A 288,358-nucleotide genomic window follows, 5' to 3' on the forward strand; every position below is an offset into this window, starting at 1 on the left:
ATGTGCTTGGAAGGAGTTTAACATTGCTGAATGCTCTATTGCAGCTAAGAATGCAGCCGCTCTGAATTTCAGTTCTTTCCACCAGTTACTGATGTCAGTTCTGAAATACCTCTATTTTACAAGCCATTTAATTGCTTACTTCAAAAATTCACCGAAGCTCAGATGGGGCCTGATTTTCAGTGAGCCTCAGTTCTGTACCCACAAGGAATTTAGATGACTCTGTGACCTCATATTAAGTGAATAAATTAAAAGATTACTTCTTAAAACTATGGATTGTACCTTACAGACATTTGGGATACAATATCTTACGGCACAAAAGTTGTACTAATTTTGGAATATTTTGGAAGTTGAGTCTTGGACAAGTTGGGAGCTTGGCTCTTCAGCTATACTAGAGACCAAAAAGTTGCAAGAACTAATAGAGCTTGGGAGAGGATTTTTATATGTAAATAAGAAAGAAAAAAGAACTACTGGAGGGAGGTGTGGTAGATGCGTTTGCATTAGGAAAGTGTGATGTGCTAGAGACGTAAAGAGCCGTTAAATAATTGGATGATACTGAGTTCTGCTGTTACCTTAGCTACTGTGAGGATTGCTTTGACTTCCCATAACAATTTCCAGTTGGTAAAAAGGAAGTACTAATGCTTAGGGCACATGGGTAGCATGAGGATCAACTGCTTAGTGTTCATAGAGTGCTTTGAAAATGATAAATGTTATATAAATCAGGAAATGCTGACAGACATCATCCATCTGGGACTGATTGTGAAAAATAACAAATTAACTAATTTATTCAGGATCTAGAGGGTAAAAGAAGCACATAAAACATACAAGGCTGTGCAGGTGGTAGAGTAACTGCACTTGTGAGGTCACCTAAGATGAAATCATACGTGAAATGAGGTCAGGATTCTCTATGTTTATGATAAGCATTTGTCCATTACATCACCTCATTGTTTGACATGCTTCCACCCAACTATTTAATGACCTTTAGAGGACCTGTGATTCACAGTTCCTTATGTGTCCCACTTACCTGTGCACCCACTGTGGGCAGCGCTCTTTGCCCTGTGTGCTGTGTGGTACACGGCCCTGAGCCAGGGACACTTAGCGACTAGTGTGACTTGCAGTTGCCCCATCTTCCTTCCGCCGAAACCTGTTCATTAAGACTGTACAGCTCCTCCCCGACCTTTGGGAGGCATTGCTCTTCCTGCAGGATACCTGCCTGTTTGAGGTGGTTCTCCATTTCCATGGACCACTTCAAACACTGGCAATGCCTCCTGACTGGGTCTCTATGGGATGTAACACATGAGCAGAAAAGCCAAAACAAAGAGAGCATTTGCAATCAGGATTAAGTTTCACAGCAGCCAGTCCATTCACTGGAGCCTGCAAAGCTGCAAAACTCTGAATTTTAAGGGCATTGAAGAGTTGTTTTAATTTCAAGTAAGTAACGCTGTCAGTTAAGTTACTGTTTGTCATTACTGGAACATGACAGAGAAAAAGCAGTGAAAGAAGACAGCCCAATACTAATATTAAAGGTGGGGATCCTATTCTGGTAGACTAGAGCACCAGCTAGGCTCAGTGGCTCCTACATCTTCAGATGACTTTTCTTTTTCCTGTTTCCAAAACTGTCTTCCTAAATACAGGCTAGAGGAAAAGTATTTGTGGTTCCCCCTGGGAAGGATGGGGAAAGGTTGGGATTTACATGGTGATATTTACTACTACAAATTCTGTAATGGCCATTCCAGAAACTTGACTCAGTAGTTCTCTTCCCTGTGAACTGAGGCCATCTAACTTCATACCCATGCACCATTATGATTTCCCAGCAGCTTTAGGTATTTTTTCTTCTTTCGTTACCCAACCAACTGCAAATTACTCTTTGTAATATTTCTACCGAAAAGCCATGTAAGCCTGGCCTTCAAGGATTAGTTGCAGTAAGGAACGCCTTACCTCTCTTTAGATTTCCTTTTATACTCATTTGAACATCCAAATAGTCAAGTTTAACAGAAAATAGCAATACATTCTTCAGAGTCCCTTTCCTTCACCTTTTCTCTCTCGCTTCCCCCCTTCAAAAGTAGAAAGACTGAATCCTGCTAGGTTTGAATCACCTCAGAAATAGTGCTGTCCTCTCTCAGCTGCCTTGTTCTGTCCTGAACAAACCCTGAGCTTTGCAGGTTGCTATATCATACCAGAAGAATATGCACTGAGAAAATAACGAGGCAAGAGGAACTCGGGTACTTTTTGCAGGTCTCATTATGCAGATGACATAGAAGAGAGCGTGACAAGAGGACGCATCTTTTCTGACTTTTTCCTTTCTTAGTAACATCACCCTTAACACCTCTGCAGAGCTCAGACTTCCTCACTTGAGTTTTCTCCCAATTTCATTTATCATGTGTGATACTATCTACATTATGAATGGAGAAATGAAAAAATCAGTGTAAAATAAGGGTAACTATATTCTAGTTGGGCCTTCAGTGTGCAGTCTGTCCTACCTGCCTTGGTCATATGTCAGGTATCCCTTCCACTTCAGATGAAGTTTGGTTTTGTATTTATCAGAACATCCCATCATACTTTGGACTCTGTATGGGTAAGGACCGTTCTTTGTCTGGGACAGTTTGTTTTCACTTTAGACACTGTCACTTGTGGTTCACTGGTTTTGGTAGCCTTACCCAATACCTGGCAAATTCTCCCTTAGCATGTGGCTTTTCAGGGATTAGATGAAGCAGGAGTCAGGGGAGCCGATGCATACTGCCCTTGGTGTGACAGGGGAAACGGCCTTTGCACTCCTGACCTGGGGCCAAGGAGCCTCAGCAGCAAACACAGCTCAGCTTTTTGCCAGTTTGCCAGTGGCTACATGTCACCCAAGTGCCTGTTTATGCCCCAAGTTGTTTATAAACAGATAGGTCCACATGCTGCACTGATTTATACCTTTTGCAGTCTCAGCAAAGTCAATTGTGAAAGTGGAATTTATCTTACTGCAGAAGGAGTAGCTATCTCTGGTAAATCTGCCTGGCACTTTCTCTAGTGAAATGTCTTCCATTTCTTGTGTTAAGATGGCATAACGACTCCTGTGTTTGATGCTGCTCTTTGAAATTTGGTTGGTTAACAGCTTTACCGTCCCACGATGTGCTTCTTTCCATACAAAGGGTGTGGACAGATGCCCAGGCCAGGTGTAGGAGGGAGCCAGGTCTATGGGACCTGTTGCCTTCTGTGGTGGTGGCAAGGTGGCTACGGGCTGATTTGGAAGCAGCAGCAGCGCAGGGGACAAAGGCAAGGCCTGTCCATGAAAGGACATGCTGCAGCCTCCAAGGCGGATACAGGTGGTGGGGAGCTGGCCGGGTTGCCACAAGGATGTGCTGGGACAAACTGACACCAGGAATGGTGTTTGTGTGTCCTTCTCAGTGCCTGGAAAAGGCCTGCCTAGAAAGAAAGCATTTTGGAAAGAAGAAAGTCTGGGCCCTGCCTGTCCCTGTAAAAGTCACCTGTGGAGTCATTTTTGTGACATAAGTGAATGCTTGTGAACGACCTTGTGCAACAGATCTCACAGCAGGTGGTGCTTTTAAGTGCTTTGAAATATTCCTTGGATGTAGATTCTGAGCATCATCCAGAGGAAGCCTGTAACGGTACTTAGGTGGTTAAGATAAACATTAAGGCGTCTTTTATTATTACTGTTGTTGTTATTGTTATTTTATTGATATTACTATTATTATTATTCAGGTGTCTAGGTAAATACTGAAGTTTCCCAGAATAAGTACCCATCTAAAACCCATTGAAATCAAAAGAAATTAGGCACTTAAGTACTGAAGAGAATTAAAAATACCTACACCTAACTTCAAATGTCTAAATACCTTAGAAATCTGGGCCAAAGTAAAGAGGGGGAACAAAATATGCCATTTGCAAATTTTGCAACCTGAAATTTTGATGAATCAAAGAAAAGAGATTATTTGGGAATTTGAATAGGAGGGTTTTTTCTCCTGTTTTCCCCCAGTAGAAAATGATGGTAACACAACAAAATTTGTAGTGTAAAATATTTTTAAAAGCCCAACCACCCAAGTGGTTTTCACAGCAATTTGTTTCAATCAGTGGTGCTAAGAATTATTGCTATCAGTAGAAGGAATAGGCTGCTGTGCTTATATTGTTGGCTCTAAAGCAGGACAAGAGCCACACCATTTTGATGTTAGTGATTTCATCAATGGGAGAAATACACAGCCCTGGACTCTGGTCGTGTAATTTTAAAAAGCTCTCCGTTCACCTTTAGAAATAAGCAACTAGAATTGTCTGAAATTATATATTTCCACTCCCTGTACTATTTTAACTCAGTTGGGCTCTGAGGCCGTGGTTCATGTCCTGGCTTCCTCTTGACTCAATTATTGTAATTCATTATTAAACTGTTATTTGTTTTCATTCTTCACACCGTCTGCTGCGTTACAAAGCTCAGCAGCTAGATTTATAATATGGAGAGCTCTGTTCCATTACATTACAGCTTTCCTGTAGTATTTTTGTTGGCATGCTCAACAACACATTGATTTGGGCATTTAATTCTTTGCACACTATAGATAAACCGTAATCTACATACTGCTTTTAAGCATTTCCTGAGATTAGTGGTTTTCCTAACCTGAAATGCAATCCAAATACAAAGTTTTAAAATACTTTCAGTGTTTGTAACCAAAATGCTGTATCCAAGCATTGTTGAGCTTTGAGACTAATTCCAAGTCCAATATGGGCCCTGGATTTAGAATTTGCAAAGTCCATCTTGTTTCCATCTGTCAGCAGATCTGAGAGTTTACTTATGCCTAGAGTAAACTAGGAATTCTGTTAACTCTGTATCTTTGGGTACCATTTCATCTCTGGGGGACTTAAAAGCATTATCTGCCTTTGGGTGGCTGGGATGGAACAGGTAAGTTATGTGCCCTGTACCTGGCAAAGCTCACGGCAAAGAGGAAGAGAACTACAACTCTTCCAGTAGGCTCCCTAATGCCCCCCACTATCAGTGGTCTCACTAATGAAGGCAAAAGTGGTTCCTATATGTAAACCACAATCCAGCCTCCATTTTGTCTTTAAGTATGGTCACAGTTGTCTTCACCCCAGCCTCAGTGGGACTTGCACTCAAAATAATATTTTACTGACAAATGCAAGAATTTATAGTACTACAGACTTTTATTCTCTGTATATTCTTTTACTTGCTTATCCTTCCTTACCTTACTCCTTTAATTGTTGAGCTAATTCCCTTACCTCGCTGCCATCTCTTGTTTCTACTGCTTCTTGTTTTTCTTCTCATAAACTAGTCTCCCTTGCCCTCCCAGCTGTTTTCCCTTCAGCTGTTCTTTCTGCCTCATCCTTTCCTTTTCTTCTGCAGGTTTCCCTTTCTCCATTTTTATCCCCCCTTTTTAACTTTCTTTTGATTCTTCCTGCCTTCCTTCTATAGTCACATATATTTATCTCACTTTCCCTTCTCTCCTCTTTTCTGTGTCTCTCCTTTTTCCCCAGTCTTTCTCCCTGATGTCTTTTTATTGGTGTCTGTTTCCTCAATCTCATTCTTTCTCTTCCTTTAATATATGTTCCCATATTCCCCACTTGTATATCTCCTTTCTAGTTGAGATAAGCATTTGTCCCCAGGAAATGCCTCTGTCTGGGCTTGTCCCAATGTCCCTTGGTTTTCTTCAGCTTTTGTAATTCTCAATGCACCTGTGTGCCTGAAGAAGCCATTCATCAATAAACACAGGGCAGGCAGTTTATCAGAGCAAGGTCTGTGAATGTGACTCCAGTGTACCTTCCTTCTTCGTCCGCAGGGCCTCCAAAGAAGCCTAGCCTCGCACGAAGGCAGCGGCTCCACTAACAGGCTGGATGATACTGATGTTGTCTTTCCTCATCCTCACTTTCTGTCAAAACACAGAATTTTTTTTTTCTGTCAGAAATTCATCAGGATTCCGGGTATGTATTTTTTTAAGTGGCTGCCAGTAGGGTGTGGCTTGATATGTCACAACATGACATGACATCATGACAACCTGCAGGATGTATGAGCAAGAGGCAAGAAAGATCAGTACTTGACAGGGTTTCCCTGCCTCACTTTTCATAGGCTACTGGTTTTATCTGGAGCTTCACTGCCTGTGAAGAACACTAACATACAAAGTTTCAGAACCTGAGAAACAATCAAAACTTTGTGAGCTTTCCCTGCGGCTCACAGTTAACAGCAAAATATGCAGGCATCAGGTAGATTTAATTATTCTTCTTGAAAGAGTTCTGAATGGCAAAAGAGCTACCGAACTGTCTGTCTGCAGATACGGGCAAAGAGCTACAACCTGGTTTAAGTTTGATTTGTGTTCATCCACAACCGTGGGTGTAGAAACAAACCCACCTTTTTTTCTTCCCACTAGGAGAGCAAAATCCTGCAAATTTTTCATCACTTTCATTTGTGAGCTGTAGGTAAGAAGTTTTCAAACTGTATTTATCCCTTGTTCAAAAATTCGCTGTTCTCCCCCCATGTGTACAGAGCTGTGATACCTCTTGGGCCCTGCACAGGCATAAAAGGTAGAGTCAGTATTCTGGGTACTTTCTCTGCAAGCCTTATGGAAAAAAGAATCCCATTCGTTTCAAAATGTTTCACATTTCTGTGCATGCAGCGAACATAGCGGAGTGAGTTTAAGTCTAGTGACTAAAAGGTCTAGGTGTTAGGGGACAAAGTTTTTTCCCATTTTTCTGATCCAGCTTTGGAAGAGAGTTGGTAAACTTTGTGTACACTCAAGAGACCATGGCTTTTGTATAGACCTCTGCAAAGTGACTGCATTTTACAAATTGTGCGGGCACTTGGACACTTATTAGATAATATTACTAGAGCTATGTGGAAAGGAGGAGGGAAAGAGAAAACAAATCCTCTGTGCGTGTGAGGGGGTTCCTTGTAGCCTACTTTGGGGAAAAAAAATTTCAGCCAGTGTAGAATGGCGTGGGGGAAAAGCACCCTAAAATGATGTTCATTTTTGCATTCTCCCAATCCTTTGAGCAACGCCTGCTCAAACTTTGGCTCCATTTGATATTGTTACTTGTTGCATGCCATTTCTGTAGCGTTGAGTTTTGGTAGATTTCAGTCAGCGTAATTCATGTGATCAGTGGGAACATTGCATCTTCTGCTTGCACTGCCTGTCGTACGCACTCTGCCTGGTCCACAGAGGTAAAAAACAGTCGCAGCCTCTGTGTGAACTGCAACATAACCTTTAAGCGACTCCTTTTCAAGAGGCTCCTGAGTCAGTCACAGGCTCAAACGGTGGCTGTTATGAGCATGGCTGACTTACAAGATTGGTACTGGGAGAGCACCAGGATGAGCACATTTCTGATATTCACAGAGAGACATGCTCGGCATCTCTTCTTAATGTCATACACAATATATGGGGCGTTTATTGTGAATTCCACCAGCATGTGGAGAAGGTACATGTGATGTGAGCATGCAAATGCTGCCTGATGACACCAACATGTGGTTCTTCTGAGGCTGTAATGTGATTTTCCTGACACCTCCAAAAGCGGTAGCCCTGCTGGGCAAACTTTCAAAGGTGGATAGAGATGTATGTTTGCACATCAAAATAGGCAATTTATTTCACAAACAGGCACCGAGGTGTCCAGTTATCCATTTTGCTTATGCAAATACAAGTTTTCACAAGCACAACAGCTGTGCCTGCCCTGTGGTTATTTCCATAAGGTAGCGGATTGTTAACTGAAGGAGACATGCCTTATGATAATGCCTGGGGAGCGTTTCTGGGGGACGGGTTGCACCCATACAAGAAGGGTAGAGATAGTCTAATGGCACTTAGGCTCATAACTAGAGTGGTGCAAAACTCGCATTGTGAAATCTGAAGCTGGGGCCAGTTTTGTGAGAAAGGTCACGACCTGGATTCAGGGTGAAGACAGCGGCCCCCTGGGCCACGCTATGCCCACGTTGGCTTGGGGTGGGACACGTCTGTAGAGCCTTCCCGCTCGCCCCATGTGCCGGGGCTCTGTTGGGGGTGCTGCGCGTGGCCTTGCGGGCAGCGGCCTGCATTTCCTGGGGACTGGCGGGGTTTTGTTTGCAGAGGGCTCTGTGGTGCACCCAGGGGTTGGGCGCGCGTGTGAGGAAGCTGGGCTTCCCAGGCGAGCCTCCCCACACACCAGGGCCCAGCCAGCTCCTGCGGCCCACGGCAGACCTCCACTGCAGACCCCTCTTGCAACCGCATGCTCCGTTGCGGAGCATCGCGCGCCCTGTTGCAGACCCCCGCCGCCCGCGAGCCCGTTGCGGGACCCCGTTGCACGGCCGCCGGGCGGGCGGCGCGGTACCGCGGCCCGCCCTCCCCGCTCCCCTCCCGCCGGGCCCCCTCCCGCGGGCTCCCCTATGAGGTCAGCGCCGCGCGGAGGCCCCGCCCGCCGCCCCGCCCCGCCCGCCCGCGGCCGCAGGGGGCGGCGGGCCGCGCTCCGCCCCGCGGCCGCCCCGCTCCCGCGTTCATTTCATTCCTCCCCTCATTCCGCGCATTCCTCGCATCGCTGGCGCCGCGCAGCCCGGCCGGGAGCCCGGCCCGCCCCGCCGCCGGCCGGGCAGCAACTCATCCTCCGAGGGCTCCGTCCGCCGGCCCGCGGCAACCTACCGCCGCGGTATAAATAGCCAAACGGCGGATTAAAAATAGGCGCGGGGCCATAAATAGCCGGGGCGGCCCGGGGGCGGCGGGCGAAGTTTGCCGTCGGAGCGGGGCGCGCTGGCGGTGCGCGGAGGGGGGCCGCGGCGCGGAGGTAAGCGGGGGCCGCGGGCGCGCACGCCGCGCCGCCGGCGCTTTGTGCGGCGGGGCGGGGGGTCGGTCCCGGCCCGGGTCGGCCCGGGGGGGGGCCGGCGCTCCCGCAGGTGCCGGGGCAGGCGGGAGAGGGGCCGCGGCGGGAGGAGAAGTTGTTTCCCGCGGAGTTTCTGGCGCTGCGGGGCCGCGGCCGGAGCCGCAACAGGCGGCTGCTGCCCTGCCCGCCCCGCGCCGCGCCGCTCCGCTCCCCCGCGCCGCCGCTCGCACTTAGTTGCCTGAGTCACCGCTCTGCAGCCGGGCGCGCACACAGGGGCGCGCACACGGGCGCACACACACACACACGCACACACACACACACACACACGCACTCGCGCACCGATCCTCGGCATTTTTCACATTTTTTTCCACGGGGAAGCGAGAAGTTCGGAGCAGCCCCGGGCTGGCGGCAGCCGCTCGCAGCCCTCAGGAGCAACCCCCCGGCGGCGCGGGCTGCCGAGCGGCCCGGCCTGGCTCGCAGCTCTGCTCCGCACGCTGCCCCGAGTTCTGCTCTCCTTCCCCCTTTTGTTTTCCTCTAAAAGATGAAAGAAGGAATGTCCTTTTTCGCTGCTTCTTCTCCTTCTCCAGAGCTGCTGCTGCTGCCGCCGCTGCTGCTGGTTAATTGCACATTCAAGTGGAAAATTTTCGGGAGTCAGCAGAAACATTGTATCCAAAAAAGACAAAGTCGCAGTTACAACAACACCGAGGAGATTGTCCCTGGAAAACTTCCTTTCGGTAGGAACCATAGGGTGGTTTGTTTTTTGTTTTTTTTTTTAATTTTTTTTTTATTTATCCATAACGTTTTAAAGAGATCTATTCTACAGATGTCCACAGTGCTGATGCGGAGGGCCGGTGGCAGCCTTTGTTCACAGAGGGAGCGTTTTCAAAGGAAGTACACTTCTAAGGGGGAGGGAAAAAGTTGTACAGTACGGCTTTTGTAACCAAATTAAAACAAAGCGGCCCCCTCCAAACAACTAAACAAAAACAACGAGGAGAAATCAAGCGTGAGGGGAGAAAAATATATCCGTTTTTACCAAGCGAAAAAGTTTGCGCTCCTACCTCGCTTCAACGTAATCCTAGTCGTGATTTTTCTCCTCTTGAAATCTGCTTTAAGTGGATTGGTGTTACAGTATAAAAATATTTATGAAACAATGAAATACCAGCCACCCATGTTTCTCGGGAGACTTGTTAACTTATTAGAAACAAGTGCCTGCCTTTGATATGAAGAAATGAAAAGTGACCTCCAGAAGTGCTGGGAAGTTAGGGAACAGTTCTGTCCTACGCTTTCTGAATGTAAATGGCTCCCAGTGTTTTTTAGCTGTTCGTTGCTGAGCACCATCCGGGAAAGAAAGGCCAAGAAACATCAGATAGTACTGGCATTTTCTGACATAAAGTAGTATATGTAAGAAATGTAAGCTGAAATGGCAGAGCCTCAGGGAAAAAAAGTACCTATGCAGCTGTATTCCTGTCTAACAGAAGCATATTTGCTTTCCCTTAGTGCTGATAAAGTTTAGAAAAGCAATATTGCCAGTTAGCGGTTTTACAGAGATAGCTAACCTAGATAGTGGCAAAGTTTGGAGTGGCGTGGATAAAATACTGTTTTCTCTAGCTGAATGTTCAGTTATTATGCACGGCATCTAATATGGAAATCTCTGTGGGAATGCCTCTTACAGGGAAATTCATGTAAATAAGTGCTACCTGCAATTGAATATGAAAACAGAGATTATTGTAATTACATTAGGATTTAATTTAAAATTATGTAGGGTGGTTCTTATAACCCTAGATTGGGAATGTGTGGCTGTAATGTATGATGTATCCTGTCTCTATAAATAGTTGGGGAATACCATTACAGGGATTTTAGATTGTACTGATGGTAGAATGGTACTATCAAAAATGACACAGACCTGTATATTAAATCGCTTCTGGGGGCGGGAGGGAAGCTTGCATGTTTGTTTGTATATATGTGTGTGTGTATATAGTTATATATATTTATGTATATGCACACATATGCATACTTTATTTGGGAATAGAAATACAGGAATGAATACAGTGGATGTTCTTAAAACACAAAATCAAAGATTTTATATTTGGGTCACATTTTGAACTTGCAAGTTTTTAAAATCAACTTTTTGAAATGACTTTCATTAAGGATAAACTCTTTTGAGGTGCATTTATTTTTCACTTTCATGGTAAAACCTGTCTTTTCACACTGCACTGATTTTTAGTTAGGCCAAGTGGCATTTTCTATACCAGTAGGGATAATTCTGCATTTTGTCTGCTGCAGGTTTTTATCAGCTGACCAAGCAGAAATCTTGGGTGCAAAGGATTTATTTCAATTTTTTTCTTAGTGATCCAGAAATACCTGTGGAAAGTACTTTATCGCTAAACGTGTTAGGTGTATTTTGAGCATCAATTTTACATATGCTGCTTTGGTGAAGTAAATATTATTAGCCTTTGCACCCAGGAGAGTGTAACAACAGCTCTTGAGATTCAAATTATGGTTTTATATTCTGTACAGTTTCTTAGTGCTGAGTGGGATGTAGCTGAGCAGCGAAGCAGGAAAAATTTTTATTTGACAAGAGTCTTAGCAAAGACAGCCTTTGCTTAAAGGAGTTTTAATTAAACGACTAAAAAAGAACAACAGAAACTTAATTATGAACTAGACCCGCCGTGAGCTTCCAGCTGAGAAATGATAGCGTATTGTGATGTGTGGAGATGTGTGAGCATGTGTGTAACATGTCTGGTATAATTTGTAACTAGTGTTTTGTTGTTGTTGTTGCTGGATGGTGTAGTGGTTTTGGATATCGTTAAAGTGGTTTTTAGGCTTTGTTTGTCCATGCCTGAAAAAGTTAAGTCACGTGCAAGGGGGGAAAAAACAGATTTCTTCCTTCTTTCTTTTTAAGCTACCCTCGTAGATCAAATTGTAAGCAAACTTTCAAGACAAAGTACAGGCAAAAGTGTAATAGAAACTTCTGGAGCTACAGAGGAATTCTGGTGTCTTTCACTTAAAAAAAGTGAAAGGTAAAAATATGTAATTGTGTATTATGATAGCTGTCAGTTTTAAATCTATAAAGTAGGATGGTTGCACTGCTGGAACAATTTCACTAGAAGCAGTCTCACTTTATTGGAAGGTGCCTAAGTCTGTTTCCAAAACACAACGATTTTGTGTACGGTTCTGAATGTGTGTGTTTGGGAGAAGGTTACCTTTCAAACATTATCTTTTGAACGCCTGGTTTCTGACTGTGTATATACACGCGTACATCAGTCTTTTTAACTGGTATTTCTTCATGACATTAATATTAATGCTGTATCTTTCCAGAGATGGTTTTAAAAACTGTCTTTCTGAAGTGATTCCATTTATTTAAGAAGAAAAGGTTTGCTAGATCCAATCCTCACTCAGGTTAAAGTGGCTGGGATGACTCATAGGAATAAATATGCGCTGGATCAAATACTAAGATATTTACAGCATATGCTTTATGTACATGGCTAGTATGATATTTGATGTCTAAAGAAGGACATAGGTGCTATTTTGTATCTTTGATTAAAGCTTTGACACAGATGCTTTTTCAAATTTGTGTATGGGGCTTATGTTCTGCTTTGCTCGTAATCTGTCTAAAACTTGCAGGCAGATTTCTATTAAAAGTTGGTCACTCATTCCATTTGTGCTCTTGTTCGTAGCATGTGCAAATATGAGGTGAGGGCAGACTTTTTAAAAATCTGGTCGAAATTCAGCGTAATTCCATCGACTTCATATGGCCTGTTGCTGTATTACGTTGGCTGTAATAAGGGTGCAAACTGGCCCTTTAAACATGATTTTGAAACCCCCAGTTCATCAGAGGGACCTACTTTTGCTTTAGAGAAATAGTACTTACTTATTTCTGGGATCTGAGGTTTAATTACTGTTTTGTCACCATGCTGCACTTTGACATTAGTGCTTGCCTCAAGTAGGAATGTTTTCTATTTCTAAACTACAGTCATTTACTATTAAAAAATATAATTTAAGTGAGACTTAACAAAATTTTAGAACCTGCAAGAGGTAAATCATCTCCCTGAAAGAAATGGCTGTTAGAGGTTTTGTGGCAGTTTTTGTGAGTACTGTATAATTTAAATTGTATCCTGTGATATATGAATGGATTAATGGCATTATTTATTGTAAAGCCAACCGACTCTAAGCCACACTGAAGACACATTTTTAAAAGAAAAAATCTCTGCCATAAATTCCCACTTTATGACCATATCTTGTTCTGTGTTCTTGCACAAAACTCCTTTTGACTTTTGCAAGTGGAACAAGGATGGAATAATATTTCCTGGAATAATTTTGTGTTTGGTTTTAATGATTGCTCATTTCCAAAACATAAGAGAGTGAAAAGTTGCAGACTTCAATCCTTTGAGGCAACAACTTCAGATCTGCTCCTTAGATTTGTCGCATAAAATTCAGCTAGGAGTTTTTGTATGAAATCCCGATCCCGCTGCAATCACTGTGAGTTTTCTCCTGTTATTGGTAAAGCCAAACTTTCTCTCTGTGTTGACGCAGATTCAGCAACTTTTACACTATATCAGGTTATTAAAGTTCCGCCAGAATTGTATTAATTTTAAAATACAGGGATTGAAGAAATGGAGGGAAGAGAAAGAAGGCAATAAGCCTGTGTCAAAATCTGGCTCCTAACAACTGATTTGAGATATTCTACACAGGAAGCCTATGAATGTCTCAGAGTAACCCGTCATGTGCTACATGCCCTTAGTTGTTAGATGCATTTTGTACATACGTCAAGAACACGATGAAAATCCGCAGAGTGTGTAAAGGGTTTATAGACACTTGCCCAGTTGGTGCAGGGCTGCAGACCCATTTCCTAGTCCCTCCAGCTTGTGTCTGGCTTCGTCAGAAGCCGCCCTTTTCAGTTTGGCTCCCCTCCAGTCCAAGGTATCACCTACAACTTCTTGTTCTTTTGTCTTCTAGTCATTGTTTACTGGAGCAACGTGATTATTCCCTTTGCATCCTGCTGTACCTTTCCAAATGGCCTTCTTAGATTTCCAGCTCTTATTCACTCTTCGCTAAACTTTCGAATCGGAGATAGTCCGTGCGGCAGCAGAAGCATATGAGCAAAAAATGCAAGTTTATTTGCTAGCAGGTCAGAAGGTAAAATGTGAAATCTCAGTGCGCTGGGAGGGGGAAGGGAAGGAAAGTTTAGGGTTATGTGTAAAACTATTAAAACGCTATTGACGGAATCTAAAACAATGACGAGTGCTGTTGTTTTTACAGATACATGAACTGAAAACTGCTGCTAATGATGGGAAATGTTAATTATGTGAGAACATATTGAACTTATATTCTCTGGCATGAACTTTTTTAAATGCATCAACTGTGCTGCCTTTTATGCACACAGCTTTCTAATTATCATAATTCAGTACAGCTCTGGCTTTTGGAAAGAGTTCAAGTGCAATCTCAACTTAACATGAAAGGATTTTTTTTTTGTTAAACTGAGAATGTTCAAGAACAATTTGAAAAGATAATCTAAAAATGCTGCATACTTAGCTGGGTATAAGTCAGAAAATAAATATGTTCCCATAACTGTCTATCAAAGCAGAATAGATTATTAGAACAGAAAGTTATCTATTTTTCTCATTATGTCTTTCACACTCCCACAGAACACAACTAAAAGTGCATTTCCATAATTGAATACCATAGTCGGATCTACTATATATTGATTGACAGTAGTTTTATTTTGTCAGTTTTTGAAATGGTTAATTGAGTGGATTACTGTGTTGTTATTAAAAGATTTTTTCTCAAATAGTGTATAAGTAACAAAGATTTAATTTTCTTAAATAAAGCAAGAAGACAACTTTTTTGTATTAACCCATTGTGTTTCTGTAACATATTAAAGTTCCATTGTAAATCTTCCTTATTGGTCAGTATTCACACCTTGTCTTTGTGCAGCTTGAGGGGGATGTAAATACCAGGTCTTTCTGAAGCTTTCAAAAGTGTGGGTTTTGGTCTGTTTGGTTTTTGTTTGGATTTTGTTTGGGTCTTGGTTTTGGGGTTTGTTTTTTTTTTTCCTATATGAGGGGAAAAGAAATTTCATTTAACTTGCACTTGAATTATCCTTTCAAAAATTTTGTTTTTGTACGTGATCAAATTGTTAGTTTCCACCCCACCCCACTCCATTTTACCCAGCTTCTAGCTGAAAGAGAATCAGAATTTTTTTTTCCATACTTGTCCTTTCCTTTACTACAGTACATGCTACTTTTCTAAAATGCAAAAGAAAGCTCCAGTGAAACAAAATGACTTCATTTGAGCTGGCACTTAAGAGCAGAATTCACTTCCATAGTGCTGAAATAAAAGAAGCCAAGTGTTTTAAATAGCCACTCCCCTAGGCCAGAGTGTTTTTAGAAAAGCTCATTGTCTAGATTTGAGCTGTAGCAGTATGCCTGTCTCTGTTAAATCTCCTGATCCAGACAGCTCGATTTCTAAAGTTGACATCTGGTTTACTCTTTGTTCACCTGTTTAAAAAAAATGCAAATAGACGAGTGCGCCATTGCCCTAGAGCTCTGCAAAAAAAATAAAAATGCTGTTGACAGTTTGTCAAATAGTGCTTCCAGTCTAAGACTGCAGTAGCCTATTGTTATGCCAGCAACAGGCAACAGAAGTTGTGGCACCATATGGCTAGTATATGCTTCAGATAAGCTATCTGTTAATTTAGCTTATCAGTAGCGTTTTGATATGCTTCATGTTTGAATCACCAACCAGTATGGCCTTGGGTATTTTTGGTGCCAAATTATTCCTTAACATTATAGACATCACAGTTATTCCCTTGGTGGAATCTCTTGCCATTCATTCACCTCATGGTGCCGTGAACAATGGTGCTTATTTTTGGAATTAGCTGGCATGTTTTTTTACATGGTCGTCTTTCTGTTGAGAGATTATAATTCAGGAATGACATTTCAGTCTTAAGGGGAGAAAATGTCAGAACAGACTTTGGAAGAAAAAGTAAATTCATAGAGGTTTAGTGGATTAAAGCCTCTCTTAGGCACATCTCAATTAAAAAACTGTATAGTGTTTGGGGTCATTAAATAACGGTAGAAAGGAAATTTTGTTCATATTTAATCTACCACCACCATGAGTACGCACTTCTTGTCCTAAAGCTGGTTTACAGTTTAAAATAAAAGGCAAAGCTCTGTAAACAGTTTCATTTTCCACATCCCTGATTTTACCTTTGTTCTTTCAAAAAAAAATAACCTTTAAAAACAATTGTGTCCCTGTATCTGCTATCAGCTGATTTTTGAAGTCTTATTTTTTTTATTTCTGCTTTTTCCACAATCAACTGAAAACCTTGTAGAAAACTTGAAGATTCAGTGGACGTTGCTTCATTTTCCCCCTACCCCCGCCTTTCTTCGGCTGTAATTATTTTGTTGCAGGAAAAGTCTCAAACCATAAATACAGCCTTACATTCAGTGCCGCAGTGATGTCCTTAGGGTTGGATCTGTCTGTTGCTCTCTGACCTTGCAGCACATTCCTTTGTGTCTTCTGCCCTACAGGCTCCATCTCACTGTTCCTTACAGGGCACCGCATCTCTCTCTGGTTGCCTGGACCCTCCTCTTTCCTTGGGTATGCACTTACTTGCTCTTGGGCAGCGCTTGATTAGGCTCTCCTTCCTCTGGATTATGGTGGCTTTTTGTTTCCCTCCTTTTGCTATCCATCTTGCCAGGTGCTCCTTATCCTAACTCTTCTGCTGCTGCTCATGGATGTGGTCTTGCTGTTAGGTCTCTTTGCCCACCCCAGTTGCTGTGCTGCTTCCACTCCTTCCTTGCCCTGGCTATTGGAAAGAAAGGATGGCTGTGCTTGTGCAATGCCTTTCATGTCCAGGATCCTTAATGACCAATTAAAGGGCCAGATTCTCTCTCAAAGAAATTTGCAGTCATCTTCTAAGTCTGTTTGCTGACACCGCTTTTTTAGTAATGAAAGAAGGTCAAAGAGAAGAAAATTTTTCTCCTGCCCCTTTGGAACAAGAGCAGTATGACAGTCTGTAACAACAGCCATTCTCTAACGCCCCACTGAAGTCCACCCAGATGATCTGCATGGAAAAATGCAGGAGCTGGCAGAGCAGCTAGAGGCCAACCAGGTGGGCAGTGAAGTGAGAGGTGATGCTCCCACCTCACCACTGTGCCCAAGTCTTCATGGACACCTGCAGAAAACAAGACAGATTTCTTGCCCATCGCTTGGAATCTAAGGCTGCTAACAGAGGCTTTTAGTTTCTCTGCAGGGACGTGAAATGCTAGCGTCTGTCCACTTGGAGCTGGGTTGGGGGTCACCTCAAATTTTAAATCTGTTTTAAATTCAGATTTAAAGTTCAGGTCCATGGTGTGACTCATGCAGTTGGACGATAATAGCATTTTTTGTGTTCTGGCTCATTGCAGATTAGACCTGTGATCTCTCATTCTCATGGTGTGACTGGGGGGAAGGTAAGTGAAGAGGCTGGGAAAGGGAAAGGAGAGGTATTGAGACTTCCAATTCTCTGTGAGGCACATGTGCATCTTCCCTACAAGTAATTTCTAAGCGCTTAACTGTGAGAGGCAATTTCCATTCCACTAATGTATCTAGTTATCACCCGTAATAAGTATGGTTGTTCTTGGACTGGTGGAGCTGTTAAAACATAACAAGTCTGTGTTTATTTAGTACGATAAGATGCATCTTTCATATGGGTATGGGGTTTGGTTTTTATTTATTTTTTTTTTCTTGGTTAAACTTCAGAGCCTGTGAAGTTTTAGTTGATTTGGTATCTGCTTGACTTGGCTTTACTAGTGTTTCATTGGTTCCAGTCATTGTTTTGTAAGAGGAAATCCATAGCTCCAAATAATGTGCATTTTGCTCTTTAAATTGACTGTTATTTATGCATAGTAATTTCTTGCTTTGTTTCTTGGCATATTTACTATATGTTTACTGACCTGTTGTAGATAAGCAGTTGAAGGGGCACATCTGAAAGACAATTTAAAAATATACAGCTTCCTATACCGATTCATTTTAGCCTCTAGCATTAGTAATTTTTTTGTTGGTGAAACAATGACCCATAAATAACTTTATTTTCCAAAATCTCGAAAAACAATACAAAGAAGTCCAAAGGGTAGTAGAATTATCATCGTTCTTCATTGCTTGGAAAATTAACTAATATTCTGGCCTCTGAGATTTTGGAAACAAATTAAAGAACCCTTTTTTAGGTAGCAGGCTGCTTTTAATGGTTCTTCTGTATTAAGGAAAGTACAGTATTGTAGGTTATTTATTTCTGGGCATGCAGTACAGGGTGAAGAGCCTGCAATTCAGCTAGCAATGCCTCTGTGCCCTGAGGTAAACTCTATTTCACAAAGGGAATTTTGATTATGGTCTACTGCTCTGTAGCATAGTGGAGGCTTCAAGAGGCAAGTGGTAAATGCTACCAAAGAAAAGCTGGATGGGAGCCACTGACGTCATCTAAGTAAATCTGCTGTAGGACTATAGCCATAAAATGACTGCCAGCCACTGAGCGCACTTTGGCCTTTTCTTGTCAACTGTTTTAACTGCTGGTTGTTGTTGGTGGTTTTCTTCCCCCCCCACCCCCCAAGCAACATGCATTTTGTTTTCTTTTTTTTTTTTGTGCTACTTGTGCACATGGTGAAATACAGAATTGCTAACATCCCCCTCCCTCCCCGCAGCACTCTACATAGCGTGTGAGTAGCTGCAGCTTGCAGTTCAAAAATTAAAAGTAAACCAGTACTTTTCCACACATGAGCCTAGCAGAATTAAGCTTCCATCACAAGCTATTTTTTAGGTGCAAGAGCCTGGCAGTTCAAGTTACAGCATACTGATGAGGTTTGTGTTGTGGGCAAAAAGCGTTTTGATGCACTGGAGGGCATGCTTCCCTCTGGAAGAACTAGACATGGAAAAATGGCTGGGTTTGGATTCTGAATTAGCACAAAATGCATGTATTTGTGAGCGCTCAAGATCCAGTGTTAGTCATTGCTTTAAAATTGACCTCTGCGTCTCCAGTCACTCCTGAAACAAAACTTTCCTGCTGTTTCACACACCCAAATGTCTTGTTACCAGCTGATCTTTTGATGATACTTTTTATGCACAGCTAAAGAAGCCACCGGCAGTAACAATAGTAGCTCTAGGATTCATTGATTAATATGTAGCAGTAGATATATGTGTATCTAAGGGTATATCTCAAAATGCAATTGAAGCCCCACCTGTCTTCCACTTCAATTTCAGCTGTATCAGGATTTCCACAAAAGTACTTGGGTCTTTGACAGTGGATTTTGAATTCATTGTCAACATTCTCTTGAAATGAATTTCCAGGAAGTTTAACATACTGTTTTTTTTAAAGCAGAGTGCACTGTAAAACACATTTATAATTATTAGCCAGTGTGTCCCATGACGATTTTTATTTACTTGATTTATGTAGGTTTTTTTAACTTTAAAATAAAGATTAAGCATCACTGGTTTTGAAGTTTGAGTCTTATGATCAGAAATATATTAAAACCAGTATCTTATCCATGAATCATTAGATGAGTCAGTTCCTGAAACCACTACAAGCCTCACAGTTCTTGGCTACGACTGAAAGCAGGAAATCCAGGCTTCAATAACTTCCTTTCCCAGTACTGGCTATAGCAGTGTTAGTGGTTAGTATATGCTGCTTTTGTAAGCAATAGGAAGATGTATGTCTGAGGAACAAAGGCACTCAAGTCAATTTGCTGAAACTGTTTATAATTTGTGGTCTTGATTTGAATGTCAGGATATATTGGCGTATACTACATTCTGTGCTGCAGTACATTTTCCAACAGTGATGTTCAGAATATGAAATAGAGGGAACACATAATGGCACAATTCTTGGACAAACCCCATCTATATCAGTTCACCAGAAAACAGGAAGATATTTTAGTGATATCATCCAACTCCTGAAGAGTAATGGGAATGAGAACTGAACACATAGGAGCACATTTAAAATGTTTATTTAGCAGTTACTTTGTTTTATGCTTGTGCAACAAACTATTTTTATTCTGTTTCAGTGCTCCAAAAGGGCTTGAAAAAAACCCAACCCAAACTTGGAACTTGTAAAATAAAAACACATGATTTGTTTTTCAGTCTCCTTTTTTGTAGTGAAAACTGTTTGCCTCCTCATAATCAAGGACACATTGATTGTCTCTATGTCAGTGGAGCATTGCTGGCTGCAGAATCTGTCTCTTTAAATGTGGAGTGCCTGTACACCACAACATCTGTGCAAGGGGATGCACTATTTACCTTGTTAGGCTAACTGGGCCAGATTCAGGTTTGGTACAATGTTGATCTTAATGTGTTTACACCTGGGAAGTGTTCAACACTATGTTTTTCTTCAGTGTTATGAAAGGTAGTTTGGTATCTTGTACTTATTATTTGGTTAATTCAACTCTCTAATTAATTAGCAGCACATAAAAGCCAAACCTAACTTCTTTAATTATTCTTTTTGTTCTTCCCTCCAAAAAAAATCATTTGTTCATAACAAACTCAGAAGAACAAAAGTATTGAGAGCAGTAAATTGGTGAGACACTGCAGTAAAAAGCTACTTTTGACAGCATTGGTTAAACTGTATATGCAGTATTGATTAAAAACAAATACAGAGCTCTTCATTTAAACAGGCAGAATGGTTATTGCACATTAGGCAATGTTATCTTTTGTTTTTGATTATATGTGAAATTGCTTTAATAAAGCAAGCTACAAGTTGGGTTCTTTCATAGCTGGTGCAGCTCAGTGTTGGTAAATTGACCTGAGTGTAACTGATGGGCATTTGTAGAGTTTTGGAGTCAAATGGCTGACACAGGTCATCCCATACTGGTGCCCAGTGTGGTGCTTTCTGAGTCTTGTGTTTGTCAGGCAGTACCAAGGAGGCTTGGGCTGGGGGAAAAGGAGGGAACGCAGACCACCTTGAAGGCAGCTAAGAGCTGAGATCCTTTTCATGTGAAGGCCCATATCCATAATAGAAACTTCCCACCTCCTCCCTCTGTCTGCGCAACTCCATGTTCATGGGAAAGACCTGGAGAGGGTCAATCCCTTGCTCAGACAGTGACAATGGAACCTTTGAGGGACTGTTTTGAGTTATGGGTAAGTTCACCCTTGAGGGAGAGGAAGAGCTTCTCTCCTGGTTGACAGGTTTGCGTCAGCACAGTTTTCATGGGCACTTTTCCGATGGCCCATGTCAACTGCCCTTTTTTCCCCCGCAGTAGGGCTGGTAGCATCCATCCAGGAACAGGCTACTGGAGCTGTGCCTGAGGGGTGCTGCTGGGACTTTCGGCATGGCAGTGAGCACCCAAGCAAGCTGCTTTGTCGACTGCGGGCGTTGGGATTTCTCTTAGAATATGTAATGGAATGCTATTGAGCCATGAAGGTGCAGATAGTGTTTTAAAAAAAATGTAAACAAAGTAACTAGCCCATAACTGCAATTCTCACTGCAGCAACTTCTCTGGTACAGGAAGTCGGTAGAGATCTCAGGTTTTTATACTGAACTTTCCCAAGTACTTGCTGCTCTGCTTCTGGAGGCAAGCCTACATCAGGTGAGGGACTTCAGTAGAGAGTCATGTCCCAGGCAAGGAGAGATCTGTACCGTCACGCTTGTGTAGTGCAGAGCATCATGTGAGCAGAGCGGCTTGGGGTTAGCATGCTGCAGCTATATAAACAGCTGCACTGTTTTGGAGGCAAGCTGGCTTCTCTCACCCTTCCTTCTCTGTCACGTTTTAAGAAAAAGGAGTGGCCTTTGAAAGAAGGGCTAGATGCTTGCATGCAGGCAGGAGGCTCCCGGGGAGGCATGCATCATTTCTTGCTTTCTCTTGGTTAGTTTAAGTGGCGCTTTATTCACAGATGCTGAGCTTGTGTGCCAGCTGTTTGTGTACATAGGAGAAGAAGCCTCACTCAGGTGTGTCCCCTCTGCTATGGGGAGCCAGATGCTGATGCTTTAGGCATTGCAGTGTTCAGCATCACACCACCTATTGTGGATTTAACTTACTGCTTTGTAATTAACTTCTTGTAATAACAATAATTACAATAATTAACTTACTGAAATAACAAGGATGTTCATGCTGCTTCTGCATGCTTCTTTTGGGACAGAAATCCTTCTTTCTTGTTTTCTGTTTAAGGGAAAATTTAAGCACTTTAGTAGCAGACAATAGCAGTGAATTTTCACAGGATCAAAGAATATGTGAAAGGCATTGTTCATGTTTGTGACCATATGAAGGGCAATTTTCTATTAATTAATGTTAAACAACTGATTGTTTAAGAACAAAGAAAAAACCTTCAAGTGGAATAAGCATCTAAAAGTTTAGAAGCAGGTTATAGTTGTGCTTGATTTAATCTATTTAACTTGCAAAGAAATGTAAATGATTCAATATTGTTCTTTTTTTAATTGAACGGTCCTGAATATGGGAATTGTAATGCATAAGATCTGGAGATACATTTTGATCAAGTTCATATACTTTAAATGTGTATGAACTGAATATCTTTTTGTTACTATTGATCAGAGAGATGTCTTGTTGCTCTAATGTGGATCTTGGTTTGGGATTAGAGGCCTGGGGCTTTGAATTGCTTGCTGTCTGTAGACCAAGTCATCAGTGGCTAGTGATTGATTCATTAATTAAAATCAATTTAAATGGATTTGTAAGCCTCGTGTAACAGTTTATCTTATTAACAGCATGAGAAAGGCACTGTGATCTGCAAGGAATGTGTCACTTTAGACAAAATATAGCAGAATTTTTATAGGAGAATTTCATGAATTGCTGTTGCTGTAAGTGATCTATGCAAATGAAAGAGCCGTGCTTAATTCCTACATTAAACAGACTCTTCCTCTTGAACATGTTTTTTTAATTATTTTTTGTGAGCCTCCTCCAAAAGACTTGACTTTAATCTTAATGCGTGTGTGCATGCGTGTGCGTGTGTCTGTGTACATATTCATGGTCACAGAACCTTGTTAAGTATTGTCGAGCTTCTGATATATTCTGATCTTGGAGATTCTTATTTTTTCTGTAACATCTCCCTCACCCCATTTAAAAATATCCACAACAAGAAAAATAATTTTCTAAATTACTGAAAACAAAATGACAGAAAGTACATCTAATGCTGTTTAATCCATGCTCTGCCTGCTCAGCAGTACTGTCTGGAGGAGACACTCTGGACATCTGGAGGGGCCGCACGGGCAGCGGGGAGCTCTGGCAGAAGTGAAAGTGTTGGAGAGATGGCAATAAAAGCTTTCCTGGCTGGGAGAGGGGAGGCTTGTCTGTCATCTTTGCATTTGTTTTGTAATGCCTTTTTGCATCAAGATGTGTAGCAAGTCATTCCAGGCGTCTATATACATATTATGATGCTCTGTTATCAGGCCTCAAGAATATCTAAGCCAAGGTGTCAGCAAAATCAATGGGCATTTTGATTTAGTTTCAAACAGAGCTGGGTTGTTGCCTCCAACTCATAGCTTTGCCCACAACTTTTCAGTAATCTCAATAATGTGTGTACTCCGCATGTGATTTGTAACCCAGGCTTCTACAGGAAAGGAGATTTTAAATTATGCATGCTACGTTGTAGCATCACTTTGCATATTTCTTCCATCGTCCATGCTTTCAGTGCATTTGTGATTAGGGAGCAAAATGAATTAAATGATGAGATCCTTTTTCATTACAATGAAGCTGGTTTCATTTCATGTTTCCTCTGCTGTGTTATGAAAACGGAAGAATCTATGAAAACACGCAGTAATAAATTGTTGATATCAGCTGAAAAATTTTAGTGACCTTAAAAAAAACCACTAAATGAAACTACTACCATCATATATCTCTGGATTGCCTCGGACACATCATCCATTCAACATGTAGGCAATTCTTCAAAGCAAAGCGTTGTTGATGAGTTTTGTTTGTTAGATATTCTTACTGTCACTGGCAGTATAGGCTATAAATTTTTAACCAAGAAAAGGTTTGAAACTGGATTGACACTGTAAACCCAATTGTAGCTGTTTTTTTTTTTTTTTTTACATGCATTGCCTGAGATGTGTGGAATTTGCCATGGTAGAAAGCTTTTTCATTGCTTATGGAAATTGAACAAGTTATTTGGGAGATGTGGTATTTTAAAATAAGTGTAATACCTTACTCATTTGACTTGCAAGAAAGCTTGGTGGTGACCTCCAGTTTACTCCGTGGTTCTCTCTCGGTATTCTTTGGGTTTTGACTTTGGAGGATGGGTGATTCACCTCACCATGCATGTTGGGCATGTTGCCAGCCCGCTGCCTACTAATGGCTCCTGTAAGAAATTTGGAGGACAACGCAGAAGTGCAGGAGGACAGTGCAAACTACCAAAACAGCAGCTCTCGGGGCTCCTCAGTGCACACGTACACCTTCTAAAAAGCCCATGCCACTTGCTGCACCAGTCCCTTTCCTTCTCTGAGTCTACAGCTGGTGCAGATGTGTTAGTGTGGAGGTTCATGGCTGCATCCTGCTGGGTCACTTGAGCCTATGAATTTGGAAGCTAGCATTGAAATCCTGGGCGTGACAAGTTATTTCATCCTGGATGCAGCCCTTGAATCCAGGGAGAAAGCCTTCTTGCCCTGACTTACATTAGCTCTTGTATTAGCATGCCAATTTGAAATCAGAGTAGTCATGCAATAATTATTTTGTGAACCCTTTGGTTTGGAAAGGAGCAAGAAGACTCTTGAACTTAGAATAAATGTGCTGAGTGGTAGCATTTCCTTCAAAACGAGAGAAGAGAGTAAGGCAGGACATAAGGAGGACGTAGCCCTCTCAAAGTGGCTAACTTGCACAGAGGTAACTCCAAGGTAGAAGACACAGGCTGTGACTGCTAGCCCGCTCTTCTAGTATTGAATAGTACATGGGAGTGTAATCCTTTCCTTGAGTTGCTTTGTCTTACACAACCAATTCCTCAGCTGAACCACACTTTCAATTAATTGACTTTCTTCAGTTCAGTTTCTACCATAGGGTTCTGGCTAAAAGGAAGAGGACGTTGTTGGTGAATAGCTTTTAAATAGCACGCTGCATAACCCTGCCATTATGACTTCAGGGAATATTTTCCATTCCGTGTTTGTCTATAACGTGAATCTTAGTAACATTTGTCTTGTATTAAGGCTGCAAAGTTTTTTTTTATGTATGTTGCAAACCTTGTGAAATGTTTTTTATTCTTGCAAATTATAAATAGTTCAGTTGGCTCAGCTATCCCTTTTGTAAGCACACGATTTTTTTTTTTTTATAATAAGACATAGTTATGGGGCAGTGCTGTACAAAATGCAATTGAGTTGTATAGCAATAAAATTTCCATGGTGTTCTATGAAGGTCAGTGGTATGCAATTAATTCCTGGACTGATGGCGAGTGCTGAGTAGGAAGTGTTGCTGCCCTAGACACTAAATATAATAATTAATATCAGGGGTTAGTATTAAAAGCATGGAAAATACATGACTATCATTAGCACAGAATTTGTGCTGATATTTGTTTTAACAAGACTACGGTAGATGTAGGTTCATGCCTTAATGTTACGCTTGCAATTTATAGTTTGCATCTTCAGGGAAAGTATCTGTTCTGAGGCTTGGAGGATATGGTCCAAATTAAGAAGACTTGGTACTTAATTTGTTGCTAAATTTTTGGTGCTTGGTACACCAGTCTTACTAAATGTTTCTAGTTCTCTGTATATCCAGAGGAGAGAGCTGTGTGCCTTTGAAGGTTTCCAGAGGGGGATCCTGGCCATCCACCCTGTGTGCCTAAATTGAGGGGGATGGCATCTCCCTTGTCCGAATAGGGAAAAGTAAGAGTTTACTTGGGTGGGGATAAAGCCGTCATTATGTATGGAAATTCAGGGGTGGATTTGAGCACCTCACTCTCTTGAATGCCTTGGTTATCTCTGCCTGTTTTATACTGTAGCTGCCCTTTCCTGGCCTAATGAAAGTATGGAAGTATCACTGGGCAAAGGAGAAAGGAGAGGTTTGCAGAATAAGGAAGAATGTGTATTTGAAAGGTGCCTGATTTAACCGTATCTGCATGCTCTGGTTTCTCAGGCTCAGTGAGGTATTTCTGTTTTACTTAATAGCGTTTAGAAAAATTGTAAGAAACAGTCAAAATGTTAATGTTTATTTTTCCCCTCTTTACAACACAGTCCTGTGAATGCAGCCTGCCAGATCCCATTGTATTTAATTCTGCTGCCGTGCCATGAGGCTGACTTCGACAACTGGAGACCATTTAAAATATACCGTGTGGTAGATTCCAGTGCGTGAAACTCTCACAGTGCACTTGTTATGGTGCGATGCAAACAAGGCATAATTGCAAGGAGCACAGGCTGAATATTCTGCTGGAACAGGCCAGATTGAACACAAAATGTCATAACTGTGAAGACTGGGGGGAAATCTTGGCTCCAAAGGAGTCAAAGTTGTAAATGAATGGAGTCCCCTCCACTTACCCCGTTATTCACAGAGTCTTTCAGAGCAGCCTTCACTCACTGACAGAGTAAAGAAACTAAGGAAAATTCAGATTAATATTTGTCAGTTTAATGTCTCTCCCTAGTTTTAATCAGGTAGATTTATCCTCTTTAGACGAACTGCTGAAGATGGTAATTGCTCTTGTTTCTCCCCTGATTTTAAATGTGCACTTTTTATGGGAGGATCGGTAGGTATTACTATAAAAAGGACAGTTTGCCTTGGCTTAGTCCATCTCTGTGAGAGCCATAACTTGGAAACAGAGGAATGGTTCCCCATGAAATGCTGCTGCTGTTGAAGGCATTGAAATGTGTTGTGAATCCCTGAGGCCAAGTGCTGTGGGAAGTCATGAATGAACTTTTCAACATAGGGTGCAGAACAGTTCATAGATACTTTAGTGGAACAAAAACTTTAAGTGATGTTTTAGAGGATTTACCATTCTCCATGTGGGCTAAACCTCAGTAAATAAAATTGTTGTAGATTCAAAATAAATAGAAAGTTTAAAAATATTTTGCAATGTAGAAGTATAGCGTATAACAATTCTTATCAACACATATTTAATTTCATTGGATTACAGCTCTTCTAATCTGGTGATTTTAACATGCCTGGGGATTTTTTTTACTGCTTCTGGGAAGAAAAGTGATCATGTGATTAAGGCACAAGTCAGGGGGCAGAGATTTGCATTTGGTTTCTGGGGCAGAGTTGAGTAAGGAAGCTGGGAGAAGTGTTCATTGCTCAGATTACTAGTGTAGGGGCAGTTGGGGAAAAATCAGAGAAAAATCCATCCCTTTGCATTGGGTGTGTGAGTTAATATTTGCAAAGCCCTTTTATATACCTATGTGGAAAGTGCTGTCAGTGTAAGTGATTGTCTTTGAGATAGAGATTTCCCTACTTCTTTGCTTTACACAATTTTCTGTAATTGGCCTGGAGTGGTGAGATTGAGTGTAATTAAGTCTCATAATTAATTAATATGAGAAAGCCTACGCAAAAGCAGAGTAAGTATTTCAGATTTCATTATTTGTTCCCGTCTGTAAAATTGGAGTAATAATACCTTGTTACTTAATGCTGTAAGCAATAATTGGGTAATAGTTATAAAGTGCTTTATTATGAAAATGTATGTAAAGAACCATTTTTAAGTGGTGAAACTGATGCATAGGTCTCAGTCTTTGCAGAAAAGCTGATTCTCCTCTGAAGTAACATGCTGAAACTGGCGTATCCCAGGACCAGGAGAAATATCAAGTCCGTATTTAAGGCTGCTCACAGAATGATCACAGCTTTTTGAAATAGTCTTGCTGAGGACTTGTCTTTTTTTTTTTCTTTTTTATTTAAATAATAGTGTAAAATCCTTAGTTAAAGGTGATTTAGACTTCCCACAGTCACCAAACAGGCAAAACAATCGTATCATGATTTAGGATGTAAAATCTCTGAGCACGTTTTATGATGAACTGTTAATAGACTGTTTTCATCGCATGCAGCAGTTCCAGATCCATAAGGATAAAGCAAGTTACAAAGCCCCCTAGATCTCTTTCTGAGAATGACCTGGCAGCAGCTTTTCTTTCTTCTTTTGCATTTGTAAAATTGAGTACAGGCATTGACCTGGGCATTCACTCCACCGATTAGACACCAAATGTAAACCAAAGGCTGCCTGCACATGTCTCTCCAGCAGCCTGCGTGGAGGAAAAATCACCTGTGCTGCCTGTTTGGCAGTGTGTCCACAGGCGAACAAAATGAGGAATGAGTCAAACCCAGCTGCCTTAATGGCACTGAGGACAGCAAGCAAAGGTCAATAGGTGTCTGTTGGCTGGTGTGTTTCTGGGAATAAGGCTTGGACTAGGGATGGGCTGTCAAAAAGCTCATTTTGATTGCTCCCTGGAAAGGTACCGAAAGCCATGAAACTTGGCCATAACAGTCAGAGCTGAAGCTTTTCAGTGAAACCGCAAATGATATGGCCGCTAAGCCAAGCAAAGACAAGCAGTTCAAACCCATGCCCAGACCATACTTTTACCATCGCTTTGGCTTTACTCTACCAGCTTTGCAAAACTGAAGTGCAGGGAGCAACCCCAGAGGAGGAAGGATGAACCTTGAGTAATTAGCCTTCCAACGGCACAGCAAACAGTATTTGTGCCTGGCAGGAGGCCAGGCCATCAGTACTACGGGTGAGGATCTGGTGAATGAAGCTTGCTTCAAGCAGTCTATGACAGCCTTCCCTGAGTGCCTCTTGGAGGTGTTCCCTGACAGATCACTCGCGGGACTGGTCGGACAGTGGTGAAGCGGTTCGCTTTGTAACTCCCAGCACTCTGGTAGTATCCTGAGTTAAGTGCGGTGGCGATACATTTGCCTATTGCTAACCTCAGAAAGAAACCTCCAGAGCTGACTTACTATGGGGAATACAGGAAGGGTATTTCAGAATGTGCCCTCTGTAGATGTAGCAATGCTGATATTTAACTGGTATAAATGTAAGTTTTGGAAATGCATAATTTTGTATGATAAAGTTTGGCAGAGAAATGCAGTATTCTCTTTTATTGTTAGCTACATCCTTTTCCTGTGAGAGGTTATGAGAATGTTTTCATACTTAACATGTTTCCTCTCCTCACTATAGTTCATCTGCCAATCTGACCCTCCCAAGGAAAGTAAGCTGGCTCTGATCGTCAAATAGACGAAGGGAGTGTCATCAGGAAAAGAGCAGGCAAATTTAAGGTCTAGCCCTTTCTGTAGGACCAGGTTTGGCTCTGTGTGATGCAGAAGGTGATTGTCAAAGGCCATCTGTGTATCTCCACACCACTGTAACAGACATCAGATAAATACACTGTTCTTTTTGTAAACTTCTTAAGAGAACTTCAGAGTGAACTGTCATTTATAAAGAAGCAGTGGCAGCTGCTGCAAAGCTAAATCTGCAATTGAATTGCCGTAGTATATGAGCCTCTTGCTGTGCCCCTTATAAAACTGCCCTGAAAGAAAGTCATATTTATCTCAAAAGTGGCAGGCTTGGCATGATGCCCTGGTACCTTTTTTTCTAGCAAACCTGAAGTGAAACTAGCTCACCCTGTCTCCACTAGATTTGAGTTCACCTAAACTCCTTTTGAGAGAGGCTGAAAGAAAGAAGGGGTGGGGAGAGAGGATTACATAGAGTTTTTAGATTTCCCTGGCACATTTCCACTACCCCACATGAAAGATCTTTTTAAAATCACAGTGAAGTTTGAAATATATTTAATAATTAAATTAAGATTGTTCCTGTTCAGTTTTGGCTTTGCTGAGTTTAACGCAGGAGTCAAATAACTACTGGAGACATAAGAAAAACAAATGCTTGGCACTTTTCCTTACAAGGCTGAATGTGAGTCAGTAACTAAGAAGGCTTCTCAATGGAAAATGAGAAAATAATCTTAATAAAAAATTCAAATTATTCAGATGAGCTGCTTGTAAATTACACACATAAATATAGTAGTTGCCACAATGAGAAACTTTTCTAACACTTTTTGGCAGACAATAACTTGAAAATAAAGACTGAGAGATAATTACTATTATTATTCTTATTACTACTACTACTGTCATTTGGGTTTGGGTTGCATTAGCATTAAGAGGCCCAAATGAGCATCCAAAATCCACTGTTCCAGACTCTGCTGCGCTGTAAAGACACATTCCCAGCTCAGGAAAACTTAGTTTTTAAATGCACAAGACTAGACACAAGATAGGGTCTCAGGCGAGGGAAGGTAGGAGTCTTGCTCGAGCCCCACAGGAACTTGTGGCAAGACCAGGGTTTAATCCTGATCTTCTAAATTCTAGTCCAGCCTTCTAACCGAAAGCTGCAACCCTCATGTAAGCCTTTTGAGTTCCTCTAATGGGATGAGGCTTTACATTTCTGCAATATCAAGATAACATATTGACACCTTCTTAGGAAGGTTATACTGGACTGCAATTAAATAGATCTTCAGGAGGATGTCATGGGACAACAGAATGCTTCATAATTTTTTCTTTTTTTTTCCCCCTTTTCCTCCACCCCCCTTTTCCTGTTTTAATAGCATCCGCCAGTTTAATTTTTATTTCCTTTTCTGAGAGACTGCACCTCCCTCTCACAGCTTGTCGCACATCATGGAGTGTGGAGGTGCAGCATCCAGGACTGAAAGAGGAAATGTGCTGATTTTGGCAGTTGACCAAAATGACCTAATTTCTTTGCTATTGGAAGTTTGTGCACTTTTCTGGCAGGCAGCACAGTTGAAAATACGATTGCCTAGTTCATAGCATGTCTTCATTGAAGAAAATGCTTGCCAGATACTTACACGTTTTGTTCAAATCCCTTCTAGTACAGAATATACCTGACAGGCATAGGCAGCTGGACAGCCTGCTCAGAGGGAGCAGGAATGGGACGATTGGATACAAAGGGCAGAGGAAATGGAACAACGTTTCTGCACTTTGTGGATGAGGTTTGGTGCTTTTAGGGCCCTGCAGGTGCGTGTGAGAGGAGAGCAGTGTAATGGCACACCTGTGACCTTGCACCTGGGGCTTGTGTGCCGTGTCTGTGCTCGCCAGGTTTCGGAAATGTTCCCTGCCTCCCCACGGTGCGTGGTCTGGCATGCCAGCGGCTGGGCTGCTGGTGAGCCATCACCCAAGAGGAAACCCTGCGAGGAATTGTCTTTATTTGGAGCACTACTGCATCCCTCTCCCCAAACGAAGCCTGAGACTGTGGAAACTTCTGGTGAGTGATGCAGGTGTATCACTAAATGAGATTATTATAGGGACGTGCTTTGGCTTTGGCTTGCCCAAAGGCTCTGGTGGGAATGAAACCTGCCAGTGCAAAAGGACACAGTGGCCTGATAGACTGATTTAAAGCTGGCCTGCAAGAAAAATGGGAATTATTCAGAATTGTAATTGAAGAGTCAGGTGAAAATTAAATCTTCACTTCCTAAATTAAAAAAATCCTGAAAGTGGTTAGTTATTCCAGGAAGAGAAAGTAATAAAAATCTGCATGGAAAAACAGCTATCTAGATTTGAATGTTGATTATGTGATTGTATCACAGGTACAGATGTGCGTGTACATTATAGCCTCCTAGAAAAATGTAATCTTCCCAGAAGAACCTGACTGCAAATCACAGAAATCTTCTTTTACTACTTTCCACCCTTCTTGAAAATGTTTTGGGTGTGTCTTGTGCATCAGAAGGGGATGAGATTGTTGTTTGAAGGTTTGGCCTTGGAGAATGTAAGGGCCACTGAAATAGTTTGGCAAAGGAGTTAAGCAACAGCAAACAGCCCATTTCCTTTCACCAGGTTAATTGTGTGAAAGCTTTCTTTTGCCCAGCGTGATTGATTCTTTTTTTTTGATTTATTTTGTGAGATTACAACTTTTGGCAACACACTAACTATTCTGATTACTTCTGGAGACTGAAAATAAAGTGACAAAAGCACATCTACTGCAAACCTGCAGTTATATTGATGGACCATTATCTTGCAAGGAGCTCTTTATGGGTAGAATCTACTCGAAATCCCAGAATCTACTTGAAATACTTGAGAACTTCTGCATCACATTGAACAAGTGGTCTATAATTAAATTATATTGGGCTTTTCCTAGCAAAGACACAGCAATAAGACATTGCTGCTTTTGGGACAGGAAACAGCTTTGTCATGATATTTGTTCCACTGTAGATGCAAAGCTTTGAATTCCAATAACGGCTTCTTAAAGGTTGGTTAGATTATATGCTAGCTGTTTAATTGTACAATTTTAGGTGTAACTGTAAATATATAAAAACCTCAGCTAGGGACTCAGGCATTTGAAGTAACAAACAAAAAGTTCCTGCTCAAAACTGCCTTCAGGTTAACTGAGAGTGACCACGGATTTGTAAACAATACAGAAACACCATATTTAAATAAGTAATTTAAGTAATAAGTAATCACATTGCATGCACCATATGATATAGCTATGTGATGTTTTTGAAAGACAAAAATCAGATTATCTTTGACTGTGTCACCAGATGGTGTGTAATGGGCAATAGAATTACTGATTATGAGACATAACTTTCACTCCTAGGTAACCTGACTGACAAAACCTTTGTGCCTTATAAAAACAAGATACTCAGGAGTGGATGGCAGAATTATTTTTTCCTACCCACAAAAATTCCCCTTGACCAAGAAACAAGTTGATACAAGTAGTCAGAGAAAGAAACATGTAACCAAATGAAAATATTTTTACTTCATTCTTATTACTGTTTGCATTTTTTTAACATTAAAACCCAAGTTGTTTTTAAAAAGGCTCTCTCCTTATTAATGTAGTTAAATTTCATTAATTGCTGTAACTTGAACCTTGCTGGTGTTCTTTGTATAAATATATGCTAGAAATAAACCTAAAAAAAAAAAAAATTGTAATCTTAAAATGAGAGGTCAAGCTGTAAGAGATTTGGAAAAGTCTCTGGTTACCTGTATGTACTGGTGTAAATTTTGATATAGCAGAAACACTTGCAAGGAAGGCATGAGCCAGAGTCAGTACTCCGGGAACAGGGAAGCAGAGTGGAAAGGCCGGAGCAGCTGGTGGTTCCTCCTCCTTCTCTGGGTCCCCTCCCAAAGTGGCCAGGTGCTCATCCAGGGTCTGGAGAATCACTAGCAGTCAACGGTTTGAAATGCCACTACGTTGGATTTCAGTATCCACATGTGGTTCAGAGGGCAGGCACAACCCCCTATCTGCCTGACACCCAGGTAAAGGGGTGCAGTAAATCTGACACTGCAAGTTCCCTGACAGCAATGGGAAAGGCAGACTTACACCTTTGTTTTTTGACAGCCAGGAGGCCTACAAAAGGGCACATTTTTGAAATACATGCAAAATTAAATTCTGAAGAGACACATTTGGTCGCCAGAGAAGAGCTGCCTGCCCGGAGCACTGGCAGCACTCTGCCTTTAAATTGATGCATTTACATTGAGGGGAGACATTTAAATAATACAAAGGGGTAAACTAGCTTGAGTTATGTGTGGTTTTAGCTGGGTGACTCTTACTGCCTTTTATGGAAATCTCTCATCTAAAGTCCTGCACAATTATCCCCAAGGGCAAATATTAACCCCATAGAAGAAAGGATATCTACAGTTACACATCAGACATTACGTATCTGTTTGATGGCTGTGGTTGACTTTGGCCAAAGATGGTGCTTTATTAGAGCCAATGCTGGTAGCTGGATAACGGGAAGCTGGGCTGGCTTCCTTTATTCATGAAAGAGAGGGAAACTCTTCAGGCAGAGTGATTAACCCATAGCACTAATTAAGCGCTTGCATCATTCTGCAATAATGAGGTGCTGTTCATAAAGGAAGAGGGGGAAAAAAAAAAAAAAGGACCTATAGAGGCCTCATTCTGGTAGGCCGTGAGCCTGGCTGTGCTCTGGCAGGGTGGAGGGGGCTCAGGGAGGCTCCTGTGTGCATTGCTGCGGAGCCAGGGCAGAGCATGGCCTCCATTCAGTGAGTGTAAAGTCACGGTCCCAGAGCTCTTTGTCACCTCCCTGTCAGCAGTACTGCCATTGCTACCACGAGGACAATGTCCTCGCCGCCCCACGCATCCCTCTGGCTGGGGGGGGCAGAAGGGGGAGCTCTGGTCTCGTGGTGGCCGGCAGGGTCTGGTCTATGCTTTGGAGGGGCCTTTGGGGCTTACAGAAGGCGCCGTACAAACTGACAGTACAGCAGGCTTGCGAGAAAGTTGTGTATTGATTGAAGCACTGTATAGAGCAGTAAGTTAGCATTGCATTATCCGATGTGCGGCTGCCATTCTCCTGCGGGCTGGCTGCCTGTAGCCAGAGCTGCCAAACCTTCCTTGGATTTATTAATCAGGTGATGTCATGAGTCTGGGCCAGTATGTCTGCACTGGCCTCGATGCCTGTCAAAACTGATCTCTGGAAAAAAAAAAACAAACATGTGCAATGGGAGTAATGAGCCACAGTCTGCTGTAAGGTGCGCATCCCCATCTCTGGTCATGCCGATCTACCCCTCAGGAGAAATGCTGGCCTCTGCAAATGTAGTTTGGAGCTTGTCTGGGAGCTGCTGAGGCTGTGTCCACCTGTGTAGTACCACATAAAAGCTACTAACATCGGATAGCAGCAGTGTGCTTTCCTGAGGTAGGAAGAGAAGAAAAATACTGTCTCTGCTTGAAGATACAAAGTGGAACTTATGGAGGGACAAAGCTGGAAGGAAGTCCTGGCTGAGAGCTAGGCAGAACATCACAGCCACAGTAATGCCCTGCTGCACCTGGGGAGGGAACTTAACTGCCTGACAAAAACACAGAGGGGTAAAATTCTCCATACAGGGATCATTGAGGCTTCGGACAGGTGGGAGCTGCTGGCCATTGGGTATCAGCAGTACTTAGCTTCCAGAGGAGTTGGGGCCTTGCTTTTCTCTCTGGCTTTTCCCAGCCCTGGGGTTAGAGGCCAAAAGGTAGAGCAGCAGTAACGCAGGCTCCAGATCGTTATGAACCGCCGTGTTTTATGTTAACTCACTCTCTGTTCTCATTGCTTTCTAAGACAGATTTGAGCTCAGTCTCTTCATTCTTGTTCTGTCTTCTTTCTCTACAACTTTTCATTCTTCAGGAGGTAAAGCCAGATAGAAATATGTAATTACAAAAAAAAAAATTCTTTGAACTTATAAAATGCAGGTTGCTTAAATTATGCAGTTAAAGGATAAAGAAAATCACAGAGCAATTTTAACAAATTGGCCTTAACTGGATTGCACAAACAAACCTCTCATAAGAAATCGTAGAAAGGTGTGTTTGAGGGTGTAATCTTAGCTTGTGGCTAAGTAGAGTTAAACTTGTTTTTCAAGTTGGTTGTGTATAACTTTCTCATGCTAGAGATTGTGAGCATTCCAGAAGGAAAACAGTTCATCTGTAGCAGGGGTTTGATGGTAAATGCTGATTGTTTCCAGTAATTCTGGCCCCTGGTCCACGTACAGTACTTGTATGTACTCACAAATACAGTGACTTTTGATCTGTATTCTCATTGGCTGAGTTGTAAAATACACGTGTGTCTATATTTTTAAGAAATAGCCTTGATGTTTTCAAGCAGTGCAGTTTTCAGGTGAACCTGAATATACCAGACCAGACACAGTCCACTCACACTTCTAAATATACCTGCCTTTCTTGTCAGATGCAAAACAATTTGTAAATTTTGCATGTGTGAAATAGTGTCATACCCAAAGTTCCCTATTTAGTAAATATCACTACTGAGTCTTGGGTTCCAAAAACCTATGCAGTTTCTGAATAGTTTTGCAAGGTAGCCAACAGGTTTACTCCAACATTTATAGCTTTTTTTTGAGCGTATACCATTTTTGTTGGTATTTATGTAGGGTATGCAAACTAATGTAAATATCAGAAGAATAACAATGCGTGTATGTAAGGAAGCATGATACCTGCAAAACCTTTCTGTACAACAGCCAAACTTATGTACATAAGAGAACTGTTGATGCTCTATTACAGTTTAATTTGTTAATGAAACAAGATGGACTGAGCTCCTACTACACCTCTTTAGATGTTTGAGGCTAGGCACAATTAATTTATTTGTACTGTCTGTGTAGGCGTATGCCAGCTAATGTACTGTAAGAGCTTTTATCTTTATGTTCATAATGAAGAGGGGCAGGTTTTTGGCAACTAGACAAGGATTTTCTGATGACTCATCCTCTCTGGATTGTAAAATGCTTTCTTGTAAAATTAAAAAAAAAAAGTAGTTCCTATTAGAAGTAGGCTCAACCAGAGTATTTTGTCCTTCACGATCAAGCTGTGAAGCAGAAGGAAGAAAGGCTTACCTGCTTTCATTTATTTTAATTGTAATTGGACCTCTGCTGAAAAATAAATCATATGATTTGAGAGGATGTTCTCATATAAGGTATTAAAGCGCCCTTGGAGTAAATACGCTGTAGGTTGCATGTCGAGTACCTTAGTTTATGCTCCATTGTCATTATACTGGTATTTTGATCACCTTGGCAACGCATTGGACTTTTAGCTAAGTTGGAGTAGATCTCCTATAACAGTTAAGTTGTACTGTTTGGTTTGTGCTATTCACCTCCCTGCTATCTAGAAGAAATGTAGTCTGGGATTTGGTAGAAGCTGGAACAGGACTTGGGTGTGAGTATCTGAGTGCAGAGCTAAATCCATTTCAGTATAATATTTAGCATTGCTTTCTATTTAAACAACACATTAGTTAATGCCAGTATCAGCTAAACATGGAGCATGTTCCATTGTCCTGGAATGGGGGTAAAGTATGAACTTGCACTGTACTAGGGACCCTAGTATATGCTTTTAATGAAAAATCATCATTATTTTACCTCGTAGTACCCATGTATGTTTTTATGCATGCACACTCCTGTAAACACTTCCTCCCACTCATGTGTTTGCTTGCTCTCCCTGTGGGAGAGACCTGAGAGTTTGGGCAGCAGAGGGATATCCAGTAATGAACTTCCTCAGTTGTCTTTGCACTCTGTCACAATGCTCTTCCTGAATGACTTCTTGGGTGATGAAGCTACTGCTCCCTCTTATTAAGGTGATGTCTATGCAATCCAGAGTGGATTAATTTAAATCCCTGATTTTAATCACAATTTAAATCAACAAGCAGAGCACTTTGATTTAAATAATGACGTGTAATCTTGTTTTGCATTTTTGCTTTCCAGTTACTTTCCTAAACAAAGGCTCAGTTTTATTGGTCAATATCATTTGCTAACCAGAGCTGTTTGTTTTACTGGGTTTCTCCAAATACATGTGTGCCACTTACATACAATTACTCAAGCTGTAAATTTTTACATTCTTCTTATGGTAGAGAATAGCAGATCAGATTTCTTAGTATCATAGAATCATAGAATCGTTAAGGTTGGAAAAGACCCTTAAGATCATCGAGTCCAACCCCTAGAAATAATAGATCTTTTTAATCTCTTGTGATTCATGTGTAGCAAAATGTTGTAGTTTCAATTCAATTAAAATACACAGGAGTGACATTTCAAGACTGCTGTAGTGGTTTAACTATGTTTGATGTTCTGGCATAAAAGGCAAAAATTTATATTGGAACATGTTGCGCTTTTAAAACTAATCTGTTAGGCAGAACTGATATCCACAGCCAGTGCGTTGTGCCGATTGTTTCTGGACACCAAGTACTTCAAGTTTTTTGAACTACTTAAGCTAAGTAGTCTATCATTGCACATCTGAATTTTATTCATGACTGAAAACACAACAACAAAATTCCGTGCTTCCTGAATTCCTAATTGTTTTCCTAAGTTGCAATGAACTAATTATAAACTGAAATAGCTGAAAATGAAGAAAACTGTTGCTGCAACTCTCAGAAAAAAATACTCTTGGAAAAAAAATATAGGGTGAAGTTTCAACAAACTGTGTTAGATGCCTAGGCAGCGAAGCTATCCATTCAATAGTTTAGCTTTCTCCAGAAAAATTAACAGGTTGAATAGTGACAAACATACAGTGTCAACATGACATAAAATCCTGTGAACATTTCTTAAAAAGTTTAGAATAAGGTAAAATGTAATATAGGTTATCATAAATTAACGGTTTTATTTAGAAAGACAAAAAATGCACTCAGTAGAAGGATCTGTATTTTAATAATATATATTTAAATTTCTTTTTAATATAGGCGTTTATATTCATGCTGGGACAGTCCTGTCACTTAAAAATTAAGGTTCCTGTTGTACATACCTTCACACCTATCTGACTTTCATGACACTTTTGGCAACAAATCACTGACTGTGACAATCAATCTTACTTTATTGTTTTGCTCATTAGAAGCATCATGGTCTGTATTCTTAAATTAGTACCAGGGAGTTGTAGGTGGAGTCACAGAACAAAAGATTAAAGGATTATATATTCTTAGCCACTATATTGGAGCACATGAATTAGTGGGTCATAGTTACCACATAGATGTTAACACCTCCATTCACAGAATAAGAAGGGTGATTTAAGGATTTGATGCGAAGTATTTAAATTGTAAATTTTGATTCATTTTGCTCTAAATGAGAGAACAACAGCCAAATCTAGATAATATGCTCTCCAAAACATTATTTAAATGTTCCCTTCCACTGATTACTCGTAAGAGGACTGTTACGACAGCCAGTCTGTAATACTGCACGTGGGAATTGCTGTATTTAGTATCATCAAGGAAGTTGCACAGCAGAGATGGGAGCTTGCCCAGTTTAAGATGTCCAAATTTTCTTCTGTTTCTTTCCTAATTGAAGATTCTTCTCCTCTGATAGTGTAGCTAGGGAGGGGGAGGTTGATTAAATTTAATTCCAATTTATCTGGTTCAGTCCTGTTATCTCTTAAAATGTGTCTCTAAAGGTTAACAGTCCTTTGGCATTTTCATCTTTGCTTTCCTACCCTGAAGCAAAACTTAGTGGCTTGCATGTCTAGGAAGTCGAAGATAGCTGGTTGTATTTTTCCATATCTACAAAGTGATATTATATCTGGATTCATATCTGTTCCTGGAAAATTTTTTAGGCTTAATGTTTAATTTCCATATGCTTAAAAGGGAAAGTTGTTAAATCCCAAGGGTTCCATTTCACTTTGCCTCCAGGCAACTTACCAGTCAAGGAAAGGTCCAAAGTGCTGCACAACCCCGTTTTGTGTTTTGCTTCCTGCCCCACGCAGTGTGGAATAAAAGCTCATGACAAAAGGGAGCCTTGCGGGTGCACGTGGTGTCTTTGTGGTGAGGTTGAGGGGGACGGTGACGGATGCACATGGGGGTGCTGACGCTGCCTATAGACTGGCTCTGACCATGTGCCTGCAAGGTCCCTTGCTGTGGCTCGGCCTGGGGCTTGCTGGACAAAGTCTCCTTCCATGACTCTCTCCTGCAGTCAAGGGTTAGGCCTTAGCAGTCCTGCCAACTGTGAGCTTCCAGTAAGTAAAATTAACCACTGAAATACTACCTGGGACTTGATACCCCAGTATCTTTGTCAAAGGCAAGCTGGGGCTTCACCCTGTAGTGGACTGTGCTTTCCAGACTGTGAGTTTTGCAGAAATACCAGACATCTGTAACATATTTTGAATAGATTTCTACCTGTAACGCTGTAAGGGGAGTTTCTTTTACCTGAAAAGAAAGAAAAGGCAAATGAAGCTGAGTTTGGGGCACATTTTTTTCTCTCCCAGATGAGAAGATCTGGGGTTTTTTTATGATGATTTTTTAAAGTAGAATTCCAGCAGTCTTCTATAAGAAGACAAAATATTTCTGGAATGCAACACCTGTGCAAAGAAAATGAATTACCATGTGCCAAAATCGTTCAGTAAATGCTGTGTTGTGTGGGTAACTTGACAAAAGTTTTGCAGCAAACCATAAACATCTGCAAAACATGTGAAAATCTGGCCCAGACTTGGGGCTGCTTGAATTCTATGGCATTTGTAATAATTTACTGTTCCACAATATGTAATTATTTGTGTGCACCTTAAGGACTAATTTTTTTGGCAAGAGTAGAAAAAGGTCTATTTTATTAAAGATGTAAGAATGACTGATATTCTTTACCTGTACAACTGCAGGATCCATGAGTTTATCTTTTGCTTCTGGAATGCATTTACTTGTCCCTATACACTTGACTATGTGGCGTGGTTAGAAATGGGAAAGGGGCAGCAAGTCCAGTCCAAACTGTAGACATATGTTGCTTTTTTTCCTTGGGAAGCACTGAGAGCATTGAAGTCATTCAGCTAGCTTTGTTCAGCTGAGCTGAACTTCGAAAAAACACACCATGTGTGCTTTTAGTAAACTCTGGGCTTAATCCTAAATCTTTTGAGTTCAGTGACAGGTTAGAGTGTCCAAGAAGTGAATCATCGGCTGTATGCTAGCACGGCTATGACGCTGCGAGGGGCATTGTCCTCCTCAGCCCACTCGTGTGAAAAAATAAGTACAGTCTCATGCAGGAGTTTCGGCTTGGGTAGGTTCAGCAATGCACAGTGCAAAAAAACCAAAAGAGCTGCCACTTTTCCTCTGGGAAGAGCACACAGATAGGTGTTTTCATTGCATGGTTCTTGCCCCAGCTTCCCAAAATGCCCAGTATCTACGCCTGTTGCCAGATTTCAAAAGACCTCAGCTTCCTGGAAGGCACCTAAATAAGGGTCAGATTTTGAAAAGAGCTTAGCACCCAGCCTGCCCAGCTTTTCAGAAAATCTGGCACCAAGTGTCGGTGCTGAGCCGCTGTGGAGATGCTGGGAAGAATGCTGCCTTCCCACACGCCGCGCCGGGATAGTGCTGTTCGCTTTACAGGGCTCACAAAACATTGTTAAAGAGAACAAATAGCAACAGGGAAAAGAAACCCCCCAACTCTATTTTAACAGATCCGGGGGTGGGGGGGGAGGGAGGAGGAGGAGGAGGAGGAGGAGGGTCCTTTCCCTTTTTAAAGATTCAATTCAGGCATTGTCAAAAGAAATAAATAAAGCAACGTCATTTAAAAGCGTTTGGAACAATAGTCCCTTCCACTTCCCTCCCTCATTGTAGAGCCCTGGGCCCAGCTTTTGTTTATTTTGTGCTGCCAGCCTCATGGTGCCTGATTGGTTGGTGTCTGATTTCATTCCTATGGGTGATGTCAAAAGCTGACCCAGAAGTTCTCGGCAAGTTTGCTTTTAGCTTTTAGTTGTTGTTTTTGTGCGTGTATCCGTGTGCACAAGAGTACTTTTCAGTTGTAGGAGGATTCTGTTACAGGCTGAATATTATTCAGCTGCAAAACTAATAAAGAATAATATTTGTGTCAGGAACTGCACGGCTTGGTTCCTACAAATACTAGGAATAGCAAGCCGTTCAGGCACTGTGAAATTATGGAAGTTGTAATTAATATTAATTATAGTTCTAGTAGTACCATAAGACAGAAAAGGAAAATAAAAATCTATATGAGAATTTCATAACACAACTGAAAATCAGGATGATTAGTTAGAAAGGCTGATTTCACATTCATACCTAACACTACTGCCAATTTTCTTTTTATAGCTGTACTAGAACTGTAATGCTAATCTTTATTTAATATCGTTTTTATCAGTTGTCTGGCTGACAATTTAAATATCGGGTTCTCACAGAGGTGTGCATACCACTGACAACAATATTCAATGTTTATTTTTACAGAAAAATAAGCAGCGTTAAGGATTTTTTTGTGCTCTTATCTGCAAATACTTCTATCTGTGTTAAACTTTGTTTTCCATTTCTCTGGCCTTAACACTTGGATATTTTTCCTTCAGCAGCCTCTGACCCTCTCCTGTGTTTCTCTTTGTTAGATAAGTAAAAGATGAGTGTTACTTTATAAGGACATAGTTTCATACCCTTGTCCTCTGTTAGAGTACAGTCAAGTTGCTTGTATAAACATGAACAGTTTTGCTTACTTTTCAATTTATTCAAATGCCAATGTAAGGTTCTTGAGTCGTGTGTTCGCTGCTTCATCCCCTTGCCTCTAGGGAACTGTGTCGTACAACATCTTATGCACACGTAATAGGAGCGTGTAACTAGTTCCATAGGGAGGCTATATTGATGCTTTGTATCACACAAGAAGGTGTGTCTAACCTCTCCCATTACAGAAAATACTGTTATGGTCTGGAAGAAGATTGTAAAATTACCTTCTCTGTCTTTCTCTCCCTATATATGTATATGGTTTTGGCAAAGGTTTGTTGCTGTGTCAGATTTCACAGCAAAATACTGTTGATCAAATTTTATTTAAGGAAAATGAAATATCCCTCTGGCTCTGCAGTTCTGCACCCAGCAAAACATCACTCGCTTGTCTGCCTATCATTTTTTTTTTGAACTGTCAAGGCAAACAGAATTCTTGCCCCGAGTTTCCTTGGGAGCAGGATGCATATAGAGGAATCTGGATGTTTCAGAAATAGTCTAATATAAAGAAGAAATGCAAGGTTTAAGTGCTTTTCGCTTAAAGGTAACTGATTGCACAGATTCAAGCAGGTTATTTCAATGCCTGTAGCTTCTGTTTATGTTCATGAAGGATGCCATTCATTTAGGGAAGCCTGTACAAAGCCCACCAAAGCGTCCAAGGGCTGACACTCCAGAAACTGGCCAGTGGATTGCATTGTGTAGTTGCTCGGTCTTATTTCTCCTGGTTGGGAGCAGCTTGCGTACAGGGCCTGGGGCTGGCCTCCACGCTCGCCCTGGTGTCTGCTGGGCCCAGCTCCAGCGTGTGTCCCAGCTTAGCCTCCCAGGTGCTGTGTTGTTTTACAAGCAGCTACTTTTAGAGACGGCCTCCCTCATCTCCCCTGGCAGAAAGCAAACACTACAGTACAAGTGACAGAAGCTTTAGAGAGAATTTGTTAGCTGATGGTGCCCTCAGCTCTGGTGGAAATGTTAAGAAGGAGAAATGATTTTATCTGCATTCTGAATCTGTTTTAAATACTCTGCTTTTTATGATTTCCATATGATTCTTGGGGATTTCAACATCAAAAGACCCAGATTATCCTAATTGGTGTAAGAGGTTGGAAAGGTTTTTCTTCATGCTGGACTTAAATAGGGTTCCTGCTTGGCTGCTTTTGCACTGGCTTAGTCCTTTTGTGACATGAAAGCCAGTTGCAGCTAAGCAGATTCCCTCTTTTTTTGTTTAATAAACTGAAATAACTATACTGTTAAGTATTAAAATGCAGAAACATCATGCATTGTTAAAGCTTCCAGAAATAGCCTACAATGCATTGCAGAAATTAGTGAAGCCGTACTTGTAATGAAAAACACTTGGTAATGGACTCTGGATCAGTTAGTAGGCTGATTTACTGCCAGTCCTGTGTTTTCCCTCCTTTCCATAAACTATCACTTACAGATAGGAACAGCAAGGATTTTTTGAAACTTTTTTGAGGAGAGAGGAAAGCCCCCTAGATTTAAAAGCAGAGTAAATAGCTTTGTATGGGTTTGTTCCCAATGATTACTTTCCCTGTTTAGCAGAAAACCACCCTTTTATCTTGAGGGTAGTTTTCCTACAGAGAAAGATCGTGCCTGGGTCGCTGCTCCTGTACAATGGGTGTATCTTCACCGCACAGATGGCTCGGCTCGGGGTTGGTACCTGGCCTGCGCTCAGCCACCACCTGGTGCCGGGAGCTTTCCCGCCGCAAAACCCTGCCAGCCTCTTGACCCCTCCCTTGGGTTGAGTGCCAGGCTCTGGAGGTGCACCCCATGCTGTGGGATGTGCTGTGCTGGCAAAATGTCCCCTGCTTTGCACACAGGTTAGATTCTCAGCATTTAAATAACTACTTGTTTTGTTGTGCTGTAGCTTCTAAGCTATCTCTGTAAAACATTTACTTGCTTGGATTTAATCACACCCTTCACTAAATGTTTGCTTTGCACATGAAACAGAGCCATCCTCAAGACTGTAATGAAACCACTAGTTAGTGTTCATTTTAAAAAAAAGCAAAAGCCAAAATAAGTTAAACATTCAAACATCAATCAAGAATGAAAATAATAGCAGAGTTTCTAATGTAGGGATCTCAGTGCAAATCGTAAATAGAATCTGCAATGTTCTCTGCAGGTTTTAACTGATTTTGGCTTCTGTGACCACAGGTCTGAGGTCACAGCAGCCTCCTGATGTGTCTAACAAGAGACAGTTTTTATTATCTGCATACCGCTCTTTTTATTTCTGATTTCCATCTCGTGATGTGTAGTTTTTGGACTATTTCTGCAGTTATCTAGGTATTTACTTGCATATTTGAAACTTGCTTTTTCCTTCCCCCTCCTTCACAGGAAAGTAAATAATTGAAAAGAGTACCAGATAGAAATAGGTAATTTACATAGCAGAAAAAAAATTAAAAAAAAAAAGAACAACTCTACAGTCCTTTATGCAACAACCGTCTTCAAGAATGGAAAAAGGAATGGAGGAGTGGAAAAGCAATTGGAATTTATGTGAAACTCTCAGTGGGTTCATAGACACAGATAAAGATTCAGTGCTAAATGCCTGGAAAGAACATTTCCTATTTTTTGCCCAAAGGCTATTTGGTTGCAGAACTTATGACATCAAAATTGTGGGGGAAAGACACTAGAAGGGTGAGCAAGGAGAAGGTACAGGGGTACAGATACTCTGATTTTGGCATGTTTTTTGTATAAAAGGTTTTCACTTAGTAGCAAAATACTGTGCATACAATTCCAGCTCCCTGGGAAAGAAATCTGAAAGTTTTACTGTGAGACAGAAAAGACTGACACAATTTCAGAAGTCTTAGTGAGCTTGTAAAGCATGCCTGGGAAAGTCCCTTATGCAAATCATTCATAATCACATCTGTCCAATTGTAAAAGCCAAATTCCCTGAAAATCAGAGCAACTTTGTTGGAATAGGATGTAGAAATTAAATATCCTGGGCTCCACAGTGAGTATGAAGTCACTGACAATATCTGACACTTTCTTCACTGCAGGATTAAACTCATCATATTTTCCAGCTGTGCATGAATGTGTGTGTATGTATTTGTTTTTCCTTTGTTCCTTAATATTCCTGGGAAATCGGTCCACATATTAAGGAAAACCTTTACATGTTGCCAATGCTGTGTGCCCCAAAAGCCATTTTGTGGGTTAAGTGGAGGTGTGTGTCCGACAGTAAAGCCGTTCTTATGGGGTACTGTGTGTGTCTTGGGCTGCTTTTCCAAAGTGTTGTGTCATCTGGTGAACTCCCATTGAAACTGGTGGGAATCATTCAGGATTGACTCTCCCTGACGCACAATGCCTGCTGACAGACATCTCGTGTCCAAATTCTTTCACTGTTAATACAGTTTATGCTGTTAGCCCTGACTCGCCACCAATAGTCCTTTAGAAGCTTCCTTACCTGGATGAGAAGAGAGAGGAAGCCAGGCATGTGATACTGCAAGCCAAGGTGCCCTTCCCCTACTTGGAGTGTGCTGAAAGCTTGAGAAAGCTGGAGGGGAAGTTTTTTTGCCAGCTCGTAGCTGATGGAGTGGAGGGTGCAGGGCAACAAGAAGCCACTTGCGGCTTCCTCAGTCTGCATCACCAGGTCCCAACTGTGCAGCTCTGCTTTATGGTTTTGGTGATAAATCCCTCTTAGCTCACAGCTGCTAAAGTGGAGTTACACCGCATCCGGATCAGTCCTGGTGATGAGCTGGACTGCCACGAGCTGGTTTGTGTGTTGCAGCAGAGGCAGGAGCCTCCCAGAAAACCTAGTACACAAATACAATGTGGGAGATAGAGAAAACCCTTCTTGTCTTTGAGATTTCACCCTCTGTTTCTGGTTCTGATTTGCTGTGAAGCCAACTCTGGTGTCACCAGTCCCCGTGTACTCACTGCACTCTCCCTTGGCCTGCTAGAATATCTGAAATAATTTGAAGAAAGTAATAGAAGATTCAATGATGTCTTGAGGATTTTTTCAAAATTTACCATAAATTTGTTGTAGTAAAGCCTCAAGCCATTCTCAGATCTTCTGCTTCTGTTTCCTACATCAGCTGTAGACTAACCTGATGTTACCTGAGAGGAGAGACCTATAATTCAAATTATTATTTTGTCTTTTAAGGGTATAAACTTTTTTTTTCTCTGCATAGTATCTAGGAAGGGGTGTAATCTGGACATTCAGCTGTCTCCTCAAATTTCTTCTTTAGCTGATCCATGGTGGATCCTCCTTTGAGGGACGATCATCAGGATACTCAGACGTTCAGAGTTTATGCAGTCCCTGTATGTCATTCCTGTGAGTCTGGGTGGGACAAAAGTCCTTTTATCGAGAATTTTGCTTTTGAGGAAGTCTGAAATAAGACGTGTTTTCCCTTGAGTTATCATTTTTTGTGGCTATGGAGTAAAGAAGGTTGCAGAATCTCTATTAGACACAGGCTATTTTTGGCTAGGCTGAATTCTAAAAGATTAATTGTCCAATTCTGCTGTAAGTCAATTTTTTATTTTTTCAGTAGCAAAATGGTTTTCTGACCCTTTTGCTCTGTGAAGTATAGCCCATATTTGTACAGTTACTCCAGAACAATAGCTTGTCTCCCCGTCTGGACTTGATGACTACAAGCCTGAGGGTGAGAGCTAACCCTCCATGCACACGGCATGCTGAGTGCAGGAAGGGGTGCTTCAGTGTGCATGAAGACTGGGCTTCCCTCCGCCTGCGTCTGCAGCGTGGGAAGCAGGACGCATGTAGACAGGGACTTCTGGAGCGATCTGCAGATCTTCCTGTGTGAACCTTCATGTACTTGAGAGCATTAGAGAGTAAAATCGGGAAAGAATTTGGTCCTTGCAGTATCTATAGCTGGCATAGATATGTTGTGGCTGTACTTCTGGAGAAAGATCTCTCCTGACAACATGTGACATGTAGTGCTCTCATTGCATAGGGAAGTGTCAGAGTAGTCTTAGGTGTCTTAGCTGTGGCAAGTGGGCAAAGCTAGTGTGGGGAGACCTTGGAAATGAGGGAGCTGTAAAGACCTTTGCTCCTATTCTATGAGTTGTTTCTGAATTTACTAGTGGGACAAAATGAATCTTAAGCCCAGGACTCTTAACTGATGCAGTCATTCCCACAGTGTGGTGCAATAAATAACCCTTCTTCTACATGGACATTGCTGGTAATCAGTAGCTTGCTAGGTACTCCTGGCTTCATGCACTTGTGGGAATCTGAACTTTACATACCCATTTTCCGTCAAATCCGGGAAGAGGTGCATGTGATTCTGTACTTCACATTAGCAAATTCAGTTCTTGCCCTTGAGGGGTGGTGAGTCGCCTGTGATACTAGTTGGCTTCAGTGGAACATGTGGTGCTTGGCACCTCCTGCACTTGTGGGTTGGTGGTTGGTTGTGATCGAGGGCGAGCACGAGATTCTGCGTAAGAGGCCCTCCTAGGGCCCTGGGAAAGACCAGAGGCTTGCTGAGCCCTACAGGACAGTCTGCAGAGTCAAAGTCCAAATCTTCTTGTAAAACAGTAGGAAATGTAGCAGATGAAGTCTCAGCATGACATTAATCTTTTATATATAATGCACAGCTCATAGGTCTCTGGCCCTCCTCAGTACTGAGGTATGGCCTCCAAGAGGGCTGAATGCAGACAATCCTGCTCCAGTCACTCAATGAGATGAGAGCTGTGTTTGCCACCTAGGAAACAAGGTTCAGCTGCTGTCTAGGAGATACAAGGGTCCTTGCTCACTTGGGCCCACTTCTGAAGCTGCAGCTGCAAGGGCCGCTCTGTATTGTAGTAGTCTATTCCCTAACGTTTGGGCTTTCCATGGGAGCTGTTCTCTCACATACTGTTGTTATCTCCAGCTCAGCCCCTGGTGCTTTCCTCCATGCTGGCTGTTGAGGGGTCCTTAAATGGCAGTGTGCAGCTCACACCCAGCCCCACAGAGCCTGGTGCCTCTCATATGGGTCGGCAGACTGTGCCACCACAGCAAGTATGGGTGCAAAGTTTCAATGTATGTAAAACGGACGAGGCCACAGTTTCCTGGTGAATGACCAGTGTAGTACTCAGGTGGACAGATTTTATCAGTTACAGCTTCAAAATCCCTTTTTTCTGGAGATCTGTAACAGTCACCTGTGACTTTTATGACCTCCCAGCTGGATTAATATGAAGTTACATAGGCAGCTAATTTATGGTGGACTTAGCAATGACACCTAAAATTGTGAGGAGGTGCAAAATGCTATCAAAGGCTTAGATATTAAGCCCTTTGGTGAATAGACTTGGATTTAAACACAGGTTTATGTGTAAATGTGAGTGTGACTTATTTGAACAAAGTTAAATTTCCCATTTTCTTCCTGCAAAATCTCCACACAGGCGGTCACCTGTAAAGCCCTGAATCTTCTGGAACCTGGTTATCTGTCTTGGAAGTGGACACTGTAATCACAGTGTATAAGACTGACTAGGATATGTCTGCAGCCTTGTCTGTGGTACGATTTAATGTGCAATTGTTTCTGTCTGGTTAAAAATTGTTACCTGAGTTAAATTTCCTGATGAAAAGCGGAACAGCTCATAATGTTTACCCTCCATCTGCTGTCATTTATAATTAGACTGAAAACTCCTCAGTGCAAGATCTTCCTGTCCTTCTGTACACCTACAGTGCCAAGCACACTGGGGTCTTGATATTAGTGGAGTTGCCATTAATAATAAATAGAGAGTAAAAGGAGAATGTGTAAATGCATTCAAACGTGTAGTGACGCTTTTAAGTATAATTGTTATCGCTGCAAATCTCTGCGTGGTTGGCAGCTGGGCTGCACTGGAAGTGCAGAGTCCCTGTAATTGGAATTTGTGCATTTTACTGGTCTGTCAGAGCCTGCCTTTTATGGGTAGCGTCTAGAGTACCTATAAAGAAACCCAGGGGCACGGCTACTCAGAAGAAAAGGCAAGCCAGATGGTTTGCCTTCAGCTCCCATTCCGAGAGACTTAAGAATGCCCAAGCTCATGACATTAGGATATGGCCCAAGGTTAAGTAACTTCAGTAATTAATATGTAAACACAGGGCTACAGTTTCATCCGGGGCTCTGCCTTTTTGAATCACTGTGTAACGCTATGGAGAGGGAGCTCTCAGCTGGATGGGCACAGGGCTGAACAAGCCTGCAGAGTTCAACCATGTCCTAAGCCTGCACCCGGGTCTCCTTTCACATCTGTACTGCTGTGGAGAGGTCTTATAGGGGAAGGAGCTGAAAACAGGCTCCGTCAGTTTTCTTCATTATTTTACCTATTAATTTCATTTTGTCAGTCCTCAGTGTTCGCTTCTTCTCTGCTTTGATCTGGTTTCCATTATTTATTTGGATTGGTTCATATTTTGGAACCTATTTGTGCTACTAAAGTTTTCTGGTGCTAGTTTTAACAGCAGCAATACTGATTTTGAGAGTGGGGGTGTTTGGGGCTTGTGACTATATTTATGTAATTCAAGCAATTACTGCTTAAGGTGGTTAGTGTTGTAAATACTGGAGGTGCATGAATTCCATAGAATCTGTGGGATGGTTATTGGTGTGCTGTAGTGACTACTCACGGTGTAATCTAAACTGAGAATTTTTTAACTTTTCTAAATTCAAACCTGTAGTTTTCAGGTTTGGTGTTTTTTTCCTCCCTTCAGTTCTGGACATTGTATGCTTGCTGTGAGAATTCTTTAATTTCACATTCCCAGAAAAATTGTGTTTTAGTTTGGATCAGCTGCAGGGAGAGGTGGAAAACTGTAGAGTTGAGAGTAAGAATAATGTGGTAGGCACAGCTGTGAAACAGAAATAAATCAAGATGGCAGAAAGGTGAGCTAGAGAGGGAAAGAAAATGCAAGAGTTTGTTACTGTAAATCCACATGGTTAGTAAATCCAACTATCGAATTGCAGCTGCAGTGTCAGAAAGTATGAATTACATTCTGTTTTAAAAAGAAAAGTGTATTAGTAAAACAATGTGTAATACAACGTCTTCCATACATAGCAGAAATAAAACCACTTTTGAGCTCTGACTACAAATGTATTCATTGTAAAAGTAACATTCTTGTTGATCTAAAATCTCATACACTTATCTGCTATCGTATCTATCTGTGGTGTGGTGACATTGAGCCAGGAAATGCTGTTCAAAAAATAATTCAAATGTGAAAAATAAATGTCCTTGGCTTTAAGTCATAATGTTTCTCTACCAAGAGCCAAGCTTGCTTCTATTGTAATGTTCATCAGCATTTTTTTATACTTTAAAAAAAAAATATTTAAAAAATGTCATTTGAGGAAACCAACTGTTAGTCTGAGGAAGAAAGCCAAAATACTTTCTTTTCTCTGGGTCATTTCCTGGCTCATTCCCTTTCTGGGTCACTTTTTTTGCCTGGGTCACTCTTTCCTTCTTCTTCATATTCATTTAATAATAATAATAACAAAAATACTCAAATGACATACATTTGCCTAGGTTTTCCAAGGATTTAACTGGCAGTAAGTAGAAAAAGGGCTGCTTGGTTTTGCAGGCACTGTATCACAGCCTGACTGAGTTTCTCAGCAAACAGGATACGGCAAATGGTAAAGCATAGGCAAGTTTAAAGAAACATATAGCAAGTCAATGGCTAAGTAGGAAAAAAATCAAGGTGTCTCTGATCCTTCTCTTGAAGTGTTAGATTCACTAGAAACACCACTAGATAGTTCAAGACTGATAGTCAGACCTCCCAGAGACTTGCCATTTTGACGTGTACTTTACTGTGCAAGTCCAGAAATTGTTCAGCCTAAAGAGATGTCTCTTCTTCAAGGACTGGAAAGCCTGCAACATTAAGTTTAAACAGAAAAAAAGTGCAGCGTTTTAATGGTGTTTTGTGGTGGTGAATTAAATTGTGAAATTTTAAGTCTCGGCTATCAGCATGAAACCACCCTTAGCCTCTAATTTGAAACATTAGAGAAGCCATGCTACACGTGTTCAGTTCTCCCTACAACAAAAGCATCCATTGAGTTAAAGGAACTTTTGTGTGTAGACAACATGAAAAACAGAGGTAATTTGAAGAGCAAATGTGATTTAACATAATTTAAAAGTATAAATAATTGAGTCTATTTGTCTTCTCCTGAGCTTGACAAAACATTTTGGTGTAGCGCTGTGTGCATGCATGAGTATTAACTGTTCTTCCTAAACAGATTTTGGTAACCTTCAGGTACTAAATAATGCTTGTGTTAGAAGCATTGTATTTCTATCAGACAGTGCAACTATCAGCTGGTTTTACTGAGGTTTTCTTGACCACTGTGGGCAGACACATTCCCCTGGGGAATGTGTAGAATATTACTACAAAACTGTCTCCTGAAGACTCCCAATTAGGATGGTAAAACTGTATCAAGAACATTGAGAAACCACCTTCTATCTCCTTCAGAGACCTTGCAGTCTTAATAACAGCATGGTTCTGGGAAGGTCTTGCTGCCCATGTCCCTCAGAGAACCAAGCTGGACGCTGCAGTACTTGCGCCATTTCAGGAGCAGCATGTGCAATGTGTGGCCAACACAACCACTTCAGGTCTTCCTGAACCTGATCAGAGTCTTACGGAGAAAACATACAGTAAAATTAGCTACAGTAGGCAGTTTATATCACCCTGGTGACAGCACTGGTGTCCTCCAGCTTAGAAGTGCCCGTGGATCCTCTGTGAGCACCTCGGCTGGTTGCTGCCTCCCCACGCAGGAGCAGGTGCTGAGGGGGAGAGCTGGGTGTGCTCTGGCCCCAGGATCCTGCCGAGGCGCACGGCCTTCACGAGTGAGTGACAGAGCAGCTCCTGGGCTCGCAGCACGCGGATGTCTGGGGGCACAGCGTCAGCCCTGGCTCTGGAAAAAGGAGAAAATGTGGCCCAACTGTTGCAGCAATTGCCTATGCAGAGTGAATTAAAATGAGCTTTGCAAGGGTGTGCTCCCCTTTTGTGTCCCTCCCGCCAAACTGAGGAGAACTGACAGACAGGGAGGAGGTGGAAGGTCCCGAGTAAAGAGCAGTAAGGGATAACACATGCCCATGCGTTTCCTTTCTGTTTCTCTAGTATACTCTGTGGGTTTCTCTCATTGCTTTGGACAGGCTTCTTTCTGCAAGGCTTTCTGTTCGTGTTCATTTCCCACCCCCCTCTTCCACATGTGGCAGGAACAGATGATAGTCCCAGCCATGAGCGAGGAGGCAGCAGTGAAAATCCCCAGCACAGACCTCCGTGTGGGGTTGGGTGAGTCCAATACTCCCTTTCCAAGAAACAGCTCCAGCTGCAGTGCGGCAGAAGGGTGACTCAGGTAGGGGAAAATGGCAGGGGTCTGCTAAGGTTAGGCATGGACCTGCTCCCACATACCCAGGCAGCTCAGGGAGATCCTGGTGTTGCAGTCTCTGCCTCACCAGAGGCACGCACGCCTGCATCAGGGGCAGCTTGTGAGAGGCACTGGGGTGTACTGACAGAGCTGGAAATAACAAGGGAGTTTTTGGACATGCAAGCCTTTCTTTAGGCAGAGTGAGAGGTAGGTGATGTTTGCCTGTGAAACCGAACAGTGAGAGGAGGGAGGAAGGGTTGCTGTGGCAGAAATGACAGTGCGCTGTGAAATCGGGATTTCTGTTAAATTCAAGATTTTTAAAGTCTAGTAGTATTATGAGGATTAGTTCCTAGGCTTGTACTTTTTGTTTGGGTTTTTATACTTGTTTTGTTTTCTGCTGCCTGGACCACGCCATCTCTTCTTTAACTCTGCCGGCGTCCAGTGAATTCACAAGCCTAATGGTTGCCAGCAAAGTTATTTTTGTGGAAAATTGACACCTCCTGAAGCAGGATTAAACTACAGTGAACAAGGAGTTGAAATAGACTGGAAACGTAAGTCAGAGCTTAAGACAGAAATTGCTTCCTCAACAGGCGATAACTGCAAGAGAAGTGCAGAATAACTACATAGCTATTATACTGAGTTTTGAAAATGCTGTAGCTAGTCTTTGTAGGCTTTACTTATGTTTAGCAATTAAAGATTGCCACCGTTTGGGATTGTTTCAGTATCTCAGCAGGAGAGTGTTTTCTACTCCCTTGTAGAAAATGCAAGTCCTGCTGCATAAAAGCATCCTTACTTCTCAGGAGAATCTTATTTGAGATGTCAGAAATAATTTTTCCATTATGGTCAAAATGGAAGCTGTAGATCTGTCATTATCTATATGAGACAGTCATACTGACGAAGTAAAGCTGATGCCAATGCATTCACCTCCTGTGGAAGGTTAGGTGTTGGAAGCAAGCGTGAGATGGAAGAAAGAAGTTGGAATGTAGAAGCGCCGTATTAGTAATGCTCATTTCCTTACATAGGAGGCTTCCTTTGTACTACATAGATAAACAACTCAGACTTAAAAATTTAATTTGGCAGGTAATTTGCCCATAACACTACTGCTAGCAGCTGGGAAACAAAATGCATTAAAATATTTTTATTTGACAGCTACCGCACTTGCAAACAAAATTGTTGCTTTGATATTTCTTTATACAAAAAAAAACACAAGGTGGGGTTTCCAGTGTTGGCTTGTGATGAAGACAAGCCGCTAGACATGTTGTGACTAGTCAACATGGACCCCAAGTCCTATCTGATCTCACATGCTGGTTCCTGAAATCCCTTTCTGTTACGAGTTGGTGAGAACAAGGCCAGAAACCTGGGATTAAAGCCCAACCCTGCTGAGGGCCGTGGTGTTGTGATTTCACCCCTTCCCTCTTTTTTCTTGTGATTCTGTGTCCTATCACCAGAAAACCGCAGCCTTTCCCAAAGTGAGCCTCCCAGTATTATCACTCCTCTGTTTCCAGGCTCCTCCAGGGCTGATAGGCAGGGCCTTTTTTCCAGCCAAAACAATTGCTAATGGAGATGTGAGGAGCTTCATTAAACTTGGAGTGATTATTCATATGTATAAAATGGCTCTGTGTTGGCAGAATCAGAGCCTGAGGCGGTAGCTGAAGTAGTAACACCAAAGCAGAATAAAACTGTTTTCTCTTGGTTCTGCCTGGTACCAAATCAGCACATTCAGGTGAGCACAAGGCATTCACAGCCTTCTGTAGCAGCTTTAGGGTGACAGAGCTTATAGATGGTGCTTGGAAGTGTTTCTTAATTTGTAAAATGAATTTTAGCTAAATTTTAGCTCTTTCAATGAATGTTTGAGAAAGTATGTGTGTATGTGTGTTTGCGCTTACACAAGGGAGTGTTTGTATAACATCTGCAAAGCAGAGAACAAGTGGACTTGAGATAAAAGTTACCAGTGCTGGATTCCAGGGGTGGCTTTGCCCAACTGGATGTTGCAGTTGTTAGTCCAAAACTTGCCTTCTGCTTCATAAAAGAAGGATCCTTCTTCACCTTGGTGTAGGGAAAGGGTTAATCTTGTGGCTATTTCTTGTTTAAACAAATGCACCTGAGTAAATGAATGAACCTTTTACTTTACTGTGCCTTTTTTGTACCTTTTTAACAGAATACTTAAATCATTATATAAAATATTTTTTATATAGACGAAAGTTTTATGTTACATATGAAGCAGTCAGACATTGGACCACCCTTCAAATAGCATTGGTTTTCCCTTTCCTGACTGAACTTACATAAAGTTGTTCAAGCAGGTGGTTTTCTGTCCCTTTTCCCACCTCACTCAGAGCTGTTAGAGTGAACGCTCATGTTTTTGCAGCCATTGTGGAAAAAAACCTTTCATCCTGAAAACAAGTTAATAAAAAAAAAAAAAAAGGAGAAAAAAAATATCTAATATTGGAGTAGAAAAACCAGTTAGTCGTATGCCAGGAATAAAATAAGAAAGCTATGAACATAAAGGATTGGATCTGGGTTTGCAAATGTCTGTGTGACATGGCAACTCTAATAAAATTGGGGAGGCTTAGGGAATCCGGGGAACAAACAGTTTCAGGGCTATGTCTAGACAGAACAACCTGCTGCTGGGTTTGTTATATATGTGAGCAAAGGATTGTCTGTGGTCCCAGCAGGAAGCTAGTAACACACCAGAGATCCAGGACGTACCTAATTCTAATATTTGTGGTGTTAATAATTCCAGTTTGGTTTTTTGGGGTAAAAAATAACTAGTCATGCTCAGGGGTGCAGTGGAAAGGCAGTTACAACAAACTACAAAGAAGAAATTGTCTGTTTACACGTATGAAAACCATTGACTGCGCTTACACCATTCACACACTCCCAGGTAGATGGGACTGAAACAGTGGCAAAACCACCATTAGATGCACAAGATGGCTAGCTCCGAAAGCATTCAGGGTGTCTGTCTGTGTCTGTATCCAGGTCCAGATGCCAAAGTTATGTGTCTGGAGGGACAGGGAGAGATGAACACCACTGGAGCTGAAGGAAGGGCCAGTGTCTGTTTTCTTTGGGCTTTTATGCTCTAATTCATAGTTTGTGGAGTCACTGGGAAGGCACAGAGCCCCTGTGCAGACTGAACCCCTGCCTCAGCCTCCTTTGGGTGACTGAACTTAAGGCATTCAAGGAATAGAGAGTTGTTAAGCATAAGCAAGAACTGCTTCTATTTTTGTGTCCCTTTTCCCAGCCTTGTATGTAAAAAAAGCCCATTGTTCTCATAGTTACATATACTAGTTTTTATTTTCTGTTTACATGTGTTGGCAGCAGAATGAATTATAGTGGACTGCCAAACTGCTCTGTAAACATGCCCCAAGCAAAGCAGTGGCTGCAGATCTTGCCCTGAGGGACTATACTGTGGCCTCTACTTACAGGTCTTGGGGCTGGGGAGTGTTTCTTACAGCCATTTCACCTGCCCTATGAGCCGAGCCCCCCCCGGTGCAGGCCAGACCCCTGTCAGTCACAGACCATTCTTCTAAAAGCTGAATCATCAATGAATGGGTGAAATATTAATAATCCCCACTTCACAATATAGCAGCCCTTGTCATAGAAAGGTCACAGCTGGAATACAGCTGGGGTAAGCACGCCATGGTGTTACACTGGTAATAGATGTTGCTGTTGCCATTCACAAGCCATCCCTGTTGGGTGACAGTAGGTGCATGACCGGCTCCCACTGCAGAGCACAGCAGCTGGGTTGTTGCTCAGTCACCTCCTGCAGTTGCAGGAAGAATGGCTTCTCCTTCTGAGAGCTGGTAAATATTTTATCCTTTCCTTTGCTTCATGTTGGTAATTAGCAAAAGCAAGTCAGACATGACGCTTACTATTCTTCATTCCACTGAGTGCCAAGTCATATTCAGAATAATCTTTTTGGTTACCGCCACAATGCAGTATTTGAGCTGGGTTAAATCCCAGGAACACCCTTATAATTGAAACCAGCTGGGTGTAAATGAGCACTAGCACCTAGGATGAATGTGACTGCTTCAGTATCCCACAAGGAAGGAATTGTTTCTCAAACAGCTGTGACCATAATGAGATAGGGATTCACAATTGGTATGTTAAGATTCACCTATCCGGTGATAACTTGGTAATCAGTGCAGACCATGGACCACAAGCAGTATGTAGCCCCTTACAAAGCACTTTGCACGCTGGATTGCTGGGCACTAGCTAGATGTTGTGGATGGTTTGTAGCTGTATCTGCTTGCAGAAGGCGTCGTGGTGAGCCAGCACAAAGCCAACAGAGCCCACGAGTGTGGTGTAGTCACAGCCAGAATCCAGTTGTTTCCCCACTGAGAAGATGAACCATTTTATTAATTGCATGAAATTAAAACTAATGGAGAAGAAAATTGGGTTGGAGTCAATGACTCAGCATCCTTACAACAATAATTATATAACAACAAAAGCAGCTTTTGGGGAAAAAAAAAATTAGGCCCTCCGAGCGGTACAAAATATTCTTTTCAGTTGCATAAAGAGTGTGGAGAGACGAAAGCTGTTTGCAAAGCAAAGAATTCCCCTGTATTAACATCAGCCCACTCTTTGCTGAGCAATCTGTTTCTATAAGCAAAAAAATTAGAAATTCAAGGAGAATGCATTGTTTCTTTTCAGAAACAGTTCATATAATCCTAACTTCACATTTAGGCCTATATGCTGCCTACTCTTGCAGATCTAAGTAATTCTTTGTTCAGTAAGTTTCCTCACAGTTCGTAAAACTACACACATAAATCTTCTCAGATGAGCAGGGTACAGAGCTATATTTGAAGGAAACTATCCCTTCACTGATGTTAAGGTACATATTTTCAGTGTTTTACACGTTGGCATGGGACTGTGGGTCTTCCTGCTACTTTTGTGCATACCTGAGTGTGGTAGTTGAGGGGAAGAAAATAACACCTGAATTCACTCAATGCACTTGCTTGAGAAAAAAAACCCGCTTTTCACAGGTGCCCTGTAGCTGTATATGAACTGATTATATTATTCCTCCGCAGATCCCAAATACACATCTGAAGCAGGTGGCTTGCCGTTCGTAAAAAGTTCAATCTCAAGTGAGAAATAGTGACTTTAATCCTAGGAGAACAGAACTAGTTTATCTGAATGATAGGAAGAACATGGAGGCATCATTGCATGCAACTATTTGATCGCCAAAAAAGCACAGCATCAGAATTTCTCCCTGAAGTGTTCTTGCAGTCAGAGAAAAACTCTTTTTATTTCATTTCAATGGCAAAAGTGAATGGCTGAATTAGTCTGGCTGAGTTTTAAAGGAATACTTTATCCTAGAAATGGGCTGCTTCTCTCTCCTGGTGCTCTTTCTTCTTAGAGGGAATAATTGCTGATAAGTAGACCTTGTAACAAAAATACAATATAAAGTAATTTTAAGCTAATGATTTCACCATTGGATGCTTTGTAAATGATTTACATTTTTATTCTTCGTACTGTGTTATATTCTTACCTCATTAAACTAAATTATATATAAAATGGCTTGAATGTATATAGTGTTTTCCTGAAAGTAACGCCATTTGAACGCCTCAAAGAATCAGAAAAATCCATACATGCTTACATATCACAGCTACAAAATCCAGAGTACGAATTCATTTTTAAATAAAAAAGTGATTTTGTTTTTTTAAAAGGCTTGAGCGCATTGCTTGACTGGCATAAACACTGCAAAGATACTTTTACTGGCAAAGTAGAAACATAAAATCCTAGTAAAATTCAAGCTTCCCGCCAATTCCAGATTTACTTTAATCAGTGCAGAAGGAGCGTGAGAAATCTGGATGTGGTATGGCGGGGTTGGGCAGTTCAACAGATATCCAGAAGGAGAACGGGGTGGCTGGGGATGAGGCAGCCTCATCTCTCAAAACTCCCACGGAGAGCACCAGCAGGAGGAAGAGCCCTCTTCTCCCCAGCCTGGTGATTTGTCTCCCTCCCCATCCTGCCTGTCTTGATGAGCTGCTTCACAGGTGGCTTTTGCCAGTGATGTTCACACAGCAGACTGCCCAGCAGCTGTGCAAGGAAACCACACAGAGAAAAGAAGCATGTAGCTCTCCTTGGGCATGGGTGGTAGGAAGCCTGGTTTCCCCTGGATTTCTGCCCTGCATCTGACAAAGCTGCCTGGTCACTAGGATATCTGTGAAGTCAAGGGCACCTGGGTTCCCCCATTCCTAGTCAAGGATGTGCTCCCACTGCAGGTTTCCTTCTATTGGGCCGTTGTACGTTCTGTCTTCACTGCTGAGTCTCATGGCATCATCTAGTTCATTCCTCCGCCTCAGACAGGGCCAGGCATAGCTGCCTGATTCCTGAGAAACATTTGTGACACCTGCTTTTAACAACCTCCCTCGCCGCAGCAGTCCCCCAGTATCCCAGACTGATTGCTTCTGGCATGTGACTGTAGAGTCGGAACAGTGTTCCATATCCCAACCTATGGTTTTCTTGCTACAGCTTAAGTTCTTTGCTTCTTGTCCTATCCTTGGTAGAAATGGCCAAGAGCTACTTCTCTGCTTTGCTGTTACCTTTTCCTTATTTGAAAGTGGTTATCTTCTCACATCGGTCTTCTCTAAATTTAAACAAACCTAATTCCTTTCCTGGTAGGTCATGTTTTCTAGATCTGATAACTTTCTTCCTCTGGATTCTCTCCAGCAGTTCTTTCCTGAAGCCCCAGCGCTCCAGCTGTGGATTTGCACTGCTGAACAAAGCAGAAGGAAAATCCCATGGGCCTGTAACTTTTCAAGCCTTGGGAGAAAATTTGCCATCTGCAAATTTAAAATTGGTTGGTTTTTACTCATCTGCTCATTATTGTCTTGATGTTATAAAAAGCGTGTTGGATTCCTGATCCCCTTGTTTTTACGTAACTGAAGCCAAGATTAAGTTGTTCACAAACTAAAAATAAAATTTATTCTTAAAAGTGTAATTTACCACTTCAACACTCAAAATCTTTACCTCAAGAATTAAGATTTTTCTGAAGGACCCATTTTAGAAAAATTGGGCTGGTTGTAAGAATTATTTGATAGCCTTCTGCAGCCATTCATAGGCCGAAGATCAGTGTGGATAACTACACTGGTGCTTTCTTACCTGCGAATTCTTGCAGGTTATCACAAAAATGTCTGTGTTTGATCCCCTTCAAGCAGACAGAATTTAGATGACTGGGGAGACATAATAATTTTTTTCTTAAAGATTTCTCAGAACCAAGGCATGTTTTCAGTCTTTCTCATGTTCCTGCACCAATAGCTGCAGAGTATTAATCCTCTTCCAGTGGCTATGTATGTATACAAGTGATACCTCAGTGAAAGCACCATTTAGCACCTGTACGCTGAAATTCAAGACAGTAAATTAATTGGCCAAACAAAGTGGTTTAACTTTTGCAGGATGTTGTAAAATAAAATTCAGCTCTGATGACTCTTGAAAGACAATGTTTCCACGTGAGTTCGTTGTGCAAGTATTGAAGGGTATGAAACATATCAAGGCCTTAAATCTGGACTTGTCCTACACTCTTGTGAAGAGCTATTGATCTCAGTTGTCGGTGTGTGAGCAGCAACTTTCTGGGCAAGTCCAGGTTTGCATTGCTCATAAAGTAAAGGCATAAGAGAATGCTTTATGCAAGCAAAGAAATCATTCCTTTGATAAATGTTGCAGACTATCATTTGGTTTTAGTTAAATTCATCGGCTTGATCAGCTCTGACATAGCTATCCTTGTTTCTCTGAGTCTTTAAAGTAACTTTTCAAGTTACTCTACCAAGTGAGCATAATGAAAATAAGTCGTATCTTGTGCCCCATGAAGCTGTATTGAATGGATTGGCTATAAAACATATTTATAAAATCCAGTATTGTCCCTAATAGTTTCTCCGTTGCTAACTGGGATGTTGCATTGTTTGAGGGGGAAGCACACCTCCATCCTGCACAGAAAAAGTGTCTTAATAACTACGTGAGAAAACCAGTTATACTTAGAATTGACTTAAGTGGAGAGAGTAGACAGCAACTGCAAGAAAGATGCATTCAGGTTTGCAACTAGAAGAGCTTTATGCACAGGGGAAGCTCTGAAGGGAAACCTCCTAAACTTGCAGCAGTGTGCTTTAAGCAATCTTAGAAAGTACAAAAAGGTTAACCAAAACTTGGTTTTTTGTTTTCTGGGTTTTTTTTGGTTGGCTTTCTGGGTAGCGTTGAAGTTAACAGAAAGTACAATCATGAAATTGGTTCTCTAAAAGTTAACATGCTAAAAGCAAATACAGAACTCTTCAACTTGATCTGTCATGTGTGCAAGCTCTGCTTTTGGGTGGGGGGCAGGGAGGAGGGATTAATCACCTCCAGCAGATTAACTCTTCCTCTGCTGAAAGTTGGTATTGTAAGTGTGGAGTTTGCTAATAGAAGGAAGGCCTGGGTATTTTTATTTTTAATTTTATTTTTTTATGAATTTAAATTGGACTGTAAATCCACATTTTTTATATGAGATTTATGGCTCATTAGAAATGTGCAACATAGCTCATCTATCGACAGCTTGTATTATTTTTGATAATCGCCTACTAATCACAGGTCTGAAATTTTTCATCACAGTTGGGTCCTTAGAATTCAAGCTAAGGAGGAGGTGGAATTGCCTTCGGATACGTAGAGCTGAGGCGGAAGTGATTAACTGAGCAGCCCATTATTTTCCTGAAGTAAGAGGGAGCCATAAGGTGTTTGCCCCTTGGTCCTCTAGTTTGATCTGCAGTGTCAGCATTCACCAAAATGGAAACCACCAAGAGCAGTTAGTGTACTAAAGCCTTAGTGTACTAAACCCCTGCAGTACATGGAAGGGATTTTTTTACAGCAGGTTGCTCCTCACCCCTATCGTACAGATGTTCTGGAAGAAACACTTGGTTGACTTACATTTTAGAGGCTGGAATGGTAGCTACTAATGCCTTGAGATGATATCCAAGTAGGCAAAAAGGAATGGGAAGGGAGATAGCGTATTAGTGAAAACTCACCAGTAAACACAATGCAAGATCTAACATGAATATCAAGTAACATTAATTACTTAGAACCTCTCTGTTTTCCTCGTGTGCATTTTAATTATTATTTCAGCATAATGTAATAACAAGGGCTGGTTTGTAGGACGATAATAAGACTTGAGGCTATGACTGTGGCAGATTTTGTAAGCAGAGAGTGGTTGGACTGAGCAAAAGATGCCCGTGGCTGTGCTGTGTGTTGCATGCCCAGGACTGGGGAGGGAAGGATTTCCTCCCTGAGTCACCTTTGAAGAACCAACCCAGCAAACAGTCCCACTCTGTGCTGTCTTCTGGTGAAATGCTAAACCATGGTCTCAATCACGTGAGGCCAATAAAATCTCCAGTAGCCATTTTTCCCTGCAATGTGGCAGTAAAACTGAACCCCCCCTAATTATCCCAGTAAACGTTCGATTACCTCTCATTTACCAAAAATTCCCCCTGTATTTGAAGGCTTCAGTGGACATAATTGTTTTTGTCAGTTCTTTCCCAGTATTGCTGCGTTTATGTTTTGGCTAAACCTTGCATACAAGGTTCAAATCTTGTAAGGATTGAATCAACCCTTCAGCCTGCTGAGAATTATGAAGGATGGTGTTTCACTGTTTTACAAAAGGTTTACATCTCCCTCTTTGTGATGAGACTTTAAAAATTTTGTACATTTTGGATTTCCCAGACAAGAAGTGGTGTATTTGGCCAGACTTCCTACCCGCTTACCATTTGTGTGTGGTTCCCTGCGAAACCATCTGCTCCCTCATTATCAGTTATTAAAAGGCATTCGAGACACTGATTAGCCTTGAGATTACTGGTGGGGAGGCACTAACATTTTTATAAGCTGTACTGAAATGTTCAAACAAATGCAAGGTTAAGAAATGCCTCTCTGTAGAAACTGACATGCGAGTAAGGAAAATACAGTCCTTGGGAGTCCATTTCGCATGTACGGAGCTCCTATTAGAGCCTGGAGAATTGGAAATACCCCATACTTTGGATGCCAGACCGGTAACGTTGGTTAGCAAGACTGAGAGACTACTCCCTGTTTCCCCAGTTTCAGCTGTTTTTTTTGCAAGGCACTGTAGCCTCCAAGGGACCGGACTATCAGGTTTTGGCTATCTCTAGTGATTGGTTGATTGGCTAGTCTGGGTGAGGGCTGCTGGTAAATATTTCTTCTTTCAAGGAGTTCTCCAGCCCAAAGGTGTTTCGTCAGAGCTGTCATGGCTTCCGATGTACAGCCTCCCCTTCTTTCTCCGTGGGGTGAATGCCGTTCAGCCACTTTTCACCTGTTATTTTATGATATACTGAGACCCCATGAGAGGCATATCAGCGTGAGGATGGAGATGTGCAGAAGAGGAAGCCCCTGCCTTCCGCGTGTGGAAAGGGCCTGTTCTCATCTCCCCCAGCAGAATATAAATGTTATAGTTTAGGGATTTTTGAGTGTTTAGCCAACTAGCTGGATTTTTAAGTGTGTGTGCAGTTCATGCGTGCATGTTTGAACACTCCCATCCACTTAGAGTCACCAAACTTCTTCGTTTTTCAAAATAGAACTGCATTATGCCTAGACATGTTGAGCCAAATCTGTTCCTGGTGTTATTTCACTGACTTCCCGAAGAATTACACCAGAGATGAATTTGGTCTGGTATAGCAGCTTTTTTGCCTGGAGCAAGTCTTAATAGCAGAGTTGTATTTCTCTCAAAAATATAAAAGGAACACTGACAGATCTGCAGCTCTGGTGGTGTGAGCAGGTGCAGCTATATTAAATTATTTGTTATTAAATTGATTCACCAACTTGAAGCTTGTAATTTTTGTTCTGCTATGGTTCTGTGAGAGAGAGCTTTTAAACGAGGCGAAGTATATATCTTTCCTTGTAATTCTTTTCTCTGGTATTATCATTTTAAAGATTTCTGTATCTCAGATTGTATGTAGCTCATATTCTGACTGTATTATTTATTTGGGTAAGATATGAAAACTACAGCCTTTTCCAGTTAATCGCATTGAGCTGTGTCATCGCTAGTGTAATTCCATTTACTCCACTGACATCCGGATGAATGTGAACAATACTTCTTGCTTTTGTTTTGAGGTTTAAGTGATTTTAGGCTCTGGTGGTCGCTGTGGCATAAATTGGTGTGCTTCCCTTCCAGGCAGTGGAAGTATGCTGGTTTACCCCTGCCTGAGGATCTGGCTTGTTATTGTAGGGGTGCCAGTTTTCAGCCAGATAAAATGTGTCGTGTGCTGCTGAGTTTTCCCCAGTATTAAGACCCACTTTGACTATCTGTGAAAAATAACCTGGTGCTCTGTGCCTTCATGTAATTATACACAGAAAATGTGGTAAAGAGTTCCCCTTCTGACAACCTTATCACTCCAACTCTGCTGATTTGAGGTAGAATGGTTATTAATTTTTTACTTTTCCTGGGAGCTTTGCATGCTCCTGTTACTGCCATTACTGCTCAGCGGCTGTCAAGGTAGTATCAGAAGTAGACGGAAATGTTTACCTAAAGTTCCATGTCTTTAATGCCTTTTGGGGTTGTTTGTGTGTTTGTTTTGTAGGTTTATTTCCTTTAAGACTCCAGGCTTAGGCTTGGAGACCCCAGCCATCACCATTGAGCCCAGCAGCTGGAGCGGCAGCGAGAGTCCTGCCGAAGATATTGAAAGAATGAGTGATTCTGCAGATAAACCTATTGACAATGATGCAGAAGGTGTCTGGAGCCCTGACATTGAACAGAGCTTTCAGGAGGCTCTAGCTATCTATCCACCATGTGGGAGGAGGAAAATCATCTTATCAGATGAAGGCAAAATGTATGGTAAGTGGTTCACATTTAGCCTTTGGAAATAATTGTCCCAATGAGAACTGTAAAGCCTAGCCTGTTTTTACACAAAATCCCTGGCTCTGATTTTGGTACTTTTGGAGTTAATCTTGAAGAGTTCTGTGAAGCGGAGGGACCTCAGCTGGGCTGATGCCTTGCTCAGGACTGTCGGAACCAGTCCCTTCATCACTGGCACTAGGAAGCAATGTCGACGCACAATTGTGTCTTTAATGAAAGCTATGCTCTGGCGGAATGGGAATGTTTAAAAGAAGGTTTTAAATGTGTCACTCCCTGAGCATTAAAAAATGTAAGGATTTTCCTTTATTTTTCAATAAATGGTGAAGAAAGGGAAATGGGAAACACAGTCTGCGTGATCGCGTGGCAGGATACGCAATATTTAATTGCGAGGTGATAAAGGTCTTGTTGCGTTCAGAAGCCTCTCGATGAAAGAGGGAAGTTAGGGGTGCTTTTCTGCCTTTCTTTTTCTTTTTTTTTTTTTTTTTTTTCCTCCTTTCCCCGTCCCTCCGTGCAAACTGCTATAAATCAGATGACGTGCTGACAGCATTCCATAAATACACGCTCCGCAGAGGGATACTGACATCTGCACGCACTAGCCGGGGCTCCTTAGCTTTCGCCCGGCTCGGCCGAGCTCTCCCGCGCCGTCACTTTTCCTTTGCCGTTTTGCAAAGTTCCCCTGGCGGCGGCGGCGCCCTCGCTCCGGCTCCCGGCTCGGCGGGCGGCGGCGGCGGCGGCGGCGGCGGCGGGGCGGGGGGGGCGCGCTCGCCGGGGCCTCGCCCCTACCTGGCGGGGGCGGCGGGGGGCGCGGCCGGCCCGGGGCGCAGCCCCGAGCAGATGGTGCTGCAGCTGCCACCAGCTGTGCCCCCGCGCCCCCCCGCCCCGGCCCGAGGTCACGGACACCGGGGCGCTGCTGGTGGTGCCGCCGGTGCTGCCGGCAGGGGCGGGTGAGGGCGGGCGGGGCCCGGGCCCCCGGCTCCCCTCGCAGCTGCCATGTGACCCTGGCGGCCGCACGAAACGCCGCGTCTGGAAAAAGAGAGTTGTGATGAAGCATCTCAGCTGCCCTTGGCAGAAAGTTGCCGGCCCCGGTTTCCTGCCTGGGTGTTGGCTTTTTTTCTCCCCCCCCGCCCCTTCGCTCCCTGCACGGGGGAATATAATTTCTCTTGTGCTCTCCTCCTCGCCCGTTTCCGCCTCTCTTGATTGCATTTCGGTGTTGTTACGTTCCTCTGGAAAGGGGAGATGATTTGCTTAATTAGAAGGTTGTGCTCTTCCTAGGAGGACATAAGCGTGTATACACAAACAAGCTTATTGTGTGTTTATGCTCAAAAGCTCTACTTAGGCTTGAACAGCCTCATCAGGCAAAATAAGGGTGGCTGCATATTTTTTTAAATCGGGATCCCTACAACCACAGTAATCACGCCTGAAGTCTGGTTTCTGGTGCTTTGAAGCATTCTTTGTGCCCTTGTATAAATTGAAGAAATTAACATATTTATCCATTCCTTTCTACAATCACTGATTTAATTTAATGGTTCTCTAATCCTGAATGTTAACGTTTGTTAAATTCTATACGTACAAAACTATTTATGCGTATCTAATTGCTGATTAATACTGCTAACTACTAATACCATAATCATATACGCACATCTCATGTATTTATGCTCATCCTACATCAAATATTATTTTCAATCAAAAAAGGAGGTATGCATGTTTGATGCTGAAAACTTGACTTAAAGCGTTGCCCTGATTGGGAAGAAAAAAAATGTGTTAGGAAGTGCGGGGTACTGTATGAGCGGAATTCACGTCCTGACTTTGCCGTGGATGAACTCATGTTTTCATTCTTCAAGCTGAGTAACTGCTTTGTAGTGTTTGAGGATTTATTGAAACCATGCTAGGTTCCTGAGGACTTTCTAATAGAGTCTTATGGCCCTGAGAGCATAATTGTTCTCCAAGGATTTTGAAATCAAAACAGTGTAAGTGTTTTAGATTCTGTGTGGCATAATGAAAATAATTTAATGCCTTTTAGTGGCATACCAAGTTTATTTCACTTACAAGAGAGACATTGCAATATCTCTAAGCTTCCATAGTGTTGGAGGATATTGTAATGTGTCAGTAATTCATGAACCATGTAAGACAAAAGGTCAAGAGAGCACCATTTCATTTTCTGACTGAAATTGCCTTTAGATATAGGCACTAGAACAAATATGATCTTTACAGAGGCAAATATAATGATCACTCTGTGTGGATTAAGTTAAGCAATTGTAGTTTTTTATCTTTGGAGAGAGACTTTGAGGAGAGCAGAGATTTTGCTTGAAGAAATATTTTAAGTCTCTGCCTTTGATTTAATGAGAGCTTTGCGACATTCATGTAAGCAGAAGCCAGGGTTTCTCCCTGTTCTTTGTGGTGGTCTAAAATCATCCTTAAAAGTGACATTTCTGAGGGCTGTGTGCAGGCTCCTGGGCGGTTGGCTCAGGGGGACCTGGAGGATTGCTCGAGCAGGACTGGGGAGTTTGAAATCTGGGGAAGCGTGCAGGGTGGGTGGCCAAGGGGCGCCTGCCCGCAGTGCCACCTGGGCAGCAGCAGCGTGGCTCACACTGGCAGAGCCGCTCCAACAGTACCGAGGGACATCTGTGACCTCCCCGGGCAGCCTGAATTACTTCAGCTGTTCCTCTACAGCTGTGATCTTGGATGAAGGAGGGGAGGGAAGGGAAGGGGAGGGCCTTTTCCTCTCCCCTTGCTTTCCCGAAAAAGTAACTTATGGCACCAGAGGACTAGGAGAACAAAAGACTTTCGATTCTACCACCACAGAAAAGTGTTGCAGGGCCCCGTGGCCAGGGAGGGGGAAGGGGAGGACCCTGCCACCAGTACAGGGTTACAGCTCCTTGAAGAAACCCTCAGAAAACAAAATAAAAACTTAATGAAACTCTTGTTTTTAAATTTATAGGAAATGATTGGGTAAGAAGCAGAGACGCTTGTTTTGGTTCAGAGGGGCAAATTCCGGGAACCGTAGTTTGGAAATTCTCAAGAGAAAGGGAGTGAGCTGTAAGGCCAAGGGACCAGTGATAAGGTTTCTGCAGGAAAGCACTCCTTGTCCCCCTTCCGGTGTGCATGTGCTTGTGTGGTTGTGTTGGTCTTACAGTTTTGGCTTTGCTCCTGGTATAGTATTGACTAGTAGTAAAGAAAATTAAAGAAAAAAAAGGTGAGGAGGGAATAAATATGAAAGCTTGAAGTAGGATAGAGGAACACATCTATAAATTGATGCCCACACTCTTTGTGGAAGGAGTTGAGCATAGCCCATGGAAGAAAGACTGAACTCTTAGACCCGTTTTCATCTGTCTTGCAAGGTATTGGTAAGAATTTTTTCATCTGTACCATTTCAAAAGAAGTATTGATAAAACACTAATATCATCCACTAGTACAAAGTGAGACACCCTCTAATTTCCCTCCCCTCTCAGAGATCAATGCTGATGAATTTCTGTGTCCTGTTCATCCAGCACAGAGTAAAACTCCAGCCCATTAGAGGGCATTGGCTGTCCTGTATTTGTACTTTGTTCCAATTGTTGGTCTTTTACTGCTGACAGTTTAGTTACTTGTAGCAATTCCTGTGAACTCACTTATTGGCAGGATATTTGCCTGTGCTTGTCTTTGCTCCTGGGAGAGTGTTTTGGAAAAGATTACAAGAAAGCAAGCGGCTGTGAAATGCAGCCCTGCTTTTATCCCTGGTGTAACACTGAAGTCACTGGAGTTACCACAGAAATGGATTTGGCCCTGTGCGCATGTTTTCACCTTTTTTTTTTTTCTTTTTTTTCTTTTTTTTTTTTTTTTTGAAATTTAGCTATAGCAAAACATAGCTTTAGTGCAGCTCTAGGGACAATGCCAAAGTAACATAAGTTGCTAGCAAGTGTACTAACGCCTGCAGACATGTTACTATCAGCACTGCTAATTTAGCCTCAAGGTAGCGAACGTGGCTTTTGCCTTTAAGACAAGAAAATAGCTTGATCTTCATTTCTGAGATCTGTAAACAGCTTTTCAGTTACGAATGAAATTAGTCATCGTGATTTCCATCAGAGGTATTCACCTCTACAAAAAAACCTACTTAAGAATGTAATATTGATTATTTTTTTAAAAGGAAGTTTTGTAGCATGTTTAGTTGTTTTACAGAGAAGAATGAGTACTAATTATCGTGAGAAGGTGCATAGCAGCCTTTCAAAACTGCTGTATATGTTTATTAGGTCATGCGTAGGATCTCTTGGCCTGTATTACCATGACAGTAAAGGGAAAATGATACTTTCATAAAAATTTCTGTTCAGATGATAGAATTTTTGCATGATGAGTAATAAGAGTCTTCATTTCCAAAGCACTGTGTATAAATTGAATATTAAAATTGAACTTTGAACTAGTACATTGGTAAAAGGAATCCTATTCTGTAGGCGTGTGTGATTCTGGAGCTAACGGCTATTATTAGGTGTCTTTCTGGGCTTCTATTAGGAAACTGCGAGGTAACTAGCTTTATGAAGAATACAGTAACATGTTACAAATTATTTTTACTATTGCTTTTAATTTTAAAAGTTCCATGCAGGTTACTGCCTCTATAAAGACATCACTACCTTATAAAGTTTCCACAGTATTAAATATATTTGAATGTGAATAAGGTATTTGGAGTGATGAAATACCAGATGTGAAGTATCAGGTTGCGTGTTTATTCATATGTTATTGCAATCATTGTAGAAAGATATGCTTTTGTATTTTTTCTAATTTTTTTTCTTTTTGGTCTCACAGCAACATACACAAAATGCACCGGAGACAGGACTCCTATTATGAAAGTTACTATCTGGGTTTCTTAGATTGTAAACAAATCTGTCTAGAAACATTCTTGCAATCCTGTGATTGCTCACTGTATTACGTCATGGCACAGTGCATGCATGAAGGCAGGCTGCAAGCGAGTGCTGAGCAATCAGTTAAAAGTCAAGAAAACGAAGGTCCAAATATACAGTGTCTCTTTGAAAAGTTACTACTTAAATTACTCAGATTATGAACAAATCTACCTATAAACATTTTTGCAATCTGGTGATGTTGTTGCAACATCAGCATGCTGTGCTTGCAAGAAGGCAATCTGGTTTTGTGAGCTAAGCAATAGGCACTGCTGTCATTAGAAATTAAGGGTATTGGTCTTGTTGTCCAGGATTTCTGAAATGTGGGGTAACAGGGTTTAATCTTTCTGTTTGGGCTTTCAAGACTAAATTATCAATGGTTTGGGGAAAATGGCAAAGTCTTCACGAGAGAGAGAATCTTCCCCCTCCCCCCCCCCCCTTGCTGTAAGCCACCATCCTCAAGGGAAAATCTAAGTGGGACTGTAAGAGCTGTGCATAAGGGTATCAGCTCCTACCTGGGGAGCAGGCAGAAGGGAGCAGGCAGCGGGAAGCACCACATCTGAAAGTCTGAGTAATGTTGTGCAAGGTCGTACACGGCACAGCGATCAAGTACTCCATTTGGCTGTGTTGGGTCAGGAGAATGATGTATTGCAAAGGAAATGGGAAGTTATACTAGAAAGTTTTGCTGAAAAGTTATGCATCAAAAAGAACAGGACGTTCTTTGGAAGTTCTTTTTAGCACTTTGGGTTTTGTCCTCTCTGTACTAAGTATGTTCTCTTCAGTCGTCCATATAAAGAAGAACTCACAGAAAGTTGTTTATAGCCTGTTCGTGGGAAACAATGTCAAGTAAACTGTATCGCTGCTACCTAAGTCTTCCAGTGTTTAGTAGGTACCCTTGTATAGCGGAGTTACTAGCAACATTAGTTCTTGCCTGGAACTAAGTGGAAGCTACAAGGGCAGGTTCAGATCAGGCATTTGACCACTTAAGAGTCATTTAATGGCTAGTCCTATTGAAACGGGTATACTAAGAGGATGTTTTTCCTTTATGACATTGTTCCTTTAGTAAAACCGTTGTTTAGAAATGACGCATGTTAGCATGAGAGCACTGAAGTGATGCAACCTCACTAGAACATCCAGGATACATTTAGATGATTGTCTAGTATGATTTATATTAGCTCATTTTTCTTCCAGCACTGGTTTCACAAGATGAACTTGTGATCCTGTAATTGCAGAAGGCATAGTTTTGCAGCCTTAAGAAATAGGGTTGTCATGCCAGGAGGTAGTTAAAGCAGCCTTGACCAGGCTGATGTATTATATTAGTTGGTTGCACAGTACTGAGAGCTTAAGGTAGTTGAAAATCCTGCATGTAAATAGCATAAAAGAAAACATAATTGTTTATGTGATATCATTCTTTGCAGAACTGGGACCCCTCCTAGGAGCAAGTCAGGGCAAACACTGTCTGGTTCAGACAAGCTGGGGGTCAACTTGAGTTAGACAAGTAAGGCCCACATGCCCTTGGGGGCTATGATGGGCTGTCAAATTTGGATTCTTCTTCTTGAGGTCAGTATAAGATTAAGGTAGAAGTGTCTCCTTTCTTACCAGCTTCAAATACCAGCTGAATTATCTCACACAATCATGGCAGCAGCCTGTTGACCCACATACCCAGTAAAGTGCATATATGAGGATGTAGAAGGTGAATTATATTCATGTTAGACACCCCTGTTCTGGGCATCCTTATAGAAGCAGAAGAGGTAAAAAAAACATAGAAAGTATTTTTTTATAAAGAGAGGGAGGCTTGGATAGTGCAGAGAGCATGTTATGTGACCAGTAACAGAAAAATATTGATCAAAAATTGACCCCTTAACCACCAGCAGCAACTCCACCACCACGTCAGCACCATCACCATGGCTTGCACCAACATCCAAGAGCTGCTGGAATCAGTGAGCCCTAGCTGGCTGTTCAAGCCAGGCAGAGCTGGGGCCAGCGAGATGAGTGGCGAAAGCCAGGCATCAAAACCATGTTGGGAGGGAAACTTCATCCTAATATTCCTCCTCTCCCCTAGTGGATTTGCTCAGGGTGGGTGTGAACACAAATAACACTACAGGGAACAAGAAGCAGTGGCAGCACCAAGAACTTTTTACAACATCTTTGTTTTTCTGGGGACATGCAGTCTCCTGAGAAGTAAGCTTATATCCCACCCCACACCTCACAGGAGTGAGCCCAGGCTAACTGTTGGAGAGTAAATGCTGTGGTTGTTGTGACATGAGTCTTACCCAATCCCCTGAGGGCCATGCTATTCAAAATGACTATGTATCGTAACTGTGTCTTACAGGGATTTCCTCACAGATGCATGCAGGATTACTTTTTGTGATGTCCTTGAGAAGTTGTAGTCATACTATTGTATGAATATTTTCCTATCCTACAAACAATTTCATGTGGGACACTTGGGCTGGAACGTCAGAGAAAAACAGTTCAGAGTCTGGGCTTCCAAATGGTTTCAGTCTGACCATATCGTTTAAAGAATTGGACACTAACTAAAATTTTTATATTGGATGATTAAAGGACATGGTTTTGTAAGCAAAAATAATATGAATTGGGGAAGGAGGAGAGAGATGAACATAAATGTGCTAATTCCATCTCATGAATGCCCTTTTAAATTTTTAAATATAGGGCAGTAGCATGGCTTGTTAGACCTATTGTAAAAGGGTCAACAATGCACCCCAAATTCATGCAGAAATTGAAACCCTGAGAAACCATTGCACACCATGGGAGTTGCTGGGATGTCAGTCAAACACCATTACAATTTTACCTACAGAGGACTCAAGTAAACACTGTTAATAGAAACTGTGGTCAACATGCACATTCTCTGGTGTGAGAAGTCAGCATCACTCTTGCAACTGCTTAATTACAGCGTTCCTACAACAGCCATCTCCAACTAGGTCAAGCCTCCTAAAGATTTTACTGGATGTTGGCAGATTTCATGCATTTATTGAGATCTCCTTTCAGAGAAAGAGAGAGAGAGAGAGAGATCGGGCTGTCTTGCGCCCACACAATATGACAGAATTTAGGAACTTGGCACAGAATTAAAGTTAGCACTAAAACTGACCTGCCTTTCTAAGTGGGCAGTAAGCTTGCTAGAGGTTACCATGTGTATGAGCCATCAAAAAAGATCAGTTAATCAACCCAATTCCTTGTTTGGTTGCCCTCCTTGGTGGGGATAGACAGGGAACCCAACAGGTAGCAAGGATTTGGCTTGGGCTTAATCTTGGTTTGTCTGTAGGCAACAGTATTAGACTTGATGCCTGATAGTTTTGGTGACACCAGCACAGAATGTATGCCTGGGGGTGTTAGGGAGCATATTCCAGTAATCTGTGTGGAAGTAGGCGAGGTAGATTACACTAGTTTGCAGATAAGGAACGAAATGCCTTTTCAGCATGCCTCATCACTGCAGCAAAGCTAAAACATTTCAAGCTTATTTGCCTGAAGCTTCTTCACTTTTGCTTACCTATACCTTGAGATCAACTGGTGTTTGGTTAACATAGAAAAGAAAAGCATTACTTAAATAGAAATCATAGTTTAAATTGCCCTTTATGACATTGTAGCAATGCAAGTGAGTAGAGAATGCAGATGAAAAGAGCATCTTCAACCACTTGGATTCAGCATCATTTTTATTCCTAAACAGGTAACACTACTGTCGTAGACATTGGGAAAAAGAAAATGTTAATCCAAATGGTTCCAATTCCAGGCAGTCGGGGACAGCAGGCTTACTGTTGTTTATGGGTATTGTTGACAACTGTAGATAAGTAGTAAAATATTTTTCCATAGTAAAAATAGTCTTTGAATCATTTTAACAGGTGCCTTCATGTGGTCTTGTAACTTCGGCATTTAATTTTTTGAACAAGAATTGCTTTTTCATTTGTTTATTTCTTCCTTGGATAGACTGTCAGCAGTAAGCCTTTTAGTACAATTAATGGTGAAATAAGTACTTGCTAATAGCTGCATACACCTATGCACACACATGTATGTGCAGATATGTGTGTGTGTGAATATAATGTGTTTCCTTTTAGTCAATTAAAATATATTTAAGAGACCTCAACAGGGGCCTCTACACACAACAAACTGGCTATCTCTTGGTTGGTACCTTCCTTCTTTGCTTTGGCAACCGAATGCAACCTACTGTGAGAGCTATCTGCAAAGAAATGTTATGGTTCATATTCGTAGTAGTTGTTATATAGGTATGTAGGCATATATTTAGATAGGTGAGGTATGCAGGCATATATTGTCTGTTACATATTTAGACTGTGTGGTGTATTTTTAGCTATAGGAGGTCTAATCACCAGAGGCTGTGAAAGTGCTGTAAGGGATAGCATATGGAGGAGCCACCTGCAGAATTTTCCATCCTGCAAGGCAGTGAAAAAAGGCTATTGGAGCTATATAGCTAGGTTGCCAGAGGAGTGTCATTAGCAGGTGGGACAGTTCAGAAAACCCTTTGGCCCAGCCTGATTGCCCCAAAGGCTATTGATCTCTCTCAGCCCCCATTTCGTAGCAGTTGCCCCAAGTTACAGCCTCCCACGGATGTCTGTGAGTATGGCACGCACAGAGCTCATGGGGATGGCGTGGGCTCTGGCATATGAGGTGGGAAATAATAGGAAAGATGCATTAGAACTGGAAATACTGAGCAAAGATAAAAATGAGGTAAAGCAGCCATGAAAAAACACACTTCCATTAAAATTATGAGACAGGAAGTTTTACAAGCTGCCTTTAGCCCAATGAAGAAAAGAAGTCTGGAGAGATTAAATAACTTGTCCAATGTCATCGAGAGTTTTATAGCAGAGCTGGGAATTAAGCCCTATTACCCCCAGTGCCATCTATGTTTTAATGCTGAAGGGGCCCCTTTCACAGTTTATCCAGTGACCCTTGGGGAGCTTAGGGCTACTGTGGCAAAACCGTGTTTCCTGCACCACATCCTGTGCGCTGGGAAAACAGGCAGGCTGCGTCTTCTGAAAAGCACAATCTCTGCATAATGTGACCACAGGATGCCTTGCACCTCTAATAAGGGAGTTGGCTAAATGCTATTTTATTATTATTAGACATTTGTTCAATATAGTAGTTCCTTGAAACCAAACAAGAAAAGGTCCTTGAGGTGCTATATACCATGTACAAATAATGGCCAGCTATAAAGAGTCTAACATTTATATGGAGAAGAGAGAGAGAAAGTGGATGGGAAAGTGAGGCAATAGTTAGTCCCATGCTGATGCTCCATGAGATGATGTGGTCATTCTACAGACTAATATAGAGGCTGGTGAAAATAAGATGATTTAATTTGTTCGTAACATCATTATTCAAGGAACAAAAAAGTATGTAGCCTTATCCAAAGACGTAATCCAAAAGGTCTTTACTCTGTGCCAAGCTAAAATTCTGCTATTTAATTACCGATTTAGAAAATATCTTGGGTTCAATTTCCTTCTCAGTTACACTGTTATAAATCTAATGGAGTTGTTAAAGATTTATGGCAGTGTAACTGAAGGCAGAATTGGGTCCCTTATGTTTAAAACTTAGTTTGCCACATAAGTAATAATTTCTGTTTTCTAGGCAAGAGTTTAAGAATCTTGCAGACCTCTGTTTCTGTAAAAGAAATATGAACTACAGTAGTGCGGGTGAGTGATTAATGCTGGAGGGGATGTCTAGGGGCAATCTGAATTGGCTGGTGTGGAAAATCCATGTACAATTCAGATTTAGGATCTGTTTGCAGATGCCTCATAATTTAAAATGTCAAAAAAACCCAAACCTTAGGCCTTCATGTAGTAAATTAATATACTGCTTGTTCAGTGTGCAGTAAGCTTTACTGAAGTAATACCCTCATATGAGGTGTGAACTCATCCCGTTCCCCTTAGTAAGGACTTAACTTCAAAATTGATTGTGACCCTTTAAATCCTAACAGTATCTAAATCATTAAGAAAAAAATTCCTGTTCTGTTTTTATTTAAATAACATATTTAATCAAAAATGTTGCTGTATTTATCCAGACCTAAAGAAATCTTGTGTTAGCACAGATATATTTTATCCGTTAGCTTTTCAGCTTTAATGGAAGGGGCTTTTTAATACGCAACTGGCTCTGTATTGGTTTTCTCAGCTTTCACTTAGGAAAAGAGGTCAACTTTTGAAGTCTTCGTCTGAAAAGTGAATTAAGATCTGCCCATATACTGTAGGGAGGTGCCTGGTCTGGCCTGAACACAGCCTGCGCAGCGCTCACCCGCCAGTGAGGCTCATCAGGTCTTGGCAAATGCCCTGGCCCGTGCGTTTGCAGGGGGCTGCCGTGCATGTGGGCGGTTTCCCCAGTAACACGTGGGGACTCCATAAGCTGCAGCTATGCTGCTCTGGGATTTATGTCACTTCTGACAGGTTTATGTTTTTTCTAGAGTACTGTAGGCCTACGGTGTATTACAGAAATGGTAAAGAATCATAATACATAGGTGCCCCAAAATATAAGCCCCTTAAAATAATGTAATTCAATGCCTGTTCAGAATAGTCCATTTAAACATAAATATAGTAATTAGGTCCAAGGTATATTTCTAAGAACTTTGTTTAAGAATAAATTGAAGAATTAATTATTCTAAGCTTTCCAAGTTTTGCAAGCTAATAATTTTTAAGATGCAAGAGAGAATAATAGGTTAGGTATATTATATTGTCTTAGAAGTGATTTTTCAATGGTGTTTTTATTAGCTGTGAAAGCAGTAACTTGAATGAGTGTAAATCATTTCAATGTTTAATACAGTCCTGACTTGATGCATTGATTCATGATACCTGTGGCTTCTAAGTATGGATTTTGTTTCTTTTTAAAATACTGATAGATCATTAATTACCTAAAAAGTAGTTCAAATTTAAAGGAATAAACCACCCTGTTGTCATTTCTTGAGGTATTTTGCAACCTAAGCAAAGGCTTAGGTATTCCAGATATGATAGATGTGCAGATTGCATAAGACGTTATGCATTGCTCACTCTAAGATACAGAGTCCTGTCTGCCCTTAAACCCTTTGTTCTCTTGGCTGAATGCAGTTAATTAGCAACCGTCTCCATAGCAACTGCCTCATAGTCCAAAAACATTGTTTCGTTTTTGCAGTTTAGCTTATCACACTGTTTACCTGAAGGGCTTTTCACTGCGTTGAGTCTCATTTGAGTTGGCTACATGCCTGCTCACGGAAGTGAATTGTCAAGATAGAAAAACACCATGGCAGCAAGATGCTGAACAGGGCCCTGTGTGTGAAAGCAAAAACATTAAAAATGTTCTGTGGAAACAAAAGTTGAAGTTTGCAATGATTTACATCCATTTTTAAAGCATGTGACTTGCCAGTAATACTGTGCATTTTAAAACACTGCTTTACTTCTGGGCCTTTCTTACAGCATCTTGCACCCTACCCCACATGGTGTTCCCTTCCCCGTAACACACTCTCAGGCCTGTGAGCTTTGCAGGCACAGACCTTCATCCAGGTGCATGAGGAAACTTGCCTCCCTCCAAACCCAGGCTGTTTCAGGCAGCTCCAGCTTGTTCATTAAAAGGATGTCACTGTGCACTGGTCAGCTGTGTTGAACGCCGTAGCCCTATTTGTTTTCCTTTACATTAACACTGTTTCAAGGGAAATTTTGTGAGTGTTGGTTCCATATGATAAATTTATTACTAAGGGAAGGAGAAGAACTGTTGTGGTCACATAAATCAAGGTACGCTGGAGATTTAGGCTTAGTTATATTAACCATTAAAGTGGTGTTAAAATATCTGCCATGTACTTATGACTCAGACTGTTACAATAGGCATGGATTTGTACTAATACGACTTTGTCGGTGTAGGATGACATACTTAAATCATGTTCAAAGTTTATACAGAGGTGTGTCCACATATGCACACACCTCTACAGAGGCTTACTAAGGTGTGAGTGTGTCATTGAAATGACAGTGAAATCTTACTGGTGTCCTGAGCTGACATTTATGTCTGGCCTGAAACCAGGATGCTCCTGGCATGAGAGACTCTGTGAGAAGTACAGTTTTCATGTTTGCTGGACATTTTGCTTATTAATGCTTAGTTTGTTGGGGTTTGGTTTTGTTTTTTTCTTAATGGGCAGTACAGTGGATGAGAGGCTGATTTAGGCTGGGGTAATTCTTGTTTTATCCTATGCAAACCAGAAGCCAGAGCTTGTCGTTCAGCCATGCCGGTACGCACTGGCCTCCCTTCCCTTTTCCAGTGGCAGTTTTAGCTGGCAAATGTCATTCTCCTTTTTAGCCCCAAATGGCATGTGGTGCTGCTGCATCTTGATAAAAAGGCTTCATTCAATATGATGTGTTTGAAACAGTCTTTCTATAGATTTGAGAAGGTGTTTCGGGCTCTTTCAGGATAAAAAGCAGGATGCGTGCAAACCCTGCCAGTATTGCTGGTGTACTCCATTATTCCTATAGAGCCTCTGGTTGATAGAGGGTTATTCTCTGTTCATGTTAATGTCTCACTCATACTATTCCACATTCGCTCTCATTATTAGTAGTATTTGAATTATAGCAGCGCTGAAAGTCTGCAGGCAGGATAAAGGCTCCATTGTAGTGGGTCTTGTGCACACAAGATGAGACAGTCTCTGCTCCGGCTGTTTACAGTCGGTTTTAAGACGAGTAGTGTAAGTGGGTTTATCACATGAATAGCAGAGAAGGAAAGAAAATGCTAAAAATGATAGGGAATCCATGGTTACATGGAGTAACTCTTCATTTCGGTATCTCTGAGACATTTGAAGTTTGTTGTATTTGTAACTGTAGAGTAGAAGGTAAATAAAACACTTTTTCCCAGTGGGCAGTTGCTGCTGCTCATCTATGCAGCCAGCATCGCAGCTACAGGGTGCTGTGAGGAAGCTGGAGGGCTCTGGATGAGAAGAGGCAGTAGGCAGAGCAACTTGTGGAGGTGCTGGACCAAAGGGTAGGCAAGGTTCGTAACTTCTTCGAGGAGTGCTGAAGGGGGAACCAATTCAACGTGACAAATAGCCTCACTGTTTATCAGGAGTAAGCTGTCTGCACCCTTCAGTCTACCACGGGGCATTACGCAGGTTTGTTTCCCGTGCTATCAGACTTAGTGACTGATGCAATTGAAACAACAGATATTTGAAGGCAATCCCCCAGTAACCCCAAGTGTGTAAGATTGTTTGCTCACAATCACAGGTCTTACACAAACTCACTTTGGGTGGGAACCACAGAGAATGTCCAAACTGTTAGGATATTTTCCAACTTCTAAAAAGGTGTTTAGCATTTTCAGCACCTTTGAATCTGTGGCTCGGTTCTCCGGAAGCCAGACTTGCTAGGTACCTGTAGGGGTCCAAAAATGGAAAATTCTAATGGCCTGAAAATGCCTGCTAGAACTTGATGTTATTTAATTAGCTTAAAGTAGAGCCTGGCAGATGGCAAAACAGTGGAATGGACCTCCCTTTTTCAAAATATGGGCCACATCCTCAGCCTGTATAAACTGGCAGAGTTCCACTAAAGTAGATGTTTAGCTTCTATCAATTAGCTGGGCAGAAAAAAACTTCTGAAAATACATAAAACAGTTATAAGACCACATAAATTATCAACGAGATTCAGGTACATAAATTGTTTTTAACATTTTAAAGACTGCTCTGTTTCCAAAGTAACTGTGTCCTTTACGGTCTTGTTTTCATCGATGTGCAATTTGAAGAAAGAATTTGGCTATCTCTCCCAGAGCCGCATTAAGTCTGCAGAGCTTGCAGCCCTGAGACATACTGTATGCTGGTTTTTGCAAGTCATTCATGTATGAAAGTAAGACATCAATAATTCATTCTAGTAAAGCCAGTCTCTAAAGTTGTGTAAGTTCACCTATTATGTGATAACCTTAACCAACCTCAACTAAGTTTTTTAGAAAATAGAGAAATATTTGATTGAAAGTTGTGAGCTCACCTCAGTCTTTTCCAGGGAAAATTCTTGCTCACGTGAAAGCTCCCATATGTTTAAAAGCTGTTGCATTCCTACATTTAAATGTTTCTCATTAATTGCTTGGGTTTTTTGTTTTTAATTGAAAACATGAAAACAAAGCCTGAACAACAAAGCTGACTGCTCACTCACCCCATTGCATGGTATCAACCTGACAGATTCATTAAATCTATAAAAATATCAGATCAGAATTGGAAGTGAATTGAACTTACTGAACGCAGTGCAGCGTTTACAATCTGCTTTCAGACTGGCTTTTCTGTACCTGCTCATTTTTCTTAGGATTAAACCATCCATGTAATTTAAGAAGATCCTGCAGGTTAACCCCATCCTATAGCATATTCTAAGGCTTGAGAGTTTACTGGCTCCAAGCTGCAGATTAACTGCAGAAAAAAATGCAGTAAGAAGTAAAGCTAACTTTATATACAGCAGTAAGAGGGATTTGAGATATTGTTACAGGTTGCTAAACTTGGGCCATGCAAACAGTTGTGAAGATGTGATTTCTAGGGTGGGTGCTGAGCTATGCACAGGCAGCCTGTCTCTGCACCTGCCCACTGATTTAGCCAGTAGGTGAAGGAGGAGAAAGTGGGAGAGAAATCGTGCCTGGTGATGTGGGAGAGCCAGCCATCACTGTGTGATTGCGGCCAGGCCAGACCACTCTTTGGTCTGCCAGATCTGGGTGGCTGCCTTTTAATTTTTTAATTTTTATTTATGATTTACTTTATGATTTCATATAATCACATGATGTTTCATAAATTCTTCACATTCCATAAATCATGTGATTTATGATCTGTTGTGATTTATTTTATTTGTGATGCTACCACACGCAGCTTCATTGCCGCCAGGAGTTCCTGGTCCTGCCATGGGCACCAGGGCACCCTGTCCCAGCAGCTGGGGTGAGGTGCCTCCTCCCCAGCTCCTGGCAGCAGCAGGGGCTCGCTGCCCTGCCATGGTGACTCATGCTCCAGCCATTCCTGCAACCACTGCCCCCTCCCACCTTGTGGACCACCTTTGCCTTTGGGAGGTTATTTTCTCAGCAGTGGACGTGTGCAAGATGTGCTGCGGCAGTCCACTCGTCATGAGCTGGTGACAAGTGTCCTAACCACTGACAAAGGGTTGGAATAGCACCTGCGCCAGCGTTTGACTCCAGGATAGCCAAGCAGGGGAGCCTTTCTCATGCGGGACCAAGGGGGTAGGACAGGACGCCCCTTTCTTTGCCCACTCGTGACAGAAGTCACCGGGAGCAGAGTCCAGCTCTATGCCTCTAGCAGGCCAAATTGACCTAGGTTTCTTCTGTCTTTCCCATCAAGGAAGATTCGTATATCCTCTGTTAATGAATTACAAACCTTAGTGAATTACTCGAGAGCACTATTTAGTGGCTGGAGGGCTCTGCTATTTATGAAACCATCCATTAAAAATAATGTATTTTGTTTATGTATCCTGTGAACTAGGGAAGGTTTGATGACAGTCTGAGAGTTGGCATATGTGCAAGCTAGGAGACAGGCACATGACATTTTTGTGATAAGAGTTATATGACAGGTTGGCCTGTAGTATGCCTGTTATCAAAATATCTAAATTACCTGAAAATTCATGGTTAAATGAGTAGACTTGCAATGCTGTGTGTAATTCCAGGTCTCATTATTTTTGCAGCACTAGACTTCATAACATGCAATGCAAAATACTCGCAATTGTCAAATTGCTTGTGAGAACTGGAAGTTGTACTGGACAATTGAATGAATTGTTGGGCTGGCTACCACAGGCAAAACTTGATTTCTAAGCTTGTGTAGATTAAGAATGAAAGATAACCTAAGGTCATAGATATAAAGCCTAAAAAGAGCTTTCTTTGAAGAAAAATGTCTTGCAGGTTGTTAAGAAGAATGATACTAAAATACAGACTAAAATTCCCTGGGCAAAAATGTGATAGCAGGTTACACATAAAAAGCCAGATTCACATGTGCAGCTCAACTGGAGTTTCTTCAGCACAGATGAGGTGAGATTCTGTCCTGAAAACCAGCTTCTCTGGGAAATTGCATCATGAAGAATCTGGCCCATGGCCACACAGTAGGGAGAGTGCTGACAAGGGGTTTTTTTTTTTGCATATTTTCTTACAGTTCCATTATTTTGGGATGTCACAAGCCAGGATTTCACATTGTAGTGAGAATCGGCAGGGTGGTTATTTTATTTCACATATTGAATATAAGTAAAAGACCACTCTCAGGCAAAACTGTGTGGCCATGGAAGGTTGAACTAAGGTCATGCGTTATTTTAAATGGCATTCCCTCCAAATTAGGGTTGTGGATATGAGGGTGTTGCATGCATGAGAAACCCAGCCCGCTTTGCTCAATTTGCCTGGTGGTCCTGTTGTCTGGGTAGCTGCTGCTCTGCCGGAGGTCCCTTCAGGCAGCTGGGGCTAAACACCTGTGCCATGCGTGGTTTAGTCTGAATGCCCCTGAAGAACCCATACAAAATCAGTAACTTGTTGAAAATGGATGCTCAAATGTATTTTTTGCCAAAAGAATAATTGTTTATTATATCAGTTAAAAATTCTGTTCAGGGCTGTGATATACTACCTTAAATATAAAGCCACTATGCATAGTAAATAAGGGCGTGCATGCGTGTGTGTCTGTATGTGCCTGACTGCTTTGTGTGTGTTTTAATATAATGGGTTTTATTAGGAGCTCTGGGAGAAATCAGCAAGGAAGAGGCATGTGACCAGTGAGTTTATTTCACAGCATAGCCCTCTTGATTCGTAATCTAAGATACCAAGACTGCGGTGGAGGCTGAAGTGCGGTGTTGTGGTGAGACAAAAAGTGAATGCCCAGGTCTGTGAGTGTAGTGAGCCTGGGGCAGGAGGGGCTGGTACCCGTGGGGAGAAGTGAAAGCCCAGGGCGACACATAGCTTTTGTGTCTGGGTTTCATGCACTGGTGCCTCACTTAGAGGGAAATTGAAGCCTATGAGTAGAACAAGAGCAAGGCAGTATATCATTTAGTAGCAGTCCAGTTAAAACTTGTAATACTGGTATCTGATTAAGTACCTGAGTTCAGTTCTCCATGGCTTGGGCAGCTTCACAGACTTCCAGATCATTAGTGGGATTTTAGGCTTCGCAACGGTTTTCTGAAAGGGTGTTTAAAGGAAAGATTTTGCCCCTTCAGAACAACGCTGTCCTCTTCAGCTTCCTGGCATACCTATGGCAGCAGGAAGGTCACCTCTTTCCATGGCAGGACATCCATGCTGAGCAGCTGGGTACATCAGCACCTGCAGCAAGGTAACAGAGGTGCCTGCTGAAAGCCCTGCAGCAGCTGATGGGTCACATCTCTCACTTGTAACCAGTGAGGAGCAGTGAGGGCAAAGGCTTGTGGAGTTTAGATGGCTGGGCTTTAACAGAAGCAGTCAGGGTAGGTTGAACAGGAATGGCTGCTTTGTCAGATGTGGAACATAGGGACAAACTAGAAAAAATCCACTGTAGAATTAAAGAAATGGGGAAATTTCAGAAACTGAGGTGAATTTGGATTTTGGCTCTGTTTCTGTGCTGTAAGTAGAAGGCGGAGTGAAATGGCTATGAGAGAAATGTGAAGCATTTGGAGCTTAAGCAATGGAAACTTAGTGTTAGGTTTCTTGACTCTAGGTTGGTACTAAACAGACAGAGGGATAGATCTCCATAATGTACAGAGTTACTAGGTAAGGAAACATATGTGTATTTGTAAGCAGTGGAGTCCTTCATATATAAAAACTAAAATATAAACAGATTTTCTTACATGCTGTATTTCATAACACTTTAAGTCACAGTGAATATTTGTGATAACAGCCAAATTCAGACCCAAAAGGCAAAATATACAATATTGCTTAAATCTAGACCTCTAAATCCATAAGCAGGTAAGAACTAAAAAGGACATGCCTGTCACAGATGCTTACAGTAAGTTGTTGTGCTACCTCAGTAACCAGAGCTTTACAAGTAACTGCTATGTACAGAGTTGTAGCTGAGGACTCTTCACTTCCCAAAAGCCAGCCAGAAAACTTCCAAGCTACTAATGTTAGACATGTTCTTGCATACTTTGCTGAACTGCAGTCTATCAAAATTAAACATTGTTGGTGAGCTCCTGTTTTCATTAAAATCTGTGGACTTTGAGGGAGATTCTTGTGTATGTGTGAAAACTGAGCGATGTTCAGGGTGTGCTTGAAGGTTGACATGAAATGTAGTTGAGATTAGTGGAAGCTCATCAGTGTCTTCAGTGGGACAGAAGCTTCTCCGACTCCTGGCCCCGTTCAAATCAACTCAAAAACTTCTCATGACTTCTGAGGGCGTAAAGGGTGGTCCTCATAGCAAACTTTTGAAAACTTAGGGTAATATAGTCTTTACTGTTATTTGTATTAAGGTAGGAAGTGAGAAACACCAAGCAGAGTAGAAAGCTCAAGAGAATTTACCATCCAAGTCTGTTCAGCTGAATTGCCTTTGAAATGGCAGTAGTGCAGCGAAGGTGTCGGGAGCCGGTGCTGGAGCCCTTGCTCAGGCCACACTCCCCATTGATGGGAGCTGCTGAAGGACTGAAGTGAACAAGGGAATTTTTGCTCATCTTGGGAAAGGAAAGCACGCAATTTTATTAATGCTGAAATGTTTGTTTTAAAGATAATAGGTTTATATAATTACTTTGTCGCACAGGTGGGTTTTTTTAAATCCCTCAACTGTAGTTCCTATAATTGTAACTTTGAAGTTCAGTCAAGTTACTTTTGAATAGCTGCTCCCAAGGAAAATAAGTCTATTCCTGCTAGTGATGTTGACGAGGTAAAGTGTTCTATCACTTCGCACGTTTTTATTAAGCAGTGGGTTGAAAGGCAGCATAATTTGAAAGCCCTGTCATATCTTTGATAAATGCTTTCTAACATTGCTGTGTTTTGCCCGGTTATGACAGAACCCATTAGAATGACATATATTTCAGCTGTCATCGGTTTGGATCTGCATACGCTCCAGGAAAAAAAAAGCGTGTCTTCTCCTCAAGGAAAAGACCTATGTTGTGGGAGGGGAAGGCCCTTCAGTATAGGCTTTGGGTGGCAGGCCACACATGACAGACCCCAACAGGATTTTTTTGCCTTATTTTGGGACTGGGCTTTTTTGTTCTATAGCCATGGCAGAAGTAGGAGGCAATTAGCCCTGCTGGCCCTGCCAGTAGGACCTGCTACAGGATATTTATTCATTTATTTAGTCTTTTTTTTTTTTTTTTTTTTTTTTTTTTTAATGTAGCACAGCATGGTTCTGCTCTTGGATTTGAAATGGAGAGTGCTACTCAATATAAATAATAATCAGATAGGTATGTAACAGGTTTCTTAATGCTAACATTCAGTTTAATGCAGCATTTTTTATGAATCATTTCCACAGCTCCTCTACCAAGGAAAATTTATGTACCAGGTTTCTTTTAGCAAATATAGAAGCTGACTGAATTTAAATATAGGCATTATTTGAAAGTATAGTGCCAGCTGCAAGCCCCTATGTTGTGTCTACTATTGTGTAAAAATTATAATGATAGTTAAAAGAACATTATTTTCCTCCCAAAATAATTCATTTTGAAATTCCTAATAATATCTATTTGTCACTTTTGGGGGAAGACAGACAGAAACCCCACTGTTTCTCCCTTGTGTAGTCAATTTCTTAAGGTAAAAAGCTTTCTACATAAGTAGAAACAAATTCAGATACACTTACAAATGAAACTAGGGCAAGTTTAAAGTCTAAAGTAATTATTTTCAGAAACTGGATTTAATAAATGAAACCAGTTGGTTAAAAAATAAAATGGATTTTGCCCCTTTAATTATAAGCAAAAAATACAGTGTGAAATGCCATCGTAACTAGAGTTGACAGTAAATTCAGGTCTGGATCAGACCTCACATCGCTTGAAGTAAAACAGAGATATTACTCTGACTAATTTTGCATTGTAATAATTATTTAATGCTCACAATGAAGCCTTGTCCTTAGGGTTTTATGCTTTAGCTGTTTCTTACCCACGCCTTGTAGTTATTAAGTACAGACAAAGCTGCCATTTTTTCAAATGACATAATGTATATCAGTGTGTGTCAATGAAAAACATCAAAAATAAGCATTTTTCTGGTATTTCATTAACTGTATGAAATCTGGAACAGATTCTCATTCATCTTTGGAAGTTTCTTAAAACAGTGCATAAGCCATAAATAGATTTTTCTTTCGAAGTACCAACGGCTGTCATTTCAAAATTTGACAAATCTTAATTTTTAGAGAAACAGAATTGCCCCATTTGTGTTCTGTCATATGCTTTCAGTTAATTCTGAGCTCACTCTTCTCATATTAGCACACTCATTTCATCCTATTGATCAAGAAGCACTTTGGAAGGATTGCCTTGTTTTTATTAAACTACTGAAAATATTTTGCATTTCAGTACAAAAGAGTTTGCTTGCTGCTGTGATGTTTGGTTTTAGACACCTTTTACAAGTCTGTAATGAAGGACTTAATGCGGTACTGAAACTGGATTTTGGATGGTTGAGGTGTTTTTTAATGTCAGGACTGCAGGATTAGACCAAAACACTCTGTGTATCCTGGTGATCGTGTAACAGAAGTAAATAGCAAGACTGGTCACAATAAATGTGTGAAAATTCTCAAGTCCTAAAGCTCAAGTTAGATATTGATGGTACAACAGTAGCGCTTTGGGCCCTAGCTAGGGGCCTGAATGTTTTATGGCCAAGGTAATTTTGGTCTGAATAATTTCATTTGAAGTTGAGGTCAGAATCTTTCCTTCCTGAGGGTGGGAGAAGCTACGTGGGAGTTACCCGGTAATAATGCAAGGAAAATCATGTGCCCATGTGAAATAACGTCATGGACTGTTTCTTGCCCTTGGGCGGTAAGTCCTTACCTTTGGAAAAGAGCCAGATGCTCACATCATATAAATCAGCGTGATTTTCACTGGCATGCATGAGTGTGTGCTCGTTTACACCACATGAGGATGTAAGATCTTTATTCCTCAAGCTCCTTCTGGTTGTGTTTCTTGACATATACTTAGATATCACGTAAGTGCCGACACTGTCAAATATTGTATTGAATATCAAAAGGCTTCTCCATCTCAGATGGCAGCTGTGAGACTGAACAAGAGTAGTGTGAAATTGTCCTCAGGCTGCCGCAAGCTCTGTGTGTGGATGCAATTTGTACATGCAGAACAAACGCAACCTTTTCTGTACTAACTTCTTGTAATTATGAAAGCTGTGTGACTCAGGAAGTTTAGCACTGTGTTTGGCCAGTCCTTAAAAACTGAATTATAGATGATCAAGCAAAAGAAGCACTAATTTGAGGAAAATCTTCTTTTCACAAATATATGTAAGGTAGCACTAATATACAAAAAAAAACCAAACACCAAAAACCCCAACCCATAGCCTGTCAGTGACTTTTTATTTTTTGTAGCATTAGTATTAAAACTACCTCAGTAAACTGGGCTGAAAGAGGAAAATCCACAGATGTTATTTAAAAACACCAGTTCTAAGGACATAAATGTTGCATGTTTTTATGTAATTCACAAAAGAAATCCATCCATTGGCCTCTTACCTGGGAGTTACCCGTCTGTGTGTTCTGTTTAAAATGTTTCTGTGGACTCATATCACATTCACCATTTTTGATCTAATATTACCATGGAGGTGAGTCATTAATTTTAACTGTTCAATTTTTGCATCGGATTAGCTATCCTTAGCTAATTATAAGGGCCCTGTACTACTTTTCTGTACAAGACACTCCTAATAGGAATGGTTGCTTTGACAGATTGTCATTAATCTGTCAATAATGAGATTTTTCCATTTTATGCTTGGATGTAAGCTCTTTGGGGAAAGGATCATCTCTTTGCTCTGTATTTGTACAGTGCTTAGCACAGCGGGGTTTTGGTCTCAGATGGGGCCCCCAGGTCCCTCTGTCATACATACCACTCCTATAAATAATCATGTTTGATGTGAAGTAAGATGAGAGGAATTCTTTGTGTGAGGAAGATAGTTCCTTAAAACCTAAACAGCCATCTGAAATGCTGGATTTTTTTTCTCCTTGCGGGGACCGGGCTTTTTTCCGTGTAGCGTACAGCTGGCCGCTGGCACAGGCGGGCGCGCAGGGCCTCGTGCTCTGCGAGCGCGGCCCCGGCGGGAGAGCAGGACAGGCCCAGCCGGCCCTGTGACACCGCTGTGCTCTTTCGCAGGCACGCAGGAGCCGGATGCCAACCGGCAGCCCTGGGAGCGGGGTTATTTTCAGGGCCAGGGCGGCATTGGTTGACTCTCCTTTCCTCAGCGTGCCAGCAAAGTTCATAACATTTACACAGATTTTTCTGGCCGGCAGACGCCCGCCCAGAAAGGTGATCGCTCTGCGCCAGGCAGCTGTTCCCCGGCGCCCCCTCAATGCCCCCGCACGCTTTTCAGTGCTGCTGGCACAGGCCCACTCCCGGCAGCGACGTGCTGGAAAGCTGAGAATGGTGTGGCCTCCCACACCCCCAGGAACTTGAAGATGCCTATGAAAGAGCAGACAGCCTGGTGCACTTAAATGAGGTAGAGTCCTGTTTCTGAGCTGAGGAAGGCTTTGAAAGGAGCTGTTTGTCTTATATAGAGCTGTGACTCTGGCCCAGCCCGGGAGCGCGGTGAGTTTGGTAGGCACAAGAGGGTCTGACAGCAGTAACTGAAATGGGGATTTACTCATTAAAAGCGAGGGGAGAGCTAGCAGTCAGGGTTAGGTAGCCATTAACAGCCAGCATTATCTCATGTCTGCGCTACTGCTGCCAGGACAGGTAGTTCTTGTAAAATAACATAAAAGTTCAGAAAAGTTAAAAAAAAAAAAGCCCAACCCCAAAACCAAAAAACTAACTAAACGAAAAACAAAAAACACAAAGAAACCCCCAACAGTTAGGCTCATGTGCAATCACAGAGAAAGATGTATTTGCTTTAAATTACTCAAAGATTAAAAGTGCTGATAATGGGAAAAAAATCTTACCTATGGCACTTTCAGTTAACTGAGAAAAGTTCAGCCAGCAATTAAACTGCTGAGAGGGAGGAGAGCACAGATTGCATTTCAAAGGAAAATTCAAGCAATGCATTAACGATTATTAATGTGTGTTATTGTTAAAATAATCATATTTATTATGGTCTAGCCTAGGGAGAACCAGCAAAAATGGAAGCCTTGTTCCGGAGACTGTAGAAACACGCACACAGTAGGTGGTCCCCGGCCTGAAGAGCCTGCAGTCTAAATAGTCGTAGATGGAGTGGATAAAGCAGCAGCCCAGTTAAGGAAGGAATGGCAAGAAATACTATTGATTTGCATCTGCTTTGCAAGGGCCTGGGTAATATCAGTTGCCCAGTTCTCCTTCTGGTGTTTACTATAGATATGCGAGGGCTTCTGTATGATCCTGATTTAAAAACAAACAAACACCCAGATGTGAAGAGTAGAGAGTTATTGATTTATTGCTGGTATTGGCTCTTATAGTCATAGTGGAGGCCAAAGATGGGAGACAGGATAATGTGACTGCCGTTGCAGTGTGAGCCACAGGCTTCATTCCCCGCTGCTTTGCCTTAATAACAGAAGAATTTTACACCCGCATGCACAGATATAAACATCACCCATGATTAAAAGCAGCAGTTGTTTAGTTGCCACTCAAATATTTTTTAGTTGTGTTCTCCCTATTTTAATCAGCCTATTCTGCTTGCATGCTTGTGTCCATGAATGCTCGCTGTAGTAAAGGGTTATAAATTTCATCGGTAAGTTTCCCAAGTGGAATAGTAAGTATACTGTTTTGAAAAGCAACCAGACAAAACCAAACCAAACTGGTATTAATGCAGTCTCCCCTATGCATCTGTCCATGCCTGCCATTACAAGCAGCTGGTTTTTCCTTGTCTTACAAATTGACGTTTCTAAGTATATATTCCCTTTGTGCTTTTCATTATGCAGTGACCCCTACTAAAGAAGAAATTTGGTGGAAGGCATTTTGGAAAGCTTGGGCTAGAGGTGTATCCCTGTGACTCTTTTAGGCTTTGTGCAATAGGTGAAGTTTGCTAGTACAGCTGTGCTGATGAGCCCTCTACGGGGAATGTAGGTCATTCCATCAAAAGAGGGCATTTGCCACTGCCTGATGCTTGTTCTGTGTACAAGGTGTATCAGCTGTAGGGCCTTTTTTTACTAGATAGCTATGGCTTTGCTAGATCTAGTTTTGGGTCCAGTTCAGTCATGCAAAGCTGAGGTTTTTCCTCTCCTCCCACAGCCTCTTCCCCAACCGCCCTTGATCCGCTGCCAGGGCTTCACAGTGCTGGCCATGCTAACCTGGAAGACAAGATGACATGTCAGCATGGCACAAAAAATATAATATTTGTAAGCAGGGAGCTCCTTGCTCCAGGATGTGCTCTTGCGGGAGCTCAGTTCCAACAGACTGTTTCAGTTGCTTTGTGAGCACGAGGGCAAGTACACGGCTAGTGACGGTGCCTAACCCAGACATACAGAAAAAGTGCAGCAGGGAGGTCTGGTCAGTCCTGTATGAGGAATAAACAGCAGTCACACACACTCAGAGAGAGCTGTGGCTTAGGAAGTTCTGTGGTGATGAGAAGCTGCCTCTACCTGCAGAGGCACATAGCTGTGCTGGCTGGGGCATTGTGCAAGAAAATTAGGAGGCTCTTCCGCCCTCCCACCTGGTGAGGAGGGGAAGAACACCAGCCCTGTAGCTCCTGCTTTCTCCTTTATGCTTCAGTTGCACTATAGATGGCAAAGGCCCCTTATCCTGCCTCTGTCTTCTTTGACTTACAATTCAGCCAGCTCTGATTATTAAAAAATAAACAAGCCTGTAACTGCTTAAGAGCTTTAAATCCCCTAAATGACAGGGAAATAGCCCCTGAACACCACCGAAATAGTCTCTTCTATGTCCGCCTATCCTGGCAGCAGATACAAATCATCATTAGTGGGTGAGTCTGACACAGATCCCTTAATGTAAGTGCTACGTTACATTGACAAGCAAGTCAACAATAATATTAGCAATAAATGAGAAATTAAATTCCTAGTCGTTCATCCCTCTGGGTTTCCCAGTGTGTCTCTTGTGTTTTTCTTGTTTTGATCCTAGGCATTTTGAAACAAAAAGTGTCTTTATTTTGTGTCTTGTGGCGTGATCCCAGCCCATTAAAATGGATGACAGTACTGCTGTTGACTTAAGTTAGCAATTATTGTAGGAAAGAGCACATGGTATGATTCAGAAATTAATAATAACCATATATACTAATTTTAAAGAGGGGGTGTAAAATTGAACTTTCCTGCTGAACTGATTTTTATTCAAACTGTTTTTTCTCTCTGTTTTTCCAACAAAACAGATAAAAAACTGATTTCTCTTAAATTGGAATACTCTTACTTTTCTAGACTACGACTGGTAGTGAGGGAGTCAGCACTGCTGAGCAACAATAAAAGATAAAGTTTTGTACACACTGAGAAAACTCTAAATGTGAGCGCTCCAAAGCAGAACTGGAGTTTTTGGATGCTAATTTTAATGGAAGATGTGGCTAGACCCTCAAATGGCTTAACAGCCAAAATATTTAAATTGTTTTGCCTGTGTTTTCTGTTGATATATGTAGACTGGAGCATTGTTTTTGTTTTCAGATTACAGCAGTAGCTTAGTTCCAGTATGTGCTGGAAAATTGCTTATTGGACTCTCCTGAGCAGAAATCACTGATTATGGGATATTATCTGTAGTGCTTTTATGATTAAGACTGTTAAAGACTGAACTGAAACCACAACCTCATTCTTCTCAGAATTAATGCTCAGAGTAAACCTATCTTGTTCCTGAAAGGTTAGTCTCCAGTGCACTAATTCTTTGTTTCTTTGTGTCTTGCCAAACGTAATCACTGAGTTGCACTGGTGGCCTGAGCATTTCTAATTTTACTGCCTCTACATCCAAAGTGAATCTGCAGTACCTTGTAGATACAGCTGGTACAGATTGAATGTAATCAGTTATGGAACACTAAGTATTGCAAATGTAATAAGGCAAGAAAGGGGGATACTCAATGCTGAGCTCTCTCCTTGCACACACCTGTAATTAAACATGCATAAACCTTCCCGAAAGGGGAGTGGGGTGCTCAGCCCTGCAGCAAAGGCCAGGGTCCAGCATGCCCTCTCTGCACCTGCAGGGTTTGGCTCACTGGGAGCAAGTGGGCCACAGTTCCCTTCTCACCCTCATCTGCACACATCTAGGAGCTCATGAGGATGGTCCCCCAGTCTCCAAAGACAATTCTGATGGTAGTGTTTAATTAATCGTCATTTGGGGTGACTACTTTGTTACTTCTGTGTTCTCATTGATTTGAAATATCATCCCTATTTATGGCATGGTGGTTGTCAGTGTGCATTTGGAATGAAGCACCCACAGTGGCGATGCCTGTGGCTCCCTAGGGTGGGAAGGAGACTGTCAAGCCTTCCCACCCTCTGCAGTGCTCTGGAGATGGACTAAAGGGTGTTCAGGCATGACTCAGAACTTTTACCCATTTTCTCTTCTTGTGCCTCTGGGACAGACAAATGCAAAATAAAAAGGCAGGATTTAGTTTTAATTAATACCAAGTCAGTAAAACTGCATCTGTAGGTGCAGAATGGAACTGCAGAATGGTGTACTGGGTCATTAATGAAAACAAGTCACATGTGCACATAAATATTTGGGGGGGGGACCTCTTTTGGACTTGGCTGCTGAACTGCAGAGCAGGAGGGAAGCAGATTTTCTTTAAAATGGATCCAGTGGTAATCCTGGGAAATGCAGGTCCTTCTTCAGTACAGTACAGTACTCTGTAGCACGTGAGATACAAGGGAAGATCAGATATTTATGCGGGTAGCAAGAACCTGCAGCTGTGTTAGAGAAAGTAAGCATTTTATAAGGAATATAAATATATTCTTCATGTTACAAACTGGAATAAGCTGTGGGCAAGTTATTTGGTCATATTTTTAAACCTTATTTGGAACATGTAAAGCTCATAACTGACAGAAATGGGGTATTAAACTAGGTAAGCTGCTGATTGAGGTAAGCTGCTGATTGAGGCAGAATAGAAATTCTTAGTTTCCAAGGGACTACATGATATCAAATGCTAAAAATGTTGCCATATTCCTCCATTGTAGAGTTTTCGGGATTTTGTTTGGGTTGTTTTCTTTCACCAGTCTTTCTCTCAATATAAACTTCTTTGTGGCTTCCTTAGACCTACCAACAAGTCTAAATAATATAAAGTAAATATTTACAATCTTAAGATATGTAGATTGTAAGTATCATATTTAGTCTCTGCAGCTTTTCTCCCAAGGAGCTGTTATCCCATGTATTTTTTTCAAAAACATATGGACTAAATAGTTTTTTTCCACATCCCCAGCATTTACCTTTGAGTATCATACTAGCTTTTCAACTAGTTGAACCCATCTAAACACCATTGCTAAAATACTGATAACTCTGTGTCTCCTAGGTTTTAGCATGGCTGTTGCAGTGAGGTCAGCATAGCATTTTCCCTGTAGGTCATAGCTTGCTGACCATTGTGGAAATCTATGAATTGCTGGAATTGTAATGTCAGTTAGTAATAAATTAAAGCAAATGTGACATTTTCAGCTGGTATAGCATATTCTTTCAACCAGAATTTTTCTAGTTTATGATCTACAAAGTTAGGCAAGGCTAGTTAGAAGCAATAAAATGTGTAAATCCATAGGAATATATTGACTTTGTCTTGTCCGGTGATTCCGCCTTCATGGGTGATCCTTTGCAGCAACAGCCTCAAATCTTCTATAATGGGCATCTCACACGATTTATCACTCAGCTTTGTAACATTTTGTTTCAGCACAATTGCTGATCTGCTCTAGTCGTGCTTAAATTTACTGACCATTACTTACAGCTGTTCCAAGTTTTCAATGAGTCATAAAAAATTGCACATAGGTCAGCTACTGTGAGAAAATAGTTGATGTTTGTTAGTATTTGCCCTAAAAACACAGGCACAATGTCTCTCATACGGTTTTGGCCATATTCTTCATGCTGTGTCTGGGCGTGCATAGCTAGTTCAGCTATGAACCCCATGGTTCTTGGGTTTACCTCCATATTAAGATGCATCCTCACAAGGAAGCATTAATCTCTCTCGAGCCTCAGGTCCAAAACAGTGAACCACACTCGAGCATACACGTGTAAATTTATAGCATGGGAAATGAGCATCAGATTATGTGTAAGTGGTTTTGAATATATACAGAAAATTCCTGAGCAGTTAGTCCTACAGAAGAGGCCAGTTTGAGTCAAACTTGTTTTGTCCTCTTGTTTGTTTGTTTGTTAAAGCACTGAACAGCAGTGTTACTCAGCATGTGGTCTGTGGATGTCTGGAGGTCCATAAAACATCAAAAGATATTGTGAGAGGACTACACATTTCAAAAATTGAAACAATTCAGTCCATGCTCATGTTCCCGTACTTGCAAGTAAGCAAAAAAAAAAAAAAAAAATGCGAGGAAATAAAAGTGGCAAGTGATTATTTGATTTTTAGCCTTAAATTTTATTAGGTGATAGAGGTGAGAATCTTTGTGGCAGCACTGCACAAAGTGCTCCAGGATTTTTTTCAAGAAGTCTGGCTTTTCCTTGGTGCTGCAGAACTGAGGAAGCTGGCTGTGTCTGGAAGCCAGGGCAGCCTTGCATACTCTGTGCACTTCAATTCCTCCTCTCAAAAAGGAGAGCAGCAGACCTGGAAAAGATTCAAAGAAGGAAACAGGAGGATCAAAGAACTTCTCTATGAACAGCTTCAGCACAAGCAGTGACTCAGTGGACTGCACCTCTTCAGTACAGAAGAAGTGACTCAGGGGAATAGGGTCAAAGTCTGTAAAACCAAGTTGCACAGAGAAAGTGAATGAGGAGTAGCTGCTCACTGCTTCTTCTGCAGCAATTCAAACTTTCGGTGAGAGGGTCAAACCAAACAAAAGGTAATAACTCTTGATACAAGATCTAGTTCAGCTATGAAAGTCTTTGGAAGATATAGTGGAAGTTAAAAGCTTGCAGAGGGTCAGAAAGCAAATGGAGCAGCGGAAAAAAAATCCCGTGTTATATCCAGAGGCTCTGCTTCTGGCTTCTGACACTGTTATGCCACAAGTCTTTTGAATTTGGGAGAACTCTCTTGAGTGGTCCTCACATTCATCCTCGTTGACTCAGGGGTGAGACACTGGCCTTGACAGGCTTTGGCCAGGCCTGGCACCCTATCTCATGCATCTGGGACCATATTGCTCTTCACTGTTTGTCTCATACAACTGGTGGTCTCCTTGCTGTTTTGCTCCTCATTTGTCCACCTGGTTGTCTTTCCTTGGGATCCTCGTGCTTCTCAGTGCTTTTCTCCTAGCCCAGGCTTCCTCTGTTTGTTAGAGATTAGAGAGGGTGATGCTCGGGCACGTTCCCTGTCCTTGGAGGTTCTGGAGTGTTTTAGAAGAAATTCGTTTTTTCATAGAGAAGCAGCACACTGTATAGATGTCAATAGGGGTCTGGCAGCGTTTGAATTGCTTTGATTTGCCTGCCCCTATGTGTGCCAAAATTTATTTTAAAAGAGGAAAATACTGGTTACTTTATCTGGCACAGCTGTCAGGCTATTTTTACCTCTCTGCTGTGCTTTTCTCCTGCCCATTACATCTACCTGTTGTCTCTGATTTTCTGTGCTAAGCAAGCTCTTTGAGAAACTGTGTTTTTAAACAGCCGGTACCATGGAATTGAGACCTCAAAGTAACAGCAAATATTGCAAATAATAAATAATATTATAGCTATGTAATTATAATGCAATACTAATTCCTTTTAAAAGTGCCTTTGTGTCAACCTGAGAGTGTGCTGTGATTAGACCAGTTCATTTTGCAACTGCTGTGTCATCAGGAGCTTTTAAGATGATGTTTGCAATAAAAGAAAACACAACCATGACACAAACTGGCAATTATTGTATATGCTAATTTTTGCCTTCTATTTACAGTAGACTGGCTGCAGTATTGATCTTAGCATTTGCAAACCATTTGTTTTGGGCTCAGTTTTGCTTTTTTGCCCAGATTACCCTTAAGCCCATTCATACGAATTACAGTATGTGCAACCAAGGCAGAATTAGCAGAGAGGCCTGTGAAGAGAGATGCAGTATTCTGCATGGTCTCATGGCTTGTTACCTGGCCAGAACATTGAAAATATGATTGTCTCACCGTACTCTAGCTGTATTTTTCATTATACTAACCACTGCATAGTAACAGGGAGGTGGTCGCCATCTGAAAGTACTCACCATTGCAGAAAAGAGAATGGGTTCATGTTACAGAAAAGATGAAGGAAGCCAGAAGGGTTTGATGATGCAGAGTCACAACACACCATCTGCCTTCCTGTTGTGAGGGGCTGGTTATTCGGTAGAGATCCCACAGTGCTGGACTGACACTACAGCCTCCCCAGCTTAGCAGCGAAAGAACAGTGGCAAAGTCATGTTGCTGGAGCAAGTGACTGAAGAAAGACTTTACTTGAGTCTCTGTTCCAGGTCAGTTAGAGTAAGCTCAGCAATTGTGGTCTGGAGCAAGACCTCTTCAGAGCTATTTTGAGATATCACCCATGTTTCGATATGTAGAATTTCAGTTTTACCCCAAAAATTCATAAAGAGGCTTTTGGGAACTGGCCTGCTGCATTCCTGGGGCAAGAAAGGATGATGGGACCTCTCAAAAAGGGGATTGTTGCCTCCTCAAAAGGGTGGTTACTGCTTAGCAGTGGGTCAGCAAGATAAAACCAGCCTTAGCAAATCAAAGATCTGCAGCGAACATCTCTGCAAACACAATCATAAAGATTTGCTGTAATGTGGTGCTTGGAAAACATGCTTGTCTGGTTTATCTTACTCTTCACCTGATGTTGGCTTTCACAGCAGCTGAAAGGTGGCAAAGTTTCATCTGTCTTGAAAATTAGAATGAGCTTTGCTAGTGACTTGCAATTGATCCGATTAGCTTAGTACATTTAGGGTTTATAATTAAATTTGAAAAGCTGTGTTCTTCAATGAATGGTATTGCACCTATAATTATGGATTTTTCCCCCCAGGGATTTAATTTATGCAAAGTTCAGTTCAAGCAAGAAGTCACCTCTTCTGTATAAATATAAAATCTGCATGAGTCCAAAAGTGATTGGACATATTTCTGTGAACAAGTCTAGGGAGACAACTTCATTGCCTTAGATAGATTTAGAAAAGATTTCACTGATTTACTCTGATCTAACATAAAAATATAATGTTTATTATGCTACGCCTAAATTATGCAGGCTATACACATCTGTCTCATGGAACATCGTCAACATGATGCAGCAATTCAACATCATCATCAACGTCATGTAATTATTTGCAACACATTTTTTAAAATCTGACACTGCCTTTTGAATAAAATAAGTATTAACCAACATTTGTATACTGAGTGTATCTGCTTGAACAAAGCTATGCAGGGTTCAGAATCAGTTGTGCAGGAGCATAAGTTCTTAATTGATTACAAAACTACAGAGGTCTCCTTTTCTTTCTTTAAGCAGAGTTTAGGATGCACTGGGCTCCATTTTGGCCTTGCTTGCTAGACTTGAATTGTAAATAATCAGATAATTTTTTAGGACTATTCTAATTAAATGTATGACATAAAATTGATCGCAAAGTGATTGCATTTAGTTTCGTATCATTATTTAGTTGCAATGATTTTCCTGGTTCTGGTGTCTGTTCTGGAGTGAATCAGTCAGGTTTATTGTTGCCCTCCATTTTGGCTAACAGCAGCACCACATCCAAGCAAAACATTAACAGGTCATGGTAAAATACTGTTCTCTACTTCACAGCACCATGAGAGAGAAATTCTGGTTGAAGAAAGAATGTACAGAGTTGTGATTCTGCTTTTCAAAGCACGTAGTTCTGGAAAGAAAAGATTTAGATCTTTTTATATGAGTATATTTTTTACACGGCAGAAATATACTAGTGACATGATGGAAAGTAATAATAGCGATAATAATAATACATTTGAGAAATACTATATTATGTGTACCAACAGACTTGAGTGAGAATCTTGCCTTTATTTTCTTTGCAAATGTTCTTTTGGGTGTTAACGTGGAGACCTATTTGCTGGTTATTGGGATGAGGGGAGCTGCTCTCCCAGCTCACCTGAGGGGTACGGGGTGACCCCCTTGTCCCCTCTGAAGGCGCAGTTGAGGGCAGGTGTGCCACGCTCCAGCCTTGGAGAGAAATCCTGCTTCCTGCCTTTTCTGTCCCCTAGACTCATTATTCTATAAATGTCCTTGCAAGATGTTGTAGCAAGATCAAGATGGATCGTGTTGATATCAGAGGAGCTGAAAAGAAGTTGGTCTGTAAGGCTGGTTGACAAGGAAGGAGTGGTCTCGTTACGGGTGTTCTGAGTCACCGCGAAGCTAGAGAGTCATAAAATGGGGGATGGGAAGAGAGTCAGACCTCAGGTATGTTAAACATCAGTAAATACTAAAGATGAGCTAAGGACAAGAGCATTAATTATAGATCAGATTCGAGTTCTTGTATCAAGTGTATGGCTGGCTGTATGGGTCGTTATCTTTTGTTAGTGTAGGGCTTGGGGCTTGAGCAAGGAGGTAAGAAAAGGAAAAACACAGGATCAGTTTTTTGTGAGCAAACTGTCACTAAGTCCTTTGAATTCAGTGAACCTAAACCGATGTGAAATCAGATGCAACATGTAAAATTTCCTCCTGTGATGTGATCCTCAAACCCTGCCTGTATTCCAGAAAGAATTTGTCTGAATTTAATATGTGCAAGAATTTAACTGAATTGAATCATGGCATTGCTGGCGACTTCAGGAGAAGTCACTCATTTATGGGGTAGAGGCAACTGAGACCCTGAGGTGAAATCCTGTCTTGAAGTCTATGGGGACACCTGGCTAGATACTGCTTCTTGGTTTTATGAGAAATCAGAGGGCATGAGGTTCATAAGCTCATTAGTTTGTTATCATCTTTCTGATTTGCTCAATGTATCTAGCCAAGACCTGGAAATTAATTCCTAGCTTGACCAAAATCATACCTCCAGCATACCTGGTAGAGAACTGCTGGCTCCCCACTAGCTTGCAGGGTTTGTAAGTTATATGTCTAAAATCTGTGGAATCTGATAAATAATTCAGAGTTGATTCTCCTCAGACAGACCCCAGTTTTACATCAGTTTGACTTTGTTGTCCTGTTTGGTGAAAGTACTCCATATTTAAACCAGAACAACTGACATGAGAAGCTCAATAACTGTGTAGAAACTTGCTTAGAATTATTTTCCTGCTGTATGGTTTTTCCTAGATTTTCAGAATTTTCAATCCAGCTTTTCTAATAGAAAAGAGGTATATATTTTAAATATCCTTCATATCCTTATTTCTGGAGAAAAAATAACATTTCAAAGATGATATGAGCCCTGTGTTTTTAGACTCATTTAATATCGAGCTTTATATAGCTCAGGTAGCACATTCTGTTATGTTTGAGATCCAAGAGCAGTGTTTGAGTTCAGAGTTCGCAGAACGGGCTTTGACATAAAATTTTTCCCTTTCATCATTAGTGCAATTGATTGATGCCTTTGCTTAGCAGACAGATTACCACATGAATACAAAGATAGCATATTTCTTGCTCTGCTTGAGGTGCATCTCGTCCCATTTTGCTTTTAAGCATATAGTTCAGAAGAATTGAAATGGTAGAGCCCTTGCATCTGTCACCTTGGGCTGAGTACAGCAGAGGTATTCTCCTTATGTTTATATGGCAGACGACTCTCCCCTCGCACCACCAGGAACTTTCATATAGATCCAGTGTTAGAGTTTCCCTCCAGCCTGGTGAGTTTTACTGGATCAGAACCAGAAAGTCTGTGATATAGATCACACTGTAAAAGAAATCAAACGAAGGTACTGAGTGGTATATCAGTTTCAGTCTGAAAAGATTGACTTTGTTTTCTCCAGTTTGTGGCTAACTGTGGAAACCTCAGCTCAAAGGTTGCTACAGTGGAAGTTAAAGAATATAATTTCTAGATGGAAAAAAAAAAAAAGCCAGTTTGTGAAGATGCACAGGGAGAGGAGGCATTCTGGCAGGTGTGTGAGCTGGTGGCGGAGGATGGACCAGCCCCCTTCTATACAGTCTCAGTAACTCCATAGATGGTAGAGAAAAATATTAACAATAGCTGAACTTAAAGCCAGTTTGCTATTCTGTTCCCAGTATGTTCTACTGTTGGACACACAAGTACTGAAATTATGCATTCTTGGTCCCGTGGTGTCTGGCTGGAACAATTGCGGTGCTTGTTCTGTGATCAGCGTGTTGTTAGACAGCAGTCTTTTAATGCAGTCAGCTGAGCTGTATGTCCGCACTGTTCTTTATGCACTTTATTTTATAGTTACGCATACAGAAGACGATTGAATCAATTAGCTCCTTGTCTTGCAAACAGGGCACAGCTTTCCAGAAGAGCTGCAAGGGTGTGTCTGAGAGTGAGACAAGCTGGAGATTTCTCTTGGGCAGTGCGTGGGTTGGTTTCAAGTTACTCCATATTTTATTGTCTCCTATTTGCTGAACCTTGATTTCAAATGATTGCGCTTGTTCGCCGTGCTGCTTAAAGGTGTAGGTTCTTTGAGCTCCCCCAGCCCAACACGAGGAAATACACGTATGCTGTATCCTCCATGAAGACAGCTAATGGTTTTCACCTGAGGGTGTGTGCAGGGAGCCAAAAACACACGTTGTTACTGATACACAGTGCATAGATAGAGGGGTTAGGAAAGAAAAAAAAATATATTGGCTGTGTATCTTGGATTAAACGGCTTATCTTCCCCGCATTATTCTTCAAAGAATAACTGTATCATTACTATAATGAGTTCTTTCTCTTATATTTTTTTAATTATTAAGGGCCAATTTAGTAGGAAGTACTGCAATGTTTTACATTCCCATGGTTTTATCATACTTGTCTTACACTGATAACGTATCTGTGTACTTTGGACCCGATGCTCTGTGGTATGGAGCATCCCCCATATTGTGTTAAATGCACACAGAGAAAAAAGTCTTCTTGACAAACGTGTTGTGCAAATCAGACAAAGCTGCAGTGAGTTAGACATTGACAATAGATTAGCTGGGCCAACACTGAAATAGGGAAATCCACTTGGATTTTTTTTTTTTTTTCATTTGGCTCAACACCCTTGTTTTCCTGTGAAAAGGCTGAGAAAGAAGAAATATCTCCTACTTCACCTGCAGCATCTAATGTAAAGCTTTAAAAGGGTTTGCAGTTTCTTGAAGGTCAAGTGCTCTTTATTATTTTGGCCTGTATCAGTGAAGGCTGCAACTATTATTTTAAAAAAAGCAGCTGTAGAGGTGTTGCTAATAACTTTCTGTAGCAGTGAATTCATAGGCTGACCATATGCTGAGCAAGAGATCATTTCCCTGCTTTGGTACTGAGAGTGCTCGGAGATCCTTTGCGTGAAAGGCACTCCAGGCAGATGAACCATTTTTCCAGTATTCTGATTATAGTTATCTTCACAGTTTAAGAACAGCCAACAAAGAATGTTAAAAACGACGTTTCTATCCCTGGCAATTGTGAGAGAGGAGCTTCACCTACCTCTTTACTTGTCTGTGCCCATGACTTGAAGTCCAAACACTGAAGACCATAAACAAATTCCTATACCAGCCAAACATGTAAAGAAATGTATTCCTATTTGCAGCATTAGGTGCTTTCTTTAGGCATGAGTGTTTCAAAACTGTGTTTTGTTGTGTTTCCTGTTTTCAGTTAACCAGCAGGCCTCTCTTTTTGTTTTCCTAATAAAAATTGCTTTATTTTTATAATATGAAAAATGGTTCTTGTTTTTGATCTGTTTGAAATAATGGGCTTAAAGAGTTGGGTGTGCATCATGGCAACAGCTTTCCCTGTCATCACCTGTTTTTAACCAGGTACAATAATGTGACTTGCCAGTTTTCTGCTTCTGAATCCCAGACATTTGGCTGTATCTAAGGTATTGTTTTAACGGTGTTTCCCTAACTCAAATTTAAGTGTATTATCCAAACCTCACCTGATTGTCAGGATAGCTGGAGAATTCTTTTTGTGAAACAATAATAAGATGTAAGGGTGCATTTGACACCTTTGTGTTAAAACTAAAGAATATGATGCCAACTCTTTAGGTCCTGCTTAGGCACCCTTAAACCCAGCAGTGTAAATGAAATCAGTTTGTAAGGTCACTTTTTTCTTTCTTGTTGAACTGGTAGAGGATCACTTAACAATCCTAAGGTTCTTCCGTATGAAGCAGAATAAATGTGAAGTTGTACCGAACATTCAAGCTGCATTCCTGGTGAGGCTTTCCTAGAGCGATCAAGGTTTCTTCTGCTTCTTGCACTAATCATTAATAACTATGCTGTTGTCACAGCTCAAAAACTTTCCTATTGACACTTCAATCATTTTTAAAGATCTTGAATGTTCAGCGTGTATTAAAGTAACCTTTTGCACTCTATTAAAATTTAAGAACTGCTAGATTTTTAGTGAATGCCCAAGCAACTGGATCATGAAAGCATTACCTTGTGCCAAGGGCATGATGCAGAGCACTGGTTCCTTTTTAACAAATAATAAGAAGTTTGACTTTTCATTTACACATTCTGCCAATTGCTAACAAGTTTCCATCTTGTTCAAACACTGGATTGATCCTAAGAAATTGAAAATATTGATTTAACCCTCTGCCTGATTTGTGCTGTGGGCACCTGCTAGTACAGTCTTAGCACATTACAATTGCTTGGCCGTAATTCCTCAGGGGACCACTAATAACTACCACATTTGTCTTTTCATCTTCTGAAATTATGCTAGCAGTTGTCCAAGTCAATTGTGATTCATTTGATACTGCTCTCCTTCAAGACATATTGCAACCAAATAGACTTGCTCACCAGTAATATATCTGATGACATAGTTAGTTCTAGTTAATTGACAGAATGATTCAGGCTTTTATGGATGGCATTAATTGGTCCCTGGTGTCCATGCAATAATTGACCAGACAGTGTAGGCTACATTAGCTTCTCATCCAGTCAGAATAGTGGTAAGATGAGGTAAATGTGGTACAAATGATAAAATGGCTATATTTTAAATCAAACATTTATAAACTATAGAAGTGGGAGATTGTGGCATCAAGAGGGTCTGAATAATGGGAATACATAAATGTCCACATTTGAGGGCTGGTTTCTTTTTTTTTCCCCCACCCAATTAACGCATGTGGTAAGTCACATTTAGATGCCTTAATGGACTCTGAATCGTGGTTTAATGTGTAAAGCAAAGTAGGTGGAAGGGCTGCTCATGGTGTTTCAGCTTCTGTGTGTTTATATGGTACAATTTTAAGCCTGGTGTTAAGCTTTAGAAAGAAGTTAAAGGTGGGACAGCCCCTTGCTTTTACAGTAGGTCCTTATTTTGTTTTATTTTTCCCTCAAAGAAAAGGAGATGACTTGTGGAAGTATTTTGGCATATTCCAAGTATATAAGAGATTCAGAGTCTATGCTTAAATAAAAAGTGTAATTTGTTAGAAAAAGTGAGATAAACAAGAAAAGTGACTTTAAGACAATACTAAATTGCCACAGCTGTTCTTGAAGAAGAATCATCCAGTGATTTATCACCTTCTACTTTTCTTATTCTCTGTTTTGTGTAAGAAAACCAGAAAGATAAGTAAGGAGTGCCTGCTGGGTGTGGCTATTAAACACTCAGGTTTAGAGGAATGTGACTGAAAAGAGTCATAGAATCATAGAATGTCTCTTGAAAGAGACCCATAAGGATCATTGAGTCCAACTCCCTGCTCCTCACAGGACCTAAAACTAAACCATATGAGTCAAAGTAAGTAACAGTACTGGTACCAAAGGGTTTTTGAGTTTGGGCTGGTTCAGGGATATTTGTGTTGCAGGCCTACCATATGGTTTATGGTGTGCCTATTACCTGGGGCTGTGTTATAGGTGTAGATTTTTAGGTTATACAGGAAGAAAATATTTAATATACATCCACCAGAAAAAAAAAAAAAAGAAAAAAGAAAGAAAGAATTGGTGGAAAGTTCCTCTTCTCAGGATGTTTTCTAGTCCATTGCCCAGTTTAGCTTTTAGTGCCTCAATGGGACATCTTTGGAGCTTGTTTTAAATCTGGAAGGTATTTTCTTGCTTAATATCTAAACTTTGTTTTGTTAAGATCATCCCTCTGTGTATATTCTCACATATCACGTAAAAAGATAAATCTCTCTCTGCTTCTCTTCTGTCTTTATGCAACTCAGCTGTCTTCCTTCACGCTGCATACTGCAGCACTCTTGCCTGTGCCCACAAAGCAGCCCCTGGCCCCATGTGTTGCTCTCCCCACATCTGTTTATCAGCCCCTTTCACTCTCACCTGCAGTGGGTATGTCCTGCTGCATACTCCCTCCGTGAGCGCAATGTAGTGCCAGAGCTGGCCCGCAAACCTCTCCACATACAATACCCACAGTCCTCTAGATTATAGCTGTCTGAAGCATGCAAGAAGCACTTTTACTGTGATTTGTAGGAAATGAGTATGTCAATAACAGGTAGGTTGAGCTGCTTTGGGAATAGTCTCTACCCGTAATACAGAGATGGCTGTATTAATAGAGAATGCCAGCCATCAGCTTTGATCGCTTTATTCACTTGCTACACCCCTTTTCACTACCCTATCCCTTTTGCTTAAATCTTCCTAAATTGCAAAGTTGTCACAACATAGATCATGCATTCCTTCAGCGTCTAGCTCTTAGAGGGTACTGCCAAGAACAAACAATAAAAACAATCGTTGCCCTGCTTTAATTTTTATGAATTGTTGAATGTCCTGAGCTCCCACTGATTTGAGTCTGCTAGTGGGAATTGAGGGCATTCAGAGATTGCTGGGAGACTCGGTCTTTACACCATGTACATGCTGATTGCAATGTCTTCACTTCGTTGTAACTTCTTCACAAATCAATCTTTCCAATCTCCTAGTAATTTACTGCTCTTCCAGATGCCTTCAGCATGCTGGTATTTTTTTTTTGGAACTGAACCCTGGATTTGTGTTGCAGGTTGAGTGGGTTGATAAAGGAAAAATGGGAAAATCTTGACCAAAGAAAGTCTTCTGGAAATGTGTCCATTTCTCATGAAGTGGGTTCATTTCTCTGTTCTTACAGACTGAACTACATTCAGATGAGACTGTTCCTAGATGAATTGGTGTAGTTTCTTTGTTACTGAAAAAAGTGTTCCTACATGGCTCAGTAGGTATTTCTGCCTTATTGGATGTAAGCAAACACCGTCCTTTGGTTTAGTGTCATCTTCTTGGGCGTTATATTTCCATAGGTCACTTTAAGATTATGTGCCTTCAAAATACCAATTTTGTGCAAGAGGGTATTATTTCTTGATAAAGAACCCTGCCCACTGATTAGGTCGAATTTAATGTAATCTGTTAGTGGATGTATTGGATTTTATGTTGTAGAAAGCAATGCTGAACTTTTGGACCAATGATTTCTACTGAGCTCAGTATTGAATGCTAGATGTTTTTACTTCCCACATATTAGGAAAAAGACATTTGTATGAAAGAAAACAGGACTTTTTGAAATTTATTTTTTGACAGCAACTAACCCCCCCGTATTTAAAGTCAAGCTCTTCATTATACACACACCTTAAGATACCACTGACAACAACTCCAATGAAACCTTTCAAATTCCAAGGATCATGATTGACTTTAAGGAGGCTTAAGCACCAGGATTAAGTATGCCTAATTTATATAATTTTCCACTGGTTTTAAGCTTCTCAAATTATAATAAATTATCATAGTTAATATGACTTAGTGCAATTTACTCATTCCTAAAGCCAGACAAATACTTATTTAAAGTTATACGGTCAACAGTTTTACTACCTCAGTCTCTTCACCCATAAATATTTTGGCATTCTAAAATATTAATCATTTCTACTTAATCCTAAACTATTTTAAACCCAAGTTTAGTAAGAGTTATGTACTGAGTATCTGAGCCATCAGCTATATAAAAGGCCAGATGTAGGAACTGGGATTGAATTTGTTATTTTTGTCCACTAATGTCTCCAGAACAAAGAGCTTTATCCAAGGTTTCTGTTATCTTCTCTGCTCAAGCACAGCCACGAAACTACAATTTTAGAAAAGAAAATCTTTTTGAAGAGGGAAACTTCTTGATCCACTTTGGCCTCTGTTGTTCTTTTCCTGTGATCATTACTGCTTGCTACAAGGATGGAGGATCTAGATGGCTGAAATTACTTCTGTTCACCCACAGTTTGCAGTCATGTTCAAATGTCATAAGCAGCTGAGCTTTAAATTGAGATTTGAATACAACAGTGAAACAGGACTGTCTGTCTCTTGAACTTCTCTTTTGTTCCCAGCTCCAAAGCAGTCCACAAACATCTGCCTGTCAGTTCTCCCCAGTCACTTCTGTAAATCCTTTGCTCAATGTTAACTGAACTAGAGAGAGAGGTGATACGCTTCAGGAAATGTCTTTTGAAGCTGCTTGAAAACAGGAAAGTGCGTAGATGGGAAAGAGACTTTATGAGCATCTTGCGAGGGAAAGGCTGAGTGTAGCCCTCAGGAGGCAAGGCACCAGAATCCATGCAAACGCTCATTGTCGGGACCCAGAATCATAGCAAACCAGGTCTCCTTGGTTCTGCTGCTCATAAAAGCATAAACCTACTGTTGGCAACAACACAAGAACAACTCTTAATTTAAGAGAGAACGCTGATGGGCTGTGGGCAGAGGACAGTAGTCGGCAGGTAGTCAGCGAAGGCAGAGACTAAGAAAAGGCATTTTCAAGTGAGAGACCTTGATCCTGACACAACATGGTCCCATGCCTCCACTGTGCGGCGTGTGTATGTACACCACCAAGTGCCTGCCCAGTGGATGTAGATGAGTCTGACTGCATTCTCGCTTGCGCAAATACCTGGATGCTTACACCTCCCTCTCAACAGGCAGGCAGGAGACTTTGGGGGTCTTGCTTGGGAAGGTACACAAAGAAGATGGTCTGAGATCTGATTTCTGTGGAGATTCACTTTCTCAGACACACAAGTCAAAGTATTTCCAGTGCTCAGAGAATCAGCAAATAATTCAGGCATAGAAGTTTGTGAACTAATTTTTAGAGCTGCTGAGGCTGTTTAGCTCATATTCACCCTTGAAAGACTTTATTTATGCACATAGAAATGTCTGACATCTCCACTTTTTTTTAATCTGGAGAATAAAAAAGAGCCCTTTGTCCAGGTAAGAATGGGAAAAGATGCAAACAAAAGCTTGCCGTAATGGTAGATGTTACAATAGAAAAGAAATACTAGGAGGAAACATCTGAGTTACTGAATTTTAAAAACTTTTGTAAGTTGGCTTACATTTTAATTGAAGTCTTTAATTAATCTGTGGAAATTAAAAGATGAAGGAGAAGCCAGAGTGACCGTTTTAAAAGCACTGTAATGACACTTTTGTTTTTGATGTATTAACTTGGGTTTTTAACAAGGCAGGAGTATCAAGCACTAACAGGTGCGGTAGGCACTCTGGAAGAGTTTCTTTAGCTAGAAGTGAGTGCCATGAAGACTCAGGTGGTTCAGTGTCGATCACAATACTACAGCAAGGCAATGATTTGCCTCGTATAGATTTGAAAAGGTGTTTGTCCATATTATTTGTCTTAAATCTATGGAAATAATTGCATTAGCTGTTTTCTGTTTCATCAAATGGGCACACTCTGCGCTTTGAATCTTCAGCTATTTGCACCTGTTGCTGTAGCAGAGATTCAGTTGTCCTCTTCTGAAGTATTAATGTGGAGCACAAGAGTTTCTGAGGGACCATTTTTGTTACTCAGATCTATGTTTCTTTCAGAAAGTGCCCTAGCATAACTGCAAGCCAAGTCTCTGATGTGATTAAGAAAACAAAGTCTCAGGGATTTGCTTTAATGCTTCTAAGAGTGTTCTTTCGATATCTGAGGTTTATGTTGTATATATACCCTCTTTGGGAGGACCATAAGAAATATTTGAAGACATAGAAACTGTTTCTTGAGATAAAGGACAAAAACTTATGTGATAAAACTGGCATAGAGTCATTTCAGTTGCCACTGGCACAGTGCTCTCCTCAGCCTTCATTCTGCTAAGCGTACCTCAGAAACGGGTGCCGCTTTGTGCCCCATGCCCTATAGAAGTGGGGAAGTTCCTCAGCTGGAGTGAGGGATGACAGCATGTCCCTGTTTCCTTAACAGACTTTCTGTTTTATTCTGGGTTTTGAGCAAAACTGTTTTTCTTGCTCCCACTCAAAAGCTTGTTGCTGGTGTGGTTCCAGATGTGAGACAGAAGGGACAGCTCTGCTTTGGACTCAACATCTCCCATTTAGTCTTCATCTTCAGCAAAAGATTCAGGTTATCATTTAACAAAACACCTGCTTTGACACACTGGCCTTCACTGTAAATAAAAAATAGGTGGGGACTATACAGCATCAGCCTTCTGATGGTTCCACCTCTATCTTGTTTTCAGCACCATTGTGCTGTACCTTTGCATAAATTCTGACTTTCCTTTTTTAAAAAACAAATGCAGATGAGAATAAAAGTTCATTCCCTTGCATAAGATTTTCTAGCTTTAATTCTCCTACCACTCTCCTAGTAAGAGTTGGAAAGGTCATTAATTGCAAGGCATTCTTTTGCACCCATTCCAACTTGAAAGCCTTGTGCCTGAGTGTGCAGCAATCCCAGACAGCCATTAAGAGAGATCGTTCTGCTTGAGGCTTGTTGAAGCTGTCCTGGAGTTGGTCTTTGCCTTTGAATGTCCTTTTGGCATGGGTTTACCATCTCCGCGAACACACTGCTAGATTTGAGGGTGGTCTCCTGCGCAGGAAGCTGTCCCTGCTGCTCAATGGTGTCCATACAGAGGGACAGGTCCCTCAGCTGTCTGCTGGTGTGGCAAGGTGTAGTTACAGGTACAGGAGAAACAAACGTGTTTTTCCTTTTATCTTCTGTGTTCCTTTTAAATCTCCATTTTCACATTCATAGCTGTTCTGAGAAATGTGGCAGCAATTCTTCCACTCCTTAGACTGACTTTCTACAAGTGAAATGTTACTGTTTGGCAGAGCTAGGTTTTCCCACTGACAGGGTGCAGCGTGCAGTAGGGATGCAGCCTGATGTAATTACTGTCGACATCGGTATGATCAGTGCTAGGCCCCGGGGAGTGCTGCAGTACAGTCTCCCATCTGCATTAAGAAGAACAGAAAGGGAAAAAAAAAACACAAATCTCTTAAGTCCAGGCAAGAGGGCCACACATGTTTTAATGACAGATACTTTTTAAAGCTTATTTGCGTTTGGGTGATAATGTACTTTAGTATAGTAGGGGAAATGAGAAACTTCACACACGGCATCTGGAAGTCCTTGTGGCTCACTACCCTCTTTGACAGCAATAACGTGGCTATAAATTTCCCCCAACAGAAAACACATAACTGCATCAGCCATACCAGAAACAACCTTTCATTTTCTTTTAAATGAACGTGTTGTTTTAAATCTCAGCTTTTTAATAGCTTCATATAAACATTTGTGAGCCTCTGAGGTAAGTAAGTATATTTTTACTCCTTGTTCTTATGTCATAGAATCATAGAATCATTTAGGTTGGAAAAGATCATTAAGATCATTGAGTCCAAGTGTTAACCTAATACTACCAAGTCCACGGTACTCATGGAAAATCAGCCTATGGCTCAATGTAGCATCTGGAGGGGTGAGTACTGATATATTCATATGCACCTCACAAAAGATGAAAGGGATGTCACTCTTGCAAGCGCTCATAAGTCTCTGCAGCACTAATTTAATCTCTTTGTGCATATGTAATAGCTCTGCCTGGTGTCAGGTAGAATTTCTTTGGCCAGCCCAATGACCATTTCTTTATGACTTTTAATAGCAAAAGCTTAGTGTGTGCTAAAATGTTGATATTAGTGCGATTGCCAGGTTCAGGATGGATTTGCCAGTTGCCTCAGTGAAAATGCCTTCATGACCAATACATATACTATAAAAAGATCAAAATATAGTAGAGCATTTGGAGGTTTATAAAACTTAGAGATTTGGTGCCAGGTCAACTTGACCAAAGTCTAGGTACAGTGTAGCACTCTGTACACTGCCTGTGTTTTAGCAAAGCACCAGATGGCTATTTCTGTGCTTGCATAGGCAGAAACTTGTGAATTAGGAAGGGGGATGCTGATCGCATTGCCACTAATCTGAAGTACCTTTTTGCCAAGGGACTCATCTGAATTCATACCAGTGTCAGAAGGTTGAAATTCACTATACAGTATTTAACACTTTAAAACTCTTTTTTATTTGTTGGTCTCAGCTGCGTACCGGTGAAGCTCAGGACTACTCCCTCACTCAATACTGCAGTTTTCTGTGTGTCAGGATGCATTCAGCCAGCCACTGGCCAAGTTAGAAGTAAGATGCAGGAGCCTTGTTCTGGGCTTTGCCCATTAGGAAGTAGCGCCTACAAAATAAACTTCCCATGGTGTGTGGCAGCCTGTGCATTCATTAGGGCAGAGCCTGTACAGTATGGGGTGGACAGAAGAGCAGCGATCGTTAAAGCTGAACATTATGGGATGGAGGGTTATCATGGAAACAGCTGAGGAAGAGGAAGGATTAGTATTACTTGTCCTTACTGGTTTGGGGGCGGGGAGAGAGCATGTGCACATTGAAAGAGGGGAGAGAGAAGTGCATAAAGAGCCATCACTCAAAAGAAAAATGAAATAATTTTATGTGCCAGAGACTACAGGTTACCGTATCGGCAGATTAGACTAAACAGATGATAAAGTCACATGAGCAAACTGAGAGCTTGGTAGGGGGAGAAATTTCTAAGTGGCATTAATAAATGTTGAATGCAATTCCAGATCCGTGTGTATTTAAGCTTTCCTTCTTTGCTGCATGAAGCTGCCATGCTCAGAGCTCCTGCCAGTGTACCTGTTGTGGATATAGCAATGTTAGCTGTGGGCTGTGCGCTGGGACATGTCTCCCCCATCCTTCCTAATGCCAGCCTGGGCCTGCAGCCCCCAGTGAGGCATGTTGGAACTGAGAAGCAAAGTCTGCCTGTTCCTTGTGAAATGCCCATTGTTGCTATCGGGATTAGAAGCTACTGGTGGCTGAGGCTGTTCAGTATGATAACCATGCTGGCATGGGTGCAGATGGAGGGAGGGGAGATGCATTGGGTAGAAAGTGAGATTGATTTCACGCACCTTTTTCACCATGATTTTTAGAGAACTAACTTCTATAACAAGCAAAAACCATGAAGAGAGTGTAGGGCTTCAAGAAGGAAACATGCCAGAGCTGCTGCTGGAAGCCCAGTCTCTGCTCCCAGTCCCATGTCAACAGTACTTAGCCACAAAACAACCTGACCGTAAAGTTTCTCTCCTTCTGCATCAGGCTTAAAGAAAGTGGGATTAAGAATTATGCATGAAACTATGTCTGCACTCCATTACTCATTTATCCAAAACAAACAAAGAAAAGGTTTCCAAATGGTACACTTTTTAAATAAATGTTATGTAAAGACATGAGCTGGGAAGCAAAAGAAAGTAGTGATTTACTGTAGAAACAAAAAGTGGTAAAAAAGTTATCAATAACTGTAAATTTCTTTTGGTCCTCTGACACGCCCTACCCCTTAAAATCATTTTTAAAAGAGCCCTCCCATCATCCAAAGCAACAGCTTTAAGTAAAATAATTTATAAAGTAAGTTACAAATTGAGTAAAATTAGGACTCTAATGCATTTGGTAGATACATGAAGTAAAATTTCCTTATGGTTCTCCAGGATAATCTTGCAGATTTTGAAAGGCACAAATGGGCATTTTCAATTACAATCAGTATTTACACTGCTTGGGACATACTGTGGACTGCTGGAGTTGCTGGAGGCCACAGAGGTGCAGAGGGGCAGGAAGAGTCTGGCAGACATTTTTCACTCTGATGAATGAGTAGGTTACGAGGAACACTTCCAAATTTAAACAAGATACATTATGGTGCAGTATTATTTGATTACTCAGCTCTTCATTGCTATCTCTCATAGCTGAGCATCAAAATAAGCAGCAGTATCTTCCATTCTTTAACAGCCTGTTGTGTTCTTATACTTGAATTCAGGATGGCATTAAAGTTTTTTTTTCTCCCCTTCGGCTGGTGTCCTGGGGATCCTTCAGAAGTGCAGGGAATATTGTTCTTCTCCACTTAGCTTGAACATCAGTAACTCAGATGGGATCAACAGGGAGGCAGGAATGGGCAACTGATCTGGACAGGTTCATACCATACCTGGAAGTATGGACAGGTGTTTCTTTAGGCCAAAAAAAAAAAAAAAAGAGTTAAAGGAGTCACAATTTTAAGCATGTTTTGAGACCAGGTTTGCAAGAAATTACTTACCCTGTAGCTCAAGTATGTTGTGGGTCTGTCTTGTGGGTTCGTAATTGGAGCAAAATATTTATCGTACTGAAGCTAGAATGACACTGTTAGCTGTAAAATCTCCACAAAATGTTGCATTGTGCTTGTGAAATAACTTGGAAACCAAGGTTAGTGTTGGATGTATCCCAGGCTCTTTCATATGCTGGTCAAACGTTTCTCCACTTGGCCCATCTGCTGTCAGAAGCTGTCATCTAACACAAACTGAGTCCAAATACCCTGGACATAATGCAAATTAAAATACCTCTTTGCACCTGCTGTGAAAATAAAGCATTTTAACTGCATGGGACACAGACGTCAAATAATTCATATGCTAAATAAACAGTTTTTGCAAAGAGCTGCACAAAATGCCAGCACAAGGTCTGTGGAGCTGAAAACGAAGACAGCTCACAGGGACCTCCCTCACCTGCAGATGAACGCCCCCTCCCCAGGAGCTATATGGTGGGACCCCATACCTGGCTGCGGGCTCCGGCTTTGGCTTGTTTTAGCCTCTGGATCTGGCCAGAACCCTGATCACTGAGCGAGAGAAGTGACCTGCTCTCTTAAAATCTCATTATAGTAAATGCTGAGTTGAGAAATCATGTCACAGCTCTTCCCGTTTGTAATGTCATCAGTGGAAGAAATTTACCTCTTTAATGCCTCAGCTTTGCTCTCTATCAACGCTGCTATAGGGAATATATCACCAGTCTGACTGCAGTCCACCGTTAAAATGGGCGGGGAGTTCAAAAACATATTTGGCAGTACACAGATATGTTTTTTGAAATGTGCTGGATTTTCTGGAGACTGCTTGCTGTCTGCAAATTGGATGTGTAAGCCTTACAAAGAGAAGGCCCTCCATTACTTCTACAACTCTTGTTTGAGAGACAAATCTTGGTTGCTTGCTGCAGAAGTGAGGGGACATGGTCCATGGATGTTTCTGGAGTTTCTACATGTTTTCCTACTTGTGTGCACTGACTTGTTCATACAGATTTCTTTCAAAGTTATATTGTATAAACAATATTATGCTATTCTGTAAGGTGTTATCTTACTTTGTGCAGCCATTTCCAAGTCTTTTAAGTATCATCACTGTGTGCAATATGAATCTAGTCCAAAGAAACGTGCAGTATTTCAAGAATCTTCCTCTTTCAGTTCTTGAGGCACAGGCTCATACTCAGAACTTCAGTGAAGCTTCAATACACAATTTAAAGTAATTTTTTGTTCTATTTGATCATCTCTCTGAAATCAAAACACTTTTTTGGGTATATGCAGCTTAGAAATGTGTAAGCATTAAGATATACATACAGTTTAAAGCGGTTAGAACATTGTAGTTGTGTAAAGTTTTAATATTAAACATGAGGGGGGAAGGATACTGTTGTAGGGATAGTTAAAGTGGATTTTTTAAAGAGTAAACAATAGTACGCAAACTGGCATCCAAAATTTCTCCTCTGCAAATAAGCGTTACTTAAACAATTGTAATTCCTTTAAAAAATGAACTTCATTTTGCCTAAGAGAACAAACAGAACTGAAGCCACCTACTGAGAAATTCTATTTTGCTAATTTTTATCTATTCTAATGCAAATAGTGGTTTTAATCCCCTTAACTCATCCATCATGCATGACAGGTCAGCCAGCCCATTGTCTGTGTATTTGAAGGATTCCTGTTCAAATCAGACTTTCTGTCAGTAGCATTGGGTAAGAGTCTTCCCCTTTCTGAAATGCTCATGTTGCTGAAAAATTACAACTACCTTGGAAAACAACACAGCAATTACATATACACGTGGAAGTCACATGGGGTCTTCACAGATAGGTTACTAATAGTTCCTATCATAGCAGGGAAAAAAAAAAAAGAATGTCAGATTAAGGACATCTAGGTTTTTGTATAATCTACTAAACATCTGTAGCTGATCCAGAGAGATGGCAAAGGTCAAGTTTGGGTGTTTTTTTCCTATGGGGATTTCTTTGTATATTCTGAAGCCTAGAAATTGCTGTTTGTTTTGAAATGCATTTTTGGTTGCAGTAAAATACAGTTTATAGTAAGTAGAAAATAATATAATTACAAGGGAGCAAAAAACTTCCATGTATTTTTGTAACATTTAAATTTTAATTAAATGGGGCTTAGAGTAAATTATAAAACCTTCTTTTGTTGAGACAACTGACACTGACAAAATATTAATTAATGAATATTCAGAGAGATCTCTGGATCACTCTTCTGTCTTTTTGAAATATGTTCTGTCTGTGTTTTTAAAAACTCAGAAGAAGAAAATTAATAAACATTGCTTATGTGGAATATTTCCCAGTATGAAGAGCTGCCAAACAGAATCCAATGCATTGCATTAGTGTCAATGAAGACTTTTGAACCAGATGTGCCTATGGGTCTTTTTTGTTGTTTTCTTTGCAACTGAAACTAGGATAAAACCCAAAAGGTTAAGACTTGACATGGGGAGAATATCCTTCCGTGCTACTATTAGGTCATTTCCCTTTTGCTGTATCAAGTAAATTGTGGTATTGCTTCAACCTGGGATAATTTTGTTGTTGTTGTTTTTAATACAATGCACAAAAAGTGCTTTTCTTTGGAAATATCATTATGATATAACTTCAATGAGTCATTGTAATTGTTCACTCATTAGCATCCAAAGGGATTATTTTGGTTATTTTGTTTGTTGGATCTTTTCTTTTCCCTGTCCTCTTGGGCAACCCAGTTACAGTATACTTCTCAAGCAGTTAATTTGTGTATAATAATACTTAAGTGGCTTATTGTAATCTTGCGTGTGTGTGTGTGTGTGTGCGCGTACACACACACCACTCAGGCAGCCCTTATAACCCACCCATTTTAGGAACCCTGTGGTCTTTGTCTCCTCCTGGTCCTGTCCTGGGATGGCCACTTCTGTGCGTGGTCCCTATGTGAATTCAGAGGCAGAACCTGTTCAAGGTCTCAGTGCAGAGTTAAGCAACAAGCTCCAGCAGGTCTATGATGCGTGGGGTTTTTTTTTTTTTGCCCCCACCCCATTTCCTGGGGGACTGTGGGGATCTGCCTGCATTGCTGGCTGCGGGTGAGCTGGGCAGCCCCAGCCCTCCAGCAAGTGCCCGTGCACAGATATGGAAACCCTGTGCTTGATGCAGGTTTGAATCTGATTATTTTCACTACAAAGCAAGTGAAAAGCAGCTCCCATTCTCTTCCACAGGCTGGAGGAGCTGTCTCCTGCCTTATATTCCCATTATTAAAGGCTGCCTAAACTGAGTGGTCCCTCAGATTCGCATATTTGGGCTAGGGAATAGCAAATTCCCTGCATAGGGCCTCCCATCTTTACTTCAAGGCATTGCATATACTGCTGCTTAATGAGGAAAAAAAAAAAGAAAAAAAAAAAGTGTAGGGGGATCAAGGGAGTGTTTGCACTGGCTCACTTGGCAATTAAAAATACATAAGTTAAAGAATTGCCATGAACTTGCCCAAAGGGCTATAATAAATAACATCCTGCATGACTAGTACATAAAGTGTGCTCTATGGTTTTGAATGAAATGACTGTGTTTGTTTTTAGGGTTGTTGGTTGGGGTTTTTTTCAGAATCGTAACAGTTGGAATACAAATAGGCTTATGTTTCTGTAATTGTGGTAAACATATTTTAAAAATTGCTGTTTGATCAACTGTAAATATTACCAGTTCAGAGGTTAAATGCTGTTGTTGAATTCATTCAGGAAAATCCAGCAGAAGTGTAAATATGGCAGAAAAAGCTAAACAATATGGCAAAGGAATATTTGCTGACTTAAGAGTGCAGGATCAACACCAATATTTTTCCAGTGATGCTAAACCTCTTGTAACTGCTAAATTGGATTTGTAGTTGAATGAAGTATCAGCTGCTGTTGGACAAGCCCATAAAGGCCGGACGGCTGGCCTTTTGTAGGCAGGGCTTAAAGGACGATTGATATGTTTTAGCACTTTTGGGATTATTGTGATTAGGAGGAAGCCATTCTGAATGATAGAGAAAAGGGTGTAAAAAACACAGTCCACAGCTGGTAAGCAGCATGTGTTTGCTATAAGGAGAGGTCATGACTAGTTGATCCTGCTGGTTCTGGCATTGATTGACAGTCAAGAAAACTTGATATTATGAAGCAGATCCTTCTTCCCCCACCCTCCACCCCCTTTTCTTTTTTTTCTTAAAGAAATGATGCTTCTGTTGTGTAAAGCCAAAGTATTTTCAAAATCTGGAACACTCACCGGTTGCGAGCTAAATGTCCAGAGACACAGCTGCAAATTTAGAGTTGTTAAAATATCATCTAGAAATTAGTATTCAACCCATATCTGTGAGAACAGTAAATATGGGTTACAGAATTAGCTCTGGTGTTTCTGTGTTTGCCTTTTTCATATGTGCTAGTCTTAACTAAAACCCTCTTTGCCATATAGTAGAAAATTTATGCTAAGCATGTGGAAATTTCAAGTTTGCTGAACTTGTTAACTATTATGCCTCTGGTATATCTAAGATATTTAGCAAGGAATAATATGTGTAAAAATATCTTACCATACAGAAAGCAGTTTTATAATTTTATTTCTATTAAACACCTGCCCCGGAAAACATGTAGGCTATTTCATCTTATCTCTGCTACCCACTTGGAAACATAGCGCTTCCTTTTTTTTTTTCTCTTTTTTTTTTTTTTTTTGTGAGCAGCCATCCGAAAGCTCGCAAATGCACATTTAAATAGTTGGATCTCTGACTCTTTTTAGTGGGGCTGTACCTCTTTCAAAATTTGAGTTTAGCATACCACACAGGAAAGAACACAAGCTTGCCAACTCCCGCTGAGCGTTTTTTCAAGCCTGTGAAAAGAATGAATTATTCAGCAGTAAGCATGCTTACAGCTGGCCATTTGGGAGCTTTGATGTGCGAATCAGGCGGTTGCATGAATGCCCTTATTGTCATGTTATGTGTACACAGTGTGTGAATTATTGAAAATAGTGAGGCCTGAGCCTCATCTGGTAGAGATTACAGTGCAGGCATGCTGGGTGAAGGTCTGTAATTGAAAATCCCCAGATGCTGTTTATTTGGCCTATGTCACGTGGCCTTCTGCAGAAAGCTTGTCTGAACAAAATGCTGCCCGCCTGGGAAGCGCTGCCCAGCCCCCTCCGAAGCCCTCGCAAAACCCAGTGTGCGGACGACTTAAACACCTGCCCATAATATTTTTAAAAGCTTAAATTAGATTTGCCTATAACGTTTAAATAGAGGATGCCTTACTTAGGGGTTTAAACTGCTTAGCCAGTTGTTGACTTGCAGAGCTCTTTTATCTACAAGAGGCTTTTTGTTAGCCAATTTAGCTTTAAAGCGTCTTCAGAAGGCAGCACCAGCAAATTTTAGGTGAGCTCTCCCAAAGCCGGATATTCTGCCTGCAAAACGGAGCCGAAAAGTGCTGGGGCTGAGCGCTGCAGCAGAGTGGCTCTTCCTCCACAGGCTGGGAGCCTGGCCGCCCGAGGGCCCCACGGCCACCTTCTGATGGAGGAAAGTGTTAAAACCAGCCCATCCCCACTGATGATATCTGCACAGGGACATTGGGTGGGATCTGGATCCGACCCATGCTCGGCAGCCAGACAAAGGGCTCAGTGCCGCTCACAGGGGCTGTCCCAGGAGAGCGCTCGCCTGAGGTGCGGCGAACTCGTCAGTAGGCTCCTCATCAAGCAAAACTCCCGCTAGCTCTCCAAATTTAGCCCCCGGGCACATGTGCGGCACTTTGCAATCACCAGGCTGTGTACCAGCTTTGAGCAGAGGCTGACAGAAATGGAGCTTACTAAAACCAGCTGAAAAACTTTGCCATGGTGAAAATATGGCATGACCATGACTTGGGAGATGAAATGTTTGTGCGGGTCTGTCCCCAGACTTTGTGCTAAGGATATGAAATACCTATTTCAAGCCAGTGTCTTAGAATTTGGAGAAAATCATAGTACCCCATTATCTGAAAAGAATAGGCATTTCTACTTGGTTGTTACTTATATTATTTTGCAGAGTATGAAAACTTTTTAAAATTAGCTGTTCATTTTCAAATTGATAACCGGCTTGATTTCCCACACTTGTCTATTTTTATCACATTTGGATGGTGCCTATTACTGGGAGCTAGGAGGGCGGAGGTTTAATTTGTGTCATTAATGTTCTAAATAAAGACGTCTGTCCACCACGTGGCCGGTAGCTACGCAGGGACGTGATGCACCGGCTTGGTGCACTGCTGCTGTAGGGACTGGGTTTGAGCAGCAATGCTTGTGGCTAGGACCTGGGGAAAGGGACCTGGCCTGGCTGGGGGTATGTCCACAGCTCACACAGGTCCTGGTAGATCTGCCTGTGGTGGCCTGTTTGATTTTCACCTTTGGGGTCCTTGCCCATGCTGGGTGAGCGGGGCCAAACTCACCCTCAGCACCAAGGGTGGCACCTGGGAGCCTTGTGGAAACCTCTGTGGGGGCTGATGCTTGGCTGCTTTAGGCTGTCTTTAGAAATAACGTTAGTGGGGGAGGCTTCCCCACACAAGGGCCCTCTGTTAGAGCAACAACTGCCTCCCCCAGGGAGAGGCGGGTGGGAGCCTCCCCACTTTGCAGCTGCTTCTACTTATTTTGAACAAGAAGAGCAGAAATGTCAGTCCTCTGTGCCGCCTGTGAGGTGTCCGTGATCACTGCACACTCCCTTGTTTAGGGTGATGCTCCTCAGAGACGGGGCAGTATTTTGGGAAGGCAGAGTGAGCCTGTGTCCTGCTGGTTGGCAGGAGCATGGCTGCCCCGGGGGCCCGGCCGTTCGCCGGAGGGGCCACAGTGAGGCTTTGGCACCCCTTGGAGCCTCACGCGTTTTCTAGCACCTGCACTGTTTTCTAGCTGAATCCCTTTTTACTTCCTGCCATGATTAAAAAGATGATCTGTTGTGTAAAATGCCTCCTCCTCAGCATCAGCTCAGGAACAATTATAGTTGGCAATTGCACTGACAGTACAGAAGGGCATGACACATAAGGCCTGAATTTTGAAGAGGGGGGAAAAAAAATAACCCAAACCAGAAGAAGCAGCCTATATAAAATATTTGTTGTGATCCTCTCCTGATGATTTCAAGATCCTTGGAAAAAGATTCTTGTGCTGTGAATATGTTTCATCTGACCGGGCACCTCCCCACACCTCTCTTTGATACCTGAACAAAAACATTCAAAGTAGGAGACTGTCATAGAGGATAACAAGGAGATGAACATTTGCAGTTCATAAACCTGACCTCTTCTGCCAGGCAATTTCCCAGATATATATGACAGGGAATGTGAGGGAGGGCGTGTATGGGAAGTATTTCCACAGCTGAGCTCTTCTTAGAGAAAAACAGATCTATTTATTAATGAGCATTTTTCACCCTAAGGTTTCTAATGGTCAATTAAAGAAGTTCCTCGAGCCTCTTGTTTCAGACTCTTCCTATTCCCAAGAACAGGAAAGTGTGTTTTTAGGATTATTTGGCCTTCCTTTCTTTAAAATCCTGTCAGGGCCCTGGCTGGTGAGGAGATAAGATCTTTTCTGTTAGTATCTGTCAGCTGGTAAAGAGCATCAGTATTTGGTAGATAACATAAAAGCTGTAAACTTCTAGTCAGGGGCATCTGTCTTGCATATATCAGGTAATGCTTATATTTGGGTTTATGGCTTTTTGGTAGACCAAAAAAGAACTTTTCAGATCACTGTGGTCAGGCAGCGGATATTTAGGGAGCCTCATGAGGCTACAATATCTTCTGCTGTGGCTAAACCTGGTGCATGTTTCTTTGCTGTGTTGAAACATGGCTGTAGAGGAAAATATAAGGCCTTGGCCACTTTGTATGGTTCCTTGTAGAGTTCCTCCTCCCTGTAAGTTAAGTCAAATTATTCTAGGCTGTTGACTGTTCTTGAGCTAGGCTCCAGCTAGACTTCACCTTAAGGGGAAGTGATCACTTTGCAAAACCACAATCTTGTTAGACCTACCTCTGCCAAGCTAGATAGCAGCTAGAGAAACTCCACCTTGATTCAAGCCAGAGCACTTCATGGACGGACTGGAGCTCAACCGGAGACAGCACTTGAGTGGTATTTTGTATAATACAGTCTAGACTTTCAGTACTTGGTGTTTTTTATAAAGCTGCTTTGCCTGTCAAGTGGCTGCCTGGGAATCTGAGCTTTCCTTTAAAAATAGTTTTTTAGCTCTCTTGACTGGGAAGAAAACTGTTAAACCATGAGAAGGTTTAACTCTTCCTTCCTCAGCTATTGCTGAAAGCTGCATGGGATTGCCTTAATGGGCAGGGATGGCTGGAGTGACCTGGGATGTGACTGTGTGTCTGAAACATCTTCAGTACAGACGGAGGGACAGGAGACAGCAACGCATCCTTTACATCACCATACAGAGTCATTGACCTTGCAGAGTTGCCAGCTGCTGATAAGGACAACCTGACAACTCTTTTTGCACCAAAACAGTATTCTGAGTGCTTAATGTATGCACTTACTTAAAGATATGCAAAAGAAAGTACTTTCTGGAGTGGGGGCATTCCCCAATTAAATCAAAATGTGCATTTAGACATATGAAAATGTTCATACCACCTACCATGCTGGTGATTGCAGGAATGTGGTGATCTCTGAATCTCACCAAATAGCAGAGGGCTGCACTTGCAGGCTACCACCCCTTCAGGCTCCCTGTTGCTAGGTGGTAAAATGCATATTCCTATTTTTCTTTTAATTTTTGTGTACCTCTTTACTGTCTACTAGCCTAGTACTCACTAAAGGGACACTGCAGAGGCATAAAAAGTGCCAAGCAAGAAGGTTTTGGAAAACTCTCATCCAATGAACATTTAGTATGATGTGCCATCGTTGTATACCTTTTCCTCTCCCTTCTCGTTACCATAGCCTTAGGCTCTCAACCTCTCTGTCGGTGCTGTTTCCCAAACTGTATGATATTCTTCCACTGTAGAACTTTTCCATCTCATACTACTGATGAGCAGAGCAGCTCCATTTCTGCCCATGCCCAGCACCTGCAAGTGAATTTGCAATCCTGTCACTGTGAGGTAGCTGCTGTTACAGTGTAAGGACAGAGGCGGACAGCCACCACTGTGAAAACTATTTCTCCATATTTGAAGTGAACTGTTTGGATGGTGAGAAAGTACATGAGAACAGAGCAGTACAGAGATTGAGCATTCCCTGGTTTCACCCCATGAACACAAAGGCACTTGTTCACTGCAAATGGCAAGTACCTTGTGGGCATGACAGGCTGCAGAAATGCAGTCCAGCCAAAAGACAAGGTCTTTGCGTGAAATTAGCTAACTAACTCTTGTTTTGCATATGAAAATCCCTCATCTGTGTGCAGAAATGTTGCTTGTTTGTGTAACAATTTGCTCACGCAAATTTACCCCTTGAGGTTTGTCCTGAAAAGACCTGCTGAAGAGTTACAAACCTCACATTGCCATCGCAGTGGTGTGTTGCGGGAAACCTGGCACATAGTCAGACCAAATCAAAAGGGAATCGGAGAAAACACAGCTCTACTCTGAAACACGTTGGTATTTCATATTCTAGTACCCATTCAGCAAACAAAGCATGGAAGAGACAGGAGCTGTGAGACATTTGATACAAAGGGTGTAAAATAAGGCTCAGAGGGGAAGACAGAAGGAAAAGGGAAAATGAAGGTCCAGTTTGACTAATTGCGTTCAATCTTCCAGTCAACAAAATACCCTTCAGACATAGGCAAGCTACTTCAAAACTTCCCCATCTCTCCCCAACAACATCAAACAGAAACAGTTTGAGTTCCTGGCTGATACAACTTTCTGCTCTCCCCAGCTATGTACTCATACACTTTAAAATAACTTGGTGGGTGATGAGTTATTTTCTTAACCTCCCCATTTTCAGCTTGCTGCTAAATCAGTTTTCTCATTTTCTACACATGGGCTGCTTATCCCCTGTGCTGAATGCAAATAACTTCATAACTCAGGACAAGTATATTTAAGTTATTACAACTCATGGAGAAGTAACATAATATGCAGTGAAAATAAACAGGCACCACATAAAACTGTGTTATCTTCCATGTCAGCAATATTTCGGAAGGAAATTATTTGGAAAGAAAATGTTAGTTTGCATTAGGTAGCATAATGTGTGACTGAAGAAGAGTCAAATAGCCATTTTAGAAACTTGGAAATACTATACGTGTCCAAGAGAAATAGAGCTCTAAATAACAAACCACCGTGTTGATCAGCCCCACTGCAGCAGGAACTTGGGCACCACAGGGTGACCACTCTTGTGTGTAGAGTTAAGGGTGTGATTGATAAGCTGCTGAACTGGGACTGGAGGAGGCAGAGTGCTTCCTTGCAGGAAGGATAGATTTTGCTGTCCTCCATGTAGAATTAAAACTTGGAGAAAAGCTGATGCAAATCCATAACATCCGGGTGATTGGCACTTCAGCCCGGGTGGCACACGACCTTCTTGAGCAGCTCCATCTCCCAGCAGGGGTCCAGGTGGGCTGGGGGTGTGTGTGAAAAATGCCACCCGGCACAGTCAGAAGCAAAACCAGAGGAGCCCAGACCTCATGCCAGCCCCAAGGATGAGGGGTTCTGCCCTGAGAGTTTATCCTGGGGACCACCTCTGGCCAAGGAGGTGCCTCTCTGCCTGCAAACAGCTGCAGGGCTTCAGTGAGAAAACACTGAACCCATAGCCCTCTGCACATAGTTCATGTGGAACATGAAATGTCTGTTAAGGTGAGGGAAGAGAAATGCTGAAGAACAATGAGATATACTGATAAATAGTTTGCAAAGGAGAAGTGGAATAGGTGTAAGAAAACATAAGCCTCATATGCATGGAACTCGTATGTTTAAATGTGGTATTTTTATGGTGTTTATGGATGCAATGCTGCTTGTCCCTTATAATGAATTTTTCTTTGTTTCAGGTAGGAATGAATTGATAGCCAGATACATCAAACTTAGAACAGGGAAGACACGGACCAGGAAGCAGGTAAAATAACCCAGTGGGGAAGTATGCATGTCAGTGAATGACAAAACATGGCATTTTTGGCTGCAGTGGCTGTCTGTGCTTCAGCTCTGATGAGATGATGTATTGACTTCACTGTTCAGTTTAAATACATGCTGTTTAGAAAATATTTAAAACTCCATTTTTTTAATGTTGTGCATCATTTCAGTGGCAGTTTGAGGATGCAATTTTTATTAACCTATGTGCACATGAAGCTATTATCCCCTGTATTTGGGGGGAAAAAAAAATCAAAATTTGAAGTAGAAGCATAAAGCATTGTGCCCTATTTCTCTATAAGGACAATTACAGAATATAATAATTAATTTGAGATGGTGAATAGTGGAACTTCTGAAAGTCCAGAAAATTCACCTATATAATAGAGGTTATGAACCTTGGACATGAGAGGTAAATAAATAAAAACTATCTCTCAGGACTGGTCCTAATCGTGCTCTCAGCTCATGGGCAGTACTTGCTACAGGATGAAAAAATAATTTAAAAAATCACCAAGAGCCTTCAGGCTCATGTTCTGTAAGATCATGGTAAGATTTCATTAATCAAAGAGTCAGAATAAACCTCTAACCAGTCTTAAGTCTTTTTCAGATAATTACCACACAACCATTAACTTATCTCATATTACTAAATCCTTTAATTTAGAATATCTGTGGTGATCAGCAGCCTCACAGAAGGCACATGCTCTGTGTAGTGTATGCGGTGGTTACTAAACTCTTGCGCTGTTTCAAAATGCTTTGCAAATCACAGAGTCCTCTCACTTTCTCTAACATCAGTGCAAGATTTCCCTTCTCCCTATCCACGTGCGTGATGAAGGGGAAGGCAGAGGCTCGTACACTTGCATGCAACGTGTGTTTTGTAATGCAGGGAAAGGTGACGCTGAGTCAGCACACACAAAGATGGCCTGCTGCCAGCACTTGGATTTAAAGCACTTTGGACTGGGTGATATTTTGCCCTGGGTAGTGTCCTTTGTCAGTTAGGAAAACAACGTATGTACAAGGGATGAAAAAAGGCATGAGAGAGAAACTGCAGCACACGGAGGAGGAACAAACAAAAGATTGGCAAAGTCCCAAGTTGTTCTCAGCTATGCCCATGCGATCTCCAGTAGTCAAGGGTTACGCTAGGATCTTAAAATCGCACCAGGAGTCAAAATGCAGACCTTGGGGCTAGATCCTTGGCCAGCATGTCCTGGTAGAGCTGCAGTGAAATGAAGAGGGCTGTGATGACTTACACATGGCAATGTTCTGCCTCCAAACTTGTACATCCCTCTATAGTGATTAATAAATCACTTTAGACTAAGTGTTTAGAAAAGTTTGATTGTTGCTTCTTTTGAGTTTCAACTAAGCAATTAAACGTTACAGTTGTGCTCCTTGTATAACCTTTAATACCACTAATATCCCACTGAAAGCAAAACAAATGAACGTGTGTGAAAACTTGGTCTATGTGTTTGACTACAAAATTGCTTAGTAAGCAATTATATAACTCTGAATTACTGCAAACTTGTTCCTGAGCTGCTTCCTGAAGAAGTCTCTGAAGGTGGCATTTGGGGGCTGTGCTCATTTATAAATTATTGTTTCCTTTCCTACTAAAAATAAAGGGTTTTTGGTACTATTGTCATGGAATAGTCTTACAGAGGGAGGAAATCAAGCTTTGTTTCTCCTTTTCTTTTGCTTTGTTCTTTCCCAGACAGGAATTGTAACTAACTTAGGAAAAATGTACAACACTTGATATGGTATGCCCTGGGTTAAATAAGAATAAGAGATTTCTCTTTAGAGATTTTTACCGTCACTGCAGGTTTTAAACCTTCACGCAAGAGGGCTGTAGGACGCTGAGCACTACTGAGCGGTGCTGGGCAGCATCATTAAACCCTCATCATTAATAACATGGATTTCAGTATGTGCCTGAGTAAACAGGAAGGTGAATCTGGGCCCAGACCCTTCACTGCACAGGCAACAACTTCTGACCAATACCTGGTCTAGTGCAGGACTGAATTTACACAATTTTTTTTACCAAAATATAATGACGATGGGCCAAACCCATTACACTTATCTCACATATATGTGACACATGTGATAATGATCACTCAAGTTGATTTCAAGTTACTGGTCTGCACTTAGATGAGTGTCTTGTGGGCAGACTTGATGCTGAGATTACGGAGGAAGTCAGCACAGATTCAGGGACCTATGTCGTGCCAGTAATTTATCCTTTGTTCCAGAATTTAGAGCATTTCAGTGGGGTCAAAATGCCGCCTAAGGCTCCTCATTGGAGCTGCAGAACACAATAAACAACGGATAAAACTTCTCAGTGCCAAGTTGTGTCTTGAGCCTAGTGGCAAATGGTCAGAGTGGGCATCTGCATCTCTAGCAGATGGGGTAGAAATCCTGTTGGCGCCCAGCGCGAGAGCGCAGGGCCTAGCCACGGATGGAATCAGTACCAAAGCATGTGGGCTGTGTCCAACTGTGAACTGTGTCTTCTATCTTGTAGCTGAATGCACAACCCGGTGGGTCACTTCCCTCCCCCCTTAATCAAGTCACTGCAGTGATGACCTGTATTGTTAAGCCTCGGTGCTAAGAGCTTGGTATCTGGCTGGGAATGTGGTATCTTTAACAGCAGAGCTTACTGAAGATGCAAATAACTTCCTCCCCTCAGAAAAGTTTTTTTATTAAGAAAAAAATAGACATTTTAAATTTGATTTGCTTTTTGTTTTTCTTTTGTTTGTTGTTTTTTTTTTTTCCCCTATAAACCTGAACAATGTAGGTGTCTAGTCACATACAGGTCTTAGCAAGAAAGAAAGTTCGAGAAATTCAAGCCGCCATTAAGGTACGTTTGGCTTGCCCAGTTGTAGGGGGCTTTTCATCTCCATGGTTACAGGCTTTTCCTTTGTTTCCTCCCTTCCCCTACCCTGCAGGTGTCTAGTCACATTCAGGTTCTTGCCAGAAGGAAATCTCGTGATTTTCATTCCAAGCTGAAGGTATGCGCTTTTCTGCTTTTGGGCTTGTGGTTGCTATGCCTGTCCCTTCCTCCTCCCCGCGGTGATGGGCGAGCGCCTGGTGCTGCCGTGCCTGTAACCTCGTTTTCCTGCATGTGGTAGCTGTCTGCGTCTCTTTGTGTTTAATCTCCGGTTTCTGCACTAGCATCCACATTAAAAACGTTGTTTTAACACTGTCCAAATGCAAAGTGAACTACTCTTTGTAACAGCTCAGCACCTAAACCTGATTTTTAACCCATTAGTCTGTTTTTTTTAACAGTTAAGTGCTAGTGGTGTATTTAAATACACAGGGTTTTTATGCAGTTGTGTATATGCTTTTTCTTTTTTTGCTTTTTCCAGAGGGGTAATTGGGGTAATTGTTTTCCATTCCCAAAAGTTTTTTGTCTGTCATTTTGAAATGCTATCAAGACTACTTAAAATACATGGTTTATTCCAAGTGCCAGAGAGCACAGATTATCAAAATTGCCCTAACTATAAGGTGTTTCTAGAGTACAATCTAGTATCACCTCAAGTTACATACTATTTACAAGATTCCCTGAAATTTTAATTTTTTAAGGGAAAATATTGACATTTATTCTTTGGAGAGCCTCAGTCAGAGTCCTGTTCAGGGAATATTAAGTATGTTTGCTTAATCTGACGTGATGAATTGTACATGTCCCCATTTTCCCTGGTTTCCATAAAATAAATTCAAAGGCTAAAAAGAAACTCTTGGAAATGCTTAATAGGGGTTTCTTGGATTGCTTTTTTTCCCAAGTTTTCCAGTGGAGGTCTTGGGACCTTTTTTGTTTTGTTTTCCCATTACTTAAAAGTGGAGGAGGGGGTTTTGCAGTTTTTGATGTTGATTTTTTAATTTTTAATAAAAAGCAAAGGAATTTGTCAATCTTCTACTTCCCTCCTTTTTTCTTTTTGTCAGGTTTTTTCCCCACATGGGAACAAATCACATTTTTGTTCTAGCTGAAAAGCAAAATGTTTCAGAAATTAATTTCACAATACTAAGCGGTGAGCACTGCAGATGCTTACCATGATCTGGAACTGCAGCGTATAAATAACAGCCTGGCTTTGTAACAGGCCTCCTTGACAGAAGCACTGGGTTTTTCATCCGCAGTGGGCAGCATGCTGGCAAGCTTGTATGGCTGTTGGTGGCTGGCTTTTTAGCTGCACTGGCTGAGCAGTTGGGGTTCGTAAGGAACAACTAAGACAACTTAAACATACTGCTTTTTAACCAAGGGTGCAATAATACAGAGATATGTAGCATTTTAAGCTTAAATTGTCAATCCTTGATGCCTAAAATTAAGTATGTAAATAGGTGACCTTACTTTCAGAGGTGCTCAGTACCAGCAACTCTCAGGGAGTTTTATAGGACTGGTGAGCGCTCAGGGCTACAAAAATCAGGAAGCCCACTCAGATACCACAATACAGGCCTAGGAGCCTAACAAAAATATTTGATTTACTGTTCTAAAATGCTTCCCTTTCTGAATGCCCAAAATAGCTTAAAAAACAAAGACACTTATAAAGCAAAAAGTATTTTTTAAGTACTACACCCGCTGTCTGATTTTAATTGAAGCTTTCCAAAGAAGAAAGAAGATAGCTAAACCCTAGTAATATTTGAAACCTCTAGCCTCGATGTCATTTGCAATAAATAGAGATCCAAAGGGATTTTTCATTTTAAGGAGTTGCCTGAAGAAGGAGAAAACTGTTAGGGCAACGAAATAGTTAGTAAGGGCTCCAGACCCTGCCGCTGCTTTCCACCTGTCAGTGGTTTGCAGCTCCCCCAGAGCTGAGTAGACAGTGGGGGAGCTGCCATTTTGGTGCAAGGAATTAATTGCTTCAGGAAGAGTCTCTCTCCTTCATGCCCCCAACACTCTGCCGGGGCATTTGCTTCAACTCTCTACGACTACATAGTGAAGACAGAGTGCACACTGATGACAGAGGTCTGCTGGCCCCTGGCCTTGCTACCCTCCAGGCATCACTGGAGGCAAAGGCTGTCCCAGCCCTTCCCCAGCAAGTCTTGCTGGCCAGTGGATCCCAGGCTGCTTCTCCTGCCCCTGATCCAGGGTATTCATGCTGCCCCAGGATTTAGCTCCCCTGAGAGCCTGACACAGCCCTGGTGACTCGTCCATGGCCCCCAGCCGGCGGGGTGCCCAGAAAGGGCGAAGGAACCACGTTGTCCCTGTCTCCCTCCCTCCTCTTTTTCCTGCCGTTCTTGGTCTCAGCAAACGAGGTGCCGTGGCACATCAGCGTTCTTGCACAGTCTTCCTCCAGAGAAGTTGCAGCCTCTGGCAGACCTTTCTCTCCTCACATGGAAGAGATGAAACTTTGATGCAAGAAGGTGCCATGAGGGAGCTTTCTTTATTAGAAAGACAGTCCTCACTTTTTCTGCCAGGCAGCTGCAATTACTCCCTAGAAGTGGGAGAAACCACTGGTTTTGGACCCGAGAAGGAACCTTGCTGCTCCAGACATTTTGTTAGCACTACTGCCTGTTTTTTGTATTATTCCTGTATTGAACCATCTATGAATACGTTTTGGCATCTACAAGTGCCCGTTGTTTCAATGGGGACCATTTTGGCAGCAACCTGGACTTCCCAATCAACCTCTTCAGGCAGATAATGGGCTCTTGTTCTCCTGGAGTGGGTGCTCCCCACATTTACCAGTGAAGGGTGACAAAGAAGGCGATAGCCAATGGAAGCACTGCTTCTGACTCAGGCCAGTCTTGCCCTTTTGTCAATGAGCTGGGTCCTGCAATTACTCCGTAAAACCTGTGACTGGTGGCATCCAGGGGAGCACTTACTACTTAAAAAGAAAAATGCATGCATCTGATGTCAAGTTTCCTACCTACAGCATGACAGGCAAGCACTCTGTGGAATAATGCAGAGATCCTTCATGCCAGTCCATAGCTACAAGTTCAGCCAGCTCTGACCTGAGGGCATCTCCATCTCCCATGTTTCTTCCTCTTGCCACCAGACATCCCCTCTGCACACCTCCCACACATACACAGGCAGGGTATAGCAGAGAAGCTGGTCATTCCCTGTGTGTCAGCACTGCTTTAGCTGAAATAAAGGCAGGCACTTGAGGACTGCAGGGGCACAGCACAGAGGTGCTTGTCCCCCAGCTGACATCCATTGCTAGCAGTTTTCTTCATAATGCCATTTCTTATCGATCTTTCAAGATGTGGCCAATCTGTCCCATTGACCTCAGTTCCTGGTCTCTTACTTTGACGAAGGGTATAACAAATAACCCTTGTTCCCCAAGTGCCTGCTGAGTTTATTTTATACCAAGAGATCTTGCTTTGGTCTGAATCCTGCTCGTAGCAAGGAGACGACTTGGGTGAATCTTCCTGTGTTTGTCTTCTGCAAATATCCAAATGGATGGAAGGATTTTAGAGCTATCTGCCCCCATGGCATTGGATAGAGTATTACTGAAGCTTACCTAACAGATTGAAATCTCACCTGCAGGCCATAAAGTCTGCTTGGTTCAGCAAAGTCCCTTTTCTTTGATGATAAGTTCCTACAGTCACTCTGAACAGAGGATCCTTAGACTGCAAGAAAAAGATATTTTGTGCGTAAATGCTATTGCTGCATTTCAAGATGACTGGTAGAGAATGTCTCATCAGCCCTTCCAGGGATGTTGTACATTTTAATTCTTTTTACAGCAGGAAAATACTCCTATTTTGGAGACTTTAATCTTAATTTTCTGAGTTTATTAAAATCTTCCTGAAGTTAGAGAAATTTCATCTCATGAAAATGGAAAGAGAGGCTGAGATAAAGCTGTCCTTTGAGACAGATCTGAAAGGCAGCTCCTCTTCATGGCATTTCCTCTCATGCAAGGACTGGAGGAGGCAAAGCAGAATTTTCACACTCTAATGTTGTATTTCCGTGTCAGATACACCAGCCCATAGTGTTAGGTTGCAGGATTTCCCACCTTTGCATTGACCGGGAGCCAAAGTCACTTCTGTCCATTCAGGAGAAAAGATGGATTGGAAGTTGTGCATAAATAGAGTAAAGGTCTTCACAGCAGGATATATGTCTAAATTAGACTTTCGTTTCAAATATTTTTTCATACTGCAAGATTAATTAGACAGGCACAAAAAGAAACATTAAAATGCCTACAGTTCACATGTATTACATGTTTTAAAATCCATTATTCTACATTCCACATTGAGGGATAAAAAGAAAATATTGTTGTCAATTATAAAATGCTAAAGATAGCTCTATACTTTTTAAATGAACAATGATAAAAGCCTTGAAAAATTCCCTTTGATGTGAATGGAGTCTTCAGCATTTTGAAATACAATAAGATGGATTAATTGCTACTCATTAGGCAGCAAGTTGGGACAGCTTTGAATGCGCATTCTCTTCTTGGCATTAGCTATTGCCTGGCTGAAATAGCCAGCTTTTGTATTTACTCCTGTCTTCTCTAATAATAAGCAAATTGGAGATCAGGGCTAGAAACACTGAAGTGCTCTCTTATCTTTTGTCCAGAACAATTGTATATTTTCATGATTTGTTTATCTTTTTTTGAGCTACAGCTAATTATTGCAAAGGTTATTTGAATCAATATGAGATCTGAGCAGAAATAACATCTGCAAAATTGCTTATTAAGAGTCTATTTTACATTAGTGTTACTGTAATATCCATTTTGTGAGCAAATTGTTGTTTCTTATGTTATTTTTTCTTCCTTACAGTTTTGTATTTTAAATATTGGTACAGATTTGAGGGCTTCTTGAATTAATACGGTGTTCTGTTGTGCTTACTTTTCCTCATACTGTCTTAGATTTTTTTTCCCCAAAGTCATAGATAACATGGTGTTCAAAGCCCCATTTATCATTCTAGGATAACAGTTCTTATTTTTTGCTGTAGAACTCATTTGAACTGATTGATTGAATTATTCTTCTGTTTATGTTGGATTAAAAGAAAGTCAAGCACAAATCCTTTTGAGCTTGTCATGTAGAACTCTTGTTTCATGTGGGGCTTTTATAGATATTAAGCTTATAATTGGATGATACTGGGGAATTATTATTATCTAATTTAACTATGTATTTTACATTCCAAAATTAATGGGTGAAAAGTAAACCTCAAGGGCCTGATTCATTAAAAGTTATAGTCTCCTTGCATTAGATTCTATAGTGCTTACGTGTTCAAAAAAAGTGTTTGCAACTGCAGCCAGAAGCAGTCGGCTAAAACATGAGGCAGATCCTGATCTCCATTACAGTGATGACATTTTAGGGGTTTGGTGGAACTAGACCAGATTTCCACTGATTGTACTCTAAATCCACCTCAGTAACATTCATTACTAATTACGTACCGCACATAAAGGGAGAGGAAGGCAGCAGTCTTAAGAGTGCAGTCTGTTACTTACTACAGTGTCATTCCTGGGCAGCAGCAATCCCATCAGAGCTCATAAATTAAGTAGGGTCAAGCCAGGTCAGGGCCAGATGGGACCTATCCAAAGAATACCTTAAGCTCCAGCAGGATGTAATGATTCAGTACGAGATACTGTCCCTCTGAGCTTCTGACGAACCTCAGCACAGGACTCTGCAGCACACTGGGCCGAACTTTTATTTTACATACATCAGTGTAAACCTCATTGACCTGAAAGGATTTATTCCAGCTTTATACAGCAGCACAAGTGAGAGCAAAACCAAACCCTTTCTGTCTTGGACATGATAGGAAATCACAGTCTTAACTATTTGCGGTCATTAAAAATCCCACAACGTTCCTGTTTAGAGTAGGGGTGTTAACCCATTTGTCCTGGCCAAATTCCAACCTGGGTAATTACTGTAATCTGCCTGTATAAATTACCCCTGCCGTTTTAATTGGATATATTACTTCTCTTGCTGCCTAAACTGTGATGTAATACCATTGTGTGTTATTAATCAGTTACCAACTTTCATCCCAGAAGCGGCCACGTTGCAGTGATAGGTAGAAAGACTCATTCCCTCCTGGTTATGAGCACTCTCAGGAAAAAAAAAAAAGAACATATACTTTCTTTTTTAAGTGGCAGACAAGCTAATATTTAAATTTAAATAAACAGCTTTAAAATGTCATTTTTCCATTTGTTTTTGAAGACTGCGAAGGCTGCCTGATTATACAAGCATAGGCCACCACCTTGCAGCTCTCCAAAACCTTCCTGGAGCTGGAGGTGCTTTTTTGCCCATGGCAGTCAGGACCTCTTATGTATTCATATTTCATTTTGAATTTTATTTCTGTAATGGTTGACTTGAAGTTACAGTTACTTTGAGAAAAACTGATCTTCCAACTATGCAGATGTTCCTAAGCCTACAAAAGTTGATGTGTGTTGGCCTGAGTCAGATGATGTCCAGTGGAGCTGGCAGTTTGGTCACCGTTGTGAAACTCTGTAGGAGTCATTGAAACTCTTCAAGACTAGCTCTATTGCAAGGGCTGTATTTCTAAGCTATCATCCTATATATTTTTGCTTTCTCTCCATTCTCCTGAAAATGTAATAAGTCAAAGAGGATGAGATGAATGGCCTCCACAAAATGTAAAACATTCTGGGGAGAAAAGCAGCAACTTGCAAGATGGAAGGCACATCCCTTCTCATGTCATGAAATGAAAGATGTTTTCTCCCTCCAAAAATCCCTGTCGCTGTTTCTAAAATTAAGGATCATTGCACTCACTGCTAATGGCAGCTAAGAGCTACACGGGACAGTCTAAGTGTTCCTCCTTCTGTGGACAGAAGGTCTTGTAGGAAGTGTAAGTTTTCAAAAATTTTTCTTTAGTTCGTCTGTTATTGTGGGGTTTACCTGCCATAGCTGTTGCCATGTAGAAGCTGGGTGTCCTGGCTCCTATTCTAGTCCTTGGACAGTGATAACATTACAGAGAGTAATGTAGTCTGGTTGGTTTTGATGCCTGGTAAGGAAGAAACACATTGTAGGTGCTTACTGCACTAACAATAGCAGGAGGTTAGCTGTTTGCCTTAGACTGGACAATTCACTTGGCTAAAGTGAGGCAAGATGAACTATGTCATAGATCTATAACTTGCCCTGGGCTCATGCAACTTCCAGGTGTGGACTTTTATAACCCTAACAAAGCTTATACTTTAAAATTCTCCTTTAGTTTAGATCCACCTAAGAGTAAGGCCACTGTAGCAGCAGAATAGTATGAGTTTGGGAACTTGGCAGGAGCACAGGCACTGGCTGCACCTTCATGTGGTGGCACTGGCATGGCTGGTGGCAGCCAGGAAGCAGTGCAGGAGAGGAGGCTGTAGTGCCGCAGCAGTTCTGGAGAGTAAGGAAGTCACAAAAGTAGTGGTCACATAGTTTTGGAAGTTACTAGGACCCAGAGGCACCCATCTCTTGAAACACACATTTCACACACAAGACATGGATCCACTGTCCGTTTTCTTCTGTTATGTTTCAGCTGACTGCAGGTGACGCATGGTTTGTCATTTCCAAGCCAGCTCACCTAGCAAAAAAAGGAGGGAAAAGGAACAGAAAAGTCTGGTGGGGCTGGCATCTCCATATTGCTTAAGGACATCTCATTTTCATGTTTTCATGATGGAAGGTCCTTCTTACTGTGCAGGAGGGTAGAGGGGTTGGCTTTCTGGAGAGCTGCGTGAATCTCAGGGAAGTGCCACCTCTTAACAACCAACAAAGCATTTTTTAGCCCAGAGGTCTGCAGACATCCAAAGGCAGCCAGTAAAACATGCTGTGTGCAAACCTCCTGTTGCACACCCTCCTACCCTGGGGCAGGGAGAGGTGAGTGCCAGTAGCTGGCACAGCCAGAGCTGACTTCTAGCTCTTACCCAGTGAACTGGTCGTGGTTATATGGGAAAGCTACAAGTTGGAGAAACGACCACGTTTGTTCACACGCTGATGGATAGCATGTCCCCCCGCCTCCGTAAGCTGCTCTGTGGATGCACTGTCCTGAGGCTTGGACAGATCAGAAAGCAGCCCCCGGCGCCGCTGAGCGGGAGGCAGTGCAGGTGAGCCCGCAGGTGCTAATGCCTCTGCAGGAGCACCGCAGCGATTTGCACTTCAGACCCTCACCCACTTCAGACTCTGCACCTCCTGCGAGGTGCAGAGGGGGGATGCTGCTGGAGCAGCTACTCCCCTGCTCCACCTGGTGCTCTCCCGGGCTGCAGGCCACAGAGGCACCCGCAGGGGCTCCTTGCACAGCTCAGGGAAACAAGCTCAGCAATAAACCCCTTCATTCAGTACCTGCAGCTTTCATGCAGGGAGGCAGGGTTTATCTTCCACCCGGTTTTTGTTGTTAGTTTTTTATCCTTTTTTTCTTCCTTTTAATGAATCAGTCCCTAGGTGAAAATAATACATTTGTTTAAACCTGATATTTAATGTTGAGCAAACTGCTCTTCCTTTGTCTCTTAATATTTTGTTCATATTTTGCTAAGAATCTGCTATTCTACACAAGCATTTTAATAAACTGTTTGTTGTTGTATCCAGGTAACAAGCATGGTAAGTATTTTAACTAAACCAAGTATTATGTACCTTAGCTGTGCTTGGCAGAATTTTTGGCTAGCTTTTCCTGTACTTTCAGCCTGTGCTGTTTCTAAAGGAGCTATTCAAAGGAAGAAACTGCTCACCTATAGTACTACTATATACAAGCTTTAGAGGGAGCATATGTGCAAAGTCATGTATCATATATAAGAGCATGCATCTCCTGCCAGCATGCTTGCTACTTTGCTTGTAAAATAAAACCAGAAAAAAAACCCAACCAAAATCCTTGCTTAATACTGCTTGTGTTCCTTCATTCTAAGTCACGTACCTAAATATTAGCACCTATTAATACAGTACTTCTGGATGAGGAACCCCACTTTACCAGATAGTAACAGTCTGTTGTTTACTTATTTTACCTGACCTAAGATATCCACTTAGTTAATTCTGTTGCATTAAGAGGCTTTCCTTTTCTATTCTGTGATCATATATGATTGGCAGCGACTAGGACTCCAAGCGCTGCTCTAATACAAGTAATTAGTAATAACCCATCTTTTCCTAAACTTGTTTCTGTGTGCTTGAAAACAGCAGAAATTTTATGGCTGATTGTTTTCTTTGGGAACACTGTAAATCAGTAAAATACCACAATTGGAAGTTTAAAATGTTGTTTACATTTTTGTTATCTAACTTTTAAAATACTTGTCATAAACCAGAATTTAAAATGTTTCTAAACCTGTTAGCATGAAGAGAAACCTGTCATTGTTTGCGAGTCAGTCGCAGTTCTGTGTTCTCATTTTACAGTGTAATATGAAAGGCAAACTTCTCTTAGATCTAAATGATAGAGCTCAAATCTCAGTGCTCCCTGTCCTGCAGGCAGAGCCTTAGCAGCAGACCATGTTTAGTTCAGCCTGATTTAAAAATCAGCAGAATTTGCCCAGATAAACAAGCGGGCAGTAGTTTGCTCTCCCAGAGCTTCCTGTGTGTTGGCAGAGCAGACTGTGAGAATTCAGGTCTACCATGCATGTCTGAGAGGAGGTTTTGCCTTGAGGTAGTTTGAGTGTTAGCCTCCATGCTGTATTTTTTTTTCTTCCTGCATGGTTTGCTATTTTTGCATTTTCTGTGTGGCTTTTTAAGTTTTTAGTTATGTGCTTGTAGCTGCAGTTATTTAACATCATTTGTTGTGCCAAATGTTTTAAGACTCCGTGTAATTGTCATATTAAAGGATCAGACAGCAAAGGACAAAGCACTCCAGCACATGGCAGCAATGTCATCAGCTCAGATAGTCTCAGCTACTGCTATTCACAACAAGCTGGGCCTGCCAGGAATTCCCCGTCCTACATTTCCTGGGGCACCTGGGGTAAGTTGTTAGTTGAGTCCCCAAAAAAATCCCTGTATTCTCTAACAACGTTCAGTAGAAAACTAAGGCTGAATGAATGGATTAATGCTTTTGCCTGTGTTTGCAAAAGGAATCATGCTTGTTCAGAAATATCCAAAATCTTTCAGCAAAGAAAACAATTCTGGGTCTGTTTGTTTGTTTTTCTTCTTTCAGTTTTGGCCGGGCATGATTCAAACGGGGCAGCCTGGATCCTCGCAAGAGTAAGTCTGAAAATCAAAATATGCTTCTATATGCAGTGTGGGGCTGGCTTGTGCACTTTGCTGCCAGACGGTATCCATGAGGCAAGAACTTGCATTTTTTTCTAAAAAGGAGGAAAAGATAGCTGTAGGGAAAGGAAGAGCCTTTACATGATGTAAACTCACATTCAAAAAGTTATAAGGGACCCCAGACCTCAGAGCTGAAGCTGAGTACCTAATGGGCACACTCCTTTTTCTCCCATTGCATGGTGAGAGGCAATGGTAATGCCAGGGAAGCAGCTGGTAAGATTTTGCCTGTGAATAAGTTTCCAGCACAAATACATCCATCCTCTTTAAAATATATGAGCAATACTGGAGGCAAGGGGGACGTGTTTTCCTGCGGGGCAGGAGATGCCTGTATGAGGCCCATTAGTGGTCAGTGGGGTTGCTGCCCTTCGGCACCATCGTAGCAACAGCGCCATATGGAGAAGGAAGCCTTTGACCCTCTGTCAGGTGTTACATTTTCAGCCCTGCTGTGGTCTCTGGATCAATGTTTCCCAGCCTTATTTTTTAGCTTCTCCCACCTTATTCCCTTGAGGTCCATGGGATTTTTTGTGCCCCTGTAGTTCAGTGTCCTCTGGATTTATTGGGAGTCAAAACAATCACCATCCATGTCTGCTGCGACACTTGCAACTCGCTTTAAGTTGTTGGGTGTAATTCTCATCCCCCCTCTCTCTATTACCTCTTTACTGTCTGTCTGTTAAATATGCTATGCAAGGAAGAGACATGTTGGTGGGTGAAGGTCATTAACTATGTATTTTCTTATACTATGAGACTCTAATGGTATTTACTGTGGATGGCATGGTGTATGATTTTTGTGTAACTCTTTTTCTAGTGTAAAGCCATTTGTTCAGCAGGCCTATCCTATACAGCCATCAGTCACAGCTCCCATTTCAGGTAATTCTTCCGTTTATACTGTATTTTTAAAAGACTTGAATTGTGTACTGAATGTGATGTATTAATTCCGGAGATGGACAGAGCCACTACTCCATATCTAACATTCCCTGTAGCCAAACCAAACACCTGTCCCAATGTCCTGTTACCTGATTTTATATGAGGGAAAATAATTGGGTTTGGGGTTTTTTTTACATTTTAGGTAGGACGCACAAATACATATGCAAGGAGTTGTGATATGTAATCTCCAGTCAGCGTTCCAAATTGTAGGAAAATGTTTAGTAAAAAATGAGTGATAGGATGCATGTTTCTTTCATAATAGCTAAATCTCCTTTCCATCCATAACAAGAATATGCCTTAATTTATTTAATCTGAGTCTAAAAACTCTTCCAAAGCCATATATGTTTAGTGTTAGGTATAAAACATCTCTGTGTATCTGGTTGTTGATACCTCTTCCCCTTCTGAAGGTCCTGCTCTGCCTGGTACCACTTTGATAAGTACCTAATGTTTATTCTGATGTCCATTGCTCAAATTGATCAAGCCCTTCTCATGGCTACTTCCCTACTCCTTTTCCTAAGTTGCTTTCTTGACTAATTTCAGGAAAGATCATTATTTCTTTGCAAATGATAACTAACTTTATGTCTCCCTTGCCAAATGACACCACACTTCTGACTCTGAACTGCAGTTGTCTGACCCTTACCCAATTTTAATGTTTTTCTAACTTGCTGCTCTTTAATGTTTAAAACTAAGGTTACCTTTCTGCATCCCTGATTATTTCCTTTTTCATGATATTCCTAATTTATAACATTATTTTCCAAGGCAGACATTTTGAATTGTTTTGTTTTATTCTTCCATGTTTTCTCTCAGAATAGGATTATTAGCATTTCTAAATGAGTCAAAACTCATGCATGAGTTTTTGCTTCATTAGATTTCCTGTTCATGTCTAACCAGTCATGTTTGTAATTCTCTTATTTCATACAAGCCTCATACATTCATTGCCTAAATTTGACGGTTGGAGTCAGATACCACACTCCCATTACAGGATGGGGACACATGCTACCTGTGACCTCTCCCTGGTTCTCAACCTAGTTCAGGATTATCTCTGTTTTCTAACCTTTGGTGTCTCTCCCCTGCCTTCCTTGTGCCTGCATCTCTCCCAAGATCAGTTTTGCCTTTGAGCTGCTGCCTTTCCCTTCTTTCTTTACTGTTTTGTTTCCTTCTCATCTAATTTTCCATGATAAGGAGCAAGAGATAGCATTTATTTTTTTCTCTTGAGGTGAATTAGAGATGGTAGTTAACATCCCTTCTCTCTCTAGATCATGTCATTGCCTCTTTATTATCAATTTAAAACCTTCTTTTTCTTTTTAGGGTATGATTCAGCTCTCTACAGTAATTATTTATTATTATCTGTAATATAATGCTGCCTAAAAGCTCCAAAAGAAGTCAAAGACCCAATGTGCAAATACGTAGTAAGAGAAAGTCCCGGCTTTGGAAACCTTATACTCTAAATAGGAGAGGGGAATTGCGAGTGCAGAAGAAATAGGCAAAAAGAGAGGTGATTTACTTGTAACATGTGGCACATTAGGAGCCAGAAATGGAGGCCAGTCCTCTTGACTCCCAAGGCAGTAATATCTCCTGTAAGTCTTGCTGCCAGTTTCTGAGGAAAGGTCAGCTGTAAGTCTACATGAAGTCTCTATAAATCTGTATAATCTGGTATATATTTTAAACAAAAATTCTACAGTGAGTTACAGCCCCAAGGAAGCAAAGTGGTAGATCTTTTATTTGCAACATTATTAGCTTGCTGGGTTGGGACCTCTTTTTCCACATATTTTTCTGTGTTTTTCCAATTTTAACTCATTCTGAATTCATTATTTGCTAAAATTAATATAAACATTCAAGGGCTACATGCATAATTCCTGATTATATTTAATGCAGAAAATATTAACTGAGGAATTAGCAACTTCTTCATGAAAATGGTTCCTTTATTTTAGGATTTGAGCCTACGTCAGCTCCAGCTCCCTCTGTCCCTGCATGGCAGGGCCGATCGATTGGTACGACCAAGCTCAGGCTGGTGGAGTTTTCAGCTTTCCTTGAACAGCAGAGGGATCCCGAATCAGTAAGTGTTGCCCTCGTGTCCGCAAATCTTCAGCTTTTCTCTGTTGCTCCCCACCCTCGGAGGATGCTTTCCAGGGTTAAGACTGATGGAATACACCCGGTGTTTCTGCATTCACCACTGCTCTGTGTATTATTCCTTTCACTGTAGTACTGTATTTTCCTTTCTTGCCCTCTTTTTTCCCATTTGCAGAAGTGAGAGGCCTCTCTGAAAGCAGGTGTGGTTTGCTATGGTGCCTGTCTCACTGTTGACATAGTTTAGCAGTTTTACTAAATTGCATCGTGGTTTTGGCAATAATTCAGTACTTAAAGTTTAAGTCAAAGCCTAATCTGTTTCCTAACAGAAACAAAATTAAGGACTTGTATAGAAACTATGCATATTATTAGGATAGCCTCCGAGTATCAGGATTGTCACTGATTAGCATACCTCCCAAGCATGTCCCATTTAACTGTATCACTTTTTTTTTAATTGAGGGTACCTATCTAAACATCCAATCATTCAGTCTTCCTTGATCTTTAATTGTGTCTTAAGGTCCAGTCCAAGGTTTGGAATTTTTTTGGATTTTTTTTTTTTAGGAAGGTTTTGGTTTTGGTTTGGTTCTTTGTTGGCATACTGTACCTGCAAGCGTAGTTTACGAAGTTGGCTGTAATTTTTCATTTACTCCAGTTAGCCTTGAACTTTGATGTTAAACATCATATATTTACCATGAACATTTGTTAGTAGCCTAGCACTGTTTCTACTGCATCGGAAATAAATCAAAATAGCTTCTTTCAGCTCGAACCTGAGAATTTTTACTGAGATAATTTCTGAAAAGCAAATACTGTCATGAATGGGTGATACAGACAGGCCATTCTTGTTCATATTCCTGGTAAAATACAGTAGCTTGGAGCAGAGAGAGGCTATCACTTGCTCTTTATAATTCAGTACTGGAAACCATAGCATTTACAGGCTCTGGCCAGAGGTGTTATCCACAGGGTGTTTACCCTGCATAATGGAGATTGGAGTCATAGCCCAGAAACCTTACAACAGAGGAATGCTTCTGGCGGAGAAACATCCCAGTGAAAATATACCATATCTTAGCTATTCATATACTAAATATGTGACAGGGGGTGGGTTTGCTAAATGTCATGTTTTGCCAAGTTGAATTAACTTTGAGGGAGGAAATGTTTGGTAGCAGGTACAGTTATCTCAGCATTTACCTGACTGTTAGATAATATACTGAATGGTTTCCCTGGGATCCCGTGGTCCTGATTCCCGTGCTCTCCTGGTAATCCTGGTTCTAGTGGGCTAAAGCTTCATCTTAATGTCCTCCAGACTAATCCACAGCTGGAACACCTTCTTCATCCCCAGCCCCGAGTACATCCAGACAGTGGTTCGTATTTACAAACCAGAAACACAACATCCAGGTTTTCTCATCAGGCAGCTTTATCAATACACAGTTTTCAGAGTCCTTGGCTTGCTGACCCCATGTAATGTGTCCTGCTGATTTATGGGCTCTGCCATATCCAGATTGCTTCACACCAGGATGCTATGTCCGTGCCTTGAGGTTATTGGGAAAGCAGGATGTGGCCATGTAATGCTCAGTGTTACTGTGCTGTATGTGAATGAAATGGCATTTCAGTGTATTTGGATTTGCTGTTTTGCCAGTATACCACCTAATAATCCTTTTTCCGTAGGTTTTTATAGTTCAAAATTAATTGCAGAACCCATGGGCTTATACGGTGTAGAGCCTCTATGAATCTGTGTGACTTTACATAAAAAAGAGTGAACAAGAGTTCAGCAACTAAGTCACTTTTATGTCTTCCCCTCTAAGAAAAATCTCCCTCAAACCAAGTACGCTCTTAACAGACACCGTGTGGTTGCCTATCACAACACCGGGGTCTGCAACGTGCAACCAGCTGAGTGAGGTGAATATATTTACAACATGACTGACAGACCAAAAATGAGGAGAAGATGCTGCTTTGGCAGGAGATGGAGCCGTGGGTCCTGCTCCACTGTGGTGGTGCAGCTCAGTCGGTTGCGCTCATGCACAATGTGTGGGCCGGCGGCTTGGGGATGTGTTGGGGCTCTCGTTTTTCAGGCAGGTGCAGGCTCATGGGTATTCAACACATCCACTTGCATTGCAGAGAAAGTGTGGAGGCCTGAATAGAAACACAGTTACTCAGGACTGCCCCATAAATACTGTAAAGCATTTTTTTGAGTAAATTAATATTATTTGGAATTCCTGACGGTGCAGCGAGGCCCACCGGAACTTGTCCCAGCTTGCAAGCATACTGCTGAGAAACCTATCTTCTAAATGCATAGCATTTATGCAGGAGGTTTACTAGAGAAGAAAGAGCATCAAACTACCCAGACTTGTTTTTAAAAAGTTACTTGCGTGCTGTTACATTGCAAAAATGAGACCCAAAGAACAGTGAATTCCCAGCCATGCATTAATCCCAATTTAGATCATTCTTCACACCCATGCTGCAAGCGCAGTGTGAGGGCTGCGTGGGGACAGCCTGGACCGGACAGGCAGGCACTGTGGGGAGCCATGGGATGAGCCCCTGTGGGCAGTGTGTCACTGCGCTGCAAGAGAAAGGGGAGTGAGGAGAAGAGAAAGCATTGTTTCGATCAAATTAAGTAAATTTTATTATTTGGATCTTAAACAAGGGCATAGAAAAAAAAACCAAGGCAGTGTGACCAGTCCCAGGGCAAGTTCAGAAGGGTACTTACAGGAGAGGCTCTGGGCAGAGGTGCTGGTGCACACTGTCTGCAGGGACAGCTCTGAGGGGCACTGCCTCCTGCCAGCCTTCCCCATCCCCAATACTCAGACTTTTCCAGCAAGCACCAAAAGTCCTTCTTGGAGATGAGAGCCAACCCCAACCCTTATTTAGTGCTGTTGAAGAAAATATTAATTCTGCCTGTGGTTTTGTACACCTGTCTTCATGTTGGTGCAACATTTTATTGCAGATATGATTTGCACAGGATAGAAAGGATGGGATTCTATTACTTTTTAAATAACAAAATCAGCAAGCCAGGCAAGAGGTGTGTTTTGCACAATGTGCATGTGGACTCATGTAGGCATGTGCTGTGATTGCAGCATCTCCTGTACACCTTTGTGCCTTTGCTGACCTCAGAAATGAATATATGTATATGCTGCTACGTGAGAGCTGTGTAAGAGTTCTCACATCTCTTCCAAAAGAAAATAGATATATGTTCATTACACTTCCGATTTTTTACAGGAAATCACATAAAGTATTATTTTGATCAAACGGATTTGCAGCATTTTATTATTTAAAAAAAACAAACCACAAATAAAACCCCTTACTCCCTCCCAACCCAGAACCAGGCCAGAAAGCCTCATAGTAGTGGGGGCAAATAGACCCATTCCACCTTAAAAAATAACCTGGAAATTTACAGAAAAAAGCTTATTTGACATGGCACCTGGGGCCAGGACTTGATGATCCTGGGAGGCCCTTTGCAGTCTATATTACTGTACAGCAATTAGAAATTTAGATCTGTTGGCCCATGGTGACTCCCAGCGCCACAAAGGTCCACCCACAGGGAATTAATTGTAGGAGTGGGGCCTTAAACATTTCTAAGGTTCTTCCAATGGAGATTGGTTTTAAAAGTAAAAAAGCCCCTCAATGTCAGGCAGTTATGTTAATTTAGAGTGAGCATTCTAGTGGGTCAGAAACGTGCTCTGCAGAGTCCTGTCACTTGTGGAGGGCTGTTGACTTTTTTCCCCTGCCTAGCCACAAAACTGTTCCATTTACAAAAGAAAAATTATAGAAAGGAAAGAATAAGCAACCCTCACTGAAACTCTGCATGGCAGAAGATAGTTTGGGAGACATAAGATGGCACAGTTGAAAAATCTTGGAATACTGACTCAGCAGTTAAGGATGAGGAAAATTACTCCTCCTTTTACATGAAAATCAATTCAGTTTATAAATGTCAAGCTGTATTTTCCTTTTGTGGCATTTTGTTCTCAAATACAATTCCTAAATGGTGCCTAAAAGCTGCCCTTGTAGATCCAAGCATCAGCGTTATGGTTACCTTTAATTATTGCCTACCCTATATAACTATATATATAACTATATTCTCAACAAATTAATAAGTTTATGTACCCATCTGTTAGTTTCAAGACAGGTTTTCCTTAATGGGGGATTTCCATTTTTACTGTAGTGGTTCTGTGAAAGTTCAGGACAAATGCTTAAACCAAGTAATCCCATGTTCCCTAACAAATATAAGGTGAGTATGCAAGCAGATTAGAAGGGATCTAAGCAATTAAGTGTTAAAAAAGTAGCTATAAAATTCAAAGACCATAACACCGAACTGATAATAATTCCAATCATTTTATTATATATATTTTTCAAGCTTGCTTTCCAATCAGGAAAAAATCCTGCCACCACTCAACAAAAAAAGCCCTTTCTTCTCTTCCTCTTTGAGGTTTCTCATTCTTGCTGCCATACTCATTTCGACTATGAGCTTTACATCTAAAATATCTATATAAGGCTATAAAGAATACGGCTGATGGGCATTTTCAGTATTAATCCACCTATCCAAACTGTCAGATTGTGTTAGGTCCAAATTTCAAAACGTATTTTAAAAAGCGGTGAAGAAATAAAATATTCTTTATGTTTTAATTCAGGTTTTATTGTTGTTGTAAAAGGGCTTTGTGAGCCCAGGGAGAGTTGTGCCTGAGAACCAGAAAGTGAAAGCAATTGCTCAAGGGCCATAAAAACAGCCTGCCATCATTAGCCAAATGCAGTAAATTTCACCAAAGTTAATCAAACCACCTAAGTGATGAAAAATAAATTAGATCTTTTCAAAAGAAGCCCTCCATCTTTGAACAATATCCATTGTTACAAGCATTGTTTATCCTTTCCATATTCTCTGTAAACAGTATAAAAAGCAGTTCAGCATTTCAGTTGTAAGGAAGTCCTTGGTTTAGTGTCTTTGTGATGTGAAAGGACAAGGAAGCAAACCCACATTTGGATAAAGGTCTTGGAGTGGCAGACTCAGGATTTGAGGTAATTTTAATCTAAATTCAGACAAAGTTTAACTAAATGCAAGGGTCATTTATTTTGCAGTGAAGGAGAGCTATGTGCTCGCCCTGGGAAGCGAATGTCATACTCTGTAAAATGTTCATATTCAGGTGTCTGTAGTTAGCAGTGCCAAGAAACCACTTTAAGGGGGTCCAGTATTGACACAGGCTCCAATCTTGAAATCGCAGCACTGCAGCGGACCTCCTGGCTGGGGATGTTCTCAGGGGACCAGATAGAGATGTCGTGGGCAGCCTAGGCCAGCTCCCCCAGCCCAGTTTTAGGGTCAGGACATGGGCTCTTCAAGGGAGCGTCCTGGGGTGAAAACACAGTGGAGTGGGTAGAGAGACCAAGCACAATACATTCCTCAAAGTCAGCCCACGTTAAATACCGAGGACGAGTGGAAGGACCACCAGGGCCTGTGCTTGCTCGCTGCTGCCTTCACACGCACTCTCTCCCTTTTCTCAAAACCAACCGCTGCTGCCGGAAATTTTCCAGCAAAATTAAAAGTGCTGCTTTTGCATAACTGAAGAGGAGTGCCAGCGCCAGCAGCGATGGTAGCTCCCTCTGCCGGGCCCTGCGCCGCGGCTGGTGCCCCAGCCCTGCCCGTGCCCCAGCCCACACTTGCACAAAGCCCGGGTGCTGAAAATAGCCAGGGTAGGGGTAACTACCTGACAGTACACAGGGCACCGGCTCTGCCTAGGGAAATGTGAAATCAGGGAAGAGGGAAAGGAGCGAGTGAGTGAGGTTGTGGGGTAGCTGGAGCTGAGCCCGGGCACACAGACCCTGCGATGAGCCCAGGGGAGTTGTAAAATAAGGGGGGTCATCACAGTGGGGGGCCCTCCGCCTCCCACAGCCTTGCACAGCGCTGTGCTGTTACCAAAGGGAGGAGGAGTGGGGGGAAACGTGGGTTGGGCTGGCATTAGCAGTGCGGTGGGCTATGGCTGTGCATCTCCCCAGTGCTGCCTGCCCTGCCTGCACGCTGAGCCCCAAGCGTACGGCCTTGCGCTTGCCCCAGGGGCTTCATGCCTGCCTGTGCCTCTGCCCCAGGTTTTCCCATCTCATTCCACTGCAGCTTCCCCCACCGCTACACCCACCCCAAAATTGCTTAACTGGGCTGCAAAGTCAGGCTCTCAGAAGTTGGGAAATGTCCTCATGCGTCTGCTCTACAGTACAGCAGTTAATTACATGCTCACATGTTTATTTGTTCCTGCTTCATTCAGTGCAGATGTAGATGGTCCTTCTTTGATAAGCAACTATTCAGTTGTTTGTTTTCTTCTTTTGTTGAAATGCGTGGCCCCGTGCCCTGCTCGCTGTGCACTGTCTAACCTCTCCTCCAAACGGAATTAATAATTCCCCCTATTTGAATTTCACAGATGTATTAGTGCAGTCATTTTTCAGATGAAGGAGCATTATTACTCGCATTTGACAAACCAAGAAGTTCAGGTGCAAAAGAATGAATGGGCCACTGATTTTGAGGGTCCACTTTGATTTGTCATGAGCCTGATTTTGCAGTATACTTAGCGTTATTGAGAACTTCCTATATTCAAGCATAATTTTCCTATCCTGAGCACTCAGCGCTTCTGGAATTGGGACCGCAGTGTCTCAAATCAGACAGGCCAGAACTGAAGGGTGCATCTTCACTCTGGCAGGAAAGCTGATGAAAAATATTGTGTGAGCACCTTCCCCAACCAGCCAGTCCCACTTTCATGCTGGGAATCCTGTCGCAGTAGCTGGGAAGTGCTGGGCAACATTAATGTGGCAGGGCTGAGAACTGCCCTTGCTTGTCACCTACCTCCCCATTTCTGCAACCGTAAAGTAGCCAAAGATCTCCTTTTACTTCACATTCCTGATTCAGTCCCTGAGCAGATCCAGGCAGGAGCCTGAATGGGTGGAGGTCCTTGAAAAACTAGGTTGAACACGCAGTTGTATTTTAGCATACAAGCACAGAAAGGTCGCTTAACTTTTCACGTGAAAGTGTTAAAAACTTGAAAAATAGTTCGTACGGACTCCAGTTATAGCATTAAAATGTTATAAATATAACTTCCAGTCTGCTTCAGTGGAGGACAACAGCAACAGGAATTAAATATTCAGTTACTAGTGTTTTGGTAGAAATAAGAAAAATTGTTGGCAGACCAAGTGATTACATCAGCAGGAAATTAAAGAGTGTCAGATTTACAAGATACAGCGAGACAGCAGAGCTGAGGCTGGGTAGGGTACAGGTTAGAGCTGCATGCGGACTGCTGATATGCTAGTGATTGTTTTTTAATCAGTCCACCCCACCTGGCTCCTTTTTCCTCCAAAAGAACAGTTGCTGACAGGCAGTGGTACATTTTTAAAAGATGTGTTGGACCGGTCTGTGGAGGTACAGAGGGAATCACTGCAGAGCACCAGGCACTTGAGCAGTGCTGTTTTCTCTCATATCAGTGAAAGATCAGGCTGTCCCACCTGCCTTCCATTCACCTGTCCTCTGAGCTGCGGCAGTAGTCCTTGTGACCTCCAGTACAGAATACATTCAGTCCACAGAGAGACAAGAGGCTGTCCCTCTGTGTCAGGGAGAGAGAAGACCTGCAGCAGAGCATTTTTAATGTACTTCTTTGGGTGGTGGAGTTTCTCTGGGCACACAAGACTACCATCCATACAAGTTGCCAGCTTCTCCCCATGGTATTTTCTCATAGGGATTTCTTGCTGCAAGTAATGATATAGATGGCCACACCCTGATGGTTGTTATGCTTGAAATTTGCAGGAACCTACAGATCTCATGAAGCAGCCCAGCTAGCAAAGTGCTGTTATTAGGCCACGCAGGACAAAGAAGGCAGCAGGGTGCTGTTGCCTCCCTGTCTTGCTCATGGGTGTGCGAGGTCCAGCAAGCCACCAGCTTGCTGTCCTGCTGCAGAGCCAAGGGTGTTTGCAGAGGAGCTCACACCATCCACACCAGTGTGGGTTGACTCCTTGGGGTGCTAGTGCGATTCAGCGAGTGAAATCACAGCTGTGCCCTTCGGTGCAGTGGGAGGGCACAGCACCCTCGCAGGCAGGATGCTGTGCCCATGAGCAAGATCAACCCTGCAGAAGCAGCTGTGGAGTGCCCCCTCTCAGGACACCTGCCCTCCACCTTGCTCCACATCCATGTCACCCAGCCTCGGCAGGGCCCAGGGAGCCCCTCGCCTCCCGCATGCTGCTCATTATGGCTATGTGGGGCTGCGCAGCCATGACAGACAGGAGCAGTGAGGGAGCAGGTACCCAGCAGCTCTGCACATCCAGCTTGCCCACACCAAGGACGTGAGAGGGTTGGTTCCACTGCTGTCTGCATCTTGTCCACCACAGTTTAATAAAAAACTTGGTCCTCTACAGGCTTGTGAAGGCTTGGCATTAGCTCCACAGGTGTGCAGAAGCACAGGGATGCAACAGGGAGAGCTACAGCGATTTGCAAACCTGTGTTTCATGGACCAGAAGGGCTGTTGCCTTAGAATATAAGTGCAAAATTGGTGAGGAGCTGTTACAAATATTTATGCTGGCTGATAAAACAAATGTAGGTGATTCGTCTTTGTTCTGCACCACCTTAAATGCTTGCATCCCTTGCAATTGGCAATTTGTCTTGGTTCTTTTAAATTCCTAAGTGGATTATAATTTTCCTTGTGGTATTATTTGACAACAGCCATATTTCATGGTTTTACTGCATTCTTCGGATAGTTAGAATTTTTTTAAGGAAAGGAGCTCAGTAAAAGGCAGCAATTTCCAGGGCACGTCATGTAATGTGGACACTGAAGACATAGCTGAAAATGTTCTTTGTATTTTTATGTAGTTTTTATGCTCAGAAAATAGAGGATTTGACCTATGACAGTTTACAGTATCTAAAGCACATTATTACTCCAATGCCGGATGCAAATCTTTTAAATGCTGTAGCATGAGTAAATTCCTCAGCATCTAATATACTTCAATGACTCTGGAATACTCAGTCTAAAAGAACAGTGAATTCTCAATATAATGAGGATGTTTCTAAGCTTTTCAGACACTAATGGGCTCAAAAATAAAGGCATAAAACACAGCTTCTTTGCTTTTATCTATGCATAAATTCCTGTCATGGAGTATGTTTGTATAAAAACGATAGGGATTGTTTCAGTTTCCATATACTCTGCTCATAATATTATATTATCGTTTGTTAGTTCGTAGAAATATGCCGTATCTAATTAGGTTAGTAATGATTGTACTTAGCATAGGAATTGCAACAACATAAGGAGAAAATAATTACACATTGCAATATCAAAATAAACATTTCGGTCCTAAGAATGTTGTCAGGTGATGTCATACCATCTGTCTTACTGTACCCCCTCGGAAATTTTGCTGCAGCAGCATCTGGTACTTTGGCGAGCTCCACAGACAACTGTGGTAGCTTTACAGCTGCCTTTAACTTTGCTTTTATATTTGAACAGTATTAAGCCTTCATGGTTGATGTTCCTATAAATGTGTTTGCTTTTACTGAAGTTTGGATATTGAGCAATTTGTATATTTTCCTGGTTTGCAGAATAAGGTACAGTGTGTAAATTGTCTTGGGAATTTGCAGTTGCTAAACTGTAAAATACAGCTCTCCCTTCTTCCTTCACTCCACAGCCACCTTTGGGCCTGGGAGAGAGACCCTCCTTTTGAGGAGGACATTTTCCTGGGCGAAGGAGAACCTAAGCTCTTGGTTCTGCTCCTATAAAAAAGTGGTTATTTGTACAACCTGGAATGGCTCCAGCAGAGAAGACTGAAAGGAAACAATCCCAAAATAAATAATAACCTGGTCACTTATGGTGGGGATGGTTTTTCAAGCCCTTACTCTGAATGAGGGAGAGCAGAGAGATGCCTTGGGACTTCTCACATCCCCTGGGAGAGTGCAGCTGCTGAGCACTCCTAGGCAGGCTACAGGAGTGCTGGAGGAAGAGAAATGTTTTGGTTTAATTTTTCAAAGAAGGCTGAAGTGCTTACCTCTACCAGGGAATTCTTATCATTCTACTTGAAAAATTGAGATGTTTGCCTGATTGCAGATAGGCTTCCATTGATAGCCATGTTCTGTGACCCAGCCCATGCCCCGTCCTCCTGCACTTCACCCCTGGTAGCTTAGGAAAGCGACAGGAGCAGGTTTCTGGACTCCCTTTCTTGCATTCCTGGCAGTTCCCAGGTATATGGGGCACCGATACATTTTACTGAGATCTAAGTGTTTCAGTAGACAGCAAGATATGTAAGAAATGTTCAGCGTGACTTTAAGTTATTTACTCACAGTACTGTGAGCTAAATATGTGACAACACTGTCAAAAAACCAAAAGTTGAAGCCATGGTGTTTTCTCATATTATTTTGCATTTTTTGTTTTGTTTGTTTTGTCATGTTAAAATGTCTCCTTAGTCCACTTTTGCCACTACTGTGTAAAGTAACATGCTAAATCTGACCATGGACACTGTTGGGGCAGTCACTCATTGTTGCCAGCCAGTACGATGATTTCCTGTATCGTGTGTAAATGGTCAGCATGCAATCTAGGCCAGCGCAGGGTGAGGGCTAGCTGGCACACATTCATGGGCACGCTCGCTCCTGCATGCATGCATTCAGCTCTCCACTGCCCATTTATTTCTCTGCCATGCCTGTTTTCCTTTTCAAGGTAGAAACAGCTTCTTTGAATCAGCTCTGCCCCTGTTGCGCTCCACATGCACTAAGTAGAGGCTGGGCAAGTTTTCCACTTATGCACAGAAGCAGCTGGGGTAGCATTCTTTTGAAAGGGGGCTGCAAGGAAAACCTGTGGAACCGGTGCTTTCAGACTTGGGCTTGCTTGTGCAAACACCTTAATAATGTGTTACTCTTTCCTTTTTCCTTCCACAAAATTAAAAAAGAAATACAACCCTGTAGAAAGCACAGAACATATCTCAGTTTTGGCCCCATACACAGATGAGTGTTCTCTGATTCTAAATTCAGATTTCACTGTGCTAGATGATTTTTAAATAGATTTCAATTTAATTTCCTAAGTGCAGCAATCTAGCCAGTCCATTTCCTTTTCCCCAGAGTTTTGGACATCTGCTAGGGAAGACTCCGCTTACACCAAAGGAAGGCTCTGAGTGGATGTCCAATTAATTTAGATTTGTCATTTCACTTTGTTCATTCTGCAGGTATATTGTAAACAAAATAGCTTAAATGAGGTCTGCTTTGGGGTTTTAAATATTTTATTTGTGCTTAGCTTTTGGGAATTGCCCCTTATATACAGCGTGTGTTCAATATGACAGGGTTTTCTAGAGTTCATTGACAGTATATCAGCTTTCCTTTAACTGAGTTAGCAAAATGTTTTGTGATCCACATGGATAAAAACCCCAATGTTTAATCCTGCCACTCTTGAGCTCCTTCAGTCTGTTTTCATGACACCTTGAGCAGCTGATTGACTAGCAAAGGGTCTTTGGGGTTTGTCCTCCCACTTTCATTTCAGGTACTGGAAGGTGCTCTCGCCTTGGAGAAATGACAGCCCCTAAAAGACCATATTGGATTCAGTAGGGGGCTGCTGTGGACTTCACTGGGCCAAGGATTTCCCCCAGGCAGGAAAGGGGTTGCTGAGGTGATTCCCATGATTATAATGAGGTGTGATGGGATGAATGTTAAGAAATAGGAAATTGAAGCTGAATGTGTTCTGGCAGAGATGGTCATCTATAGAGCTAGCTCCCAAGGGAAGTGTTAAAAGTTTGGCTCTTTAATATTACATGGGTGAAAATACTGGAGAACATGCAATGAGAACCACTTCTGTAGTAACAGCAACACAGAGTAAGTGGCCTTCTCGTTATTGTCATTTTGGGGTTAAAAGAAAATCCCTTCCATCTCTTTTAGTTAAGGGGCATTAGCAAATGCTATAGATAGAGGTTTGGGGGGTTTTAATAGACAAACAGGAGGTGTATGTGTGCAGGGTCTGCAGCACTAGCAGAAATTCAGGCTTGGAGGACATGGGACATTAAAAGGCATGGTTTAAAGAGGCAGAAATAGGCTTTCCTCGAAAGCATATTCATCTTATTATGCTCTGCCAAGGGCTCTTTATCACCGAGCTGCCGCTGGGTCTTTCAGTGTAAATTACTCCCTTGAAGATGACCATGTTTTGTCATTTGCAGTAGGGACACAGGTTTTTTTGATGTTGACCCTTGTTCACATGGGGCTACGACACAATCACTAAGTTGTTCATGGAAATCATACTGCAGAAAATCATAGTCCCAGAGGTAATGTGCGAGTCATTTAATCCATCAAAGCATACTACCGTCCGCAGGAGCACACACAGACCCGTGCCTTAATAAACCTGTTCTTTTTGTACAGCACTGATTTTCCTGTTTCTTTCTTGCAGTACAATAAACACCTCTTCGTACACATTGGACACGCTAACCATTCTTACAGTGACCCGTTGCTTGAATCGGTGGACATTCGTCAGATTTATGACAAATTTCCTGAAAAGAAGGGCGGTCTAAAGGAACTGTTTGGGAAAGGGCCCCAAAATGCTTTCTTCCTCGTAAAGTTTTGGGTGAGTAAAATATGCCATGGAGAACCTCTCTTGTTGATAAGGCCTTTGTTTGGTATTTAGCACTCTTTGGGGTGCTTGTGGAAATTTCTTCTGTCGTCATTTAAAAGTGCAAAGCTGTATATCCTTCAGGTAGGACGCTGGCCCAGAGCCACTCTTGTTGACAGCTCCACAAGAAATCTGTGTTGCAGACGACATGCAAAGGCAGATGCGTGCCTCAACTGTGCTTGACACAGCTGCTGGGCAGGAGCAAACAGGTAACAAGAGCCCTCGTTTGTAAATGGGGAACTGCCATCTAGTGGTCCAAGAAAAAAACGGGGAAGTGCAGAAATGGAGACTGCTTTTTAGTGTTTCAGAAGTTGAACTCTTGCCAAATGCAAGTAGTAGCAGTATCAGCCCTGCAATCAGTCCACACATATGCAGATAGGACCAAGCAGGATTTGAACCAAGTGTGCAGCAGGACAACTGTGAGCCTGGGAGGGTTCCAGGGTTTTCTTAAACTAATTTTGTTGCTAGAGCACATCTGCTTTCCCCTTGCCTTTCTGTTAGTCAGCCTTGGGACCCTGCTCCAAAAGTTATACCTATTCATATCAGTTGTGAGCAAGAGTGAAAAAAAATTTGAAGGGGAGGCTAAGGTCACAGAATCCCAGGTTGGAAGGGACCTCAGAGATCATCTAGTCCAACCTTTCTAGGAAGAGCACAGCCTAGACAAGATGGCCCAGCACCCTGTCCAGACAACTCCTAAAGGTGTCCAATGAGACCGAGTCAACCACTTCCCTGGGGAGATCATTCCAATGGTGACTGTCCTCACTGTGAAAAATTTCCCTCTGGTGTCCAGTCGGAATCTCCCCAAGAGCAACTTGTGTCCATTCCCCCTTGTCCTCTCCATGGGACTCCTTGTAAAAAGGGAGTCTCCATCTTCTTTGTAGCTGCCCCTTAAGTACTGGCACATGGTGATGAGATGCCCTCTAAGCCTCCTTCTCTCAAGGCTGAATGTTGTATTTTGATCCAGTTGTGATAAATTTCATTGATACATCAGATTTTTTCTTACTGTATTTACAAAATCTCATGTCAGCGACACTAAAGGTTAATCAAAAAGGATCAGCAGATCTCCAGGCTGAACCTTATGCTTACACTAAAACTTCTTCTACTCATTAAGTTGTTGAGGTAATTTTTGTGGTATACTAGTTGTCATAGCAAGAGTTATCATATAAATTTTTTTGTCTTTTGAAACCTCAAAGAAAGGGGCATATTCAGGGTTTAATTACAGGGTGGACATATTGAGACTGAAACCAGAAAAGGCTGATCTGGAATCATTGCTTATGATCAGATTTCCTGGTATTTATTGCTTTCAGTTAAAGTTTATCTATGTGACCTGAAATACTCTTCACCTCGTACATACCCCAGACTTCATATCTTGCCAACAGTTTCTGTGGTACCAGATTTGGATCTGGAAACTGGGAGTGAGGGAGACTCTCTTTTCTCAAATCTGGGTGTGGAAGGGATAAACTACTGATCAGGAGCTGTGCTAGACTGCAGAAGAAATCTGTTGAGAAATTCATGGGGCTTAAACTGGGCATGGAAGCTGTAGACCAAGTATTTGAGGGCTGGCTGAGCAAAGAAGCCAGGAACAGGAGGCAGCAGAGAACTGGGAACTGAAACACAGCAGATGCCAGGAACCTGGAAAGGGCAGGTGAGAATGTAGGGTCAAGAACAGGGAGGCAGTAGGAAGAGGAAGCATCTGGGATAAGGAGCCTGTCGGGAAACGTAGGGATGAAGGCACACAGCAGAAACAGGTATGTGAGAGGTGGGAACAGGACAAGCGTAAGGGCAGAACAACTCTGGCTGCAGAGGAATAGAGCTTGGAGGATAAGGGTCTGTGACCCCTAAATATGCTTCCTTGAAAAACTTGGCCTTAAACTAAGGACCATCATCTCACCAATACACTTTGCATAAAAAATACTTGCAAAACCCACTGGCGAAATTAATGTCACCCCACTTGCCTGTTCTCAGTTCCCACAGAGAAAGACAAGCCTCAGGCTCTAGATTAGACATGGAAACAGCAGAGATTTGTGATATGGTCATTGATGTATGGTGTGTTCTGCTTTTTCTCAATGTGGTAACATATTTTCAGGCATGCTGAATGCTCAAAGATGTATCTAAAGCCAGGAGAGATCTTCTTTGGATCATTAAGGTCTGTGTTGTACTCATGACTTTGAAAATACAAGTGCCAGCCTTCTCTGCTTGATCTCCTACAAGCCATGCATACTTTTAACACTCTTGCTGCAGTTCCCCATTTGTAACATGGGGGTGATACCATGCCTTCACCTCAGGTGGTCACTGAGAAATCAAACTTACGGCTGTTTATAAAAAAAACAAGATAATGTTATGAAGACAACCTTTATAAAATTAATAATTCTGTGTTCAGCACAGGTTTTGAGTAGTGTGCAGGAAATAGGGACCGGGCCACACTGAATAATGAAGGCAAAGAAATATTGTACAGATGCTCAGAGGGCGAGTGGGCACCGTGTAGCAAAAGGCTATATCATGATGCAGTTCAACAGTCAGGATATGCAGGCAACTTCAATCCAACATTTCCTAACCTCATTGTGCCTTCCAACTTAATGGTCTTTTAACACAATTTTGTGTTGTATTAACTTAGAGATTAAAAACCATACAGTGCTAACATCCTTCTGAGTTATACATTAAAAATACGGTGAGAATGCCTTCTTAAGCCATGACTTCAAAGTAGGCCAGTGAATTTTCTCTCTCATGGGGTGAGTGAGGCAGAGGGAAGATGCCGGGGCAGTGCTTGGGTGTAGCAAGAGTCACAATGAATGCTCTTGTAGGAATAAACTTCACATCAGTGTCCCCCATCTAGAAATATGTATAGGAAAACCAGAAGATGGGTGTGTAATTAGTCATAAGAATTAGATGCTAAACTGTCAGCCCCCTGTCCTTGATTTCTTTCACTCCAATAGGACATTTCTTCAGAAAAAAGGTAGCTGTTCCCATTTTTAACGGGAGTGTTGAAGAACTGTTCTAAAGAGTCATGTATTACCAGTGTAAAGCTGGCAAAGGCTGCTGACAATCTTTTTGACACTATTAGTAACTTCAAGTTTATTAATAGGAAAATATATTAATTTTTATATTCTTTTCCTTTTCAATTAAGTATTCACTTCTGAATCAGTATTAGATTAATAGATAAAGAGTATCACTCTCTCCTCATCTGCTACCTCCTCCTACTCTGAAAGGTCAGCTTCTCCCAGGTTCTGTTCATGTTGTGTGGTTATTCCTTATTTACAATACTCTCTTCCCCCCTTTACTTAATGATTTCCCCCTTCTCATCCTTTCTGTTGTCTTCTCCCTTCATTATCATTCAACCATCAATAGCTTGCTCAGCGCTGTGAGCTAGTGCATCCTAGCATCAGTGTCCAGTGATAGTCCAAGTTTTGGTGGAATTTGATTGTAATGTGAGTAAAAGAGGAATGGGAACTTGTGATGGGCAAATAAGTACAGGTGAGAAAGCACGGTAAGGAGACCTAACAACAGAAAACTGGGGACAATGAGTGAAAGAAGTCAAGGGAAACCAGAGAAGAGAAGCAGGCTGGTGTCATGGCATGTGGAAGCTTGAAAGCGAGGGTGAGCATTTGATGCCAGAGGAGATGGTGAGCCTGTAAATGGATTTAAAGAGAAGTCAGCATGTCGCTGGAGGCAGCACAAAGGGTATTTTGTTTAGACATTAAATCTAGTGTGGAAAGGAAAGATGGGAAACAGGAAGACCGGAGATGAGCACTTGCACTGAGGGTGACTAAGGCAGAAAGTGGCTTAGCTCTGGTAGCCGGAAGAGTACTCCTCTCGCTCTTTCCCATTTAGCTGTGCTTGAGGCTCCTCAGCAGCATGGGTTTCCCTGTGATAAACATAATAAGGTTTGATTACAAAAAAGTGGGAGGGAAAGGTCTGAGATCTTGCAAGAAGACATTTGGCAACTGTAGAGTTGATTTTCCAAAGCATCATAGGTTTGGAGTACAAAGCAAAGTGTTGTTTTGCTTTGCAGAGGTTTATTGGTTCATACAGATTGTACTTCCTGTGAAATACAGCCTGATGCTGGGAATGGATGAGCTTCTGGCCTCAGTCTTAGTGACGCATCTGGACGTCACACTTTTGGGCCTCTTCCTACCTACCAGTGCAGGAGGTATAAATGGAAGAGACTTCTCCTTTTATACCACCTCGACCAACCAACCTTACAGCCCTGCAAAGCAATTTCCTGGTCCTTGTCTTGCACCTTGAATGCAGTGACTCTTTTCTTCTGTTTATCCCAGGTAGTCACTGGGAGCCAGAGCGTTCAGGGAAGTCAACCAGAGAGAGGCTTTTACAGTAATAGGTAGAAGGAGCTTTACTTGGTATGTTGTACACTCAGTACAACGAGTAAGTAAGAACAACGTACTAATGATATGGCACAGGAAATTTGTGTGACAATGAGATGAAACCGGAGATTACAGGGATATAAAACGAAAACAAAAATAAATGTTCTTAAATAAATGTAGAGGTTATTTCCTAGAACACTGACGAGGAATTCAGACAAGGTTTCAGAATGTCTGCACGTGAAACCTTTCCCTGGGTGCAGGTTGAGTGCACAATCCTGCTTCTGGTACCTTAGTCACTAGCAAAATAAGCCCAATCTATGTAAAACATAGGTATGATTCATGCCATCTAATCTTAATGTGAGTGAGGTCAACATACCTGTTGGTTAGTTTGTGTTTAAACTGTTTTTGTGACTTGAGGAAAGCCCCGAAGTTTTCTGGTCTTTGAAGTTCTGATTAGCCTATTTAAAAGCTAAGTCAACACATGTTGCCTCTGTTGGTTTCTTTTATTGGTTGAAGTTCTACTCATATTGATAGCTAATGTTATCCCCACTGATTACTCACTACTATTCTTAAATTATCTGATACTAAATAACACACTTAGGCCCCTAAAGAGTTCAAATTAAATGATAGATTGCACCTCCAGCTTTGCCCCAAAACGTCTGTCTAAAACATTATCATTGGCCTTGCCTTCTTGGCCCGCAGTGCTGATTGCCCAGCGCTCTGGCTCTACAGCTCCTCTTGCAGGAGGTTGATGGTACGTCTGTCCCCCTCACACCTCTCCCCTTTTCAATCCAGCATCTCTCAGCCACAGCTGTAACAAATACCTTCATTTTGACTCTGCTGTTATGATCACATACATCTCCACTGATTCCAGCAAGGGAATTGCTCTAGGAAGGCACAACTCTATCTCCCTTTATGCCCCCACTAGCTTTGCTAGCTCTGTGACTTGCACTTGTATCTAGCACTAGTTCATCCAGCAAACACTTTTCACTACTAAGACCACCTTTACTGTTAACTCAGCAGTACATATCTGCCGGCTGCAGCCTAGTCTAAATTATTCTGTTTTAGCTAGTTATTTCTCTCTCATGTTTTGCCTCAGCCCCCGATTGCAAGTTCTGAGGCAGGGATTCTCTTTTTGCATGACTTTTCTATGTAACCTACAGTACCACGCAGTGGATTCGTGCCTCTGCTAGGATCCTTAGTGCTGCTGTAAGCACACCTTGCAATCTGTGGCCATGGGTTTTGTGTCTCTGACACTGCCAAACGCTCTGTGCCAATCTGAACTCCGACTTCTGCAGCTACAGGAACAGACATAGGAAGCAAATATATCTGAAAGGAGGAGGGATGTTTTCTAACTAGTGACACAGGAGAAAACCAGCTGATATAAATTAATATTGGGCTGTCGGGCTTTCTACTGTTCTGATCCACTGGCTTAATTTCAAATGGTTGCAGTAGCTTGAACTACTCTTCAAACTGAGGAAAGCTTAGTCAGAGCTCAGTGCAACTCTGAAATAAAGACCCAGACTCATCTGAAGATGCATGGATGATATTAATTGATGTTTAAAATGAATGCCTCTATTTGCAGGAATCTGCAATGCAAACTAGGAGTTTTAGAAAGTAATGCATATTATAATTAGGGCAAGCTTTTAAAGATGCTTTGAAGTCCTAAACATTTTTGAAATTCAAATGTGGGATGGAAATAAAGGAATCTACACAATAAAGGGGCATGAAATTATGTCCCCCAAAATTTCACTGTTTTATAGATGTAAATATATGCCATAATTAGTGGTAAGTAACATGAGGAGGATGGTTAAGTTTATTCCTATTCTTATTCAAAACAGCTGTGGCATGAAAAATAATGCTCCTTCTCTTTGTGATACACTGGAACAAACAATTTACCCATGTAATCAGTGTTCAGAAATGGCTTGTGCCTGTGGTCTCCTCCCACCCCCTCCTGAATTTATCCCCATGTGCCTCCAGCCGTCTTCAAAGGTGCAGAGACTCTTTGTGCCCTTCATTCACACACACAATTGTGGCTACTGCCTTTTTTTTTTTTCCTTTGTATTTTTAAATGTAATTTATATTGCACAATCTAGAATCTTGGATTTCCCTCCACATACACAGACACACATGCACACTCGCCAGCTTTGACTGGCAAATGATCTGCAACTCACAAATGGGATCCGTAATGTGAATGGGTCTATGGCCAGCATGCAAATATATGCAAAACAAATTAGATATGGAAGAAAGCAGACATCCATTTTCTTTTCCCCATCACAACCCTCTCAGCGCAGGGAGCTCACGTGGTGCTTGTGGAGGACCCCTTCACAAACTGCTGCAAGGGCATTAGCACTTGAGGCTGGATAATGAGTGGAAGGGGCCGAGCAGCTGGGAAGCCAGAGCAGCTTGGCCTGTCCATCACGAGCCCAACCATGTGGCAGACCTGGACGCAATTCCTGAGCTGCAGTGTAACGCATGGAGAAACGTGCCAACGACCCAGATGCTCCCGTTGGAAAAAATTGCTTCACAATTTGGAACCTCTGCTCTTTGATCACTCTTTGGAGAGGAGGAGGGGAGGCATGATGCAGTCATATGAGTAACACACCTCCCTGCAGTCAGCAGTTGTTAAAACCTATATGTTGTTAATAAGTGACCTTATGTGCTTAATGTTAACTACTGAATGCCAGTGTAAATTGTTCTGGCCCTCCCCAGATCCCACTGTTTCCAGTAGGTGCTGTTTTCCTTCTACTCAGCAGGAAGGATTTAGACTCTTCTCAGCAATTTTTGCTGGAGTTGCTTTTTTGTTAGCCAAAGCTGTTATTACACAAGCGCTTTACCCTCGGCCCCCCGCCTTTAATACAGAGCCTGAGAGCTCTTCTGAAGTGAACGTGAAGGTTTTATTTATTGATTGATTGATCTTGACTCTTTATTTTGGTTGCAGCCAGCTCTGTTTTGGTGCTTGCCCTGGCACATTGGCAGAGGCTTCTCCGTGCAGCACGTCAAATACTTGGTGCTCTTAATATGTAACATTTTCAGTGCTACCCATTGTCAAGCTATGCTTTATTAATGAATTAATCATGCTCTTACACAACTACTGTAGAACGGGTGCCAGAAAGCTGAGTGCCTCTCCTGCCTCAAATGCATTCAGCTAATATAAATCTCAACTCTTAGAAATAAATCAAAATTAGAGTTTTACTCTTGAAAGTAGAACAAAAAAAAATTTTATTTGTGTTTTAAAGTTGTTGGGGTTTTTTTCCTAAATTGTATTGATCTTGTATGTTAAAATTCAATGAGTAAACAGACTCCTGTTCATCACATGTGATCATACCATAATATCTGAAATGCCGTAATATTTGAAATGATGCAATACATTTGAAATAACCATTCAAAAGGTTATGTATCTGTATATGCTACAATAGTGGTCACCAACCATAATTCCTGGAGTCATGGGTTGGAGCATAGTTGCATGAGAAGGTGCACAGATGGGAAAGCTAGTGTGCAACCCAGGGAGACTTGCAATCTGAGTCTGAAATGTAAGAGCTCAGCTAGAGACAGAGTACCAAGGAAATAATGAGACAAAGCTGGTTGCAGCACGAGAGGCTGCAAGCACAGTGCTCCAGAAGCTTGAATGTTGTCATGTTTTTCACAGGGATCATTGAAAAAGGAAATTATAAGGAGCAGGTTAATTGAGGTTATTAAGATAAATTCCTATATTTCAATTTTGCTATTATTATATTTATCTAGTCTTGCCTCTTCCGCAATATAGGCAGTGAACCTCACTCAGTAATGTCTACTTCTGGACATTAATAAGCCTACTTGAACTAGAGCATCCCTGTTTGTTAGATATTTATCTTGGTTAAAAAAGACCCAAAGTAATGGTGATTCCACCATATTTGAAAATTATGTCAGCATTTCATTGCCATCAGGGTTACCAACCTCTGCCTTGTTTCTCATTTAGCTTTTGAGCAGCTTTAGCTTTCTGTCTTTTAATGTCCTTTTCTCCAAGATTTAATCTATCAGAAGACTCTTCCCCATGTAGCAACTTGTAGGCTATGACAAAGTCGTGGAAAAACTTCCCTTGGAAAAAGTAAGTAGATGGAGTTTCATTAGTCATTCACTACAAAGGATGTTTTCCAGACCTGAAATCATTCTTGTAACTCTTTTCTGAACACTTTCCAATTTTCCAACATCCTTTCTAAAATGTAGACACAAAAACTGGAATCAATATTGTAGTAAGGATCCTGCTAAAACTTAATACTGGGGTAACACAACACCTTATTCCTGCTCAAGGCTACATCTACAACTTCGTTGTGTTTTTTTTTTCAGGGGTGGGGGGGAAATCCCCTGAATTTTACCTGTGACCTGCTTTCATCTGTTCAATAATACCATTTTGCTTTCAGGTGTATGTGTTTAGATGAACCCCTTACTATGTAAGCCATAACAATATAATTGGCAAGTCTTTCACTAACATTTTTTAACAAAAGTTTTGTATTTTACTAGAACTGATAGTCTCTCCTTCTTTTCTAAAGTTATTCAACATGGAACAAAGCTTTCAGCACCTGGTTCAGAATATTTTCTTGACATGACAATCCCCTCTTTGTAGTGATACGCACTCCTTCCTAGTGTGCAGGTACTCGGCCTCTAGGGAAAAATTTGAACCCAGACTGAGGGAAAAATTTGTTATAGTATGTGAGAACAGACAAAATTCTTTCAGTATTAAAAGAGGCTTTGGTGAAGCCTTCATTTAAGAGTATTTGCCGTTGCCAACTCTCATGATTTTTATGTTGGTGTTACATGTTTTGGAGGAGTCATAAAGCTTCAGCTCTCAGTGGTTGTAATTGGTTGAACATGCAAACTTGTTTAAAAGAAAAATTCTGTCTTTCCTTGAAAACACCTTTACTGTGTGCTAGACTCAAAAAAAAATCGAACATCAAATAAAGGTAATTCACATCTATATTACCATCATGGCACTTTTGCAACAATGTCATGATTGCATAAGAGTAAATTATGACATTTAAGTGATAATTTCAAATATTTCTCATTCAAACACTAGGGCCCCAGACTGTATTTTTTGTGTACACTGGACTCCTGGTGATTTCAGCAAGAGTTGGAAGAGCTGTGGGAGTGATCAACAGGGTGCCAGATGGCCACATGTGTTACTTTCCCAGGTTAAATGTCAGCATGTAAATACAACAATTAGTGTTTTCTTTCAGTGGGTTTCAACATCAGAAGGCAGCAGATAAAAATTATATTCTTATTTTTTAACCCTATAAACAGTTGTTATTGCAGCTTGAAATGTAAGGTCTATGTGCTTGACCCTTTTGACAACATGAAATTTTAGGAGCATTTTAGTTATGATTTCCTAAATACTTTGTCCATACCCGAAAGGAAAAGAAAACAAAATGTTTTGACAGTAAAATTGTAATTATGGTGGCAGCAGCAGGAATAACCACTTTTTAAGAGATTACTACTATTTTTGTTGTTGTTGTTATTTACAACAATGCAATTGTTTTTTCAGAAATTCTGGTGGAGCATCTGTGGCATGGCTGATGACTGCTACAGTTTGTCGTCTTTAGATGTTTGTCATGTTTCGCTTGCAAGCCAGCTGTGATGGCAAATTGCTTATTTACTATTAGCTTAGAACAATTTCTTACAGCTCACCATGAACACACTGCTTTAGATGTACATTAAACATTAACTGCTGACCTCATGCAAAACATGTGCAAGAAACAAGGTGTAATAGCGATAGGATTTCTTTCTGTTATGCAAAATACGTGACTATAGGGCTGTTTGTGTTACTGTGTGTAAACCTCAGGAGACTTCGCCACTGATTAATTTACCAAAGCCACCCTGAAGTAATCTTAGACCTGTGTCTTCTCTGTACCACAAACTAGCTCAGTATGTGCTATTATCAGCATATTGCCTCAGAATGTTGTACCACAAATAAGGACTGTAGACACTAAGTAGAATTAATGAGTTGTTGCCTAGTTAAAAATTAAATAGCAGTTACAAATGACCTGAACTATAGTGAAGGCCAGATTATAAATGTTCTACACTAACTAGTAATAAACATATCTGTAAACTGGGGTTTTAAAGGTATCAATGTAGACATGAAAGTATCTGTCAAAATTTTTCTGTTACATTTCTGTATGAGCAATAAAATTGAGCAGAGCTAGTCTTGCAAGTGAAACAGCTGTGAAAGTGCATTTCCCTGCTAAAATGCTCGCCTCAGAGTAAGTTAAAAATTCAGACGATTCTTAGATGTTACGCTGCAGTAGCTGATCAGCTATTTCCACATAAAAAGAAAACCCTGCCCACTCTCTCCTTGAGCACCAAAGATGTCAGCAGAGCTAATGCCTGAATCAACAAATCCAGCTGTGGATATCCCTAGACTCTGCCAATATCCATATTAGTGCTCTTTTAAGTTGAGGGCTTTTGAAAATGGATTCATGATGACAAAGAACACAGTGGCAGAACAGCTTCAGTGTTGCTGCAGGCCTGGGAAGGCCAGATTCAGCATGTGACCTGTGCTGTTGCTTTGTAGCCAACTTAATCACGCTGTGCACAGGGCTTGCATTTGGATATAAATAATTAAAGGTAGCACTGTTCCTCGCTTGATCCTGCAAATCTCAATCTCTGATGCTAGATATCAAAGGCAGCTGGATAGTTATTCAGGCTGCAGAGGAATACTTAAAGAAATCAAATACTTTCTGAGTATTTTATTGGTGGGTAGCCATGGCTCAGTGCGCACGCAGCTCATGTGAAGCCTGTGAGTTGCATCATACGGTGCTGTGAAGTATTTTGCTGAATCAGGGCCATATGGCTTGACAGAGCCTTACCAGAGATCAATTCCCGTGTTGTGCAGCTCGCTCCCTTTGCCGTGAGGATTTCATTGCTTTAAGAAAGGAAAAGGAGAAAGTGAACTCTGGCCTCTCGGGAGCGGGATGGCTCGGATGAATTGAAGGCCGCAGGGCAGGTTCCCTCCGGAGGAGCCAGCTCTGGAGGCAGGCTCCTTGCAAGTGATCATTCCCGTTGCTCCAGGGACTTCATCAGCTATCTGCCAGACAAGAACATCACCTGGAGCCCAGAGAAATACTGGGTTTTCTTTCGTTGTTTAAAGTTTGAAGAAATTGCTACTTCCCTAAGGTTTTTACTGCAACAATTAGGCAGGTACTTTCCTGACAGACTTTTTCCACTGTCACTGTTGTCACTATAAAACTCCCTCCTCTCTCCCTTATTTCTGAAAAGAACAGTGAGCTAATTACAGCTTATGCTACTGACACTCTTGAATGAAAAATAAAATCTTCAACATCTATTACTTTTTCCCAACAGGCTGACTTAAACTGCAACATTCAAGATGATACAGGAGCATTTTACGGAGTCACTAGTCAGTACGAGAGCTCAGAAAACATGACAATCACCTGTTCCACCAAAGTCTGCTCATTTGGAAAGCAAGTAGTAGAAAAAGTAGAGGTGGGTGTTGTGATGGGATGTGTGGGCTGATTATCTGGTTCCCTTTCATTTTAATTTGGCTTTTCTCTCTCTCATCTTTACTTTGCTCTCATCTGTCTTTTCTTTCCTTCCTCTAATCCTTCCTGAAAGAGTATTTTCCCTCCCAGCAGCATTTGGATTCATTTTAAATCACCGTGTAAATAGTGACACCACAGTTAAGTAAAAGCCTAGTTACCTGTTGCTTTGGAGACCCTCCTCCAACCTGCCTGTGGCACCCTTCGGTGGGGAACCTGCAGCTGACATCAGGGCCACCTCCTCCAGCACCTGGCAGAAAAGAGCTGAAACAAAAATTATTTTTCTCCCATTTCCAAACACTTGGCCAGCCACGTAGCCCATTTGGAACCATACAGAAGTGATGAGCTACCCTCTATCATCCAGATTTTTTTAAACATTTTAAAGGCATGGATGGTGTGCTATGTTTCATCTATACCCATGCTTAGTTTATCTTATTTTGTGCACAGAAAGGCATGCTTTCCCCAGTCACCAGCAGCTTTTGAATACAAAGTTGCGTATTTTTCTTAACATGCAAGGGCCTTTATTTATTTTTTACCTTTACTTTTCTAAGCACAGAACCATCTTGAGAGGACAGGTAGCTAGTTGGTTTTTCTGTACAATGGTACTGCAACTATTTAACTTGTCTTCTCTATACTAAGCCCCACACCCACATCTGTTATCTGCAGTATAGTTTTTGTACGGGAATTTTAGCCTAGAGCTGCAGGTAGAGCCTTTAGAGATGTCCTGGTCGCCATTCATGACCTTCTTATACTAAATATGTTTTCTGTGCATGGTGACCATAAAAAAGTTTTCCAACACTTCCATTATTCCAAGCTTAGAGAAAGCCAAAAAAACCCACAAGCCACTGAGCAGCTCATCTGAGCAATTGGCAGCTGGGCAGCCTGGGTCCAAGCGTCAAAGCCTTACCCTTCTTTGGCCCCTTGGAGCCCCTGCAATATCAGTCAGTCTGGTTTTCTTCCGGCTGTAGTCTTGCATATTTCTGTAATTCATAAATTGCCTATTAAATAATGCAATAATATAACTATGTGTATATGTGTACATTTGTACATAAATATATACGCTCATTTTTGCTGTTCCTTTTGAAGACAGTCACCTCAAAACTACTGGAAAATCATCTTACCATGTTTTTCTGCTTAATTCATTTTTACTTGGCTTGGACTTACCTTTGTGTAATCCTCATCTGTTCAGTTCTTGAATTCACAGGTTAGAGAACAAGTAGTGATATTATAACTTCTAATAATTAAGGGCCCTTGAATTTTTAGCAAAGCTCTGCATAGCCCAGGCAGAAAGTTAGCAAGCAGGCATGTGTGTGTGTCTGAGAGACAATTTCTCTTTTTTCTGTCTACTCAAACAAATTAAAAAACAGATTTAGGGTGGGGTTTTTTCTGTTTCTGAATTATCTTATTCTAAATAATTTTTTTTTTTTTAGACTGAATATGCAAGGTTTGAGAATGGCCGATTCGTGTACAGAATAAATCGCTCTCCAATGTGTGAATATATGATCAACTTCATACACAAGCTGAAGCATTTACCAGAGAAATACATGATGAACAGCGTGTTGGAAAATTTTACAATTTTATTGGTATGAACTCACTTTTTATTTTTCCATGTCTAAACTACTCTCAGGCTTTGTATGGCTTGCTTAACTTGTAATAGTTAGAACCAGTTTCCGAATCCCTTAGTCATGTTGCTTACTAAACACCTCATCCCACTGACTTCAGAGTACTGCTCTTGGAATTGTGCACTGTAGAAGCTAAGGATGAAAAGGCTAAGCTGGCTGAGAACATGAGCAAACATCTTTGTTACTTTCCAAAAATTCCGCTTACTTCTCTCTGTTTATTCTTGCAAGACTCTATTTGGTGTTTGTAGCAAGCCTGAGGCAGTAACTTTGAACCATCCCATTCATCTAACGTGTTCTCACTGAGGTGCCAGTTATAATACTGCAAATGTCAGTGGTGTTAATTAGTTCTTGGGCCAGGAAAGCATGCAGTAATGGGTACACCCAAGAGGTGATCTAAAGCATGAAGAATGGTCTGCATAGTGGCCTTTAAGCCAGTTTCATCCAGATACCAGGCTTGTTTTCACTGTGGCTTTGCAGTGGCACCTCAGCCAAGCGCTTAGAGCCTTGCGCTGCCACTGCTGCTGCCACAGGATTCAGGCAGGACCAAAGGCTGGCGGCATGGGGGAGCAGTGGGGCCGTGAGCACAGAGCCATGCACACCCCGCTCAGCTGCCTTTTGGCAAGCGCACATGAGGTGACAAGGGTGCGCTGGTTTCCCTTCGCTCAAGTGGGGCTCAGGTTGAGGAAGGCTGAGCCAAGACCACATGGTGGCGGCTCATGGTCAAGAAGCCAGGGTGGGGTGACTCTCTCCACTGCGAGCTACAGCCCTGCAGCTCAGCCCCAGAGCAGATTTTGTGAGCACAGTCACAAACATCAGTTTAAATTGCCAAAGAGAGACCGAGAGGATGCACATTTTAAAAAGTCACATCTAAAGATTGTCTTTCATTAAGGCAGTCGTTTTCGTGTTTTGGCCCTGGTGTTTCCAAGTTTGTAATATACTGTCTACCTCTTCCTTCCCTTCAAACAGGTTGTAACAAACAGGGATACACAAGAAACTCTGCTCTGCATGGCTTGTGTATTTGAAGTGTCGAACAGCGAACATGGAGCACAGCATCATATCTACAGGCTTGTAAAGGACTGAGCAGTTATTTATATATACACTTCATTTCACTTCTTTATCAAAACACAGACTGTAAACCTCAACACTAAGTGGCAGTGCCTCTGGCCCAACTTTCACCCACATTTTTCTAAATCCTGTTTTAGTGAAGTCATTTTTAATGTGTTCATATATAATTGTAGCTGTGAAATTCTGGTACAGTTGTAAAAATTATTTCTAAAACTAAGTGTTCTTCAAATTTGTAAACCACAGTTCTTTGGGAAGACTGTATTTAAGAACCTAATGCCTCTGTCTGTGGAGGCCTATTTTTAATTCTGATAGAAAAATGTACGACAGAGCATTTGCCATGGGGAAAAACTGACAGCATTTATAAGAATTTATTTTGGGTTTTTTTCCAACATTAAATACTTGTTTTACAATGCAAGTGACATTGAAAAGATTCTTTAGCTATAACTGTAAATGAGTACACAAAGTTAATAATCTTTATAGAATTATCTTTGTAACTAATTAGGGTGGAAGATATGGACGAATGTAATTCACTAAATTATTTTTTAAAATGAAACGTTTTTCTGTTTGAAACCAAATGAAAAATATAGCCTTAAGAAATGCCTGATAGAAACAGACAGGTCCTAAAATTAGGCAAATTTTGTATTTTTTCTCAACGCTAAAACTAATCTTCTAATCCATTAAACTTTCAAACAGGTATCGCAGAGAAAGAAAACTTCATCCCTTACCCCTAACATATCTAGTGTATTTTAAAAGAGTATAAAGTTGTATTGTACTAATATGAAAATTTGATTATTTAATGAAAAAGATGGCTCATTTTGCAATAAGTAGGTAAATACTGAAGATTTAGACTCGCATTATATGTAGTCTTGTGTGTGCAGTTATATTTTATATGGACAACTATGTTTTCTAATAAGTTGAGTGAAAAACTTGCAACTCTGAAATTAACAGATGAATGGAAACAACTGACATTGCAACAACATTGGGTAATTTGTAAACTGAAAGCAAAACACTAATGTGTTTGAAAGAAGAATACGTACACCTCTGAAAGGATCAACAGCTTTAATATCTATGAGCCGCTAGAAAATCACAACCAACATCAGGCAAAGAAGATTGGAAAGTGGAGATTTTTTTTTCTCCATTTCCTCTTTATCATGGTGCTCTTACAGCTCTCCCAGTTGTCTCTCCAGTTCCCACTGGCGAAGACCTTATCTGAAACAAACGCGTTTGTACCACGTGGGGTCTGATGTCCTTTTGCATCCTGATGTAGTAGCATTCATCCTTCTGATATATTCAGGGAAGACTCCAGGAAGTGAAGTACAGCTGGAGATATTTTAATACTGTAAGGATTCAAACCATGGATGTGCGTGTGAGCGATTGTCTGAGGTACGCGCACGTGAGAGACGTAGTCTCGTTCCTCCTGGTTACACCAGAGAGCGTTGCTCCGTTTCTTTTCTTCTGATCCAGAGCCAGCACTGCCCCGCCGTTGCCCCAGCAGCAGCTGGTTCAGCAGGTGCGGGGCCAGCAGCAGGGTCTCACACAAAACGTTTGTCTGAAAGGCTGAGGGCTGCCCGGCCAAGCACAAGCCACCTTAAAGATTAGCTATGAGGTATCGGCAAAGAGTGTTCTTGGGAAGGTCCTTTGCAGTCCTGAATCGAAACAGTTAACATTTAGCGGGTCCCTCCTCCTTGCCCTTTACCAATATGCACCCATGTGCAATTTAAGTCTAGAATTTACTCCCAGGCACAGTGCTGTAGTCTTCAAAAATGCCACTCTTATTTTTATGTTATATTTCTGCATAGTACCTTCTGTTAGAATGGCCCACTGTTGAGTTATCTAGACTAGAATACAGCCTATGTGAGGCAGCTGGCTGCTGTACGGCTGCATCAGACCGTGCTCATACTTAATGCTGGTGAGGACTTAGGTTAGAGGATGATACAAACGTTACCGCGTGGAAGGGCGATTGCTTGAATTCCTTAGCCTGCCTCTGATCTAACTCCGGTAGGTGGATGATTGCTGTGATGTCTAGCTGTTGCCTGCTTGTGGATATTAGGGCTGATGATCTTTCAGTTTATATTCCGTGAACTGAACAGAGAAATATGTCCATGGGAAGGTCTCTTTTAACACTCATTTTTAACACTAACAATCACATCAGGAAAAGCACTGCATTGTAACAGCCTAACGGTAGCCCTTTATTCTAAGCACTTGGTGTTACAAGTCAAAAACTACTTTTTTTGTTTTATTTTGTTCTAAAGTTGTCTTTTATTTAGGGTTTGAATTGTGGTTTTGGTGATTTTATTTTTTTTTTTTTTAATGACAAGCAAAATCTTTGAGGCATATAAAGTATGTAAGTCAACTTTGCAAAACCAGGTACAGGTTTTTTTAATAGAATCTGGCACACTACATATGCCATAACTATAGGGTATAAAAAGTCACGATGTTTATTGGTGTTCACATATGTAATAGTAGGGAAACTACTTCCATTGTCTTTTCTTTACACTTCTGTAAATGATCCATACCCTGTATATGTTAATTCTTAAAAGCCTTAATCCTTCAACTGTTCGGTGTGGGGTGTGTAGTCCAACAGGCTGCCTGTAAACTGTGAGCTCTTTTGTAAGCTGGAAGTACTTATCTTGTTACTGTTACTTTTTTGTAGGAACCTTTTAATTGAGAGCTGCCAAAGCATTACAATATGCAGTGCCTTAGCATTATATTAGAAGTACCTTTAGCCTCTTAACATAAATTTTATATATTGTTTTATTAATTGGTTCCATTTTTAAAATATTTCCCACAGAAATGCTTTTTGACTGCTTGGTCTAAACCAACCTTCTGTACAAGTCGGTCCCATTACTGCGCAGTTAAATGTCTATACCAAAAGGAGAGGTTACAGATTCTTAGTTCTCCGTGAAAAGTGAATTGTATTAATAAATGCTGCCTTTTTAAATTTCATGACCAAATAATTAATTGTGACTCTTCTGCACTCTAGCATGAAAGTGCCTTTGGTTTGAAATTCCAGCTTAGAAAAGTGCTGCCATAATAATGACAATTTGTAGAGAGACCAAAAATATTTAGTTATCACCGTAATGCCTTTGGTTTATTGGAATAAGTTGAATCTACAGGCCTCCATTCACAAAGAGCACCATTTATAGCGAAGTAATTTTGCTAATGATCAACCTGCTGAAGAATAATCTACTGTTTGCCATTTCTGACAGCATTGCAAACCAGCAACTGAGTTGTCTGTGACAGAAAAATGGAAATGCTTCACATTCATATTCTCTTCATCCAGTTGTGCATCTGCATAATGGGAGATCCATATACTGCAGTATTTCAGACAGTGGACAAATGTGACTTTATTGTTCTCCTCTAGTATCTGTGAAGATTTTTTGTTTAGACAGAAGATTTTGTTTACAAAGCCGTGCGTGCTGAAAGTCAGATGCATAAACCAAGATGAAAATGGGGAACAGCGGATGGCTAGGGTCAATGCAACTGTGTGGTTTGAAGCACTGAAACGCTGAGTGTGCACGTTGTGGATGAAGGTGCTGTTAGAGAAACTCTGGCCAGCACGCTTCAAAACACAGGGTTGGTTTTTTTTTTTGGTCTTCTCCCAGACAATGTCTTGGAAAAAAAAAAAAAAAAAAAGAAATTAGCTCCTCTTAAAAATGCATTTGATTTCTGTATTTGATACCTTCTGTGAACGGGGGCCATACTGTACACTGCAACTATGATTGACGGGAAGAGGAGCAAGATTTTAAGAAAATTACGTTAGAAAGAACAAATATCAGCAAAACCAAAAGCTGTCAGAGGGACTATATAGTTGTGAATACAATTTTAACTTGATTTTTAAAGTATTTGATGAAAACTAAGATTAACTTTTTATATATAGAAATATTGTGACACTGTGTGCTAAATATTGTGATAATTCAAGCTCCCTGTCTCTAAAATATTATTTTTGTTATTCCTTCAAGGTCTAAATCACACTTACCTCTAGAAGACGAGTAATCCTGTTGATCTCAATGAGACTGAGGTAGGGCAAAGACGCTTTTGCCCCACAAGTAGAGCATATATTTTCAGTTATTACCAAACGTTTCAGCTGTACTAGTTAATTTTTTGCGGTGAACTACACTTCTGTCTCATTAAAATATTAAAAGCAGCATAATGGTACCATTTGGGGCTGTTAAAAGTTACTACTAACAAATGTAGTTTTACATACTTGAATTCCAAAATGATTTTATTTAGGTACTGCACCACTATTTTGAAGGAATTGCAGATACAATGCCTGTTTCTCGCTTTCCCTTTCTACCACAGCTACGGCTCATTAAGTTTGGCAGTAGCTTCTTCCGTTAAAACCTCCACGGTATAGGCTATTTGAAATAATGAAGGGTGTACTTTAACAGTGAATGTAAGTAACTGGCCAGTTTGAGGCAGATACAACATTTGACGTACTAATCCGTATCTATTTATTTTTCCACTGCAAGTCCTAGAGCGCACTTGCTTTCCGAAGCAGGTCCCCTTATAGTTTTCCCGGATCACTCAGCCAGTTGTGCTGAGAAACCTTTTGTCTGCCCTGTACGCGACCCATACTGAATCACGACCCCGGTCATACAGCAGGTGTGTATAATAATACTAGAGTCCGGTTTTGTACTTTTCTCAGGATGATCGCTTTTCCCCCTCTTATCTTTCGTAACGAGAGGTTTAGCCCCCTAAAAAAGATTGAGGCTGGATAAGTCAAAGTACAAGAAACACTTTGGACATCTTCATCTTTTAACTTTTCAGGTCATTCTTGCTGAGATCATGTAATTAGTTTTAGTGTATAAATTAAATCTTAAATGCACTCAGTTGACTAAAAGGAGATGGATCCCTGTTACCTCCTTACAGAATACGTGTTTTTGGTTTTGTTTTGTTTTATGGGCCTCTGATTCAGGCTCATGACTGCAGACAAAAAATACAATATGTGCCTGAAAAAAAAAAAAAAGACAGAAGAATTTTATAACATTGAAAACCTGAATAGCCTTTAATTCTTCAGTACATTTTATGTAAAACAGGTTGGGTTTTTGTTTTGTTTTGGGGTTTTTTTGCCATGTGCATTTGTTCACATTTGTAAATGACTTAATGGAATTCTCACTTTATGTTTATTTGTGTAATGTGTATAAAATGGGTTTGTGACTTAAGCATATTCATATATGGTCAGTGGTTACTTTAATATTGTACTGCTGCTGGTAACTTTTGATGTAGAACTTGCCTTTTGATGATAAAGTACCTCTAGGTTAGACAGGGAGGGAAGGCTCTTTGAAAAAAGTGAATGTTCTCCAATGTTTTCTTAAGATATTTGCAGAAGCTTTCAAAAGGAGTTTCAGTCAAACCTCTTGGCAGTACAGTATTCTTGTATTTGTTATTGTCTGTGTGTAGGTACTGGTACCTTTTTTTGTTTAAAATGTTTTAAGTGTTGGCTTTAAAGTGAATTTATCTTTAGTATGATAGTAATATGAAAATTATAGGTTTTGTGTGCAGAGAATTTTTTTATAAAGTGCTTTGTAAAAAAAAAAAATGTATTCTAGCTTTCGCGGTACATATGTGTGATAACTTTAATATCCATGACAGTTAAGTGCAATTATTTCATCACTCTAAAAATGCTATTTTTGTGTCGGTTACTGCAGGTGTTTTCATGTCTTTGCAAAGTGACACATTTTGATGCCTTCTTGATAAAGTGGTAGAATTTTTGTAGCTTTCTAGAAACTTTGTATTCATACAGTATCGATTGAAAATAAAGAAAATGAAAGTGGTTTGTGCATTTATCTTAATCTCTTATATCAATCTCTTTTTAATGTTGGATGTAACTTCCGACAGCATTTTCCGAAGCAGCACGGCTTGCAGCAATGTCTGCGTACCTCCCTGGAGGTGCAGTGACATCCAGCAGGAGTCACAAAAACCTGCAGCGATGGCGCTTGAGGCCAGCACATCTGGAAGCCATGTTCAACAACGGGTCCATTTGTGTTCTGGCATTGTATCAGCAAGAAAGGTGACTACCTCTAGCTTGTACGTCTTCTAAAGAAACAGTGGTGGGTTTTTTTGAACCATCATTTAAACCATTCTGTTTTAATGGGAAAAGCTGCCCAATCCCCTATTGGGCAGGAATGACCTATTCGAAATCTTACATAATAAATGGTATCAAATACATCACTAACTTGGCAACTAGAACTGAGGAACACAGCAGTTACTTGAGGCTGAGGTGTTTCTTCCAGAAGGACAGTGAGCTCTGGGGCAGCTGAGGTCCTAAAAATGTGGCATTTTTGGAGAGACTGATTTCTAGTTTTTCCTTAACAACTTGCCCCTCAGCTAGCAGGTGTACCTGGTATGATGAGAGGATGAAACAGCATCACCTTGCCTGCTGCATTTATGGTGAAACCACCAAGCTAGGAAGAAAAAAGAAAAGAAAAAAATAAAAAAAAGAAAAGAAAAAAAGAGAAGAGAGAAGAGAAGAGAAAAGAGAAAAGAGAAAAGAAAAAAGAAAAGAAAAAGGGATATTCTGGATCAACTGAAGTCAATGAGAACATGACCAGGACTAGTCGGGGGGAGGAGGGGAACCAAACAAAAATGTACATCTGGCTCATCTTCTGCTTCAAAAGGAGGGCAGTGGCTTTTGATGAATAAACCACATGCCCCTCCCACACACCCCGAATTTCCTTTTGGGTGGCAGATGTTCCATTGCCATTTTTTTAAGTGCCAGCGGAGCACACACACCGCCCCCCACCCCCGTGTGCGAGATGAATGGGTTGAGAACAACGCACAGACATGGTCTGTTTTGACCCTGTTTTCTCTTCTTTATTCCCCATGAAGTATACGGCTTCAGCCCTTTGAAGTGGGTTAGCTGTTTCAGAAGCAACCTGCTTCTTAATTAAGGTTCTGCGTCTTAATTAATTTAGGTTAAGAACCATAAATTTTCCACCTTTGGGAAAAATGTCATGCAGCATTTCAGGTTGGGAGTCCCCATGTAACGTCACACCGTGAGTTTATTAACCAGCTGCCTTCAGCAGAAGCAACGGCCTCTCCCTGAATAAGCACCGCCTGGTTTATGCGAACACAGCAGCATGGTGAGGGACGAAGTGGCCAGACCAGTTACGCCGTGCCATTTATGAAGTGTAGAATGATGAGCTCTATGCGGTACATGGACTTTTCTGTGGATTTTTTTTTTTAAGATACAGCCTATTTGACACCACAAATACAGAGCACATTTAATGCTCACAAACCCAAGAGTAAAAGGAGAGTTCAGAGCTAAACAGTGTGCTAGCAGATGTCTATAGTTCCCCACACAGCTCTAACTGTTCATCCCAACCCTGACCTTTCACAGCCTTACTATTGTTGTCTGAGGTCCTTTGAGCAGAAACAGCTGACCAATCTGTTATACCATGCAGTGGTAACTTAGGGATGTTCATAAATAATTACCTACCTTGAAGAGAGGTATGACACTTAATTGGCTAATGGTTGTGAACTGTTAGATGATTGCTGCTGCCCTGTGCTAGCTAGAGCTGTGCTGGAGACACTAGAAACTTGGTGAAGGTCGGAAGGGCAGGAGGGCGTGCGTAGAGAGACTGTACTAGGAGTGGAGGGAAAAAGAAAGTTGTAGAAGCCCAAAGTGCAAGTGACTGAAAAAAAGAGTGGCAGGATATTGCTTTTCAAAGAAAATGAAATGCTGAGGACAGGAGAAACTAGGAAAAAAGGAGGACAAGTATAAAGACAATTTGAAGACCACCACCACAAAAGAAGTCCATTAGAAGAAGGAGGGAGACCTAAAGCTAAGAAAAAAGCTACAACAAAACAGACAAACATTCACCTTCTGGGCCAGTGACTAGAACTGCTTTTTCACACACACACCCACCCCCTTCCCATATGGCTTCGTATTAGGCCGTTCCAGTCTGGGGACATACCCTCTAAGCTTAAGGGAAAGGGATGCTGTAGGCCTCCATTCCTGTGTGCCTCACTGTGGAGAATCAATAAAGCCCAAAAATCTCAGCAGCAAGGCACCCTGAAGCCTCCCTGATAGATGAAGAGCTGTCAGCTAGGTTTCGGCTGGAAAACAGAGAGAGAGAAAGAGCGTGCGCATGAGCAATTGCCAAAGAGTAGCTGAAACAATCAGCTGAACAAAGCTACTTGAGTGCACGTGACTAGTCTCAATATATCTCAATTTATCTCTCAAGCCACCTTCCTTCCATATATGTGTGTGCAGAGTTTAGGTTGATAAATTTAAAAAAATGTTGCTTCCCATGCCCCTCGCTCTGTCCTAGAGGCGAGAGCATCAGCAGCTAACGTTGATGTTATTAAATTAGAGCAGAAAGCCAAAAAAAAAATTTTTTTCATAACTCTGCTTCCAAACATCTTTATCAGCTTTTAGAGACGTCCACACACAGTGAGCAGTTTTAGCGCCTTGAGCATTATAGCTTTTCCCTAACCAGTAAAGTCAATGTCCCACTAAGGATGGTGGTTGGGGCCATCAGAGCAAATGGTGCAGGAGCCGTGATTAATATGTACATAGCCCTTTTCACTCCTCTCACTTAGCCAGTTTGAAGAAGGGACTAGTACCCTGCTCATGCTTATCTTGCAGTGCACCTTAATGCTTTGCTTTGCTTTCTGGACCTCCAGCAGAGACAGCACGCGGCAGCGGCTTTCAGACATGCTCTCTGTTTGAACAGAGCACAGAGCTGTACGTGCAGCTGACTTTGCCAGTACATTAACAAACTACAAACTGATTTTTTTTCCCCCGCCCCAAGCATGTGAATTTATTAGCCGTATTTAAAGGTCCTTCTCAATTTATTTTTTGTTGGCAGAGGCTAAAGAATAAGGGGTTTTTTTCCCAGACTTTTAAAAATTCCTTTCTGCTAAGATCATATGTTCTTTACAGTGTTATCAGAGAATTTATTTTTTTCTAAGATACTTGCCTTTTCTTATCCCATCACCTATGATGTTGAACTTCCTACTGAGCATTATACTTGGCAAAATGTTTAAGAATAGCATTCAGGTTATAACCGTTCCGTTCAGTACACTAGGAGAACACTTCCTTTTTGATGCAGCTCTACATTCATCAGCGGGGGTGGAGGGGGAATACCTGTGTCTTCATGATGTTTGGCCTTTCCATTAGTTTTAAACTGAACCCACATGTGACAAACCCAGGCAATGAAGTACTAGATTCAACCACACTGCGCACATTACACAGCACAGAGCATTTGATGGCTTCACTGTAAAATAGCTGTATCGGTTTTACTATATTGTATTTTTAAAAGGGTTTCATCTAAGCTTTATCATCAGACCACCATAATGGGTGGAAACTCAACAGTGCCGTTCACCTCCAGAGTTTACAGCAATAATGTGGCAAACAGAACACTAGTCTCGGCAGGGTTCGCACTCTCCTATCTCCCCCAGTGATCTCCTGTTTTGAGGGAGGTGGTGGTGAGTAATGTCTGGGAGGTGCCCCAAGACTCTCCAGCGATAGGCTCTGGATAAGCACAAAGGATCAGGCAGATGTGGTGCAGTAACAAGAAAACTCCAAACCTTTTGGCTTTCCTGCCCGCTTTTACCCATCTCCCAGCCAACAAAAGGACATGTGCTCAGTGAGAAAAAACACACGAACCGGGGGTCTCAAGCTCTAAGACCCTCCCATTTTTGCAGAATTTTTCTCTGACTGCTCCCTTCTCTGAAAGGCTATTACTTGAGACTAGGATCACCAGGCTCACAATTCCTCTTCACACTGGATGAGGCACCACACGCAGGGCATGCAGAACACACAGACACAACTATGGCATCAGCTTAGCATTTTTTTCCCATGCAAACAAAATATCTTCCCATTAAGAACACCAGTGCTGGAAGTGGTACGAAGGCAACGTCCACTCTGAGAGAGCAAGACTGAGGGCTCAAGAGCCACTGAGAGGAGACAAACATGGCAGCTGCGGCCAGTCAGGTAGGCTCCTTCTGCGTGTCCCGCTCTCGGCCACTGTGGTTTCTCAGCTCAGGAGGAGGTGGGAACAAAACTGTCTACCCCTGCAAACTGTAGCACTAAGGGAATAGGAACAAACATAGCGGAGAAAGTTAGCTTGAAGATACCTGAATACTAACGGAAAGGAAGCATTAGCCATGATTTGAAGATGCAGCTGATGAAGCAGGAGATAGGGTAAGGGCTGTTTCAGAGAGCTGCAGAGGAAAAGGCTTTCCCACTACCTCTGGCCAGACACATGAAAGAGCAGAGACAAAAGCCAGTGTTAATCAACAGCTGGAAAAGTATCAAAGAAAGAGAAATGAACCCAGAAGGCTGGACTGAGGAAAGTGTACAGGGTGCTCATTAATATAAATTAATATTAATATGGCAGACAACCTGGTAGGGAGCCACTGAGTGGTGGAGGGGGAGAACATCAGACAATCCCTGAAATACTGAAAGAACAGGTGCAGAGTGCTGTGTGGTCAGGTGGCTGGATAATTGTGAGTGGCCACAGCCAACGTCAGAAGTTACTGCACAAATCAGGCTTTCTCGGGTGTGCCTGTGAGATGCAAGGGAAAGCTGTGGATGCAGCAGTAGACAGATTTACAGATAAGAAAGATCTGGGAGGGGGTGGAGAGTTCAAGATCAGGGTTGCCCACAGGTTCCCTGCAAAGGAGCCAGGTGGGAGGTCAAGAGAAGCAAGGAGATAAAAGCCATGGGGATAGAGCTGCACAGTACAGACCTGTGAAGTGGTCTGTCAGCTCCAGCAACCAGCTCTTCCTTACTAGAAGAGTGTGTGGTGGTAGGAGGCAGCGATGTGTGCTTGCATCTGCAAAACAGGGGAAACAGGGAAGTGGTGAGACTAACAGCTCTCCAAACACACACTCATGGCTGACAAAAACATCATGTCATCTGGAGCTCGTTTTCAGCTGCCTGTTGACAAGACAGGCAAGTATTTATGCGTAAGAGATGGTCACGATTACAAAGGAGATCTACAGTCACTGATACCTGCACATCATAACTGAGAAATTTGTGCAGTGTGGATGGTTTGTTAGCCTCATGGTCCCCAAACAAAAGGCATGTAATCATGTAAGGGGTGTGTGTGTCCAGCTTCTTTAACAAATGGAAAAAGAGGAACTCTGTATAATATTTAAGCTTTCTGTTCAAAGGTTAAACACAAAGACGCTGTTCAGCCATTAGCAAAGGACCTCATGAGAAGCTGGGATGCTGGGCTCAGAGTATGCGCGGCTCAGCTCTGCTGAAAATGAGGAAACAGCCTTGGTGCTGAGATTGCGCACAGCCCCACATCATATAGGAAATGCCAGGCATACAGAGAGGCCATGGTAACAGGCGAAAGAGTAGAAACTTCTCTGACAGCAAGTGAACAAAAAAGCTTGGAAGTCTGACCAAGATACAACCCAAGATGCAACCGAAATGTCTTTAAAAGGAACATTCATTCCTACTCCCTTTCATTTCAAGATTGTATCAACCCCTACAACAACTGGATTTAATCCTCCATAGGATAATGAAGTTGGGTTTTATGCTTATACAAAGCACCTGATCGGAACATCTGACAAAGTCCCTCAGCCAGGAGCACAGGACACTTATGCATGTTCTAAGTTTTCTGCTCAGGCCCTTCACCAAAGCAGCCCAAATCTTTGGGGATACCCAAGAGAAGCATAAGGCCCTAAGACAACAGCTAGATCTTGAAGGATTCTGGTGATTGCTGCTGCAACCCAGTCTAATGTAGAGCATGGGGTGGCAGTGAGTCTCATCAGGGTTTGCTGTAGTCATTTCATGACTGTAGCGTGTCTCAATCTGTTTACCTGCAAGTATAGGTATAATCAGGTTAGATAAGACCATTACCACGGTACGTAACCTTTGGACTTTGGCTTGAGGCTGCTACTTTCCCTTCTGGAGAGAGCACATCATATTTCACTGTCTATTTTATTTCTTTCTCCTTTATTACAGTTGTGCTCAGTACCCTGCACAGATTGATTTTCCTGGAGGCACAAACAAGCAGATAGAATCTAGAGGATGTTTAAATAAAGGGAATCATTTTAAATGGTCTTTGAATTAATAAATATATATAAAGATAAATAAGAAACATAAAGATATATAGGTAGTACAAACAAATCGTGACCCATCTGTCCAGTGTGCTCTGTTTATGAGTGCACTCAATGCTAGGATATCGTGGAAAGCAATAGGCCTCTGTTCTTCATCTTTCTGGACACACTGATGATCCCAGCTGGGACACAGGAAATTTTCCACAACCTCAGGTGAGTGAAGGATGGGTCCCTAGATAATAGATTGTGCCTAACAGAAAGAGTTTACCTGAAAAGAATACCTAAAAGACACAGTCTACCTTCTCAGCTAACTGAATTTAAGCTGACAGAATATGCACTTCCACTGTAGCCCCTACTAATTAGCACAAGAGAAAAGAACTACTGATTTAAACATGCTGCTGACCTGCAGGCAGAGGGGGTCACTGTTGTTTTTTAACAGAAACTTCTCACCTTTCTTCCCTCCTCCCGTATTCCTGCCAGTCACTGACCTTCCTTTGATCTGCTGTACATTTTGAAGGTTGTCTCCCTTCTACTTCCTAGGTCTGTGTTCAGAAAGAACAGCTGCAGCATTCATAATGAATAACTATGAACATCAGCTCAGACTCTGAGTCTCCTTTGGAGATGGGCTGATCCCTTTCTGCCTAGTTAGAAGAATATTAGTGAGACCCTCAGCACAAGGCGAGCAGGATTTAGTAAGATATTTGGCTTTCTCAGTCTTCTCTAGCGCACAGTCTGAATACATAATGTAGAAATTTATCCATCAACATAAATTAGGCTCCAAAGTTGGAAAGATTTGATGCACTTGACCAACTACTACAAAACCCCACTTTTTTGTCTCCACCCTTTTCTCACTATGGTCTGGTTCAGCAACACAGTTTGGTACTTGGGAACAGCTTGTATCTACTACCTTAGACTATATCTATTTTTAGGGAACTACTAATGTATAAGCAAATATAATACTTTTTTCCATTCTCTTCTAAAGCTCTCCCCTGTACCAGCAGCATGCTGCCTGTCACTTTCAGTTGCTAAATCATTTAAACATTCAGCTCTACTGAAAAGAAGGAAAAGAGTGAAAACTGTACCAGTTACCATAACATATTGGCTTCTTGGCTTCTGAGACAGCAAAGTTAACATTTAAAAAAACCCTCTAATTTCTGCTCAGTTGCTTATTTCTCTGTATTTCTTCACCTCACTGCCAATAGAGTAAGCCACGTATTCTCTTGGCTTGATTCTGAATTCTCTATTGCCTAACCTATGTGATACCCCCTGCGTATTGCTGGAGTAGTACAATCAGAAATTTAAAGCACCAATTTACCTCCAGCCTTGCTTCCAACTACTGTTGAAGTTAGGTCACTGGAGGAGGCGGGCTTGGATTTTAGTCGGTCAGACTATCCTTGTATCCCTCCAAAGATCAAGGCCAAACGCTGCAGGTACTGGTTGCAAGAGATGCTCAGTGGCTTTGCCAGTCCAGGAATATGGCTGCGCTGTGATACATTGGCATGAGGTGGCTTAAAAGCTGAGTGAGGCACCTCAATTGAATTACACAGTTCAAGGGTAACTAAGACTACTAAGCATATAGAAACCATCTGACTCTCCACAGAAAAGTTATTACTCAAAAGGCTTTTGTGCTTACCAAATAATCTGATCTCTGGTCATGTTTCCCTCTTTGAACTGAATTTCACTGTGTCCTTGCATGAAGACCATAATGAAGTACATGCCTACGGCAAGTGCTGTTTAAAGCGCTGTCCTTTTTTCCCAGAGACATTTCCAGGAAGCGTGAAGCTGCAGTATAAAGCAGTATAAAGCACCTCCGGCTTTATCACAGACTCCCTCTTCTGCGTCACTTTTTGCTCAGGAGATGACACTTGGCTAGACAGGATTTAGCACAAGCACAACCTGGCAGATCTCCCCCTCTCTCAGCCAGGCAGGTGAGAGTCGTGCCTCACTGGAAGGCAGATGTGATGGGCCTGTAACCCGAAGACAGCGCACAGCATTTTAGGAGGCCTGTGAGGGAGGCACAAATCCAAAGATCAACTCCTTCACCTCCCAAAGGTGTGCCTTTGAACAGGCAAAGATAAACACTGAAGAGACAGATCCTGCTGGTGGTGTCAATGCTGCAGAAATTTAACAGTCCAGGTTATACCACAAAAGCTGATGGGGATTTGTATTCCTGTTAAAAAATCCCACCCTCAGAGAAGCGGGACATTGGAAAGTGATTATCAGGCACACGACTCACTCTTGGGGTGGCTGGTGACTCACCCTCCCTTCTTGTGCAGCCTGAACACAGCCTTACAAGCGAAACATGAAGTGGCATCCTTGTCTCTCCCTGAAGTGTTGTCCAGAAAGGCCCTCTCATGTTGCACACCTTCCAAATTGCTGACTGGTTAGATACAGAAAGCTTTCCAGGCCCAGTGACACCAGGCCACTTAAGACAGTGTGGCAGCAGTGTGGGGTAGCTTGCGTAAGGGGCCAGACTCTTGCCAGCATCTCCCAGTCACGTGTGTGCGATCTCTCTGCCGCTCCACCCTGAGGCCCAGGCAGGCATCACTATTTTTCCAGCTCTGCGTTTACTGAATAACTCAGCTAATAGCATCAGATGAAGTAGTGATTTTCTGATGTTTGGCCAAGCTGTTAACGTTGTCATTCTAGCACATTTTAACAAGTACAGACAGGTCTGGGCATCAGTCATATTTCTACAGGCAGGGTTTTTTTTTTTTTCTTTGTCTCTTTTTTCCCTTTCTATCTTATCCATTTTACTGGGCTTCAAAGCCCTCAGTGAAACCAGATGTGTGAATGTTATAAAATTACGTTGCTAAATGAGGGCTTTTTTCTGACTTTATACAAGTTGTGTGTCAAAAGACACTACAAGCAGAAGGGCCAACTGCTCTTCATTGAGAAAAGCTACAATAAGGAATTACAGTCTGGGGATCAAGCACCTAGTCTTACGGCATGCCTAAATTAAAACTGTACTCCCAGTCCCAATTTAGTTTCCATGTATATGCACTTTATTCTACCAAGTACAATCTCCAAATGGATGCTAGCAGTTGTGGTGGTACATCTGAATGCACAAGCTTTTCAGTACTTTATCACATCTTCACTGGTCAACAGGTGGCCATAGCACCATTAACTGTAGCCTGGAGACAACATTATGGTATCTGAATACTTCAGAAGCATGTATTTGTTTTCCTGGGGCTCTTCTGAGCAGAAGTTCAGCCTGCAATCCTCAGCAAGGCTGTGCCAGTCACAGGTTTGTTTCAGTGAAGTTCACAGCACGAGAGCCTATATGTCTCCTAGCCTTGAATTAAAGGGTGGTACACAAGGAGTTTTTGAAGCAAATCTTGCAGTGAGCTCTGTTTCTTAGTGAAGTATTGGGCCACTACTCTACCTTGCCTATATCAGCTGTTTGTGTAAGAAGGGCTTCAAGTAACATAAGAAAGTATCCCATTTCTCCCCTTTGTGCAAGTCAGACTGACTCGGAGTCTGGGATGCGCTTGTTATGCACGAAGCAAATACAAATAAAAATCATTAAGGAATGGCAATGATTAGTTATGGACAAAGAGCTGTGAAGCTTGTTACGAGCACCCGTCACTCCTGCTATGTGACTGATTGTTGCCGAGCAGCCCAGGCATGGTACAGGGTCCGTACGCTCTGAGACAGCAGCTGAGAAGAGCGCGTCCCTGCCCACAGCCCGCCTGCTCCTTTGTGGCCCAACAGGCTGCAGCAAGCGTGACAGCAGGGCTTCCACTCAGTAGAGCAACAGATTGCAAAGCATCCGGCGATACCGGGGCCACGCTTGTGTGGCAAAATGTGCTACGATACGAACAGGCAAGCTGCCTGCTGCACTACGGCAAAGCCGACTGCATAGCATTAGCGCTGGTGACAACAGGGCCCTCATTGTGTGGGACAACAAGTCACACAGAGAATGTGCAAATGCGATTGGTTGGGCCCACTTAACATATGCACAGCAGAGTGACATATGGCAATTGGTGACTTCCCTGCCACAGATGCTGAAAGGCTTTGTTTCAGTACGGTGCGCGGTGCAGATCCAGTACAGCGTTCCCCCTTCGGTGGGGAGCAGTCCGAGTGCCGGCAGGGCTCTCCCCCACCTCCCGGCGCAGCAGATTCCTGGTGCCATGACTGCTTCTAGCTGTGCTGAGCAGACTTTCTGTTACTGAAACCCTACCCATCAGCCAAAGCCTGGGGCACGCTGAGAAATACAATTAATATAAAAACATGATGGACGTGGACTCCCATTCCAACTCCTTATGCCCTTTGCATTTGGCTTCCTATTCACATACGTATAAGACCGCAGCCTGAAACTAACTATTTCTAAAAGTGTTTACTTTTTCGTTAGAACTTTTGTTTTCAATAGTTTATTAATGATATAAACAGATAACTAGACTATGATAAATAGTAGCAAATAGATTATTTTTTCAACTCTGTTAAGCAAAAGTTTAAATAGAGGTTAAAAAGGACAATGCAAAATTATGTTTTCCTGGCCAGGGAACAGAGACAAAATGGAAAAGAGGTTCTAGCAGCTTGCTCGTGCAGGAAAAATATGGAGGAAGACTTTGAAATCCCAGCAGAGGTTGTAGCTGTGCTCACCTGTGCAGAGCCATGAGACGAGCGCAGCCTGGTAGCTACAGCACCAGACTAGAGCTAAGATACAGAGATCCACTCTCATCTCTGCCACTGACCACCTGTGCGACAACTGGCAAATCACTTCAGCTCAACGTGCCTCAGAAATCAAGATATGATATTCATCCCCGTGCACTGCTTTGCAATTGCCTGCTGGCTGCAGAGCGGAAGACGAGGTAGGAAATGACCTTATAACACTGAATCATTTCCCATGGACCACAGAAAACCCATCATACAGTATCAGCATTCACCAAGTGAGGACACAGGGGTCAAAATCTCTGCATCTTATTCCGTTGCTGGCATTATCAGTCTTTTCTCACTTGTCATTTTATATCTTTCCATGGTGAAGAAGAATCCAAATCTACATAGATTTAAAACACTTTGTATACAGACACACAGTCAGCGGCCAAGCAACCAAAGCCAGCTGATAATTAAGTGCCACATCTTGCAATAGGATGGGACTTGATAGACTCTGTCCTCTCCAGATTTCTGCTTGGCCAGACTACGAGATGCAGAACCGGACTAGGACATGGAGTTGGCAGCTGCTGCCACCTCCCATAAGAGAGCAGCTTGGGAGCTGCCCAGCTGAGGGCAGCTTTCTTCACTTTATGCTCGTGTTGTTTTTTAAGAGCTAGTGAAGGAAACGTTGCTTCAAAGCGGGGCTGTGGAGTAGCCATGCTCTAAGTCAAGAGACATAACATGAGTTGCTACTACCATGTTGCAGGAGCAAGAGGCAAAGCAACAACCATGGGCGCTGAGAGCACTTTTGAGTATAAACGGCTTTACAACTGCAAACCTCCACCATACTCAGACTGCCCAGAGATCACCAGAGGGCTGAGCTGTGCTGCCTCTAGGATCCTCAAACTAATTTGTCACTGTGATCTTCAGTGGATCCTTGAGTTGCTGTATTTCCATGCAGAAATATGAGCATGTGCAGTAAACCTGACTCCTTCTGACTGCATCATATTTACTCTGCAAGCACCGACCATCTGTGCAGAAACTGTCCAACATATCCAAGGCTGCATCAGACCCTCTGGACCTGCTCCGTGGTGTTGGTGCGCACATTTGCAGTGCTCGGCCAATACCTCTGGCTGACTGGCTCATCACTCAAAACTACAGTTTCAACCACTCTGTTGTAACGAAATCCCAGACAAACAGCCTCTATCCTCAAACTTGGCCTGGAAAACGGTCATGTTGAGGAACAACATGAGATATATTTGGGCAAAACTGGATTTTCAGGAGTCCTGTCTCTGTGGCATTGAGAACAACCCGAAGGGATCACATCAACTGACATGGAAAGGGAATATGGAAGCAGAGTTTTGCCTTGAGACTAGCTCCCTCTGCAGCCTGATTTTCAGTACCCAGAACATGGCACGTCTCTTTAGACTAACATTTGCTTAGCTGTTACTCACGGCTGGAAAAACCTTCTGGGAACGAATGGAGTCAGCCTGGGAAATCTGTGCTCCTCATCAGGTTATTATTAGCTTTCCATGCTTTCCAGTATCATAGGGATGGTGGATAACCACCCCAGTGATCCAGGCTGAAAAGCAGTCGGACTTTCAATTTAAAAATACGTCACTGGAAAAAAGTCACATCAAAAGGTACTGATAAGGTGATAAAGAAGTAATTTGTGAATTTCCCGGAATAACGGAGAGCAGACTCTGGCCTCAGCAAACGCACCGCGCAAACCCTGCAGCGCTTCACACGCGGTCCCTCTCCATTGCCGCCGGGTCCCCCTCCGGCGCGGCGGCAGGAGGGTTAAGCGCGGCGGAGGGGAGCGGAGCGATGGCAGCCCCGCACCTCCCGCACCTCCGCAGCCCCGCAGCGACACCCAGTGGCCCCCGCAGCGGCTCCCGGCGCTGCCCCGGGCCGGGCGCCCCCCGAGCCCCGGCAAAGGCGGCCCGGGGACGCTGCGGCGGGACGGCTAAGGGAAGGAGCCGGTCACTCTTCCTTCCCCGTTTGCAAGGCTGGGCGGCGCCCTGCTTCCCCGCGCCTGCTGCTCGCCCTACAGCCGCTCCTCCAGGTCTGCAGGGGAGCTGCCATCACTGGAAATGTTTAAATTGCAGTAGGACGCCTCTCTAATAAACGTGTTCTCATTGACAAAGAGGGTGAGCATGAAGCGGGAATTAAGCCAGGGAAATTCCACAATTTATATTATACAGGAAATCAGATTAGGTTATCACTGTGGATCCTTCAGGGCTTAAACCTGTGAATCTGCTGGCAGGTTAATAGCTTCTGTATCTCCCCTCATGAGAGTAGAAAAACCAGGTCTTTCAGCCACACAGGGAGGTTAAGTGCTCGCTATCTTTATTACACAAGACACCATACCCGCTGGCCACCTTCCTCAGTTCTCGTCTGCCTGGCACCTGGTACAAATTACCCTGCTACGAGAGGCAGTTAACAAACTCCCTAGAAGTGTGGTTGTGCTTCATCAGCCAGGTCAACAGGCAGGAGGCATCTCCCTGTGTTAGTGCTTTTCTGCCCCAAAAGCCACCGCATCCAGTAGCACCATTTGTGTCAAGCATCAGCTGCAGCCGATATGCAATTGGGTTAGAGCAAGCCATTTGCCAAGCCAGCGAGCAGAAAGCACCATGAATGAAGTAACATTGTGTTGCTAAATCTGTGATACATCATCACGTAATGGAGCTCAGAGCTCCTAGGCATTGCCAAGGCAGACTCCGATTTTACCATGGTTTCACTGAAAACAGAGGAACGCAGTATTGTCAACTTCACCCAGCCAGAAACCATGTCACGCACCCAAGAAGTCAGGTGAGAGAATTTTTTAAAAGAACAATTTCAAGGAAAAATTTGCTTTTATCTTTTGGTGTTTCTAATCCGCTGTAGTCAAGAGAATGGAAACCATATCTTTTCATATTTATAATCATAAGACCTCTACACATCTCACACAATGACCCGGGTCTGGCTCTTAGGACAGCGCTAAATATTGAGCCATATCATAAAACTGTGGGAATTGTCAGCACTGAATAGAGCACGCATTTACAGAGACAAATAGCCCCATGCAGGCAGACACAAATAACCCCCTTTCTTCGCTGGACAGCAGCCAGTTTATTGGTGAGTGCCTCTTCCAAGCTCTAGGCTCAGTGCTGAGAGCCAGAGCAATAGTCAAAGTGTAGCGTGTCAATGCAACCAATACCTCTAGAGCATTTAAAAGGAGATAGCACACTTGCTTGACTGTGTGAAGAGTTCACAATACCTGCAGGGTTCAGGGCTCATATATGCATAGAATACAGAAAGCTTCTTTTTCTTTGTTTACTTTCCAGGATTTGTGCCTGGCTATTACAACAGCCAATTCTGGAGGCTGGTGGGATGGATCGTTATTATATATAGAAACCTTTAGCTAGCTAAGAGCCTGAAAAAAGGCTGAGTAATTGTTCTGAATGTTTAAAACACAGTCCACCTAGTGAAAAGGCTGCATCATGTATCCCACAAAAGAAACAACTACCTGGTAGCATAAATTCCTTGTTTGCTTTAGAAAAATAAGATCCAAACTGGTATAATACAAAGACCGGTCCTGAACACGTCGCCTCTTTATCTGCTGCCAGCTACCAGTATTGTAAATGGGCTTAAGCAACCACACCTCATTCTCTCACAGAGATCTCCTCTCATCTCTGTTTTATCTGTAGATGCACTAATTAAAGTTACGTGAAAACACACCTTTTCAGTGCCTCCCACTGGAATAAAAGCTTCTTAACAACATTGTGACAATAGCAGTTTGCACAGAGTACCTTTTCCAGGAAGAGAGGAAGGCTGACAAAAGGGTAAGGCTAACAGTCATCCCGGGATAGCCACTGGCTAGAGACCAAGCTGAACTTGGCCACCAAGCTGCAAATTGGTACAAGCAAACTAAGGTAGTCTGTCCAAGTCTGGCAGTTAAAAACTGCAAGTGGACAGTTAGGAGATTCCAGAATAGGCTTCCTGTGTTGCAACTACTTGCCAGAAGATCCCATTCTTCTAGAGTCCACCCACAAAGGACAGCTGGAAGGAGGCCTAACCATCTGAAGAAATTGTTCATGATGCTATGTGACATCAAAAAGTAAAGAAAACAGCCTGGCAAAATATTAGCCTGCTATCATGCTAATTCCCACTTGTTGTTCTCTTGTGGAGCTGCATATGAGCCTCTGAAAACTTAGGTATAAAGCTTCAAGTTTGTCTCCTCCAGTTAGGGCCATCCCTAACTACAGGTGGCCTGCTGGGGATCCTCAGCCACCTGGTTTTGTTGCTTGATTTGCTCCAAGGACAAGGCCATCTGCTGACTTCAGTGGCCAGCCTTCTCCTGCCATGACTGCCTCATCTCTAGCACACAGAAACCACCCACCTGGGCTGGCAGCGCATTTGTGAATCTTCAGACAGTGTGCTACTATGCAGCTCTGCCATACGGCAGGAGGCATGTAACTGACATTTGTGGCTATGATGCGAAGTAGCAATTAAATTTCTTGGACCTCCAAATACTGTGTATATATGGGGCCGAGATACTGGGCAGTCCAAGCAGCTTAATTGCATGTCTTCAACAATAATAACCATTCACAGTCATTATGAACAGCCTTGGCCTCTCCTGCAGACTGATAAACTCCACGTGGGAAAACACCTGCAATGCTCCTAGCACATCCAGCTTCCCATTCCTATTTCTCCTACCATTTTTCTTTTCTCCCAGCTATCATCATTCTGTGTAACACGAAACAGGAGACATCACAAGCCGAAGTGCACCATGGTCCAGACTGAAAGGTGTTGCTGGAAGCTTAAACAGCGTGTTTGTAAGGAATTTAAATATGGAAGGCACAATCTAACATTATGAAAAAGTAATCCATCCCTTTGATGCTTTTGTGAGATTTCCATGGAATTATGGTATCATCTCAGGTAAGGGTCTTTCCATGCAGATGGCAGAATTCAAACCAGCTTATGCTAAAAGAACCCGTTTCAAAGAAAGCATTCTGTTCATGATGTGCTTCAGGTGAATTGTGGACTTATGTCCCTCCCTGTTCACAGGTGAGCATACAATTACACTTCTGTTAAGAGGGATCTGAACCTGTTAATACTTTGGAGTCTGTCCATGAAATAGAAACAGAATTATATCCAGAAGACGCAGTGACCAAAGTTTCCAGGTCCCTTGTTATCTTCCTTGTTTCCTTCTTTTTTATTATCCCAGCCTCATTCTTTGAAGTTTATGTATCCCTTATTACTTGTGAACCTTTTGAAGGGATCCTTCTGTTCTGCAGTTTGTCTTCATGCAGACAGAGCAACAGACCACCTTCAACAGAGTAATGATGCTTATTCTTCTAAACGTATCAGTAATCGTTTTGCTATTTTAATAGAGAGATAGATTCAAATAAAATCATTAGGTCTAGACTTTGATTCCGCACCACAGCTCCACTGTTCTCAAGACTGGGCTGAATCTAGACATGGATACAAACATCCAAATAATCTTACATTTGGGTCTGAAGCTCTCTATTTCAATTTCAGGTCTGTTTCGATTTGGAGCTTTTATGTGCTTCAGAATAAAATTGAACTGCTGGCTGAAAAATGTTCTGACACAAAACAGAAGACTAAACAACCCCCTGAATAAACTTCATGAGTGTATTTTTAGGAATAAGTGTATTTTTAGAACTCCTAAGTGTATTTTTAGGAACTCCTCCACCGCCTGTAGCCATGCCTTCCAGTGTATGATCACAAGGATTTTTTCCCCCCTAATCTGACATAAGAATGTGCACAAAACAGACAAAGGATTCAGCAACTATGACTTCAGACTCTACCTGAGACTCAAATTTATATTTCCAAATTAGTTATGTTTCCTGCCAGGTCCTACCAAATCAGAATAGAGCTGACATAGTGGAGCAGTAGCAAACAGAAGATATTCAGCACTTGAATGAAAAATGCAAAAGAGCTTCAAAAGAAAAAGGAAGGAACAGTAGGGCATCAATCTCTTGCTTTTCCCCAGGGCCGCCCTGCATCTCCTTATTTTACTGACACTATCATCTCTTTCTGTATTCTTAAAGCTCAGCCGTGGTGCAAGGCAGGTTCAGCAGTATTGCCAATCCAGTGAACTAAACTAAGCAGTTCCGGCAGGATTGGCCTGGGGCCACTGATTTCAATGGGAGCTGCTGGATGCTCAGCATGACTGACAGTTAGACTCTTTGTGGATCAAAAATCAGAATAATTTTGTTCCATCTGGCATTTTTCATGATCCCCACTGTGCCCAATATTGCAGTCACAACTCCTCACTTTTTAAAAATTACCCTTCAGCTAAAGACATAAAAATTTAAAAAGCACTTGAACAAGTAAAATAGTAGCAACCAAATTCTTGCATATTACAGTTCTTTGGTGATTGGATGGAGACCCCTTAAACAGACCTGCTTTTTCAAGGGGTGAATACTCCAACTGCTCTTTGAGGTACTTCATTCTTAGACCCCCAGATCACTGCTAATTAGAAAACATAGATGGGTGTCAAGCCACTAAACTCTTTTCTAGGTGTCTTCTAGGTCTCAGGGTAAAAGATCTGCTGGAAGTCAAACAAGTTAATCTCTGAAGATGACGTAAAGAGAGTAAGAAATAGCAGAAATAGTAAAGAAGGCAAAAAACATAGCTTGATAGATGGAAAAACTGAAGAGTGATAGAAACTGCAGGAAACAAAAAGAAAAGCAGCAAGCTGAAGGAAATGAAGTTTTAGACTAGAAACACAAGAATTGCTGGACTTCACAGCAGGATACAGCCCAGTATCCTGTCTCAACAGTGTTGAACAGCAGATGGAAGAGTATGAGAATGGAAGAAGTGTATAGTGCTTTTTTCCCTGACCAACTCTTTCAGCTTTCAGAGGTACACAGGGTAATAATTTCCAGAACCAGAGATGATAACATTTGTGTTTAATAGCTTTTAGTGGAGCTTATTTCTGTGAACAGGCCTAGTCTGAATCCAGGTAAAGTTTTGGCATCAACAACACCTTCTGGCAGTGAGGCTCACAGTATACCTACATGGTGTAGGAAGAATCTCTTTAGTTCTTTCAGATTTGCCACCTATTTCTTGAACTACAAGAAATGCTAAATGATGCTTTCCTAGTCACATTCTCTACCCCATGCATGATTTTTATACTTTTCTATCTCATCCCAACTCAGTTGTCTTTTTCTAAGACAAAAGCCTCCTGTAATGCTCAACGAAACCACATGTCATGCTCAACACAGAATGTCGTCCATATCTTCTATTACCCTACCTGCCTTTCTTTTTATCTTCTCTAGCTTTTCTTTGGAGGTGTAATCATGTCAATGACACAGCAAATGAACCTGGATTTATTCCTGAAAATTCCTTTTAATGCTTCTGAAAGCACTTCCTTGAAAGCAATTGGTAAAAGATTTAGCAAATCTCAACGCTTTTTTGTTTCTAGAAGTGTTTTCAGAAGCACAATGACCTCTTCCCCATACCACATACAAACTGAGAGAGCCTAGTATAAGCATCAGGTCCCAAGAATGCATAAACAAAAGCATGGATGTTATCATAGAAATGATCTTATTGTAGGCTCTGTGACTTATTGCATGTAAGTATTGTACAATACAGTGAGCGCTGTGGAATGCTCATTGCACAAACATTGTACTGTCACATGTGCGAAGTTAGCCTTTTTATTAGCTCTGAATTATTTGGGGCAAACAACAAGCCCTGCCAAGGTAAGTGCATGGTTAAAAAAAAAAGTGCAAATTGAAGGTATTTCCAAGGTACGAGGAAAACATTGAAAATTCAGAAATAGACAAAAATGAGAAGATTCTGGAAAAAGAAAATTATCTCCAGATGGAGGACAGGGGAATGCCAAAAGTCCTGAAGACGTTTTATTTTAATCCCAATTCCCTAAACATTGGATGTTGTTTATAACACAAAATTGCTTGTATTGTTTGTATGTTACTGCCTGATTTCTAAAGCGATGAAACAAGCTGTGGAAGCCACAGCAGGGTTCCCTTCTAAACATTAAATCAATTCACTACATCTGTTGAAATCCTGGAGAGCCCAAGGCAGCAATGCCAAATTCCTGAGTCTGTACTCAGCAGGAGCCGTGTGGTAAATGTCTGCATTTAGGTTCAAAGTTTGGCTTATTAGCTGTCATCCTCTGAAAACTCTTTGGAGGCTCTTCAGTCAAAGTGCTGGAACTGAGAGTTCTCCCCTCCCACCTCCAGCAATATTTCTGATACAGTAGAGGCCATGAAAGTCCTTGAAACATACAGAGGAGGACAGTGAGGGGAACTCAACTGCAACTCATGGTTACTTCAGGACTTGATGAGGGCACCATCCCAAGGCCGTGTTTTAATGTTTTTATGGAGAAAAGTTTTCCACCTTTTTTCTCTGAGCTGACCAAAATGTACTGACACAGAAAACTTCAATGGAGTTAAGAGGTCATGAAAAGCTCCCAACACCCACATACAGATACGCCTAGTGTTCAAAACAAAAAGAAAGTTAAGAATTTGCTTGACTAAACTCTCCGATTGCCTGAGGTCTGTCTCTCCTCCCACTCTTTATGCACACAGGAATCAATCAAGTTGGGAACAGAAAGCCTACTAAAATGCCATCAAAGATCTGCACAACACTATGTTCAGCTCTGTGTGATTCTGGGGCTGCTCCTGCTACTGCCCACTCAGACATCTCCAGCAACACACTTAAGCTTATGGATTTCATATGTCTGCTTAGGTGCAGTTAAATCCTCGGATTTGGGCCTCATGGTAAAATACCCTGTCCCCTCTGCAAATTGCCTGGGAGAGCACATAAAGAGAAGGGTTAAAAGGTTTTCAGTGGGTGACATCCTTTGATATGCTGCAGCCTGCCTAGCTACCTCGGTGTCTTTGTTTCTAAAATGGAAATGATTCCTGCTTGTCGAGTGGGGGCGTTGAAAGAATGTCTTAGCTAGTCATTGCTCTGTTCCTGGAATTAATAGTAAAAAATATGTCACAAGGAGCTCTTGCTTAATGACTGTGATGCAGTGCGATCTTTTCCTGAGGTAGTGACAATGATAGTCGACAGCATGAAGCAGTGAGCACAACATGCATACTCCTACACACTGGACCCTCAGTTTAAAATGACTGTATGGTCCACTGTATGGTTTGCCGGACATCTCATATGATACTGCATTTTCTTGCTCTAATGTGAAATCCTAAATCTGACCTGAAATATCAGACAGGACACATTCTTCTCTCGTTTTCATAGCAACCGTCTGCTTTTGTGGATACTCAGTTTCCTGGCTTGCCATGCATCTGGCATTGTGGCCACTGCAAACACACATATGCAGGGATAAAGTGCAAAGATACGCTGGTCAGGTAATGTCTGTCTTGGGCTTTTGGCTCATCTGAATGGCTCTGCTCAGGTGAGTTGTTCATGAGCGATTTGCCTGCCTGGGACTGTAGAGGCGCTGCACTCAGAGCTTCTGAAAACTTTACAGTCAACATGCCTGGAGCATTACAGACAAAAATTTGGCTCAGGGTTAATCTAACTTAATATTAGGTGTTGGAACATGGTTGTACCACCCGAGACTTTTACTGGTTGAGTCCAAGTGTTACAGACAGAAAATTTCATTCTAAGAAGCAGTGAAATTGAAAATGACCTGGTATGTGACAGGCAATTAGTTAAACACAAGCTGTTACAGCGGGGCAAAAGAGTGAATGCAATGCCTGGATGTTGAAAAGGAGAAGCCTTGCCTAGAGTACATTACTACTACATGTGGTATTACTACAGCAACTATATGGTACCTAGTGCCAGTGCTAAGAAGGTGAGAAATATCAGCTGATATACTGAAGAAAAGACAGTGGAGAGCTGTAAGGATGATTAAAAGGGCTGATAAGAAATGTTTTAGTTTCTCATATGAAGATAACAAGAAATACAGAGAGATTCAATGATAAGAACCAAAACCCTACAATACTCACACTAGAAATATGTTACGTTTTTCAAAATAAAGTATAAACCTTTGGAAAAACATATCAAGATTTATGATGGATTTTACCTCATTACAAATTTTAAATTCAAAATTGGTTGCATTTTCTAAAAGAGATGCTCTAGTTCAAAGACATTAAGATATTGAACTCTGATAATCTGCTTAAATGTGAAGCTGAAATCTATGGCTAGAGTTGTCTCTTCTGGTCTGATCTATAAACACAACCTTCTTCGTAATTTGGGCTGGTTTTGAACACTCCCTTCCTAAGTCTATGCTCTTCAGATGTGAACAAGGTCCAAAATTGCAGCTAAAACTATTGAGATTTTGCTGTAAAAAAAAAAAAGCCCCCCAAAAAACCCACAGAAAACAAAAAAAACACACCCCACAAACCATTAATTTCTGCCAATATTGACCTCTTGAGGAGGAAAATCATATTTCAAAATAGTGCAGAGACTACTAGCAGTATCTCTGACAAAAAAGTAACTACTCACTTCTGGAGCAAGTATCCTTTAATACCCCCTCAGCCTCATTCAATAATTGAGCTAGCTAATCTCTTCCCTAATTTACTCAGGACTGCCCAACTGGATCAATCCTGCTAGTTTGGTTTCTCACTTGGTCTGCAACAGAAGACTGTATCACAAGGAGAGCAGGTCTCTATCAGGTTGGTTGCACCTCAAGAGAAGGGGAAAAAAGGTGATTTGCCCAGATAAACTGCAATGTCCTATCAGCTAGAGCAGCAAATGTTGGCAGGGAAGAGAGAGATCTCGTAAGAAGCTGAACGGTTGTGAGGCAGCCAGTGGGAAAGTGGAGCAGAGGCTGCTCATGGAAAGGGCAAAGATGCCTCCTCTCTCTGGGGCTCCCACCCATACCCTGAAGGCAGCTACAGGATGGAGCTCCAAACTCCAGAGCAGGTTTAGCAACTGCCCACATCTGCTGCGCTTGCTAAGTCACTTCTGATGGGTCCTGATGATGCTGAAATCTGGACAGCCTCTTCAGCATGTTTTGCTGGCTGGAGAGCATTGAATGAAGGGATAAAAGGATCACGTCCCTCATGGATTTTCACACCTACATATGGGAAAGCACCGAAGGAACAACTGAAATTCCTCCTTCCCTTCTAGCAGGCTCTCAGCCTTAGCCCTGCTCTGGATATTGTGGGGATGCTGAGTGCTGCCCCTCAGGAGGACACGGCTAGAGCACAACTGCCACTGCTGCATTTGACTCCTTTCTAATGGGAAAAGCCACACTTCAGCCACTGCTGGGTTTTTTAAAAAGACTTACGTGAGGACCAGTTAAACGCTGCTCACTGATGTCCTGAACATTTAAATGACATAAAATCACCCTATTGGCAAGCATTTCCTTAACATACTGGCACTGCATGGCAGGCGAGGGGGGAGTTTGTCCTATTTATTTCAGTCTTGACACTGAGTTACCTCCAGCCTCACAGAGTACAGGTGATAACCATAATACAGCAGCCAGCTGCTCACATTTTAGACCCCCCAATGCTTCCTCACATAAAGGAATCATCATGCAAAAATATCACTGCATTACTGGGCCTGAAATTGGAATTTTCAAAGGATTTTTAGACAGACCTGGTTAGGAATGTTTTAAGGCAAATGTTGCTACTGTGAAAAAGTTAGCTTGTTTGGTGGGGGAAAAAAAAAGAATTCTGAAATATTCCAGTTTGGAAACATTTCGTTGCATCTCACAGCAATGGTGCTCCCACTCTCTTCCCTAACCCGCTCTACCCAGGTGCCTCCTCATAGTGCACAGAGGCAGTTGCATCACAGACATCCCCAGCTATGACATACCACTGTTGATATCATCTTACAGAGAGCAGAGAGAGCAGAATGGAATACCTGTGATGCAAATACTTTGACTGCTTAGTTACCCCAGCCGCAATTCTAGTGAAAGGTCTAGAGATTGATCTGTGCATGCAAATATCTTGGCGGGTGGAGAGAAGAAGGTGTTGAGAATAGGAGAAAAAATAGATTGCTTACCAGTAACAGTAATTAATTAGTTAATATTTATAATGCATGTCAAAATGAAAACCAGTTCATGAGCCTAAATACTATCAAATAACTGAAGCTCTCCGAGTGGGGGGATCATGGAATATCAGCAGGGATTTTTGTTGTCTGTGTGTCTGACTATTAAGCTTGTTTTGCTGATATCTGACCATTTGTGGAATAGTCATGAAAAAACATCCAACAGAGTAACCAACAAAACCAGTGAATCAGAATTGCAGATAAGACCATAAGCACAACAGCGTGGGAGTTCTGCCTCAAATACAAAGCTCTTTCAGGTCAAATATACTGTAAAATACACAGCAAATAAACAGTCATGCACCAGGAGACGAAATTCTGACCTCACATTAGTATCAGTTCTTAAAAACTCCACCAGCCCTGAATTACATCACTGTGAATCTCCAGTAGTCCTCGCAGTTACTTCAGGCACCTGTAAAATATCAATGATAACTAGAGCCAAAATTTACAAATCATCTAGCAAAGACTGCAGCTCTGAGCAATAAACTGTGCACTTACAAAGAAATCTTGTTGCACAAACCACTTCTACTGGATTGCAAAATCAGTGGATGCAAAGAGTACGACAGGCTTTGCTTTGGGGATTTTATTAAGGCATTTGCTACAGCAGCTCCCTGTCATACTCAGTTCAAACTGCCTCAGACATAAGCAGCCACAGGATGGAAAATTGGCAGCAACTCTATAAACAAAGGATAACGATCAGCAGCAAAGTGTCAGAGGAGGTGAGAGTCTAACGGAGCACTGCAGGGACTGCTAGTGCCTGTCTCATTTAGAAAAACTAAATAAAATTAATAGAAGCACCAAGCAGTAAAAGGGCCAGTTAAAGGAAAGGGCAATCCCTGACCATGTAGAGTACTATGCCTAAATAGTTACCACAAAATTTGCTCAGTTCTGTGTTTGTCCACAACAACATATAAAATATGAGAAGTAAATTTTATTTGACAGTGAGTCCACTGGCAAGTTATGCTGCCATAAAATAATATGGACTGGGAGGTAAATTAAAGTCTATGCGCCTGAAGGAAATAATCTATATCACAGATAATGAATGTGAGAGAAAAATTCGAGTATTTGGGAGGGGTACTAGAGTACAAGTCTTTAACTGCAGACAGGAAGTCACTTCATACATCTTTGCAGGTCTCAATACATGTTGCTTTCGGAGTTAAGACCCTAAATCGGGGTATTTAGAAAGTTGCATTTGATTTGAAAAAGGAGTAAGGAATGGTGGAAAACCTCACCTGCTCTGTAACAAAAGAAAGATTTTTCTAATGCTTGTCCATTAGAAAACTTCTAAGAAGCATCCTAACAGCACTTGGCTACACCCAGCTTTAACACAGATATAATGTATGAGGGAGAAATCTTAAAGCTTCTTTTGAATCCTATTCTACAGGACTCCCTAGAGACACTGAACTTGTTGCTGCACAGAAATTATTGTCCCTATGCTAGTTGTCAAACAGGCTAAGAAGTATGAATAATAGTGTTCCTTGGCATTCTGATATTAGAGCTGTTGATTACTACTGTAGCTGATGTCCATCTCTGGCCTTAATAAACTACTATGGTCAATTTTTAAGAATCATAGAATCATTTAGGTTGGAAAAGACCTTTAAGATCATTGAGTCCAACCGTTAACCTAACACTGCCAAGTCCACCACTAAAACATGGCTCTAAGCGCCACATCTACCTGCCTTTTAAATACCTCCAGGGATGGTGACTCAACCATCTCCCTGAGCAGCCTGCTCCAATGTTCAACAACCCTTTCTGTGAAGAAATATTTCCTAATATCCCATCTAAACCTCCCCTGGCACGACTTGAGGCCATTTCCTCTCATCCTATCGCTTGTTACTTGGGAGAAGAGACCAACACCCACCTTGCTACAACCTCCTTTCAGGTAGCCGTAGAGAGCGATAAGGTCTCCCCTCAGCCTCCTCTTCTCCAGGCTAAACAACCACAGCTCCCTCAGCTGCTCCTCACAAGACCTGCTCTCCAGACCCCTCACCAGCTTTGTTGCCCTTCTCTGGACACGCTCCAGCACCTCGATGTCCTTCTTGTACTGAGGGGCCCAAAACTGAACACAGTATTCGAGGTGCAGCTGCAGATGGAATGGAGAAAACCACACAGCTGGAGGCTGCTTGTGCAAAAACCACTCAGTGCAAATATTACTGTGAAAGACACTTTCTGAATCCTTTGCCCATCCTACATGAATACCTCTTCAGGCCCTCCTCCTTCACAAAATGCGTTAACTGCAAGATGACTCTTACCATCCAGCTCCTGGCACTGATGGTTTTGATGGCTAATGTAAGGAAATGATTGCACCACCTTCAAAAGTAAGAGATTTGATTAGGAGGGTGCAATCACTTCCTTTAACCATCATGACCTATAAGAAGCAAAGAATTCAATTTCAACACACAGAAAAAGCCCACTGATGCTGAACAGAAAACCAGAAAATTGACTTCCTGTCAAAATATTTGATCCCATCCTTAATTTTAAATCTGCAATTCACTAATTTCAAGAGCCTACTTTGTTTTAAAGGTAACACCTTGCTAAATGAGAATCAGCTTACCATCAAAGCAGTCTGCAATTTAACATCCTCATAGCAAAACACAAGGTAAATTACTGTAAATGAGAAATGAATTTGCCTCACTTCTCAGTACTTTAATGAATGAATTATCTCTTGCAATCATATCTACTGCATTTATTCAGTTTTCCTCTTTTTACATTCAATTTTATTTAATTTCATCATCAGTAAAATTTATGCAAATCTATCCACTGTCAGCGTGTGATATGTGTATTGTGAAGCTGTGGGAACTCACAGCTTATTTGCTGTGTATGGGTAGACCCTGGTGCTGGGATCTGGCAGAGCTGGGCTCCAGTGCTGTAACGACTGTCTTGACCTTTCCTTGTTATATGCAGCCCTACAGCCAGTTACCCATCTTTACGAGGTCTCAGACTAAACTTCTTTGGTAAAGAGGTAAGAATTCAGATCAAAACGTGCAGACTCTGCTTTTTTAGTTAACTCTTGTGCTAGCTTACCAAACTATTATCTGATGCCAGAATATGATGTGGTTTGTGCTAAAGGTTTCGTTTTAGTACTGGCAAAACACGCTGAAGACAAAACCTAGCTTGTGAAGGCCACAGCTTTCTCCAGGCTGGGTTACAGAGGAAACCTCTACCATAACAAAAAGCCCCCCAAGCCGGCACGATCCCTGTTGGGGCCCTGTGATGAGAGCCGGGCTCTGGAACTCTCCTGCGACCTCACAGCGCAAGCAGGAGCCATTCTTGTCAAGTCTTCTCTTTTCTTGCGTACCGGCTGATTCTCTGCCTTCCTCAGCACTTGAAAATGAAACCAAGGACTCATCGTCTTGAGAAGATTTGGTGAACCCGTTAAAGTATTCTGGGGGGAAAACGTCACATCAGAAAACTATTTTTCATGTTGGTTTTGAACAACCTGCAATTGTTGTAAAGATTCAGATTTACAGAGGCTCAGCTGAACACAAAGCGGGCAACCTGTGCTCTGGCCACGCAGCAGCAGGCAAAGGGCACGCAAGGGTAAACCGCAGTGCCACGGACCGGCTTCAGATAAGCAGGCGGCTTTCAGCCGGGCAGTCGGGAACGGAGCGCCCCGATTTTAAGGAGGAGATCAACTGCTTTTTACCTGAGTGAAAGCAAGGGCCACGCGGAAGCACTGCTGAAGACCAAAGCGCCTTCACACTTGGGCCGCCAAGGGCTTCCTGGCTGGAGCCCAAACCCCCACCAACGCAAGCCCGCTCCCGCTGGCTGCTCCAGCAACGCCACCTTTCCTTCAGGACAGCCCAGGGCAAGCCCGGCCTGCGCTCCCGAGGGCCGCCGCCCCGCTGCCGGCCCGGCGGGCAGCGCCCCTCGGCACCCGGCCCTGAGGCGGCCGCGGCGGTCCGGCAGGGGGCGGCAGAGACCGGGGAGCGGCGGGGCAGGAGGCGGGAAGGCGCCGGGAGCCGCCGCCGTGCCGTGCCGTGCCGTGCCGTGCCCCGCGGGCGGCGAGGGGGGCTGCCCCCCACACCGCGCCGCACCGCACCCCCCGGCACGGCTGCAGGCCGGCGGGGGCGGGAAGGGGCCGGGAGCCGTCCCACCCAGTGACCAGCAAGTGCGTTTCAAGGCGCTCAGCACTCGCGGGGGTCAGCGAAGCGGCGGGTCGTGACAGGCCTCTGTCGTGCTGCGTGGAAACGGGAGGGTCCCTGACGGTGGGAGAGTGCGGGCCGAGGCAGAACACAGGTACAGGGGGTGCGACTCCAGCAGCCGCAGCACAGCAGCTCAGCCAGGGCACTGCGGCTTCCGCGCGGTTGCAGCGTCGGTCAGTGAGCGTCCGGAGGCGGGGCGGGGGGCTGCGGGCGGGAGGCGCAAAGCTCCCGCAGGAATCTGAAACGAGGGGCGCGACACTGCAGCCGGCGACCCCCAGCCGGCGCTGCTGAGAAAACCAGCAGCGTCAAAAGGACCGTCACCGAGCTAAAGCGTTGTGGGACACCACGTACCACATCTCCTGGGAAGGCAGTTCCCACCCACCTCCGCAAGGAATATATTTCACCGAGTTAGCGAAATTCCCTCTGAGCAGAAACTCAGAAGTACCTGTTGGCTAGCGGTGGCAGAATTGGCTGGAGAACAGCAGCAACCAGAGCTGGTGTCTGCTGCCACGGGGAGGAGACGGGCTGATGCCACCCACGCTGGTGTGGTGCTAGGAACTCACCCCAGGCCCCGCTGGGAGACAACTAGAAAATGAGTGGGTGTAAGGTACATTTGGAGCCATTCCAGTATAGTCTGTGATATGCAATTCAAATAATTTAATATGCTTTGAAACACAGGCAGGAGGATTATGGATCAGACCAAACCACCACCAGACTCCCAGTGACTGCACTGGGCTTTGGAACAGACTCTGCGAGAGATCGATATAATCTAGAAGTCATGGAGTGACATTGTTCTCTCCGACACTGCGTGAACTTGTTTTGACACCTGAAATGGAACAGATCGCTGCCTACTTTTAACCCATAGTAAGCCAATGAGAAAAAAAATTCCATAAACTAACAGCAGGCGCATTGGTATATGGCAGAAGGAGCTGGACAAGGAAGAGCAGAGTAAGGTGAGATGAACGTGCCAGGTCAAACAGATTGGAAGGGAGGAAGGATGAAATTGCAATAGCTGTTAGGAAGGAGATGCTGTTACTTCATGGTGGGCTTAAATCTGAGCCCAACCAGTGTAAGCAGTTGTTCAAACTAGAAGGCGCTCTAATGATGGAAAAGACTTGCAGAAAAATTACTTCTACATAAAATAGGGTGGTAGCAGAGGTACTGATGGAATGTGAAATAAGAAAATCTGCAGCAGGCTTTTCTTTCCAGGTAGGAGGACTGGTAAGTTACACTGCCACATTTTATAGCTAGATAGAGATGCGTTTAGGCAAATCCAACTGGAAAGGTCAAATAAGTGATGTAAAAGTAGTTAAACAACAGTGCATACGCCCCACTCAGCAGAAGATCATAGTCCAAATTCCCAAGGAGTAATGTTATAGCAATATCCCTTTTTCTCCCAGTTTTTTTTCCTTTTCCTTTGCAGATCCTTTACTTTTCTCTTGTGATTATATCAAAATCACAGAAGCAGCATCACATTGTGCTGAGCGGACAGCAAACTGTTCGTTCCCTGAACAGCAATCTCTTTCACACACAACTCCTCTAAGCTCTGTCACATTGCTCCTGATACAACCAAATCTCTGACCTCAGCCTCCCCTGCTGGATCATGAAACAAGCCCAGAGCTGAGCACGCTGCTAAGTCCAGACAGGTAATGGAAGCAGAGGGAGTTTCTCAGAATAGAAGAATAAGGCAGAACAGCAAACATGCTCTGCCCCACTTGATCACTGTTGCTCCCTGCTACTGTGTCCCTAGAGAGGTTTCCACCAGCTGAAGGAAATTAAAGAGGACTCAAACTTTACAGTGCTACAAGATTGTGATAGTCCTGCGGACTTATACTATACAGAACAAAGGAGATCCTGCTACGTACTGAATATCAGTGAAGTCTTAACTAAAAGCTAGGACTACCTTAAAAGTTCTTGGGCATTGATCCCCAAAAATGCACTGAATGAGCACAGAAAACCAGGGTTTCAAGTACCAGGCTAGAGTTAGTTGGTCTACAATAGATGTCAGCTCCACAGACACTGACTCTTGAGATTTTCCAGAGCAGAGCAGAGAAGCATTCACCACCAAAAAAAAAGTATTTTTCCTAAATTCCTTGTGATGGGAACTAACAATGAATGAAAACAAATAACAACATCCTTTATTTCAGTAGTCTTCTGGTGGGCCATACATTTTATGGACAAAAATAAGGCTCATGCTCCATGACTGTCTCATCACATATCCTCCACTCTCCACCACTTATGACAGCCACTCCCTGTGTGCTACCTTCCCACGTTTTCTTACTTCTTACCTCATGGTACATACCAAGATCCTCATGCTTCTCACTTCACCTAATATTCCAAGCCAGGAATCCTTTGCTCCCAAAATTCATACTTCCCCCGTTACTCCCAGCCCATTTTGCTCTTTTCTCTCCCAAGTACCCCAGCCCCACTCATGCCCTGGCATTCCCACCTGCAAATGCAGGTCCTAGTGTTGTCTTGGACACTGCAGACCGTACAAGCTGTGAACTGCTGCTTTGCATGGGAACAAATTGGTGCATGTCAGCTGCTCTTCAGTAATAGGAGGTGGCTAACCTTCCTGTGAGAGAGGTATAACCTTGGGTTTGCTACAACACACAACAGGGATAGATACTATTGCACAGCTGGTTTTAAAATTTGTCATAGCTGCAATTTTGTCTATTTTCAGTAGATATAAAACGCTGAAGAAATCTCATGTCTTAGAAAACTGAAATTGTAAGAAGCAACGCCATACATGCATACTTACGATGCATTTTTCACCTTGACTACAGCGTGTCAAAACTGTCTGTGGGACAGTTCAATCACTTCAGCATTCTCCAAACCAGTGGGAACTGGGAGCATTCACCAGCACAAACACATGGTTACAAGATCAACTCTTTGACAGGAAATGCTGCAATCATGTGAGCGGGATCTCTTAAAGAATTCTCCCTTCAAATAGTGGGGATCTTCTCTCTCAAGGAGTAAAACTTTGGTGAAGGAGAAATGATTGGGAGGTTTCTGGGTTTGAGATGTGCTTCTTGGCTCCACTGTGTCCCTCAGTCCCGTGGAGACAGTCATTAAATCTGCATCAACTTTCCAGTTCCTGTAGTCTGTAAATCAGCCAGAACTCCCCTTGACCTTGGTGGGAGGTTTGCATGATTAAAGCCAGCAGAAGAGAGACAGGAATGAAAGATTACATACAAGAGTCTTTCTTTCCTTTTTTTTTTTTTTTTTTTTTTTTTTGGTTAAAAAAAAGAAGTATTTCTAGCAATGAGAAATCTTTTCTGCTCCTAGGGGCAAACTTTGAAAGTGAAATAACTGTTACATGCGTATATCCTATTAGTTGTTAACAGGTTCCACAGAAGTAGCTTGCTCAAATCACTTTGAAAACATTTCCTTTAATATAGGAACACAGGAGATAGATTAAAAGCATGCAAGTCTCCTGCTGAATGCCAGAGGCTCTGGAACACTGAACGCAGCACTTTGTAAAATTATCTCCCTTCAAAAGAATTTTCTACTTTACTGATTGAAAAGGAAAAGAGAGGCAGGAGCCAAATAATGCTAGACAGAATTCAAGTCAATTCCGTTACACGTCCGTATTCATCCTGCATCCTGCTCACACCACCCTCCGCTCACCAACCAACTCAGGTTTAAAAAACAGCCAGCCACACCTGGCTGCGGGCTGGACAACTGCAGCACATCAGCTACGGAAGATTCTAGAGTGTTGTGGAAATAGGCCACTAAAGGGCAATAGTCCTCAAAGGAAGAGTTGTGGGAGTCACTGCCACATCATTAGTTGTCCTGTAACAGCTTGTCAGTGGTAGTGGTGCAGTGACAGCAGCGGTAGGGAAGGTGATGGCATCTCTGGCTTCTGGGCACAAAGCTGACCCTCTGTGGCCTGGGCTGGGGCTGCCAGCTCAACACCCCGCAACTCAGGCAAGTCCACCACTGAAAAGCTGGCTTTCAAAGGTGCAAGTGACACTTAGAAGTCCAGAGCCAGTACATTTTCAAACTTGCCTGGTCTATTTTTGCATCCTCATTCTCTCTCTGTAAAACAGAAGTGTAGTTGCTCTCTTCCCCCAGCATACCTTTAACTAGTCCCAGTCCTAAAAGGACTCTAACTGTGTGCCTATAGAGTGGCCAGCCTGACAGGACTCTGGCCCTGGCTGTGGCCTTTCTAGAGCTCTATTTACCCAAACGCCTCCAATCCACCACTTGGAAACCACAATTAGTGCTATAAATTAGGAAAACCAGATATAACAGAAAGTTTGGGGAAACTACTCCACAAATTCTGCACTCAGGTTTCGTTTCAATCCTTGAACTAAAAGTTTTCATACAAATCCACTCTCATTAAAGATGGTGAGAGCTTTGTGGATATCTAGACATTTCTATCACACCAATCATTGTGTTATGCCAGGGCACCAAGCTGCAGGTAGGCTTCACTTCTCAGGATTTAGTCTGGTGTATTTTAAGAACCTTACTGTCAAACATCCCGATACAGGATTTCAGCTTCCTTTCAACCTTTAGCCAAAAGGCTTCATATCACTAACTTGGGCTGCAGTATGAGTAAGCATGTATTCTAATAAGGGAAAGATGACACCTGAACTTGTCCTAGGCTATGAAGATTAGGTGATTGTGCCATATAACTCTGAGCATGTCCAGCTTCCCTTGAAGCCTGTGGCAGCAACCCAAGATCTCTCTGGATCAATCCTTCACTCATTCAGAAGGTAATTCTCCTGGGATTTTCATTTAGGTCTGTTTTTCACTCCTGACATGGCCTCTGTGCTACTAATGTTAGGATTTCTGCCAAATATTTGAGGCTTCCCTTCCTGTCCTCTTTTTCTCCTTTTTTTTAAGAAAACCCGCAGTAATGGATTCTGTTTCCCTGGGGTTTTTTTAATTGATTGGTTTGCTTTATTATTTTTATATAAGCACCTTTCATACTCCAGAGCACCTTTCATACTCCAGAGTAGGAGTAGTTCAGTGGAGCTTAATCATGCATAGCAGCAGTCAAGAAGGATGTTAGGAAACTGGATACCCAAAGCACAGACTTGTAAGCAGTAAGCAACTTGACAAGTCTGAGGCTGTGTCTATGAGTAGCACACTCAATTCTGACAAGTTCCTTAGGAAAAACAGACCTCAAGCTGTCAGGAGTGCTAAAACTCTAAGATGGAGGAAAGTCACTTAACTTTTCATGCTCAAAGGTTGTCTTTCCTTCCTCAAATCTGTGTTAAGAAACACTGCCAAAACCAATGACTGATGCTGGCACAAGCAGGGTAGAAACAAAATGGAGGAATAAAAGACTGAAAAGAATAGGGACTTGTCATAACAACGTGGGATTTAAAATCTGTAGTTGAGATTTTTTTTTTCACTTCAAATAGCATCAGTTTATACAGTGCCTTCTACTTAAAAACAAGTAGCTGATGAAGTTTTAGAGTTCAAAGTGCATTTCATCATTCTAAATGAGATCAAGCTAAGTTTCCTTGCAAAAAACAAAGTGCATAGGATTCAAAGGTTGCCATGAATTACAACAAGAAGGAACTGTAGGTAATACAGCTTCAAAAAGGTGTCTGGACCAAATCTTAAGCTGGTATAAGTCATCATAGCTTAAGAAATTGACTTTAAACTACGAAAAATCTGACTTATGACTATTCCTAGTAGAAGTAACAGACTTACTTGTCTTCTGCATATAAAAACACCCGAATTAACTTTATTTATTATTATATATACTAATTAGTGATACATAAGTCTCTAGCCCTCACAGGATTTAAAATATATATGTTCCATTACAACAGCTGTCTTTTCAGTTGGTAAATATTAAATCATTAAAAAATTATGCCTCTTCAGTCATTAATAGCCAGTCAACAAAGAACACTGTAAATGTGACCTGCTGGTGTTATTTTTCCCACTGAATAGCCAGCTTTGACAACTGACTTTACAAGCACACAGTAGAAATGCATGCAAGGCATCCACAGTAATCAGCTGCCAGCAGAACCTACACCCACCCCAGAAGCCCCATGAGACTCCCTGAGAATTGTTTATAAAGGAAAGGATAAGACTGGAGACTCTTTACAATAACAAGAGAATTACAATGCAGCAGCCCACTGCAGCACAAGGAGCTGGTGATGGATGGAGTATCATTCTTTCCTGAGTGACAAGTAAATGAGGCAGACACAGTCTCACTTTTAATACAGTTGTCAATTTGTAAGCTAACCTGAAAAATCTCTTGTGCAAAAAGCACAGCATTATACAGAAGGGCAGACACAATAAGAATCAGTCTTTTCAGTTGTTGCATGTAATACCTGCATGGTTTTGCGAGGATTTAGGCCTTCTAAAGACTTGGTTGCAACTACACGGATGCAGGCTCTAGACACAGCCCCCATTTCTGCCAGGATCATTCACTATATTTTAGAGTGCTGTGTCGATTCTTGTTTTTATCAATGTTGCTGTCACTTCCTTTAAAACAAAACTCTAGAAACTGACAGATCCAACCGATTTTCTTGACATCCCTTGCATTTTTCTTTTCTTACTTTCCTTACACTGCGCTTGCTGTCATCTCTCCATTGCTTTCAGTACAATTTAATATTTATGGCTTAGCTAGGGATCATGCTATCTTATCAGGCCGAGGAAAAGGACAAGGAAAAACATTTTTTTATAGCAGTGTAACAAGTGCTAAACAATTCAGGTGTCTCCTACAATGTTATTTTTCAGGCTTGTGCTGGGCCATGCTGAGGGAAACGGAGCTTTTCCTGAGATCACACCATCTTCCTGAACTCTCAGGAAAGCCATGCTTCAAAGAATAACACACCCTATTTCCCTGCTGCATGTACCCAACTCCAGGGCTTTTTCCACATTACCTTAACCTAGGTTTCTTTCTCACATTGCATATTACCACTCAATTTTTCCACCAGCTTAAGTTGCATCTCATTTTATTTTCTGTCTGTGGAACCCATCCAGGACATATCTGCTTAAGGGAAAGAACAGCATCATTGAAATCATTTTGCTTTCTAAAGAGACTTCTGGCCTCTGGACCCAATCTGGCTGCCACTGTTAATGTCAGAGTGGGGTTGGGGGCCACATGAACATACAGTCTATATCCAGCTTCATATTCTCTTTAAGTCCTTTTGCATTATCTTTTCCTGAAATAATTTGTCAAGCATCCTTACTTATTCATCTATGAATTTTATTTACTCACTTGAACTTCTCATAAAGGCTTGGTTCGAGTTAGGCTAGTATTACAATGATCTACCAAGAATACAAAAGAAAAATGTTTAGAAATGGGTCAAAGCTACAAATGTCTTGAGGTAATAATACAAAAGTTCAGAAGTAAGTCTTTGGGAATGTTTTCTGCAAAGAGTTAGAAGGATCACAACTGGATAGAATGAGGCTGGAGAATGTAATAATCTCACAGTCTTAATTCAGCGAGGACTTCATTATACTTGAAAAGTAAATTACACTTCTTATATATGGATTCCTAGATACATTTAAAAACCCTTATCTGAATATAAGTCTGGGCTGTAAAAGCTGAAATCAACTATTGATCCCACAAACAGAACAGGTAAAGCGGACTGCCTGTTAAGTATATTTATAGGACAGACTTGAAAAAATTTCATGGTGATACTGGAAATACTGAAAGTTCTGTTCATTCCAACACTGAGAATTCCTTTGTCCTCATTCTAATCTGCCAAAACATCTTACTACAATAATACATCCTGATATTATCATCTCTCACTTCAGGGTGATTTCTGACACTTTTAGAAAGCTCCCTGCAATGTATTTCACTGGAGAGAAGGATGTCACTAAATCTAAACCCAGAAGAGATCCATACATAATATATAGACAACGCCTATGTTGGCACACAAAACTTTGGATTCTTACAAATTTCTGAGTGAATATGTTTTTAGGGTGGTAGAATGAGAATACATACTTCACAGTCAGAGACAAGAACATACGTCACTAACTGTTCTCCAGCTCAAATAAGATATAATTAAATTCAAACCCTCTCTTTGTACCTGCAAGAACTGCCTTACAGAAACGTAGTGCATACAGCATACCTGTGAGCACATGCGAGTTGGACATGCTTGCCAAAACTCAATGCCAAGGCTGATCTGGGGCCTCTTTCTTCACAGCAGCTATGTTGAGGAACCATATTACTCACATGCCAGCATGAAAACAGATGTTTGCTTCATGCCTAACGTTTCCAACGATGAGCACTCTAGGGCCAGCTCCCAGTGAAACCTGGCAAGAGTTTTGTCATTGACCCCAGCAGACAGAGAGCAGCTCCTCTACCTGGCCTGTACAGAAAAAACAACAGGAGAACTTTTTGCTAACCATCACTCCCATTAAGGCCAGACAGCTCAATTCCCTTCCATACATATAAAAACTGCAAAAGAGGTCATGTGAGTACCTATATGGGAAACTCTGTATCATCTGTGTTATTGAGGCCACAGTGCTTACTTGCTCAGAAAGGAGGTATATTCTAATGGATAGTCGCAAGTTAGTAGGGGAAAAAAAAATCAGCAAGAATATTTTGGCCCTAAAGTAGTTAAAAGCTGTCCTGATAAATCTCAATAAGGTAATGAACGACCTAGTATATCTGTTTTGAGCTTAATGGTCAAAACTGAGGAAACAATCACCAAGAGAGCCCCAGGCATTTTTTCAAGGGATAAGAGAACTGTTTAACGTAAAAGCAAAGAAGCTGCAAGTGCTAAATAATTAAAATTGTCGTACTTGAACTGAGGATGTCTGCTGAGGAAAGTAATGTCACTATACCTAATTCTTGATTCCTTTTTTGATCAACAAAGACTAAGTATTCAAGCTAAGGCCAAGCTATTAGAGTAGTACTAAACTATTTTCAAATACACTTAACATTTTTTGGAGAAGGAAGGTTATAGCCACCATTTGAGTCTGATCTTTCTCATATTTTCCCCCAAAGCATACAAGTCCATCTCAATTGACTGACTTAGAATCAAAGCCTTGTCTATCTATTACGCACATTATAAGGAAAAAAGTTTTCTGCTCTGTTCAATTATCTTTGTTATTAATTTATGCTAAATAGCATTCAGTAAGAAAAGAAAAACTTAAACATAAAGTGTAAAGGGAGAGGGATTCTCTTCCATCCTAGGAGACATAGGCACATAACAAATAAACAAAACTAAGTTGTTAAAGGCTCAGTTCAAAGATGAGAAGTTGAAATCAATATTCTTAGTACTGATCTTTGCTGTGCCCCTAACCTGCTGCATGACATTGGTTAAGGCTTCAAGGCAGGGATAGTCTCTTCCCATGCGCTTACATTAGATCTAGCACATCAAGACTTCCAGGCTGTACTGTAATATAAATATACGTCATCATAATTTTCTTTAATGGCAGTCTATAGACATATCTGCATCTTCAAAGCACTGCAGAGGGATTTACCCATGCAGCCCCCACTGATTTCACTGGAAGACTGTTTCCTCCTGACATTCCTGTTTGTAGTTTGGGTGTGTGCATGTTAAAAAAGAAGTTGGATAAAGTAGTCAAAGCAGTGTAACCCATCATCGGCAGCTATTATTCAAACAGACCACACTGCAGTCTTCCCAAATGGATCATACAAGCACGTAAGCATCACCAGTGATGTGAAGCATAGAATTACTCCAGATTGCGTCTATCAACTGTATGGGTAGCATAGGGGGCATTCAGAAGTAAGATAGTGCACGTCAGATGCAAGGAAGCAGATCAAGAGTTCGCAGAACTTATAGCTTACAGAAGCAGATCATTCATTACTCTTCTTACAAGTCCGCTTTATCAAAAGTGCCAGTTCCTGCAGCGGCTTCAACAGAAAACCTGAAAGTAAGAAGCTTTCTGTCATGTCTAAAGCTGTTCAGATACCAACTGAACAACCTTCTTTCAAGTGAAAGTCTAAGTCTACAACCTGTTTTGACTAAAGTCTGAGTACTCCTGCTAATAGGTAGTTTTTCAAGAGCTTCACTCTGTGCATGCTAACTAGGGATGATTTGGTTATTCACAACATGATTTGGTTATTCAGCTTTATACTGTCAGGAAAAACTAGGCACAAAAGAAAAAAGCATCCATGAGAGTGTGACCTGTAAGCTCAATAGCCCCTTCCACTACTCGTGTATCTGTAAAGGTAAGCAAAGCGTTGCAGAAGTCTGTAAAATTAACACTCACGTTATGTCCTATGACTTCATCAATGTTTGCTGAGGCAAAATGTTAGAAAGCAACAAGCATAAGGGACCAACAGCTAAACCTCACAAAGTAAGATTAACAGGAGCATAGGAAGAGGAGCCGGGAAAGCAGCGTTGCCATTCAGCATCACAACAAAGAATAACTTCTCCAGACAGTGATGGCTCAATAGATTACCAGTTGCAGCCTGCCTTTACTCATCTCACTTAGACTGTGTTCTTTTGAACTGTAACCTCAGGAAAAATAAGTAAATTGTCCTGAGAGTAATCTAAAAAGTAAAAGCAACTTCACTGTGGAAAAAAAGAAAAATACCCTGAATCTGAAATCCTACACTTTTTCCATTTAAATGTTTTTGAAAGAAATTAATTCTGTGTCTCAAATACAGTTTTCTAAGACTTCCTCCACTTGCCTGCTTTATGAATTATGGAAGCAGGAAATACATTCTTATTTATTTGTTTTAGATTAAAAGTATTCAGGATAAAGTCTTGCAACTTTTTTTGTATTAAAAATATCAGGGCTGCAATTTCATTCTGGTGGCTCAGCTCAAAAAAAAAAACCAAACCACCAGGATAAAAAAAGAAAGACACCTCACTATCCAACCCTATAATGGGAAATGCTGTTCTTATCACAAAAGACTTGGTAATTTAACTGCACGCCTAAACAAAAAGGAAGGAAGAGAAAGAACTTCACGTGAAATGCCAGAATACAGCTGATTTCCCATCACTCAGCCTTGTAATTCTTCCGCAGCAGGTAAAAATAAATTAGTCTATACCTGGGCTTAGACTTTTCAATACAGCCTAAAATGTTAAGCTCATAAATCTCCTTTTGGAGGTTAGGCAGCTGTTAAGAGTATCATTAACTTTGAATGTTTTCAATTAATAAAACAAATCAAAGAAATACGTGCCACACAGCAATGTTCTGGAGAGCGTTCTGTCAAGGAAGTTTGCACTTCAGAAGCAGGGCCTGCTGACAGCTGCACGTTGATACAGCAGTATAGAAACAGCCTCTGGATTACAGAGAATTGTGTTTATTACATTTTGAACTTTAAATTGTGCAATATACTTGTTCTAGAAATTATAGAAGACCTCATATATCCCTGCTCTGTGGGGGAGTGAAGAGAGGAACAACTGTCCTTCCCTGCAACTGGGTATTTTAATGACACAGCCTCTCTGCACGTCACTGTCGAGGCTTGCAGGTCTGCAGGCACAGCCAGCTGCAGGAGGAGATTTGCCTTCACCAGGCAGGAGATGTCTGAAGTAGGCTGTAATGCCACTGCCTCCTATTGCCTCACCAGAGATACAGAATGTATCGTCTGCTGAGCTTGCACTTTTCATTTTATCACCGTCTCTAGCTGTTGAACTAACGCACACTTCCTCATCTCCCTTTCTCATGGAATAATTAAAAGAAGGAGAAGAAGGAGGCAGAGCACCAGGCAGTCAAGTTCAGTGACTAATGGCACTGGCGTGAAGGAACCTGATTTGCTTTGTGACACTGCTACTGCCTTGCTGTATACCCTTAGGTGAAGCACTTGACCCCTTTATGCCATAGCATTCTTATCTGTAAAAATGAGATAATAGCACTACCTTCCTCTGCAGGATGCTTTAAGATCCTTGGAGGGAAGGCAAAGGGTTGCATGCATTCAGGTGCCTTCTGGGATTCAGCATGGCAGGGCCAAAACTTTGCTTCAGACAAGTGCTTAAGCTCTCAAACTTTTGAAGCTTTGGTGGCAGTTTCCTGAGTCTGCAAACAGCCAGAAGCAAAATTCCTGAGGGCTGAACTAGAGATCTAACAATGTAAATTTCTAATACCAGCTTTTTAACCACGGATTATGTACATACTCACCCGATAGGCTTATCCTACCAAAGCCAAGTGTTTGTCTCCTTAATCTTCATCTTACTGCCTCCAACCAAACTGCCAACATCTTCATTCTCTGTCAGTGCTGCCTTGGGGGCTCCACTGGGGAGGCAGAGCCAGTTTTCCATACACAGAGATGTGGTCAAGGAAAGATGGAACGATCACCTTCCAATTTCATTGCACAAAGCCAGGCTTGGATGCTGGATAGATACAGGCAGTCAGACAAGTTGGAGCAGCTTGACCTGTGGGGAGCGTAAGATGTGTCTTCACATCACACCCTGTTCTTCCTGTATTGTTCTTTGCCAGGACAGAGTAGGTACAGACATTCCCATAGGAAATACATGTAAAATGAGATCAAAACTAAATGGAAAAGGCAAGGAACCACCACTAAAGGAGTTACACCATTTCTCGCTGCTTTGTTAACCCCTTTACTGCACCTGCTTCTGCAGAAGACAAGAAGACATCTCCAAGTTTCTGCCAGCCTGATAAAGAGCAACAAGGCTTCTCTTTTCCTACTCTCCTAGAGTTTTTTCATCTTGGGTCTTTCAGAGGCAAAGCTGAATCATACATCTCATTCCTGTTCAACACCCTGTCATTCTGGGGCAGTATTAGCTGTCAGGTTTGTCCCAGAATCCTTACGACCCCCTTTGTCAAGGCCATTTTGTTCTGTTACAGGACTGCCATTGCTGGGTCCACCTTCCTCTGCCCTGGAGTGGATGATGCTTTTAGGCATAATCGATGCACCGAATAAAAATACTGCACACCTTGGGAATAACCTTCCATCGGCAAACGCTTTCCTGTATGGAAAGAAAGTACAGTGACCTAGCATTTCTGACACATCGCAAGAGCAAAGTGACTTGCCCCTGAAATGGGCAGTGACAGACTGGACAGGAATATTGAACTGTAATATAAGGTGGTTGGGGTCAGGAAGCAGATTCAGCCTGTCACCAGCACCCCTATCTTTTGTGCCCTTATTGCAACATGCAGTGGCCACCTTGGTTTGGAATCATTTAACCTGCAATGATACAGGAAAGGGACGTTAGCAGCAGGCACCTGACCCGTATGATCTTCAGCTCCAGGAATGCTGGCTTTCGGTGGTCCCTCAGCCCACTTCCTCACAGGACAGGAGCTGCACGGCAGAAACCACGACGGTAATTAGCTGCCTTATGCAGCTGGAGCAGAAGGCAGGCTTTCTTCCCCAGGACTAGTGCTTCCACCTAAATACGGAAGAAGCTAGTGCAGCAGCTGCCCACACTGAGCCTGCGCCCTTTACGGAAAAAAGGATGTTAGGCTGCGTAATTGTTAACTTGCTATTTTGCGGGCACCAGCTTCACTATTTCAAACAGCAAAATTACAGTAGTTAGCTATACCACCGTATCTCCGTTCTGTTCCACTGGCTGGAACGCAAGCCTTATTCACGCAAAAATCCTCTCCATACGGCACATGAATTCTGTTGGCTCTAAGAAACCTCTCCGAAGGTACAGGCTAGCCTTCAGCTTTTAGAAAGTTTACCTCCTTTACCCCTTAGAATACTTTTTAGTCACGTAGACGAGCACAGATCCGTGAAGCCCATGATGCAATTGCACCATGAAAATCAGCACTGCAACCTGCGTTTTATTACCATTTTTTACATCTTCTCATTTTAATCCACACTCGGAGCCTGATTCTGTTCCCATCAAAGTGTGCAGCAAGCTCCCATTAAAATCTGGCTCAGCTAGTATTTTAATAACACTTAGACATTCCTGTCCTTTGCATATTTCATCTGCGAAGTGCTTTACAAACATGAATTTCCTAATTACAGGCGGATGATTTACTAAAACTGGAAATTCCTCGCTAGTTCTGGCTTTCGCTTTGAAGCTCCGGGATTCGCTCCTGTCCCTCGGCAGTTTGGAAGATCCCTCGACGCCGCTCGCTCGGTCGCAGCGGAGAAGGACGCAGAGAGGACGGCGACCCGCCTTGAAGTTTCCGCGCCGGCGGACCTCGGCGCGGAGCGGCGGGGCGGCGCTGCCCGCGGGCCGGCGGCCGCCGCCGGGGCGGGAGCCGCGGGGGGCGCCCACGTGGTGGGAGAGGAAAACCCGGCGGCGGCGGCGGCGGCGGGGCCGGGCAGAGCGCGGCAGGGCTCCGCACCGCAGCTCCGCTCCGCACCGCGCCGGGCCCCTCCCGGCGGGCCGCCGCACCGGGCAGGAAGGGGTGGAGCGGCCGGCGGAGCGCACGGGCGGGGTGCCGCGGGCGGGGAAGCATCCCGGCCATGCTGAGGCCGGGCGGGCGGGCGGTGCCGCGCCTCCCCGGAGCGCTCCCCATGGAGCGGCTGTCCGGCCAGCCCTGAGCCGGCGGCCCCCGCCGCCCGCCCGCCCGCCGCCGCCGCCGCCCCCCATGGAGCCCGAGGAGCGGAAGATCTCGGTGTGGATCTGCCAGGAGGAGAAGCTGATCTCCGGGCTCTCCCGGCGGACCACCTGCTCGGACGTGGTGCGGGTGCTGCTGGAGGACAGCCACCACCGGCGGCAGCGGCCGGCGCTGCCCGAGCCCGGCGGCGGGATGCTGTCGGGGCCGCCGCACTCCTACTGCATCGTGGAGAAGTGGCGCGGCTTCGAGCGGATCCTGCCCAACAAGACGAAGATCCTGCGGCTGTGGGTGGCGTGGGGGGACGAGCAGGAGAACGTGCGCTTCGTGCTGGTGCGCAGCGAGGCCTCGCTGCCCAACGCGGGGCCGCGCAGCGCCGAGGCGCGGGTGGTGCTCAGCAAGGAGCGCCCCGGCCACGGCCTGGGGGCGGCCCGCGCCAGCCTGGCGCTCACGCAGGAGCGGCAGCGGCGGGTGGTGAGGAAAGCCTTCCGCAAGCTGGCCAAGATCAACAAGAAGCGGCAGCAGCCGCTGGCCCGGGAGGCCTCGTCGGCGGAGAGGATGGAGACGCTGGTGCACCTGGTGCTCTCGCAGGACCACACCATCCGGCAGCAGATCCAGCGGCTCCGCGAGCTGGACCGGGAGATCGACAGGTACGAGGCCAAGATCCACCTGGACCGCATGAAGCGGCACGGCGTCAATTACGTGCAGGACACCTACCTGGTGGGGGCCGGCGGCGGGGAGCCGGAGCCGGGCCGGGAGCCGGGCCGGGAGCCGGGCGGGGCAGCCCAGCCCGCCGCCGGCCGCCCCGAGGAGGACTACGCCAGGAAGTGCGAGGAGGTGCTGCAGCTGCAGGAGCAGCGGGCGCAGCAGGAGGAGCTGCTGGAGCACCTGGCCGCCGAGATCCAGGAGGAGCTCAACGAGCGCTGGATGAAGCGGCGGCGGGAGGAGCTGGAGCTGGCGGCGGGGCCCGGCCTGGCCGACACGGACTGCGACACCACGGAGCTGAGCGGCGGCGGCGAGGGCGAGCTGCACCTGGAGCACGAGCGGGTCAAGACCCAGCTGAGCACCAGCCTCTACATCGGCCTCAAGCTGAGCACGGACCTGGAGGCCGTCAAGACCGACCTGGACTACACGCAGCGGGCGTGGGAGGACAAGGAGCGAGAGCTGCAGCGCTTGCTGGAGACGCTGGGCACCCTGGACGTGGCGGAGGCGCCGGCGGAGCCGCGGGGCGCGGCGGGCGGGGGGCGGCCGGCGGCGGGGGGCGGCAGCGCGGCCGGCTGGGTGGAGCAGGCGCGGGCGCTGCGCAAGGACCGGGCCGACGACGGCGAGGACTCGGACACGGGGCTGAGCTCCATGCACAGCCAGGACTCGGACTCGGTGCCCGTCTGCGAGTCCCTCGTTTAGCCCCCGGCCGCGCAGCCGGGCCCCGCGGCGCCGGGGATGGAGGGAGGGCGGGCTCCGGCCCGGCCCGCATCGCCACCGGCGGGGTCCCTGCCCGCTGCCCCCGCCGCCGGTGCGGGGCGGGCGGAGCGAGGCTGCCGGGGGTGGGGGGGCGGGAAACGTCCCGGTGCGGGAGGCAGTCACACAGAGGAAACATCTTAATTTTAGCTCCCGAGTTTAAACTTGTTCTAACTAGTCATCCGCGGGCAGCGTTTAGGCTGGCTCGCCGGTACTTTTATCTAAGGAAGAGAAACCCACAGCGCGGTTGCGTTTCGGTCACGTCTGGGATTGCTCGCTCCTCCTCTGCTGCCGCCTGCTCCCCTCCGAAGGTTTTCTTGCTGGGCCTTCAGTGCCGCGGTTCCCCACGCCATCCCCACTGCTGCACAGGGTCCGCCCTATCAGCTCTTTGCGAGTAGAAGCTCGGGACGCGCTCTCCGTAGCATAGAGCAGTTACCTCCGTGACAGCTTCTCAGCATCGCGAAGTCAGACTGGGGGGTGGGGGAAGAGTTGGAGTGGCTGTCATTTACAAATGCATCCGGCTCCTTTACAAAAAGTCACCAGGACTAAAGCTGCTGATCATTTAAACACTAGGGAGGCAAAGAGGTGTCAATACTACCGAAACTGACACAGGGATCTCCCAGCCCGCAAGCTTTTGGAAGGTACTGCCCTTCCTTTTGGCAACAAAAAGGGGTGATAAATCACTTTTTAAGAAAAAGAACAAATCAAAAAACATTAACATGTTGTATTAACTCTGCTCTGCATAGTGCTTTTTCTTATGCATAGATAAGAGCGCTTTGGTTAAAGGCATACTAAGAAATCTATGAGTATCAATGTTCATTTGACAGTCATTGAAAGTAATTAGCAGCGCGTGTGTGTACACAGCCTTCAACTACGTTTTTTTCACTAGGCTAGCTGAGATTTGGCTGGGCTTGGTTGTAAATAAACAGAGTACAGAATCAGCTTGAGCTACTGTTTTTAATAATACAGTTCATATCAGGCCAAGAGATACAATGATAAAAGCATGACTCAAGCCCTACCTGCACTACAGCTTAATCTTTTCAGTTATTCCAATTAAAAAAAAAAGGCATCAGCTGGAACATGCATTTCATCTGACTGCCAAGTCTTCCTCTGGAACTTAACTCTTACCAAAAATATATTATATGCTCTTACAATGAGAGACATTAAGGATTCTTGTATTCCAGAATAATAGCAGAAACAGTTTAAGCAGTGGGAGTGTAGAGAATGTTTAGTCAGGTCCGACTGATGGTATGAACATCTTAAAACTTCTGAGATTATTATTTATGTAAGGCTATTTATGAGAGTTTTCATTAAAACAGTAAGAAACTGTCAAAAGAGGTACACTAATAGACCAGTTCTTTATTTTCAAAAACACCCTTGCAGCTTCCTTACCCAAAGACCAGGTTCCATTCTTTCACAGTGTTCCTGTGGTAGGAATTCTGTTGGGCAACACAAGAACAGACTCTGCAACCAGTCAGTTTGAAAGCAATCGGAGAAATACTGTCTGGATTTGTTGAGGCTGTACAATTCCCTGTAAGCTATCATTCTTGAGAAATGTTCTTCTACTGAATGGGTCTCAGTTATAACAAACCATGGTTTATTTTAAACACTGATTATATAGTTGTTTTTCATATTTTAGTCAACCTTGGAGAATATTTAAGAACCTATTTTTAGAGCTAATAAAACTCTTAAGACTAAATGAGTGTTCCAAATTGAGTGTGATTAAATCTCTATCTATCTCAGGTCTGGGGTTGTGTTGTGTTATCTTGTGGTGCCATTTACCCTCTGGCAAAGCGAGTAGAAAGATACACCAAGTCAGACCTCTCCGGTCTGTCTCATGACAGCATTGCCCCCTCATCTCCTGATGGCACCAGGGGCTCCCTCAGGCAGAAGTAACAGAGCGCGCGTTCCTCACATCTAGTCACGGCGGGGTAGCGTAGTGGCATTTAGAAGTGTTGGCGCATGTCTAGTGTGAGGAATTTCACCCCACTCTGCAATTAAAAATATTTATATGGAAGTAGAGCTGGAGAATAAGTTGGGGGGTGGGGATACACATTGTTGCATGGCATTATATTAACCCGCACGGATGGTAATGCGTGGGTGATGCAAGTACCTGTTGATACTTTTTCCAGGGACTGATGTAAGCAATAAACCTGAAATCGCTTTACGCAAGTTCTCCCATTAGCCACACCAAGCAAATAAAAAAGCAAGCACATTATAGAAATAAGCTGCAACAGGCCGTACATCATTATGCTAGTAATAGAGGCATCATATTTTGTGAAGTGAGGTGAAGGAAGCCGGGAAATTCAAAGTTGTAAAGCAAAGCTTGCCTACTCAGCCTCAGCTAGGAAAAGCCTTAAAACCAGGCCAAACCCACTTTTGCTCTAGGTCACCGAGGGACATGTTTGCTGGGCACCACACAATGCTTGCTCTTGGCCTGTCAGTACCCCAGATAATGATGCGGTAGATTGTGACCCTGCTGATCTGCTGGCCCCGTCCCGCAAGGGCAGGGGTGAGAACACTGCAGGTAGCACTGTAGCCTCAGCATTTTGGTGGGAGCTCCAGTGACTTCCTCCAGGCACATATTTGAATATGCTCCTATATTGTGCAGGTGAAATTGGGTATATTTATTTGACATTTAAACAGTTACAAACGCAATTGCAACAGGCTCAGAGTTTGTTCCTGCACACAGACTGAATTCAAACATTTTCACAAATCCCTGTCTCTCAAACCATTATTAAAACATTAGCACACAAGAAGAAATCACTGTTTGCATTGGACCAGGTACTTCTCCCTTGCCATCCTCTTCTGGACTTGTATATCCTCACTTGGATAATAGAGAGAAGCCACAGGGTGCTTGGCTTTGTCAAGGAATTTGGTTCTGGGGTTTTGCCAGGCACATAGCCACAGGGTTAGGAGAGCTGATTCACAATCACAGGTAGAAGGGCAGGATTTCCAGTTCTGAGAAAATAGGAGAGAGAGAAAGCAGCAGAGAAAATCCAACCAACATCATGACAGAAATCTACCTTCTGGCACCACCAAGAGAGGGGTAAAAACTCCAACCAACACCTGCTTTTTTTTTTTTTAATACTCTTCTGTCTTCCAGAGTCAACTCCAGTCTAATCTTTCTCTCATCTTAAGACCAGACAAGCAGATATAAATAGCCATGAATTAAATGAAAAACTAACAGCATTATGAACTACTTAAGACAAATGTGTGTATAGTACCACATTGCTCTCTTTAGTCAAGACCCCATCCGCTTCTCAAAGCAACTATCAAGGACCAAGGCCGTCAGGCCTCTCAGACAATACCTACAGAAGTCAAAGGCAGTTTTGTCTGGGAGACGTAATCAGAGTAGAATCAGGCCTTAGTTTCAGGCACCCTTTAAACACGCATTATCAAGTACTACTACACAAGCCCTGTCTGTTTGCTGCCCTTGGCCACATTTTTTTCTGACCCTACATGGCACTTTCTTTTGTGCCGGTAACAAGAGTCTGTGGGACCAGAGTGTGAATCAGATGAGAAAAAAAACCTGATGAGCTTTACTTCAGGTGAGTGCCTGATGTGGCTCAATGTACAGTCACACAAATGCTTCTGCCAGTGACAAGGTACAGTGGTAAAGACGAGAAGTTGAAGGTACTTGGAAAGGTGGAACTGATTCTTTCAGAAATGGGCACTGTCTTATGCTGACTTGCATAGTTCAGACTGTAAATATCCCCCCACTCAGTCTAAAGAGAAGATTTCTGGTGGAAGAGTAACGCTGGAGCTGAAGCTTCATTGACATAAATTACACTCACCTATAAAAAACCCAAAATGAGTCAAGTAGTCCAGCTTTTAGCCTTGGCCTTGTTTCAGAAACCCACTATCAAGCAATATTACCAGAATGAAGACTCTGTGTCAAATTCAATATATTTCTAGTCCTGAACACATGTAAGGGATCTGCCAGTTTGAATAAGCACTTTGAAGGGATATCATTTGATGTCTTAAACAGGGAGGGGAGGCAAATGCATTTAGTGTAATGAATGCCACTGACATGCAAAATGAATGACCTATTAATTATTACCATTTATTCTAAAGCAGCATGTAGCCAGACAAATCAAAGTCTGGTTGCTTTACAGTGACAGAGCCTTTTCCAGAGAACCTGCAGTCTTGGTTTCAGACGAGGTATAGTCAAAGGAGAGAAGCAAGTAAGTGGGTGTGAGAGAAGGAAAACATTTCATCAAGATCTATTATTGACTGCTTACATGAAACATATTTTCCATATTTACTTTAAAAATAGTCTGTGTGCCTGTGTCTGGAGGGCCATGCACACAGATCTACCCCCCTCCCAAATTCTACACTACTTTGGGCTTTTCCCCCTGCCCTCCTTTCATTTGAACTGAGCTGGACTGAGCTCAATACATGAAAAGAGTAGCACAGGCCTTGAAATAAAATAACAGGTCTGGTGAGCTATGCAGGTTACCGAGTTGAAATACAAGCCACTGCGGATTGTTGGAAACAGTTGTCCTTTGAAGTCACTTGATCTTATTGCTCCTGAGCTGGCGTACAAAGTTTAAAGAAGTGAGCATCACAAAGTGCAGGGAGTCTACACGGATGTTACTTCTTTTATACAAACTCACATTGCTAAATGAACTTGGAAGCTTAACAGAAAGGGAAAATTTAATAAACTCGAGGCAAAATTGGGCCCTATATGCAAATTAGCCAAATATCTTCAAGCAGAATTGTCAAATAGTATTTTAAAAAATACTGCTTGCATAATTTAATACATTACTTGTGTAAATGCATCAGAGCAGAACCTTCCATGCAGGGTGGATTGTCACACCCGTTTACACACTGAACAACACTGGGTTGGCCACTGATTTCCTAGAGCATACAGTACTAACCCTACCAGGGCATGAGAATACACCCTTAAAATATAACTTCTGCAGGCTTAACACACTACCTACCTATCAGTTTGTTTACACTTTAAGCTTTATTTTGGGAAGTTTTATTGAAATTCCCTTCCCTCAGTTTTGAAAGTGTTCTAGAAACCCATTGGTGTTCCATGAAAAAATAGTTTCCCTCCCAATAACTTTTTTCCTCTTCCCTGCCAACCTGCTCCTCCCTTACTGATCAGCATCTGCTCTGAATTTCATTAATAGCCTCACTTAAATTGGTTGGACTCCGTGGATTCATTATGAGGATCTTACTTCATGAGAAACCTGAAGGAAATTTCTACATCTTGGCAAAAACTCATTATTTGTGTAGTACATGGCAATCTCATCAGTATTTTTGTAGTTCTTTATGTAATAACATGTCATACAGATTAAGGACATTCTCACCAGCTGTTTTATGCCACTGTTGCTCAACTCCCTTGCTCCCCCCCTCTTTTTTTCTTTTTCTCTTTAACCATGTTTCCAAGTTATCTTCTCCTAACTTGAGGCAAGTAGTTCTGACTTGAGGAGGGAGCACATCTCCTCAGATGATGTTTCAGGGGGGGACGTTACTGTGAAGCATTGGGGTAGGAAGATATAGTCTGTATTCCTGGTTTGAAGAATAACTTGAGTAACGAGTGATATCTTATTTCCCTTAGAGCATAAGCTTTTGATGAAGATATTGACTGTGTGATTGTATACCATCTGGCAGACTAAGGCCTAATCTACTCGAGGCCTTCTAGTACTGTTATAATGAAAACGTTAAGTGATTTCACTCTTCCTTGCCTCAGTTCCCCTAATGTTGAAGGGCGTGTGCTTCCCTTTCCTAAATGGTTTCAAATCATCTTTCCCATTTAACAGCTCAGTGAAACCACCTCAGGGTGACCTCAGAACATGATTCTGCTAAGTCAATCTTGGGATTTTATAGAGTTTACTTGTATGTGTGTGTGGGGGAAACCAACAAGAACAAAAAAATCTGTGACTCACAGAAAGAGTTCTTACATATCTGAAGCATACCATCATCAGTTTACTAGCACTAGCACTGCACTTCACATGGCTTAATTATGTAATTATTTAGTCTGTTCTCTCTAAAAGGAATACTTTTCATCAGTCAAATTGTGCTCATAAGCAGGTCTTTAGAAAATGTGTTAAAAGCCTTCAGGAAAAATATTTAATCCCTGTTTCAATTTAATGTAATCCCCTTGTTTTAATCTCTTGCAGTATATTTTTTTTACATGTAATCAGGCTATTAGTTTATGCATCTAATTATCAGTGTAGCCTAATGATTTTTTTTTTCCTGCCTTCCACTGACTCTCCACTTGATAGACATATCTTAATAACAGATGAAAAATTACTTTGGAAATGGAGAGAGACATGGATCGCCTTTTGGAAACATTGGTGCTTGTTCTTCCTACCACTAGCATAGAAGCATATAATTTGCTTTCAACTGCAAACTTCTAGCTTTTTATGTTTCCCTTCCTTTCACTGTTGCTGTTCACTTTCTCACAATAAGGTCTCTCCATAATTCTACTACAGGTTTCCTTTTCAGATGACTCGCAAATCTCCAGTAGGTTAAAAGCTTAAAGCCAGGATTGTCATCTTTTTTATTATCCTGTCCCCACACATTTTCTGTGTCTCCTACTTTTCCTGCTTGGTCTAAAAAAAAAAAAAAAATATTACCCTGACCACATAGTAGAGGGTCAGGCACTCAAATTTTGCCATCCTTCAAAGGAGGATATAGCGCACACGGCTTCAGCTGTCCTGTATCTGTAACACACAGAACAGTACACGCAGCTGTGCACCATCCACAGAAGCGAGCTGGTTAGAAATGTCTTTCCTAGGCTAATACACAGAGGCAAGTTTGAAGCCAGTATATTGTAAATTACTTGCTCTTAGCCCTGACAGGGATAACTAATTTCAGCAGGTGATCCCAGTGTGAAACAGAATAACCTGATCATCGGTTTATTTTGAATTATTTTTTACATATTTACTGACTTCAGGGTGTGGATTTTTAAAAATAGCATCCCTTGCTCAGGTGTACAGTTAGTTAAGAAAAGAGCATTCCAGCTTAGGGGGATTTATAAACCGGTCAGGGTAGTAATGAGCATGGACATTGCTGCTTTCTCTTCTGGTGGGGAAGGAAAACTTTCCTGCCCCTGCACTGCCTGAATGAATTTGGGGTGGACAGGGACAAGAGTGTGGAGAATGAAACTGTGTCAGAAGAGAACAGAACTGAGCCCAAGAAACACAAACTGGAGAAGGGGTAGCTGAAGGGAATGAACAAGAAACAACAAAAACCAGCAAGAAGCCTGGACAACAGGAAAATAGCAGGGAGCATGAATCAACCCCTGGGTTGCAACAAGGGAGAAAACTCAGTCTGTGATAACCACCCCGCGTCTTGCGCTTCAGTCACCTAACAAACAGCAGCCTGGGAAGGGCCCGAGTCCATGCCTCAGCGTCTGCACAGCATATCAACACTGTCACCAGGTGAATGGGAGGAAAGAGATATCAGAGAAAAATCTTGTCATTTCCTTAAGGTTTTGCTAACTCAGCTCTAAAGGCCAGTGACTGCAGAATTTGCAATAGGCTAGCATGCTGAGAATTTGAGGATGAAAAGTCAGTCTCAAGTTGGTTTGGTTTTTTTCTCCTTCATTTTTAACTCATACTTGGTAAATATGGAGGAATGAGTGTTTCCCAGATGATACGTGGTTTATACCAGAGTTTTCCCCCAATACACTCCTTTCCTAGAACATTCTAGGCTGCTGTTTTACGATCCAGGATATTGTCACGTTGCTCGAAGTGTTTACTGACATGATTTGCTGAAAACTGTTGCACAAAGTAAACAGGGTATTTAGCTTAATTTAATAGGCAAGCTTAAGGTAAAAGCAAATCCAGACCTATTACTCCAGTTTACACAAGCCAGCTTGCAATGCATGTGCAATGGCATTTCTAAGTATGTTTTGCAAACCAGTTTGTGTAAAACAAGCCAACTGAGCCAGACTTAAATTTTAGTTGTTTAAAGTCTCTCATCATGTGTCACTGAAGTGATTCACATGTAGATCACAGTCTAGGTAATGAACACAATTACCATGTTTTGACAATATTAATTGAACCGGTACTTACACTCCTTTCTGCATTTCACCTTCATAACTACCTCCATAATTACCAACTCCTATGGCTTTAGTATGCCTGAAGGAATAGTTTACCTTTATAGAACATATATTTCACTCTTGACTTCTCTCATGTTACCCCCTCTGCCAATATTTTTCCCCACAAAATTTCCAAACCTTTTCCTTTTCCTCCAGTGATTAGCAATTGGATTTCATCTTTGCAAGCATGAAAGATACCCGCCTGTTCAGAAGTTGTTTGCCACACGCTTTCAACTCAAGGCTTGTAACTGCTAAGTCATAGTCATTCCAGCTGAGTTGCTTTCACATCACTATTCTAGGATTTCTTTTACTTATAAAGCTGAAGAACTGATGTTTTCCTAGTTCAAAGACAGGTAACCAGACAACCAGCTTATGCAAAAGGGCACAAGCTCCACTGTTTTGCCCGGGATATCAGAATCTCCTTGTAAAAGGAGGCAAGTTAGCAACCCTGAAGATGTACCCAGTTAACCCGGTGATTAATTTGTACAACATTTTCGGCTAGAGCTAAATAATATCATTCTTATTAGCATTTATATAGCAACAGGACCACACAAGATCAAAAGATATTATACTATGTATTTTTAAAAGACAGAGGACAAGGCAGCCCTTGCTCTGAAGAGACCACAGTACAGACAGACAAGCCAGACATCATTGAAATGACAGGCAGAGGAGCTGCAGTGACTTGAATTGGGTGCTCAGCAGGTTAGTAACAAAGACAGGAACAGAAGCCAGCTACCCCGACTCCCAGTCCATTTTCGTCTCTGCTAGACCCAACGCTTCCAGTCTCTGATGCGCTACGGACAAAAGACAAGTTATAAATTCATCTCCACACCCCTTACTGCCACAGGAGCTGTATGCCAGGTAACTTGTGGAGACTTATTCAAGGTATTGAAGAAACACAGGAGGTCAAAGTGTATTAGGAGAGCACTGTACTAGACAACTACATTTCATAACCATATTTCTTAATAGTCTCAAGTCTATGATTTTGTACTCTAAGAATTTATGGTTTAGGAAGATTTTTGATTCATTTACACGTTAGTGACAAATAGCTGCTATTTCTACAAACATGTTTCATTCTCCATCTCCTGGATATCTGTATTTCTTTCTACAAGAAGGAGAACCACACATACCGTAAAGATCTGTCCATGAGTAAATTTTCCAACTAAATTTTTTCAATGTTGTTAGCAATATATACTTAGCAAATCTGTAGTTTTGGGACTCTTAGTAAAAAAAATGCTGCTTGTGTTTCACTTAGCACCTCAGCTCTATCATTTGTCTTTTTCTCTATGTATTACTGTTAAATATTTGTTATACACTGCTCAAAATCATGAGCCTGGAGAGTTATCTCAGATTTATTGATCACAGAGGTCCAAACTTTGTCACTAGTTCAAGCGACACCAACAAATTTTCAGTAGCTCCATGGAAACACAAACAGAAGTTTGAGAGACCTATTACAGGATATCAGAAACTGGGATACTCACATTGTTCATCAAAACAGCCAAATCAGTGCACTAAAACATGCCTCAGTGAAAAGCAAATTAATTTTCACATGACATACAGTGGAGAACAGAGTTGGTTGGGAAAGTTCAGATTAGGCCATTGTATTTTCATTTGCCGGTCCAGCAAAAGTAAAACACTTTGTGAAAACCAGCTCTGCCAAAGGTGGTTCACCCAGTGGGCAGGTATCACTCTGAAGCCTGCCTGGCCTTCCTCTCTGATGAGCTCTCTGGCTATTCCTGTTCTACCTGGGATGGAGGTGCCAACATGAAAGTTTCTCCTTTTCCATCACCCATACTCCTCTTCACCTGAAATTGCCAGGTATCAGAGCCTATGGCACCTAAAAGAAGATTATTTCCTTCAGATAGACTATTGCTAGTATGGCCATTTGAACTGAGCTCAGTCCTGACATTCTCAGATTTACTTAAAAACCCAAACAACCCCCCAAAAACCCCAGAAACAAAAAAAAACCCCACCCAAAACCAAAAAGAACCCCCCGCCCCCCCCAAATCCCAACAACCAAAAACAAAACCAACAAACAACAAAAACAAAACACAACCCTAAAACCCTTCCCATCCCCAAACCATAAACAGAGTATTTTAAAGTTACTGAAGCGCACTGTTATGGAGATCTGCACTGCCACAAGAGGCTTTATTAGACAAATATTCAAAACTAAAAAAGATTGCATCTTTCGCTAGGGCTCAAAAGGAACAACTCCAAATATTTTATCATGGATCTTTTGATCTGTTTAGATGAAAGCCCTAGTTATTATATAATACAAATGAACAATTATGGCTGGTTCTGTTGTCTAGGAACCCACTGTGACTAATGCTCTACAAGTTCCAGTTTGGTCCCTTACCAAAAGTTTGTATGTGGGAAGGTAGCCATGATACACGGTATATTATTAACCTGAAAAATTTCCATTTTTATTCAAATCTCTAATGAACAAAATAATGTCAAAGACAAGAATGGAAAGTACCAAACCTAGTGTCTGCAAGTATTTTAGATATTGAATTATGAGCTTTAATAAGAGCAGGCCCTGAATCGTTACTTATTAGACAGAAAAATGCAAATAATAGAAGTAATGAGAAAATGTTGCTACTGGAACTTGCTTTCAACATTTCATATGGCTTTATATGTATTTAGTATATGACATGCATATACTTTTTTCCCTGCTGCTTTGTGTTTTGGATTGTGTCTTCTCTTATGGAAGTCAGAGGCACTAGCTAAAAGCGATTAGTGTCTTGCAAAATCTTTCTTAATAATTAATTGCAAGTACAATACATGTATTTAAATGTTGATTACTGAACATGATAATTAATATAACTATACATATTAATCATGATGTAGTCAATTACTGAAAAAAAAACCCCTAAAATCCTTCTCAGTCATGAGAAGATGAGATCACCTAATGAAAAAAAGCCTTATTCTTTGCTTTGAAGTTGACAGGTAGTCAAGACCTCTCTAGAAATAAAGAGATTCTCTGCATGTTAACGTATACTTCAAATTGAAGAAAGGCACTTCAAGAGTACCTCACAATTCCCAACAAATTCTTCCAATAGCGTACTGTTCGCAGAAATTCAGAACTCATGTTCATAAGCTACTCAGTTATACACAAGCTGACTAAAGCTGATTTAATTTTTCTTCCTGATCCCATATTTAAAGGATGAATATCATTTAGACATCAGTAGATGAGAAGTATGTCAATGTAGGACAAGTACAGATTCAAATTACTAAGGAGAAAAATTAAGTTAATTTCAGTGTGGAACGTTTGTAAGCAGTGTGTAATCAGTCTTCAGTTTAAATGACTCTTAATTAAATAATCTATTATTATATTCACTGACAAATCGAGCCTAAACATGTACAGGTGCAAAAGCCAAGAGATCCAACTACATCCAGCATTCAAGTATAAAGAGCTTTTAGGTACATTAATATTGGCCAAAAATGTATTTTTGACTGTGTGGGTTTTAGGGGGCAGTGGTGGTGATGGGGTTATTTTTGCCCTCTTCACACCCCCCCCCCCCTTTTTTTTTAAATCCTTGAGTGTATGAAATGCAGCTGAATGGTCCTTTGCATGTTTCACTAGGAGTAATAAGGGTCAAATTCCAGCCCAAGGCACAAATGTTAAAAATTCAATGACATTCATGAGTGTCATACATTTGCATCTGAGTGCAGTCTAACCATAAACAAATATAAGCCAATAAGGAGACATTCTACAATGCTGTTTGAGAAGTCTGTTGCTCGTTTGTCACTTGGGCACACCCATGCCTAATTTTGTTTTCAGCAAACAGTATTATCCTTCTACACCCCCCTACTCTGAAGTAATTACTCATTTCCAAAAAATAATAGAACAGTAGTCCCCAAGCAACTGCATTCAAACATCTTTCTTAACACTAAGCAAGCATCATGCCATTTGGAGCATCATGCCTAAGCTTAGCCCTGTTTCTGAAAAAGGATTGGCACAAGCCAACAAGTCTGGCAGGACTGTCAGTCGTTGACTTCAAATCAAACATCATCTCCACCCCAGAGGATGCCCATAGGGGCTTCCTTTGCATGATTTGCTGAGGGGAGAGAGGGTGTGGATAAGACACCGAAAGCCACCTCTTGACTTAGGAACCCAAGTCCAGCTTTCAGAAGAGATACAGGTTTAAGTGTCTTTCACTACCAGTGACACCTGTCCTCCAAAAGGTTGTTGCTTTTGTAAAAAATCACTGAAGAGTCTTTTTGAAAATTGTAGCTGCACTACATAATTCAAGTATTATGCCTTTGATACTCAAAGTTGTAAACTAATAAGAGGGGAAGCATATTGTTTTAGACCGGGGAAAACTTTTGCACAGAGAAATTTTGCAATTTCATACATTGAAACTTGTCTGGAGTTACCGCTGGTGACTTTCTCGCAATTCTGAAGAATTGCGTCCAGATATTATTAAAATACAGACTGAAAACAAACATGGAAATATTTAGGATATTTCCTAAGCCCAGCTTTTCTAAGTCATTGTAATATATGGGTAGAAACAAATGAAGTCAGCACTGTCGCACAGAACTGTTTTTTAAAAGCTCACATTCATAATACTGTAGTATTCCTCTTGCTGAGCATACACATCCCGGTGCCAGATCTGACCAGGTCCTGAGTAACTGAGCAAGAAAATCACAAAGATTTATTGTGAAAGCCTAGGTTTCCACAAATCCAGCTGCCTGACTTAGCTGATGCTCAGCTGATGTCAAATTTGCAGAATAGAAAAACGAAAAGCCCAATTGTCCCAGCTTCAGACTTCTTTCACAGAATGAAACCCAAGTCAAGAGCTGCCGCTACTAAAGACATAAGCTTAGCTCTACTACTTCACCAGGATGCTAAGAATATGAGACATATCCAGAGGTAGCTGGAAGAATCAACACTGCACGTGAATGCTCAATCCCTGGTTCCATAGCTTTGGAAACCTATCAATGCCTTTTATCAAGATAAAAACCTCAGCACTGCAATCTTGCATTCAGGGTTGCAAGGGTTTTAACCTGCTATAATTAACAGTACAGAACATCAGCGCTGATAACAGAATTGCTTTGGCACCTTGAACAAGTGAGATCACTAACAGATCCCCACAACAGCCTCACTTGACTGACAGATAGAGGGGCAGAGCACGCAGGCAGGGCTGCTGTCCCAAGTTCATATGCTCCCGATACTAATTCACAGATCCACTGCTAGTGGACCCAAGGATACCGGTTCAATGGGCTGATAGAGAGAGTTGTTCTGCTGTCCAGCCCAGTCTTTTCCTACTGGCATAAACTAATCAAGTATGGTTTCACTGAAAAAAAAAAAAATATCAGTAACTGTAACATAAGCTAGACCAACTTATATCTGAGGTTCGTACTTCAAATACTGGCCAAAGGAGTGAATAATTATTATGTATTTGTTATTTTCTGCTACAAGCCTACCCAGTGAAAGAGGTAGAACCCATAACTTCATCAACTTCAAGGGGTTTAATATTCATGACTGTGAGAAAAGATGCATCCACACAGATGGAACTTGAGCAGTAACCTGACTTTGGAGAATCATGCATTGTGGTGTGCCACTTTTTTCCTCTGACAACATTCTTGTCCTGACTTTACTAAACCACATAAAAGTGGGAAGGAGAGATGCACACACAGATCCCCAAGATGTGTTACATTAAAAATCTGTTTTCATGCGATTTTGTTCCATAAACATCTCAAAATTATCAAAGAAAGCCTTAACATTAATCTTACGCTGGTAAAGCAATCCAATGGGAAAAAATCCACTTATACACAGATATTAGGCATTTATATCAGTCTCCCTTCTTTTTTCCCCTATCATTTAGCAAAAAGGACAAGAAGAATCTTAGTCATTACTGTTGGGTGGACTTCTAGCCAAAACTAATTGCTAGAATAATTTTTTAAAAACCCTCTTTGTCCAGTAAATATTTCATGGAAGAAAAAACTGCCAAAAGTTTATGTCAGCAAGTTAAAAGAGGCAACCCCATATCGCCACATGTTCATGTAGAAAAATCTAGTCAATTTCGTACACACGGAAATTTCATACATCCTCATCTTCAGCATGAGCTGCAAACATTTATAGCCTGAAAACAAACATTCAGGGATTGTCCAGACTAGCCTTTCTAAACAGCAAACAATTAACTCAAGGCGAAACTATACTGCAGACATGCCCAAATCCAGACTGTCTCATTCCCTCTCGCTAAGGGGAGAACTGGGGTTGAGTGGAGAAATAACTTTTTTTGGGAAGCAAGCAAAAGCCCTATTGCTCTGAAAAAAAAGCCATGAGGGAAGAAAGGGGTTTGAATAGCAACAAAGCAAGAAGCAGCCAACAGCTGACTGTGACACTGACTGTTCTCCTCCTCTGTAACTGCACAGCAGCATTCAAGGGAAGAAATGTGGAAAAGGGGCACTACAGAGCGGGATTCGCTGCAGCAGTTTTAATGTGTTTCAAAATATTCCTTCCTTATTAATCACCTCATCAGCTAATTGTTCCAGTGCTTGAAAAAAGTCCTGGCTTTCCTGACAAAAGAGAGCTGCTGCTAACTAGCATCCAACACAGCTTCCCCAAGGACTTTGCCTCCCCTCCCAGCATGGAGCAGCCAAAGAGGCCAACCATTTCATCATTAGTATGTTAAAACGACAGTTACCCTCCTCCTCATCTTGTTTCAGTAGGGAAGACAAAGCAAGACATAGAAGAGCTGCAGCACCTTGGCAAAGGCCCTTATTAAGCAAAAAAACCTATTAATCTTTTATATAAATCATCCACTATATTGCAGGCAGTTTGATGTGTTTTAGGAGTCGTGAGAATTGCTACAAGATATAATCTATACTTAACAACTCAATCCGCTCATCCAGTATCTATGCCAGCAGTGATAACATCTGCTGTCTTCACGTGGCTGCATCTTCTCTACACGATTGTGTTCATCTGCATTCTATCTCCCTGCTACTTATCTGCCTTCTCCCTTTGCCCTCTGCTTTTCAGACCTTAGTACAAGGCACCAGCCCTCTCAGTACACCTCTTGCTCAAACTCTGGGTGCCAGAGACCCTGGGGGACTGGGAGCAGGCAGGAAGGAGGCAGGCAGGCAGGCAGCTCCTCAGGGAAGGTGAGCAGTAGGAGGGGGAACCCCTTTGACCGAAACACCTCATTTCTTCAGGAATTCAAAGCCTTGGAACAGCACAGGGCAACGATACAAGCTCCAGAGTAATAATTGTGCCCAATATTTCTCCTTCTGAATAGAGACTCTCCCTAGGAGATTCCACATTTGTAGAAGTACACGAATTATTCATTCAGATGCTTTTTAGCTCCACTTTGTTGCTGTTAAATCAGGAACAGAACCGCATAGCTGAGCAATTTGCCAGGCACTTAATTGATCTAGAGACCTGGAGTATTGCTGTCTGCAACTTAGTCTCACAACTTAATTCCTACAAGGGTTGAGAAAGAAACCACAGGAAACTATGAGGATGATAGAAATGCTCACCAAGGCATAATCTCAAATACATGACCTTGGGAAAAGCAAGGCTTAGGAGTATTATTGAATCTTCTAATTATTCCAGATTTTCTCCTGTACTGTAAAACTATGAATCAATCTTTCATCTGATGAATGATGGTGGCTTGCTATAACACATCATACAAAGGTGGCAGCTCTTAAGACAATCTTGAAGATTTACCTAAAAGAAGAACCTAGTAGCAAAGTGCTGTTACTGGCACTACTCCCAGTCAATCTCTAACATATATCAGAGGTAGAGTTTATGGTCCATAAAACCAGTCTATAATTCTAACTTGGGTCAGTTTCAACACAGTAGCTTAAAGTTAAATATTTACGTAGCTTAAACAAGAGCAGTTAGTGGCTGGATATATCCTGGACTCTGGAACTTGCTTCCTTCCTTCACCTAACACAGCTTGAATTAGTATCTTTGGGGCACATTATTTTGCAACCCGTGAAAAGCAGAGTAGAATGAATAGGTGGACGTGCAAGCCAGCTGTGTGGCTTTCAGTCTTCACAGTAGTCTAGCCTAGTATATTTTTAGCAGTTAATTTCAAGAAATCTTTACATCCCTTTTTCACTGTCATCTTTGTCTAAGAGTATCAATAAACTCATGTAAGGAAAAAGTAAAAAAGAGAAACCTCTCCCTTCTTTACAGAATTTTCTATAAAAACAAACCCTGCCTTTCCCCTCCCTGACCATACGAAGGGGATCAGTCTTTGGCCATTAGGCGAGATGTATGTGACAGTAAATTTGCATGCCAGCTACTTTAGTTATTCTACACCAGACACACTTTGATCTTGTGATCAAATGTATTTTCATTTTGAACATTTGCATCCACGCTATACACATATGATCTACAGTCATGAAAACAGGCTGCGCTCATAGGACTATGCAAAACAGTTTTATACAGTAGTTCGTAGGAGTTGAGAGAAGTAACAGCAAGAGCTCAAGAAGGCACTGCAACTCCTTTTATTAAGCATTTTATTGTGTTACTCTGTACCCCCACAGCCTTGGGGAAAAGGCTGGGATACACGTTCATAGGTGCAGTAGTGAATTAGATGCAATTTATATGAAAAATGTAGCTCTTGCCAATAGAAAACAGACAGAATATTCCACAATTAACTGCTAACTTCTGATTTTAAGAGGATGGTTGTAAAGAAAATCCCTTTCCCTAACTCTGTATTCCTTTTGTATAATTATTTCAGTATGAACAAAAACAGAACTATGCTACGGTATCATTAAAATTAGATGTCTGAACTACTTGTTAGAGAAAATATACTTTATTGGTTTTATTTCTTAAAAAGCTGCAATTTGAAACTTCTCAGAACATAGGAGAGTACAAATAAATTACTCTTTGTATAGCACGCTTAGATCTTCAGAGAAGTGCATAATATCAGCCAGAACAGCCATAACATTATGTGTAAGTCTTGAGTTAAATGTAATGGTTTAGCAAGTTGTAATGGCGTGAGTTTTCATCCAGTGTCCCATCCAAAGCATTCAGTATTAAGGCCTGCATTAACTTTGTGATCAGAACAAAGTCCTAGATGCCTTTTCTTTCTCATACCAGCATTAATTAGCCTCAGATTGTAGGGTTCCACTTGAAAAATAAGGAGCACACAGTAATCAAAGCCACATCTACATATGTGTAAATACGCCAAAATTTGAAAGGCTTGCATCGATGCTTCCCACAGATGCTGAATCTTTTGAAACTTTGAGGGGGGAGACTTCCATTTGTTTCACATCCTTTTCAATGCAAAAAAGATACTTCAAGGACCCCCTCCAATATTGTGCTGCTAGTAAACAGGTTTTTCTTTTTTCCCTTCCCAAAGTGTATGTGCCAAGCTGCCATGACACATCTCCCCACAGAGGGCTTTAACCACACACTGGCACCCTGCTTGCTCGGGCCAGCTTTAACCACCGCCTCCATCCCAGTGGGATATGGTCAGCCTACAACAAGGAATGGGTGCACAACGCAGCTCCTGGTACTTCCCGAAGGTATGAGACAAGGGGAAAGGTCAGGAAGCTTTTGCAAGGACCTTGGGTGGGCACAGCTTCAGCAGGAAGGGTAGAGGTAACTGCCACCCAAGAGCAGCCCATAGCACAAAGATTAAGGAGCTCCAAAAGGAGATGGGAGCAGTGGGTTTGGATGCCCTTAGGCAAAGGAGGGACCTAAACCTGGGTAACCTGCTTTCTGGATGAGACTTCAAAGCTGGGACGACTACTCCTCTCCCACTCACACACCCTGAGGTGTGGTTTTACACACACCCCTTGCACAGTGCTTCCCAATAGCTCTCTCAAGGGCTGCGTACTCTGACTGATCAGCGGGGTGGCTTCTTTCCCTGGGCTCCAGTCCCCTCATGCACTCCACTCCACATGAGGACCTGCCCTTAGAATTCTGCAACCACCTCATCAGCCTTTTCATTGTGCCTCAGTTCCCCTCTATTAAAAGGAAAGAGCACTTCACTAACTCACTGAGCTTTTCTAAAGATACAATACCTTAAAACTAAGCTGTCAGAGCATGAAAACAGATAATATTTGTCAGACTGATAGATTAAAAGATACAAGAGCCGTGAATGCCTCATGTGAGCCACACTGGCTCTGAGCAGAGGTGCCAGAAGAGATTTGCCCACATGCTGAAAAACCTTGGAGCTCTGCTCCTCCAAGGGCCCTGAGCCCATAGAGTTAATTGCATTAAGTCTTATATAGGTCCTGTAGAGGGAAAAGAAAAGCATCTCTTGGGTTACTTTGAGGTTGCTGGGAGCACCTCTGAGGGCATTGAATTGCATAGGCTGATTATTTCTCTGTGCCAATAAGCTTTCCTGAATGTAAAATTAAGACAGCTAATTAGTGTAAATTCAGTGTTACATTAGCCATAATCTATTTAAGTGATACGACTGCAATGAGGAAGCCCACAAACTGCTTAGGACAAGAAGTATTCTTAAAACAAAAAAGCTTTCATTCGGGTATATTGCATTTCTTCAACTCGTTTTGAAAAATTCCAGTGAAGGATTAAGTGCCACTAGTGGATTCAGTGCTATCCTTTGCCTCTGCTTACTAAAATGTGTATTTTAAGATATAATTTTTAATTTAAGCTTTTGAAAACTGCAGAAATATATTTCACTTGCTGAACTTCTATTAGTTTAGTAACACTATGAAATCTACATAACTGCTCTAATATTTACTAGTACTAATCTGTTCCCACTGAAGTAAATGGCAAAAATATTGTTTTTACTGAGCACACGTTCAGGCTCATAAGAATACAAAAAGATACTAAAAAAAATTAATCAAAATAACATTTTGAATAAGATAAATCTGATTCTCAGTATAACTCAATTTCTTGCAGTAGCTTCACTGCCTGTCAAGGATTTGTATTCTGGAAATCAGAAGGGGTTTTTAATGCTTTTTAGTTTTTTTTAAATGCTCAAACAAATACATTAACAGGCTTAGAAGATTTATAAGTCAATCTTAGAATGACATGGTCAGTAGATGAACTCTCTAGCAAGCTTCTTTCTTGCTATGCTTAAAATATTAGTAACAAAGGAGAAAACAGAAAATCTGAGTTGCAAGAGCTTAGTGTGTTCATCCTTTCTTTTGTCAACTGGTGGAATCCCTTTGCTCCCACCCAGGGAACAGATATTTCATTGTTCCTCTGTTTGGTGACTGTCTGCAACTTGCCTGAATACCTTTCATTTGGTAATGACCAGGAACCGTAATCTTACCATCTGACATGGCAGAAGGACAAGATGATTCTGAATAGAGGAGCAGTAGAAAGGATTTTAAACAGACAACCATCCTTTCAACTACTACAATAAATCAGGTACAGAGACACAGAAATGTCTTGCACAGGACACTAAGTTGACATTCAATTACTAGAACAATCTGTATAATAAAGGAGCAGCATAATGAAGATCAACTTCCAGTAGTTAGCATTTAAAAACAGAGCAGTTCAGGCCTGCTTGAAAAAAATTACTTCCAGAAGAGATCTGAAACAGTAACAGACAATTTCTCCCCCCAGCTCCATTTTAAAAAGCTTACGAAACTAGGAGCATGAAATAACTCTCTTATCTAGAAATCAATGTTTTGTCATAGTGTGCTTAATTTTATCTTGCTTTCAGACTGCTTTTATTAATTAAGCATTACTTACAGAGCATTTTAGATATTACACATCGAGATTTAACGTACCTAGTTTTCCAAAACACAGCAAATTGTATGTGAGGGTTTCCAGAATATAAAGCAAATCTTTCAAAACACTCCTAAGCACCAACCTCCCTTTCAGAAGGGAAGAGTTTGCACCCACACACAGATGCACAGCAGCCTGAGTGCATACAGTCATTGTGCTCTCTGTTGCACCACTCCTGGTTTTTACAAGCTTTGCCATATAAATACCATGTAACCAAAATGTCAGGGGGAAAGGTGCAGGATACTCTGAAGGGGCTGGACCAAAGCATTTTACATATAAGCTCTCCTCTGAACCCAAAGGATGCATTTATTTGCATCTATGTCCTTGTCACAAAAGCGCTTATCTGTAATGCCTCAGAAGTCATTGTCACAAAACAACTATGTGCAGTATTTTCAATCCATTCACATCAGATCACTTTCAAACAATGTCTCCTGCTTATAATAATATTTTTCATCTATATAAGACGCTTGCAGACAAACCCTGTAAAAAGAAGTAGAGGATGCCAGAAGTTAATGGAATCCAATCACAACGTAGCTTCTTGAAGGAGCAGGGAGTTGTCAATCGTGAGAACAGAGCGAAGATCAGAGATGAGTGTCTGCCGAGATAATTTAAAACTAGCAAAGTGTCACAGATTTCTTACTGCATCCATAGGTTTCCCCTAATTACTCAGTCTTTCTATGGTTATTAAAAAAAAAAAGACACCATTACAAATTTCTTCTTTGTACCAAATGAATCCCTTTGCACCCAGGAATTGGATATCTTCCCAAAAATATTTTCCATGTCAGTTAAAACACCCCCACCTTTATTCTAGGTGTTTACATCTGCAGCACTAGCAGGTGTGTGAAATCAATATTCTCCTAATTAAAGCACTCTTTATGAAGAAAAACAACATTCTTGCAAACTGAAAGTTAGCTTCACTGGTATAATTTATACTTTCTTCTAGAAAAACACTGCAAGTAAGCCGATAGCCTGGTACAATAGCACAGCGTTCAAACTGTGCGATTGGAGGGGAAGAGTCAAACAAGCCCGGAACAACTTAAAGTTGGGAGAAGGACAAGAAGGTTTTATAACTTACGACAAATCATTGGACACATGGTACATTCTCAAACAAAAAATATTATATTCTTAAGGTGTGGTGTTTGTTAGCCCCAAAAAAGAAATAACGAAAAAGGCAGCTGGGAACTCAGGGAAACATTCTACAAGAGCATCCCCAAATTTCAGCGCAAGATTCCAAAAACATCCCGAGATGAATTCATTCAGTGCTGCATAGCCTCTCCCCATGGTGTGCCCAGAGCACAGAACACTCAAGCCTATATCCTTCAGCTGAAGCATTTTAATGCTACAGCATCCGGCAGAAAGCAAAAGCTGTTTTTTCCACCATGAGCATGAAAAAAATGAAGAAAAATGGATATATAGGAACAAATGCTCACATAATATGTGAACATTAGGAAAAAGCAACAGATAACATTTTGGCCTAGAATTTCCACAGATTCTGGAAGTAAGCAGGTGGCAAATGGCTGTAACTGTAATGAAAGAAACCAGGAAAAACAGAAGGAATGAATAGGAGAGAGAATGCCAAGTTATACGCAAGAAACAAAAAGCCTGTTATATGCAAAGCATGAACGCAAATTCTGAAACATTCATTCTGCTAATTTTGCCAAGTCTGTTAAAAATATTCTATTTGAAAAGCAAAACAGAAAACAGCTTGACAAAGTGTTTAGGGTTTAGGGTTTTTAAATTACTTTTATGAACTTCCACACTAAAATGGATCTATAAGACATTTCTTATTAAAAATTGTTATTTATTATTAGGGTAGAAAAAGCCACTTTTAATCCTTTGGGCATAGTGAAATGTGCAATATTACAGTCCAATGAAAGGGGTCTTTGTAAGCCCACAGTATGTATATTGTTCTTCTGCCATCCTAATTGTTATAGAAGATGCTCTTTACACCGAGTGCCTCTAGGCATACCAGGAACGTGACTCTAGTGGACCTGATGGTAGTAAGAATCACACAGATAAGGTCTGCTTTAGCTGTTCCACTATGACAAATGTCCCAGATTCTTGGCTGAGGTTAAATGGAAATAGTGATGGAGATGTCACAGTCGGGGATGTCATGAGGGTCATGACTGTGTAAAATGAAGTAGGAAATCATTTAATTAGGTCATGACTCATTTTAATTGCTGTGAGATGTTTTCACACACTGGTCCCAAGCATTTTGCTTAAATACTCAAAGAATGGGTATTTTCTATGGATATTAATATTATTTGAATTTCAACAACTGTAAAGATGATTGATAAAGCTTTCATTTTTTTTAATTGATCTACTCAGTAATAAAACCAGAAATAGTGACCGATGTTTTATAGTCTTACTGGTTCTGTATGAAATAAACCCTAGGAGTCTGGAGGAGCACGGAAAAAGGCAATAAGAAAAACCACCAAGAAATATGTGCAAACACCTCAGGAACTGAAAATTAAATAAGACAGACTTTTTTCATTACTATTGTTCTGAGATTTTCCTTCCATGTTTGCAAAGTTTGGTATTACTCAAATACAAACGGTAGTAGGTGTAATGTAGCAGTTGAAAGCATCACATACAACTGGTAACAAAAAACAAGCCAGGAAATGCTTGGTTTCAGTGCACTATGAACAGGCTCTGGAAGCTACCGCTGAATATTTTGTATTACTGGATGATTCTGGTATTTTAATATTGCTCAACAGAGCATTAAATAGCACACATGGATACAGAGATGTATTGAAGAGTCAGTGTGAAACAGGAAACAGTTTTAGACACTAACAACTATAACTGTATAATATATGCATCCTTAGTAACAACTACAGTTACTTTTTTTACACATTAAAGAACCTTTAATGTAAATAAGAGAAGCGAGGAGATAAGTCTGGTACCTGCAGCAACTTTGCTAATGAGTTAAGAGTTCATTAGCATATTTGCTAAAATTGATTTATTTTTGGTGGCCTTGAGACTATGAATTGACCACATCATTTACTGCAGTTGGTGCACCATTGTTTAGCAGTCATGTACAAGGGACAGCCGTACAAACAGGAGCGAAAGCCCTCCCTTGTCAGGCTAGCCATGACTAACTGAAGAGAATGAATGGCACATTTGTTGTAGACCAATAAGGATTTAATAAACAGTAGTATGAAGTGCTTGTTGACTCTACCAAAGGAAGGTCACAACATGTCACAATTGATCATCCACAAGCAAACATTCGTTTAAAAAAACATGCCTCAGATTCTAATTAACATTTCTGTAGCAGAATAATTAATTTGCTTCACCTCTGTGGGTAACTAAGTGGTTAGTTTCACATTGTATAATTTAGGGAATCAAGCACCGAAGGGAAGTTGTTTCACATCTTTGCCTGCAGATCAATAGTGAATTTGCACAGAGATTCTTACAATTATAACAAAGGGTTACTGGCTGTAGCCTTCATAACTTATCAGTGGGGATTGGAAGAGATTGAAAAAATCTCTGCCACAAATACTTCAGTTAGATACAGAAAAAAATATGAGCTAACAGCAAGATAAACGAGAAGGTGCCATTGTACTTACCTTTTCTTTATGTAGTCTATGGAATAGAATGTTTGATGGTTAATATATTAAGTGTTAAAGACAGTCATTATGAATGACATACCAGAATGAAGATAAACTGACAAACTTCATGCAGGTCTTTAAAGCCTTTCATGTTTTAGAGTTTTCATTGTAACACTGCAAAAAGCAGCTACGCAAGTGAGTATATTCCTACCTACGGCTCTACAGTAGCTAAGGGCCTACAGCCCTACCACTGAAGGAAGCGCTAAGGAAATGAACTGAGCTTCAGAGGAGCAGAATTTTAGTTGAAAGAATAGAGCTGTACTCACCCTTCCCCAGTATATCTACTTGCAACCTGTCTTCTGTACAATGTTGCTACCCAATGAAGGCAATTCCTCCCCCTCACCCCACCTATGTTTGCTTGCAGAGGGAGAACAGCAGCAGATACAGCATCACCTACTCCCCTACTTCATGGAAGAAAAAGTTGACATCAACCACATAGACAGCTTGAAGAAAGGGTTAATTTCTGACTTATTCCTCTGTGCGCTAATCTACCTAGAGAATAATAGCTACCTCACAGCAGTACCATTCATATTTCAGAATATATTATGGTACGTTAGCATCCATAACGTCATGTGAATATACTGCTCCAAGACACTCCTCAGTACATCTTGGGTCCTGTTCACAGATGAACATCAAATGCATTCCCACATGAAGGTCATTAAAATAACAACTAATGTTTCTTCTCAGTTCCTCTCAGCACAATATCACATCAGATTCTGCCAGTGTCAGATAATTCCTCCCTTTTGTGTTATTGGAAGCAGTGGGACAGGGAGGTACCTAGCATTATTCTTGAGTCCTTTGCCCGGCATCTCAGGCTGCACTGACTGCAGATGCTCCAGAAGGAACAGATCCCATTTGCCTCCTGAGGAGACAAGTGAGTACCTGAAACCCAGCTGAAGAACTGGAAGAGACCAAAAATGGACTTCCTTTGGTGACTCGTCCCCCACAGATGCATGTGCTTACAATAACTTCTAAGATGCTGCAAGACAAAACACTCTGAAGGCAGTACGTAGGAGTGAGGATGGGTTAGCTTTTATCGTTCTAACAGTACATGAATACCATGCTGGTGAACTAACAACCTACTTGAAGAGATTGCTTATAAGATATACATAGTCTCTATCTGACACTCCTAGTATGATGAACACCACCCAGCTAACAAGCACAGCACCTTTTTATAGAGGAGAAAAAAGTAGTACAGGCATATTTGTTTGCTAGGTCCTGCCTGGGTTGCTGTAACTATGCCAATTTCTGCTGATGACAAAGATGTCTTCACGCTACATTCACTTGCACTGCCAGGCAATAGACAACAGTCCCAAACCAAGCCTTACAGTGGGATATTGACCCTAGTTTTAAAGAGGCCAGATTTGAAATGACGTAATAGCAAAAGTTTAAAAAGAAAAGTGAACTATTTTAAAATTGACTTATACCTCTCAGAATGTGAAGGATATGTTAATTTATTTCATCTGACTGAAACAGGAGTGTTGTCTAATTTACAAAGTTTTTTAGGTCCTACTGTGTTTTCTCTCATAGCATAAGGATTCCTGTTCCTAACTTAATTCAAAGAGGTGAAGAATGGGAATGCTTTGGACAGAGAGGACTTCTCTACTCTGGCATAAAGAGACGGAATTTTCACAGACACACTCCAAAATTACTGTTCATGTAAACTATACACATTAAATGCAGTTATGAAGACATGTTTTTTTTCTTCTTTAAAGCTAAGGCCAGGGTCTGGTCTTCCATTCTTAGTTTAAAAAACACCCCAAAAATTATCTTCACTAGAATTAACTCAAAGCACTTAAACAAAGGAATCACTACTTAATACTATTTTCTATCTTTTTGCATGAAAGTTATAATTAATTATACTTATCCAAGTGCAAATAACATATTAAATATCAAAGACCTCAGTTTCTGGAAAGATATTTAAACAGATGAACTACCTGGAGTAAAGACAGCAAATCAATGTGCATAAACTTTGTATGGAAGCAGGAGATTGTGTGTTTTTTTTTTTTTTTAAAATAGTCATGCTTTCAACAACAATCAAAATTCTACAGTCCTTATGCAGACAAAACCACCCCTGAAATCTTGAACTGGAAATGCAGGAACTGGCCAGAGACATATTTTCCACAGGTCCACAAAACAATCCCTATGTTTATTTTTATGTGAGAAAGAACAAACTGAAGTTGATAACTCTCTCTTGAAATTAATGGCAATTATTTTCCAACAGACGGAATCAATCACAAAAGTGATGAAAATGATGTTTTGAGTCTTTTCACTCAGAGCACTTTATTCTGTGAATGGAACCAAATCAGAACCGTAGCTGAATAATATAGTTTTCAATATTTTCTAAATCATTAACATGGGTTTATTAAAATGAAAATAGACTCCTCCATTGTCCATACTCTCATTGCTTACTTTTGTACTTCATTCAGTTTAGACAATGGGACAAGCATTTTCATTGTCCTGCTCCCATCTACTAAACCAAAGCTACAAAGCACTATCTTTTTAGAGATACTTTACAGACACCAAAACTTCTTTAGAAAATTATGAAAAATACTACTGACATTAAGGTCGGGGGGGGGGGGGGGGGGAAGAGGGCAGCTCACTGGGGGAGCTAAATAACACAAATACACAAACACAGGTAAAATAACTTTAATTCTAAAGTCCAGAATATGCTTTTAAAGACATAGATAATATAAAAAAAAACTACCACCAAAACAAACTGTAAAAGTAATTAAAATAGTTTCAATGATGCCAAAGCCTAGCGTCCAGCACACCCATGTGTGTGCATACCTATCTGCAGAGAGGATGGCAATCAGTTTTTCCAGACTGACGTTTCTGGCGTTTTACCTCTCCATCCCCCTGCCTGCTCACACTTCCAGGCCCCTCCCGGAGGGTGCCCCCCCTGCCCGCGCTCCCTAACTGAGTGCGGGCACAGTGGCGGGGCGCGACGCCTTTGTCGGCCTCTCCTTGAAAGGTTGCGAAGCTACACAAGATCAGAGATGCACTGAGGAGGCTTTCACGCATTCTTTTGCCTTTTGTTTCCTTAAAAGTCATGTAATAAGACAACAAAGCCTGCACTCTGACAGGGGCAGAAGCCTAGGGACATTATTTTGTAAGTGGGCACCTAATGCTTAAACGGCGGGCACAGAGCAACATCCCACTGTGTAACCAGCTGCAAAGCCTTCCTGTTCTGTTTTTAAGTGTCCGGCACGTCTGCTTTTAGCATGTTTTAAGAGCACAACAGTCAGTGCTTGATAATCCCTCTTCAGTTTACTTCTTTCAATACACATTAAACTAAATGAAACTTTGAGCAGACGATCATTTATTATCCCGCCTTTACTACTTGCGGCTCCTTAAAATTAAGGCATTGAAAGAATTCCTATTCATAAAACATGCAGTGATTACCAGGTAAGTTACAGTTCTGTGCAAGAGGCATCCTCCAATCTTACTCTGAAATCATTAAGAAAGAAATACAGCTCAGCTGTAATATGCGAACCATAAAAAATGCCCACAGCCATTCAGGAGAAAAGTACAGGCCGTGCTCTTAAGTCTCCAACTGCTCAGACCTACAATCTTCCAAAGTAATGGAGGAAGAAGTAACCTGCATTTATAACTAGATCTGTTCAAGCAATTAATCTTTAGAGTTTAACCACAACGATTTTTGCTTATTTTCCTTTTAAGGATGATCTTCACAGCCTTCCAAGTCATTCCAGTCAGACTTAAAAGACTGACAGCTCTTCAAGGCCTCCCACAGAGCAAAATCAACCTGTCAGACTTAAGGGCATCTGAATCAGCTCTTGCAACATCTCTAAGTATTTGAGACACTTAAACGATACCACATACCACTTCATAATCTGGACTTTCAAGCAGCTATTTTAAAGAAAAGTTGTTCTTCTCATTCAGTTTGGTCCTGCAAACGTGGCTTTAACAGCAGAAGCCAGAATTCATGCCAATAATAATTCATTCCCTTTTTGTAAAGTCAAAGTTACACTGCAAAGGTGTGTGTAAAAGCCTGGGTTTAGTCGGACGGAAAACACCAGCTGCTTAATTCCTCCTAAAATAGAAAGAGAATAGAAAGAAATTAGGACCTCTGCCAAGTTTTCTCCACAGCAGCTCCTCTAGCAGCAGTCCTCTAGCAGCTTGTTTGTTCACAGCAGTATAGCTCAGCACCATGGATTTGATACATCATTGACTCAAGGAAAGGATGCTAGGGAAACCAATTGAACTTCATTTTGACATTCAGATGTCCAGTTTCTGATAACAATGAGAGGTCAGCGAACCAAACCCAATTTGTCTCTTAGAGGCAAAGCACCCTTTTCTTGAGGCTTATGAAATATTTTCTACAGCTGGTTGAAGTACACCCAAGTCATTTAAACCACACCATCTTGTAAGAGGGATCCCTGTATATGGTAGAAATATAAAAGATGAAAGCAGTATGATTTCACCTAACACTTGACATCCAACAGCCTTTGAAGATCGAGTGCCAGACACTGCGGAAACACAGTGAACAAAGAAATACAGACAATTAATAATCTGCAGTTCTTCAGGCTACTTCAAAATGTTAGACAACTAAAGCAGCAGTGTGGCTGAACAAGTGCAGTTTGTGGGTTCCCCCCCCCCCCCAAATTCATACATACCTTATAAATGTCAATATTCCTCACTTGGTCCTAATAGCTCTGTTGCTGAAGTTTGAATTGCCTTCCTAGGAGCATGTTATGCTTCCTAGAGCATAGAGCATTATCCCAGAATCCGTAAGTGTAAAGCCTTGCCACTTATGCCTGGGAACATTTTGCTCCTTTCAAATAGGGAACTTGGGTCCATCTTGGCTTTTTATTGCTGCAATTACATAAAGTTTGGTATCAGCTGTGAGGAAACACCTCAGATCCTTAGTATTCTTTGTTTTCATTCTTAGATATACAAGTCAGAGGACATGAGATCTGCTAAATGTCTTTTTTACCAGGTTTAAAGGGGCCATATTAATATACAGGCATTACATTACATCTGGAATATCTTCACACAGAAGGATACTAGTAATTTATGTGTTTTTCTGTAGTCCTTTAGTTTGTCCTTCCCTTCACTGAAAACAAGTGTTGACAAAGATGCCTGTCACTCTGTCACATCTCCATCAGGACCTCAGCAGGTACATATGAGGACCTGAAGGTCATCAAGCCCCACACAGATGCTTGGGCCTAGAATCCGAGTCCCTCAGGTTACAGCCATTCTTATTCTGTTTGAGCAGAGTGAAATAAAAGATGAAAAATCTCAAGACGCAAGATGTAACAGAATAGGTGCGCCTGCTGGGATCCAAACACAGGAGGCGGCATGGCTGTAGGGGTCACCATAGGGACCACAGCCTGGGGACAGACAGACATGGCAGTGGCCACAGACTTGTGCTGCTGAGACACCTATTACCCCACCATGAGGTGTCCCTGAAGGACTGCCTGCTACTGACAGCGGTGGGGGCTGTGCGAAGCTTAGCTATGGATTCAGAATTTGAGAATTTGTAGGTTGATTTCTTGGAAATCCCCATTAGAAAGGAGATTCACGCCTCAGAGTAATCACAGGTGAGATTCTTCTTATAAAAATCCTATCTTTCAAACACAGGGCATATGTTCTGCAGTGGGGTCCTCGGCTATCAAGACCTTCCACCAATCCAGCAATCTGCCTACAAACCCAGCAAATACTTCGAAAAAAGCTATCTGAAAGAAAAGGAGTTAATAGACTTTTCCAGATATACTTCACCTTTGCTGCAGTGTTGAAGCAAAGCCTCCTGGCAAGAAGGGCAATGCTCGAAATCTGGAGATGTCAACACTGGAGAGTATCAAATAAAACACCCTGGGGCTCCAAGAAAAATAAAATTTCTTCCCACTCAGAAGAAAACAGGTTTTGTTCATTCCTACCCCCCCATTAATTAACAAAGCGTATAAGTTATTTACATGTAAACAATTGGAGCAAGAACCACTTCAGCCTCAGGCAACACGGGAAGATTCAACTGGCAGCGCTGGTCAGGAGAAGAAAGGGAAGGGTGGAGCACCACTGCCCCTTCACACAGAGGCAGAGGGCTCTACGTGCTGCCCCTGCAAGGGCTACTCCATACATCAGTTCAGACGCATTCAGCACACAACTGATTACAGCAAGCAGTGGAATATATATGTGCAAGAATTCTCAGACAAGGAATCCTTGTAAACAAAACTGTAACTTGTGACATGCTAGAGAGGAAGCCATTAGTCTATCAAAAGAGAACTTGAGTTACCTCAGGAAATGAAGGGACACAGCCTATAGATAGGAAGGAACTACGTATTGTAGAAGGGCAGAATTAGTGCAACACATTACGTTAACAGATATGCACTGGATTAAGTTTAAGAAAGTTTGCTTTAAGTAAATAATCCACTACCATTTTTCTGCTCTTCAAAATGGAATAATGACTACCATGGTTATGGTTTTTCTGAACAAAAACACCACTACAGTCTTTGCTTAGTCAAAAAGTAAAGTAAGCTCCAACCCTCTGCCACAAAATAATTTTATAGTTTTTTCTAAGCAGCATCGAATACTTGTCTTACACATAAAATAACTGTGTGTGTAATAATTTGTTACATGTACTGAGGTACCTGTTCTCTGCACTCACTACAGCCTGTCCCATAGTCCAGCTGAACAGCAGCAATGAAACCCACGAATATATAATGAGCTGGCATCGCTTGCTTGCAATCATGGTGTTTTCTAAAACATAACTAGATGACAGTAAGAATCCGATAAACTTTTAGTAATGTTTGAGATGAAATTACTTGACTTTGAAGGCTGCTTCCTCCCCTGCTCCAGAGCAAAACGATAGTAGTCACTAGATAAGGACAGAATCAGCCTTCATTTATGGATTAAATTATGCTTTTAAATACACCTTAGCAAGGAGCACATTTCTTTGTGCTTGAAGACAAAGTCATGCACAGAAGGCAACGCTAACACTGTAGGCTGAGCTGTGAGAGTCACAGCTGTGCTCCTATGCCCCAATTTTCTCAGGGGACTGGGGGAAGCACATACCAATAGGCCTGATGCAGTTATGCAAGAGCTAGAGAAACACTTTATTCATCCTTTCCCCTGTGCTTCTCAGCCACACTCAGAAAGACATCAGCCTGTTTGCACAAGTTCAGTCCTGCGCTTTTTACAGCAAGTTGAAAATCTGAAAGGGGTGGTAAGGGAAATCAAATTTAGGGTGCTATTTCTCAGCTATTTTATACTACCAGTTCTTCAGGTCATTCAACTGAAGCGGAGGAGAGTTCTGTGGTGGGTGCTTTTATCTAGCCACTGGGATTTTGAAAAATCGTCAAATAAATTAGATGGATTACATTACTGTGATGAACTGTGAAAGGTCAAAACGCATACTTTACAGAAATGTTCCTGGCAGAAAAGTTGTTGTACTTCCAGCCTAAGAAACAGTTTTAAAACATACGTACACCGTAGAGCCTACAAATGGCAAAAGCATTGCTAATAAAACTTGGCCTGAAAACCAAGTGTTTGTCTTAATTTCTACCACGTATCAAAGCCCTTTCTAAAATATATTTATTTAAATGGAACCTTTTTCAGACATTGTCTGGGTAGCCAGTGCAGTCAAATTGAAGATTTTTTTAAAAAAAAACAACTTCCATCTTGTTTTATTTTTTTATGGTGGTTGTTTGTTTGTGTTTAGGGGTGGGGGGCATGGGGAAGGGTAGTGGTGGTGTGTGTTTGTTTTTAATCTGTTGTTGTGTGGGTTTTGTTGGTTTTTTTTGGTGGGGGTTTCTTGGGGTGTTTTTTTGTTTTGTTTTGGTGGTGATTTTCTTTTTTTTTTTTTTTTTAAAGCAGGTATCAAATCAGGGCTAATGGTTTTAATACCAGAAGAGCAGCTCTGGGAATCTAGCCTTCAATTTTGGTTATAGAGTAAATGCTGTACATGGCCATTGGCAAACCACCTGAATTGTCTACCTCAGTTTCTCTGTACTTAAATGAGAAACAATTATAACATTTCTGAATGATACTGCAAGAATCACTTAATGAAGCTTAATTTAGCCGATGAATTCATCAAGAATCACTTAATGAAGTGTAATTGATAGTTAAGTGACTTCTTGATATTTGAAAATGTCTTTGCTAGCACAAAGTATTGTTATTTTAATTTTTAGTGATAATTTGGCTGAATAGTTTTTACTGAACTGCCCCAGAGAAATTAACTACTACTAGTTGAAAAATCACCAGTATTTCTGCAATGTAGACTTTCTGGTGTGTTACCTCAGTGGTCATTTAACCTGTCCAGCAGTGCACTCTAGAACAGATATTCTGGCATGGTTTAATAATGTGAATTACACCTGCTTGGAATCTCCAGTTAGTTTTTAGCACTGAAAAGTACTAATAATTATGAAAAAACCCCTTTGACTAGGTGCCTTCATTGCTTGGGGAGGGGGTGGTTGCAGTGCAGGGGGGGAGAAAAAAGACTGAATTATGGTGCTTTTCAAGCTGTCATGCTGTCCTTAGTATGATAAGAATACCTGTCTGCCCTCACCTAGTTTATGCTTCACCTAAGACACTAAGCAGGGAAAGGGAGTTTTGTGTCATAGAAAACTATTTTGGAAGATTCCCCACCCTCACCAGTGGCTGCTTTTGTAGGGGAGAAACATGTCGTTCTAACGCCCCAAGCGTCAGAAGCATAGAGATGGGACACACAGCATCCAAGTTACACTATCAATGTGAGGACTCTAAGCAGGGTTTAAAAAAACAAAAGCGCCCACCAGAGATGCAGAGCAAGTAGCGTGAGAGAGGCCCCAACATCAGATTTGCTTCAGAGCTCTGCCAAGCCCCACCTCTCAAAGAATGTTCCTTTTACAGCAGTCATTAGCAGCGCACAATCCTCTCTCAGTATAAGGTAATGTCCTCAGGGGGGTAAACTATTACTTCACCAGTACACCTACAACTTTTGTGGCTTCAGACTTGCTTATTCTCAAAATTGTTACTTTTATCCAGCTCCTCACTGCTGCTCATGTACATATTCATAAAAATGTGCTTATTCTTTTGTCCAAAGTTTGGTTGGATAGGTCACCTCTAAATCCATGACCAAAACCACCACGTTTTGTATATTTTTTTTAAAAAATTATTAAAATACTTGCTTTGAAAGTGACAGTCCTTGATCGAGAATTTTTTGCTGGCCAAATAAAAAAAGGTAAAAAAAATAACTATCATGCCTGTCAACTTCCATTGTTGTTCTTCCATCATAAATTAACCACACAAGAAATGACCTAAGATCCCTGTGTTTTGCACCCCTTAATAGGCCTCAAACAAACTATGAAAGTTTTCTTCATTGATTTTCCCCTGCTTGGCTTTTCTTTGGCTTTTCATACTGGAAACCGAGGCTACCGCTGCACCGTACCAAGCATAACCTCAGGATCCCACGGCCCCGCACAGGTCTAGTGTCCTGTAATCTAGTCGGACAACATACTAAATTCAGTCACAAGCAAGAACACCCTCAGGCCTGGATTCCTGGCCGCGCACAAGTGTCCCTGTCTATTCTGAGACCACAAACTGCAGATAGGCAGCAGAAGGAAACGACAGCTGTGACAGTTCCTCCTACCATCGCCATTTATACATGCCAGAGATCCCCGGAACCATTACAGGCTATAACAAGTGACTACAGCCAAAACACTGATCCAACTTACTACCAAACTCTTGCTAGACCCAGGACTAAAGGAGGATGAAATCAGTGTGGAGGTGTTTTTATCTATTAATTTTTGGGCAACAGTAGGAAAAGTCTTTGAATTCTCAACCGGGAAGGAATATTTAGCCTATCTGTGAATTTAATTTATTTTTGTTAACATCCAGGGAACACAGCTAACGACAACTTGGGTCAAAAGGCAGCTTTGTTCACAGTATGTTTGTTTACTCAGTACTACCAAAAGTTTCATGGTGACAAAGAAGATAAATTTGACATTTTAAATATGTTTAAGCTATTATAACTTAAGGAATAAGAGGAACAAAAAACACGATTCAAAAATCTTTAAATTTTTTAATGAAACTGAAAAGGGAAACTGTCCAGTGGCTTAGAAATATTTTGCAAATATAACTTAAAACCTAATGGCTTAAATCACGCTTATCCCTTGCTGAAGAGCTGCATGCCAGTTGCATTTCCACTTTTGCAAGAGGTGGGAACGTCTGGCCTTACAAAGCAGTGCATTACAGTTTCAGTTAGCAAAATTAAAGCTGACCACACTATTACAATTATTTAATTTTATATCTCAACCCAAGCTTCTAATTAATCATTTAAACCCTAGAAAATGGTGTCATGCTAAGCTTGCTATCAATTGACATAATACAAGAAAACTTTACCTTATGTAACCTGAATGAAAGCATGAAAGCAGTCCAAAGGTTCGCTTTCTTCAGGCCATATCTATGCATGGCTTGGATAAGCAGTTCTTTGAAACAATGGCTATAAAATAAAATCCGGTCATAGCCTGGATTATAGAGAAGTTTGGGAGAATACAGTATTACATATGCATTATATATATACACACACACACAGAGCATACAGAATGCCAATGACAAACTGGTTCATGTAACTCCACCTAAAATGTGTGACCCGCAATTAGAGAATTTTTGGCTTCTTGTTAAACACAATTCCTTAGCAGTTGCCTTTCACTGGCACAAGACAGAGCTCTATAGTTGGATGATAGCTGAACTGTGTCTAGTTTTTCACACTTTAGAGGAAGAATCCAAGGAAGACCAGAGGGACCTATGCTTGAGTTTCTTGGTCGACCTTGGAGATATCATGTGATAATATCTCAAAAGCTTCCCACTGTTTAAGTAGCTCTTTGAAATGACATACCTTTTCCAGGATGACCTAGATGATCCAGGAGGCACGAAATTGCAGTTTAAAGCTACCACGTATTTGTTCAAATATCTGGAAATTTACACTTGAGATTGTAAACAGGAATGAGAACTTCCTTTCCCTTTCCACAGGAATTAGACAAAAAAATATCCCTTCCTCAAAACATAGTAAAATATATTCCAGATAACTAAGATTTACTGTATTAAGAAAATCCCAAATCTAGGCTTGATTTTGGTTCACTTCAACTTCTCCCAAACAAACATACCACCCTAGCAAAGCAGTGATTGCCAATGGACTGGAGCCACGGAGGAGGCCCTTAGCAAGTTCTTAGACGTAACAGAACTTATAAATGAACTTGGTGCACCATAATGAACCAAGTCATGTATTAAATACATCCAGCTTCTAAAATACAGAGTCAGTAAATTTACACACTGTCTAAGGTGTGTCATTATTCCATTCTTCAAAAGATTGTCAGGCAATGATACCAAACGAGAGCACCAAAATATCAGTGCCTTCTGGCAATGCACACAGAATTCTCGTTTTACGTCCCACTAAAATTATAAGTCTCTGGGCTCAGCATACACAACGGATAATAAGAGAACTCAAAAGCAGGGTTTTCATAAGTGCGCAGGAACGATATACAGAGTCACAGAAAACAGGGCTGAAAGGTTTAAGATTTCAGCTGGGCTGCCCCTGCCCTCTCTTTTCAGGTGCATTCAACTCACACCTAACTAATGAAGATCTAACAAGTTCCTGAAGATCTCCATAACCCCATAATCATTCCAGTACTCTTAGACATAACAAAACCTTTCCTAATGTTTAACTGTTACTGTTTTAGCCACTTAAGGCTAATAACAGAAACACAGTAGTTCAGCTGAAACTGTAAGAGCATTTAATGGAGTAGAGGATTACTCTACATCTGCTATGAATGATGTATCTACCTAGACACCCCCATTTGTCATTTCTACCAAAAATGTTGACCACTATTTGCATCACAATCCACCAGAAGCCCTAGCAATTTTAATGCATTTTTTCCTAAAGAATGACCACCTAACCATTCCTTTAAGTGCATAATTTGATGCTTTTTCTTAATTAATTTTCTTATATTTTCTCAATATTACTTTGTTTTCAAAGCTATTCCCATTTTTCAAATTGGTTGTAGTGTAGCATCACCTGCCAATGCAATAGGCACCCTTTCTATTTTGCCATCCCTGTCAGCAAAGAAAGCATGGAATTGTACTCGACCAAAAAGGGCAAACCCTGCATAAATACCATTAAAACAACTTTCTCATTTGATAGAGGATCACTGACAGCAATTTCTTGAACACGCTTTACCAGCCAACTAGTATATGCCTTTCAGAATTGTCTCAGCAAGTCCATATAACAAGTCAGATGCTGTTTGGTAAGCATGCAAAATGGTATGAAAAACCTCACATGGTGTTGGTCAGATCTCTGTTATCGACACCACTGGCTACATTCTCCCAGAGAAAGTCAAGCTGGTTTCAAATTATTAGTTTTGGACAAGTCAGTCTGGATAATCACAGATCTCCTCCTTACCCTATGGCTGCTGCTGTCAGATCTTTTGAGGAACTTATATTGGTCTAACTAATTTAGACTGGGCAATGCAAGACACCCTGCCATCTATGTCAGGTAACCAGAGTTCATGAAATGCTCACCTCTCTCAGTATTTGCTTTTCCTAACATCCCTGCTCTCATCTTACTCCTCTTGTCCTGGTCTGGAACTACTGAGGGTCAGCAGAATGAGCGCCCTCAATAAGATAAAGCTAAATGGAAAATAAAACGATTTTATTCTTGCAAACACATCTGCATCTTATATCAACCTACTGCCTGCAGCACCTTGTTATCTTGCCCATGGTTTGTCAGTCCATCTTTCAGTTTCAAGCTCCTCAAGGCAAAACACTGTACACTTTATCCTGTGCTTACTCACAATAATGTACTATGCCTCCTATAGTGGCTTGACCACTAATTGAAGCTGTAGATTCCCGTTATCACAGCGGTAATTGAGTGCAATCCTCCTAAATCCAAATTGCTTTCAATTGCTACACATGGTGCAAACGTAGATACAGCAAATGGTAGCCCATACAGAAACTACACTTCCTGCAAAGGTACAGCTTTAATTTAGAGCCACCCAATTTTATAAGACAATGAGAAACACACTTCTCATTAACTAGCAAACAGACAGAATCCTGCAGAACATGTTTTACAGTCACATTTTAATAATCTGTATCAGTAACCCTTTCCCCATGCATACAGCTTTTGTATCCCACAAAGACCAAATAAATTTAACCCACACTCTGCTGATGTAATGACTTTTTCTTCCTCTTATTTTATGCTTTACCAAAGTGAAGTCTAAACAACCATTTGGTTCTGCCCACCACCCCCTTCAGTGGAATACTTCATGGAGGAAAAAAAAAATTGTCCACCTACTCTGACAGTTTGCCTTTTTTTTTTTTTTGGTATTTGGAGACCCCCAAATCCTAGTTTGCCAGTAGGCCTGGTGCATTGCATTAAAACTACCCTCCCTTAAATTATGCCTCAAGCTTGATTCATTCATCACTTCAGCAATGGTGCAGAGAGTCAGTCTTGCAATTCAATCTCTGAGTACAAAGCCTCAAGAGAACATTTCTTACGTGTCCCCACCCACTGATTTGTTGTTGTTCTGCCAGACCATGCTCCTTCTGACAGACATGTGCCCTGATTTGTTTGTTAATGCTCCCAAGATGAGCAAAAAGACAGAAAATTATTACACATAATTAACTAACAAATATTTTGCCTAAGGGGGGAAATTAAGTAAAACCTGCATTCATATCACACCTTACAAAGCTTATGACAGCAATGAATTAGATTTAGACCTACTTTGTAAAGAATCAACTGTGAGCTGACAAAAAAATACTCAATATTATCCTAATTATAGTTTATAATAATAATATACTGTACAGATGTATGACTTAGTGTTTCATTTTTTAATACCATAAATTAAACACAGCTCTGACCTTTAAAAGCCAAAACCACCTACTCGTGACACAGCAAGAGAATGCAGTATCTTTCACTGCATAGCTGTGCTGCAATATTAGCAAAACTTTGTTGTCTAGGTGAATAATTACATGTATTTTTAAACATCCACAGCATCTCTTCTCTGAGAATCTTGAGCAAATCAAATGTCTGCTAATTAAGGTTCTTGGCCCATTCCAAAATCAGCATTTTAACCGCTATGAATGGGCAAAATGAACAGCAGAGGTTTCGTGGTTTGCCCAGGATCACACAGAGAGTTATGGCAGAACTGGTGCAGAGTCAGAGTTCCTGTCCTACTTGTATCCTCCTGTTCTAACCACAGGACCACACACCCACATCTCCCCATAAACCTGCTGCACTCAGAGTAAAGAAACATGACTTTAATGAAAACATATTTTGAGGATAAGCTTATGTCTCCTCTATACGATTAATTGAGCATCCCAGAACAACTGTACAACTCCACTAAATTTTTGCTCTCAGATTTAGAGTCATCACTTAGGATTTTTAACCTCTTTGCATCACTGTTAAAGATGCAATAATTGAAAACTGACATTTTCACTCAGGTTTTTCATGAACAGTTATATGAACACGCAATCAATGATAGAGGCATCAAAGCAAGTGAGCTGGGGCAGGGGGATTCCCCACTTCATTTTTTCTTTTACAGAATTTACTTCATACAGCTTCAATTTCAGCATTTCTCCTACAGTGTTTTTTAATTTACTTTGCCTTTTGCTTGCATGGGTGTTTCAAAAGCAGCAATGAAGAAAGAATCCCACAAAGAACAAAATACCTTACCAAATGTTATTTTAAAATGAAACAAAACATTTTAAAATGAAATAAACATGTAGGGAGCCATAGGGTATAGTCAGAGAATATACGGAGCTGGCCATATAAATTGTTTAAGATCCTAAGCTAGGTGACGTAACTAACCATTGGAGTTCCTTTGGGTTTTCTGATGAAGTGGAAACTATTTCCTCAGAGAATTAGACAGGATTTCACAAAAGGTTAGTCCTTCAGTGGCCCTGAAATCCTGTTACATATGGCTTGATGAAATTGCAAAATATTAAGTTTCTGGTAACCTATAGGGTCATTTTTCCCCCTCTCTACAGAGGGCCTATACTAGACATCATTTAAATCCTACTTAAGACATTAAAACAGGATTTAAGTGGGATTTTAAAGATTAATAAATCTCATGTAGGTTTTTTAAACGAGGATGAATTTATTCTGTGGCTTCTAGCAGCACAAGCCCACCATGATTTTTCTATACTTGCCCTATGAGTACAAAATACAAAATGCACACTGAGTGAAAACATCTGATTTCCACAACTATTCCTGCAGTCACTGTCCACATAACTAGGCAATCTGGTTATTTCCAGTCTGCTTCAGCACATTCATGAAATAAAGGAAAAAACCAAAAAAAAACCAAAGCCAAAAAGCACCAGGAACCAAACCTCAAACTAACAGAACAAGCCATAGTATCAAGAATCATTTTAAGGTAAATACAGTCCAACCCAATATAATTTATACCTATTAAAATTGGTTTTATGTACAAAAAAAAGGTGGGATAACTCACAATGTTATGGTTTTTATATTAATTCACCCAAGCCCTATGCTTCTGGTATATATTAACTATTTTCTGTAAAGTAAACATTACCAGGGACCAACAAAAACCCTACTTGGGTGAGATTTGTACACAGCCAGTAGTAAGTCTATTCAATTATAGTAGTGTTTTAATTAACTGAACAATGAAACACGGTCATTTAATGAGTTTCTATCTTAAAGGTAATACTTATAGAAAAAGTACACAGCTGCTCTTCCTCCTTGTTTTGCTGTTCAAATATTAGAGAGCTGAATGCAAAACGGCAGATACAACTGGCAGTAATTTCCATCTCATGTTGGCTCAGAAAACATGGAGCCCAACTCTTACAAAATTAATTGAGAAAATTTAACTTGTCTATGTAAAGTAATCTGTTCTTAGGTATTCTCACACTGAGGGTCAGTTTTGTATTTAATTTAACTACCCACCCTGGCTATATAATAAATCTTACATAAACAAGCCCAGACAGTAGGATTAAAGGATAAACATAACTAATGCTCAGATCCGGAGCCTGTGATGAATGAGGGGAAAAAAGCCAAACAAAAAACCAAAAGATGCACCATGCACACACATTGCTTTTAGTTTTCCAACCTGTCCAAAATTTATCATTTTCTTTCTTAGAAACTGACCTGTCTCTAAATACACTTCAGCTGATTTCAACCTTGGTGGCAGGTGGGTTCCCCCCCCCATTATCATCTAATAGGAAAGTTTTTTGAAAATATACCGGTACAGAAGAATATTAACAGTAAGTAGATTGCTATGAGAATTCATGATTTTATAGCTTCTGCGTTCAAGACAGTCTGCAGGGAAAATCCTTCTGATGTTTGCTGAGCACAACGAGAGGACAAATTCATTGCAAGGCACTTGGAAATATATACATATATACACACACGCTATTGTATATAATTCCAATATAGAAAATAATATTTCAGGTGGCATTACAGCAGTCAGTTTGTGAAGAACACTTAATATCTGGAAATGCGAAACAGAAAATAGTGAGAAATTCTAAACCCAGAAAAGTACATAGAGGAAGAGTATGATGTGAGCAACGCAGTAATCTTGATTGCTTTCAAACCATTGAGATTAGAATAACAGAAAAAAAATAAAGAACACATTAGTAATTCATACATCTCACTGTCATGAATGAAATAACCTAAATATCAGAAATCCTTCCGTATTTCTTTGTAAGTTAATCATAAATATGAATAGAAACTGTTGACTTCAGTTTATACTTCATGATCAATTGCATTTGCAATTCATTGTACTTTTACAGAAGAAAACCTGCAAATTCAAGTGAAATTTTTATCCCCTAAGGTCCCAGAATAAGTTTTGAAATATCAAGTGACTTTTTAATGACTGAAAATAAAATTTAATGCCTATTCCAGATTTGATCTGATGCATTAACTCTGGAAAAGCATTTTTTCAGGAGATTAACAAACAAAAAAATTTGCAGGAATAGAATAGTGACTTTAGGGAATCGCAGATGCAATCTGAAGTGTCGCACCTGCAGACTCACATTGCCTTTTCTTTCCTTTAAATCCCTTTTTATATTTACACTAGTACAAAGAGGTTGGGAGCTGGCTCTTTTTCCTCTCCTGTTTTAGGACACCAGATCCATGTTCAGAACACATGCACATTTATTGAAATTATGGCTGCAAAGACACCCAAAACCTACGCAGCCCAGTGCACAAGAACAGGTCTGCAGGGACAGCTTTCCCATGACCCCACCCCTTATATACAGTGGGAAGTCACCAGTTAGCCAGAAGCAAGCAAATTTATAGAGCACTACTTCACATCACCTTTAGAAGCATGCTATTTATTTGAATATAACTCATTTACTTGATGCAAGAACAACGTCATTGTTGCCAGAAATTCACAGTTGCTTCAGACATATAAGCCATATATTTGTCTGTTGGAGAATAACCATCCAAAGGGCATTTCATGAATATAGCTGGGAATATAACAAAAAGGATTCAAAAATCACTCTCATGGAAAAAAAAAAAAATTGTATGTTGCAGCCGTTACTACCATAGTAAAAATGCCCTTTCAGAGCTACAAAAACTGTCTTCTCTCTCTCTGCCTAAGTGACGGTGTCCAAGTTTGCTAGTACACGGCTGAAACAGAATTACCAGATAAGGGCAAGTAGAGAAGAGTGCTCTTTTAACTACTTTTCCCCTCCTAAAAACACAAGGTTTTGGAAGTGTTTGATAAACAGCAGGTGGCTTTGTTTAAATTCACTTTTTTCTATAAATCAAATTACATGATTAATTTTAACATTAACACATAGAAGTACTTTTGTCTGTGGGATACAAACAAGTGCAAGAAGTGCTTCATCTTCTTGTACTTGTATTTATTTTTTAATAGGAAATGTAGCCAGTGATTTAATCCTCCTATACCTTGTATACATCCTCATCCTGAATGAAAACACTTTTTCTAATGTAAGCATTATGACATAAATACCTGACTTGTGTAGCATGAAGCTGAAGACATTTGCTTCAAATGACTGGGTACAATCGTGCTTCTGTGTACCTCCTGCTTTCCTCCTGTACCTTTAAGATAGTTTTTGCCCTGGCCTTCAATGCAATGCTGAATCACACCGAGCACCTTAGTGAATATGTGCTTTGAAAAGCTGGGGTTTTTTCCTATGGTTCTTGTTACATATAGTTCAAGTGACAACAAAAAAGAAACCCCCCAGGAGATTGCCTTGCATGGTTTCTTATACAGTATGTTGCTTAAAAGTGCAAGAACCCATATTGATTTCAGCTTACCAAGGACTAATGAAATAGCGTGCACTGAAATTCTTATATACTGTACAGAGACAGGGTGATTGACCTAAAACTAGAATTCTCAGGGAACTTTATAGCTACGGCTCAGCACAATTGCAGCTATGCATTGCACAGCTCAACCCAAACCAGTTGAAATCTAAGCAGGGTAACATGCTTTGATTGTACTCATCTGAACGATAAGGGTATTTTTTTTTAATTCAGTAGATACTGAACACACTAAGTTTTTCCTCCTTTTCCCAACCACCTGCCCTATACAAAACATGCAAGATAAGCAGGAACAAAGAGTGAGACTAGATCTGTTAAAGGAAGCTACTGTTTTAACTCAAATCAGAGAATGGTAACCTGGCCTTTACAGGCCATGGCTGTCAGAAGATAAATCCACAAAAAGCCTGCTCCACAACCCGTGAAAAAGAGGGACTCATACTTGTAGAAATGGCAAAACTACTTTGCTACTAAACAACAGTGACTTAACTCTGCTTTCAGGATATGCACTTCCAAAAAAAAGAATAAGGTAAACTTTCAGGTGTTCTCTCACTATTAGTTCACTAAAGCAAAACCAGGTAAATCAGCTGGTTAAGACCTTTGAATATATTTAGAAATCTATCATAAAAATTATTTCTTATACCTTTTTCACTTACTTATGAATGTGTTTCCTCAAAATTAAAGAAATAAAACATCTTGGTGAATTTTATATAGGAATGAAGACTTTTCATATCCAAATTCTCCATATTGCAGGGAAAAACTGTTAACAGATGTAATGGAAATTTTGAAATCATTTCAGCTTTCTGATTGGGGCTGAAGAAGTATCATCTTCTAATTCTGAAATTCTGGAAAGCGAGGCCTGATATCCTGCCTTAAGACTGATGTGGGTATTTGTGTGTGATGTGATATGTGCACACACACACACACACACACACACACACACACACACTTCCTTGAATAGGTCAGAATAGGAACCCATATTTTGCTCAAAATTAAAGTAAGATCACCCAGGCAGAAAAGAACCTTATTCAAGATGAAATTAAGTAGCTCTTTTTGGGGGAGTTCTACAAGGAAGTATTTATCATCTCTCCAACAGATCCTAAAAAGATGCAGTAATAAGAACAGTTTAAAAAAAATCTATGATCAAAATGAACTGAAAAACAACTCTAGCCAACAGAAACTTAAAAGTTGAAGCCATTTCCCCATCAGTGTTCACTTACGTGTCCCCAGTGGTTTGGGGCACATCTGAAGCCTGGCATTTTTATTAATTTTAGCCATCTTTTTTCCCCAATAGTCAAGGGAAAAAACCATATGCTTTCTTTTCTGCTCTAATGAACTTCTACAGCCACATAAAGGTACTGAGTAAGTGTTTGTGGGAGCAGGGGGAACGAGCAATAAATAACTTCAATTAAATTCATTTAGTCACAAGCGTGAAATTATCTCAGTATTCAATTTCTCACAGAAAACCCTCTCATATATGTATAAACAGCCCCAGAACTGAGAACAAGCTAAAACATCTACTTTCCCTCTTCTAATTTTCTCTCCCTTTAACAACCTTTCAGACAAGGTCTCCCCACATTTACACAATAGCCACCTGGATCTGCTTTCCTTCCAACAAGTTTCTACTGGTAAAGCTTTCACAGGTGAGCAACTTTGTCAAGGCCTGAAAGGAGCTGGAAGCCTTTCTCAAAAGGCCGTGAAACTCCATGAAGGTCTTGTCACTTGTGTAACTTCTGCTGCGCACAAATAGGCCCGATATCACTGTATCCAGAAACACTGCTGTGAAAATCAATGTTCTTTATAAAAAAAAAAAAAAGGACATAGTGAGGCTCTAGTAACCACCTCTGTTAGCGTCTGGCTTGTAAACAGCAACCAATTCAAACACAAACACTGGCACATTTCTGAAACCAGCAAGCTCTCAGCACACTGCAAGCTTATGAGAAATGCAAAGCAAATTAAGTATGAGATCAAACCCAATAATACTTCCAAAGAGAAATGAATCATTGAAAAACCTCATAGTAGGGAGAAAAATAGAGCAACACTTTTTCATAAGAGGAAGTAACTGACAGAAGTTACCAACGTCTGTAGAAAGAAATGCTAAGTTCTATTAGGAGAGCCCACTAAATAAGTAACTTTATGTTGAAGCAAAGATAGTTGTCTAAAGACAAAAAAAATGATCTGAAAAAGAAGGATGAGTATGATCGCCAAGAAAAAGACTATGACATCTACTATTGAAAAACAACCGAATTTGGTTTATATACCCCCTTCAGCACCCTTCCCTAATACTTGGTAACAAACGGCAGAAGTGTTTTGAACTACACAAAAGGTTGAGCTATTGCTGTTGTTTTATTGTAAGAGTGTAGGGGATTTTTTGGTTTTTAGTTCCTCACAAATCTGGCTTGTTCTTTTCCTTGCATATAGATATATGCATATAAATAGATTTTGTTTCCTGAAAAGTCATCAGAACACAGGCTAATTGAAAAGAGCTTGCATAAGTCCAAAGGAAACTACAGGCAATGACAGGAAGCAGTAGCTGGTTATTCAGTCCGTAACAAAAACAGATATTAAAACAGCCCAAAACAATTATCCCTGTTATTGTAATATTCTGCAATAATGTCTATGAAATAATATTACATGAAGATATCCTTACTGGTGGCAGTACTGTATGATGCCATCTATAGACCAAGGAGGTTGTGTGTTGTACTTCATCATACTGGTATTGACTGCATGCTCTGGAGAACAAGGTACAAGGCTGCTCACCCCACCAGCAGAACTCCTCTGCTTGGCCCTGAAGAGAAGGCAATGCAAAAGAACCGTTCCCACACACTGGCTGCATCACCTCGGGCTGAACTGAAAGCTCACTTAGTTTTCCTGCTCACTCATTCAGTTCCTACAGCTCTCAGCTATGTTATTTACACCATGCAGTGTCAGCTGTGAAGTAATCTCTGCCTCTAAGGAAGCAGAAAGGTCAGTAGCTCATTTCACATAAACCACTGAGCAACCAATACCTAAACAGAACCATCTCAGGGGTTCTCTGCAGCAGAAGCAAGCCTGCATGAGAATATGGGACCAGGGCCAGCCTGGTCTCCGGGCAGGAATGTGAAGAAGGGGATTTGAGAGCAACGATGAACCAGCTGAAGAGGTACATGGATGGGGAAGGCTGGGCACCAAGCATGGCTTTTGGGGTGGCTCTGCCTCCCCAGCAGCAGCTGCCTCTGCCTGTCTGCTGACCCCCTCACAGCAGCAGCTAGCTTTCAGAGGCCCTGGCACATACAAAGCAGCAGGACCACAATGCTTTTGATATGGCAAAGCAATTTCCTTCTGCTTAAGCAAAACAGCTGTGTAGAGAGGAAGCCCTTTCACATCATAAATACATCAAGATATCACAAAACAAAACTAGATTAGAGATGGTCTGATCTCCTGAACTGATCTTCTGGTCCTTATGACTTGAATAGCATGCTCTATATCCTTAAAGGAAGTTTTAGAACTTTTAATATAATTATTTTGCAGGAAATAAGGGCCAATTTCTATTAGAGAGTCTATCTTCTGGGAATTCTACATTACTGTAGCAACACTTCTAGTACATGAAATTAGAAACAGAGGAGTGACAAGTGAAAAGAAAAGTTGGGGAGAAAGAATGGGGCAGAAAGAGTTGGAGGAGAGACACTGAAAATGAAGAAACAGGAAAAAAGGCAATAGAAATGAAGAAATACACAGTTCAAAGGACAGTATGAATTAGAAAAATGCATTGTGCTACAAGCAACGCCAGCTAGCCTGTGAAAATGAAAGTTGTATATACCTGTGTCATCGCAATGACGATATTAACAGACTTCTCTAAGCTACTATAATAAAATGCCATTATTCTCCTTTTCTTCCAAATTCTGACCAGTTTCCATCACTCTTGGATAGATTTTTGCAACAGTATCTTTACATCCTGTTTATAGATAAAATTATTTGTGGAGTTCAGTATGTAAATAAACTACATTGACATGTTAATAAGCTATTAAACTGTATTTCTTACTAATAATAGCAATGTATTCACTGGGTTTAAACATGGTTATTTCCAGCTCTTCAGGACTATAAGACATGAAGCAGGCAGGATTGACAAGTACAGAGATATATATGTGTTTACATATATTACCCCTGCTTAAAAACAGTGTCCTAAGAGATGGATAGATTAAGTTTGTTAGTTGTTTCTGGGACTCTTTCAACAGCCAGAGTGCTTCATGCCAAGTAGAGAATCTACCTATGGTGGGTCATTTTAAGAAAGGAGTTGAATGGGTTGGAAACATTATCATCAGCTCTATACAGAGCTAGCCCTTGAAACCAAAGGCAGTTATCTTTTCCTCACAAGGAATGTGAGCAAATATTTTACGTCAACAAATGCAACCACGGGACCGATCACATACAGAGCTATCGCCAAATGGGTGCACAAAATAAAACTCATCACACAGGAACAGAATGGGCAAAGTAGATGTTTATACAGGACTTGACAAAACATTTAGTATCATGTGCCTGCCAGCTACTATCAATTTACCTTGAAAACATTTCCCTTCACTGTGTCTAAAAGCAAAACAAACAAAAAAACCAAACAAAACCCAAACCCACCAACCAAAAAACCCCACCAAACCAAAAGCAAAATAAACCCCACAAACCCTGCTCTTCTATAGTACTACAACATTGTTTACTACATTAGTGTGACATTGCCCAGTGATCAGTAGGTAATAACTACAAGATAACGTAATGGAAGTAAATAAAAGCTATGCACAAAGCAAGACTCAAGTACAGTGACTAAAAACCATGAGCTGTGTAATTAAAATGTTGACAGAGACCTGAATCCCACTAGTGCTTTCTTCTTTTCCCATATCACTCTCCCTCAAGAGAGGACAGCTCTAATCAAAGAGCTTTCAGTATTAAGACTTCAGCTGTCATTTTAAAAGTTAAGCCTTTTCAACTTACTTTGTAATGTCAGTGATATTCCAAGATAAACATGAAATGCAGTAAACTAAGTGTAATCTCTTCACAAAGCACAAACTAATCCTTGTTCCTACAATTGTTTTACTGCCAAATAAAAGACATTTACAAAAAGTACAAGTACATTATCTGAAAGGTCCCCACTGAAGTCAATACTGAAATTCCAGCTATCACATAGCCAGTTAAGAAACTGAATTTTCAGCCTCAAAACTTTATTTGAAAAGTGAGCCCCCTCCGCTCTTAGTCAATCATCTTAAAATGCTAGCTTTTATGTCATTGAAACGTTTATATTATCAAAAAGGAAAAAGAATGCTACTGTTATGTACAACAAATACTTCATTTTGGCAAATATACAATAAATACACTTTATTCTCACACATCTCTTTCAGGCTTAGTTTATTCTACCACAGATCCTGCTGCAAGGGCAGTTAGAGAGAAAAACTGTAGGAAACCTATTTCTCCTTCCTCTAAGGCTAGCTCACTGAAGAGCTCTTAAGTACTTAATGCAAAAACTTCCTGACTGATCTTGCATGTCTGATTTTCAGTACCTGCTTCTAAAATCCAGAACACAGTAATTTCTTCCAGATCTCACTGTCCACTGGTGCAGTGCCAGCCTTGCCTGAAAACCCTGGCTTAAGTGAAGAGGCCTGATCCAGCATCCACTGGAAACATGTTTGAATCAGATCTGTATTCCTTTAAACATTTGTCAAATACACGTCAATCTGGCGAGACCAGGCTTTCTAAAGCAGAACATTTCTACATAGCCACTTCATCATAAGATTGTTCCTTACAGTACTGCAGTTTGCCCAAAGGCTTAGATGAAGCTTTATGAAATAATCTCTCTGTACTACCAGACATGCGGCACTTACTGTAGGAGTGGGTTACTGTCACCAAAAAGTTTGAGTGACTTTGTCATGATTAGAAGCAGAGCTCTACTGCATAGAACTCTGGGAGGTGAGCGAGACTGAGAAACAAATGCCCACTAACAAACTCCAAAATAGGATTTATACAGTAGAAAATACATAATATAAAGGGGAAAAGAGCAGATTTAAAATGGAACCTGTTAGCTACCAGAGCACACTAGCTCCAGTGTAACAGGTATCCTTTTCTCTTGTCAACTAATGCTGGCTCTAGTTAATTATCAAAGAAACTATTCTGATTTAGTGCAGCTCTGAATATCATTACAACAATGTGGTAGAATACTTCTGGAAATACCGTGTAAACCAGGTGTTACTCAGTTTGCAGCTGAGTAGCAACATTGCACACACAGCAGTTCCTGCTCTGAAAAGCAACTGGTTCCAGCATACAGAGATGATGAACGTGGTGAAACAATCTGGTCCTTAGCTTTTACATTAGACTTAACATGCAGCCAGACCCCAATTTTGCAGACAACTTCCACAAAGCAAATTTCACAGTTGTATCTGAACTACTTCGGGAAAAAGTGCTACTTAGCACCCCATTTGCAGGGTCACACTTTGGAGTACAGATAGCCCAAGTATGCATGTATGCAGACTCCTCTTCCTAAGAGGAGTACTTTACAGATGCTGACGTTTATGGTTTCAGCTTTTCGTGTTACAACCTTCGCACAAACTGGCAAAAATGTTTATCGCCTCTGATTAGGGATATTGAAACTGTGATGTTTCCAACTTGATAGAAAAGTGCTATTGCACTTTTGAGGCCAAAATACGTCACTCATTTTGTTATTCCCAAAAGGTATCATACTTGGCACATGACCTTACTAGGGGGGAAATTTCCCAACATACTAGATTGTATCAACACAATTTGTTATTGAGCAATAATTCTTTGCATGCAAATATCTGGATAGACTCCAATAAAAACTGTGTAAAGTGCTAAACTGCAAACATTTTAATCTTGCAGGCTGCTATGGAATGTTTGACTCCTGGCCTAGGCCTCCCTCTTCAGCATGTGCATCGCAACGAGTTTTCCTGTTAGCATGTCACATTTTTCATTACCATAGTAAAGAGAAAAAAAACCACAGACAAGCTTTTAGTAAAATCTGCTTATCCACAAGGAATTTAAAAAACAACAACAAAACAACAAACAAAAACCAAAGCAAATCAAAGAACCAAAACCAGGGATATTACTTCAAGTTTTCATGGCCATAGTCCTACATACATAGTGAATCCACAGCTGTTGAACTTCTAGTATTCTCTCCAGCTGAACATGTGTTTCCAATTTGAATTTTAAACATTTTTCTTTACACCTGTAAAACTATTTTCTAATAAGAAGACTGTAGTAGATAAGGTATTCTATTTTTAAGCCTGCAGACACTCTGGGAAAGTGAATTAGCTCAATCATTTGAGAGGACTGCCAATGGTGCAATCCAAGATGATGTCAGTGCCAGATTGTAAAAATGCTCACAATAACTTTTAGCTAATAATCTAGTTTATACCATGATCTAAAATTCTGCTCATCTTTTTTAGACACCAGAACATCAACCATGACAACTTATTATTTGCAAAACATTAACATTAAAACACTTCAAACTTCATAAATGTGGAAACACCATCAAGAAAAACATTTTTAGATAATATAGAATCACTGTATTGATTGCTTTATTTTCCACTGCATCTTCTCATTAAGATCCTTCCTATAGAAGTGATGCATACTTGGCTTCATCCAAAGCCCTGAAAATGTATGGTTCCTTGCCTGTGAACCGAGGAATCTCTCTACAGCAGCTTTTAAAAGAGGACGTTCACTTCATGGATATCGAATTATAGCAATCCTGAAGCTAGCTGAGGTGCATTCTGCTACACCTGGAACCAACTCATAACAACTTCAACAAAATTTAGTTTTGCAGCCGAAACTAGGGGTGGCAAAAGTCAGTGTTGCACTACCAGCAATAGGAAGCAGAGCAGGCAGTGCCACAGGATGAACAGAGACATCGTGAAACAGTAAGTGAAAGGACTCTCACCAGGCTTTTGGAGACCTGTGGGAAAGAGAGGTAGAAGTAGGGACTGAAAATTTATTGTGCATGAGACAGAGGGTAGATATGACTGAGGATCCTAGTACGTATGTGGGTGGGAAGGGCATCTGGGTGAAAGGGGGAGAAAGCCCCTAACAGAAAGGAGTCAGAAAGAGCAGCTGGAAGGTTGACAGAAGCAATGTCAGACAGGGAGGGAAGAAAATCTCTTTTCCTCTAGCCTACTGTTTCTTGTGATACTCTCATAATTAAAGTAAGGTGGGGGGGAGCACAACACTGAATGAAACTCAGATGCTTCCCCAATATATTCAGCTTCTTATGCCACTTAAACATGTGTATTCGTCAGCCAGAAATTAAATATCGGGTTCTTCAATATTCAAACTAATGGACATTTACAGTATTCACTAGAGAGAGGATGAACATTTATCACAACTAAAACTAGTTTTTAAAAATACCTGAAGTGTATGTTTAAATTGTGAGGTTTTTTACCGCCTCTCATGCCAAAGCCCAAAGCCTTCCCAAGAAGAAAGCAAAACACCCACAGATTCCATTCTCTTTCTTCGAGAACTTCCCAAGATAAAATACATATTACCGTTTCTCCTACATACATACAATATCCATTTTCTCCTCCCAGAAAAAAAAGTTTCAAGTAAGCATTATTCCATGCTAGCATTCATCCACGCCTTGCTGTACCCTCTCTGAGCTGTGCAAACATTCCTGGCAAGTGGCAAACACCGAAATGGCTGTATGACAGATGGTCTGTCTGGCAGTGTGCATGTCCCCAGGTCTGGCTGGCAAAAACATCTGAGGAAGAACAGCATTCTGTGCTGTGGGAGTATTTTTGCTATGGATTTCCAGGGGCTGTGGGGGTTCTGGAGGGTTGTTTCCTGTGTTTTGATGTTTGTGGGGGGTTTTTTTTTTTTTTGTTTTCTCTTCTTTTTTAAAGCTCTCTGTATTTATATAAGTATAAGCTCTAAATTGCATGCTTCACCCCCTCTCCTCCCCTTTTTAGAATGTCTCTAGAGGCAACAAGCCAAAAAAGAACAATCATTAACCATGCAACAGTGTCATGCCTTAACATGCTTTGCAGTATTTTACAGTTTAACTAGTAGTCCTCTAACCTATATTTATAATCAGCCTTTCCTGTGCCAAAGCAAAAAAAAAAAAAAAAATTCTACCTGTTTTTTCATTTAAAATTTGAACTAATTTTTAACATTTGCTCAGGAATTTTAATAAATTCTGTCCTATCAAAGAAAAAACAATTACAGAAAGCTAGGTGCTTATAAGTACTTCACATACATAATCAGGTAGGGCAAAATTTATAAAAACTTTGCTCCTATTTTCAAGCAATCAGTCACAGGGCAATAGAAGAAATAAGTATTTAACTTCCTTGTCACTTTAGTTTAAAAGACGTAAGAGCTATCCTGAACACAACTCAATAAGAATCTAAGCAGCAGCATCCAGTGTGTTATTATGGCCAGATTCAGAATTAAATATTCCAGAATTCTGTCCATGATAATTTTCTCCATTAATTTGTATTTCTTGCATTAAAATGAACATAATTTCCCTGTAGAAAAATCTAACAGCTTTCATGGGGAAGCTTCAATATTTTGTTTGAGGATGGATCATTTAGGAACAATCTCTTATGGCATCATGATGCTTGGTTTTTACCCACCCAGTTTAAATTAATTACCTAGGCGCTCTCCAATGCTCCTTCACAGGACATCAAGCAAGCTGTCCAGGCAAAGAGAACGCTAAACACAAGTCACTTTTCCTACACTGCAGCCTTGAAGGTCTCCAAATTGGAAAGTTCCCAAAGCTGGCAGAAGACACTGCTTACGTGCTGACAGAATATACCTTATTAATTGGATGAAGGGACTTGGCAGCCAACTGATGGCAAGTGAAACTGCACTGCATGACCCTCTTAGTGAAGCTTGGTCACTGCATGAGTTGGCTGGAGATGGTCATGCAGGTTAGTAGGAAAGACCTGATTTTGCTAAAATGCTAATGCAATAAAGTCCTCAAGATATCAAAAAATTTATAACTCCCACCCTGCCAAGGTTAAATATATTAAGATTACTGTAACTGGTTCTTATTAGTCACGCTGTCATTACCAAAGGAATTTAATGAGTATCAGGACTGAAACTAAAAACCCAGAAAGCTTTACCTTTTGCAGAAACCCTCCATGAAACAAACAAAGCGCCATGTTTTAGCTACCTACACCTCTCACGGCAAACTGTCAGTTCTGTTTAGTCACAGCGAGCCACCCTAAGGAAGTAATGGCTCTCCTCTGAAAGCTGTTTCATGACAACAAAATTATATTTACACACATAATTAAGGAAGATCAAATAATGTTCAAAATAGACTTAACACACAGAAAAGGAAGTTGTAACATGGTAAAATAAAAATTCCTCATAAGATTATGAGCCATTTGAACTGTCCTTATTGATACAGGGAAGCATCAGACTTAGCTATGCAAAACAAGAATAAATCTGCTCGTTACTTCTTTCTTAGAAAAAAAGCCATTTTACCTGAAGCCTTGAATACAAGGCTTCTTTTGGATTTACAGGCATCAGGTCATGATTTCACCAACAGAGTCTGGTGATGTCAATGTCTTTGTAAGTGCTTATTAAGCAGGTTTTATCAATGGATTAAGAAACAGCTCAGCTGCCAAGAGCAGCAAAATAAATTTTACATCAAAGCGTATAATCAACAGACATAACAGGTGACTAAGTACCATCTGTCAGCATATTGTTCTATGACACAGAAGGGGTATGTATATAAAAACAGTGGTGCAGAGGTGATACACTTCCCCCCTCTTTTTTGAGTAATATAATCAGCTAGTGTAAGAGTTGAGTATGTGCCACAAACTAAACCAGCCGGAGCTGATACATGATACAGGCCAAGTTTCACAGAATTTTCTTTTTTAAAAGATTTGTATTCATGAATTGGCATAGTTTCTCTCATTACATGGTGATGATGACTTTTTTTGAAATCTCCTGTTTTTGGCTTGTGCTGAATGAATTGCTATCCCACCCTCAGTCATTCAGTTTGATTATTACAAATTCCAAGTTGTTCTCCGTTATTTAAACTAGTGAGAGAAGAGCACTTTAATATGTTTTCCAAAATAAATAACATGAAAAAATAAGTGCAGGATTTCAGGCTTAAGTAGGTGATACAGATATATCACTCAACACACTAACAGTTGACATTAAAAAAAAAAATTATCCCGGAGTTGCATAAAATCCTCAATTCATCTTATCTTGCAGATTTGAAAAGAAAATACCTTTAAAATGAGAGACAATAACTAAGTATGAATTTGGATCTTGCCAGAAGCACGAACCATTTACTCATTCTCTTACAGCAGGGCATTCACATATGCGAAGGTTTTTCCTATGATGCGATTTTCAGCAATATCAGCCTTTAAACTCCACACTGCCCCATCAGCTCTCTGGACTGGGCAAGACTCCAATGCAATTCCACCTCTGAAAGCCCTCATCCTTATCCCAAAGCAGAGCACAGTGCTTGTCTAGCTCCAAATGTGTCTTGGCTTACAGCCTCATCCTGACCCAAGACCCCATCCCTGCTCTCCAGGTGGAACAGGACTCCACTGGAAGTCCTGCTCAGACTGCCTTGCCTCCCTAACCCTAAACCTAGGCTGAAGCACAGACAGGTGAGTCCAGCTGCAAGAATACGCTGAACAGCAGACCCATCCTGAGCTCAGCCTGCATCCTAACTTCCCCAGCTGAGCAGGGCTGCAGAGGAATTCCAGCTTTGAAGACTCTTACTTCCCTAACCCCGCCTTAAGTGTGAAATTCCTAAATTCATTATTGTTTGCATTCATTTCCATTTGCCTACAGCTGTACATTAGGTTACACACATACACTACATTGGGTTTTTTCTACGCTTTCCAGGACTACGTTCTAACTCTTGATCTGGATACGTAACCTAACTTTGCAAGTCAGCATACGACACTTAAAATACACATCAGCTCCCCCTTCCCCATGCCCTGCTTCACAGATGCACGTAGCTGCATCCTCACCCCATGCAGGAGACTTGTGTGCTCTAAGCAGAAACACCTTGAAAAATGAGGGGACTAGATTCTAAAGCATGTCATGGCACATATCCAAAGGTAAGTCTAGAGTCAGGCTACAGTAACAAAAATCCTATTAACTTCACCCAAGATCGCACTTGATGAGAGGTGCTTAAACAAGAAAATTTAAGTTTAACACAGCAAAACGTTAAACTCCAAATGACAACCTACAAAAAGGAAAATGAAACAAGAAAATGCAATATAAAATTATATTTTACAGTAAGATCCTTTGTTCCTCCAGGAGCCAAGAGCTTAAGCTAACACGGTATCTCACGCCATCCATGAGAATTCTTCTGAGCCAATTACCTTCTCTGTCCTTCTGTGCAAGGTGAATCTCTTCTTCCTCATCCTCCTCTCTGCTTAACATTCAAAGCTAGCATCCTATTTTGTTAGTATTCTTGTTACTTTATTTGTTTGGAACATAGTTTGATGACACAGAGGTCTTCACTGGAAGTGTCTGTGATGATCACGCCTTCATCTCCATTCCCATCTCCCACACCCTTCCATGTTATCTCAAGTTAAATGCCTTCCCCCTTCCCCTTCCAACATACCAAAGTTGTCAGTGCCTTACGTAATGATACATCCATGGGGCTGTCCGGTGAAGAAGCGTTTAAAACATTTTCAACTCTGTTGCAGTACTTTGTCATACAGGTTGAGAAGCATTCATCTAGAAACATGCTATTGTGCCCCCTAATCTGAGGTCACACAGTAGGTATTAATAAAACAGAGTAGAGACAGGGTATCTTAAGTGTTTTCTCCAAACTATCTTTCCTCAATTTTCTGTTGCCATTAGAGGCTCTTGGCATTACAGACAACGGTGGGTGTAATTTCATCAAGGTGCACGAATGAGTTTTACAAAAGGCTACGTTCATGTCAAAAAAGACACCTGAAGTTTGTGTGGGAAGACAAAGATTGAGAGACTTTCAGTCTGCAGGGGAAAGCTGTCAGAGGATTTGGTTCCCTCTGCTCACAAGGTGGCTGTTTTTTAATAGCTTCACTTTCACTTTTGTGGGGAAGGAGGAGGACAGTGAAAAGAATGAAGACAGCAGTAGGCGTTTCATTGTTCTAAGACAGAAAATAATCATAGAAAAGTGAAAGAGCCTCTTACAAACACTGGCAGTGACTGAGAACAGAATATTCCCATCAAAATGCAAAGCCATAACAGGACGACTGGGGGAAGCTTCCTGCTCAAAATTTGAAAATCTCACTATAATTTTCAAAGCTCAAACTGGTCAAATAAAAGACTACCATCTTTTCCATGTGACTGGTCACTTATTCTGGCTGATGTGATAATGCATATTATTACCTCAATGAGCTTTAGTAAACAAAAAAACCCCCACCTTATTGTAATTTTATTTCCAGAAGAATTAAAATCTTCAGAAATTGGCATGAAGTTTACCAATACACTTGCAGGTTAGTTCCCAAGATTTACTCTATAGAGCGAGTGGAATATCTTCCTCATTAGATATTCCCCCTCACTCCAAAAGCTCAACCTATTTTTCAAGCTAAAATAGAGTAAACTTATAAAAAGCCACCAAAATAATTTAAATTTTTTCAAATTTACTGTTGGTCTACTTAGAAACCTTGATTATCAAAAGCTGGATAACTCAAACTCTTGGCTCTGGCAATAAATACAGTATAGACCATAAGAAATATAAATTACTTGTTAATCTAAGATGATCTATGGTATTTTTCATTCCATACTCACCCAGGCTACTGATGTACTGCAGAAGATTAAGATCTAAAAGTCCAGACTACAAAGTCAAAAAGCAGATTTCATATCCATAAATTAACTCCCACTCTTACAAATCAGCCATCTACCCCATTCATGAGTACTTTAAACTGGTCCCTCCTCAGGCATGGAGGATATTTTAAACTTCAAAGTTAATCCTTTCTTGATCTGGATTAATTGCTGTAGGAGCTTGCAAGTCTTTCTGAGTACTCTTGGCCAGCTGTTAAGACCCAACAGTTTCCTTTATTTATTCCTTAAAATTAAAAACACATTCCCATCATGACTTAACCCTTTCCCTACTAAAACACATATATTGTCAGCTGTGATTTTTCCCTACTGCATTATAGTCTACATTCTGGTTGTATGCTTCACAGAGGTATTGCTAAGGGGACGAGTAGATGTTGGTACACAGTCACAATGGGAGACGCTACATCAAGTTAACTATAACCTGAGGTTTGTGTGTATGCAAAGTAAGAATTTCACATGGAAAGAGGCCTTAGTAATATATAAAAGAAGTGTCAAATCTAAGAAACAGTCTCATTAAAGCTGGTTGAAACACTGAACAAAGTCAGAATCTCCAACATTACATATCTTCCTTTAAATCATTGTTACACCATAGAAGAACAACTCAGAACTTCAGTTTCTGAAGTAATTTTCATGATTATTTGGGACTACTTAATCTCAAGAGGCCTCATTTACCCAGTTTATGAAAAGCTAAACATGTATGACTTGCCTATACTCTCAGACTGCAAGCACATATCCTCTCTCAGGTCCACCACTCCTGATGCTGAAAAGATCTTTGCCTGTTAGGTTGTCCCTCACCATTCCCCAGAGTTTTAACAGAGATTATGCCTTATTCTCCCATCCTCCAATCAGTATAAGTTACTTAATAAAAGAGGCATTAAAACCTCCAAATTAAGATAGATTAATTTAAAAGATACTGTGGTTCTCTTCCATCACCCTGAGGTTCCTTCTGGGTAATGGAAGTCTCAGTGATGTTAAATGAAAGCCAACTCGTTCAATTAATATCTGTACTTCGGTCAACTCTTTTTGAAAACACTATAACAGGGGTGCCAGCAAGTTGGGGAGCTGGGGTAGACAGAGCAACTGCATTGTAGCTCGATCACTGCTGCTCTTAACAGCTTCAGCGAGCACAATAGCCACAAGCCATTTGGCCAAAATCACAAGTGAGTTTCAAAACCAGGTCGAGCTGGACTCAGCTTCACATAATCACTACCATTCCCGAGAAGTAGTGAGGAGATACAAACAATAGTAGAGGAAACGAAAACAAAGTTATTTTGCAATATTACAAAAGACCAAATATGTACATAAGTTTCTACAGGCTGCATGAAAACACTTTGTTTATGAAAGACTTTCAGACAGAAAAAACTGCTCACTTAATATATTTTAACTTCCCTTCTATTCTGAGAGGTGACGTATCACCTTCATGTTGCAATAAGACAGGGATCGGGGTTTGGTGTTTGGGTTTTTTTTTTTGTTTTTAAAATCTTCTGTCAATTTCTGTCTGTAGGTCTCAAGCAGTTATTTTACCTTTATGGGTATCTAATCTTACACAAAGGACTAAGTTTTCTCTTTCAAAAATTATCCCAGCTAAACATCAATTTGAAGTGGACATGAGGATGTCCAACTATCTTAGTATTAGGAGAGGCTTCTGCAAAGAATTAGTACTTCCATCACCATGAAATTCAGAAATCACTCCCCTAAAATTACCAAAGTCTCAGAAATTAAGTTTTTATAGTCTTTTCTTCTATTGTAGTCTTGTGTATTTTTTTTCTACTTGGCCAAGAACATGTAAGAAGTTTCACTGTCAGTTCATCTTCCCTTTGGTTTGTTGGAGGAGAGCATTTCACCTACCTACATAGACATGTTGTCTCACCTCCTGGAGTATCCTGGCTCTTTGCCAATATGTATACATAACTATGAAACTAATTGCTGTTTGATATTATATAATTTTAATTTAATTTTAAGAGAGCACAGTGACGCAAACATTTGCAAAGCAAACCAAGAACAGCTAAACTTAATTTCAAAGAGCTGAACTTGTCTGTTCCATTCTAATCAAAGAGAAGTCAGTAGCTACAAACAACTTCTTCACACAAAACCAATAACTATTAATGAAAATCAGATATCCTTACTATAATCTGAATTTACTGGAGGCATTGTGGGCATCCCTCTGGTCTCACAATCACTTGCCAGCCACAAGGGAATCTGCACTTTTCAAGCTATTTAGGGTGAAGACATGCAAGTGCTCTTGTGACCATTTTCCCCAGCTTTTCATTTCTTGGCCACATGCCTATTTTACAACATGGAGTGATGAACAACAGCATAAGCAAGCACAGATTTGTGACTGGTTCTTGGTTTTTTGTTTGGTTGGTTTTGGGGTGGTTTTGTTTTTTTTTGAAAAAACCAAACGAAAAACAGACACCAAAAAACCAAACACTCCCTGCAGACACTTAGTTAGCATACACACATTAGTAGATAGAAGGTTTGCCTGGACAAAATATGTTAACAATAGGGGAAGGTTTTCGTATATTATTTTAATAATTAAATCTACCATCTATTAGAGAATCATGCCCTGCTATGCTTCAAATTCTTAAGGAATAATACCTTAGAAGTAACTAATAAAGGGGAGAGATTGTAATCTTGAAGATTCACCTGTGTGGTTTCTCAGCAGAAGCTTTCTCAGACAGTGTAGCCAAAATAAGATTTTTGTAAATCCATGTTCAAAAAGGGGTTAAATTACCTTCTTTCTATACCCCAATTCAGCCTAGGTGTTTGCACATTTCTGTTTTGATGAGAATATACATAGTTCATTTGTTTATCACTCTCATCTTCCATCATGAACTGAAAAGCAGACAAATTAGCTAAACACTACACTTCAAAAAAAAATTAAGATATGCTACTCTGCACTGCCTTAGACCTTTGATTTTATCTATCAGAGTATCTCAGAAGCTTTGTAGTCATAAACCTAAAAAAATAAAAGATAAAAAAGTAACAGCCATAAACAAAAGTCAAACACCCTTCCCTCAGCTTATAGCCTGGGAAACTCGAATACTTGGTAGGGGTCCCCTGTTTTACAGGGTTTCTACACGGGCATAACAATTCTTGCACTGTATTTAAGCTTGATTTCTTTTTTAACTTTTACAATTACAAGTTAAATTTAAATTAATTTTTACCCATGGATAGGTGAGGACAAACACTTCTTAGTGTTTGAAAGTATTATAATTTAAAAGACCGTAGTCCTTTCTCTTTATCATGTGACTTCAGAAATAAACACCCTAGTACCTGTTATTATCTTGATTAAACAAATATGGACAGAAGGCAAATATGAACTTTCTTCCTCTTTTCTATAATAATCAAATTAACACAAAAGTACTCAGTAGGTATATAATCTTTAAATGAAAATCTTATTTCAATTATCAGAGCACTTCTAACTTCCAATTATCAAAATAAAAACCAAATAACCCTGTACGAAGAAATTACTAAAGAGGAACATTATAATGCAAAACCACTTTGCAGCAATATAATTGCAAAGCAAAGCCAGATGATTTTGTTTATTAAAAACATCTCAGCATATAGGATACTTGCAAAGCACTTACAGGGCTTTCTGGTGATGTATAACTTTAAAAAATAAAGCAGTCTTTTTAAAAAAGTAAGATTAATTATCACAGAATCACAGGTTGGAATAGAAATTAATAATCTCCAAATGCCAACATTTTAAACCAATGCTAATCTCTGTTGGATTTTCAGAGCTTGTATTGCAAACTGTTAATTCTAATACAGATAGTTTCCTTGTAAGATTTGTCTGCCTGGATGGTTCAGTGCCTATAGCTACTGTGTCATGGAACTGTTTCTTCAAACAAGAAATATGCAAGATCTCACAGTCTTTTTGATCTTGAAAACGTCAGACTTCAGGGCTGTTGTATCATCCTACAATCATAATTTGAGGTTTTCATATTACTTATCAGTTATACAACAGAAAACCGATCATAATTATGTTCTCAGCAATACTATCTAGACATTGTGTTACTAGCTACTGCTTTCATTGTCTGTAAAACCACAATTCTTCCAAAAAAATTTTAACATCATTTGCCAGCTTCCTTAACTGAAAAACAACAAACGTACAGGCTCCAAGCACTTTCAACTCCTACTTCCATTAAAGCCAGGGAACATTCGAAGTACATCTGCATGGCCTTAATTTAGCCAAGAAATGGACACTGCTTCCACAATAATTATGAAAATATGAAGTTTTAAAATGAAAGTTTAAGCAGACAACTTTATTCTAAGAGGCCAAGAATAATAATTCTTCTTTTTAAACAAAGTCATTACACTTTTATTTAGGCTGCAAGTTGAATTTCCTATATTCCCATTTCAGAATACTTTTAACTTCCCATTCTGATTTAACCCTATAGTGAATGCTAGTCCATAAATCGGAAGATACTGTCCGAAAATAAGCACAATAGAGAACAGCATATCCTGTGTTCCTGACAGTGTTGACCCCCTGAGGTTATGCTTTCACTGCAGTTACCCTAGGCTCCTATTTGGCTGCTGCCTTTTCTCACCCACAAATAAAAAATTCTTCCTTTCATATTTAAAAGGACTGTAAGCCTAAGGCTAAACATTGTTGTTACTTGACCTCCCACATAATTTCCCCAATGAATTTACAAGGAGACAAAGTTTCCCCACAATTCATTGTGAAAAAACCATAAGGTAGCTTTGATCCCCCCCCCCCCCCAACCGTGCAAAGAGAAAAGAGCTACATTTCCAGAAGCACTAATGATACACAGAACCACTGAGGACACAATAATTCGAATGAATTTCTGCAATGTGATGATTAAGACACAGGATTGGGCTATCCCGGCAATCAATTCTGCAAGGTACAGCTCCACACACGTCCCTGCAGGTGGAGGAGCCAGCTTAGAGCACCCTGGTGTCTCACACTTTTTTGTACCACAACCTCGAGCTGAGCCTCCCCGCTCCCTCCCTCACAGAGCACCTCAGCTTCTACTTGTCAGGATAATTATTACACACGTTCAGCTTACAAGGCAGCTTCAGAAAACAGGTGGAGAACTGACAGGGAAACAGAGAGCAATGCATTTGTGGGAATAAAACCCAAACTTTTAATCTGCACTCAACGCCAAAAAATCCCGACCCCAAACTTATGGCAGGCTGTATCTCAAATCAAGCCTGCAGTGTAAACACGCTGTCAGACACTGGCAGTAGCAGCAACACAAGATCTCTCTCCCTGGTTTTGCAAGCTTTTAACTATTTTTCAGTTGAAAACTCAGACAAAGCACCAATGAGACATAAGAAGCAACAGGTTTATAAAAATGAATAGCATGATGGATGACAGAAAAATCTTTATATTGGAAAGCTTCCTTCAGCCTCAAGAGCTGGCTGAGGCGTATTGCTACCCACTGGCAGCAGTGAAGGGAAAGGGCTGGGTTCAAGTCCTGTGATCCAGAACCTGTACTTTCTTTTATAGAGGATGGGCTCAATTTCTGTACTCTTATTCACACTGGGCACTGCTCTTATTCTTCCAGGGATTATTTGTAAATGAAGAAGTGCAAAGTAATTCAAGGATCTCTAGATCACACAGACACAAAAGTTACATTTCAAAATGTGAATTGGCTATAAGTTGCTAAATTCAAGCACAAGGATTTTTGCCTCAAAAGATAGTCGAGACGATAGGTTTCATAATTATTAATTGCATCGTTCACGTGCAAGTGAACTCTGAAAACTAAACAGCAATTTAAATGTGGAAATTAAGTATTCCACTCTAGATAAGATCTTACTAGAGGGGGGGTTGGTTGACAACTCACTGTAATTTTTTTTCTGTTTAACCAAGCCAGCCAAAACCCTCTGTTTCCACTGTTGCATTTTATAAAATTAAAAGCCTGTTATCAGCATAGCAATGCTCCCAAAACAAATCACACTACTAATCATCTTAGTTACACCAGGAAAACTTCCCACAGCAGACATACAATTAATCAGATCAGAAGTTCTACCCAATCTGCTATGAAAGGTATTTCATGTGCGGTTACCGTGTGCCCTGGCACACGCCCACAGGGCAGTGTCAAACGAGGTAGTGCTAAAACTAGAAGCATCTGCCTTAACATGGTGCTCTGCCCCAAATAATTAGCCCTGCTGAAACCACCTCCCTCTACAGGACATTCACTAGGAAACACCTTTCAGAAAGTGGTATGAAAAAGGGAATTTACAGGATTTAAAACCCCTGCTATGAAATGGCTCTCACATACACAGCAGGGTCAGGGGGGAATAAGTGAAAAAAAAAAAAACAACAAACCCACCCACAACAAAAAAAACACCACCAAAACCATCTTAGTCTTTATATCTTGTTAACTAGTTTTTCCTTTCACAGTAAAATAAAATTTACCACACAGAATATTTTCTAACAATATAAGTAACTGCTTGGGCTTGTTTGGGTTGTTTGGGTTTTTTTTTTAAATTTTTTTTGCCTTAACTTTGATTTTTAGAGTAATATTCACCACTACAGCTTTTGAAAATTCACCAGATTTCTGAAGGGTGTCCAAAGAGATTTCATTTTGTTCACTGAGTTACTCCAAACTGTAAAAAATATACTGTTTCTCCAAAGTGTATCTTCTTTCTAGCACATAAAAAGTAGTTGTTCCGGTTCTTCAGTTCCAGCCAAGGAACAAATCATAAAGAATACAGAAAGTCCAAAATAAACACACATTTTTAAGAGCTAAGTACACACACTAACTTCTCAACATACCTTGCAAGCACCCTAACAATTCTTATTTTCTACTGTTGGCAGAATACATAGTGATCTTTCTGCGTGACTGTTGTAACTTGCTCTGTAATTTTGTGCCAAAACCAGAAACATGGTAATGACATTGAATAGGTAATTAGTAACTATTAAAACAGTATACAAACTAGGGCGTAGCCAAGGTGCTAGCATCTGTCTAAGCCACCTGGAGGGATTTGGCTTCCTAACAAAGCATCAAAGATGGTGGTGCCTCAGTAAAAGTTTTTATAAATCAGTCAGACGCGCTATCAAAGGGTAACACAAGCCAGATTTTCATGTTAAGTCCTATCACATAAAAAATGTGAAGTAGGAAAAAATTTTATATCTTTACTGCCCCCTAAAAAAACACTAACAAAGCCACACACCCCAAAACATAACACAATTCATTATGGACAGAGGTTCAAGGAAAATAAGTTTGGGGTCTTGTTTTGGGTTGTGGGTTTTCTTAGGTTTTGGGGTTTTTTTTTGTTGGTTGGTTGTTTTTTGTATCTCAATGTCTGAGATTTGAGGTACTCTGTAGACTTCTCCAGTTTTAAGTGACATGGGAGGACCAGGTAAACATACCATTTGTACGCGTCCTGTGGCCTATATAAAGCTTTGCCTTCCTGGGAAAAAAGCGCCCTGCCCAGCCCCAGAACCACCACCTTTTTTCAGTCCCTGCTACCAGCAGCTGCTGCAAGATCAAGAGCAGGAATTCCGCTTTATTCCTCCTCCTCAACAGCTAATGACAATTTTCTTTGCTCCTCCCTACTCAAACAGGGAAGAAGAGGAGGGAGAGGTGATAAACCCGTGTGAACACACTCAATATTTATGTGATGTTAGAAGTGATAATTGTCATGTTCAACGAGAATTAGTAGAGTATTGGTAATTTGGTAAACTTCAACGTCAGTCAAGGCTTGTACCAAAAATTACTGGAAAAATTTTTCTCAGAGCTTGTTTATAGTGGAGAATCTTTCTGTGCTTGAAAGAAATTTGGAGACATAATATTACTCAAGGAGTAATAATGAGCCAAAATACATTTATTGTTTTGGTCAGATGAAGACAAACCCAGATAGCCCTCACTTTCAGCCTTTCCCCTCTCTTTCCTCTTCCACAAAACTAGTTGCCAGTTGCCAGATCACACAACCTAGATTTGAATCACAGTTTTTCCACCAGCATAACCCCTGCACTACATTAGAACAAGTAAACCAGCAATTCAGGCCTTCCCAGTTATAAGTAGATCTAAATCCGAAGGATGCAAAAAATTACATAGAGGGCTTTATGTGGATGTGGTACAAGGGGAAGTCAGCCCTCCAGAAAACAGTGCTGTTTTCAAAGCCTAGCAGTATGGCTATTGGTTACAAAGCAAAGCTGTAACACCAACACAAAGAGGCCCCCAGATTCTAGCTACCACTGCAAAGAGAAGCATCAAAAATGCTAATAGTGAGTTACCACACATATGGGAAGCTGAAGAGATTGAAGGGGTATAACAACCTAAGCAAGTAAAGCCTCCAGAGATTTATGCTTCAATGATGTATGAACAAAAGCCTGCAGATATCTCTAAAACAAAGTCTAGACTCATTAGCCCACATAAACTTTTTAGCACCACTATTTTCTGCACCGCAGCTTTTAGAGTTTGTTTTGAACTCATTAGAGCCCAGATGTTGTTCTAAGATTTACCTGAAATTTTACAGATGCTACAGATTGGCCACTGGTCTCTCATTTTCTGGCCCATTCTGTATTTTAACATAATGCAAGTAATTATTCCAAAGAGTATCTAATACAGATAGACCTGAAGAGACCAGTCTATCTATTAACAGTAACACATCAGTGTGGCTGTGCTTGTACTTAAACTACCACAGTCTATAACAATAAGAAGGCCATTTTAATAGAGCAAAGTGAGATATATCAACTGAGATACTAAGGACCAGCTCCAAAACACCTCAGCACTTCCCAGAGATACTGAATACCTTCAGGTATTCTCAAGGGCAGATGGAACTGAGAACATCAAACAACCCTATAGAACTGAATATATGTACTTCAGATACCAAAAGTATCTGCTTATCAAGTCATACTTAACTAAAAGTGGTAGGATTTTATTTTTTCTATTTCCAGCTGCATCTTCTACCTACTAACTAAAGAAAAGAGTAATCAGTCCTTACCTCAAGAGCTCTGCTCTGGTGTTGTCTCTGTAAAGTCCAATAAATGCCTGTATTTCTAGTACAGCTAACACTGGAGGTCAGCCACTGCATAGACAGACACCAGCCCAGATTTCCACCCAGGCTGAAGGAGAAGCAGCTTCCCCTGGGTGCCCACCTGCTTTGTGTTTAGTATCAGTTGTGATTATCAGCCTCAGCTGTGAGAGCAAAAGAGGGCCTTTCCCTGATCTCTGCCAGGGAGTCAAAAGGGCCCAGAGCTAGGAGGGAAGATTGGAAAGAACAGCAGAAATGGTGCTGCTGAGTTGTCTGGTTACTGCACTAAAGATAAGAAGTCTTTGGTAATAGTAGTGTTAGAGCCTGTACATGCAAGGTGCCTGTTCTAAGTAGGAATTTCACTTCTTGTTCCCCTTCCTTGCTCCAGGTGTTCTTATCCCCCTCTACCACATAATACTCTATGCCAGAACTATCAAAGACAGTTGTCAAGGATTCTTAGGTACTTCCAGGATTCTATACTGAAGGGAAACAGCCTTTCCTATATCAGAATTTAAACTGCAGGTGAAAAATAGATGCAAAATTTTCTGTTATAAGTTAATAATATAAATCATCTTCTAATTTTCAAATAACAGTACCACCTTGTACAGACTATGTACTCATTAACCATGATACATGGAAAACAGGCAGAGCACTGTCAGTTTGACAAGAAAACTTCAGCAATGCTGTGGCTGAAACTAGTAGCTACATCCAGCCTGCATCCTACTTGCCATAGGTATGTCTAATTCTATCAGAATAAATTAATTGCTTCTGAAGATCAGTCTGCATGAGGTACTATAACGCTGGATAACTACTTAGGCTGCTTGTGGCACCAATTACAAACTCTTAGTTACCTGTAATGGGTGGAGAGAGTTTTACAGAAATATCTTAAATCAGAATGTCAGAAAAAGTGACTCTCAGAATGATGCTAACAATTTCCAGTTCACACTTCTTTATGCAAGTTCCTTCTTCAGTCCAGCTAAGAGAAAAACAAGCAACGCAAACCAGGTTTGGGTGTGCAGTAAGGTGAAGGGATAATCTGACTTGAGAAGCTAGCATAATGCTTTTATTCTGTGCCAAATCCTTAAGGGCTTCTTTAAAATTCATCAACAGACAATAAGCTACAAAAAGAAGGGTGACATGAGTTCACGCTAGAAAAAACTCTCTCCACTATCTGCACAGAGGTATTTTCCTCTTGCTGCCAGATACGTTATCATTCAAGATAACCACACAGAATTAAGTGCACCATGACACTACAGCAAGAAGCAAGTGTGCATTTGCTTCACAGACAACTCCTTTGGCGTCTTTCATTTGGGTTACAGAGCTTAATGAGCTACAAAGAGATATCATCAGTGCTAGATGAAAAATCTCAAAGCCTTGAACTGCAGTCTAAATACTAACTAGTATAAAGCAATTCTCTGCTCTCTGCAAATTTCTGTGGGAAAGCATTACTGATGAGGGAAGGACTGCTGAAATGGTTATTGGAGAGTCCGCTTAGAAGGCAGTAACCAAAGTTGGTTTTGCTCTCTGCTACCTTACAAAGCTCAGTGATACTGACTGACCGTAAAAGCAGGCCAGGGATCAGTCAACTTTGTTGTTAATTATGATAGTAACTAAAAGATAAGCAGGAATGTCATCAAGATCCCCTTCTTCCCTTACCATAAGTGACACTTTATTTTGAAGTTTCAAAGATGCAGCATTAATTATTTTAGTTCATGGGGAGATTTTCATCACAGCATGTTTTAAATAAAGGCGAGCAGCTTTTTTTTTCCACCAGAAAATTACAAAGCAGTACAAAATGGTTCTGATTATACCACATAAGAAGCCAACAGGCCAGACAGCTTAAGTCATTTTCCCAAAATCAGAGTCAGGATTGGATCTTTTTTTTTCCTAACTGTGATCTTATTTTAACTGTTGTTAGATCATGGAGTGATGCTCTCGGCTAGAAAAAAAAATTCATGCCAATTCAGCTAATAGTCAGAAACTCTCCTTGTACATTAAGACCGTAATACCAGGTTTTTTGATTATTTCCCATGCTCTAGATCCATGACACATGGAAAGCAAATGATTTAGCATACACTAAGGATAACATGCTTAGACAGTCACAAGTAGTGTCACAAGGAAGCAAGCTGTACTTCTTTAATGTGGCTCTGAGTAAAGCCCAGCAGATTTTTTTCTCCTCTTCTTCATTAGGAAAGTGTCTTCTTACTTGCTGCTGCCCACACACTTAAGGAACGGAATTACCAGGAATGGAGGGATTCAGGAGACTTAAGGCCCCTGTTGGCATTGACTCATTCTGTGTGTACAAAACATCATCTGCTAGGGAATACCTGTGCCCTAGCTCTGCCTTTCTCCTGCCCTCTCCTTTTGTAAAGTTCTTCCCACCCCTACTCATTTTCTGTCAGGCATATTTTAAAATGGAAAATTTGTCATTCTTAATTAAACTAATAAGACTAAAAATGGAAATTTAGCCAGAGAAGTGTTGCTATAAAAACAATACATTCCTACCACAAACTTCTGCTCTCCGTGCATTTAGTCTTACCTATTTACATGGCTCCTTTGTCCCATGTATCATTAACAGAACTGTTAATTAGTGTCCCAGGTCTGCAAGCAAAGTGAAGCAATTTCTGCAACTGGTACCCACATTCTGTCTGATATATCTTTACGACTGAAGGTTGCACAACCTTGACTCCAAGTAACCAGAACACATTTGCAGAGCTAGTAGTTGAAGAACATCTACGTGAAAATTGTGGCCTGAAATCAACAAGCTGCATTGACAGAGGGCCTTTAAAAAAAGTCACTTCTCTAAAGCAGAATCTAGGCTACCACACATTTACAAAAATATAAGGAAGGGTTCACTGGAAACTTACCCTAGAACAAGGCCACGAGTCACAAAAGTACTCAAAAAGGTATATGCATACAAGTAAACCACAACATATAATCTGTGTGCTGTTTTTATGGCATGGCCTGCATAACAATAATTATACCCAAGAGTGCAAACTGAGGTGTTTGGTTTTTTTTTTTTTGTAGGTGTTCATAGAATACTTTATTTGCTATCTCTTTTGAAGTATTTCAAACTTAGTGTAAACTTATGACTAGAATTATAAAATTTGCCTTAACATTTAGAGGAACACATAGCAGTTTTACTGGTTACACATGCTTTTTCAGAATGTCAAGAATGCATAGCAATGTCTATTCAGTAATCTAGTAATATCTTCTTTAAAAGGTAATTGATTCATGTCCTGGAAAATATTTACAGACTGCAAAGTATATGACAGTTAGAAGTTATTAAACATCAGAGCAGATGTGTCCTTCTCAAGATGTAGGACTGCAGACCAGGTCTCACTTGCTTGTCCATGTCTAAAACAAAGAAAGAGTCCCACAGCTGAACAGTACATGATATAAATAGATGCTTTGGAATAATACAAAGCATACAGGTACTCCTGTCCACATCAGCAGATGATTTATTGTTGGCTGAAAGGAACCACAATCCAGGCCATACTGATGTTCCATGAACAATGTGCTGCCCCAAAATAATGTTTCGTATTAGTTTCAAATTTCTCACCTTTCAACTCAATAATTTAAGATGAGGCACGAGTCAATGTGATCAATCAAAGGAGGACAGAAAAAGGTCAGTTGGATATGGCATATTGGCCAGAAATTATTTAGAGGGGAAGGAAATATAGCAACAGACAAGGAGCTTGTAGTAAGAATATATTCCTGATAATAGGAAGACAGATGAACATAGAGACAGATGAAAAGTTAACACAGAAAGAAGGGAGCAGGAGGGGGATCAGTAAGGCATGGCAGCAGGAAGGCAAGTGAAAAGGTGTGAGAAATATCAATGCAGCCTTGTGACTCAAGCCAAGAGTGGGAGGGAAATGTGGAAAACATACAATAAAGGAACATACATGCTGGCACAGAAGCAGTGCTTTAATGTGAAGCAGCAGCTCTACTGGGACTCAAAGCCGGGAAAAAACCTAGAGCTGAAGGCCTAACAGGGCAGTTAGTCAAAGAGTCACAGTCAGCAGAGTTAAGACTGAAAGCATTAGACTAGTCAGCAGAAAAGGCTGAGCAACAGAAAAACCACCAGATACTGATAGCATGGAGGTGGTAAAAGATTTAGAGAAGAGGTAGTGAGTGTGCAGTGCTGATGGGAACAAGGACAGCTACTGACACTCTAGAGAAGCAATGCTTTACTAAACTGGTGTGAAGAGAAACTTCTATGGATAATGAAAAAGGAGATCCTCTGTGTTGATTGACCAAATGCAGAAGTATAACTGGAGTCATTAACAAGACAAATCAAAACAAAGGCAAAAAATGGGAAAGAGGACAAATACTGCTTTGTTTAGAGACATGTAAAATAAGCTACAGCCTTTTTCAGTTAAGCACAGGCATTCTCTTTTCCTGAGATTGACACACACTGATGTAATAGCTAAGCTAGACCCTGTTGTACATCTGGTATGTCTTGTGAAGTGAATGTATGCTACCACACTACTCCATTTAAGGTTAAACAGAGCAAAATGAAACATCCAGTAAAATAAAATGACCTTTACTATTGGTCTGGCTAACTATTGCAGGTTCCAGTGTTTAATAATAAAGCATGATCAGAAGAACTAAGTACTTAAAGGCAGAGTCCCACAGAAATATTTCACAAACAATTTGAAATTAATACAGGCATTTCCTCAAAGCAATATGTATATTCATAAACATGCATGTGTCTACATTGTTACTTTACTTCTCAAACAGCAGCAGAGTTCAAAAATTCACTTTCCTGGCCCACAAAAGTTCATGTTTCAACATGTAGAATTCCAACTTTCAAAAAATAAATTTATGATTAATCTGACCATACACGTACAAGATATACATCTATACTAAATCAGCTATGCTTACATTAGAAAGATTTACCTTAACAACTTAATTAAAATGTTGATTTATATGGAATTTCCCCAAAAATGAGTAAATAGGAATGAAAAACATCCAAAGTAGTAGCTCCTGCTCTCTTAGACTTCTGAGATCATTGCGCTAAGGCAGCACAGAATGGGAGTGGTTACTCTCTACATCAGATTTATTTTTTCCTGTGTAACTTATGGTAGAACATACCTTTGGCTTTATGCTTTTCTTTTATATGTTTACATGTATTACAGATGGGTTTCTACTTAAATTACAAAAACATCCAGGCCCATCTAGCTACTTGTATATTTGTCACTTTGTTTACAAAAATGCAGAAGACCAGGACTGTCTCTTCCTCCATGATTAGAAAGAAGTAGAATACATTGAGCCTTATTACCCTACCTAAGCAGCATATAGAACAATAGGCAAACCAGCACACTACCTAAATAAACAAAGCAGTTTAAAGATATAAACAGTCAGAAATGTTTCTAATACTTTCTCAGCTCCAAAATAAATACTGCCTGATGATCTGAAATTTCCAGTTGCTCCGTAAGGGAAGGCAAGCCAGGCACCAAAGGTGGTAGCACGGCATGCAGGGCAGTGACCTCACCAACATGGCACACAGTCCCCCACTACTCAAACACAAACAGCAAAGGAGGTCCAGTAATGGTAACAGAATTAGGCAAGAGTGCTAGAGAAATCTGTAGCAATGAGGCAGGTGCTAGGTGAAGCCAGGAAGCCAAGGCCCTGAGTTTAAATGCAGCTCCTGAGTCAGTGGGCAGAGGTGTAAGGCTGGAGGCCCCAGGTGAAGCTTCTCACATCTCTTTCTCACCATTTGGTTGCTTCCACTTCTCACAAGTTGACTGTTTCACAGCAGTCTGAGAAAAGGTTATGAAGCTGTGCCACACCAGAGCTGACTTCAAGCACAGGGATCTAAATGCTTGGGAGGGCAAAAAGAGGTTGCAGAAGAAAATTAGAGAGATAGACAGTTACTAGCTGGCAATCGGAGTCTGTCAGTACCCTGACAGTGTGCACGTGAATAATTGCTCTCAGAGGATAACTTGAAGGACATGAGAACTTGGAAGGGCTATGCCCAACATCTTAAGAGTTGTATAGCCAGTTTAGATAAATCTCTATGAGACAAACAGCAGTCTGGGGGACAGAAACAGAAGAGATAAAAATTTAAGATCTGCTCTGCTTTGATTTGCTTCTGTGATAGACACTCAAAAAATGAAACCAAAATACAATCACCACCCTGGATTTCATTTACCCTGGACCCCAAATACCAAACTACTGCACTTGTAACTCTTAAGTCCTGCACTCTACTCTTGTCACAACCAAGAATAATGCCCCACCTCTGCACAGACAGAGCAGTTTGTACCGTGTGTGCCCCTGACAGAAGCACTTTTTCCCAGAGGCATTCTTACGCCTTTTTTGCTCATGGATTAGCTTTCAAAATAATACTTTGTACTTAATCTTCAAAGCTTCTCAAAAACTTCAACTCTAAAAAAATTTCCAGCGTGGTATTATTCCCATTCTGCTGATCAGGAAGCCGAACAAGAAAGTCCACAGATTTTATGTTCACTGAGCAGCAGAAAAAAAACCCTGCTTCTGGTCATCTGCTTAAATTCTAAATCAATTCAGCATTGATTTAGATCAAATTTCTCAACAATGTAGAAGCAAACAATATAGCATGAAATTCCTAATCATGGTCAGTTATGTTGCTGAATGTCACCAGGGAACTTCCACTTCCAGTGCTAGTTTTAATAAAACAGTAATTAGGCATTTAGTGTCATTAAAATTTTGTTTAGTATTATCTTTAATAATTTTCAGAGGAATTAGGAAGTCATTAATATAGCCCCAAGCAGGATACAAATTACTGTATGTCAAATTTTTCAGTTATTTTGCAAGCAGAATGCTTTCCTGGACAGCCTTCAATGTCTGTCAGATGCTTACGACAGCACTAAATATTGGCACACTGAATAAATTGTGTTTTATCTTTTCTTCCATCATGGCAAGCTGTTAGTCTTTGTTAACACCTACTTAAGTGATAGCTAGGAAATAATGCTGTTTGATATTGAATTAAGATGCACATAACATTCATATAAGGATTTTCCTATTAGTTCTTTGACTTGATTGTTGCTTTTCCCCAAATCAGACTTGTAAACCCAGTATATTCCTATAGAATCAAAAGCTTCTAAAATAGGTGCATCTCTCACAGTATTAGAGTATAAATATCTTGTCTACTTGCAATGGTATAGTATATAAAACTGAGAATGAAATTATATATGTCTTAAAACATCTTATCTTGGCAGAAGTATCTTGAACAGATAGGGAATGTTAAACAAAACAGTCAATTAATGTCTAATTCCAGAAAGAGTGTTACAGCAAAATTACATCTAGTATTTGACAAAAAGATCATCAAATATCACAACAAAAACCTGCGAGGAAGTTTAAAACTATTCTTTATGTTGTTAAAAGGTATTTTAGGGATTTAAGGATTTAATGATTCAGCCAGCCATCTACAGTAGGTTGGACTTCAAACCATTCTTTATGATTCCTTGCTTTAGAAAGGAAAAATAGTCTTCATAATGGGACAAATTAAAAAAAATTAATACGCAGAATTGTGAGGCTTAGGAAAAAAAGACCTAAGTGAGTGAAAAGGATTAAGGAGGGAAGAGGTAAGGAGCTCAGAAGTTTGATGCTTTTAATGACATATAGTCTCTCATGATTTACGTTGTGAGAAATTACCATATTTTATTTATTTAAAATATATTTGAAAAGATCAACAGAAAGAGATACCAGTATTTTCACTTGATTTTTCTACAGTGCAGGAGTTACAAATGCAGAAATTTAGTTACAAAAAGTAACTAAAATTTATATTTTGGTGGTAGCTTTTCTTCTTACACATTTGCCCGATTTCACCAATAATCTTTTATGTGTTTAAAGTATTCTTTTAAATTTTAAAATTAGCCCTAGCCACTCCTACTACAAACTCGCTATGGAAGTTCCAGTTGAAATAAACAATTGTCAAGTAAAATGAGCTTTAAAACTCCAGGAGTATGAAGAAAGAATACTTTTACTACCTGTAGATACCTTACATTGCAAAAAAGTTCTAAGGAAGGTATTTAGTGTACTTTATTCTAAATAAGGTACAATTCAGTGCACTTTTACGTACTGTAGTATGATCACACTCTTGGCAGATATTGCATAAGATTTCCTAAGCTAATGTAATGTTTCCAGCTCTTGATAGCCAGGATAATTTTATTATTCTGTTGATTTAACCTGCTTTGTGTCAAAAAATGTTGCTGATTATTCCTAGACTACTTTAATTCTAATGTGTTTCAAAAAGACAGCATAGCAAACAATGTTATTAGTAAATATTTTAATGTTACAAATATGTCATACTTGTTTGCAGGACACCTGAAACTAGTTTGGAGCCCAATGAAAGGACAAGCTACCAGGGCCTAACAGACACAAAAAACACAGCAGCTTTACACTTTCTCTAAACTTCTTCTTAGGTGACAAATATGAATAAAAATGAAGAAGCCTATATTATTATCTTGTATTCCTCTTTCCAAGATAATTTATATTTTCTTTATACACAGTACTAAAGCACTGCTTCTCCCAGTGGACAAAACTTTCTGCTGGCTTCTGTTTAACTTTTTTATTTAATCCAATACTTACCTACATCTTAATATCCATTGCATAAAGTGCATTTGTATCATTAAATGTATTGAACATAATAGCTTTACAAATATTCAAAGACAAGACTGAAAACTTACTGAGCTCTATAACAGGGGGTTTTTTAAACAACTGTAACAGATTATTCACAGAAAGCCTCTCACCAGGGAACCCAGAAGAGGCCCTGTGGTGTTCCCACACCCAGTCAATTAAAGGATTACTACTATTAAAAAACAAGTCCTTCTTTGGAAGTATAGATTTAAGCGCATTATCTGAAATTGGTAGGGATCATCTATGCTTGTAAAATGCCGGTAGGCTTACTGACACCAGATTTTGAGCTAGGTATCTTTGAGACCAACACACAAAAAATGAGAGGCTTCTATAATAAGGCACACCAGAACTTATACCAGTTTCTATTAGTGCAGAAAAGTAGTTCCTATATTTTGAGTTCTCTTTTGATAGGACCAGTTGTCAGCCAATCCCTTCTATTTTCTCTTCCATGAATAATAACTTTTGTCCAAACCGAAAAATACATCTCATTTGTTGTGCCTAAGACAAATGTTCCTAAAGAAAATGATTCTTTGGGCTATCAAAACAATGTACGCACAGCACAAAATTAATGTTTTTTTGCAGTTTCAGTTTTACATAGATCCCGTACTGACACTAATCAAATGTCAAGAAAGTGTCCACTGTTTTAATACTATGGAATCCCATAAGTGCTTTGGTAGATAGAGGCCAATAGTTGACATAAAACAAATCAGGTGTGTTAAGAATGGAACAAGTACTGCATGAATTACACAGTGTTTATTTAGGCCTGCATAGGTCTTACCATCACTGAGGACTGGAAAAAGGCAGAAAATATGGGAATATATTAAGGCAATCTTTTATATAGAAAAAAGGTAAAAGACGAAGAGATACATGCATATATGTACTTCAGGTCCAACCTCTGACCTTAGTGATATTAACCTAATCCACAATAACTCTTCTGTATTGAGTTTGACCACGGTGGCTCATAGATCAGCCAACCACAAACCAAAATTGCTATGAAAGATGGTGCAATTTCTGTATACAGCCACCTCTGGATTAAGCGCTGTTTTAGGGCTCTCGCAAACTGAATTTATTTAAGCGGTATTGCAAAAGGTAACAAATACGGTTGGCATTTGGCCTTTAACTATCTACCATTCATTATTTCCTCACAAAGGTCAGAACTGTTGTTTTATACCTAAAAACAGCTTCAAGCAAAACATGGGGGGGGAGCTTCAGAGACTAGTTTTGCAAGCTTTATCTGAGTGAATGAGTCTCCTGCACCGCCTCTTGATTTTACTAACTGGAGCTGAGACACTCTGCAATAGCTTGTCCTAAAGTTACTCTTACGGTAACTTTTATGGTAAAGAAGGTAAGAGAAACTCAAAACAAACCATATTAAAATAAAAATAAATACTTTGGCCAATGCAATCAAGCTTCAAGTGTCATTCACACAACATACCTCTCTCTCAGTTACACATGAACCATAGCTGGCAGGATCAATAGTAGCCATGTTCTGGATATGCCTGTATTAAAAGGAGAGGAGAGGAGAGGAGAGGAGAGGAGAGGAGAGGAGAGGAGAGGAGAGGAGAGGAGAGGAGAGGAGAGGAGAGGAGAGGAGAGGAGAGGAGAGGAGAGGAGAGGAGAAAAGAAAAAAGAAAAAAGAAAAAAGAAAAAAGAAAAAAGAAAAAAGAAAAAAGAAAAAAGAAAAAAGAAAAAAGAAAAAAGAAAAAAGAAAAAAGAAAAAAGAAAAAAGAAAAAAGAAAAAGAGCAGGTAGATGTAACAAAGTACTTAAGCAGCTTACAGTTACACTAAATTTTTTTCACTTGACAGCAAATACTGGATTAGTTATGAGTCCTGCCATGGCAGGACTGTAGTTTTGACTATCTTAGGAAACATATTTAACTATACCTAAAAAGCTTAGATAAACTAAAGAAGCCAATTACAAAGACTGGGACATATTTAGAGCCACCCTGGAAATAATATTACCACCTCAGAAGTATAAAAATGTGATATATGTAGGCTTAACATTATT

General features: G+C 41.3%; 2 protein-coding genes and 1 long non-coding RNA gene across 10 annotated transcripts; 2 read left to right on the forward strand and 1 right to left on the reverse strand.

The window, feature by feature from the left end:
* Positions 1-9,357: 9,357 nt before the first annotated feature.
* On the forward strand, positions 9,358-168,482 carry TEAD1 (TEA domain transcription factor 1). 8 transcript variants are annotated; one of them, XM_064452742.1, is made up of 13 exons: positions 9,390-9,500; positions 63,315-63,568; positions 121,601-121,665; positions 124,447-124,509; positions 124,598-124,660; positions 134,311-134,445; positions 134,638-134,684; positions 135,556-135,617; positions 137,606-137,730; positions 150,092-150,265; positions 161,962-162,102; positions 163,586-163,738; positions 164,744-168,482. In XM_064452742.1, exons 2-13 carry the CDS (start codon positions 63,421-63,423, stop codon positions 164,855-164,857), a joined length of 1,290 nt encoding a protein of 429 aa, XP_064308812.1. In that variant the 5' UTR covers positions 9,390-9,500; positions 63,315-63,420; the 3' UTR covers positions 164,858-168,482. The 8 variants fall into 8 exon arrangements, with proteins under 8 accessions (XP_064308815.1, XP_064308816.1, XP_064308817.1 ...); XM_064452745.1 differs by lacking the exon at positions 63,315-63,568 and having other exon boundaries at positions 9,358-9,500; XM_064452743.1 differs by lacking the exon at positions 124,447-124,509.
* On the reverse strand, positions 166,082-177,423 carry LOC135313511 (uncharacterized). Its single transcript, XR_010373143.1, has 3 exons — positions 177,317-177,423; positions 175,543-175,629; positions 166,082-166,488 (listed from the first exon to the last, which is right to left on the reverse strand). It is a non-coding gene; the product is annotated as an uncharacterized LOC135313511 (long non-coding RNA).
* A 34,305-nt stretch (positions 177,424-211,728) lies between these two features.
* On the forward strand, positions 211,729-213,469 carry RASSF10 (Ras association domain family member 10). Its single transcript, XM_064453333.1, has one exon. The coding sequence runs from the start codon at positions 212,002-212,004 to the stop codon at positions 213,370-213,372; it is 1,371 nt and encodes a 456-aa protein (XP_064309403.1). The 5' UTR covers positions 211,729-212,001; the 3' UTR covers positions 213,373-213,469.
* The last annotated feature ends 74,889 nt before the right edge of the window (positions 213,470-288,358 follow it).

This window comes from Phalacrocorax carbo, chromosome 5 (assembly GCF_963921805.1).
Source record: "Phalacrocorax carbo chromosome 5, bPhaCar2.1, whole genome shotgun sequence".
Taxonomy (NCBI): Eukaryota; Metazoa; Chordata; class Aves; order Suliformes; family Phalacrocoracidae; genus Phalacrocorax; species Phalacrocorax carbo.

Excerpts from the sequence above, each read along its gene's own strand:
- TEAD1 (XM_064452742.1), top strand. The coding sequence starts at position 63,421 with ATGAGTGATTCTGCAGATAAACCTATTGACAATGATGCAGAAGGTGTC. Across the intron at positions 150,266-161,961 it reads TCTTCCTCGTAAAGTTTTGG|GCTGACTTAAACTGCAACAT; the intron begins GTGAGTAAAATA and ends TTTTCCCAACAG. Across the intron at positions 163,739-164,743 it reads AAAATTTTACAATTTTATTG|GTTGTAACAAACAGGGATAC; the intron begins GTATGAACTCAC and ends CCCTTCAAACAG.
- RASSF10 (XM_064453333.1), top strand. The coding sequence starts at position 212,002 with ATGGAGCCCGAGGAGCGGAAGATCTCGGTGTGGATCTGCCAGGAGGAG.